At 42.8% G+C, this 232,602-nt stretch overlaps 1 protein-coding gene across 6 annotated transcripts; it reads right to left on the bottom strand.

The window, feature by feature from the left end:
• Positions 1–42,350: 42,350 nt before the first annotated feature.
• Positions 42,351–196,287, bottom strand: TP53BP1 (tumor protein p53 binding protein 1). 6 transcript variants are annotated; one of them, XM_068275291.1, is made up of 29 exons: positions 160,307–160,478; positions 145,913–146,066; positions 134,756–134,943; positions 130,309–130,399; positions 127,024–127,111; positions 125,870–125,943; positions 122,968–123,105; positions 120,846–120,921; positions 117,422–117,597; positions 114,279–114,387; positions 111,868–111,959; positions 100,859–101,040; positions 94,634–96,593; positions 89,226–89,345; positions 86,911–87,147; positions 83,962–84,019; positions 78,933–79,025; positions 66,632–67,124; positions 60,183–60,335; positions 56,638–56,930; positions 54,824–55,003; positions 53,277–53,701; positions 51,931–52,122; positions 50,422–50,640; positions 48,633–48,848; positions 47,636–47,730; positions 45,255–45,454; positions 45,028–45,173; positions 42,351–42,745 (listed from the first exon to the last, which is right to left on the bottom strand). In XM_068275291.1, the coding sequence occupies exons 3-29, from the start codon at positions 134,933–134,935 to the stop codon at positions 42,558–42,560; spliced, it is 6,474 nt and encodes a 2,157-aa protein (XP_068131392.1). In that variant the 5' UTR covers positions 134,936–134,943; positions 145,913–146,066; positions 160,307–160,478; the 3' UTR covers positions 42,351–42,557. The 6 variants fall into 6 exon arrangements, with proteins under 6 accessions (XP_068131392.1, XP_068131393.1, XP_068131391.1 ...); XM_068275292.1 differs by lacking the exons at positions 145,913–146,066; positions 160,307–160,478 and adding an exon at positions 196,200–196,287; XM_068275290.1 differs by lacking the exon at positions 145,913–146,066.
• Positions 196,288–232,602: the final 36,315 nt, after the last annotated feature.

The raw sequence follows: 232,602 nt of genomic DNA, 5'->3' as shown, positions 1-232,602 counted from the left end.
CTTAAGGACTGGCCACTTTTTTTCCATTCAGACCACTGCAGCTTTCACGGTTTATTGCTCGCTCATACAACCTACCACCTAAATGAATTTTGGCTCCTTTTCTTGTCACTAATAAAGCTTTCTTTTGATGCTATTTGATTGCTCCTGCGATTTTTACTTTTTATTATATTCATCAAAAAAGACATGAATTTTGGCAAAAAAATGATTTTTTTAACTTTCTGTGCTGACATTTTTCAAATAAAGTAAAATTTCTGTATACATGCAGCGCGAAAAATAAACCCATTCAGTGTATATTTATTGGTTTGGGTAAAAGTTATAGCGTTTACAAACTATGGTGCCAAAAGTGAATTTTCCAATTTTCAAGCATCTCTGACTTTTCTGACCCCCTGTCATGTTTCATGAGGGGCTAGAATTCCAGGATAGTATAAATACCCCCCAAATGACCCCATTTTGGAAAGAAGACATCCCAAAGTATTCACTGAGAGGCATAGTGAGTTCATAGAAGATATTATTTTTTGTCACAAGTAAGCGGAAAATGACACTTTGTGAGAAAAAAAAAAAAAAAAAGTTTCCATTTCTTCTAACTTGCGACAAAAAAAAAATGAAATCTGCCACGGACTCACCATGCCCCTCTCTGAATACCTTGAAGGGTCTACTTTCCAAAATGGGATCATTTGTGGGGTGTGTTTACTGTCCTGACATTTTGGGGGGTGCTAAATTGTAAGCACCCCTGTAAAGCCTAAAGGTGCTCATTGGACTTTGGACCCCTTAGCGCAGTTAGGCTGCAAAAAAGTGCCACACATGTGGTATTGCCGTACTCAGGAGAAGTAGTATAATGTGTTTTGGGGTGTATTTTTACACATACCCATGCTGGGTGGGAGAAATATCTCTGTAAATGACAATTTGTTAATTTTTTTTACACACAATTGTCCATTTACAGAGATATTTCTCCCACTCAGCATGGGTATGTGTAAAAATACACCACAAAACACATTATACTACTTCTCCTGAGTACGGCGATACCACATGTGTGGCACTTTTTTGCACCCTAACTGCGCTAAAGGGCCCAAAGTCCAATGAGTACCTTTAGGATTTCACAGGTCATTTTGAGAAATTTCGTTTCAAGACTACTCCTCACGGTTTAGGGCCCCTAAAATGCCAGGACAGTATAGGAACCCCACAAATGACCCCATTTTAGAAAGAAGACACCCCAAGGTATTCCGTTAGTAGTATGGTGAGTTTATAGAAGATTTTATTTTTTGTCACAAGTTAGCGGAAAATGACACTTTGTGAAAAAACACAATTAACCACTTAAGGACTGCAGTCATAAAACCCCTTAAGGACCAGAGCCTTTTTTTCCATTCGGACCACTGCAGCTTTCACGGTTTATTGCTCAGTCATACAACCTACCACCTAAATGAATTTTACCTCCTTTTCTTGTCACTAATACAGCTTTCTTTCGGTGCTATTTGATTGCTGCTGCGAGTTTTACTTTTTATTATATTCATCAAAAAAGACATGAATTTTGTCAAAAAAATGACTTTTTTAACTTTCTGTGCTGACATTTTTCAAATAAAGTAAAATTTCCTATACATTTGAGCGCGAAAGTTATTCTGCTACATGTCTTTGATAAAAAAAAAAACATTCAGTGTATATTTATTGGATTGGGTAAAAGTTATAGCGTTTACAAACTATGGTGCCAAAAGTGAATTTTCCTATTTTCAAGCATCTCTGACTTTTCTGCGCACCTGTCAGGTTTCATGAGGGGCTAAAATTCCAGGATAGTACAAATCCCCCCCAAATGACCCCATTTTGGAAAGAAGACATCCCAAAGTATTCAGTGAGAGGCATGGTGAGTTCATAGAAGATTTTATTTTTTGTCACAAGTTAGCGGAAAATGACACTTTGTAACAAAAAAAAAAAAAAAAAAAAGTTTCCATTTCTTCTAACTTGCGACAAAAAAAAAATGAAATCTGCCACGGACTCACTATGCTACTCTCTGAATACCTTGAAGTGACTACTTTCCAAAATGGGGTCATTTGTGGGGTGTGTTCACTGTCCTGGCATTTTGGGGGGTGCCTAATTGTAAGCACCCCTGTAAAGCCTAAAGATGCTCATTGGACTTTGGGCCCCTTAGCGCAGTTAGGCTGCAAAAAAGTGCCACACATGTGGTATTGCCGTACTCAGGAGAAGTAGTATAATGTGTTTTGGGGTGTATTTTTACACATACCCATGCTGGGTGGGAGAAATATCTCCGTAAATGACAATTGTTTTATTTTTTTTACACACAATTGTCAATTTATAGAGATATTTCTCCCACTCAGCATGGGTATGTGGAAAAATACACCCCAAAACACATTATACTACTTCTCCTGAGTACGGCGATACCACATGTGTGGCACTTTTTTGCACCCTAACTGCGCTAAGGGGCCCAAAGTCCAATGAGTACCTTTAGGATTTCACAGGTCATTTTGAGAAATTTCGTTTCAAGACTGCTCCTCACGGTTTAGGGCCCCTAAAATGCCAGGACAGTATAGGAATCCCACAGATTACCCCATTTTAGAAAGAAGACACCCCAAGGTATTCCATTAGGAGTATGGTGAGTTCATAGAAGATTTTTTTTTTTTGTCACAAGTTAGCGGAAATTGATTTGAATTGTTTTTTTTTCACAAAGTGTCATTTTCTGCTAACTTGTGACAAAAATAAAATCTTCTATGAACTCACCATACTCCTAACGGAATACCTTGGGGTGTCTTCTTTCTAAAATGGGGTCATTTGTGGGGTTCCTATACTGCCCTGGCATTTTAGGGGCCCTAAACCGTGAGGAGTAGTCTTGAAACCAAATGTCGCAAAATGACCTGTGAAATCCTAAAGGTACTCATTGGACTTTGGGCCCCTTAGCGCACTTAGGGTGCAAAAAAGTGCCACACATGTGGTACCGCCGTACTCAGGAGAAGTAGTATAATGTGTTTTGGGGTGTATTTTTACACATACAGATGCTAGGTGGGAGAAATATCTCTGTAAATGACAATTATTTGATTTTTTTTACACACAATTGTCCATTTACAGAGAGATTTCTCCCACCCAGCATGGGTATGTATAAAAATACACCTCAAAACACATTATACTACTTCTTCTGAGTACGGCGATACCACATGTGTGACACTTTTTTGCAACCTAGGTGCGCTAAGGGGCCTAACGTCCTATTCACAGGTCATTTTGAGGCATTTGGATTCTAGACTACTCCTCACGGTTTAGGGCCCCTAAAATGCCAGGGCAGTATAGGAACCTCACAAGTGACCCCATTTTAGAAAGAAGACACCCCAAGGTATTCCGTTAGGGGTATGGTGAGTTCATAGAAGATTTTTTTTTTGTCACAAGTTAGCGGAAAATGACACTTTGTGAAAAAAAAAACAATACATATCAATTTCCGCTAACTTGTGACAAAAAATAAAATCTTCTATGAACTCACCATACTCCTAACGGAATACCTTGGGGTGTCTTCTTTCTAGAATGGGGTCATTTGTGGGGTTCCAATACTGCCCTGGCATTTTAGGGGCCCTAAACCGTGAGGAGTAGTCTTGAACCCAAATGTCTCAAAATGACCTGTGAAATCCTAAAGGTACTCATTGGACTTTGGGCCCCTTAGCACAGTTAGGCTGCAAAAAAGTGTCACACGTGGTATTGCCGTACTCAGAAGAAGTAGTATAATGTGTTTTGTGGTGTATTTTTACATATAACCATGCTGGGTGGGAGAAATATCTCTGTAAATGACACATTTTTGATTTTTTTTACACACAATTGTCCATTTACAGAGAGATTTCTCCCACCCAGCATGGGTATGTGTAAAAATACACCACAAAACACATTATACTACTTCTCCTGAGTATGGCGATACTACATGTGTGACACTTTTTTGCAGCCTAGGTGCGCTAAGGGGCCCAACGTCCTATTCACAGGTCATTTTGAGGCATTTGTTTTCTAGACTACTCCCTACGGTTTAGGGCCCCTAAAATGCCAGGGCAGTATAGGAACCCCACAAGTGACCCCATTTTAGAAAGACGACACCCCAAGGTATTCCGTTAGGGGTATGGTGAGTTCATAGAAGATTTTATTTTTTGTCACAAGTTAGTGAAAAATGACACTTTGTGAAAAAAACAATAAAAATCCAATTTCCGCTAACTTTTGACAAAAAATAAAATCTTCTATGAACTCATCATACACCTAACAGAATACCTTGGGGTGTCTTCTTTCTAAAATGGGGTCACTTGTGGGGTTCCTATACTGCCCTGGCATTTTACGGGCCCAAAACTGTGAGTAGTCTGGAAACCAAATTTCTCAAAATGACTGTTCAGGGGTATAAGCATCTGCAAATTTTGATGACAGGTGGTCTATGAGGGGGCAAATTTTGTGGAAACGGTCATAAGCAGGGTGGCCTCTTAGATGACAGGATGAATTGGGCCTGATCTGATGGATAGGAGTGCTAGGGGGGTGACAGGAGGTGATTGATGGGTGTCTCAGGGGGCGGTTAGAGGGGAAAATAGATGCAATCAATGCACTGGGGAGGTGATCGGAAGGGGGTCTGAGGGGGATCTGAGGGTTTGGCCGAGTGATCAGGGCCCACACGGGGCAAATTAGGGCCTGATCTGATGGGTAGGTGTGCTAGGGGGTGACAGGAGGTGATTTATGGGTGTCTCAAGGTGTGATTAGAGGGGGGAAATAGATGCAAGCAATGCACTAGCGAGGTGATCAGGGCTGGGGTCTGAGGGCGTTTTCTGAGGTGTGGGCGGGTGATTGGGTGCCCGCAAGGGGCAGATTAAGGTCTAATCTGATGGGTAACAGTGACAGGTGGTGATAGGGGGTGATTGATGGGTAATTAGTGGGTGTTTAGAGGAGAGAAGAGATGTAAACACTGCACTTGGGAGGTGATCTGATGTCGGATCTGCGGGCGATCTATTGGTGTGGGTGGGTGATCAGATTGCCCGCAAGGGGCAGGTTAGGGGCTGATTGATGGGTGGCAGTGACAGGGGGTGATTGATGGGTGGCAGTGACAGGGGGTGATTGATGGGTGATTGACAGGTGATCAGTGGGTTATTACAGGGAATAACAGATGTAAATATTGCACTGGCGAATTGATAAGGGGGGGGGTCTGAGGGCAATCTGAGCGTGTGGGCGGGTGATTGGGTGCCCGCAAGGGGCAGATTAGGGTCTAATCTGATGGGTAACAGTGACAGGTGGTGATAGGGGGTGATTGATGGGTAATTAGTGGGTGTTTAGAGGAGAGAATAGATGTAAACGATGGATTTGGGAGGTGATCTGATGTCGGATCTGCGGGCGATCTATTGGTGTGGGTGGGTGATCAGATTGCCCGCAAGGGGCAGGTTAGGGGCTGATTGATGGGTGGCAGTGACAGGGGGTGATTGATGGGTGGCAGTGACAGGGGGTGATTGACAGGTGATCAGTGGGTTAGTACAGGGAAGAACGGATGTAAATAATGCACTGGCGAATCGATAAGGGGGGGGGGGTTGAGGGCAATCTGAGCGTGTGGGCGGGCGATTGGGTGCCCGCAAGGGTCTAATCTGATGGGTAACAGTGACAGGTGGTGATAGGGGGTGATTGATGGGTGATTGATGGGTAATTAGTGGGTGTTTAGAGGAGAGAATAGATGTAAACGATGGATTTGGGAGGTGATCTGATGTCGGATCTGCGGGCGATTTATTGGTGTGGGTGGGTGATCAGATTGCCCGCAAGGGGCAGGTTAGGGGCTGATTGATGGGTGGCAGTGACAGGGGGTGATTGATGGGTGGCAGTGACAGGGGGTGATTGACAGGTGATCAGTGGGTTATTACAGGGAAGAACGGATGTAAATAATGCACTGGCGAATCGATAAGGGGGGGGGGGTTGAGGGCAATCTGAGCGTGTGGGCGGGCGATTGGGTGCCCGCAAGGGTCTAATCTGATGGGTAACAGTGACAGGTGGTGATAGGGGGTGATTGATGGGTGATTGATGGGTAATTAGTGGGTGTTTAGAGGAGAGAATAGATGTAAACGATGGATTTGGGAGGTGATCTGATGTCGGATCTGCGGGCGATCTATTGGTGTGGGTGGGTGATCAGATTGCCCGCAAGGGGCAGGTTAGGGGCTGATTGATGGGTGGCAGTGACAGGGGGTGATTGACGGGTGATTGACGGGTGATTGATGGGTGATTGACGGGTGATTGACAGGTGATCAGGGGGGATAGATGCATACAGTACACAGGGGGGGGAGGGTCTGGGGGGGTCTGGGGAGAATCTGAGGGGTGGGGGGGTGATCAGGAGGGAGCAGGGGGCAGTTTAGGGACTAAAAAAAAAAATAGCGTTGACAGATAGTGACAGGGAGTGATGGATGGGTGATTAGGGGGGTGATTGTGTGCAAATGGTGGTCTGGGGGGTGGGCAGGGGGGGGTCTGAGGGGTACTGTGGGCGATCAGGGGGCAGGGGGGGGCAGATCAGTGTGTTTGGGTGCAGACTAGGGTGGCTGCAGCCTGCCCTGGTGGTCCCTCGGACACTGGGACCACCAGGGCAGGAGGCAGCCTGTATAATACACTTTGTAAACATTACAAAGCGTATTATACGCTTCCTATCCGGGGATCGTCGGGTTAACAACCCGCCGGCGCTTCCGATTGGCCGGCGGGTTGACGTCGCGGGTGGGCGGAGCCTATTGCCGGTGGATGCGCGCGCATCCCAGCGCGCGATCCCCGGCCAGAGAGTGCCCCAGGACCTGACGCCAATCTGCGTTACGTGGTCCTGGGGCTGCCACTTTGCCGCCGCCAATATGAAGTAGGCGGTCGGCAAGTGGTTAAAATCAATTTCCGCTAACTTTTGACAAAAAATAAAATCTTCTATGAACTCACCATACTCCTAACGGAATACCTTGGGGTGTCTTCTTTCTAAAATAGGGTCATTTGTGGGGTTCCTATACTGCCCTGGCATTTTAGGGGCCCTAAACCGTGAGGAGTAGTCTTGAAACGAAATTTCTCAAAATGACCTGTGAAATCCTAAAGGTACTCATTGGACTTTGGGCCCTTTAGCGCAGTTAGGGTGCAAAAAAGTGCCACACATGTGGTATCGCCATACTCGGGAGAAGTAGTACAATGTGTTTTGGGGTGTATTTTTACACATACCCATGCTGGGTGGGAGAAATACCTCTGTAAATGGACAATTGTGTGTAAAAAAATCAAAAGATTGTCATTTACAGAGGTATTTCTCCCACCCAGCATGGGTATGTGTAAAAATACACCCCAAAACACATTGTACTACTTCTCCCGAGTACGGCGATACCACATGTGTGGCACTTTTTTGCACCCTAACTGCACTAAGGGGCCCAAAGTCCAATGAGTACCTTTAGGATTTCACAGGTCATTTTTGTTTCAAGACTACTCCTCACGGTTTAGGGCCCCTAAAATGCCAGGGCAGTATAGGAACCCCACTAATGACCCCATTTTAGAAAGAAGACACCCCAAGGTATTCCGTTAGGAGTATGGTGAGTTCATAGAAGTTTTTATTTTTTTGTCACAAGTTAGCGGAAATTGATTTTAATAGTTTTTTTTTCCAGTAACCCTCCAGGACAGGTATACTACGAGATTTGGCCCCTCCCAGGAAACATCCACTTGGTCTCTCTATAAGTTTAGACCCACCGCAGGTGTCCGGCAGTATGGATGTTTCCTGTTCCCTGGAACAGGTCTCTCTGTAAGGTGTCCGAGTCCTGGAGAGCCTGGGTGGCTAAGGGCTTTGGGCATGCTGCTGGGGATTTATGCTGGCCGATAAATGCGGAGATCAGTAGTGTGGAACCAGTGGCTTACCTCCCTCAAACGCATGGTGTTCAGGTGATGGCGGCAGGGGGAAGGCTGTAGCGAAGACGCTCTTTTGGCAGAGGCCGCTGGCACGGTTGTTGGACGCTGGGGGAGACAAAGCGGTAGGCGGAGGCCGTGCGCATGGTTTCCTCAACCAAGATGGCGGCACGGACGTTTCCGGTGTCGCCGTGACGTCACTTCCGCACGCCAGAATTGAAGAGCTACAGCGGTTCGGCGTTCACTCTCACTATCCATTAAACTGTGTGAGAGATAAACGCTGCTCAGGAGGCTGGGATTCAAGGCAGGAGGCCAAGAAGGATACCAAAGCCGACAAGCCTGAGACTGATCCAAACAAACAAGACGCAGGAGCGGTGAGATAAAACTGATTTGGATTCGTGTTTACAGCTAGCCTTAGCTGTTGGGGCAAAGTTTGGCTAAAGATTGTTTGTTTAGCTAAAGTGGTTTGTTTGACTAGGGTTGTTTTGTCTGTTTTTCTTTCAGAGTAAATACTGCTGATTAAACTGACAGGCCCAGGTCCAAACGTTGCCCTATATGCAATACTAAATTGTCATATGTATGTGCTAAAACTTTGTTAAGCATGCACAATTACACTGCTTAATCAGGAGTCTGCTACTTCATATAAATACTTAATGAATGCAATGAGAAGTGAAATGACTGAGTTAATTAAGGCTTTCAGAGAAGCAATGGTGGCTTCAGCTACACAAGCACCTGTTAATGTTACAGATAAAAATTCCTGTGCCAATTAATGTTGGAACTACTTTTTTTGCACAGGCTGGGGTGATTATAACTCCGCCAGTTATTGGCAATATACCTGCTTCCGTATCAGATGAAATTGTTAGTAATGTATCTGTTGGACCTTTGTTTGTACATAAAAAAGCTACAGCTAATAGACAGGTTTTGTCTGATTCTGAACCAGAGTAATTCGAAATGGAGGATGTTTTTGATTCTGATGGTGAAGAGGAGTATGCAAAGCAAACCTGCAAGAGTTAAATTTGCATCAAGTGAAACTGAAAAGCTTTATATAATGCATTAGTTTTAAAAACTGACAAGCCACAAAGGACTTCTGTACATGAGGAATTGTATGCAGGAGTGGAAGGGGACCAACCACTAGTATTTTCTGTACATACTTCAAAGGAAAAGTGTTTTTTGTCTAGGTTTAAGGGAAGGTTTCCTTTTTCAGAAGAGCATAGCAAACACTGGGACAAGTGTCCTAATTTGTATTGCAAAAAGGGTGTGTGCATCAAACACCAGGTGAACCCTTATATACCTGGCTTTGCAGATAAGGCCTAATTAGCTTATTCATAAGACACTGCTCAAGCAAATCTATATTCGCTTTTGCATGCCAGGATATGTAGGGTTTTGCCAACTAACTCACCAAAGGGCCCCAGGATCCCAAGTGTCCTAAGTTGGATGCTGTCTTTTCTTTAATTAAAATTAATTAGCTTTTGAAGGTGTTGATAATATAAAAGAGCCTTCAAAAAAAAAAAAAAAAAAAAGTTTGCTTTAACCATTTCCGGACCGCAGTGATAGAGATCTACGCCCTGTTTTGATGGGCTCCTGGCTGGCAAGGCGTAGATCTCTATCACCAGCGCCGCCGCGATCGCGCGCACCGAACCGGCTGCACTTAGCTGTCTTATGACAGCTAAGGCTTCCGGGTATCGGCAGGAGCCGTCACTGATTGGCTCCCTGCCGTGTGATCGCTGTGAGCCAATCACAGCGATCACCCTCCGAAAGGCAACATAGTTGCCGTTCCGCCTCCCTCTCCGCCTCCCTCTCCCTGTCACTGTGGATCTTGTGTGACAGGGAGAGACGCACAGCCTGCAGCCGTGACAGGCTGTGCGATTTTAGTGTAAAAATAAACTTTTTTCCAGCTCTCCCCCCCCCATGTATCCCTTGATCCCCTCCCAACCACCTATATATAGATCTATATATATATATATATATATAGATAGATAGATAGATAGATAGATAGATAGATAGATAGATAGATAGATAGATAGATAGATAGATAGATAGATAGAGATATATATATAGATAGAGATATATATATATATATAGATCTCTATATATATATATATATATATATATATATATATTACTGGATTGTGATTTTAACCACTTGCCGGCCGCCCCTACCTAGGGGTGGCGGCAAAGTGGAGCCCGCAACGACCGCGCAATACGCCGATCGGCGGCGGCTCGTTGCGGACTAGCTGCCGGGGATCGCACGCTGGATGTGCCCACCCGCGACGTCAACCCGCCAGCCAATTAGCAGCGGCGGCGGGTTGTTAACCCCCGATCTTCCGCATGTAAAGCGGATAATACGCTTTGTAATGTATACAAAGCGTATTATACAGGCTGCCTCCTGCCCTGGTGGTCCCAGTGATTGAGGGACCACCAGGGCAGGTTGCAGCCCTCCTAGTAAGTACCCAAGCACACTGATCCTGCCCCCTGATCGCCCACTGCACCCATCAGACCCCCCCTGCCCACCCCTGGGACACCTGTTTGCACCCAATCACCCCCCTAATCACCCATTAATCACTCCCTGTCACTATCTCAACGCTATTTTTTAGATTAGGTCCTAAACTGCCCCCTGGGGGCTCCTGAACACACCCCCCCCACACCCTTAGATCCTCCCTAGACCCTCCCCCCTGTGTACTGTATACATCTATTCTTCCCTATAATCACCCACTGATCACCTGTCAATCACCTATCAATCACCCCCTGTCACCACCTGTCACTGCCACCCATCAGATCAGACCCTAACCTGCCTTTTGTGGGCACCTGATCACCCACCCACACCCTCAGATTGCGTGCAGACCCACCCTCAGCTCACCTCTGAAAGTGCATTGTTTACATCTGTTCTCCCCTCTAATCATCCACTGATCACCCATCAATCACCCCGTCACCAACTGTCACTGCTACCCATCAGATCAGACACTAATCTGCCCCTTGCGGGCACCCAATCACCTGCCCACACCCTAAATTAGCCCCCCAGACCCCCTCTGATCAACTCGCCAGTGCATTGCTTGCATATATTCTCCTCTGTAATCACCTACTGATCACCTATCAACCACCCCGTCACCCCCTGTCACCACCTGTCACTGCTACCCATCAGATCAGGCCCTAATATGCCCCCTGCGGGCTTCTGATCACCCGGCCAAACCCTCACCCGCCCCACCGCAGTGACAGAAATTTTTTTTCTGATCACTGCTGGTACGACTTAATTGCCATGTCCAGGTCATGATTTGAGAACATTCCTGCACTTCAGTGCCAATACAACCTGTCATCTAAGAAGCCACCCTGCTTATGACCGGTTCCACAAAATTCGGCCCCTCATAGACCACCTGTCATCAAAATTTGCAGATGCTTATACCCCTGAACAGTCATTTTGAGGCATTTGGTTTCCAGACTACTCCTCGTGGTTTTGGGCCCCTAAAATGCCAGGGCAGTATAGGAACCCCACAAGTGACCCCATTTTAGAAAGAAGACACCCCAAGGTATTCCGTTAGGTGTATGACGAGTTCATAGAAGATTTTATTTTTTGTCAAAAGTTAGCGGAAATTGATTTGTATTGTTTTTTTTCACAAAGTGTCATTTTCCACTAACTTGTGACAAAAAATAAAATCTTCTATGAACTCACCATACACCTAACGGAATACCTTGGGGTGTCTTCTTTCTAAAATGGGGTCACTTGTGGGGTTTCTATACTGCCCTGGCATTTTAGGGGCCCTAAACCGTGAGGAGTAGTCTAGAAACCAAATGCCTCAAAATTACCCGTGAATAGGACGTTGGGCCCCATAGCGCACCTAGGCTGCAAAAAAGTGTCACACATGTGATATCGCCGTACTCAGGAGAAGTAGTATAATGTGTTTTGGGGTGTATTTTTACACATACCCATGCTGGGTGGGAGAAATCTCTCTGTAAAGGGACAATTGTGTGTAAAAAAAATCAAAACATTTTAATTTACAGAGATATTTCTCCCACCCAGCATGGGTATGTGTAAAAATACACCCCAAAACACATTATACTACTTCTCCTGAGTACGGCGATACCACATGTGTGACACTTTTTTGCAACCTAGGTGCGCTAAGAGGCCCAACGTCCTATGAGTACCTTTAGAATTTCACAGGTCATTTTGAGGCATTTGGTTTCTAGACTACTCCTCACGGTTTAGGGCCCCTAAAATGCCAGGGCATTATAGGAACCCCACAAGTGACCCCATTTTAGAAAAAAGACACCCCAAGGTATTCAATTAGGTGTATGGGGAATTCATAGAAGATTTTATTTTTTGTCACAAGTTAGTGGAAAATGACACTTTGTGAAAAAAACAATAAAAATCAATTTCCGCTAACTTGTGAAAAAAAAATGAAATCTTCTATGAACTCCCCATACTACTAACGGAATACCTTGGGGTGTCTTCTTTCTAAAATGGGGTCACTTGTAGGGTTCCTATACTGTCCTGGCATTTTAGGGGCCCTAAACCGTGAGGAGTAGTCTAGAAAATAAATGCTTCAAAATGACCTGTGAAATCCTAAAGGTACTCATAGGACTTTGGGCCCCTTAGCGCAGTTAGGGTGCAAAAAAGTGTCACACATGTGGTATCGCCGTACTCAGGAGAAGTAGTATAATGTGTTTTGGGGTGTATTTTTACACATACCCATGCTGGGTGGGAGAAATATCTCTGTAAATGGACAATTGTGTGTAAAAAAAATCAAAAGAAATCTCATTTACAGAGATATTTCTCCCACCCATCATGGGTATGTGTAAAAATACACCCCAAAACACATTATACTATTTCTCCTGAGTAAGGCGATACCACATGTGTGACATTTCTTTTGCAGCCTAGGTGCGCTAAGGGGCCCAAAGTCCTATGAGCACCTTTAGGCTTTACAGGGGTGCTTACAATTTAGCACCCCCCAAAATGCCAGGACAATAAACACACCCCACAAATGACCCCATTTTGGAAACTAGACACTTCAAGGTATTCAGAGAGGGGCATGGTGAGTCCGTGGCAGATTTCATTTTTTTTTGTCACCAGATAGCAGAAATGGAAACTTTTTTTTATTTATTTTTTTTGTCACAAAGTGTCATTTTCCGCTAACTTGTGACAAAAGATAAAATCTTCTATGAACTCACCATGCCTCTTAGTGAATACTTTGGAGTGTCTTCTTTCCAAAATGGGGTCATTTGGGGGGTATTTATACTATCCTGGAATTCTAGCACCTCATGAAACCTGACAGGTGCTCAGAAATGAGAGAGATGCTTCAAAATGGGAAAATTCAATTTTTGCACCATAGTTTGTAAACGCTATAACTTTTACCCAAACCAATAAATATACACTGAATGGGTTTTTTTTAATCAAAAACATGTTTGTCCACATTTTTCGCGCTGCATGTATACAGAAATTTTACTTTATTTGAAAAATGTCAGCACAGAAAGTTAAAAAAATCATTTTTTTGCCAAAATTCATGTCTTTTTTGATGAATAGAATAAAAAGTAAAAATCGCAGCACCAATCAAATAGCACCAAAAGAAAGCTGTATTAGTGACAAGAAAAGGAGGTAAAATTCATTTAGATGGTAGCTTGTATGACTGAGCAATAAACCATTTAAGCTGCAGTGGTCTGAATGGAAAAAAGGCTCTGGTCCTTAAGGGTGAAAAGACTGCGGTCCTTAAGTGGTTAAAGAAAACTTGGACAGCTGTTGGTAAAAATTTTCGGCCTGCTGCAGCAACTACAGTACTCGCTCGCACTTTAAATTTGGGAATGCGGCAGGTGGAAAGGCACATAAAAATTGGTGCAAGTAAAGAGGTGATATTAAATTCTCTTTACTGTGATGTTTAAAACTATTCGCTTTATGATTGATGCGACTTCTGAATCACATTGATGACAGAGCTGCAGTGTTAGCCAATGTAGCTAGAAGGAATCTTTGGATAAAGACATGGGAAGTACTTTACCCAAAAATAAAGTGTGTACAATTCCACATTCAAGAGATCGATTATTTGGGCCAGATTTGGTACAGAGTCTCGAACGAGGCCAATATCACAGCTTCAATAGAGCAGAGCAAACCGAACGCCTTGTTCAGAAGCTCTGATGCACCGTCTAAACAAAAGGGACGAAAACCAGGTGGGAGGAAGACTCAGCAATTGCTTCCACTCTTTAAATAATTTGTGAAATGAATAGTACCCGTAGACAAAGGAAAGGGTTGTATGCAAAGATATCCCTGGTCAAAAAAACGACAGGAAATATTCGATTCATATGGAATCGGAAGCCAATAAATACATTCATAAAACATGTAAAGTTTCTGAATGGAGTCAATTTACACAGTCTGGAATCTTCCGATTCTAGGAGGATACAGGATAAGCATCGGTCTGAAAGATGCTTATTGACATGTACTGATTGAATCGAAATCCCAGGCATTTCTGAGGTTGCAGTGAGAAACGAAAACGGAATGTATCACTTTCAATTCCGTTGCCTCTCCTTTGGAATAAAATCGGCACCCAGAATATTTACAAAAATTATTTCGTAAATCGTTGCCGAACTTCACAGGAAAGAAAATGTGTTAAATCCTTACCAGTTAATGCACCATAGAGGTAGTGTGTACAGAACTGAAAAAAGCTGGATGAGTAATAAGCATAAAAAGATTTCATATACAACCATCTCGGATAATTCTGTGCCTAGTATTTGTGATAAATTCGATGGAACTAAAAATCGTCTTAGGGGAACAAAATTGTTCAAGTTGATGAACTTAGCGTTTTGCCGGGCATACACGGCTCGGTTATTGCGCCGGATCGAGCCAGCGGCTCGATGCCAGCGCATCCCCGCTCGTGCGCGCAGATCGATTGCCGCTCGTCCCCTTCCTTATAAGCGCTCGATTCCCTGCCATTGTCCGCAGGCGGGGGTCGAGCGGCTTGATCGGGCCAGCTGAATATTAGCTGGCCGGATCAGTTGCTCGATACACGGTACAGAAACGTATCGTGTATCCCCAGCATTAGAGAGTCTAGTGTTAGCAGAGGACAATCTGGAGTTGTTCACAGTTGTACACCTAAAGGGCTCAACAAACAATCTAACATACTTCCTCAGTCGGACTCAAATGTCGATTGTGGAGTGGACTTTAAATATAGCAGGTGGATAACCCAGATGTGGGGAATACCAGAGGTAGAGTTGTTCTCAGGAAGATAATGAATTCAGAGATGACTGTAATCTTAGCTGCACCCAGTTGGGACAAGAGATTGTGGTTTCCGCTATTGAATATGAAGTTTGCAGGACCGATATTGTTACCAATAATGGACAATCTAATCACAGTTCAGGAGGTGAACATTCCTCAAGTAATAAATTTGAATCTAGCGGACTTGCTAGTGAAGGCTATCCTCAGGGGAAAAGGACTATCTAACAGAGTGATTGAATCTTTACTGAATAGTTAGAAAGCGAACTTATATAAAATGTATGACCTGTGTTTACAGGAGTCTGTTTTTAAAGGTAGCCATACACTGTTTAGATTAGCAGCAGACAGATTATCAGATACAATTCTGATCTATCTGATGTGTTTAGGTGCATTGGGGTCAATGCAGAGTGATAAGCAATCTCTTCAGATCGATTTTAATTTACCAGCTTGTCAGAAAGATTGCAGTTGATCCTTCGATCGCAATCAGGCAATCGATTTGCGATCGATAGATCGATATCGATCGGCCGAAAATCGACTGGGTATGGGCTTCTTAAGTCTGCTGAAATAGGGACAATTTTGGAGTTTTTTGCAAAACTGTGTTAATGGTCTGACCCTAAACACTATTAGGGTTCAGATCTCTGCATTATCAGAATTTTTTTTACACAAGCAGTTGGCTAATGATCCTTTAATTATTAGATTTCGAAGTCTGTGGAGCAGAAAAGGCCGGTTGTGGTGAAACCGTTTCCGAAACAGGATTTATCGACTGTACTAAAAGCTTTGACATTTTCGCCTTTTGTGCCAACGGAAGACTTAGGCTTAGGACTTATAACGCTTAAAGCGGTCTTTTTAGTAGCCATAACTTCTGAAAGATGCATAAGTGAATTAGAGGCACTGTCATGTAAAGAATTGTCCTGCACAATATATGATGATAGAGTTGTTCTCAGAACTAGTGAAGATTTCTTGCCAAGGTCAGAGATAGGTTTCACAGAGGTCAAGAAATTATATCTCCTTCCTTTTACACTAATCCATTGAATGAAAAAGAAAAGAAATGAAGTATGTTAGATGTAAGGAAAAATCTGATAGAATAGCTAAAGAAAATAAAGATATCAGAAAATCAAAGTTTATTTGTTAATTTTTCTGGCAAGATAGTAGGAAAAGTACCAAAAAGACTATAGATGGATCAATCTGTGCATTGTGGAAGCATATAAAACCAGGAATTTAGAAATTCCTGGTGAAGTAAAGGCTCATTATACCAGGGAAACGGCTACGACCTGGGCTTGCAGAGCTGGAGTGTCTCCAATGGAGATATGTAAAGCGGCGACATGAAACAATATCAACACATTCATGTGCCACTACAAGTTGAATCGGATGACTGCAAGGGAGTTTGGAAGAGAAATCCTGCAAGCGGTCAGCCCGCCCTAAGGTTGGTGAGGTTTATTTCTTGCTCATCATCTCGTAGTATACCTGTCCTGGAGGGTTACTGGAAAAACCCTAAGCTAGCTAACGGGTAGATTTATTTTAGGTAACCCTCCAGGACAGGTTGCGAACCCACCCATTTTAAAATTAAGTATGTATATGTATATGTAATACTGTATACGTTATGTGTATATATGATAAACTGCAATGTATAATTAGGGTAGTCTGGTGTGTAGACCATGTTCAGGGTTTCTTGAATACATACCTCCGGACACCTGCGGTGGGTCTAAACTTATAGAGAGACCAAGTGGATGTTTCCTGTTTCCTGGGAGGGGCCAAATCTCGTAGTATACCTGTCCTGGAGGGTTACCTAAAATAAATCTACCCGTTAGCTAGCTTAGGGTTTCACAAAGTGTCATTTTCCGCTAACTTGTGACAAAAAATAAAATCTTCTATGAACTCACCATACTCCGTACGGAATACCTTTGGGTGTCTTCTTTCTAGAATGGGGTCATTTGTGGGGTTCCTATACTGCCCTGGCATTTTAGGGGCCCTAAACCGTGAGGAGTAGTCTTGAAACCAAATGTCGCAAAATGACCTGTGAAATCCTAAAGGTACTCATTGGACTTTGGGCCCCTTAGCGTACTTAGGGTGTAAAAAAGTGCCACACATGTGGTACCGCTGTACTCAGGAGAAGTAGTATAATGCGTTTTGGGGTGTATTTTTACACATACCCATGCTAAGTGGGAGAAATATCTCTGTAAATGACAATTGTTTGATTTTTTTACACACAATTGTCCATTTACATAGAAATTTCTCCCACCCAGCATGGGTATGTGTAAAAATACACCCCAAAACACATTATACTACTTTTCCTGAGTACAGCGGTACCACATGTGACACTTTTTTGCAGCCTAGGTGCGCTAAGGGGCCCAACGTCCTATTCACAGGTCATTTTGAAGCATTTGTTTTCTAGACTACTCCTCGCGGTTTAGGGCCCCTAAAATGCCAGGGCAGTATAGGAACCCCACAAGTGACCCCATTTTAGAAAGAAGACACCCCAAGGTATTCCGTTAGGTGTATGGCGAGTTCATAGAAGATTTTATTTTTTGTCACAAGTTAGTGAAAAATGACACTTTGTGAAAAAAAACCAATAAAAATTAATTTCCGCTAACTTTTGACAAAAAATTAAATCTTCTATGAACTCGTCATACACCTAACATAATACCTTGGGGTGTCTTTTTTTTCTAAAATGGGGTCACTTGTGGGGTTCCTATACCGCCCTGGCATTTTACAGGCCCAAAACCGTGAGTAGTCTGGAAACCAAATGTCTCAAAATGACTGTTCAGGGGTATAAGCATCTGCAAATTTTGATGACAGGTGGTCTATGAGGGGGCGAATTTTGTGGAACCGGTCATAAGCAGGGTGGCCTTTTAGATGACAGGTTGTATTGGGCCTGATCTGATGGATAGGAGTGCTAGGGGGGTGACAGGAGGTGATTGATGGGTGTCTCAGGGGGTGGTTAGAGGGGAAAATAGATGCAATCCATGCACTGGGGAGGTGATCGGAAGGGGGTCTGAGGGGGATCTGAGGGTTTGGCCGAGTGATCAGGAGCCCACACGGGGCAAATTGGGGCCTGATCTGATGGGTAGGTGTGCTAGGGGGTGACAGGAGGTGATTGATGGGTGTCTCAAGGTGTGATTAGAGGGGGGAATAGATGCAAGCAATGCACTGGCGAGGTGATCAGGTCTGAGGGCATTCTGAGGGTGTGGGCGGGTGATTGAGTGCCCTAGGGGCAGATAGGGGTCTAATCTGATAGGTAGCAGTGACAGGGGGTGATTGATGGGTAATTAGTGGGTGTTTAGGGTAGAGAATAGATGGAAACACTGCGCTTGGGTGGTGATCTGATGTCGGATCTGCGGGCGATCTATTGGTGTGGGTGGGTGATCAGTTTGCCCGCAAGGGGCAGGTTAGGGGCTGATTGATGGGTGGCAGTGACAGCGGGTGATTGATGGGTGGCAGTGACAGGGGGTGATTGATGGGTGGCAGTGACAGGGGGTGATTGATGGGTGATTGATAGGTGATTGACAGGTAATCAGTGGGTTATTACAGGGGAGAACAGATGTAAATATTGCACTGGCGAATTGATAAGGGGGGGTCTGAGGGCAATCTGAGCGTGTAGGCGGGCGATTGGGTGCCCGCAAGGGGCAGATTAGGGTCTGATCTGATAGGTAACAGTGACAGGTGGTGATAGGGAGTGATTGATGGGTGATTGATGGGTAATTAGTGGGTGTTTAGAGGAGAGAATAGATGGAAACACTGCGCTTGGGTGGTGATCTGATGTCGGATCTGCGGGCGATCTATTGGTGTGGGTGGGTGATCAGATTGCCCGCAAGGGGCAGGTTAGGGGCTGATTGTTGGGTGGCAGTGACAGGGGGTGATTGATGGGTGATAGGTGATTGGCAGGTGATTGACAGGTGATCAGTGGGTTATTACAGGGAAGGACAGATGTAATTAATGCACTGGCGAATTGATAAGGGGGGGGGGGTCTGAGGGCAATCTGAGCGTGTGGGCGGGTGATTGGGTGCCCGCAAGGGGCAGATTAGGGTCTGATCTGATAGGTAACAGTGACAGGTGGTGATAGGGGGTGATTGATGGGTAATTAGTGGGTGTTTAGAGAAGATAACAGATGTAAACGATACATTTGGGAGGTAATCTGACGGCGGGTTTGCGGGCGATCTAATGGTGTGGGTGGGTGATCAGATTGCCCGCAAGGGGCAGGTTAGGGGCTGATTGATGGGTGGCAGTGACAGGGGGTGATTGATGGGTGATAGGTGATTGGCAGGTGATTGACAGGTGATCAGTGGGTTATTACAGGGAAGAACAGATGTAATTAATGCAAGGCAATCTGAGCGTGTGGGCGGGTGATTGGGTGCCCGCAAGGGGCAGATTAGGGTCTGATCTGATAGGTAAAAGTGACAAGTGGTGATAGGGGGTGATTGATGGGTAATTAGTGGGTGTTTAGAGGAGAGAATAGATGTAAACAATGGATTTGGGAGGTGATCTGATGTCGGATCTGTGGGCGATCTATTGGTGTGGGATGGTGATCAGATTGCCCGCAAGGGGCAGGTTAGGGGCTGATTGATGGGTGGCAGTGACAGGGGGTGATTGATGGGTGATTGACGGGTGATTGACAGGTGATTGACAGGTGATCAGGGGGATAGATGCATACAGTAAACAGGGGGGGGTGGTCTGGGGGGGGGGGGGGGTCTGGGGAGAATCTGAGGGGTGGGGGGTGATCAGGAGGGGGCAGGGAGCAGGGGGGGGATAAAAAAAAATAGCGTTGACAGATAGTGACAGGGAGTGATTGATGGGTGATTAGGGGGGTGATTGGGTGCAAACAGGGGTCTGGGGGGTGGGCAGGGGGGGGGGTCTGATGGGTGCTGTGGGCGATCTGGGGCAGGGGGGGGAGAAATCAGTGTGCTTGGGTGCAGACTAGGGTGGCTGCAGCCTGCCCTGGTGGTCCCTCGGACACTGGGACCACCAGGGCAGGAGGCAGCCTGTATAATACACTTTGTAAACATTACAAAGTGTATTATACACTTTGTATGCGGCGATCGCGGGGTTAACATCCCGCCGGCGCTTCCGTATAGCCGGCGGGATGTTGCGGCGAGCGAGCGGTGACAGGCGCCGGCGGAGGATCGCGTCACGGATGACGCGATCGCTCCGCCCATGCCCTTAAATGGACCGCCGCCTCTGTGGGTGAGCCGGTCCTTAAGGGCTCCACTTCCCGGCCGCCTCTGTGCGTTAGGCGGTCGGGAAGTGGTTAACTCTGCCAGAAGGGCTGTGTGGCTGAAAACCTGGGAGGGAGACCAGACATCTAAGAATAGATTATGCTCTATTCCTTTTGAGGGGAACCTTCTGTTTGGGTCAGAATTGGATGAAGTTCTGTCCCGCTCAGCAGAGAAAGGCAAACAATTCCCGAACAAGAGAAAATTTTAAGGGAAAGAAACCCTTTGTTCCTAATAAGCAATCGACGGATCTATCGAAAGGTAAGAATGTGCAGAGGAAGTGGTCCTTTCCGAAAGGGAAAGGCAGAGGGGGATTCACTCTTGGCAAGACTGAACCCCCCCAAGACCAATAAATGACTTTTTGCCAGTAGGGGGACGACTGATTTATTTTCGGTTAGAGTGGGAGAAGTTGAATCCCGATCCTTTTGTGTTTCGAATTATAAAGCAGGGCTATCGTCTTCAATTTTCCAGTCCTCCCCCTCAAAGGAAGTTTCTCAATCCTATTCCAAAGGACCCCGAAAAGGCCTTGGGATTGGAGTTAGAAATTCAAAAACTATTGGAGAAGAGAGTAATTGTGTCTGTTCCCCAGGAAGAGGAATTCCGGGGCTATTACTCCCACGTGTTTCTGGTGAAGAAAACCAGCGGGGAGTTCAGGTTTATCCTGAATTTGAAGTCTCTCAATCCGTTTCTAGTTTACAAGAAATTTCGGATGGAGAGCATCTACTCTGTAAGAGCTCTATTACAGGGCAAGGAATTTTTTGTTTCAATAGACCTCCAAGATGCTTATCTGCACATTCCTATTTTTTCAAATCATCAAAGATTCCTGAGATTTGCAATAAAAGATCAGTCCCACATCAGCCACTTCCAATTTCAGGCGATGCCCTTCGGGATAGCATCTGCACCCCGAATTTTTACAAAAGTTCTAGCAGAAGTGATGAAATAGTTAAGGCTCCAGGGGATTTCAGTGGTCCCATATCTGGACGACCTTCTAATCTTTGCAGAGTCAAAGGACTTGGTCACGTCCCACAGAGACATGGCAATAAAATTGTTAACGGAAGTAGGGTGGCTAATAAACTACGAAAAGTCATCACTGACCCCTGTTCAGGAGACTACCTTCCTGGGTTACAAAATAAACTCTTTAGACAGGAAGATTTATTTACCCATAGAAAAGATCACGAGGATTCAACTGGAAGTAAATAAATTGCGGGCAAGAGAGACTTGTCCTCTTCGCCTAATCATGCGAGTGCTGGGTCTATTTTCTTCAGCAATCCCTGCAGTCACTTGGGCTCAAGCCCACGGCAGGGAGCTTCAAGCAGTACTTTTGGCCAATTGGGACAAATCCCAGCAGTCTCTGGATCTCCCAATTGTTATCCCAGAGTCAGTGAGGGACAGTCTGTCTTGGTGGCTGAGCAATCAAAATCTAATTCAGGGGAGATTTTGGAGACAATACGATCCAGTAAAGATCTTTACGGACGCAAGTTCCTGGGGCTGAGGTGCAACAGCTATGGGGCAGCATGTCCAGGGGAGCTGGCCTTGCCCGGTAAGGAAAAGGTCGTCCAATTTCAGAGAACTACTGGCAGTACAAAGGGCTTTTCTATCTTTGCAATCTCTGATAGAGGGAAATCACGTTTTGATTTTTTTCAGACAATGTCACAACAGTGGCTTATCTGTCCAAGCAGGGGGGCACCAGATCCAAGGATCTGATGCTCCTGTCGGCGGAGATTCTTGGCTGGGTAGAACCTCTAATTCTATCCTTATCGGCGGTCCACATAATAAGGGGGGTCCTCAATGTAGAGGCAGATTTCTTGAGTCGTCAGCAAGTCAGTCAATCAGAATGGGAACTGCAGCCGGAGGTTTTCCAGTTAACCACTTCAGCTCCACAGGGTTTTTTGCTTAAAATCCAGAGCAATTTTCACATTTCAGCGCTCCTCCCATTCATTCACCAATAACTTTATTGCTACTCATCAGATGTAAATGATCTATATCTTTTTTTTTTTTGCCACAAATTATGCTTTGTGAGGGTGATATTTGCTTTTAGTAATTATGCTATTATCTGTGCATTTTAAAGGGAAAAATGAGAAAAAAATAAATAAATACACTATTTCTCCATTTCCATGCACTATAGTTTTCAAATAAACAATGTTACTATAGGTAAAACCCACACATTGTATTTGCTAATTTGTCCTGGTTATCTCAACATTTAAATAATGTTCCTAGTACAATGTATGGCGATAATATATTAGTTTCTGGTTTGTGTTTTTTGTTTTCTCATTGTACTCTATCAGTAATTAAAAAGCCCTTATCTTCATGATTAACAGTAATACACTCTCATGGCATACATATTTTAAAAGCTAAATCCCTAGGGTAACTATGTATTCTCTTTTCAATGCGGTCACTTTTGTTTTTTTTTTACTAGTATTTATTTAGGGGTATAGAGCACATGTAAATAACAGTTTTATTGCTTTTCATTCTGTTTTCCGGTAAAAAAAATCACATGACTTATCCCTCAGTTGTCAAACACCACAAAATCTATTCTCTCACTTGTCACGGTTAAAATGATACCCTACATACATAATCAGATAGCTTATTGGGCATACAGCACACTGTTTACCACAAATACGCCTATCTACTCCCCTGAGATTCAAGTAAAGTTTTGTGGGGAGTAGATAAGCGTAGCAAGGGAGGTAAAGTGGTTAATTATGGACAAATTCGGAGTTCCAGAGATAAATCTCTTCGCGTCCCCACACAACGCAAAGGTAAAGCAGTTTTTCTCCCTCCACAAATGCCAGAGTTCGATGGGATTGGATGCCCTAACCCTTCCTTGGGGATTCAGGTTGAGTTATGCCTTTCCCCCGATAACCCTCCTTCCACAAGTATAAGGGAAGTTTCAAGGGGAATCGGGGAAATTAATTCTCGTAGCTCCACTATGGCCAAAGAGGCCATGGTATGCAACTCTTCTCAAAATGGCAACAGAACCTCCTTTTCCTCTGCCAGTTCGTCCAGATCTATTGATCCAGGGCCCCTTAATTCATCCCAGGCCCCAGTTATTCAAACTGGCCGCCTGGATCCTGAGAGGGTGATTTTAAGGGACAAAGGTATCTCTGAAAAGGTTATTGACACACTTTTAAAGTGTAGAAAGCCGGTGACTCAGAAGATCTATCGTAAGGTGTGGAAGGTTTACCTAAGCTGGTGTTCCTCCCACTCAAAAAATCAGCAGTTGACCAGTTCAGTATTAGATTTCCTGCAGGACGGGTTTGATATGAGGCTAGCTCCTAGTACTCTCAAGGTACAATGTTCAGCCCTATCTATCTTGTTGGACAGGCATTTAGCACAGGAGGAGATAGTAAAGAACTTCTTTAAAGCTTTACAGAGGTCTACCCCAGTAAAACAGAAAATATTTCCGGAATGGAATTTATCTCTGGTCTTGAACAGCCTCACTAAGGCTCCCTTCGAACCAATTGAGGAAATAGATATTAAACTTCTAACCCTTAAACTGGCCCTTTTAATTGCAGTTACGTCAGCCAGACGATTAAGCGATCTTCATGCTTTATCCGTTAAAGATCCTTTCCTAATTATATGTTCAGATAGTGTTAGGTTGAGACTAGACCCAGCTTACCTGCCTAAGGTTGCATCAGAATTTCACAGATCTCAAGAGATTATTCTTCCATCCTTCTGTCCCAATCCCTCGGGGGAAAGAGAGGAGAGTTTTCACTGTTTAGATGTCAGAAGATGCCTTCTGGTTTACCTTGAAAGATCCAGGGAGTTTCGTAAATCTAGCAGTCTGCTGGTCTCATTTTCAGGGAAGAATAGGGGCCTCCAAGCATCCAGACAAACAATAGCCAGATGGGTCAGACAGGCCATCTCCCTAGCTTATGAAAGTAGCGATTGTCCAGCACCAGCTAATATTAAAGCACATTCTACCCGTTCATTATCCACATCATGGGCTGAGAGAGCAGGGGCCTCCATCCAACAGATATGCCAGGCGGCAACTTGGTCAAGCACGTCAACCTTTATCAAGCATTACAGAGTGGATGTGCTGTCCCAGCAGGACCAGTCGTTTGGCAGAAAGGTGCTACAGGCGGTGGTCCCTCCCTAGGTGAGTCTTTAAATTAATTAAAGACTTTCTTGTCTATCTCTCGTGTTGTCCCAGATGGCAATTGGAGAAAGACTCCTATTAGACCTACCGGTAATGGAGTTTCTAATTGCCATCCGGGACAAGGATTACTTCCCTTTTCTGTCTCGCACCTTTCGCTATTTAGAGTTTATCCACAGGGAGGATTAGAGGGCCACCTTTGGGTGTATATATATTTTATTTTTCTCCTTCATCTTGGTGTTTCTAGTCTTATGTACTTTCAGACACACTGAGGTTTGAGGGAGGGCGGGGGCTTTTAATCTTCTTGGGGGTTGTGTTTCCCCAGATTCTGGGCGGGACTGGATCTCGTGTTGTCCCGGATGGCAATTAGAAACTCCATTACCGGTAGGTCTAATAGGAGTCTTTCCTGCAGCATTACCTAATATCAGCTATAAGTCCGGCACCCAGATTGCACACCGCTACAGCCATAATTAACATTACACACTCTATGGCGTATGCTATCCTGATGCTCTTCTTTTCACACTGGGGCCCATATGCAATTGTTTTCTCCTGTGATATCACACTTTGTAAATTAAATGCTTTTTAAACAACTAGCACACAACAAAATACTCAGAATAATTTTGATGGTACTTCATCATCTACAGTAATTTGATACTTTTTTAATTTAAAAGTGCTGAAAAGTTATTTTAACCATTGAGGACCAGAGGTTTATACCCCCCCCCCCCCCCCCCCCACCGACTAGGCCATTTTTTACATTTCTGCACTTCACAACTTTAATGGTTTATTGGCACCCAATTAATTTTAACTCTTTATCTCTCCCTCCCCTAAATTGGACCTATACTACATAAATATAAATGGCTATGGCAGGGATTAGATTGCAAGGCCATCAGTGGGACAGTTGGTGGCAAAGACACTACTCTGAACAGCACTGCGCAAAATATCAGCGCTATATATTTTTAGATAAAAATGAAATGCAGCCTGCCAGCGCTAATCAGCCACTGGCAGGCTAATCGCCGCGGCCGTCTGTTTACAGTGACAGGAGCTTGCGCGAGTTCCCGTCTTATCTTGCTCCTCGCGAGATGACACCATATGGCATCCTGGAGGAACAACTGAGCCACTCTGCGGCCGCCAATTGGCATTAGCCGGTTGGCAAGAGGTTAAAAAGACGTTGAAAATGATCTCCTTCGGGAAAACGTTAATTGCATATGGGCCTGTGTCTCTGAAAATATACAAGAGCTTGTGGAATATGTTATGGCTGTGCTTCTCCCTGTGTACAGTAGCACAAAGCCACTGGTGCACATCTTTTGGTTTCATGCTGCTACGCATGCTTGGACCGTTGCTGCATTCATACACAGATGAGGGTCCTGAGCAGCAATGGTGGGCACTAAGAGGGTTGGGGAAGCCTCTGGACCATGCAGAGGCTTTATCTACTGAGACAAGAACCCAATTAAAATGTGTTTTCTCGTCGCAGGTTTGCTTTAATAAGTTAAATGCAACATTAGCGAGTAAATAGTAGTTGCTGCTTAAAGGGAACCTTAACTGAGAGGGATATAGATGTTTCCTTTAAAACAATACCAGTTGCTTGGCAGTCCTGCTGACCTCTTTGGCTGCAGTAGTGGCTGAATCACACACCTGAAACAAGCATGCAGCTAATCCAGTCTGACTTCAGTTAGAGCACCCGATCTGGATGCTTGTTAACCTCCCTGGCGGTAACCCCGAACGTAGTTCGGGGTAAGCCGCGCAGGAGGTTTTCTCAGACCCTGCTGGGCCGATTTGTTTAATTTTTTTTTTGCTGCACGCAGCTAGCACTTTGCTAGCTGCGTCAGCACACCGATCGCCGCCGCCCCGCGCTCGATCGCCGCTATCCATCGCGCTGCGCCCCCCCCCCGCCCCAGACCCCGTGCGCTGCCTGGCCAATCAGTGCCAGGCAGCGCTGAGGGGTGGTTCGGGACTCCCAACGAAGGCGATCGAAACGGGCGGGGGGATGCCGCTGAGCAGCGGCTATCATGTAGCGAGCCCTGGGCTCGCTACATGATATAAGGAAAAAAAAACAAAACTGCTGCGCTGCCTCCTGGCAGAATTTTTTATACCGCCAGGGGAGTTAAGGGGCTGTGGCTAAAAGTATTAGTCACAGGATCTGCAGGTGAGTCAGGCAACTGGTATTGTTTTAAAAGGAAAAATCCATATCCTCAGTTTAGGTTCCCTTTCATTTCCGTGGCTTGTAGATTTTAAAATTAATGTGTCCACTCCCAGTAAAATAAAGCAGGGCTGTGGAGTCAGTCGAGAAGTCGGAGCAATTTTAGGTATCTGCGGTCAGAGTCGGTTTCAATAAAGTGAGGAGTCGGATGATCAAATCCATAGCTTTTGAAAAAATTAGACTAAGGAGTCGGAGCAATTTTGGGTACTCTGAGGGCTCTTTTACTACAAAATGCGATCGCGTTTCAATTTCCACCATGGGATTGAGCTACTATACTCAGTATAGTAAAGCTCAATCGCATCTAAAACACAGGACGACGATTGCGCTTGGACCAAAATTGCATTGCAATCGGATCGCACTAATGGAAATTGCTGCTGCTGTTTCCATTAGTTTAATGTACCTTGCAATCAGAATCAAATCGCAGGGTGGTGAAAAAAGGCTCTTAGTCGTAGGTATTATAAACAGAGGAGTCGGAATATTTTTCTACCGACTCCACAGCCCTAAAAAAGCTATTTTCAATTTTCCTGCACAACCAATTACAATTCTGTTTGCTGCAGGAAGTCGGCAGAGTCAGTTTGTGATGTATTGTCTGTACCATACCACAATGACATTCCATAGGATCCTACCAGAGACACTGGGTCAGTTCAGATGGGCAGTTTTGAAACCTCTAAAAGCTCTTCCCAATGTAATGTTATGGTTTTTTTTTACAAAACCTCATTGCTCCAGTGTGCACAGACACATAGGATAACATTAGCAGCAGATTTAAAAACTCAAAACGCTCAGAAAAACTCCTCTTTTGTGCACCAGGCCTTAACCACTTACCGACCACCCACTGCACAGGGGTGGCCGGAAAGTGGATCCCGCAAGGACCAGCTCATGCCCAGAGGCGGCGGTCCTTGTAGGGGCATGGGCGGAGTGATCGAGTCATCCGTGACGCGATCCTCCGCCGGCGCCTGGCTCCGCCCCCCTCACGCTGTAACCCGCCGGCCGTTCGGAAGCGCCGGCGGGTTACTAGCACCCGGATCGCCGCATACAAAGTGTATTATACAGGCTGCCTCCTGACCTGGTGGTCCCAGTGTCCGAGGGACCAGCAGGGCAGGCTGCAGCCACCCTAGTCTGCACCCAAGCACACTGATTTCCCCCTGCCCCCTGGTCGCCCACAGCACCCCTCAGACCCCCCCCCCCCTGCCCACCCCCCAGACCACTGTTTGCACCCAATCAACCCCCCTAATCACCCATCAATCACTCCCTGTCACTATCTGTCAACGCAATTTTTTTTTTTATTCCCTAAACTGCCCCCTGCTCCCTCCTTATCACCCCCCCACCCCTCAGATTCTCCCCAGACCCACCCCCCCCCCCCTGTGTACTGTATGCATCTATCCCCCTGATCACCTGTCAATCACCCATCAATCACCCCCTGTCACTGCCACCCATCAATCAGCCCCTAACCTGCCCCTTGCGGGCACCCAAACACCCGCCTACACGCTCAGATTGCCCTCAGACCACCCCCTTATCAATTCGCCGGTGCAATATTTACATCTGGTCTTCCCTGTAATAACCCACTGATCACCTGTCAATCACCCCCTGTCACTGCCACCCATCAATCAGCCCCTAACCTGCCCCTTGCGGGCAATCTGATCACCCACCCACACCAATAGATCGCCCGCAGATCCGATGTCCGATCACCTCCCAAGTGCAGTGTTTACATCTGTTCTCTACCCTAAACCCCCACTAATTACCCATCAATCACCCCCTGTCACTGTTACCTATCAGATTAGACCCCTATCTGCCCCTAGGGCACTCAATCACCCGCCCACACCCTCAGAACCCAGCCCTGATCACCTCGCCAGTGCATTGCTTGCATCTATTCCCCCCTCTAATCACACCTTGAAACACCCATCAATCACCTCCTGTGACCCCCTTGCACACCTACCCATCAGATCAGGCCCTAATTTGCCCCGTGTGGGCTCCTGATCACTCGGCCAAACCCTCAGACCCCCTTCCGATCACCTCCCCAGTGCATTGATTGCATCTATTTTCCCCTCTAACCACCCCGAGACACCCATCAATCACCTCCTGTCACCCCCCCTAGCACTCCTATCCATCTGATCAGGCCCAATACAACCTGTCATCTAAAAGGCCACCCTGCTTATGACCGGTTCCACAAGATTCGCCCCCTCATAAACCACCTGTCATCAAAATTTGCAGATGCTTATACCTCTGAACAGTCATTTTGAGACATTTGGTTTCCAGACTACTCACAGTTTTGGGCCCGTAAAATGCCAGGGCGGTATAGGAACCCCACAAGTGACCCCATTTTAGAAAAAAGACACCCCAAGGTATTCTGTTAGGTGTATGACAAATTCATAGAAGATTTTATTTTTTGTCAAAAGTTAGCGGAAATTGATTTTTATTGGTTTTTTTTTCACAAAGTGTCATTTTTCACTAACTTGTGACAAAAAATAAAATCTTCTATGAACTCGCCATACACCAAACGGAATACCTTAGGGTGTCTTCTTTCTAAAATGGGGTCACTTGTGGGGTTCCTATACTGCCCTAGCATCTTAGGGGCCCTAAACCGTGAGGAGTAGTCTAGAAAACAAATGCCTCAAAATGACCTGTGAATAGGACGTTGGGCCCCTTAGCGCACCTAGGCTGCAAAAAAAGTGTCACACATGTGGTACCGCCGTACTCAGGAAAAGTAGTATAATGTGTTTTGTGGAGTATTTTTACACATACCCATGCTGGGTGGGAGACATCTCTCTGTAAATGGACAATTGTATGAAAAAAAAAATCAAACAATTGTCATTTACAGAGATATTTCTCCCACCCAGCATGGGTATGTGTAAAAATACACCCCAAAACACATTATACTACTTCTCCTGAGTACGGCGGTACCACGTGTGTGGCACTTTTTTACACCCCAAGTACGCTAAGGGGCCTAAAGTCCAGTGAGTACCTTTAGGATTTCAAAGGTCATTTTGCGACATTTGGTTTCAAGACTACTCCTCACGGTTTAGGGCTCCTAAAATGCCAGGGCAGTATAGGAACCCCACAAATGACCCCATTCTAAAAAGAAGACACCCAAAGGTATTCCGTTAGGAGTATGGTGAGTTCATAGAAGATTTTATTTTTTGTCACAAGTTAGCGGAAAATGACACTTTGTGAAAAAAAACAAAATCAATTTCCGCTAACTTGTGACAAAAAAAATAAAATCTTCTATGAACTCACCATACTCCTTACGGAATACCTTGGGGTGTCTTCTTTCTAAAATGGGGTCATTAGTGGGGTTCCTATACTGCCCTGGCATTTTAGGGGCCCTAAACCGTGAGGAGTAGTCTTGAAACCAAATGTCGCAAAATGACCTGTGAAATCCTTAAGGTACTCATTGGACTTTGGGCCCCTTAGCGCAGTTAGGGTGCAAAAAAGTGCCACACATGTGGTATTGCCGTACTCAGGAGAAGTAGTATAATGTGTTTTGGGGTGTATTTTTACACATACCCATGCTGAGTGGGAGAAATCTCTCTGTAAATGGACAATTGTGTGTAAAAAAAAAAAAAAAATCAAACAATTGTCATTTACAGAGATATTTCTCCCACCCAGCATGGGTATGTGTAAAAATACACCCCAAAACACATTATACTACTTCTCCTGAGTACGGCAATACCACATGTGTGGCACTTTTTTGCAGCCTAACTGCGCTAAGGGGCCCAAAGTCCAATGAGCACCTTTAGGCTTTACAGGGGTGCTTACGATTTAGCACCCCCCAAAATGTCAGGACAGTAAACACACCCCACAAATGACCCCATTTTGGAAAGTAGACACTTCAAGGTATTCAGAGAGGAGCATAGTGAGTCCGTGGCAGATTTCATTTTTTTTTGTCGCAAGTTAGAAGAAATGGAAACTTTTTTTTTTTTGTCACAAAGTGTCATTTTCCGCTTACTTGTGACAAAATAATATCTTCTATGAACTCACTATGCCTCTCAGTGAATACTTTGGGATGTCTTCTTTCCAAAATGGGGTCATTTGGGGGGTATTTATACTATCCTGGAATTCTAGCCCCTCATGAAACATGTCAGGTGGTCAGAAAAGTCAGAGATGCTGGAAAATGGGAAAATTCACTTTTTGCACCATAGTTTGTAAACACTATAACTTTTACCCAAACCAATAAATATAGGCTGAATAGGTATTTTTTTTTAATCAAAAACATGTTTGTCCACATTTTTTGCGCTGCATGTATACAGAAATTTTACTTTATTTGAAAAACGTCAGCACAGGAAGTTAAAAAAAAACAAAACTTTTTTTGACCAAATTCATGTCTTTTTTGATGAATATAATAAAAAGTAAAAATCGCAGGAGCAATCAAATAGCACCAAAATAAAGCTTTATTAGTGACAAGAAAAGGAGCCAAAATTCATTTAGGTGGTAGGTTGTATGAGCGAGCAATAAACCGTGAAAGCTGCAGTGGTCTGAATGGAAAAAAAGTGCTTGGTCCTTAAAGGACTTCCGAGGCCAAAATTAATAAAATCACACTGTACCTTTTTATTATCATAATCCACGGAGGACGTCCTGCCCGTCCTCCGCTCCTTTCCGCCATCAATGCAGGTTTTTCCGTTTCCCTATGGCTTGGCCCGACCCCACCGAAGGGGTCGCATCGATTCCACCTGTAAGATGGCCGCCGCCATGCTCCGCGGCTGCGCAGTACGCTTTGCCGCCAGCGCGACTGCGCAGCCTATTGCCCTACACTTGGGGAGCATGCCGGGACCTAATACGCGGCGGAAGGCGGGCAATAGGCTGCGCAGTCGCGCTAGCGGCAAAGCGTACTGCGCAGCCGCGGAGCATCTTACAGGTGGAATCGATGCGACCCGTTCGGTGGGGTCGGGCCAAGCCATAGGGGAACGGAAAATCCTGCATTGATGGCGGGATGGAGCGGAGGACGGGCAGGACGTCCTCTGTGGATTCTGATAATAAAAAGGTACAGTGTGATTTTATTAAATTTGGCCTCGGAAGTCCTTTAAGGGAGGGTAAAGCCCACGGTCCTCAAGTGGTTAAAAAGGGGGTTTTCTTTGAGCCTTCCAGATTCTCAGAAAGAGTCCCCCAACCCCCTTCCAAAAAGCAAAGTACTCAAACACCATAATATGGGATAATGAATTCAGATTCTGGCACTTAAAGAGAACCAGAGATGAAGCACTCATGTATTTTATTACATTTATCAGTGGGAACATGACAGTAAACACCTACCCTGCTTTTAGTTTTATTCTTCTCAGTCTAATCTATCTGTTATCAACTGTGATAAGAATCCACCGACTATTCAGTCGAGGTTTGACCTGGAATCATTATAGCTGAGTCACTCAGAGATATGAGCCGGCGGCCATATTGGATATTTCCTGGAGCAATAATGGATAAAAAAACACTCTCAAAGGCACACCAGAGCGGCGAAATTATCAGGTAGAGCATTTATTCTTTACAAGCTATCAACTGATATGTTTATTTTGTGTGAATCGTTCATCTCTGGTTCCCTTTAACAAGCATTCTCTTTCTGCTGGTCTGCCACGTGTATGGCTACCCGTCTGTCTTTTACAGGACACCTGTCAGTTATTTGTAAACAATGGCCATGTCACTACTGCCACTCCCATATCATTTGTATTAGGCCAATTTCATAATGGGGCATTGCACATCCTGAAAACACAGGATTACAATAGAGGAAAAGTTGCATTGTGCATACACTGCATGAAAAGTATGCTTCACAGCAATTGTACCTGCATACATTGTCCAGTAACACATAGCATGCCTTGTGTTATTCCAAAGCACTGATGTGCAATATAATTGCATTGTGTTTGCTATGAAATTACATTGTCCAATGCAAGATCAGTGTGAATGTAGCTTTGCTGAGTGGGGTACCTCCATTCTGAGACAAAAAAAAAAATACTATGCAACACATTTCATCACTATAAAAGAATTTTTTCAAATTTCATGTTTACTTGACTAAAACAATCAAATCTATGAAAGTCAAAAAGAATCTTTAAAAAAAATAAAATAAAAAAAAAGACGAACAATTATCCCCCTTTTTTTTTCAATAAATCTGATCGGACATGCTGGGAAAATCTTTTTATTCGATCAAACGGGATAATGAAATGAAATTAATAAAAAAAATAAAATAAAAACATTGTACGATGGTATGGGCACCATTACACTGGAGCTGCTATAAGTGTATTTAGGCAACGTGCTGAAATCCATGGCATTGGCATACAGCTTGGTGTTAAATAACCACAACTCGCCAACATGTGGGGTGTAATCCCATCTTGGAAACAGCTGAGAATACCTTTTCCATGAACCATATGTTGAGGTTCAAAGATGAGATCAAGACAAACAGAAGGGATATACCTTTGTTAGTGTGATGCAACATGCTAACATTTCTGCGAAATATATAGAGAGAAGAACGTACAGTTTGGAGATATGCTTTCATGTATTTGAGCTCAAAAATTCATCACTAAAAAAAAATTCTAATCTTCCCTCACACAAATATTTTGGTAGCACAGCAGCAGTTCTGTTCAGGATAAGATAGTCTCACTGTTGTGTTATATACTGTGGGGATAACTCCATGTGAGCTGTGACTGTGAACCAATCAAGGAGGAGACTCGCATGAGATAGCAGATTCTGCTGTTCTGGCCAGCAGAATGAAATGACACTATGTGCTAGTACAACAATGCTATGCAGGTGAGCAAAACATGTCAGGAAAGCTATAGCATATCAAAATCACTGCAGGTCTGCTTTCTAGCGCTCCTTGCAGAACGATTATAAAGTAAACATTTCATATGTGTGAAAATATGCAGTCACACATATAAAATTTCATCTGTGAGTAATGTAAAACAGACATAATTTGTGAGTGCTGAAAAAGGACATTCATTATAGAAACTGCTCAAATATAGTCCATCTAGAACTGTGTTTCTCAACATGATTACAGCATGTTCCCTTTTATGAAAGAGGGGGTTTGCTGAGTATCCCATTTACCATTCCCAGTACCCTCTAATACAAATATAATTGGCCACATAATATTTGCGTGTAAATGCTTTTTATACTAGAAGTTTTTAATCAGGATGATACCATTTATCAGCTAATGCTGCATACACACTTGAGATAGAAGTCTTTGGAAAAGGCAAGATCACAGACCAATTTTACCCCCTTCCATGTAGTATGAGAGCCATACTATATATATATATATATATATATATATATATATATATATATATATATACACGTATATTCTATGGAGCTGCACTCCCCATCAGATAAAATCTTTGCAAGATGCTGCACACAAAGATGCCCGTACACATTCAAAAGATTATTATCTGCAAAAGATCTCTTCCTGCAATAGATCCATTCCTGCAAAACATATTCATAGTCTGAGATCTGCAGATCCTCATACACACCTTGCCTTTTCCAAAGACTTTTATCTTAAGTGTGTATGCAGCATAACTTAGCAGGATTGATGTCCGACGAAGGCTATACAGCCGGAAGCTTGGTTACTCTTAAGTTAGCCAATAAATTGTATCCTGATTCACTGGTGTATCCAGACCCGGGTTCTGGGCGTATGGAACACCCCCCTGAGACTCCTGTCACTTTAACAAAAATTCCCTGAAATCGCTGAAGCGCGAGCTTGTAAAGGCTTGCCTCCTGCAGGGATTGTGGGAAAAACTCAGCTCTTTCACTATTGTAAAGACTGCATGTAGACAGCTACAAAAGGTATTTCACAGGTTGAAAAGTTTTGACAGTCCCTAAACTCCAGGAGGGCTGCCTGCAGCTTGTGTGAGAGGCTTTTTTGGATTTGGCTGGCAGGGACAGGAGACACATGCAAGTAGCCTGTGTGATGGGGGACTGCAATACATCTACTCTCTCTGCATTCACTATTGTTTTCCTCCTTCCCCTAGTGCTGGCTGGAAGGGGGGCAATCTCCCCCCAGGCAGCCTTTCATTCAGAGATTTGTGTCTGGTGTATTCAGGTGAAACACTAGGCTAGCTGATAAAAGTGCAATTAGAGGGCAGGCAAGCTGGTAAATATACACAGCATGATGCAGAGCTTGCCTGGAGGGTCTGTGGGCAAACATCTGTCTGGTCTCTCCTCATTGTTATGACTGCATGTGTGGATGAGGTGTTAAACAAGGTGAAAAGTTTTTGACAGTCCTGAGACTCCAGGAGGGCTGCTTTCTGCAATACAGATAAGCTCTCTGCTCCATCCAGGGGCGGCGCCAGGGGGGTGCTTGGGGGTGCTCGAGCACCCCCTAGAATTGTCCAAGCACCCCCAAAGCACCCCCTGGAGTGAACTGACTTCAGGCGTCTAAAAGACGCCAAGTCAGTTCACACACCGGCAGCACGGAGCAGCAGGCAGGGCTACGGTAAGATGGCCGCCCGGAGCCCTGTTCTGCAGACTTCGGGCGGCCATTTTCCCGTAGCCCTGCTCTCTGCATGCAGGCAGGAAGTCTCGTGGTGACGTCGGGAAGGAAGACGATCGTGGGCGCGCGGGCGCTGCGCGCCACAATGAGGTCGGGACTCGGGACAGGAGGTCGGGAAAGAAGGTCTTCTGGCTGTAGGTGAGTAAATGGGTTTTTCTTTTCTTTTTCAGGTGATGCGGATTGTGCATATTGGGGTCATTTCTGCTACGGATTGTGCATATTGGGGCGATATCTGCTACCGATTGTGCATATTGGGGTCATTTCTGCTACCGATTGTGCATATTGGGGTCATTTCTGCTACCGATTGTGCATATTGGGGTCATTTCTGCTACCGATTGTGCATATTGGGGTCATTTCTGCTACCGATTGTGCATATTGGGGGTCATATCTGCTACCGATTGTGCATATTGGGGTCATATCTGCTACCGATTGTGCATATTGGGGTCATATCTGCTACCGATTGTGCATATTGGGGTCATATCTGCTACCGATTGTGCATATTGGGGTCATATCTGCTACCGATTGTGCATATTGGGGTCATATCTGCTACCGATTGTGCATATTGGGGTCATATCTGCTACCGATTGTGCATATTGGGGTCATATCTGCTACCGATTGTGCATATTGGGGTCATATCTGCTACCGATTGTGCATATTGGGGTCATTTCTGCTACCGATTGTGCATATTGGGGTCTTATCTGCTACCGATTGTGCATATTGGGGCCATATCTGCTACCGATTGTGCATATTGGGACCATATCTGCCACCGATTGTGCATATTGGGACCATATCTGCCACCGATTGTGCATATTGGGACCATATCTGCCACCGATTGTGCATATTGGGACCATATCTGCTACCGATTGTGCATATTGGGACCATATCTGCTACCGATTGTGCATATTGGGACCATATCTGCTACCGATTGTGCATATTGGGGCCATATCTGATAACGATTGTGCATATTGGGGCCATATCTGATAACGATTGTGCATATTGGGGCCATATCTGATAACGATTGTGCATATTGGGGCCATGTCTGATAACGATTGTGCATATTGGGGCCATGTCTAATAACGATTGTGCATATTGGGGCCATGTCTGATAACGATTGTGCATATTGGGGCCATGTCTGATAACGATTGTGTATATTGGGGCCATGTCTGATAACGATTGTGCATATTGGGGCCATGTCTGATAACGATTGTGCATATTGGGGCCATGTCTGATAACGATTGTGCATATTGGGGCCATGTCTGATAACGATTGTGCATATTGGGGCCATGTCTGATAACGATTGTGCATATTGGGGTCATTGGACGTGTTTTTTGTTAAAATCTGCTCACATTACGTGTATTTTCTTGAGAAAACCTGCTCACATTACGTGTATTTTCTTGAGAAAACCTGCTCACATTACGTGTATTTTCTTGAGAAAACCTGCACAATTATGTGAATTTTCTGGGAAAAGGGTCACCAAAACTTGGGCCCTCTGTCTTTGCGTTGCACTTTTAAAGGGAACCCGAGGTGAGAATAATATTGAGGCTGCCATATTTATCTCCCTTTAAGCAATACCAGTTGCCTGGCTGCCGTGCTGGTCCTCTGCCTCTTATTCTTTCAACCATAGACCCTGAACAAGCATGCAGCAGGTCAGGGGTTTCTGACAATATTGTCAGAACTGACAAGATTAGCTGCATGGCTTGTTTCTGGTGTAATTCAGTTCACTACTACAGCCAAATAGATCAGCAGGGCTGCCAGGCAACTAGTATTGTTTAAAAGGAAATAAATATGGCAGCCACCATATCACTCTCACCCTGGGTTCACTTTAAATTACAGTTAGCCCCGCCCTCATCCGGTCATGACCACGCCCATTTTTTCGACGCGGCGCGCTTTGCGCGCCGCAGGTTGTAGCCACACCCATTTTTGGCGCGGCGCGCTTTGCGCGCCGCAGGTCGTCAGCTCCCCCGGAAATTGGTCCAGCACCTGCATAGCACCCCCTAAAAAAAATTCCTGGAGCCGCCACTGGCTCCATCTCAGGCTATTCTAAAGGTGGCCACACACCATACAATTTTTTAAATATCTGTTCAATTTAAGAATTGAATCAATTTTTCTGACTGATTGTAACATTTAAAAAATCTGACCAATGTACCACACACGTATGTTCAATTTTTCCCCAATTATGATAAAAATGATTGGAAACTGAGAAAATTGCTTGGGTGTGTATATTAATAAAATTGACAATCTAACACACACCATACAATCTTTAGAGAAATTGGTGAAAAAAAATTCTGGCATTCCGGATAGATAAAAATCGAAAAAAAACAGGAAATCCGATCGGATTTTTCAGTCAAATGAAAAAAAACCTTTCAATTTTTTCGGGAGATCCGATCCTTTTTATCGAAATGCCGTAAAATCGGATCATTTTATTGTACCTTCAGTCTCTCTCCACTCCTCCTCTTACTGGGCTAATGCACACCAAAATCACAATAGCAATTGCTAGCAATTAGTGAGTGCAATTTTGTGAAGCGATTTCTGAATGAATTGCTCAAAAAAATGCTACATGCAATATACCTGCGATTTTGAAAAATCACAACGCTGCTGTGAAAACACCCTCATAGGGTAACATTAGCCAAGCGCTTTTCAAATCCCTGTCGATTTGAAAAACGCTCAGAAGCCCTCTTGGTGTGCACCAGCCCTCCCTCATTCACCTTTGTTTCCCTCTTTCCCTAGTGCTGGGTGTTTGTGTCTTCTTGTCATACAGGAAAGCTAAATAAAAGTGCAATCCTGGTGAGGCAAATTATTATCATTTAGTATTTATATAGCGCCGCCATCTTCCGCAGATGTATGTAACCCTGCATCATATGGCTATCGCTTGCGCTATGTGACACTGTGGCATATTCCACTGAATTATCCAAACTAAAGGCTAGTACACACTAGCAATTTTGATTGACCAATGATTGCTCAATTTTACCACCTCCATGTAGTATGACCATTTACCTATATAATCTGCATAGAATTGAAAATCTGTTTGGCCCTCATACTACATGGAGGTGGTAAAATTGAGCAATCATTGGTCAATCAAAATTGCTAGTGTGTACTAGCCTTAAGTCTATCTGCTGTTTCTCTCTCGGGGAGTTGTTCCATCGCTGTCCCCCGTTCAAATTTGCTGCTACCAGAAGCCCTCAGAAACACTCGTGTCCTTGAGTACTTCCAAAGACAGGCAGCCCCGTAATACGCCAGCGCACTTTTGTGCATGGGCAGTATGGAGCCACCTGTCTTCGGAAGCACTCGGGGACATAAGTGCTTCCGGACCTTTCAGGAATCCCCCCCTTAAAAATCCTGCGTTTGCCCCTGTGATTCAAAATGTCTTGCTTTTACTGATGGCAAACACAGTACAATACCCTATTGCTACTAATTTTCATACTAAAAACCTTAATGCTTTTAGTTAACTATAAATCTTTATTCTGGCTAATTTATATACAATTAAAAAAACTTACTATAATAGACTAATGCTACGTACACACTTGAGATACGTCTTTGGAAAAGGCAAGGTCACAGATTAAATTTTACCCCCTTCCATGTAGTATATACTCTACACAGTCTATTCTATTGAGCTGAACTCCCCATCAGATAAAAATCTTTGCAAGATGATGTACACAAAGATGCTGTACACATGCAACAGATCAGTTCCTGCAAAATGTATTCATAGTCTGATATGTGCAGATCTCATACACACCTTGTTTAAACGGACAATCATCTGCAGATTTGAAACTCTATCCTGGTGGAGCTGATCTGCATATGATTGTCTGTAATGCTGGGAATACACGGTACGTTTTTGCCGCTCGATTTAGCCATTTAGATGGCTTGATCGATAATTTACGACATGTCCGTTCACCCGTCCGACTGATTCCGCGCTCGATACCGCATGGGGGAAACTGGAAAAAGATAAGGAAAACGAGCAGAAGAGAATCGCCCGCGGAATCGATCGGGCGGCAAAATCGAGCCGCGGAAACGCACCATGTATTCCCACCATTAAACAAGGTGTGTATGAGATCTGCAGATATCAGACTATGAATGCATTTTTGCAGGGACTGATCTTTCGCAGATACTGATCTGTTGCATGTGTACAGCATATTGCAAAGATTTTTATCTTATCTTCAGCTCAATAGAATAGACTGTATAGAGTATGGCTCTCATACTACATGGTACGGGGTAAAATTGCTCTGTGATCTTGCCTTTTCTAAAGGCTTTTATCAAGAGTGTATGTAGCATAAGACATGTTCAAGTACCCCCAGGGGTACGCGTACCTCCTGTTAAGAGCATAGGATCTAGAAGGTTAATTAATGGATGAGTTTCCTAGTATGGTTACTAATGGATTCTCTTAGTTGTGAGTAGGAATGATCAATGAGAGGCAAAGAATTTCTTCTTTTAAAAAGGTTATGTACCGTATATTCCTGCATATAAGACGACTGGGCATATAAGACGACCCCCCAACTTTTCCAGTTAAAATATAGAGTTTGGGATATACTTGCCATATAAGACTACCCCTCTTCCAACGCACACCAAATAAAAATTATAAAAACATCATATAATGGTGCTATGTATGAACAGATACTGGTGCTGTACTGTATGTGGTACCCAGTATATAACAGTATATAGGTGATTGACTGATTGGTCAACACTCCCTCTCCCTAAGTGGATTGGTCAGCTCTCCTTGTCTACCTGTTTATCAGAGCGGTATGGAAGAATAGATCGTGCTGTGCCCATAAAATATGCCTCTTTCACCCTTCTGGCCCACCCTTGTATCCTATTTACCTCCTTCTCTGCCTCTCGGATCTTGCACGTGCGCCTCCGCCGCTTCACTACAGACCTCAGCAGCGAGATCTGAGAGTCGGTAACAGGATAGGGCGCATCACCCGGCATTAAGGACACCCAGCGTCCTCTACGCCAGAATATACAGTAAATGTTATGGAGGTTTGAACTAACAATAATTGACAGAAGTTAAACTGATTAATCCAATTTCAAGATGCATTTAAAATTTGCACTAAATCTGAATGTGAGAAGAATTCATTTACATTTCATCGATCATTCCTAGTTATGGACAATATTGGATATGAAGCATCGCCTTGTGGTCGTGATCAGCATTCAAGGATACATGTGAAATGACTGCTTCCTAAACCTGGTTATCTAGAAAATATGGAGAAGAGCCAGTAAGGAAGGGTGATTTATAAATCAAACTGTCTATGAATTAGTGTTGCAGGTTATACAGGAAGGGGACCAAGCAAATACTACTTGTATGCATATTTCATAGTACCCAACTGTCCCAATTTGGGTGGGACAGTCCAAGTTCCAGCCCCTTGTCCTGCCCTTCCTTATGAATCTTCTATTGCCGCTGCTTATGCAGAGCTACGCTCTGTCACTATGCTGGCTGCAAGAGAGAGTCAGTCAACTCAGGCAGTCATCCTCACTGCTCCATGTATACCCTGATTCCATGTTGTAGGGCAGAGTTCCCCAACCCGGCCCTCAAGGCCTACCAACAGTACATGTTTTGCAGGAAACCACAAACCTGCACAGGTGGGGTAATCAGTGTCTCAGCAGAGCTAATTTACTACCTCTGTGGTTTTATACAAAACATGCAGTGTTGGTGGGCCTTGAGGACAGGTTTGTGAAACACTAGTAGAGCCCTCAAGCAGCCAATCAGAGTCTGGATAGCTCTACACTGTACAGACAGCAGGTGGCAGCAGTGAGGATGGCTGTGTTTAACTGCATCTCTTCTGCAAGCCAGAGATGTCAGTGTCCCTGCAGTGGTGAGCCCCTGAAGAAAGCCAGGCTAAGGGTCAGAGAGCAGAGGAGGCCAGCCTGGAAGTACAAATTATTACCCAGTACAGCTGTGTAATCCCTGTGACTGAACACACACTGCAGCCTGGCACGCACTGCTTATTACCCACAGTATCTGTCACTGGCTGTACCCACTACCTGTCACCTTCTGACTGACTGTCACTACCTACCACCAGAACCTGTTGATCAATGGTATCTGCCTGCCATTAAAATCTATCACTACCTGCCCGTCACTAGAATCTAGCGATCCCTACCACTCCATGAGTCTAACATTCATTAATGATCACTATCTACCCACCACAAGATTCTGAATATCACTACCCCCCCACCCCCCCTCCACTAGAGAATCTACCGGTCATTACCTACTACATCCAAAACGGTCTGATTTATTATTGTTCAATAGGACTGTGGTAATGTTCCTAAATTATGCTGTTAAAACTAACTACCTTTTTTGGAAGGACAAACACTACTTAGGGACAGAGATATTTGGTTCCACTTTCAGGACTGATGTACAGATCTCTATAGATAAGTATTTTTCTACTAAAATGTCTCTATGTAAAACTTTATTTGGATCCTCTAAATTGCTATATACAGTAGCTTATTGTAGGTCTGCATATCCTTACAAAGATGCAGCCCCTATGCTCTTTCTGCTATAGTTTCCTCAACAGTAGTTTTGTTTTTAGCCATAACTGTTTGTCCTTGCATAGCTACAATACTGGAATAAGATAAAAAGCTAAAACCTAATCCCTTGTTTTACAAGATGCCGAGGAACCTGGATCAACAAATGGTAACCCAATTAGCCAAACAGAATTAAGAAGGGCTTAATACTAAAACAAAACCCTACCCTTGCTGTGTTTTACCCTTTCCATCATGTCATATGTGCATACCTGTGATAACGGGATCTAGTAACTTGACCACCCCCAGAGTTTAACTCAAAACCTTTGGAGCCAGAGCCTTCTGTCATGCTGCCCCTACCCTTTGGCATGCCTTGCCACACTCAATCAAGACCGCCCCAACCCTGAAGGCATTTAAATCAAAACTGAAAATTTAGCGGTTTCATCTGACATTTATGATCACACTAACATGTCACAAACCACAACTATGTATTGATCGGAGAAATGCTAATATGCTTTGTGTTCTCATCTGGAAGGATGAGAAGTACAGCTTTACAATGACTGTATACAATGAACAGAGGCGCCAAAAGTATAAGATTAGATTAAATGAGCTTAAAAACCAACTTAAATGGCAAAATTGAAGGAGGAAGTGGTGGTCTTACCTCCCTCAAGCAGACACGACAACGACTGCGATTCGGACAGTCAAACACATTTATTAGGAACTCCAAAAAGAAATGCAACGCATTTCGCAGGTTCAACCCCGCTTCATCAGGCAATATAGGGAGGAGTATCAAACAATCTGCACAAGGATTCAAATTAAGTGCCTCTGTCCGTCAAACAAGGTGTGTATTAGCTTTACAATGACAAATGTGCTTGCTATACACTACCCTTAGATTTTTATTTTTTTTAAAGGAACTGAAAAGGAACAAAACACCCAAAATCTTAAAACAAAGTTTTGACATTTATTTTTTTTTTTATCATAAAAGTCCAGCAGTTAAAACTATGTACAAGTGAAAACATGCAAATGTAGATTAAACAACACAATTAAAACTAGCTAAAACGTCATTAAAACACAACATATGCACAATGGTAGGAGCAGCAAAATAGGAGAACTGATGAGAGGGTGGAGGGAATGGGTGTAGAGTCTTCTTAGCTCACAACATAGTCATGTTTGTATTTAGGGTGCTTGTTGTAACCAACTTGTGTTCCATTAACAAGACATTGGATCGCCCACTCTGAAGACACCACTGGGAGGTTCAGGGCTTCAGCACATTTCAAGATAGATTCTGGACATGAACGATCCGTGATTACCACATCAAACACCCCCAAAGCAACATCTACAATACAGAATACAAAATATTTAATACAATGTACAACTTCAAACAGAATAACCGGTAGCCAATTGTAATATACTGTTTTGGGCACAATAGCCCAACTATGTGGCACCATTATGTATATAATATATGCAGCTTCCGCAGTTTGATCTTGAGGTACTAGCGACTCGTCAAGTCGGATGTTTTTGGCTGATCACTATAATTTGGCATAAAGCAAGAGAACACTTGAGAAATGTGGCTGTGCTTCCACCTGCACTGACAAACATGCACACTTATCACAATGCTAGTATGCATGTTTAGGGAAAGATCCTCCAGCAGTAACCTGGGGAGGCACTGAAAGAGAAGCCAGTAACAACAACCCTCTTAACCTGGAATTTTTTTTATTGAAAAGTTTAAGTCTACCCAGCAAAGTTAATGGCTGCACTTGTGGTCTAGGAGGGGTTAATGACTGCACTGCATGCAATATTGCAGCCATTAACCCCTCTTGTACCTTAAGTGCAGCCAATACCTCCTCCCGGCACCTAAGTGCTGCAATTATTCACTCCCTTTTATTCAGCCCAGTATTTCCCCCTGCCCCTATCCTTGTTACTTATTGTGGCCAGGACTTTCAGACTTGTCTTTTCTTGGCATTTCCTTTTCTCAAAGTATCACCACAGGGTAAATTGCTGCAAATGGGAATGTCACTATTAGTACACACATTACTCAGTGTTGCTCGTGACTCATGTTTAAGTCGACACCTATACTTTTATGAAGTGAATCAGACCCAAATTTCTAGACTTATACTTGAGTATATACAGTATGTACTTATGAAGTGCTAACCTCCTCTGCAGCACTTTGACTGCATTGAATAGGTAAGGTCACTAACTGTTCCTCAGAGCATCTCATAATGTAATCCTTAACATAGTAGATATTTTCAGGGGGCGGGGGGGGGGGGGGGGCAGTTACCTCAGTTTTTGGATGAGGACAAACCCTCATAAACATTAAGAGGGGGGGGGGGGGGGTGTTACGGACATAAAAACATTTGGACTTAACTTGGTCACAACAGAGTGTTTATATTTACCGCTCATTGTCCCTTTAAGGGACCAGCACTGTAGAGGTGGCATCTACTGCGCCTGTGATGCTCACATTCTGCGCAGGGGCAGTACTTCTGTGCCTGCGCAGAACGCTCCAGGCTACAAAAGCGCGAGTGGCGCGGCCGCGTGCAGTAGATGACCTAGCGAGGTTGGCATCTGCAGCGGAGGGGACTTCGGGACACAGTCTGGGAGCAGAGCTGCAGCGAGGGACAGATAGGCTGCCGGGGGCTGGAGGAAACCCCTAGTAAATAGATCTTTCCCCCCCCCTCAGACGTATCCTTAAAGGGGAACTTCAGCCTAAACAAACATACTGTCATCAAGTTACATTACGTTATGTTAATTAGAATAGATAGGTAATATAATCTCTTACCCACCCTGTTTTAAAAGAACAGGCAAAGGTTTGTGATTGATGGAGGCTGAACATGAGAACAACATCAGAAATCCCATCATGCTTTGCACAGCATTAGGTGAAAAAAGCCTGGGCAATTTTCTGCTGTGCAGCTAAAAATGAGGCTTGTATAAGAAAAACAAAGTTCTGATGCTGTGAAACTGTTAAAGAAACACAAAGCCTTTTCAGTGCTGCTGAGTCGATTTTTAGTCCGGAGGTTCACTAACCACTTGCGGACCAGGTACGTTGAATCAATGTCCAGCAGGTGGTGCTACCGTTCTGACCGGACATTGATTCAACGTCCGCGCTAACAAACCATCCCGACGCGATCGTGCGCACCCAGAGGGGGAGATTAAGCTGTCATATGACAGCTGGCATCTCCCCCGAAAGATCACTACGATCGCCGGCGGATCGTAGTGATCACTTTGACAGTGGCAGCGGGTAAAGAAGAGGATCCACTCACCTCCCTGCCATTCCTGCGACGATCGGCACCCCCCTCTGCTCTGGCCGGCATCTCTGCTCCGTCTGACGTCAGCGGTCCCAGACCTGAGCGTCATTTGGAGCAGAGATGCCGGCTGGAGAAGAGGTGGCTACTGCGGCTCATCGCTGGAAGGTGAGTGAAAGCTGCCAGCTACAGGGGGGACACCTGCCTCCATGGGGGACACCATGCCCAGCCAGCCACAGACGGGATCCGTCCGCCCGACCCCCCCAAAACGCGCCCCCCCCCCCCATGCAAATTGCCCTGGTCCTTAAGGGGGGTTAGGCGGCTGGTCCTGAAGTGGTTAATAAAGAAATATTTTTTTTTAAAAAAAAAGAATCATTACCTTGGTTTACATCTGTAGAATTGTGCTGCTTTGCAGATGCTGCACCTCCAGCCATTAATACCTCCGTCCATAGTTCCAGAAAGTTCTCTTGCTGGTCAGATACCACAAGACACCGCAAACTTTCAAAAGGATGATGAGCGTCATGCCTGCAAATACGAGAGTCATGAAAATAAAAGATGCCCACATGGAGTCCCCAGCCCCTCCCATAGCTGGACGTTTTATCTCACCGTTCCAGAATGCTTCCTTCCTGCAAGCTGAACCCCGCAGGGAGGCGGTAATTACTTGGGTTCTGGAGCTCATTAGCATGGCAGCTGTCACGTACCCAGGCATGAGACACGCACGGAATCCCACTGGCAAGGCACAGGAAGTACTTCCGAGTTCGGCAGTGTTGGTCAGCAATCAGCAAACATTTTGAATTTGGTTTACACTAAAAGAGAGAAATACAAAAAAAAAAAAAAAAAATATGAATGCCAATCCGAATGCCACAAAAGCCGTTCATATAAGTATACTGGTATATCTACATGAATACAGTATACGTATGTCAAGCTTCAAACAAAAATAAGAATAGGACACTCTAGGAAGGACAAAGTATGTTTGGAGAGAAAAGGTGCACATGATGTACTTTAAACACTATGGAGTGCAGCTCCACTCAACCAGTTAAAGAGGATTCCTAGCAGCGTGCATTGGAGAGCATAAGAAGCACGTTCTCCATATGTTGGCGGGGACACTTGGCGGGTGGGGAAACCATGCATCGGCTACAGTAAATATGCCACGCCACTCTGGTGGGGAGGGGACACAGCACACAGCCACCACTTTGTTTTTGTGCAAATCCACGGCCGCGGATGGGTAAAATTTGACACACTGACGCTCGGGTGGGGGACAGGGACAATAGTAACTCGAGTATAAGCCAAGAGCCCCACTTTTGGGCCACTTTTTTGGGTCCCAAAAGCTTTGCTTATACTCAAGTATATACAGTAGGATGACTTCTATGAACACAATTTATTTCAGGTTTTTGAACAATTAAAAAAATAAAAACAAACACTGGAATTAGGACATGTTTTACTGAATAGCAGTTATAGTTGGCTACTTTGGCAATCATTCACTGTCAAGCCGCTCTGATTGGTTCCAGTACTGACAGCAGTGTAGTATACACAGTGCTCTCCCCAGAATTTTCTTCCAGCCAGGTGGCATGAAAAAGTAGCTGGGTGGGATACAACAGGGGAATGCTGGGCCAGCACAGTTCTGCTTACAGCATAAAAGAAGGCAAGCTGATGACAGCCGGGTGAAAACCAAAATTAGCTGGGTGAAACACCCGGCTAAAAGAGCCAGGGGAGAACGCTGAGTATACAGTGCAGTATGGGAGTGGGTGAGAAGTGTATACCCATGTATGTGGGTGTACACAACAGCAAGACCTCATAATGTGCACCATCACCAAGAGAATTCTAAACAGGAGTAATCATGGGTGAAAGTCTCTGATAGGTCTGACACTTAAGGTGTTCTACCTATGCTGTAAAAAATACCACATATCAAGCCATGGAAGCCTACTCACCCGTCTGCTGAGAAACCATACAGCGATGATCGCTTCGGGGTCTATTCTGTCCCCTTTGTCAAAACTAGCCTTGACAAAGGGGACCGGATAGGTCCCAAATCAATCGTTGCTGCGCGGTCAGATGGTTGTACATGTGTGATGGGACAACAGACAATCTGTTCCTAAAAGCGTACCTAAGATGGTACATTGGCCCGGTCAGTCGCCACTTGTCATTGGCTTCTGCGCATGCACAGCTCAGCCACGCACATCCCCGCCGCGCTCCCGTCCCCTGTAGCGTTCTGTGCCTTTGATGTCTGCAATAAGTGGCTGGTGAAATGATTTATTTTACATCAGTTGATGAAGGAACTTAAACAGATAAAAACTAGTTCTGTCATGGAATGCTTTTAGCTTTGCCTTTTGGGCCAGGATGGTGGCATAGTGGATGGCACTCTCCCCTTGCTGCGCCTGGTTTGAATCTGGGCTAGGACACTATTTGCATGGAATCTGTAAGCTCCCCCCATGTTTGTGGGGTTTCCCATTTACTTCCTCCCAAAAATATACATATACGTTAATGGACATCGTTCCACGATTATGCTGTGGATTAAATTGTGAGCTCCTCCAAGGGAGTTAGGCAGCGCTCCAAATATAGCAAAAAAAAAATATGAATGACTTGTTTTGTCTTTTTTACTGCATCGGAAAACTGACAGTGGGCGGATCTTTTTTTTTAAAGAATCGGATCCGTACACATGTCTCAGTCTGCAACGGATTTGTTAGATCTGTTAGAGTAAGCGGACCACACTTTTTTGTGGTTGAGCTTTTTTTCCCAGTGATCAGAAGAGTTTCTCATATAGCCTATGGATGAAACGCATCTGGGCACAACAGACCATCGGCGTGAACGCTACACTGTCCGATACCCGCAGGCAATTTGAGGTCTGGCTCAAGAGGGAATCTAGCCTTAGTGACAAGACTATATACTCTGTATAGAAATACAAAAAATAATTACAAATGAATGGATCCATAACACATTCTATGAATTCTGAATAGGTTATGTGGGCAAGTATATAAATAAATAAATATTACCAGTGCTTCACTAAAATTGTCAATAATGCAGCCTCCTCCAGCCCGGATCTGAGCCTCAGTGTATTGCCGATTAAAGGGTGTGCTTTCAATATATTCTATAATAAAAGCAAAAATAAATATTTAATACCACAGTGTGACTGGATTAGACTTTGAGCATAGAATAAGACTGGTTCACAAGCCATTATTTTTCTTGGAAGCATTTGGCTCATAGGGAGCTGCATCTATTTTGCATGCTTGGGCTTTTGATTTGGACACTAGTGAAGATGTCTGCATGTGGTTTCAAGGTTCTTCCCCACATCCAGAGCAGGATCATCCACCAGGCAACCTAGGCAGATGCTTGGGGCCTACTGGGTGTCGAGGGGCCCATCTGTCACCTTCTTTTGACCTTGCTCCACTTAAGCTTACAAAAATGAACAAGGGGGCCCCAAATCTACTACCCTGCCTAGGGCCCCATTACATCCTAATTCAGCTCTGCCCACATCAACACAGGTGTCTCTAGACACTCAGTTTTCCCCTAAAGTGTGGGAACAGCAGACTATCAGCAGCGTGTTTAAAGGAAACCTGTAATGTAAGGCTTCCCCCACCCCCCTCGCTGTTCCAGCGTTGAAATTCTCACATGCCCATCCCCAAGATCCTCGTATGGGAGCATGTCCACAAGCTTCAGGGGGGTCCTGGCACTGGAACGGCGAGGTGGAGGATCCAGAGGCATCCCTCTACACAGGTAAGTATCTAAATGTCTGACTTTTTACTGCACAGGTTTTCTTTAAGACAGGGACATATGTAAGAAGTTGTATGTAGAATGTGTCAGTACTAAATCTGAGGAATGTCAGCATCAAAATTTTGGGAGTGTATGCCGTTTCATCAGCATATCTGCCTGTGTGTACCTACTTGACAACCAGACAAGATCAGGCAGGATGAAAATGCTCCCTGTCCATATGAGTAAGAGCTAGAGAAAAGCTTGCCATGTAGGAACCATCCTCCATTACAGAAATATTACCTTCCTCCTCTTCACTGCTGATTGAGGGTATTTGCTGAGATTTGAGGAGATTACTGAGTTTGTCGGAGGATGTTGCTGAAGTTAGAAGGAAGGAGTAGCCTCCAAACAGTAAATTATTCTGAGGTAAAGGTCCATGGGTTTTTTCCAACGCTGTCTGGTCACCGGCATCGTCTCCACTCTCATTAGGGCTCATAAAATCACCTCCCATTGATGGTCCTGTGAAAGCAAAACAAAAGCCAGATTTATGCAAGGCTGGTCATCTTATAGCTGAATACAAGTGTAGATGCAGACACACAGGACAAAGACCAGGGGGAAATGTCAATGATTCCAGGCAAGATAAATCAGATTGTGTATGGGATTTATTGAATATCAGAGGGCTGCAATTAAGTGGGACACCATTTTATGGTGTGGAAAAACCTAAAGGAAGAGCATAAGACCTGGAAATTAAATGAACCTGACCCATTATGAAAGATAAGTATGTTAAGAAGTGGTCTCGTATTTCACTACTGAATGCACAATAATATGTTGTTCCACAAGCATCGCAACCTCTTTAGTTCAAGGACGTTTAGTTTAGTTAATGTTGAACGGGATGTTACAAAAAAACCATAAGCCTAAATAAGTCATCTAAATTTGCTTGAGAGGACAATTATATAATATCTGTTCAAGGTTTTACTTTGGCTTTATTGAATTACTGGGCAAGTGAAGAATAAGTCATGCAACTGTAACGAGAAGGATATGGAGGCTGCAATATTTATTTCCTTTTAAACTATACCAGTTGCCTGGCAGCCCTGCTGATCCTCTGCCTCTAATACTTTTAGCCATAGACCCTGAAAAGAATACAGTAGATCAGGTGTTTCTGACATTGTCAGATATGACAAGATAAGCCGCATGCTTGTTTGTGGTGTTATTCAAACACTACAGCAGCCAAATAGATAAGCAGAGCTACCAGGCAACTGGTGTGGTTTAAAAAGAAAATAAATATGGCAGCCTCCATATTCTTCCCACTTCAGTTCTTTAAAAGAAAAATTAAAAGGGTTCTGTGGATCAGAAAAAAAAAAGAACAAACACTGACACTTACCTGGGGCTTCTATCGGCCCCCTGCAGCTGTAATTTCCCGCGCCGTCCTCCTACAATCCTCTGTTTCTCGCCGCCGGCACCTATTATTCGCCTAACAGGACAAATAATCTCCGGGAGCTTACTGCGCAGGGGCAGTACGAGGTTTTTTTGTACTGCGCTTGCGCAGTAAGCTCCCGATGACACAGTGGGAGCGAGCATGCATGCGCCCACGGCCACGCAGCCGCAGTTGATCATCTGGATCAATTGTACCAGGAATGGTTGATCGGAGGAGGACGGCGCGGGACATGACAGCTACAGGGGGCGGATAGAAGCCCCAGGTAAGTGTCAGTTTTTGTTTTTCCTGCTCCACAGAACTCCTTTAAATCCAAATGATGTATGATTGTAAAGAAGGATTCTCTTTGTTCTGTATTTTGTAATTGTGGTACATGTTGCTAGAGGTATTTGTGACACTTATTTCTTGGTACTGAGTCACACAAGACGATGGTGAGGTTTATAAAAGCAATAATAATGCAGTTAAAGCTGCTAGAAACACTCAGTACTTTTTGATCTCCTGACACTTGGAGGTATAATTATTATTAATTTATATAATGCCATCAAGTTCCGGGTAGCAAAACGTTCATATTTCAAGTCATTGCTGCTTTGTCTGCATTAGGACCCTCTGTATTCGTACATTACTTTACGTTTAGCTACATCATAAGGATTAGAGTCTTACCAGACTTCCCCATGAGAGATCTGCGGCCACGCTTTGCTGGAGATTTGTCTTCATCTGAGCTGATCAGCTTTCTCTTTCCAGAAAGTGTGCCCAGAGAGCTGTGGGATATCTCTGTTCCTTTTCTGGATGGTGTGCTGGTACTGGATGTACTGGAGGTGGTCGGAGTGCCAATCACACTAACATTGCTTCTTCTTTTCCGCTTTCCTTCCACTAGATTATCTGTCATATTAGACAGCAAAATGGTTATATAACACAATTCCACAATGTGAACATTTTAGAGCTTACATCAGTAATGGGCACACTACAGCCCAAGGGACGTTCCCAGCCTGTTTGTCTTTTTCATCTGGCCACCGATGCAGGCCCAGATTCAGTCTCCTCTCCTGTCTCTCTGAATCCCTGCAGAATTGTGAGCGGAGCATATGACAAGCCTACTCAAGTGTAGCTTCCAGTGCAGATCTCCATGGCTACAGCGATGTCATGTGAACACAGTGGGTCGCTACGCCACTGGGGCAATGGAGATTGTCGATAGATATGCTCCACTCGTGGCTGTGCAGAGAGGAAGGAAAGGAGACTGAATCCAACCTTGCATAGGGGGCTGCTAATACTGGGGTACACCTGGCTTGGTAAACTGGGGAAGGGTGTTGCTAATACAGGGACACATTGTCTACCTATATACTGAGGTGGGGGCTGCCAATACTGGGGGCACCCCTGGCTACCTATTACTGGGGGGAAAGCTCATCAGTTACCTGAACTGGGAGCCAAACTAAAACCAGGGGCATATTTGGCTTCCGGGACAGGATGTTTGGCTGGCTACCTACATTGGTCCGGCCACCCTGCCAAATTTAAGCCACACAACTCAACTCAATTGTAGCCCACAACTCAAAGTTTTCAGACCCTTGGCTTTGATAGATAGTAGTCCCACAATCTAAAAAACATTTTTGTAGTTGTACAGTAATCTTTTATGCAAATTTTCAGCTGATTTATTAATATTTGGCACTAGAACTCATTGCACATTGCATAACTATTAATTAGAGTGTTTCTCTATAGTGATGCAAGTCTGACTTCACTAGGGAATCAACATGAGCAATCAGTCACCTCTAGTGCAGTTATAAGACTACAAAAACATGGTTTCTTTCTATACTATGCAATGTAAATATGGCATAATGGAAAAACGAAAACTGCAAACAAGTTCCGGTGTGAGTGAGATGCTCGATAAATATGGTGGGCTGCTATTTTGTAGGTTTGGGGATCCACATTTTGGACATTAAAAAAAACACTAACTCAGGAAAGCATGAGAGATATATTATTTTATAGGCAGTCTATTGAAGAATTTCTCCTGAGCAATCCTAGTTGTGATGCGTTATTCTACTTGACTTTGGAGTTGTAAGCTGCAGAGGGACATATAAACCGGAGGGCGGGCATCTAGATTATGCTGTGCAACAGGTTTTATTCGAAAATCAAACTACAAGCTTAACAGTAGAATAATCTGTGTAAGAAGGGCTATTTTACCAAGACTTATGTCCGATCCTTTAGTTAATGGTGTCGTTGGTTCATATGGACCAAGTCCAAACTGTTCTCTAAGCTTGTTTCCTTGTTCAAGTGACAGGATGACCGCCATTCTTTTGTACCACTTCCTCTGTCCTTCTTTCTCAATGCAGTAAAATAGTTCTCCAGTATCTCTTTTGTGAGCTTTTACCACTCCTGTAAAACAAACAATGCAGCACAATCAGTCTGTACCATTATACAGTGGTGCTTGAACGTTTGTGAACCCTTTTAAAATGTTCTAGATTTTTAAATGAATGTGACCTAAATCATCATCTGATTTTCAAACAAGTTTTAAAAGTTGATAAAGAAAGTCTAGTTAAAGTAAACCTGAGGTAAAAATTAAACTGAATAGAAACAATTGCAAATATCCTCCTACTCCTAAAAATGTGTACATGTAAAAAAGGGTGCTGCAACCAAAAGTTTTTACTATGGGGCCCATGGCTTCTAGTTATGCCCCTGTATAGCATACAATAAAATACATTTCCCACTTCCTTATTGCAGTTACTATTCATACCAGAGTACTAAACTAAGATGTTTTGCCTTCAAAATGAAGGGTTATGAACAAGGTATCCAGTAGCAGGGGCTACTTTAGAGGGAAGAACGGGACATAGCTAGAATCATTATGTCCCCTACTACCATCCCCTCATTAGCATTACTATTATGACTCTCTTTGTGCCTCCCAACATTAGTGTTGCCTTTACATCCCCCTAATTTGTTTCATGGTCATGTCCTCCTCCATGTCCCTAACTAGTTACACCATTAGATCTCTTACTATGCCTTTTTAACTAGTGTCATCTTTATGCATCCCTGTTCTCTTCATTATGTGTCGCTCTCCCTCCCCCCACACTAGTTTCAAAATTATGCCACCCATTATGTGCCCTAACTAGCTAACAAGTGCCACCATCTATGCCCCCCTAATCAGTGTCCAATCTAATATAACCCTTACCCAATTAATGCCATTGCTACGTTCCCGACAATGTCCTCCAAATACCTTCACACTAATGTTCATTTAGAAAGATAAAAATGCAAAAATGATTATTTAAAAAACAGCAAAAAAAAAAAAAAAAACAACAGAAAAAAAACAAAACAAAACAAAACAAAAAAAAAAACCACCTAATCTTTCCCAAAGCAAAAGGTCAAACAGAATAGAACCCCTGGAAAAAAAAAAAAAAAAAAGGAATCGCTTCACCGAGAGGATGTTCAGTCAGGTAAAGAAAAAAAAAAAGTCTGCTTGGAATTACCATTCACAATATTGTGCAAAATACATACTAGCTAAACTTTCCACACTACAACACGTAAATAGCACGTACCTGCACTGAAATATTCATCTTCTGAGAGGGCAGTCACTTCTGTGTCCAGTGGGATAGGGTCACACAATAAAATATCTTTTCCTAGAACATCACATTCATAGCCATCATCAAAGAGTAACTTGTATTTTCCACCTCCAATATCTTGAGTAATTGTGCCAGAGTAAAAGTAACCATTGGAGGACCATTTGGCAACAACTTTAAGTCCCACAAAACTACTGCCAGAAGAGGAGTCCAGGCTCACGTTATTTGAAGCTATCTGATAGGGGATTTCAGGGGAGCCGCTGCGACGTGTAGATGGAGTTCCAGGACTAGCCTTGTCGCGAGCTTCTGGATGACAAGCAGTAATGCGTGTAAAAGGCTCTTCATCAGGAACTGCAGCTGCAGTGGAATCCTCAGCTTGTGCATGCGCTGCAGAGCCTATATCCCTGTAAAGCATAAGCTGTGTACAATAAAATGTATACAGGAAATGGCCATGTTGATGCTGCTTGGTGATTCACAAAACAAACCTCAGCAAACAGAAAGCTAAAAAAAAAAATAAAAAAAAAAAATTGTATGGTTTATCGCAGCACAAGCCTACGCAATGCATTCCTCGGAAACACAACAATGTAAAGGCAAAATAAGCAGCCATTTATGCTTTCATTTCAGCTGTTATGATGGGAACGCTTATTGGAAGAGCTCACTACTGAGAACCCAGAAGGAATATGTAGCTGCAGGGGCTCTTGAGAAGCAAGCTTATAATTCAGAGCCAACCCATAACTGAAATATTATGTTTCAGTAAAACAGGCCTTTAATGCACTGAGGATTAACTAAATGAATTCAGACTTGTATTTGATCGTCTACTCAAGGCTCACGATACTACAATAATAATAAACCCTCAAAAACTGTTCTTGGATGTGGCATCACAGTAGTCCTCTTTTCCTCATACTGCTTCCATCCAGGATAGTTTTTTTATGCACTGATTATTTTTACAATAGCTAGAAACCAGGAAACCCCATTCTCAAAAAAAAAAGAAACGCGTGCCACACCAAGCCGCAACCCTCACCACTTGCACTAAGACACTGCCGATACTTAAACATGCATGGATTCCTGCACCCACAGGTGTGTACTGTCCATGCTTGAAACCTTCGTTTAGTTTTAGGGCTGTGGTGTCTGCGTTGGAGCAATTTTGGGTACCTGGAGTCGGAGTCATTGGTTTCATAAACTAAGAGGAGCAGGAGGCCTTTCAAGGGTAATACAACAGTGATTGGCTGATAAAGAGCCAAGTTCAGTGAACCGACATTCCACCACCAGTCAAGGCTGGCCTGAGACACTGGTGAATGCTTCCACGGATATACAATCACTGCCCAATCCAACAAATAATAGATCAAGCAACGATCAGAAATCTGTATGAAATTTAAGAGAGCCTCTCAAGATTTAACAAAAAATAAGGAAGATGTGGACCTCCAAATACAGAACCTGTACAAGTTAACAAAAGATACTTCACAAGCAGAGACACGAAACACAAAACAAAAACCACTTTCTTCCTAACACTGTCTGTCTATGGATACCTTGATCCAGCTCCTCGACAAGGAGGACGTCCCCTCCTCCCTCTTCCACGAGGTGTAAGGGGCGTTTTGGCCCCTGGTCTGTTTCCAAGCGATGCATCTGCATCATCTTCACTCACTTGCAGCCCTGTTTGTCTTCCAGTTTGATGTGAAGACACTGGCTGGCTGGCCAATTTCCTAGGACTGGAAAAAATGAAGACAGTTTATCTTTACCACACTACAATGATCTAGGGCTTTAACACCTATATTTTCTTACATCTAATATACAATAGTAGTCTACAGCGTATCTTACTTCAACTAAAATACTCTTAAAATGTATCTGAAACTATTTCTTCTATTACTTCAGAAGTTCTGGGATTGTGATTTTAGCAAATGATCATTTCTCATTTATAGTTTCCACACCTACATATCATGATTTATAAGTTCCATCTCTTGCGGGTACAGCTTTTCATGGTATTCCTCACTGTGGGCCAGATTTATCAAAGCATTACCGACAGTTTATTATACTTAAGCAGTGTAACCAGCAGGGGAAACGGTTTTTCATGATAATAACAAAACTTCTTAAAGTGAACCTCCAGACTAAAAATCTACTCGGCAGCACTGAAAAGGGTTGGTGTCTCTTTAAAAGTTTCACAGCATCAGATCTTTGTTTTTGTTACCCAAGCCTCATTTTTAGCTGAACAGAAGAAAACGGCTCAGGCATTTTTCTCCTGATGCTGTGCAAAGCATGATGGGATTTCTGATGTTGTTGTTCTCCTTCTGCTGTTTTGGTGCAATTTTTTTTCTTATTCTGAATTTGAGATTTGAAGCCTAGCGGGCGCAGCTGGGAGGGGTGATCAGGACACAGAACAGTTGGAACTGTGTCTCATGCTTCCTGTCACCTCCTTTCAACCAAAAAGATGGCTGCCTCCATGAAATCACAAACATTTGCCTGTTCTTTTAAAACAGGGTGGGTAAGAGATTATATTACCCATCTATTTTAATTAACATAACTAATGTAACTTAATGACAGTATGTTTGTTAACGCTGAAGTTCCCCTTTAAAGCCTACTTAATAGCGGCGGTTTAGCATGACTTTAACTGCACTACAGTTAAGTGTAAATCCATCCCTATACTGCCGCAGATTAAGAAGTGCTTAATAGCACTTCTACAGATTGTGCAGCAGTGAAGGCTAGGCATGATTTGTGAAGTGCTCCCCCCCTGCTGAATCCTGTGAAGCTGTTCTGTGCTTAACCCTTCCAGTACTGGGCATTGATGTAATACAGCAGATGAATTGGTTACCTCAGCAACAGCAATGTCCCTTACACACTGCACTGCGAAACCTTCCTAACTCCTCCTATTTAAGAACAGTTGAAGATGGAAACTGCACTATTTAGTTATTTCTTAAGATGTCCGAGACAGTTCTGCATGGATTTCTAAAAACCTACCAATATTTTGATAAATGTCCCCCAATTGATAAATGTTCCCCAATGACTTTGTCCTTCCATACTTATTTTTGCATATTGATGGGCATACAGAGCTACATTTTTGCCTTCAGTCCTTAGGATTTATCAAAAGAAAGGTCTTATTGATCGGAGTGATTTCTCTCATATCAAAAACAAAAATCAGTGTAAGTCAAACTTTTATCGTTATTTTAAAATGGCGAACGCCAAAGGGATGAAGGTGGACAGAATAAGGCTGCAGATACAAAATGTAAATTAGCTGCTACTGGACAATAGGTCTTACATTCCCTACAGTTTAGTCCACTTACAGATCTGTATCTTAGCAACTTTTGTATTGAAAAACATGGGTTAAGCTGGAATACCCCATATTAAGTACCTTGATTTCCCTGCGTTTCCACGCCCAGCTGGCATGGCAAATTCCCCAGACTTTATTTGAGCAGCTTTCCCTCTGAGCGCAGTCTTTCCTCTGTCAGAGCTGCTACCACTGGTGCTCGGTCCAGCAGACAGACCACTGCTGGCTCCACTAGATGTGCGCTGAAGGCTTGATGCTTTTGAGGACAGGGAACTGATATCAGCCAGATCTCCAGAAGTCAGAGAAGATACAGCCGTCCTGGATGGAGACACCTCATTTTCATACTCATGACATTCAATTATCGGCTCCTCTGCTTCCTATAAAAATGAAATATCAGTGAAATATGTTTTTAGGCCAAATGCACCTGCTGTACCTAGTTCTACAGCCAAACAATTATTATTATTGGTCATTTACAAAGAGCAGACATTTTATGTGACACATTACAGGGCACCCTGAGCAATTTCTGTCACTCTGCCTCAGAGGAGCTCACAATCTAATGTCCCTACCAGCGTCATTCTAATGTCCCTCAAAGGGGTTCACAATCTAGACTTCAACTGTCTCTCCATTGAGGGACATTAGACAATGACCCTGATAGAGACATTAATGTCCCTCAGTGGGGCTCACAATCTAATGTCCCTACCAGCATCCTAGTCTAATGTCTCTTATGCTGAATACACACGGTTCGTTCCCGCATCGAATGCGCCGCTCGATTCCCGACGAATCGATTATTCCCGAACATTTCCGAGCGCATTTCGCTGAGTTTTAGGTCGATTGCCATGTAAAGTATGGCAAATCGACCTAACGATCCATCGAAACGCAAATCGGACATGTCGGAAATAAACGAATCGACGGGAATCGAGCGGCGCATCGACGGGAATAGAGTGCGGGAACGAACCGTGTGTATCCAGCATTAGAGGGACTCAAAATCTAATGTCCCTACCAGAATCAAAGTAATGTTCCCACCACAGTCTAAAGCCAATTAAGAGGGGGAAGTAAACAGTATGTTTTAATAGGAAACATAATAGAAAAACAGTATGTTTTAATCTGAAACATAATAGGAAACATGAGAATATAAAAATTATATGCAGATATAGTAACTGGAAATTTTCTAACTGGAAATTGCCACTGAGCTCCACAAACAATTACAAGATACATATAAAGTCCAGTAGAAAGTATTTTGCAGCACTTTGTAACAGACTTTCTGTCAAGAAATAACAGTTCACTACTTATCAATGGAGGCTGCCATATGCATTTCCTTTTAAACAATACCAATTGCCTGGCCGCTCTGCTGATCTTTCTGGTCAGTAGTGTCTGAATCCCACACCTGAAACAAGTATGCAGCTAATTTTGTCAGAAACGTTTAGGGCTCGTTTCCACTGTTGCGGTGCGGAATCGCCTGCATTCCACTGCGGACAAAATCGCATGCGATTCCGCATAGGTAAGGGTATGTGCGAATTTAACCATGTCACTGCCTGTGTAAATTAATATTATACCTATGCGAAATCGCATGCGAATTTGCGGCAAAAACCGCATGTTCAACCCGCATGCGGTTTCCCTATTTAAAAGCATTAGCGGCGATTCGCGTGCATTCCTCTTGCATGCGAAATCTGACGGCTCTGCCGTGCAGATTTCTGCCACACAAAAAAAACGCTCCCGCAGCCGCACAAGTGGAAACAGCCCCATCCACTTGCATTGCCTATGCGAATCCGCATGTGGACACCGCATGCAGATTCGCTATAGTTGAAACGAGCCCTTAATCTGCATGCCTTTTCAGGGTCTATGCTAAAGGTATTACAGGCAATTGATCAGCCAGGCAATGCGCATTGTTGAACCACTTAATGACAGGCTGACTTATAAAAACATCCTGCTAGAGCCTCTTAATGGCTCCAGGACGTTTTTATAAGTTAGACAGTGCTGCTGCCGCTGTGCGCGTGCACGCTCCCTCGCACGTGAAAATAGTGGAAAAAACAAAAAACAAAGAAAAAATACACCTTTATTTCCAAATACTATTGTCACCATACTTTGTACTAGGGATAGTAGTAAAATTTGGTGATAACCAGAACAAATAGGCAGATAAAATGTGTGGGTTTTATGCACAGTAGCAGTGTTTATATTAAAACTATAGGGGATGAAATTGGAGAAATAGTGTATTTTTTAATTTTTTTCTCTTTAAAATGCATAGAAAATAAAGTAATTACTGAAAACAAATATCAACCCCAAAAAGCCCAATTGGTGGTGAAAAAAAAACAAGATACTTTGATGGACAGTTAGTGACAAGATATATATATATATATAGATATATATATATATATATATATATATATATATATATATATATATATATATATATATATATATATATATATATACACTGTACAGCGCTGCGTAATATGTCGGCGCTATATAAATACTAAATAATAATAATAATAATATAGATCATTTCATTGTGATTAGTAGTGATTAAGCTATTGGCAAATGAAAGGGATGAGCACTGAAAGGTGAAAACCGCTCGTCCGTTAGGGTAAAGACGCATTTGGGGTGAAGAAGTGGTTAAAAGGAAATAAAAATGTCAGCCTCCATATGTTTCTCACCTCAAATTCCAGGTAATCCTTCACCATTAAACAGACATGTTATGGTAATGTGAGTGAAAACACTGTGGTCATTGTTATAAAAAATAATTCTGTCACTAGCTTGTAAAATGGATAATATTTGCAGCTTTCATTTGATCCTTATGGATGCGTTGATTGGTTCTTACTTGAGGGAGTGGATTTTAGACTGTTTTACTGTCTCAATGACTGAAAGAGATGGGCAAACTTGAGAGTTTGAAAGGGGCAAACTCCACCCCCTTTTGACATAATTCTTTCCATAAACATACACAACCCCACCAAGTCACAAAAGTCAGCCGGGGAAAGAAAGATCCAGTTGCACAGAAAATAGATTGAAACATTATCACAAAGTATTTGTGGTGCCTGCACTTTGGCAGAATTGTTAGTATAGCTAAATTCTGAGTCAAAACAAGTTTAGCACATGATTAAAAAGAACCTTCAGAGTAAATTAAACATTCAATAGATTGTCTTCCCATATAAATGTATAATTACTTTGCGGGTCTTTTGCTTCTGAATCATGCCCGGAGCATAGTGTCTGCTGCCTTTTGGTTCATAGCCCTGACTCCTTGCAGAAAAGTGCCACAACACTTTATCAGAGATAGAGGAAGTGACATGGCCCTTTTCTGCAAAGGGGTGGGGAAGCACTGGAAGACGAGGCTCTGGGAGCGAGTCAGAAGAAAAAGACTTGTCAGGTAAATATACATTTGTATTAGAAGACAATCCATTGAATGTTTAATTTACACTGAAGGTGCTCTTTAAGAGACACATGTAAATAGGAATAGGGCAGTGAAAATTCTGATGTTCCTCCCTATGCTCTTTAAAGTAATAAATAGAAGCAGAATAAAGAAAATATAACCTGTCTGGGTTCATTAGAAATCTAACACAATGAAAAAGCTTCAAAGAAAAAATATCAGTTTTCAAAGAGCCTGATCTTAGTTTAAACAGAGAATAATAGATAAATACCTCTACCACTTTGCGATCCACCTCTGTTCCATCCATGTAATAGACATCTGTGATTACGCGGGTTACCACAGTGCGCACTTCTCGAATTGTGCGCACGTGGCGGTGAAGGCTGCGGCCAGGAGGAGGGCGGGGTAATTCAAAATCTTCATCGCCCTTAAGGGTACAGAGAAAAATATGCATTTATTTTTTTCAAAGTGGGCTCTTGAAGAAAGGATGAAGGCAATCATTTGGAATACGGTAATTTTTTTTAAATAGGTTTGTAATATACAATATCATGACAAGCTTGAAATTATAGACATACCAGTTCTACATAATATAATTTTACTAAACACAAATACAGCAGTTATGATACACATATTGCTGAATTAGCCCAGGATAACAATTTGATGGTTATAATTATCGGTTATGCATTTGTATAGGACTAACACAGTGTTTTATGTAACGGACTTTTGTTCAAAAATGTTAAAGAGGAACTGTAGTGTAAGAACATTATAAATAAAAAAAAATTCAATATTTATACATTTTTTAGTCTGTTTGCCCATTGTAAAATCTTTCCTTACCCTTTCATCATCCTGATTTACATTATTATTTAATTTTTTTCCTGAAATGTATCACAGGTGGCAACATCTTTAGTTCTGTCAGGTGCAGCTCTGCAGAATGTTTCTGAGAATTACGAAGCTAGTGAAAATACTGTAATGCCTGGTCTCCCAGAATGCTCTGGGAGGAGAATTTGCATAGCTAAAAAGCCTAGACGAAGGCCTCTTTCACAGTAGGACGTCAAAGCCGCACGTTAGAAAATTTTATAACGCAGACTAACGCACAGCAATACAAAGTCTGTGCGACATTCAGAGTGCACACGTTGTGTGTAAGGGCTGGTTCAGACGGACGCTTGCCGAGCGTTTACCGCAAAGCGGTCGGAACGTCGCGGTAAACGCTCCCATTCAAGTGAATGGGAGCGTTTACACCGAGCTTTTGCGCGCGGTTACACGATCACGGCGTTTGGGTCCCAATTTTCGGTAGCGTTAGAGCTGCCCCTGGAAGCAACATGTAGCTTCCAGGGGGCGGTCAACCGCGACGGATAATATCCCCCTAGGGGAAGAAACTCGACCGCATCAGAACGCGACGCGAAGGCTACTGAAAGCCTCACCGCGCAGCCGCCGCAACGCCCCCAGACGTGGCGTCCGTCTGAACCAGCCCTTACGTGTAGCAATATTTAGAGAATGCTGCATGCTGTGCGTTTAGCAATACATTTGCTGCGTTGTGTGTGTTGCACACGCTCAGTAAGTTTTTTTTTTTTTTTTTTAAATGTAACGCATGCGCCGTTTTCGTTCCATCAGTATGCAACGAAAACGGCGCACCGAGGGACAGATAACGCAGTGCAAAATAACGTCCAATTTCAAAACCTACATGCACTGCGTTCGGGGCACGTTGTGCAACTTTAAAGTCGCATCAAACGCAACGTCCCACTGTGAAAGAGGCATAAGCTTCACTGGCAGGGCTCCATACATACAGCAATATATAAATATGGGAAGAATTTATGATGCTGAAACCATTCTGATCCCAAATAATTTACTGCATTCTACTATATTTTGTCTCTACAGTGCCACTTTAAAGCCAAATTATCTACCAGTAAATTAGAGTTTAAGTCTTATACTATTAACCACTTCACCACTGAGGGGTTTTACCCCTTGAGCACCAGAGCAATTTTCACCTTTCAGTGCTCCTTCCATTCATTCGTCTATAACTTTATCATTACTTATCACAATTAAATGAACTATATCTTGTTTTTTCCGCCACCAATTAGGCTTTCTTTAGGTGGGACATTATGCCAATAATTATTTTATTCTAAATATGTTTTAATGGGAAAATAGGAAAATGTATTATTTTTCAGTTTTCGGCCATTATAGTTTTTAAATAATGCATGCTACTGTAATTAAAACCCATGAAATGTATTTGCCCATTTGTCCCGGTTATAAAACTGTTTAAATTATGTCCCTATCACAATGTTTGGCGCCAATATTTTAAATCGTAAATAAAGGTGCATTTTTTTCAGTTTTGCGTCCATCCCTAATTACAAGCCCATAGTTTATAAAGTGATGGTGTTGTACCCTCCTGACATAAATATTTAAAAAGTTCAGTCCCTAAGGTAACTATTTATGTATTTTTTTTAATTGTAAATTTTTTAATTTTTTTTTTAATTACAAAAAAAAAAAAAAAAAAAAAAAAAAAAAAGGGGGAGTGTGGGAGGTAATGAGTTAATTTTTTTGTGTAGAAGTAATGTAATTGTATGTGAAAAATGCTTTAGGGTGTAGTTTTACTATTTGGCCACAAGATGGCAACAGTAACTTTTTGTTTAATGCGACCTCCAAGCATCCTTCCGGAGGAAGTACTAGGAGGCTGGGAAAGTTTTGTTTTTTTCACAATGATCGCGCTGCTTATCGGAGAAGCAGCGGATCATTGCGGGGCTTAGATCAACGAACGGGAATGGATTTTCCCGTTCATCGATCTCCGGGCGAGCGGCCGGCGGCGTGTTTACGAGCGGGAGTGCGCGCTAGAGCGAGCGGGAGCACGGGCAGCGGCGGGAGCGTGGAAAGTACGGATTTCTCCGTCCCTGTGGGGTGAAAGGATGGAAAAAGGGACAGAGAAATTCGTATGGGCGTTAGTAAAGTGGTTAAACTTTAGTCCTGCTACTGTATCTGTATTTATGGCTGTCAATACATAATCTGAACACTCATTAAGCTGCAAGATCTGTCTACATTCATCCTGTTATGTGTATCTCTTTAAAAGGGACTCCGAGCAGTGCCTGAAACTATGGAAAGATGCATATCATTTTAAAGCCCCCTTTCTCCTCTTTCCAATGATATATAAATCACCGCCCTACGCCTTTTAGTTTTTGCTATTTTCGCGATCGAAATTGCTGTGGCCGCGACTTCGATCACGAAAATAGAGAAAACTAAAAGGCGTAGGGCGACGATTTAGGTGTCGTCAGAAAGAGAAAGAGAGCTTTAAAATGATATCCATATTTCCATAGTTTCTGCACTGCTCGGAGTCCCTTTAAAGGACTTACGAGCCCAAACTGTCTAAAAAAGCAAAGTACCTGTAAGCTGTTTAAATGCACGGAGGACGCCGTCCGCGCCCTCCGTGCAGTTCCGCCGGGTCCCCTTCCTGAGATCGCCCCCCGCGCCGACCCCGACCCCCCAGGCCGGGTCGGGCTCTCGTGCCGCTCTCAATATGGCCGCTTCCATTGGCCGCGGCTGCGCAGTCCGCCTGGCCGCGAGTGCGGCTGCGCAGCTCTACGGCCAACCCCCCGAACCACGCACTGTAGCATGGATCAGAGGGGTTGGCCGTAGAGCTGCGCAGCCGCACTCGCGGCCAGGCGGACTGCGCAGCCGCGGCCAATGGAAGCGGCCATATTGAGAGCGGCACGAGAGCCCGACCCGGCCTGGGGGGTCGGCGCGGGGGGCGATCTCAGGAAGGGGACCCGGCGGAACTGCACGGAGGGCGCGGACGGCGTCCTCCGTGCATTTAAACAGCTTACAGGTACTTTGCTTTTTTTAGACATTTTGGGCTCGTAAGTCCTTTAAAGTGTAACTATCAGGAATAAAATAAAAAAATATTTATTTTTATCTGGTAAACAAGGAATAAGGATGCTAACCAGGCAATCCAAAAGTTAAAAATCACCATTACTTTCTTCAGGGCTGTGGAGTTGGAGTCGGGGCAATTTTGGGCACCCGGAGTTGAAGTCGTGGTTTCATAAACTGAGGAATCGGAGTCGGAAGATTTTTGTACAAAATCCACAGCCCTGTTAAGTATTAGACTAAGAAGTCGGAGTCGAAGCCATTTTGGGTACCCGGAGTCGGAGTTGTGGTTTCATAAACTGAGGAGTCGGAAGATTTTTGTACCGACTCCAAAGCCCTGCTTTTCTTCTTCATAAAAGAACATTCCCCAGTTCCCTGGGGAATTCCCTGGCTCTTATTTGGTACATCCGCTGCACAAAAGGAAGTTTGCAGGGCATGCTGAGTTTTCTTTTTTTCTTCTACTTTCCCCTCAGACATAACTAATGCAGCCTGATTGTCTGAATCCTCTTTCCCTCCCGTTTTCCCCTCCCACACCTCTGTTCATCTCTGATTGGCCAATATTTCTCATGCTGAGCCAATGCACTTTCTACTGCAGAGCTGGGTGGGACTGTTTGAAGACTGGGTGGACGGCAGGCAATGATACACAGAGTAAGGAAGGAAATTATGTCAGGATTGGCTTTAAGACAGACAGAGTCAAAATGGAAAATCCTAAGAAAGATTTTATCTTTTTCACTGTAGAACAATCACTAAAATCAAAATGTGGACAGTGCAATACATATGTTATGTAATTAGAGCAAGTATTTATCTACTTATGTGTTTTTTTTTTCTGAAATAGTATGGCTGACAGCTACTCTTTAAGAAGGAACTTTACAGCATATAAATTAATGAAAAAAAAATGCTTTTTTTTTTTAAAAGTTAATATTTATTTATATTTAGTCAATGTCTGCCCATTGTAAATTCTTAACTCACCCTGATTTACATTCTTTAATTTATAATCGATGGAAGCATCTTTACCGCTGGCAAGGTGAATCTCTTTGAGATGCCCCCATGTAGTTAAGTTGTTCTCCCAGATTGCCCTGGGGCAGAAGGCTGTGTGACATCAGTACATCAAGACCAATGCTAAACCACCCTGGGAGGGCAGGGTTACATACCAATACATAGTTATAAGTATAAGTTATAAGTATACATAGTTATAAGTTATAAGAATTTCTGTTGCTTTAACCAAGATAATATCATGCAGACAAATACGTTTTTATTTCATAACGACAATGTGCTTCTGTGTACCAGTCTACATTGATTTTTTCATTTGTATCAGTTGTTTGAACTTCCCATAAACGTATAATACAGACTAATATGTCTCAGTTGTAATATTTAAAAACCAAGCTAACCAAAACTGTATTGAAGATATTGAGATTTAACTGAAGTATTCAAGTTTTCATTTAGGTAACTTACAACTCATGACTTACATTTTGTAGATATACTGATGCCACAATACCATTCACTGTTGTTTTGGCTAGATTAAAGACACAATCTAACAGATATGTGCCTCAATTCACTAAGCTTTATCAAACACTTTATCAAACATTTGATAATTTACCTTATGGGTAAAATCTAATTTTGAATTCATTAAGGTGTTATATATTTATCGAATGTTTTATCGATATAACGTTCAATAAATCTATAACACTTTAGTGAATTCAAAATTAGATTTTACCCTTGAGGTAAAAATAAAGGTAAAAATACCCATGAAGTGTTTGATGAAGCTTAGTGAACTGAGGCCCTAGTCTGATTTTGAATGGCTGTCTACTTCTTGTCTTTCAATACCATGACATACAGTATGTGCAAAATAAAACTAATTTTGTTTTACATTTTTCATTTTGTAAAAGTGAAACTTTTAGTATTGTTCCATGTGAGATATCAGTTAGGGCAGAATGTTTTGAATCAGGATAACACTATTTATTGTCTACCTAAATAGATTCAAAACGTAAGCTTTAAATCTAAGCCTTTCTTCTGACTCCCACTGGATGGAAGTCCTTGGGTTGAAGATCTTGGGTTGAAAGCACTCTCATTCTCTCCTAAGCTTGCCAATGAATGATATTACTGCAGTTTAAATAAAGTCTACCACTATGATTTAGTAAAAAAAAATTATTTATTGTCAACGTGGAAGTAATATTAGGGCCCGTTTCCACTAGAGCGAATCTGCATGCAGATTCGCATAGACAATTCAAGTGGATAGAACTGTTTCCACTTGTCAGGATTTCTGAGTGTTTTTCTGTGCAGAAAAAATCTGCATGGCAGAGCCATCAGAATTCGCACACCGCATACCGCTATGCGATTTGCGTACAATGCATTTAATAGGAAATTCGCATGCGGTTTTGATATGCGAATTTTCATGCGAATTTGCATACTATTTCGCATAGAAACAATGGAAAAGCACACAGGCACTGCCATGGTTAAAGTCGCATACATAGTCATCCATGCGAAATCGTATGCGAATTCTCATGAAAATTCGCATACAACTGCATGCGAAATTCGCATCTGCATGCAAATTTTTTCCGCTGCGATTTCCACCGCACAAGTGGAAACGGGCCCTTACACATCCAACAAACACTATTGCCCTCTTTAATCGAGATACTCTCCTGTCATACTTCTCACCTTTCTAGAGTGGAGTAAAAAAAGTAAAAAAAAAAACAAAAAAAAAAACTGTATTTAGTAGAGATTTTTTAAGCATAAAATTAACGAGTCAAAAGAACAAAATAGCCAACCTTTCATATATAAATGACTCCCCCCCCCCCCCCCCCCTCCAAAAAAAAAGTCCATCTATGGAACGGTTGTGCTATATACTGTGGAAACTTACTTATACTTTCTTACCTGGCTATGTACGGACTCTGTGTCATCACCAAGTCCCTGTCTGGAGGTATTTTCTGGTTTTCCTAATTCGTCAGTTGACTTGACTTCTTTTTCTAGATCCACACCAGCAGTATTTGTTATTAGACCTTGTTTAGCCACATTATCAGTCTGGGTGGAAGAGGATATGATTAATACTTTAGGATCAACTGTATTCAAAGTTTGAACTTCTTGGTTTCTCTGTCCCAACGACAAGCATTCCTGTGGATGCAATGGATGGGAATCAGATGTCATTGCCTGACCATTCTTGTCGCCTTCTTTCGGGACATGATCTTCATCTCCCTCCAAGCTATGCTCAATTTCCATGGCCTCCTCATCTTGCTCACATGATAAGTCCTGGATCGAATACCCCGAGGAGGTCTGGTGGTCCTTTTCTTGCTGAAGCATTTCCTTCTTATGATGTGAAACTATAGATTCCCCAGCCTTCTCTTTGCTGGTGAAGTGGAAGGGACCTCCCCTGCAATGATCATAAAACAAAGCTATGAGTACTACTTACCTCAGTATTAAAGGCTAGGGAAGCTATATTAGAGCATTCATAATAATACATTTTCGATATTCATAATTTTTGCATTTTGGAAAACATAAGCTTTCAGCATCAGTCTTAAAGGACAACTGTAATGAGAGGGATATTGAGGCTGCCATATTTATTTCCTTTTAAGTAATACCAGTTGCATGGCTATCTGCGGATCCTTTGCCTCGAATACTTTTAGCCATAGACCCTGAGCAAGCATGTAGCAGATCAGGGGTTTCGGACAGTGTCAGATCTTTCTTATTATTCCCCTTATAATGCATTCGGAATAAAATAATGTTTAGCATAATTTACCACCCAAAGAAAGACTAATTGGTGGCGGAAAAAACAAGGTATAGATAATTTTGTTACGATAAGTACTGAAAGTTATTGGGGACTAAAAGGGAGGAGCGCTGAAATGTGAAAATTCCTCTCGTCCATAAGGTGTAAAATACCCACGTGCTGAAATGGTTAAATTCACAATAAACTTTGTTTTGTTGATTAAAGACCCATTCTCCCGCAACTTCCCCGAGTAAACAAAGGCTTCCCCCTAAGCAGCCATTCTGCTCACGCCTACATGTAAAAAAAGGGGGGCAATGATACAGAAAGGAAATTATGTCAGGATTGGCTTCAAGATAGACACAGACAAAAAAGAAAATCAGGGATTTTCTCTTTTTTTCACTATAGAAAAATCACTAAAATAAAAAAGTGGACAGTGCAATACATACATTATGTAGAGCAAATATATAAGTTAAAAGCCAAGTAGAGTCTACAAACCTCAGGCGTCCAAATTACCGCTTAATTGCAACATTTAGAACTTTTAGCATCGCCTAGGACGGTGTCTTTTTACCTTCTTCGTTGTTCACACCCAGCTGCCTTCCTTTACATCATGGTCTGAGAACATACAGGGCTAGAAGATACTCGTTCACATGGGGCAAGGTGGCTGGGCCACCGGCATTTCTGTTCCTCTTTGTGGCAAGAGCAACTGAATAGAAATGGATCCAGCACCAGAAGAATCAGTAGAGGAAAATTGCTTTTTAAGGCAAGTATTAGGTTTTATTCTTAGGTTCGTTTTCATCCTGTTTCCTTGCAAACATCAGTAAGTCTAGTACTCTTTAGAGGCAAGAATTTCAGCATGCCTACTGCTGCCTACTCATCTACCTGGAAGAGCATGATAGTCATTTTTTCTTGTACTAAAGATAAATTCTATGAAGCAAATCACCAACGTCATGAGCCAGTATTGAAAAAAGAAAATTGAAAATCGTGCGATGCAGTTCTCAGACAAAAATAGAGACGCGTAGGAGCTTCTGTTGATAGTGTGATATTATGATTGGAAAAGTTTATCCCTCTCATTCTCACTCCAGCTGAGCCATATCACAAGCACAGCACCAGCTGGACAAGAGTTCTGAGGTAAAGTTAAAAAATAAATAAATAAGGCTGCACATTGCACCTACATAGTACTTAAAGCTAGACTCCACTTACAGTGGTTTTCAAAAGTATTCGGCCCCCTTGAAGTTTTCCACATTTTGTCATATTACTGCCACAAACATGAATCAATTTTATTGGAATTCCACGTGAAAGACCAATACAAAGTGGTGTACACGTGAGAAGTGGAACGAAAATCATACACGATTCCAAACATTTTTTTACAAATAAATAACTGCAAAGTAGGGTGTGCGTAATTATTCAGCCCCCTTTGGTCTGAGTGCAGTCAGTTGCCAATAGACATTGCCTGATGAGTGCTAATGACTAAATATAGAGTGCACCTGTATGTAATCTAATGTCAGTACAAATACAGCTATTCTGTGACGGCCTCAGAGGTTGTCTAAGAGAATATTGAGAGCAACAATACCATGAAGTCCTAACACCACACCAGACAGGTCAGGGATAAAATTATTGAGAAATTTAAAGCAGACTTAGGCTACAAAAAGATTTCCAAAGCCTTGAACATCCCACGGAGCACTGTTCAAGCAATTATTCAGAAATGGAAGGATCATGGCACAACTGTAAACCTACCAAGACAAGGCCGTCCACCTAAACTCACAGGCCGAACAAGGAGAGTGCTAATCAGAAATACAGTCAAGAGGCCCATGGTGACTCTGGACGAGTTGCAGAGATCTACAGCTCAGGTGGGGGAAACTGTCCATAGGACAACTATTAGTTGTGCACTGCACAAAGTTGGCCTTTATGGAAGAGTGGCAAGAAGAAAGCCATTGTCAACAGAAAAGCATAAGAAGTCCCATTTGCAGTTTGCCACAAGCCATGTGGGGGACAAACATATGGAAGGAGGTGCTCTGGTCAGATGAGACCAAAATGGAACTTTTTGGCCAAAATGCAAAACGCTGTGTATCGGAAAACTAACACTGCACATCACTCTGAACACACCATCCCTACTGTCAAATATGGTGGTGGCAGCATCATGGTTCTGGTGGTGTTTCTCTTCAGCAGGGACAGGGAAGCTGATCAGAGTTGATGGGAAGATGGATGGAGCCAAATACAGGGCAATCTTGGAAGAAAACCTCTTGGAGTCTGCAAAAGACTTGAGACTGGGGCAGAGGTTCACCTTCGAGCAGGACAACGACCCTAAACATAAAGCCAGGGCAACAATGGAATGGCTTAAAACAAAACATATTCATGTGTTAGAATGGCCCAGTCAAAGTACAGATCTAAATCCAATCGAGAATCTGTGGCAAGATCTGAAAACTGCTGTTCACAAACGCTGTCCATATAATCTGACTTAGCTGGAGCTGTTTTGCAAAGAAGAATAGGCAAGGATTTCAGTCTCTAGATGTGCAAAGCTGGTAGAGACATACCCTAAAAGACTAGCAGCTGTAATTGCAGCAAAAAGGTGGTTCTAAAAAGTATCAGGTGGCTGAATAATTACGCACACCCCACTTTGCACATTTTTTATTTTTATTTTTTTAAATGTTTGGAATCCTGTATGATTTTCGTTCCACTTCTCACATTTACACCACTTTGTATTGGTCTTTCACATGGAATTCTAATAAAACTGATTCATGTTTGTGGCAGTAATATGACAAAATGTAGAAAACTTCAAGGAGGGTAAATACTTTTGCAAACCACAGTAACTCCATACTGAAAAATGCAGCAATTTCACCTTGGCTCCTCTGAGTTTTCTGACACAGGAATTAAACATCTTTCACTTTCCCCATTTTCTAACACTCAATAGGGACAAGACTGAAATGGCAATCTTCCCACTAAGTAGTAAATTATCCTCAGGGCTGTGGAGTCGGTACAAAAAATGTTCCGACTCCTCAGTTTCTGAAACCAACTCCGACTCCGGGTACCCAGAATTGCTCAGACTCCGACTCAGACTCCTTAGTCTAATACTTAACAGGGCTGTGGATTTTGTACAAAAATCATGCGACTCCGACTCCCGACTCCTCAGTTTCTGAAACCACGACTCCGACTCCGGGTGCCCAAAATTGCCCCGACTCCGACTCCACAGCCCTGATTATCCTGAGGGGTCCTCCTGATATATCTGGAGGTGGTTTTACAGACATGCTCTCTTTTGCTATTTGGGGTTCATTATAAAAGACTGTCCCTGGTCTGTTTTTATTTTTCTTGATTATCTTTAATAAATAGGCCTTTGGGTCTCTTCGAAAGTACACTGAACTACTCAGGTCTCAGAGTGCTTCCAAAGACGAGTGGCTCTGTACTGCAGATTCACTATACTATTGCTCAAATATACCAGGACATCTTTGCCTGCAACCTCTTACTCAAATGCCCTTAGTGTTCACACTAGACCGCAGTCATGCCATAGACAGTAGCAGCGGATGTGATGTATGATCCGCCTGGTTTGCCCACATCGGTGTTTCAAAAAGTTGTGCACCAGAATGACAATAATTGCGTTCCATCACCGCAACAGTCACGGATAAAATGGATATGTTTTTTTCATCGACCAAAAGGTTTATTGAGTATAAAAGAAAGGGTAGTACAGAGTGTACATATTAAATATGTAGAGAATGCAATATATAATGATACATTGCCAGAAATGTAGTACAGAACCGTAAAAGACAGAGTACAATAGACATCATACAGCTCATCTTAAAGCATAGCTAATAAGTAACATATCCACGAGGGTTTATCTATGAGTTCCATGGCATTGTTAAAACACTGGAGAAGAGTTGTAGAGGTAGAAAGGACAAAGCATACATCAGTTGGAGAGAGGAGAGGCCCAATGAGGGGGGGAGGGGGGGGGGGGGGGGAGTATTGGATAAGGGAGGGTGGAGATCATATGTAAAGGAGGAGGAGAAGAGAGACAGGCCAGTTAACAGCTTATAAATAACTGTAGAGCAACTTAAATAATTTTGTCCAGCCACCTGTCCCATATTTTATTAAATTTAGTCGGGCATCCCCTGTGCTGGTATACCAGTCTCTTAAGAGGAAGCGAGTTTTTAACTTTAGTTTTCCATTCCCCAAAAGTGGGGCAGATAGGGGACAACCATCTAAAGGCAATGCATAGTTTAAGCGCAAACAGAGTTTCAAGTAAAAAGTACTTGTCAAATGTATTCATATCTTCGTCATATATGTTTAAGATACAACATTTAACGTCTAGGGTGGCTGAGATCCCATGGTATCATGAATAAAGTCTACCACTTGCTTCCACAGGATGGCGATTGGAGGACAGAGCCATATCAAATGTAGAAAGGTGGGATTTGGTAGAGAGCATTTAGGGCAGGTATTAGAGGTGTTGGTGGAGTACTTGGAGATCTGTTTGGGGATAAGGTAGCTTTGGTGAATTATATATAATTGGGTCAGGCGGTCTTTGATGCAAGGGGATACTAGGCGGGTGGCAAGCAAACAATCTTCCCATTCCTCGTCCTCTATCTGTATATCACATTGCAGCCATTTGTCCCTGGATTTCTCCATAACTGCCGCAGCAGTGTGTTCATTTAGTGCATTGTATAGAATGCCAATGTGATGAGGCATTGGGCCTTCCTTGAGAAATTCCATGAGAGTTGAATTCTCAAGTTGTGGGAGACCATTGGGGAATTGCGAGTGTAGTGCGTGTTGTAGTTGTAAGTGCATGAACTGAAAATGTGGGGATAGTGAGTAACAAGCTTGTAGGTCAGCGTATGTGCGTAAAGTTGAGTTTGTAATTATCTGACCCATGTAATGTATGCCGGCTTCAGCCCAGCAAAAGGTGTGGCTAAGTTTAAGAAGCTCAGGGAGGTTGGGATTTTGCCATAGTGGTGTGTAGTATTCCCATATAGAGATGGACATCAGTCTGTTGGCCATTCGCCATATTTTAGAAGCCTGTACTAAAATGGTATTAGTTTGGGAGTGGGTGGTAAGAGTGTTTTTAAGGAGTGCGAATGGGAGGTTCATATTGCACTCAGTAGCGGAGAATCCCAATAGGTCTGGGGGTTGCAGGGAATTTGTTATAAACCAGTGCGCTAGATGTTCTAGTTGGGAAGCAATATAGTATAGAAGGGGGGACGGCAGGGCTACCCCGCCCAATGATGTGGGACACTGTAGTATTGCATGTCTAAGTTTGGCCCTAGATCTGTTCCACACTATCGATAATATTAGGGATCTAATTTTGTTAAAAAACCGTATTGGAATATGTACAGGTGAGTTATGGAGAATATAGAGAATTTTGGGCATAAGGACCGGACCATTTTGATTAGGTTTATCCGACCCATAACTGAAAGGGGCAATTTTGTCCAGGAGGTCAGTTTATTTTGGGTAAGAGAAATTAGATGCGCTACATTGTCCTCGTAATAACAGGACGGGGAGGCCCGGACCGTCACCCCCAAATATTTAAATGAAGTAACTACCTGAAGAGGGCATGGTAGTGAGGAGGCCGAGATTCTCAAATCATTCAGAGGGAGGATTACGGATTTACTCCAATTGATTGACAGGCCTGAGTATTCGCCCATTTCTGTAATGAACTCAAAGGCTGTGGTGAGGGATGCCTGGGGATCTGCAAGGTATAGGATCGTGTCATCGGCATATTGGCTGATTTTTTTCCTCAATGGTGCCGATTTTTAAGCCAGTAATCCGTGGGTCTGCGCGGATTTTACAGGCGAGAGGTTCAGCTGAGAGTGCGTATAACAGGGGGGGAGGGGACAGCCCTGCCTGGTGCCTCTACCTATTGGGAAGGGGTCTGAGATGTTAGAGTTAGTACATATTTGGGCCTTAGGGTCATTATATAGAATTTGCACCCATCTGATAAAATTTTCACCGAACCCAAACCTGGAAAGTGTTGCAAGTAGAAAAGGCCATTCCACAGCATCAAATGCTTTGGCAGCATCGAGGGAAATAATAACTCTACTACCACTGTTGTAGTGGTTAGCTTGCAAGTTAGCAAACAACCTTCTGATGTTAAGTGAGGTTTTCTTGCCGGGCATAAAGCCTGTTTGGTCGTTATGTATGAGAGATAGTATGACTTTGCTTAGTCGTAGAGCCAAGATTTTAGCTAAAATCTTAACATCTGTTGGGAGTAAAGAGATCGGACGGTAAGAATCACATAGGGCTCGATTCACAAAGCGGTGCAAAGTGTTAGCACCATGGTGAAAAGGCCCTTATCACGCCTAAAGTCACTTTAGGCATGATAAGAAGAAACTCGCGCGAAGTTGCCGCGCGTACGCGCGTAAGTGTGCGCGCAACACCCGACGCTTCGCGCGAAGCTCCCATTAAGCCCTATGGGACTTTGCGCGCGCTCTTACGCGCGTACGCGCGAACGCGCTTACGCGCGGTAACTTCGCGCGAAGAGCAGGAAAAATCGGTGATAACTCAGTGGTGAAAAGGTCATCACGCCTAAAGTCTTTTAGGCGTGATAACAGGGTTATCACCGCTTTGTGAATCGAGGCCCTAGTGTTAAATCTTTTCCAGGTTTGGGTATCAGAACTATGAGAGCAGTGCGCATGGATTCGGGGAGGGAGCCCTGCTCGAATGCAAATTGAAGGGTTTGGAGCAGAGGGGATGAGATAATCTCTGAGAATCTTTTAAGGACTTCACCGGGAATACCATCAAGTCCAGGGGCTTTTTTATTGGGCAGCGAGTGAATGGCTGATTCAAGTTCATCCAAGCTGATAGGGGCATCTAGTAGCTCGGCCTGTTCTGGGGAAAGGCGGGGAAGGGAGATCTCGGACAGGAAAAACTCGGCCTCCTCACGAGAGAAAGTGGATTTGGCTGTGTATAAGTCCTGGAAGTATGAGGCAAATCTTTTATTAATGAGAACTGGGCCTGTAATTAAAGTAGAATTCGTGTCTTTGATACTGCTAATGACACTTGTAGAGTTCCTACCTTTGGCCATTCTGGCCAATAGTGTGCCTGTCTTTTCGCCCTGTTCGTAAAAGGTTTGTTTGTAAAAAAAAGGCTTTGGCCTGGGCCTTTTCTTTTAGTGAATGGGTGAGTTGGGATTGCGCCCCCTTCCAGGCACTCTCATTCGCACCAGAGGGGTCCGACAGGTGTGTTTGTTCTAGTATCGGAATTTGTGACTGGAGGTCGTGTATAGATTTGTTGGTCTCTCTTTTATGGTGTGATACGGCACTAATGAGGAGACCACGTAAGTATGGTTTAAAGGAGTTCCAGACAAGTGCCCTGTCTTTTTCATCTTTGTGAGTCTGAAAAAAGAATGTCAGCTTGTCCACTAGCCAGTCCTCTGATGCAAACAAGGAGAGCCAGAAGGGGTTAAACTTCCAGATAAGTTGTGTAGGGGTGTCATCCCAAAGGATTGTCATACTAATTGGAAAGTGATCAGAGACAATGCGAGGAAAGAATTCAACGGACAGGATCACAGGCATCAAGTTTCTAGAAACAAAGAAGTGGTCCAATCTGGACAGGGTGTTATGCGTGGCGGAGAAGCATGAAAATTGTTGAGACACCGGGTGGACACTGCGCCAAGCATCAACGAGAGACATCTCGTTCATAAGGTGTGCAAAGGCTGTTATTTTATTTGTTCCAGCAGGAAATCTGTCTATGGCCGGATTACAGACCATATTGAAATCGCCCATCCAAATATTAGGACATAGGGGCAGTGCGGATATGAAGCGTAGGCCTTCTTTAAGGAGTAGCGAGGAATATGGAGGTGGAATATAAAAGGCCAGCAAGGATATGAGTTTGTTGTATAATAGTCCGTGTAAAAAAACATACCTGCCATATTGGTCAATCTTAACGGAGTAAGGGGAGAAGGGGATGGATTTCCTAATAAGCACAGAGATCCCTCTGGAATATTGCGAGAACTCTGAGTGATATGCCTTGCCCACCCAGTGCCTCTCCATGGTCTTAGACTTGCTGCCTGTGATGTGTGTCTCAATCAGGGTTAGGATGTCAGGTTTCTTCTTATTTATATAAGTTAGGGCCGTAGAGCGTTTAATGGAGTCATTTAAGCCTCTCACATTCCAACAGATGATATTCAAGCCATTAGTGTTTTGTGCCATCTAGTGGGCTATGTGGATAACTAGTATTTATGAGTGGGAGAAAGGGAAATAGCGGATAATTGTCCTCATGGATGTATGATGAACCTATGTCGTGTGTAGTGAAGAGTAAACCTGTAGGGTCAATGAATAACCTGAAAAGCAACATACTTAAAGAAAACAAACCCAAATAAACACCCTGCTTCACTGTAACCGCTAAGTGAAGCCTAAACCCAACTTCAAAACGTGCAGGGACAAGTGAGCAGACTGGGGCTAAATAGCTCTTCCAGACCACTCAGTTATATGAACCGGCACGTAAACAAGTCACTACACAAGTGTAGGCAAAAAAGGGTGTGGTGGTGGTAGGACCGCACGGAGCAGGTCCGTCCAGCAGGGATCAGAGTGTCAGCAAGCAAACATAGCTACATACATCTTAAACCGAGGTGGTAATAGCTGTAGTACGCTTGGTATTAACTGCATAACATCACAATATAAAACTAGGTGGTATTAACACAGCGGCCCAGTAATAACAGTAATCCTGGAGGTGTTCCCGGTGATAGTGACCGAGCACAGGGGGTAGAGGGGGGAAACGGAAATTTTCCACCCATAATCTGTGTTATAACCTGCAAAATAAGTAGGGTTAAGAACTGCAGACATATTTTAAAGGAACCAGGCAGGAGCTTAGCACCAAAAGTAATGTTCCAGGGCTTGCAAGCACATGTCTGGGCAAAATAGGAGTCTAGTTCCCGATTCAGGGGGGACTTGTTAAGGTAGAGCAGAGTTTCCAACGGGGAGCAGTACAATGGTGCTTGTGAACAAGTAGAATAGTCCCGAAAAAAGAAAAATTGGGGGGTAATAAAGTACAGTACCTTAGCGATTCGGAGAGGATCGATTGGGGCTTTTTTTGGTGTGCTTGTCGATCCAGGTGTACACGTCGTCAGGGTCTGTAAAAAAATGAGATTTACCATCTGCTAGAATTTTCAGTCGGGCAGGGTAGAGCATTGCATAGCTGAGTTGGCGATCACGCAATTTTCGTTTGACTGCAGCAAATTTAGCTCTTTGCTTCTGTACTTCAGTGGTGAAGTCGGGGTAGAAAGAAATTGTAGTGTTCTCGAAGGAGATGGCGCCCTTCTCCCGTGCAGCACGCAGGACCGCGTCACGGTCCCTGTAATTTAGGAGTTTGAAGGTAAAAGTGCGTGGGGGCTGCCCAGGAGCGGGGAAATTCGGGGAGATTCTATGGGCACGCTCCACCACGAAAACATGAGAGAAAGTACCTTCGCCGAAGAGGGATTTCAGCAGGGCCTCTGTGAACTGCTCTGGGGCGTTGCCCTCGGCCCTCTCTGGGAGGCCTACTATTCTCACATTGGAGCGTCTTTGACGGTTCTCCTGATCTTCCTGACGGTCCATCGTGGATTTAATGTTCTTTTGGGACTGGCTCATCTCCTTTTGTAGCGGGCGTACCGAGTCCTCGAGGTCGCTTATGCGCTTCTCGGATTCACACACGCGGTCTTTCAGGGCGCCCAGGTCCTGTCTCAGGAAGGTGACATCTGTTCGGACTGAGCCCAGCGTGGTGGTGATGACTGCTAGGGTGGCTTGGCAGTCTGCGATGGCTGACAGGACCTGCGTTAGAGTAGGTGTAGGCTGCTCAGACTCCGTGGGATCCGGATTTCCGTCCTCAGAGGCCGGGGATAGTGGGGCCTCAGCGCCATCTTGGTTCCCGCGGCGGAATTTTCCCAGCTTAGCAGCGGCAGTGGAGATGCGGGGAGTCGTCATACCTAGTATCGCGGATCAGGTGCGTACTCAGCAGCTTGGTGGGAGCTCTGAAAGGAGTTAGGATTCGGTCAGGATAGCTGTAAAAGGGCCTGCTGGACGGGAGCTCACTCTGCACACGTCCTCACGCCATGAGCTTGCGGCCACGCCCCCAAAAATGGATATGTTTAAATGGATCTTATAGTTAATCTAAGTTCTGTCAAATTGTCAGTTGCAGTAAATGGTTCAATTTGGAGGCATTTCCTATCCTTATAGAAAGTAAAGAAGGTTAACGTTATGCTCAACCCCCAAATTATTGCTTTGCTTATTTACAAAATTCAAAGATACTAACACTGGTTAAACAGTGATAAAAGAAAAAACAAAGACAGAATAATGTAAAAATAAATTTATTTAGATGAGTTTTGCATGGTTTGCATGCCATAATGATGACTATAACCATCGTTTAAAGGCATTGCTTTGATTTCTATCCACTGTTAAAAAAAAAAAAATATATAAGTCAAAAGTCCACAGATTACCATAATTTCATGAGTAATGACCTAGTCTTGCCATCCAAAGGATCTTTTAATGTACCTGCAATCTCCAAAGAAGGGCCAGCTTCATCTTGCCAACTATTCTGATCTGCGTTTCCAAAGGGATATTTAAAGCCTAAACAGGACTGCACTCTTCAAAATATTCATATTTTGAATGTTTGCAGTCTGAAATTAAGGCAAGTGAAATTTTTCCAGCTGCGTTAACTCTATGCAACCTATAACAGCCAACAAATAAAACATACAGAAAATTGTACACAGCCTTACTCACTCTCTGACAGGTACATCTGTATTGCCGATGCTGGTCCTCAGACCACCAATCCACTCCAATGTATACAAAAACAAGATGAAGACTGCACTCTTGCTAAGTGATGGCATATTACACGCAACTAATTTCAGGTGCTATCCCTTATTCAGGTGCACCGGAAGAAGGGGTAAGCACCCGAAACTAGCTGCGTGTAATAGGTCACTGATTTTAATAAAAAAAATGGTTTGCAAGTGTGCTGGCGTCTTCTCGATTTTAGATAAAAGATAATGGCAACAGATGTGAAAAACATCCGGCTTTGAGAATGCCACATGCAAATAACACTGAGGGCCTAGAGGGACAACACATAGGCTAAAAGTGCATACACCCCCACAATTACTGCTCACAGGGCAAGTGCTATACAGCCTACATGCTAGGAATGTGTTCTTTTGCCATGAAGTGAGTTGGACAGACAGCAGACACAGAACATTTATATTGTGCTTTTCTCCTAGCGGACTCTCAGTACCAGAGCTGCAGTCCCTAGGGCACACTCTGTAGGCAGTAGCAGTATTGCGGAGTCTCCTTAATGAATAGGTACTGGCTTACTGAACAGAAAGACGAGATTCGAACCCTGGTCTCCCTGATGCATTCCCTTAAGATCAGGGCGACTGATAATCCTCTAGTATATGTAAAAGGCTCAAGGTGACCTGGAGGGAATGAGCCTCTTCCTCAAAATCAACCCCAGGAGAAGGAAACCGCTCCACCTTTGCTCTAGTTTATATTGCGCTAGTTTTGAGAGAAACCAAATACTGTATACAATAGCCCTTACCTAACAGGTGTAGTAGGCAGATTCTGGCCTCTGTTCTCTTCTTCACGGCGGACCTCAGAGACTCGTACAAACACAGACGGGGAATTCTCAGTCCTGTGAAAAATATACACATCCATTAATATGAAAAAGTCAAAGTGGTATCAAGTTAAATGTAATGTTAACATGACATCTCAAAAGCGGTTTTCATCTGCTACACATTTCTCTTATTTTCACCTAAAAGGTCAGATTATCATGTTCTTGTAACCGTTACCCAGCTGCAGTTAGTTGACTCTCGTCCTTCCTTATAATTTAGTAACTGCCTTTTTAATTTTTATTAAATTTTATTATAATTACTTTACCTCCAAGCAGAATTTACCAAAGTTAACCTAGAGAAAGATTCAGTGTAATTTAATTGTTTTGTTTTTCCTTCCAGATGTGTACACATTCCAGCCTGCTGTGGGACTGAAGGAATCCACAAGGACAGTTTATTATATTCAAATATTTAAAAATACATTACATTTGTTTGCAAACAACTCATCCACCCTGTACAAGCAATTGTGAAAAATGGTAAAATTGATAATACATTTAAAACCCAAGTCTTACATTTCTCCCGGGGTACAGTGTACTATAAACTACTTTTTTCTTATGTCACCATCACTTACAGCAGGTAGTAAAAACCTTACAGGTTTTGGACCAATCCATCTCCTGGGATATTCTCAGCATTTCCTTTATTCTTTACAAATGCACTCCCAATTTTTCCCGCATTTAGCCCTCTTATCCACCCACACTACCAGCCTTTATCCGTTCCAACCAACCCACCAGCACCCAACCCCATCCAGCATTTAAACCCTCCTTTTTGCTCACCCCACCAGGAGCCAGCGTTTAGCCCTTCCTCATACCCACCCCATCAACACCCAGCATTAATCCCTCCCTCATATCCACCCCACCAGTACCCAGCGTTTATTCCTCCCTCATACCTACCCCACCAGTACCCAGCGTTTATCCCTCCCTCATACCTACCCCACCAGTATCAAGTGTTTATTACTCCCTCCCACCTACTTCACCAGCTCCCAGCATTTATCCTTCCATCTTACCCACCCCAACAGCACCCAGTGTTTATTCCTCCCTCTTATCCACTCCACCAGCACCTAGCGTTCATTCACCCTCCCAACCTACCCCACCAGCACCCAGCGCTTATCCCTCCTTCTCTTTTTAACCCATAGAATATTTACTGTGTAGAAAAGGTCACAATATACAAGTACAACAGTTCAATTCAGCAATCAGAATTATTTTACAATACATTCGACAAATTTATACTCAATGATTAGATGGCACAAATAGAGAACTGTTAGGCTCCAAATATAACGTAATAATACAGTTGAACACATGCAGTGTAATCGCTTATCCCTCCCTCTTACCCACCCCAACAGCATCCAGCATTTACCCCTCCCTCTTACGCACTCCACTAGCACCCAGCATTTAGTCCTCCCTTTTACCCACACCAACACCTAGCGGGAGGGGTCAACCTGCACTAATATTTGAGGTAACATTTGCAGTATTTCCTATATGTGGAGTAATATACCGTATGTGCATTTGACATGTGGCGTAATGGTTTCTGCATTTCACATGTGGCGTAATGGTTTCTGCATTTCAAACGTGGCAGGTTTGTTTTATTAATTATGTCTTGCTAGTAACGAGTTGGGACCCCTTTGTGCTTTCATTTTGCCTTTATTCTTCATGGCATTCTTCAGATTTTGTTCAATATTGACATGATGGCATCACACAGTCTCTGGAGATTTATCGTCTGCACATCTGTGATGTGAGACCACCACATCATGGGGGAAACGCTGCTTTGTGATGTTTTATTGCGGGAGAAATGCTGCCTAATTTTAGGTGTGTTGTCTAATTACCTTTAGGCTTACTTTGCCTAACTGTTTTGGGAAAAAACTCAGGGTCCTATAGAGTTAACTTAAATTATAGTTTTTCGGCACCCACGACATTGACACGCCCATTTTTCACCATGCTTCACACTCTACCTTTGTCCTTGGTGCCCCGGATCTTTTAGGATCCTAGCTTTCCATTTTTCCTCAAACTCCTTTCTTGCTCTGTAATAAACATGGTCTGCCCATCACTGTGTCTACTGTGGTCTGTTGAATGTGGAGAGTCATGTATTGTGAGCTTTGTGCTGTACCCTTGCACCTTCTGATACTGCGTTTTTAGAAGGATTTTTAACTGCTAGTTGGATGATACTTTTGTAGCAGGGCACTTCATTAACTCTTACTATTGAACGTATCTACTAAAGCTGTTTGCACCTCAAACTTTGTAGTATTTTATTCAGATTCTTCTCTTTATTTCCCAGCTGGATTTCAGTGCCCATAAGTCTTTCCTTTGGTGATAACTGTAAGCAAAACAATGCCTTTAGTTTTTTCTTTTTAATATGTATTCCAGACAAACGGTTCTCAAATGTAACTATTTTGTATGGTTCTTAATGACATCGGGTAGCCAAGACCTCTCTCGGCTCTGCATAATCAATGCAGAGTGAAACATCTCAACAGGAAGGAAATGCACACATCAAGGTAAACAACCATAACAGATTAATATGTATCTTCAGTCACAGAAACCTAATAGCTTATTAATTATTGCTATAGGTTTTCATTTAATCCTCTGTATCCATATATTCTTTGTTGACATAATTCCTGTATGTTCTCTGAATAGACAATTTCAGAAGGATATCCTCTAGCTTCACGTCTGAGTGCTCTCATCTCCTGTGACATAATTTACACCATTACTTTCCGAACAAGCTTCCTGCTTATTCCCAAGTCTGACTGCTTCATCCAAGCCAGAAACTTGAGCTCTGCTAAAAATCACATAGCACTGAACTCTACTAATTACGATATTTGTAATGTGTTTGTACCTTCCAATACACTATTTACTCAGCAGTAGGGGAGAAGGCGTAGAAAAATGTTACAAAATTGTCCATACACTTTATTAACCACTTAAGTACCAGCGGTCTCTGCCCCCTTAAGGACCAGAGACCGCTGGTACCAGCAACGGCGGAAACCCGATGAATCGCTGCACTTACTGCTGCAATCGCAGTACACGCCGCAAGTCGGGAACCTGGGCCACCCAATCTGCCGTCTCTTTGACAGCAGAGTTTCTGAGAGCCGGTCAGGAGCCGCTTACTTTGGCTCCTGACTATCTTTCAATGTAAGACAATGGGAGAGGCTTACATTGAAAGACAGGGCCGACAATGGGAGAGGCTTACATTGAAAGACAAGGCCAGGAGCCAATGAAATCGCCTTCTGACCGTCTCACAAGGCTCTGCAGTCTTTGAGACAGGCAGAGCCAGTGAGATGCGGTGAGAGCCGTCGGGTTTGAGCAGCGCGATCGGCGAGGAGCGACGGAAATGGTGGAAGCGCGCAGCGGGGGCTAATTGAAATCTACGCCCTGCCAGCCAGGAGCCCACCAAAACTGGGCGTAGATTTCAATTAGCTCGGTCCGAAAGTAGTTAAGCCTCGTACATCAAGGCATTTCTGTCTCCCAGCAGGGATCGGTACACAATCCCTTGTGTAACAGTACCAACGCTGTACAGATACATCACTAGCTTTCAAGCTATCAATGCATCGGGATGGGAGAACAATGCGATTGGTCAGTGTTCGGGCGTCACGAATCGCAAAAGATCCTGCATGCCGCTGTACATGCTGGTGTCTTTCAAGATTCTAGGCAGAATATTTATGGTCTGCCACGACTGAGATTAAACCAGCGTGTGTACACAGCATTAGTGGCAATTAAGATCCTTAATAACAATCTGATAAGACTCCTAAAAAAAAATAAAAAATTATGAAATATTATATTTGGAGGTTCTTAAGGGAGAATGGGAGGAGGGAGGACTATGAGGGAACTACAACAGTATAAAAATAGTGGTCTGTCGTTAAAGGACCACTATAGCGGAAAACGCCTCCCTCACTATTTTGGCAGCTAGACTTGCCAACAAGTACTTTTGAAAACAAAGGAAACCCTGAGAATTCCCTATGAGGAGATTGACTACTCCCAAACATGTCACAGTTCTGTCAGATTCGAACTGCTTACTTTTTTTAGCTGTAGTGTACTTTTAAATGACCTGCTGCTGTGGGTCACTAACTGTCACCAGTTACATCGTGGGACAACTGTCTTTTGTGCTGACCACCTTACTGAACATGGATGAAGTCAGATAAAAGCAAGATCTCATCGTTTTTTAAAATAAAAAAAAAATGTAATGCCATGAAACTTTCCCCAAGGTATTATGCTGAAGCAGTTTCATTTAAACAGGGAGCCTAAACAGGATGGCAGAGTATAGTGGTTGAGATGACTCAGATGCATTTGATCTGACTTGACAAGAAAAATATATAGAAAACAAAATAAGAATAATTGCCTTCTAAAAACCATTATTAAAAAAGACTAAATCTGTGCTGGTAGGATTTTAGCTTAGATGGAAAAAGTTGCCTGAATGCCCAAAGGTTTGCAGTGCCCCCACAAGTAAAAACTTGAGACACTACTTTGCACAGTGTTAGATAGACATTGAAGAAAACACTCAAGGAAAACCTGGCGGGTGAAACATCTCTACCTGTTCAAAACCAGATAATGGCTCCAATTTAATTCACTTTTTCTCCTGGGTAATATTTTTCACACCTTATCAGTAAAATGCATTTTAATCCATCAGGAAGCAAGAAATTCCTATTTTGACAGTAATTTTCGCTACTTTTTCAAATGCAAGTGAAGTGAATTGAATAAAGGCCACTGTCCCAAGACATGACTATATCGGATTGACTTTCAGTCAGCTCCTCCCTTGAGAGTGTCTGCTTTTTGCATTGTGCGGCAATGATAAAAACCTGCACATTCGGAACCAGTATAATACAAATCTCCAAACAGTTGTAGGCCAAGCATAAGCAGCCGCTTAGAAAATGAAAACAGACTGCTCATTTTACATTTTATTCCAAGCAAACAATTACACAACATTTTGCTTAAGGCCTTTGGATCTTTACAGGTTGACATAGCAACAAGCATATGTTACCTGGCAACATCCCCAGCAACTGCAGCTGTTCCATTTGTCCTCTCAGTAACGGCAGGCTCTGAACATGTAAAAAAATGGAAACTAAAATGAGTAAAGTTATTTTCACATAATACTTTCAATAATATATATATATATATATCAGGTTTCCTTAATTCTCAAAAGTCAGTATGTGACATGTGTTCACATGCTTTAGAGTGTAAGTTTGCAGACATTACATCACTTTCTAATCTACGGTATATATTTCTGACTACATAGCTGAGCACTGCAGTTAAGACCTCTGGCAAATACCCTGATGGACACTGGATATAATTTAATTTAAAGACCAGATCTAGGTGTCAGATATATGCTCAACTCCTCACTCGCCCATGTGTGTGGCTGCTGCACCCCTCCCAGATTTCCACCTCACAATCTACAACACAACAATTCACCCTACCTCCCAGGCCCGCAGTCTGGGTGTCACCCTGGACTCTGACCTTTTCTTCACCCCCCACATCCAAAACGTCACCAGAGCCTGCAATTTCCACCTTCGTAATATCTCCAAGATCCGCCCCTTCTTAACCGCGGACACGACCAAGCTGCTCATCCATGCCCTCATCTCCCGCCTTGATCACTGTAACTCCCTCCTTTTTGGCCTCCCCTTAAAATACATTACCCCCTTCAATCAGTTATGAATGCGGTTGCAAGACTCATCCATTCTTCATACCACTCTGCATCCACACCCTCCCCTCTGTAAATCCCTGCACTGGCTCCCTATCTGACTCAGGATAAGTTTCAAGATGCTATGCCTGGCGTATAAATCAGTGCACAAAACCTGCCCTACCTACATCACAGAGTTAGTTCACAGGTATACACCAGGTCATCCCTTCCGGTCCTCCAACGAACTTCGCCTCCCCGCCCCACGCATTTCCCACTCACATGTGCACTTGCAGGATTTCTGAAGAGCCGTCCCCACCCTCTGGAATGCCCTTCCTCTGCCCATCAGACTTGCTCCCTCCTTCAACACATTCAAGCAAGCCCTCAAAACCCACCTCTTTAAGATGGCCTACCCACCCCCTACCACACTGTAACTACTGATTTATTCCACAGCCATACCTAGTGTTTTCACCCCCCCTTAGATTGCAAGCCTCTGGCAGGGTTCTCCCTTCCCTAGTGTAATCTACAGGGTCGTGTGCACTTTTCCTATGACAGCCTCGTACTTGTATTACTGGGCCTACCTTACCAGCCCAAAATCGCATGACCATGTATCTTGTACAGTTTGCCTGTACAGAAAACACATCACTGTTTCCGTTCAAAACAATGGTCATAAGATGTAATTTTTCCCCATTTAGGAAAGTTTAACCAATCCATCACCCAGATAATCTCAAACTCGCACAACTATGCTGGCAGAATGATTGCAAATTTGAATTAGCCATTTAACTACACCTTCACATCACATATTTCTTGCAGAAAAGTGTGAATCTGTCAAAACAAATCTGAAACAGAATCAGATCAGATTCTGTGTAGTCTAGTTTAGCATAGCATCACTAGAGAATCATGGTCAATTGTCACTAGAGTGACAGTGAATGGAGTATGGCCAAGCAAGGAAACAGATCAATGCTCTGACTGACCAAAAGAACAATGCCATACAGTTAATCATGTGACCATCCAATATCTGTAAAAACTTTGAGCAGTACTCAACAGTCGTCTAACCAGTGCTGCCAACCATGCTCAGTGGCACAGCAACCAGCTGTACTGGAATCTTATGTATGATTACTACTGTAGTCCATGGCTGCAGATGCCATCCATCCAGTTTGCTCCCTTCCACAGAAAATGCATAGCCAAGCTGAGAGATCTAGTCAAGAATGACTATGAAAGTCTATTAATGCTTAGCAGGTCTGACTTCCACATAATTTCTGTGGTAGGCTTTATAAGTATTGTGTGATCAATTGCTTTGCAATGCAATATATAATTAGTGTTGCAGAATATAATTATTCTTATATTTAAGATATGTAATTAAAACCCTCAAATAGCTTATGTGCACAGATCAGGTGCGTCACAGCTTACATCAGTACCCACACAAGATTCAGCCCCTACAGGACGCAAAGCTTGTTATAAGTGTGCGTGGGCATACAAGTTAGGCATAGGTGCCCCATCACTTGCCTGACAGCATCACAATTACAAAGGAGCCGCCTTCTTGGAAGCAAGTCAAATATTAATAAATGTGAGCGTAAAATGCCAAGATGTTACAGTAAATTCACTCTTAGCTTAGATGCTTGCAGCTCTTCCCACTCTGAAAATATTGACCAATGAGATGCCAACAGATAAAAGGACTGCAGCCTCCCAGAAGTTCCTGAGAGGTGCTGAACGATCCTGAACTGCGCAGGTGCTAGTTACAAATTGCGCCTGCTCAGTGAAAGAAAGGGTGCTTGCTTTCGCTGTGCTCGTGTAGTTTAGAACATGAGCCTGCGCAGTTCTCAACTGCTAATGCTGTTTGGAGGGAACTTCGTGGTTTTATAGTGTCCAACTGGCGGAACCTGTGGAATATCAAGATTACTGGAGGCTGGGAACACGAAGGGAGGGGACCCCCAAAGACAAAGAGCAGCACCATGACACAAATTAAGAGGTAATCTAGACCACTATCGGCTACACTTTTTTTTTCCTCCCCTCGTTTAGGGGTACTTTAATGCAAATTATGTTATTATGCAAATGTAAGCAGCATAGCACTGGGCCAATCAAATGTAGTAGCTGAGGGTTTTGACTGGTCCAGTTCTAAGCTGCATACATTTGCATAAAATTAAAGTTTGAATCATTGATCATCTATCTTCAGTGAAAATGTCATAATCAGTAAAGTCTGTGCATTTTGTTTTTACCACACTCTTTGCTTCAGCTGCTGAGGTGTGTGACAGTCATGATTTTATATGCTGCACCAGGAAGCTTACTTCTTCCTCTCTCTTAGCTTTGAATTCTTACTTTCCAAGTTAAAGTGTGCAGCCCCTTCGCTTTCCTCATCTACAGGCGTAATAAGTTTCATCCTGAGGCACAGTTTCCCATCAGCATCGGAGGCAGAGCCAGAATTTCCCTTTTCGCTTTCCTCAGACACATCCGTAGTCACCATGGCACTCTCAACTGTGATATTGTTGGTCGCCACTGTGCTCTCATTTGTGACATCACTGGCTGGCAAGGTGTTATCTGGACAGCCTCCAACGACTGAAACAGCAGAAATCCAATATTCTCACATAAAACACCTTTCACATTCATTATCAAAAAGTACGGTAACTAAAGGTAAATACAAATTTTGCAACTCTTGAGGTAGGAGTTTGATCTTCCCAGATATACATTGTTTCGATACTTTCATTTAAAGGCAAGCAATTAAGGCACAGTTGGGACCCTGAACAGTCCCAAAAAAATTAAACTGGTACTTACCTGGGGTTTCTTCCAGCCCATCGTAGGCCACGAGGTCCCCCAGCGTCCTCCAAGCTCCTCTCCCGGTCCCGCTGGCGGCTCGGTTACCAGCGACTTTTGGGCTAAAGGTTGGCCGTATACTTCCTGAACGGGGACACTCTGCGTTATCACGCCGGCCACTACACGTCATCGCACCGGCCGACATGACAGTCCTGCGCATGCACGGTTTTCTAACTCTGAACCGCGCATGCTCAGGACTGTCACGCCGGCCGGCGCAATGACGCGTAGCAGCCAGCAAGGTGACATGGAGCGTCCCCGTTCAGGAAGTATATGGCCGACCGGAAGAGGAGCCAGGAAGACGCCGGGGGACTTTGCGGCTTACAGTGGGCTGGAGGAAGGGCAGGTAAGTACCAGTTTCAATTTTTTGGTACTGCTCAGGGTCCCTTTAACATTTCTCTGACTGACACCCTCCGAGCTTGAGCAGATTCTTCTAAACAAGGAAAAGACTAAACAGGTATCCACTCTGTATTCCTTTTTGATGACTAATAAAAGGCAAGGGTAAAATTAAATCTGCTAGGGACAGATGTTTAATTGCTGAGCCAAATTTAACAAAGGAGAATTGGACTGAACCTGAATAATTTTTTAATCTGTTATAGCTTCTCATGATCGATTTATACATGTGAAATGGGACCACCAGTCATATCTCTCACCGCTAAAACTCGTAGAGAGGAGTCCCATACATGTTTGGTGCTGCTTTAAATGCAAGACACCAGACACTGACTTTATTCACTGTGTATGGCTCTGCCCACAGGTAAATAGATACTGGAAATCTGTAAAGCACTTTCTGAGAGAGACACCATAAAATGGTCTAATACCCTAGACTTGAAATGATGTATGCTGAGAATCATAGGAAATCTCTCATGTAATAAACACTAGCGCTCCTCAGGATTCTGTTATATTATGCCAGAAAGTCTCTTGCCCTTAAATGGAAATTATCTGCAATTCCAAACCTGTTAGATTGGAAGAAACTAGTTACCTCAGCTCTTCCATTATATAAATTAACAGATCAATCATGTAACCAATTCAAGAAATTTGATAGAGTGTGGCATAGATGGATGGACGCCTCGGAAACCACGATTCCTAATCTAGATATAAACATAGCAGTACAAGACTTACACTGGTGTTAGATGTTATACGAAACAAGTCAGTCAAAGATAGACCGAATGGGATCTAAGAGTGCTAATTTTATGTGCTGGAGCAATAGTCACCAAGAGTCAAATGTGTACTATTATAGCCTAAAAGACAACATATTTGTATTACTATGATACCAAGGCTAATGTAACTGAATTGTGTTTGTTTTTGTTTTCTGTTGCATTATGAAACTGTTTGGCATGGCTTTTGACTAAAACTCAACAAAAATCCTTTATAAAAAAAAAATAAATTACAATTCATACGGGTCCTTGTCCTTTAATCTTAGATCTGTAACAGCAGTAAATATTGGATTATGAAAATTATCACATATTGGGCTTGATTCACTAAAACAAATAGCATGCCTTATCTAAGGTAACACACCTTATCAGAGATAACAAGCCCTATCAAAGTTAACACCTTATCAGAGTAGCATAGCGAGCGCTACGAACTTATGCCTGCTAATTGGCAATGACAAGAGCTCCACTCGTCCTGCCCTGAGCCCCTGCGGGTTCGTAGCGCTAGCTATGCTACTCCGATAAGGTATGTTAACTTTGATAAGGCATGCCAATTGTCTTAGTGAATCAAGCCCCTTGAGTTGAGCTTTCAAATAAAATGGTATAAACATTTTAAATATTAAGAACCAGAACTTAAACCATTTCTTTAAACATTTTTAAGACTACAAGTGAACTCACCAATCGGTGTACTGTGCCTTCTAGGCCCCCGCTTTAACTGGCCAATCATAGGTGGTGTAACCGTGCTCACTGGCTGAATTAGGTCCCCTTCTTTTGGCAGGGTAAAGTGGAATGGGGTCTCTGAAAAGGAAAAAAAAAAACCAAACAAACAGTGAGACATACAATAAGAGCCTGTGGGCAATTACTGACTTTGTACATCACAGCTGCCAGTGACCTGTGAAAATAAGAGTTTGCATCTTTCTCTGTGTGTATGTGCAGAGGCATACTTAGGGATTGTATGCCCAAGGTGTGGCAACAATCCCCTAAAGTTAGGTTTTACTACTGCAATTCTAGTCTTCCAATTGAGGTTTTTCTCCTCGAGTATGTTTCCATATCAAGGAGACTAATTATTGCATTTTTCTCTGGTATAATCTTTTAAAAAGTATTATTTAAGGAAGAATAGTTAATCAAGCACTAATAAATAAAGCACGCTGAATAGTACTTTGCAGCCAGCACCATCTAGAAATGGTGAACTTAACCTGCTGAACAGAGTTTTTAGTGTTTGGGATAAAGATTCAAGGCAAATGAACTTGTAGTGTGGATGAAAGTCCAACCCATTATTAACCTTTACAGGCTAGCCTATTGCTTGAGAGTGAGCAGAAAAAAACTGTGTATAGTTTGGATTGTCAGTGATCAGCTGAGCTCCTGCTCTGTTCACTTACATGCAAAATAAATCACATCAACTTGACATAACGGCACTGCATGTAATAGATTACTGGTAATACAGTATTAAAAAATTGACTGAAATGAGAAGCAATAGTGCCTCTTTTGAAAACAGCAGAGAATGACATTCTTGAAGGAAGAAAAAATACTAAAGGAACCAACAGGGTGTGTGCATGTGAACGGATTTGGCATTACATTTCAACAAGCAGGTAAGTATAAAGATTAACTAGTTAATTAATCTAAGACGTAGAGTCCCAATTTAGAGCACACGGAGCACCACTTATCTACTAAACAAAAAAAGTGATGCGGTCATCTCTCCACATCCCTTCTGAGATAAATTGGTAAAAAAAAGTGCAAAAAAACCCCTTACATTTCTTTGTAGATTGCTCCCTGCTACAGTATAATAGTTCCACATGGTTTATAATGCAGCTGCTTGTTTCTGAACAAAATGAAGCGATCGTAAAAAAAAAAAAAAAAAAAAAAGTTAAAGGTTTTTGCATTATAAGGAAACAGGCAGTTTAGTAATCATGAACCAAAGACAATGCTTAAAGGACCACTATTGTGGAAAATGATAACATGTAAAATACATAAGATATAAATTTGTCCCAGATTAAAATGCAATATAAAATTACTTGTTTCCTATGTCATAGTCACTTACAGTAGGTTGTAAAGATCTGACATTACCTGGTTTTGGACCAGTGCATCTCCTCATGGGTGTTTCTCAGGGTTTTCTTCATTTTCAAAAGCACTTACTGAATGGCAGTTGCTTAGTCCAACTACTAAAAAAAGTGTGAGAGTAGAGAAAAGAGTAGAGAAGCTGGCCAACATCTTTGCTTTCTAAGGAGTGCTTTGTAAAGAATAAAGGAAGTGCTGAGAGAGTGTGAAGGTGGACCAGTCCAAAACCAGATTTGTCACCTTTCTGCTACAGTGACAGCGAGGTAGGAAAAAAGTTGTTTATAGTGCATTTTATTCTGGATATACTGTACACCTTATAGCTACTGAATTTTAAATTTTACTGTTTTTGTGATAGTGGTTCTTTATCCCTTAGACTGCAAGTTTTTTTTTTAACCCATTCAGGTTCCGTCGTTTTCACGTGAGAAATGTTCACCTCCCATTCATTAGCCTATAACTTTATCACTACTTATCACAATGCACTGATCTATATCTTGTTTTTTCCGCCACCAATTAGGCTTTCTTTGGGGGGTACATTTTGCTAAGAGCCACTTTACTGTAAATGCATTTTAACAGGAAGAAGAAAAAAATGGAAAAATTCATTATTTCTCAGTTTTCAGCCATTATAGTTTTAAAATAATACATGCCTCCATAATTAAAACTCACGTATTGTATTTGCCCATATGTCCCGGTTATTACACCGTTAAAATTATGTCCCTATCACAATGTATGGCGACAATATTTTATTTGGAAATAAAGGTGCATTTTTTCCATTTTGCATCTATCACGATTTACAAGTTTAAAATAAAAAAAATATAGAAATATTTCATCTTTACATTGATATTTAAAAAGTTTAGACCCTTAGGTAAATATTTACATGTTTTTTTTTATTGTAATGGTTTGTTTTTTTTATATTAAACATTTTATTTGGGTACTTTTGGGAGGGTGGAAGGTAAACAATAGATTTATAATGTAAATGTGTGTTAATTCTTTTTGTTTTTTCAGGTGTAGTATTACTTTTTGGCCACAAGATGGCGGCCATGAGTTTGTTTACATGACGTCACTCTAAGCGTAGCACGTGCTTAGAGTGACGCATCGGGAAGGAGACGGCCAGAAAAAGCTCAGCTTCCGAGAGAAGCTGTCGCTTTTTCAGCGGGGGAGAGGAATCAATGATCGGGCTCCATAGCCCGATACATTGATTCCTTGGCTACCGAATCCGCGGCCGGGAGTGCGCGTGCACGATCGGCCGCGGGGGCGCGCGGTAGTGCGCATGGTTCCTGGACGTAGAAACTACGTCCAGGAACCAAAATAGGTTAAGCTACACACCAGAGCCAGTTTATTAAATGTCCTGCCCAAATTTACATGTACTAAAGTTCACATCAGTCAGTAGGGATTGACAAAGCAGGGCCGTGGAGAGCAATTTCTGGGTACCTTGAGTCTGAGGTTTCATAAACTGAAGGGTCAGATGATTTTTGTACCAACTCCATAGCCTTGTAAGGGCTGTGGAGTCAGAATTGAGGAGTCAGGGTCATGGTTTCATAAACTCGTTGGAGTTGGATGATTTTTGTACCAACTCCACAGCGCTGTGTCAACAAGGTGCAAATAAATTGAGATTGAGAATTATGCTAATTATTAATGTTACAGAATTACGCAAATCTAAAATGTAAAGTGAACTACTGTAATAAAAACGTGAAGGCATTTCATTGGTCCATTTTCCAGATGAGTAGATTAGCAGTAATATTTGCATAATTCTGCACCAGTTTAGAATTATTTGTATAAGTCATGTGGAAAAATGAAAAAGAGCCAAAGCTTTGTACTAAATGTCTTAAAGAGACTCTGTAACAACATTTTCAGACTAATTTCTTCTAACCTATAAGTTTCTAAACCTGTTCTAATGTGGTCTGTCTTACTGCAGCCTTTCCTAGTTGCACAGTCAGTGTAATATATCTGTTATATAATCTAATCTTTCCTTTGTCGGCTCAGGCAGGAATGTGTTGCTCTGCTGTGATAGGGAGAAGCTATGCACACACCTTCCACGCCCCCTGCAGGCTCTGTGTGCTGTGTGTTGTTGCTGTATAAGTCACAGATAAAGCTTCTCTGAGCCTGTCACATTCTGGTTAGGAGCCATGTTTTTTTGTTTGTAAATACTTCCTAAAACTGGCAATTACAAGCCAAGATCGCAGCAAGGAGTGGCAGAAACAGCAAAGAGGGGCACAGGAGAACATAATGAATAGAATGGTATGCTTTTTATTGTAAGAATTTTAGAGTACAGATTCTCTTTAAGATGTTCATGGCAAAGGAATATGGGGAAACAAAAATGCCTCTAGATATCAGCAGAAGTAGTTTTGTACTAAACTGCCTTTAGACAGCCATGGTGTATAGATGCGGAAAAACAAAATCCTATAGATGTTATAAGGTTCAAATACACTTTGTGTGCCTAGAGCCCGCCTCCACCAATAGGCACTACAGTTGCCTCTTACATTGTGACCTAGCCCTATATCCTGCAGCCATATCAGGCAGCTTTTGAGAAGTGCAAACATTTATTCAAATAGCATCAAAGCAGTCTCATAGTGTTTAATGTTTTAGGAATAAAATGTTTGATGACACAATAATACCACTTTAAAGTGTACCAGAAATGTTTAAAGAGTAACTGTCAGGCTGCAAAAGCTAATTTAAACCTCTATTCTCCTGTGTTAAACAGTTTAGAAGGAAGCCAAAAAGGCAATACTGAAGTTAAAAATCTCTCTTCCTTTGATGTGTGCTGAACAGCAAGGCTGTTATGCCCAAGCTCTTAAGAGGCCGCATACCATACTGCAAAGCATTCTGGGGCTGCTTCTTCTCACCTTGGGTCCTCCCCTCTGCTGCTAGTGAGAAGTTACAGGCTCATGTTACAACGCAGTCCAGCTCACAGCACTGAAAAATCTCGGGGCAGAGTATACTGCACGAGTCTGCTATTGTTCCTAGCCACATGGCTAATTAATATTCACTGCACAGTAGTGTTGTCTTTTTTCTGAGTGGAATCATCAGGAAGCAGGGAGGACATGACGACACATTTGGCTTCATAGGAGACAGACTAACATGGAACCTGCCATGAGCTGTCAGGAGCATCATTCTCTGCAAATACTATATAAAAATTCTGTGAAATCCAAACGTGGACAGTGAAATGCATATGTAATGTAAGTACAGCCAATCTTTAGCTACTGATATATGTGTTTTTTTTTCTTTGAGACCCTATACCTAACAGCTCCTCTTTAAATAAGCAGCTTTTATGCTTACCTGGGGCTTCCTCCAGTATCATCCTGGCCATGGGCTCCATCGGCGTCATACTGGGCCCTTCCATTCCTCTGCTGCCCACCCCCCCTCGGTATATATCCCAGTCATGCCCAGTTGTCAGTCACCACGCATACCTGGCCCCGTTGCGCTCCTGTGGCCCGGGCTATTATGTGTCCGCACAGAACGTGCCCGGCGACGGGAGTGCGACATGGCCACTCATGTAGTCGGGCATGCACAGTAAACAATGAGTGGCCACGACTGGGATATATACCAGGGGACGCAGCAGAAAAAAAATAGAGGGGTTCAGGACGGCGATGGAGCCCATGGCCAGCATGGGGCTGGAAGAAGCCCTAGATAAGTATAAAAGCTGCTTAAACATCTCTGGTGTCCTTTAAGGACCGCAGGCTTTTTCACATCTTAGGGATGAATGTGATTTGACTCACACTGATCACAGGATAAGGACCCAGCCTAGACAGAGGAGCTTAGTGGCGATGGAGCAGGGATAGTAGCAGAAACATGCACCGACGAGAGGATAATAGGCTCCAAACTTAAATTTCAATCTGCTGCATCCAGAAAATGTTAAGGACAGGACCTGTGGCATGAATAATAAGGAGCCTGTCTTTCAACAATACACTATTGTAGGTGGAAACCATTTGGAACAATATGCCACACTGCTGAAGAACACAGTGGAAATCCACGATACACTGAAAACTTGTATAACTACCATTTTTAAGCTTCTGCACAAGCAATTCACCACTTACCACTAGAGCTATCACATATGCTACGTGTGAACTGTTCTGCTGTCTTTTCCTGGAACTCGGAATCCACTCCATGTGCTTCATCCTCACAAGAAGCGACAGATGTATCAGGTGTGCACTTTTTAAAAGACACCGAAGTGTGAGGGTTGTGATCCCCCTTTGAAGAAATATGCAGGTTGTCTTTCTGGTCAGTTTCAGATTTCCCATCTAAGCTCTTCCGAACATCATTTCCACTAACACCTGGACCATCATTCTCTGTACTCTCGCATGCAATTTGTTTCAGGTTCTCAGAGGCATCTTTATCAATTTGCGGCGCTTCACATAGCTTTTGCAGTTCACAAACAAAAGCTACAGAATCTTTATTCGCTTGTGTAACGGGAAGATCTACCTTTTGCCCAGAGTCAGGCATATTTTCTGAAAGTTGCAGCTGCTGACTACAAATCTGCATCTCTTGAGAATCTTCTATTAAAATAACTGCACATGGCTCATTTGTTTGCAGGTCTTTATTTTCACGATCATCCTCTTTTACATTCAGCAATGCTTTAGAAACTGATAGGTTCTGTTGGGCATGTAATGTTACATCAGTATTTTCCATCTCATTCATTTTCTGTGGACTAGGGCATACAGACATTTGCTCATTAGGAGAGGGAATTACGTTTGGAGCATCTACTGTACATTCTTCATTTTCAACAGGCACAGGGTATTTCTGAGTTTCCATGATATGTACATTCTCTGAGTCATCTTGAAGCACACTGTGCTGCTGGTCCATATCTTGTAATTTATCTTCAACACTAGGCAAGGTGGTTTCACCAGAAACCATAGGCAAACTTGTATTGGCAGCTGGAGGGTTTGAAGTTTGCGGTGGTGGGTTTTCAGCAATTTTACAATCAGTATCTGTAGGCACAGCATAGTCCGAGTTTACATTTACATTATTTGGGAGGTCACAGAGTTCCCTGGTCTGCATCGGTTTGTCCAGAACCTCTTTGGCAATCAGTGATTCACATTCTTCTCCAGCTTTGTCATCAAGTTCTGACTTATCGATATGTAATTCTTTTGCAATTGCAGTAGGGAATTTGCTACATTCAGTGGTTTCAGACTGGGGTGTTATGTCAGAGATCAGTGGTTCTATACAAGGAACTGATTGGGTATGCGGAGCAGTAGCAGATTCTCCATTTTCCTTTTCTGGTTGTAGAATTTTAAGTTCTTCATCATTTTTTGGTACATTAACATGAGACGTGTTGTCTATATCTACCTCCATTGCTTCTTCACTTTTTGATGGTTCAACGTGCTTTCCACACAAATGTTGATTCTGCGTCTCAGACAGAGCTAAATTAAGGGCGCCCTCTTTCTCTTGTTCACTTTCAGTTACCATAGAATTCTCAGCATCTTTTTCACTTGGAGTTTCAGGAACTTCATCTATGTCATCACATATTGAACTATCAGCAGTTAGGGTTAATTTTTGAACAGGGATATTCTGGTCTAAAATACTTAAAGAAGCCTCTGAGCTTAAAGATGGCACTAAAAGCGCCTGACTTTCTGAAATGCTTGAAATTGTGGCACATTCAACATCGGTGTTCTTTTTCTCCAAGTCAATACATGTAGATGGAACATTTTCACCATCGATGGGAGGATCTCCTTTGCTTGCCAGAAGAAGCTGCTCCTGTACTTTTTGGTTTTCTTCATCTAGTGAAGTATGGTGGGTTTCTTTTGTCTCTTCAATTTGTGTTGCTCCACCATCTTCACACACAGGGTCTGTCTCCATTAGTTCACTAGGCTCACTAGTGGATAGCAGTAAATTACATTCATTGATTGAATCTCCTTCAGTAAGTTTAGAGTCCAACTCTGAGACTTCAGGCTTTAGATCTTGGGAGTTGGGTGGCACATCTCCCCCTGGGAACTGCGTCTGGTGAGGACGATCTTTGGAAAGAGAATCCTCAAGGCTTGGAGTTGGCATAAAAACATCCTGAAAAGATACAAAAAAAAAAAAAAAAAAAAAAAAAAAAAAAAAAAAAAAAAAAAAAGCATTAAAAAAATAAAATAAAAGATTTACACATTCCAAGGTCAACAAATAAATACTTTTTAAAATGTTTAAACTGAGGAGTTGTCTAACTGCTCCACGAAACTTACCTGACGCTTCAAAAATTAGCAAAGTTGTACCCCATGTATCCTATACTTGCTTTTTAGGATGTTCCATGTCGGGCTCTATGTACCATATTTGATGGGACTGCCCAAAGATTTCCTGGTCTGGACTCGAATAGCTACACTGGTGTCTAGGATATTCCAATCTTCTTTTACCAAAGGCCCTCAAATTTTTTTTTACTGGCCCATAAGCCTGATCAGATGAAGCATGCTACTTATAAATTAATCCAACACATTGTATCCTCCACTTAACTTTATATTGCTTCACAATGGAAGCAACAAGATTTTTATTTCCCCACAATCCTAGCCCAGATCGACAAAAAAGATCTATGAATGCATAAACGCTAGAGTTTTAGACACCATGCACCACCTTGAACGGGTCTGCAGACCTTGGGCAGACTACAGAGGGACTACCATTATGGATAATAAACATAATAACTGATGTCACCATTAAACGTCTTGTCTGTCATTTGTTACCACGTGTGTATGTACTGTAGACACGGGCCTTCACCCTTAAACCACTGCTGTATCTAGCTCACCTGCTATTCTAATGATTTACAAAATGACTGCTTGATATATTATGTAGATTACCATCTTTATGGAACCTGTTCTTTTGTTATGTTTTAATGCTTGTCTCGCTAAGAGATGGTTATATATCTACCTTGTGGATTGTATGGGCTTTGTTTTTGTTGACATGCATATCAATAAAGCACCTTTTGAACACTTAGGCCCCGTTCACACTTGCGGTTCGAGTCCACAAGTGACCGGGGGTTGCAAAGAGACCGTACGGGTCTCTGCGGTGGCCACAAGTTGCAGATCCGGAATGTATCAGTTCCGGCTACAATAAAGTAGCCGGAACTAGATACATTGCAGTGCCAGAAAGGCACCGCAAGCATGGGTGATACCGGCGTGTAGTCCGGGCCCCCCAAGTGGCATAGGACCGGTGCTGGAAGCATCCGGTCCTATTGCCAGTGTGATGAGAAACATCCGTTTCTCATTGCACAGCATGGCCGCATGTTCGGGTCAGGATCCAGCCCGGGTCCGCAGCCGCACGGGGACGTACGGCAAAAATGGAGCATGTTGGAAAGAAGCCGGATCGTCCCGGAGCTGCGTTCCCGGATCGGATCCAGATGGTTGCACGAGTGTGAATGGATACATTGATTAACAATGTATCCATTCACCATCCGCTGTGTACGGAGTGTTCCGGGTCCGGGGAAGCCGGACCTGGAACGCTAATGTGAACTGGGCCTAAAATGATTAAACTGAGGCCAGTGTTAGTAAAGATTACATACAGAACTTAAAAAAAATTCTAATGGTTCTTGTTCTCTGTGGCTTCACTGAGCACTCTAAAAATAGTTTTTTGCTTGCAAGTCCTACTAATACAGCCATGCCAGTCCATACTTTACATAGATAAAGGCCAAGATAGCCTAAAACAGCTGTCTGCAAGTTACAGTACATGGCATTGTAAAAGGAATAGAGTCATGCTGTACAGAAGCAATGCTGGATGTACATCTATACAAGTATAAAAGGAAGGATTTGTATATTTTATGTAATTGCCTTTCTAGCACAGGAGCTTTTTAGTTTCTTTACATGCTTTAAAATTGCCTCTAGTTCTCTATTGCCTTAACTGGATGATTTGTAAAACCTTTAGCCTGCAAGTCCTACCCATACCTCCATCGCCATCCAAACCTTGCACTGATGAAGGCCAAGATAACTTGAAACCAATATGTGCAATTTAGGATTATATGGCTCTGCAAAATTAATAGGCCCCAAGCATACTGTACACAACTGGTTCTGGGTGTATGCCTTGCTTTTCAAGGAAACAAAGGAGTGATTTACACATTCGCTCACAGAGCTGTAGAGATGCATCATGCCAAAACATTGAAGCTGAATATTAGCAAATACCTTAGGGATTTCAGAATACAAAATTGTATTTATTTATAACAACTCTGAATACATATTACAATACAAAAATTAACCAATTTAGGATCATGGGTCTCTGGCCCCATAATGATGAGAGACTTTTGTTTCCTAACAAGATCTGTGATTACTGTGACTGGCTCACACGGGGTCAGGAGCCAACTGAGCTCTGCTGTTAGCATGACAGTAGAGTGATCGGGCTGCAGCGGCAACAGAGGCGCACGCACTGCGAGATCGACGAGACCGTGTGGTGGAAGTGATTGAAATCTACGCCTGGCAGGAATAACAGGACACAAACAGGGCATAGATTTCCATCACTGATGTCCAAAAGATTTCTCCTGGGGAATACTTACCTCGGAAGGAGAAAGCCTCTGGATCCTAGATCCTACTGAGGCTTCCCCCGTCCCCAGGATCCAGCGCTGGAAGCTCCCGAACACTGGGGAGATAAATACTTACCTACTGTAATCCAGCGGGGGGAACAGCACAAATAGCCAAGCCCGATCAGCTCCTGCGCAGTAAAGCGGACCCGATAGGGCTCAGCTATTTCCACCTGACCCTGATCAGAAAGCAGCTACTGTCCTTGCACTGGAGCTGAGGAAGGTAAATACTGCAGGCGCTACTGCGCCTGTGATAAAGCCAACACCCTTCTCAGCTGTGGTTTTGGGGGCTTCAAGCACTGGATAACCGGGAGGTTTTTTTTCTTACAGTTTCCTTTAAACACATCAGAAAAGATCATTACAACAGCAAGTAGAGGTCTGTAATCCAAATACAAAATAAACAGACATATCATAAAAAAAAAACCAAAAAACAATACTGTTGGACCGCAGAACCTGGGGCCCATAGGACTATACACAATGGCTCTGCCCATATCAAACATTGATTAAATAACACATTATCATAAAGTGCAAAATTGCAGTCAGCAAGAGTAAAAACAGAAATAGTAGAGTTTGTGGCTTGACTTGTAACAGATTGAATGTTGGACATTATGATCGCATAGTGTGATCTATCAAGAGTGTTATTCTGTGCTCTATTAGCGATTAACAGCTGACAGGCCTGGTGCACACCAGAGGAGCTTTTCTGAGCGTTTTGAGTTTTTAAATCTGCTGCTAACGAGGCTGTTATTTTATAGTTTTTGATGTTTATCACAAAAGTATAATCGGGAGAGCGACTATTCGCATCTCGAAAGGTTCCGGGGACCTGTACCAGAGCGGAGGCTGCTTTTCCTCTGTAGGCCTAAATTGGTGGCTGCATCCCTTGCAACCAAACTTGTGAGTGCTTTCTGTTTATTTAAACACTAATTACTTGGTGTTCTGATATACCACACTGTTGTGTCCTAGTCTAGGAAAAAGTTAACTCATTAAAAAAGGGAACCTTAACTGAGGAATAAAAAAAAATAAAGTTTCACTAATCTGGGCCCCTGCAGATGTCCTATGCACGTGCATCTCAACCGATCCTCTGGTCCCCCGCTGGCAGCTAGTTTCATTTTTGCTGACTGACCAGTTGCTGGCCAGTGCTCCTGTGCATCTCTGGCTGCACACGTACTCTATCGGGCTCCCTCCACCGTGGCCGTCCTGCGCAGGCGCAGTACCTTTACTGCATGCATACATACTGAGTCTGCGCAGGACAGCAACAATGGCGGGAGCGCGAACGAGTACGCCTGTGGCCAACGCCACGCTGTCACCAAGGCCGGATTTATACTTTTTTCGCCCCTAGACCAAAAGTCTATTTGGGGCTCCCCTTCTAAGAGCAGCAGTGCCCCTCCCATTCCTTGTGCCGTCCCCTCTTCCATGTGCAGGATCCCTGTACTGAAAACCCTCTCTTTCATGCAAAGCTCTCTTTGACATCTTCCCTTTTTATGTGTTGCTCCACATTTGCAGCCTTTTCTCTAATTTGTAGCAACCCCTACTTCATGTCCAGGCGCCCCATTGTGCTGCAGCTGCCCAATGCCCGGGCCTTGGTGGCCTTTCCAGAAATCTGCCCCTGGCTGGCGCACTGGCGAAGAAAAAAATCTAGCTGCCTGCAGGGGACTGAAGGATCGGTTTGCGACGGCACAGGACGTCTGCAGGTAAGTAAACCTTTGTTTTTTTTATTCCTCAGTTAAGGTTTCCTTTAAGAACACAAAAAGGTTTCACACAAACCAGAGATCAATAGACTCAGTCACAAACTTACATGAGAAAACTGTGGCTGTGAAGGTACATCATATGACTGTGGCACAAATGACTGAGCACTTTGGCATACTGGAGTGGATGCTAGAGGCACGGATGCAAAAGAGCCACTTTTGGGTTCTGCAGCTTCCTCCTGTGGATGTACATCCATCTTTTCTGATGGCGCTGTGATTTCCATGTCTTCAGCTGCAGTAAAATAAATAGAAGTAAGACCACAACACAAGCACATGAAGCAGTGGATTTTGTAATAGACTTTACACCATAATGAACATTAGCCTTAATGCACTTCCCCACTAGAGATCCAAATAAACTACTTATGATCTTTATTCTCACCCCTTATTCTCATTCTCTCAGTCACTACCTAAAAATTACGATTCCTTTCAAGAATCATGAACTATATAGAAAGCTGCATCAGCTGATACAAACAGCACACATAAGACCATACCCAGAGCCAACCTGCTTAATAAAGGACCACGGTTGCGAAAATCTTAAAATTTTAAATATATGTAAACACATACCAATAAGAAGCATGTTTTTTCCAGAGTAAAATGAGCCATATTTTTTTTCTCCTACATTGCTGTCACTTACAGTACAGTACTAGAAATCTGACATTACTGACAGTTTTTACACTAGTCCATCTCTCCATAGGGGATTCTTAGCATGTCCTTTATTCTTTATAAAGAGTCTTTTTGAAAAAGATTTATACAGAGATGATGGCCAGCCTTCGTGCTTGCTGCACACTTCTTTGGCAGTTGGACAGAGCAACTCCCATTCACTAAGTGCTTTTGAAAATAAAGAAAACAATGAAAATCCCCCATGAGGAGATGGGTTAGTCCAAAACCTGGGGGTTCTGTCAGATTTCTACCACTTACTGTAAGTGACAGCAACATAGGAGAAAACTAATGTATGGCTCATTTTACTGTGGAAGATACGCACTTATCTGTATACATATATTTTAAGCTTTTCGGGACAGTGGCCTTTTAATTATTTCCTAAAGAGACTAACAAAATGTTCAGCCTTATTTCTTCTATCCTATAAGTTCCTATACCTATTCTAATGTGGTCTGTCTTACTGCAGCATTTCCTAGTTGCACAGTGGCTGTATTATCTCTGTTATACATTGTAATCTTCTTTCCTCTGACGGCTTTGTCAGGCTCAGGCACGAATGTGCTGCTCTGCTTGTGATTGGATAGAAGCTATACACACCCTCTCCACGCCCACTGCAGGCTATGTGTGAGTCACAGACTGAGCTCCTCTCAGCCTATCACACTCTGGTTAGCAGCCATGTCTTGTTTGTAAACACTGCCTAAAACTGGCAATTACAAGCCAGGATCGCAGCAGGGAGTGGCAGAAACAGCACAGAGGGGCCCAGGAGAACATAATAAATAGAATGGTATGCTTTTTATTTTAAGAACTTTAGAGTACAGATTCTCTTTAAATATTATTCAATGCATATTAGGACTTGAATACAGACGCGATACCTGAATTTTCAAACAGTTCTTGGAAGTGAACACATCTTTGAGTTTCAAAACACTTCAGGCAGTCCAATAAACCTGCTGATTGCTTTAAGTCCTATGACCACATCTCATTAATGACCCCAAAATTCTAGCAAAGATTTTAGTCCACAGGCTTTAGCACTTTTACACATCATATTATACACCCAGATCAAACCGTGATTTATACCTGGCAGGTCTACTAGGATTAATATAGGTGCTTTTTCCCAAACATTGAATAGCCTCATACCAATTCAGGGTCGAAAAATAATACCTTCATTTAATGCCAATAAGATGCTCAACTCCATACAGTGGCCATATCTAATTAAGGTGTTGCAAAAATGTGGTTTTGGGGAGGGCTACATTAGATGGTTCCAGAACCTTTATTAGGACCCCATTGCTAAAATACATGTCAACAGTCCTGTCTCTGCATCTTTTAAAGTGCACTGGGTTGCCCTGGTGGTCACAAGTCGGCCATTTTAAACTTAGACATGAGATTAAAAATCAGTTTGTGCCATCCTATGTCACTTTGGATCTCACAGACTTTGAATTATTATTGTTATTGGCAAACAAAGCAAATCATGAGGTATCATAGCTTTTTATTACAATATGTACAACAGGATAAAAGAGAGCTCATTTGTAGCAAATGGCATAAAGGGGAGGACAAATCCAGGAAAAAAAAATAAAAAAAAATAAAATACTGAAGATCTACTTAGCTGGGGTTTTCCTTCAGCTCCTGGCAGCCTATCTGTCCCTCCCCGCCAGTGTCCCAGATTCCCTTCCGTTGCAGAGGTCTGCTGCTCCTGCACGGCCGCGCTGCCTACAGCCACGCTCCTGTAGCAGGGAGCATTCTGTGCAGGCGCAGAACTTCTGGAGAGGTCAGCATCTGCAACAGAGGCGACCCCAAGACACCGGCTGGGAGAGGAGATGCGACGAGAGACAGCTAGGCTGCCAGAGGCTGGAGGAAGACCCCCAGCAGTGCAGGTTTTGTGCACTGCTGTCTCTGCTGAGACACTAATTACCTCACCTGTGAATGTTTGTGGTTTTCTGCAAAACATTTACTGTTGGTGGTACTTGAGGAAAGGGAACACTGCTTTAACAGATATGGATTAGAAGAGTTAAAGGGCAACTGAAGCAAGAAGGATATGGAGGCTGCCATATTCATTTCCTTTTAAGCAATACCAGTTGCCTGGCAGTCTTGCTAATCCTCTACCTGTAATACTTTTAGCCATAAACCCTGAAAAAGCATGCACCAGATCAAATGTTTCTGACAGTCAGATCTGACAAGATTAGCTTCATGCTTTTTTTCTGGCATTATTCACACACTACTACATCCTGTTAGACCACCAGGACTGCCAGTCAACTGGTATTGTATAAAAGGAAATAAATATGGCAGCCTCCATATATTTCTCACTTCAGTTGTCCTTTAACTGAAACATACCATAAAACAGTGGTTCCCAACCCATGTGCCGCGACACATACATGTGTCGCGGCAGCTTCGGGTATGTGTCGCGGCTCTCTCGGAGGGGAGCAGCGCAGTGAAGGGAGAGCTGTGGGCAGCGGCGGAGAAGGGGGCCATCTCCCCCCCTTCTCTCACCTTAGGGTGCTCTGCCTACCTCGCTCTCCCCTCCGATACTAAGTGTGGCGGCGCTTGGCAGCGGGCTGGAATTACCTTCCGTGTCGCTCCAAGCGTCGGCCGGAAGTTCTGGTTCTGCAGCCGCTGCTTTGGTCTGGATCAGGGGCGGAAGGTAAGTTCCGCCCCTCTGCCAGCCACCGCACTTCGTTCCGGAGGAGAGAGCGAGGGAGGGAGAGCACCCTGAGGTACCGCTCTCCTTCCCTCGCTCTCTCCTCCTGGGGGGGGGGGGGGGGGGGGCACCTGGCTACATATACTGGGCACATATATCCCTGGCTGCATATACTGGGCACATATACCTCTGGCTACATATACTGGGGACATATACCCCTACCTACATACATATACTGGGGACATATACTCCTGACTACATATACTGGGCACATATATCCCTGGCTACATATACTGGGCACATATATCCCTGGCTACATATACTGGGCACATATATCCCTGGCTACATATACTGGGCACATATACCCCTGGGCACATATACTGGGCACATATACCCCTGGCTACATATACTGGGCACATATACCCCTGGCAACATATACTGGGCACATATACCCCTGGCTACATATACTGGGCACATATACCCCTGCCTACATATACTGGGCACATATACCCCTGCCTACATATACTGGGCACATATACCCCTGGCTACATATACTGGGCACATATACCCCTGGCTACATATACTGGGCACATATACACCTGCCTACATATACTGGGTACATATACCCCTGGCTACATATACTGCTGACATATACCCCTGGCTACATATACTGGGCACATATACCCCTGGCTACATATGCTGGTGACCTATACCGGGGGCATATACACCTGCCTACATATACTGGGCACATACCCCTGGCTACATATACTGGGGACATATACTCCTGACTACAAATACTGGGAACATATATCCCTGGCTACATAAACTGGGCACATATACCCCTGGCTACATATACTGGGCACATATACCCCTGGCTACATATACTGGGGACATATACCTCTGGCTACATATCCTGGGCACATATACCCCTGCCTACATATACTGGGCACATATACCCCTGGCTACATATACTGGGCACATATACCTCTGGCTACATATACTGGGGACATATACCCCTACCTACATACATATACTGGGGACATATACTCCTGACTACATATACTGGGCACATATATCCCTGGCTACATATACTGGGCACATATATCCCTGGCTACATATACTGGGGACATATACCCCTACCTACATACATATACTGGGGACATATACTCCTGACTACATATACTGGGCACATATACCCCTGGCTACATATACTGGGCACATATACACCTGCCTACATATACTGGGCACATACCACTGGCTACATATACTGGGCACATACCACTGGCTACATATACTGGGGACATATACTCCTGACTACATATACTGGGCACATATATCCCTGGCTACATATACTGGGCACATATACCCCTGGCTACATATACTGGGCACATATACCCCTGGCTACATATACTGGGCACATATACCCCTGGCTACATATACTGGGCACATATACCCCTGGCTACATATACTGGGCACATATACCCCTGGCTACATATACTGGGCACATATACCTCTGGCTACATATACTGGGCACATATACCCCTGCCTACATATACTGCTGACATATACCCCTGCCTACATATACTGCTGACATATACCCCTGGCTACATATACTGGGCACATATACCCCTGGCTACATATGCTGGTGACCTATACCGGGGGCATATACACCTGCCTACATATACTGGGCACATACCCCTGGCTACATATACTGGGGACATATACTCCTGACTACAAATACTGGGAACATATATCCCTGGCTACATAAACTGGGCACATATACCCCTGGCTACATATACTGGGCACATATACCCCTGGCTACATATACTGGGCACATATACCCCTGGCTACATATACTGGGGACATATACCTCTGGCTACATATCCTGGGCACATATACCCCTGCCTACATATACTGGGCACATATACCCCTGGCTACATATACTGGGCACATATACCCCTGGCTACATATACTGGGCACATATACACCTGCCTACATATACTGGGCACATACCACTGGCTACATATACTGGGGACATATACTCCTGACTACATATACTGGGCACATATATCCCTGGCTACATATACTGGGCACATATACCCCTGGCTACATATACTGGGCACATATACCCCTGGCTACATATACTGGGCACATATACCCCTGGCTACATATACTGGGCACATATACCCCTGGCTACATATACTGGGCACATATACCCCTGGCTACATATACTGGGCACATATACCCCTGGCTACATATACTGGGCACATATACCCCTGGCTACATATACTGCTGACATATACCCCTGCCTACATATACTGCTGACATATACCCCTGCCTACATATACTGCTGACATATACCCCTGCCTACATATACTGCTGACATATACCCCTGGCTACATATACTGGGCACATATACCTCTGGCTACATATACTGGGCACATATACCTCTGGCTACATATACACCTGCCTACATATACTGGGAACATACCCCTGGCTACATATACTGGGCACATATATCCCTGGCTACATATACTGGGGACAACTGGCTGTCATTATGTACATTTACTGGGGAAAAGCTGTCTCTTATGTGCATTTACTGGTGAAAAGCTGTCTCTTATTATGTGCATTTACTGGGAAAACGCTGTCTCTCATTACGTGCATTTACTGGTGAAAGGCTGTCTGTCATTACCTGCATTTACCGGTGAAACGCTGTCTCTTATGTGCATTTAGTGGGGAAACGCTGTCTCTCATTGCATGCATTTAGTCTACGTGTCACGGAGATCTGAACGTTTGGTTTGATGTGTCACGACTCCAAAAAGGTTGGGAACCACTGCCATAAAACTATCATAGCTTCAAGGGACAAATTAATTAACTAAAGCAGACCTGAATTCAGAACTCCCTCTCTGCCACAGCATAATAACCTTTAAAGAAAAACATTTCTATGTTACAGCTGATACAAATCCTGAAGTAAATCTGCACCGTTTCTGCTTCCTGCTTTCATGGAAACAGACAGATTGTTAACATCCTGTGCTTTCAAATGAGTTTATCTGCTTTATCTGCCATAGCATGCAAGTGACACAGGGGAGAGATTAAATTACAACTTGTGATTAGACACAGATGAGGGGGAATTAGACAGGCTAAACACTCAATACATACAGGGCGCATTTCTCTAGGTTTTCCTTCTCTCCTGTGCAAGAGTTCAGGTCCCCACTAAGGTTACAGTGTTCCAGAGCTGTGGAAAGAAGAATTGATACTCCAGCGCATGCTCAGTAGACCCAGACTGGATCCGACTGAGCAAGTTACCGAGGGCTGATCGCGGCTGAACGGCAGACCGCAGGACGGCTGCGTGGGGTTCAGATGGTTTATGCTGCTGGAGGAAGCCGCAGTTGAGTACCAATTCTTTTTTCCACAGCTCTGGTTTACTTTAAGAGGCTACACCAGGTTTATTTTCCTCCCATTAAAATGGCCAAGATTACCCCTATTCATTGTAATAATTGTTTTCAGTTGTGGCATTGCAGCAGCAAATTTCCTTCATTGTGTGTTATTTTTGTCCACCTCTCCAACAATATTGGAAATCCGTGACTCATTTTATGCAATCTAACTTGCGCCTTCCTGTGTGACCTTATTGATTTACTGGTGTATGTTTTGGGGCACTGTCCGATATGTCAGTAGTAAGCATAGAAAGAAGCAAATTATAATTCTGTTCTATAAGTAAACAGGAAAGCACTTCTGTTGAAATGTAAATTGCATAATGCGCCATCTTTAAAGGATTGGAAAATTGTGGTGAATTGTAACCTCCCTATCTACAAATTGACCTATCAAGTCAAATTCTAATATAAAAACCACCAATAAAATTTGGGTCTTGTAGGTAGATACTTCTGCTGCTCTTATTCCTAATTTGGATATGAATATCACGGTTGTGGATTTATACTTGTAATACTGTCAATGACATAGAATCTATAAATTTGCCTTAAGTAAGAATACCTTTTTGCTGCTAATATCACATATTCAACTAGCTAGTGTAAGGTTTACAATTTTTATGTTCTATTGCATTTCTCTTTAGCTCTCTGAGCTTGCAAAAAACAAAATTCTGTTTAAAAAAATAAATAATTTTTTTTAACAATAAATCATGAGTGCACTGTTGCCTAGTCTTCCAAAGCTTGCAATCAGAAGCTTCTTTTAGCCAGGTATCAAATGGGAGACCACTAAGGGCTTTTACACAGTAAGACGTTGCGTTGCAGGGGACGTTAAGGTCGCATAACGTTCCCCTAACGCAACGCATGGTGGTGCTAAAGGTAAACGCTACATAGAGCCGCATTATGCGGCTCTTTGTGCGCAGTTTTCGTTCGATAGAACCGGCAATGATTCATTTGAATCATTGCTAGCAGGCAGAAACCGAGAATAATTCATATGAATCATTGCTAGCAGGCAGAGAACGATTCACATGAATCATTGCTAGCAGGCAGAGAACGATTCACATGAATCATTGCTAGCAGGCAGAGAACGATTCATATGAATCATTGCTAGCAGGAAGAGAACCGGCATTGCAGTGCAGTGAATATTAATTAGCAATGTGGCTAGGCAAAATAGCGGACTCTCCCCTCCTCTCCTGCACAAAAAAAAAAAAACGATAAAACATTACTAAGCATGTGCAAACAGTCTAACGCAGCTAAAACCACCTATAACGCACAGCATGCAGCACACTCTAAATATTGCTACACGTTACACACAAAGCAACGTGTGCACTGTGAATGTCACACAGACTTTGCATTGCTGTGCGTTAGTCTGCGTTGGAACATTTTGTAACGTGTGACTTTAACGTCGCACTGTGAAAGAGGCCTAAGTGCACACAAAGCAAAGTAAATAAAAAAAAATCCAAGTATCACCCACAAAAAGCCTAATTTGTGGTGATAAAAACAAGGTACAGATAATTTTGTTGCGATTAGTAGTAATAAAGTTATTGGCGAATGAAAGAGGAGCACTGACAGGTGAAATTTCTCTGATCCGTTTGGGTAAAACGCCTTGGGGTAAAGTGGTTAAATTAAATAGATTTAGATTGTAAGCTTGCAAGGGCAGGGCTCTACCACCCTTTAGAGTTTTGGATTTTGTTACACATTTATTCATATTAATTCTGTCACTGTTATTACCGATTCTGTACTTTGTACTGATTCTGTATATTTTGTAAATTGGTGTACATCATGGTCTGTACTAGTTTGTACCCCATGTTTGTTTCTTACTTTGAACATGGCCACGGAATACAGTATGCTGCCGCTTTATAAATCAATAATAATAAAAAATAGTAGTAATGAACAATTTTGTAAAACAGTGCTAAACTTCTCAAAATATAGGAAAACTGATACAGCACAAATGCATAGATCTTCATGAATGACCTCTACCTGTCAAATCCCTTTCATTTATCCCAGTCAATGGCCTCAATTCACTAAGCTTATCTCCTGTCTTTAATAACTCTTCTAGACTTGTTACCATGGTGATAAGGCATGTAGTATTCAGGAAACATTTTACCTCAGGCAAACCTAAAGTTAACTCTTCTGTCTTTAAGTTAACTCTTCAATCCTTAAAACAACTCCAGAGTTAAAGACAGGCTGTTTATTAACTGCATGTGAAAATAACTGGTAAATTAACTACAGAGGAGGTAAAATAAACTACAGAGGAGGTAAAATAAACTACAGAAGAGGTAACGTAAGGAATGAAGAGATAAGATAACTCTCAAAGGCCTCAATTCACTAAGATCATGCTGGAGATAATAAAGCAAGAGAAAACTTGCCACCACGCAGTGAGAGAGTTATCTTATCTCTGCATTCCTTACGTTACCTCCTCTGTAGTTAATTTACCTCCTCTGTAGTTATTTTCACACGCAGTTAATGAACAGCCTGTCTTTAACTCTGGAGTTATTTTAAGGATTAAAGAGTTAACTTAAAGACAGAAGAGTTAGCTTTAGGTTTGCCTGAGGTAAAATGTTTCCTGAATACTACATGCCTTATCACCATGGTAACAACTCTAGAAGAGTTATTAAAGACAGGAGATAAGCTTAGTGAATTGAGGCCTTACTGTGTGAAGGTAAGTTTTCTCTTGCCTTATTATCTCCAGCATGATCTTAGTGAATTGAGGCCAATGTCTGTCCCTTATAGAGATTGACAGCTATGACAGGTTAAAAGTCAGTAAGGTAGGAAACATGGACTGTGTGCTTTTCCCAACAATTTTCCACGGTCATTACATGATACCTTTTGGATGTGGCTGAATAAATTGTAATTGCAAATGTGTGCATTGTATGGAAAAAGCACACAGAAAACACAAATGCAAAATGAAAGCAAAAAGACCTGCAATTCCTGAGTGGGCAATTGACTATAATGGCTAATGTGGCAAATCACACACTTATCTACAACTGTGTCCCCTGCCTTAGGGGGCAAGGATTAAGCTGATAGAGCCATCACTTTCCTCTCTGCATGCCCATTTGACTAAAGGAAAAGCGTTTTAGACATACTGGGAGTGAGCAGGCAGTGGTTGGTCACTGAAGATCTATTAACTGGTACGAGAGGAGTTTATTAAGCAAACCTTACTTGTTTTACAATACTGTTTATGCATAATTAACTAATATTCAGTTTGATGGAACATTATTTCAAACAAGAACAAAACATGCTTTACAAGCTTTGAATCACAAATGGTCACATCCTGACCAAATAGCTGTCATATTTACTGCAGATATAGGTTGCGTTACGCTGTGCCTGTAAACAAGTGACAGGCATTGAAAATAATATGAACAAATGGCACTGGTGACATTTCCTGTACTTGCTGCTATTCCAAGATGGCAGATGCTCGACTGTGCACTCCACTATGATCTAGAAAGAAAACACATGCTGCCCATAGCGCATTACTGCTTCCTCAATTTAAAACTGCCTCCGGTGCACACATTTCACACTAGTGTCCATCAATCAGGTGTGTCCCAGCACTGCAATTGACTGCACTGATACATATGATATGCAAGAGACCTCAGTGGATACACAGTCAGTGGAGCGCGCAGTCAAGGCGCGGGGATTTTAATGGTTCTGAGGATTTTATACCATGTCTATTTGTATTTATACATGCACAAGGAAAGTGAATTAAAGTTTTTGGAGAAGCATCAGGTCATCACCTTGCCTCTGAATATCAAACGTTAGATCCACCGGGATTCGAGGTGGCCTACATTAATTGAGCAGACAATTGATAGGGTGTGCAGTGCTGGGACGCACCGGATTGGTGGACACTAGTGTGAAATGTGTGCACAGGAAGCAGTTTTGAATTGAGGAAGCAGTAATGCACTATGGGCAGCATGTGTTTTCTTTCTTGATCAAAGCGGAGTGCACAGTCAAGCATCTACACATTTTTGTAGATCACTGGATTATCCTGACAGCGTACCCACGTTGTACAGTACTGAAACTGCATTGGAACTGTAACTATATATTGTGAACTAGGTGGCGCAGCTTTGTATGAACACTGTAATTCCAAGATGCTGGTGCTCTTTTCTTTATTAATTTTTCAGAGTACAAGTAAATCTTAGCACAATAAGGTCAAACAGACAAAGAAATTATTTCAGCAGTGGCAAAGATGTTAATGCATTAAAAATAGGACTGCTGTAAAAGATCTCTAGCCCAATTTGGTTAATTTATGCAAACGTATGAGAATATGTAAACTGTTGTATATGGAAAGTCTTGCACTTGGGTATAAAAACACACATTGACACATTGACTGCAATATGCACCATAAACACAGGGTTACCTTCTTTCTGCTGCTCTGTGGGGGAACTAGGTATGATGATGGGAGTAGGTTGGATATCATCTGGGGAAGGAGAAGCCAGGTCTGAGGGAACTCTACATAAGGAAAAGAAACATGCACACACAACCATTACCATTACCCAGAGATCAACCATTCTCTCCAGGAATACATTTCTCACAAATGATATGCTGTGTAACATATGGGGAACACACACACACTCACTTAGCATAGGTGTGCTCATAACTGGGCTCCTTACATCGGTCACCATTGTAATCAATTATGAAATCAAAGCAACATGACTACAAACTTTGTGCAACTTTAGCAAACTATCTGTAGTGTGAGAACCAACCAAGAAAAATATCAGATCATTCTTCTCTGTAGCTTGAAGGACTTCTGTTATCTCTTAAAATCTGAATGCCTATCACAGGAAACTGCACACATTGCACAGATAAGACTGTACAAAATGATACAATAAGCTTTCTGATTGTGTTGTCGGTAGTGATGGCCATGTCTAGGAGAACTCATGGAGAAGCATGTGATCAGTTTGGTCAGGTGATAAGATATGTAAGTCTCTGATTTGCTAGTCATGATCATCTTCTAAAGCAGGATGCGATTACAGCAAAACAAAGTTTTGCAAATCTCTCAGCTGATTAATTTTATCACATGCTTCTCCATGAGTTCTCCTTGACATGACCATCACTGGTTTCCAGCATTAAATAGCAATTGGAAATACACTTTTCAGAGCTTTTCAGAAAGGGTTACAATGATAAAAGCTACAGAGCCACCCCTCTTTTTTCATGGTATATTTACAGTTATTTGGGTTGAAAAAAGACATATGTCCATCGAGTTACCAAGTAGATAGTACCCAACTGCAATGACTAACAGAATTTCTCTAGATACTAGGACCACTGGGTAAAGACTCAGAGGCAGTTATCCAATTATATTTTCTTCTGAGTTTTCTCCGAGGAGATTATTTTTTCACATTATCGTAAAAAAAAAAATTCAAACTGTGGCAACTGAAAAAGTACTAAAAAGTACTGGTAATAAAAAAAACACAACAATTTATTTTTGGTAATTGCTTGCTTGATAGGCGATTTAAAGGTATTTTCTTGGGAGGTTTAAAATATTTCCTTGGAGAAAACAGTTAAAAATTGTAAAAATAGTATATATGGGCCACTGTCCGTGAAAAAAAAAAAGTTTACAAAGAAGGCTTCCTTCCCAGGTTTTCTCCTAAGATAACCTTTCATCTTCTGTTTGAAATAACATTTAAGCGCTCACACAAGTAGGTAAAAAAGTACTGGCAAAATTATTCTGAGTAATTTCTTGCTTGCTGGTGGCTTAAAGGGACACTTAAGTCAAACAAAAAAAATGAGTTTTACTCCCCTAGGGCTTCCAATAGCCCCCTGCAGCTCTCCGGTGCCCTCGCCGTCTCCCTCCGATCCTCCTGGCCCTGCCGGCAGCCACATCCTGTTTCGGTGACAGGAGCTGACAGGCTGGGGACGCGAGTGATTCTTCGCGTTCCCAGACACATTAGCACCCTCTATGCTGCTATATGGTATATGATATATGCTATAGCAGCATAGATGGCGCTATTGTGGCCAGGAACACGAAGAATCGCTCGCGTCCCCAGCCTGTCAGCTCCTGTCACCGAAACAGGAAGTGGCTGCCGGCGGGGCCAGGAAGATCGGAGGGAGACGGCGAGGGCACCGGACAGCTGCAGGGGGCTATTGGAAGCCCCAGGTGAGTAAAACTCATTTTTTTTTTTTGACTTAAGTGTCCCTTTAAGACATTTTATTGATAAGGTGTGAAAATATAACTTAGAAGAAAACTTAGGAAAAAAAGTTAATTGCAGAAGGGCCAATATATTTATTCCATGAAACTCATTTTCTGAGGCAAAATTGTGTGGAAAAAGCCAACCAGCAAAAACGTACTGTATTGCCATCCCTGGAGGCATGTCTCATTTTTAACCTTTTATCTCACTGGGCATCTCTAATTTATTTATTTAATTATTTATTTATTTATATAGTCTCAAACAAGAGTGGTGGCCCAATTCCACAGGCAATCAACATTTTTTTAAGTACCTTCTACTTACAAATTATACCCCATTGTTATAATGGTAAACAGCAGATGGGGTTCTCTATCAGCTTCAACCCTTCTAGTGCATCAAAGTTAATTTAGTACAGTTGAAGAGCAGTGCAGGACATAAAAAGGTTCTGACGGAGGGTGCATGTATAGGTCTCCACTTACATAACCATTCCCTGACTTCAGCAGCCCATTGTTACCAAGGAGAGGGATGCAAATGTGTGTTCCCTATAGGCACATTTTCTGGATAACCAACGCTCTCCACTGTTCTCCAACCTCAGTAGATCACCCCACTGCGCACATTTGGAGCTATAATAAAAACACTTACTTACTTTGAGCTACTGACTGTTCCAGGGCTGACGTGGCCAGAGAAATGCAGAAGGTGCAGGCTGTCGGCAGGTGTGGACACAATCTTAGGTGCATTAGGACTGATGAGTAAATCTATAAAACAGATATGTGAATAGTTCAAAAAATCCATCATAGAACATAGTAAAGTTCCCTCCTAGTGTCACCACCCCCTCCCATTAAATTGTGAGCCTTTGGCAGGGCCCTCCCTCCTTGTGTATCCAATCTGATCGTGCATTCTGCTCACAAAACAGTGTGAACTTGAATTACTTGGACTACATCTCTAGTGTATGATCTGGTATTGTGTGTCTTACTGCTTATTACCTGTATTGGGTTGTCTGTCAACCGTAGTATTGTCTATAACCTTATTGTACAGTGCTACATAATATGTTGGCACCATACAAGTCCAATAAATAATAAAAACAAAAATTAGCCAGAATATCAAAAGCTGGAAAACAATCACCACTAACACAACAACAGTAACAACAGAACATATGTATGTGCTGAGCGTGGGAAATGTTTTGGAGAGAAGCAAAATTTGTAGTATATGAGAGATCTCACACTGGTGAGAATCCCTATTCATGTGCCGAGTGTGGGAAATGTTTTGGGGAGAGAGGAAGCTTTGTCAGACATGAGAGATTTCACACTGGTGAAAAGCCCTATTCATGTGCTGAGTGTGGGAAATGTTTTGAGCGTAAAGCAGAGACATTTGTGTTGAGTGTGGAAAATGGTTTGGCCACAAGTGTTTTTTTCCAGTGTTTTTTACTTAAAGGGATACTGTAGGGGGGGGTCGGGGGAAAATGAGTTGAAGTTACCCGGGGCTTCTAATGGTCCCCCACAGACATCCTGAGCCCGCGCAGCCACTCCCCAATGCTCTGGCCCCGCCTCCCGTTCACTTCTGGAATTTCAGACTTTAAAGTCTGAAAACCACTGCGCCTGCATTGCCGTGTCCTCACTCCCGCTGATAGCACCAGGAGCGTACTGCGCAGGCCCAGTATGGCCTGTGTTTGCACCGTGCGCTCCTGGTGACAGAAGTGAACCAGAGGCGGGGCCGGAGCATCGGTGAGTGGCTGTGTGGGCACAGGATGCCTGCGGGGGACCATTAGAAGCCCTGGGTAAGTTCAACTCATTTTCCCCCGACCCCCCTACAGTATCCCTTTAAGCGCACATGGCAGCATTTTTACACTGCATCCTGAGGACTTTTTCATGCTGCTTAGAGCATTGGAATGTTGCTGCTTTTTGACTGTCTATAATATATCAAACTCCTTCAACTCCTCAAGCAGTTGCATACGTTTTCAGGCGTTTGTAAGCGCTGGTCCCAAGCGTATGGCAGGCATATTCCAGATTGTGGCATTAGCTGATTGAATTCTCTGCTACAATATATTATGCGTTTGTTGAGAGTTTACTTGTCGTTTAATAGGCGTTTGGCAAAAAGCCAAAGGAATCTGGAACCTTTGTTCTACTGTGCTGAGTATAGAAAGTGCTAGAAAGTAAGGCCCAAACCGCTCAGCGGATCTGTCAAAACCAGCCTCATCAGTCTGCCGTACATGACAGACTGTACACAGGCAAACTGTCGGCAGAATGGCCGCCCCGCGGGCGGGTCTGTCGACCCTTCGTTTGCGGGAATTCGGCATGTGTACGCACCTTTATCATAGTGTCCTTATCTGTAGTAAGCTCTCTGTTATTAGCATGCTTAGATACTGTAGCTAAGAAAAAACAAAACAAAACACCTTCCCCTAATCCTGCTGGCACTGCACAGAGGCAGAGCCCTTAACCAGTACACTATCCAGCCAATGGGGGATCAGGGCAGCATGGTGGCATAGTGGTTAGCACTCCCGCCTTGCAGTACTGGGTTCCCGATTCAAATCCAGCCAGATCAACATCTGCAAGGAGTTTTTATGTTCTACCCATGTCTGTGTGGGTTTTCCCCGGGTACTCCAGTTTCCTCCCATGCCCCAAAAACATACAAATAAGTTAATTGGCTTCCCCTAAATTGGCCCTATACTCTGATGCATACACTACACGATACATACATAGAAATATGACTGTGGTAGGGATTAGATTGTAATCCCCTCTGAGGGATAGATAGATAGATAGATAGATAGATAGATAGATAGATAGATAGATAGATAGATAGATAGAGAGAGAGAGGACTCCTGCTAAAAAAAAAATATGATACACTATAGTAACAGTGCACAAGGTTTCCGCTTCCTAACTCCCTGCAAATTTTTCCCAAAGACTTGCAGAGCTGATCAGACATGACAACACCGTAACAAAAGAACAAAATTACACCTGTGTGTAAAGTATTAAGTAAAAAAACAAGGGTGTGTCCCCTCAATGAGAGGCTAAAAGACATCAAAGGCATCAGCGTGGATAAAAGAAACCCAAGTACACAGCCATTATTGATAATGATCTCCATCAAACTCAAAATAAAGAACTACATTTATATGGCATGCACATTTGGTCTTGGCCTGGAGAAAATCTAGCAGTTACATATGGCTATATACAGTGTAGATATTTTATTACTGGTCAAAATCGTATGACTTGACCAGATACAGACATTAGAAATTGTACATGTCTAGCTGTGATGTTGAACCTAAACCTTGCATATCAACTGGCTTAAATAGGTACCAGAAGCATGTAGGAGCATACATAAGATAGAAGATTTGTATAATAACCAGGCCAATAGCATAGGTCAGCAATATATTCCTTTTGAGTTCTTTTTAAAATGCTATACAAAGGACACCAAGAATCCTTTTTTTAAGTTAAGCCCTTCTCAATTTGTATATAACTTCCTACAGCCTGTGATCCTGCCCCTAGGAGAGGAAGTGAAACAAAATATTTTCAATAAAGACAAATATTGCAAATAAATCCTCAATTTTTTTTAACACTATTAGAAAAAAAGCATTTCTATTGCCTCTGTTCTCACTAACAAGATTTCAGCATCCCTTTGTCTCAGTTATTCTGTTATTGAAACAAGATTTGGACAAGGTTTCCTGCTGAAATTAAGATACCAACATCAATCTAACAAATCTATATTACCTTTGTCTTTTTTAAACATTAAAAATAAAAAATAAAAGTTGCACTTTAAAAACTTAAATGCAAACGAAAGCTTTATAATATGAAATACCAGTTTGTCCAAAGAGATCTTCTTGACTGGAAGCAAGATCTGATGACTCCATCTCTTCATCAAGCTTTGGCTCTAATGACTTTACAGTGGATTCTTTATGTTGGTCCTCCTCAGCAGAGTATGTGTTCTGCTCACCTACACTGGAGGGCGGTTCTTCAACTATTGGTTCTTGATCTCTGCAGAAAAAGACAAAGACAATCATTTTATCATGTGACAGGAAGAAGAAAGACCTCAGGTCCATAGAAAACAATTTAAAGGACTGCACAGCAACCTACCACAGCACAGCATTCAGTTCTTTATTTTCCCCAAAAAAACGACACTGGTACAATGGAGTCAAATACCCAAATTCAAAAAGTTTTGCCTCCTGAGTCTTTGCATAATGATATTGTCATTACAGAGAGGTCAGACAGTATTGGTAAAAGCTCCATACAACCTTTAGTCTGCCATACAGCATGATTACAGTTTGACAAAATTAACCTTCCTTTCAGGCCTAAGATTACCGTATTTTGCCTGTTCACCAACTCCCTGTTAAAACTGTAAACGGTAAAAATCAAGTACAGTAATTCCAAACCTGCAGGCCTACTGGTGGTTGGTATTAATCAGGCATTCATTTCTGTTACCAGTTCGGTCTTAAGATTGATCATTGACTGAGAATATAAATGTAAATGTGGTTTCTCCAGGGAAGAGATCTTACAAACACTACTGTTTCATTTATTTAAGCTAGCCATTATAGCTTCCAGCCGGCAGTTTTTAATTATAACTCAATTAACTACTTCATGGCATTTTTAGCACTGGCCCATGAATTCCAAAGTGTAAATTGTCTTTTCTGATCTTTTCTCATTGTCACACAGATTCTGTGCAGGAAATTGCTGCAAGCCTCTTTAGTCTAAAAATGATTAGATATTCTATGTTCTCATATCATTCCTCCATGGCTATAGCATGGGTATAAGATGCCAGAGTCTCATAAACAGCAGCGCAAGTTTAAACCCCAAATACTTGGGACGTCATTTTCCTTAAATTATACATGAGGTGTAGTTAAAAGGACTAAGTGGTAGATAAAAACAAAATTTGGTCTTATCTGGGGCTTCCTCCAGCCCCCTGTAGCCCGCGAGGTCCCCAGACATCCTCCTCTGCTCTTCATCTCTCCTGCTGGATGCTGCAGTAATCGGCGACTTTGTGTGAAGAAGTGCCTGCGCACCCCGGCTGCGTCATTACGCCAGTCGCCTTAAAGTGTACCAGAGCTGAAAAAGGTAGAAAAAAAAAATAGATTTTATACATACCTGGGGCTTCCTCCAGCCCCATCTGCTCAGATCGCGTCCACGCCACCCCCATTTGCAGTTTCAAGAACCGGGTCCCCGTACTTCCGTCAGTCAGAGCCAGTCTAACATAAGAGAAGTGCGCGGTTTGCGTATCTCTCCAGCAGACGCTGGAAAGATACGTAGAGGGCGCACTTCTACGTAGCTGGCCGCGGCTGATGGCACCCGGTTCCCAAAGCTGCAGGCAGTGGAGGACGGCGATGTGGGAGCGATCGGAGCAGATGGGGCTGAAGGAAGCCCCAGGCATGTATACATTTTTTTTTTTTTAATTTTTCAGCTTTAAGTCCCTTTAAGCATCCTGCGAATGCACGGTTCAGTCTTTAGAGAACCGCGCATGCGCAGGATGCTTACAGCGACCGATATGATAAGGCGACAGGCGGGCGCACATGAGAAATGAAAGACAGAAGAGGATGCCGGGGGAAACTTACAGGCTACAGGGGAGGGGGGGGGGGATGCCCCAGGTAAGTCCGAATTTTGTTTTCATTTACTGCTCAGGTATTGCAGCTTTACTTACCTGGAGCTTCATCCAGCCCCTAGAAAGCCCGGTGTCCCTCGGCACACTTCTGCAATCACCCAGTTGGCAGTAGCCTTCTGCGTAGGGCAGGGCTAATGTGCCTGCACAGAACGCCCTGGGACATGGGGGCGCCTCCCGCTACAGAGAGGACCAACGGGTGACTGCAGAACTGCGCCAATGGACACAGAGACTTCTAGGGACTGGAAGGAGAACCAGGTAGGTAAAGCTTTACTACACCTCATGTATAACAAGCAGAGTTCCAGGAAAACCTTTTAGGTAATGGTAAATTTGGAAAAACTGTATTACAATGTATTCTACTCCACAGAATGAACTCCACAGTCCTTTATAAGCAAAAACCATTCCTTATATCTCATTGCTCCTATGCAGCATATTGTACATTTATTTTGCTTACACATACAGGCTAGGGAGTGATTTTGCAGAGCTAACAGGCAATCTGCAAAGCACTACACCGGTGAAACCCTATGGGGATGGTCCCACTTGCAGCACTGCAATTGTGATCACATATCGCTACATGCAGCATTTGTGGAGCAATCACATCAGTGGCTGCAGAGTAAATAGTGTTCCTGTTTAACAATTTTCCTTCTGGTTATCTCCAAAAGGTTTGTTTAGGTTAGAACATTTAACATAAGATCATACCTGAAGCTTAAAACAACCCACCTGCTTTCAAGAAAAAAAAAAAAAAAAGTCAGCAGTTCTCACGAGATCTTGCTCTGAGAACATGATCTTTCACACACTCTTACAGCAGCGTATTCAGGAGGCCACCACTCAGCTCAACAGCTGTTGCTAGGTGGCAGTCCTATTCCCTTAAACAAATGAAGTTTGCGAATTAGAAATTCCAGCAAACTCTCCTGCAGTTCGGAAAATGCCAAATTCACTATAACCACAATAAGAAAACCACACAACCACAGTACATGCAATTGTCTATTGTGGTGTTAAAGTGTGCAAATGGCATGCACCATTGGCCCTAAAAGGACCTACAATGTAACCTGTAAGTTTCCCAGTCAAAAGATTGGCATGCAGCTGCTGTACTTTTATTACTTGGCTTTAAAAACGGACGTCACAGGAATCATAGGTCAAGACAAATAACAGTTACATCATGATTTTCTCCTGGCGGATTCAAAGCGCTTGAGCTGCAGCCGCAATAGCGCACTCAGTAGGCAGTTGCAATGTTATGGAGTCTAGCCCAAGGGCTCCTTACTGATTAAGTGCTGGTTTACTGAACAGGAAGAGCCGAGGTTCAAACTCCGGTCTCCTGTATCAGAGCTCTTAACCAGTACACTAACCAGCCACGGCCATTGGTGAGGAATCATGTTGTAGCTTCCAAAAATATAAGAAGCCACCTCTATATTACTCTCCAACAGCCAACTGTAGATCAAGTACCTTTACAAGTACTGGGCCTCTAAATTTACAAAATAGGTAAAATAATGCAAAGGGAAAACCATGCATGGGTAGTTCTCCTTTAAGACTATTGCGAGATATAAAGAAAGGTTAGGCTTTCCTTCAGCTCTTGAAGCATGTGCAACACTTGTCCCTAATGCCCTCTTAATCATCTGATAGTCATTAAAAATATTACCGTATGCTTTCTTCTTTCAGTGCCTGTTGTGCAACCTTCTCCATTTCACATGCTTCAGCACCAACATTGGCGGCTCCTACAAAATAAAGATCTTTTTTAGGAAGGATTAATACAAACAATCATGTTTCACACACTACAGGGCCTCTTAAAAAAGCATAAATACAACTGCAGAACTAAGAACATGCATCTAGAAAACAAATAAAAATTAAAAAAAAAGCACAAAATTTAAAGCTAAAACATATTTAATAGTCTAAAAAGACGACTCTTTGGTACTGTAAGCCTGTATGCCATTTACTCCTTGTATCAGACTTTATACATTGTAAAATACAGAACTGGTAAGTTGCATTTTCGGCACAGTCAGTATTATTTATTATGCCTGACTACTACTTTTGATATGGTTCACCTGCTGTGGAATAGTACACGGCTAACGAACAAGATAGGGACTGTAGGTTCGCTCTTAACCTGAATCAGTTCTTAAGTCGGAACACTGGGCCATCTCTGTCCCCTATGCCTCCTCTGTGCCCTCAGTGTTCCACTCTGTGTCTCCTTCAGTCCCTCCTTCTGTCCCCCTTTGTACCTCCTCCTATCCACCCAGTCACGCTCCTACATGAAGATCTCAGTAGGAGTGGGGCAAGAATAGGCAGTGGTCTGGATACAGCCCATGGATTGTAGTGTGTGGGTGGCTGGTGTTCTGGTTAGGGTTCACATGACATACTAGTCCCTTGCCAAGCGATTTCCTGTGAAACCATGTCTAACTACTCTAGGGTCTCTCTAAATACAGCAATCTAGAGGTACCCATACATCTAGTGATTTTGGCGACCGATAGACAGATCTCTCTCTGATCGGACGATCACCTGTCCAGACATCACACGCCGTTACTGCTGTGCACCTGATCAAGCACATCAGCCTAAGATTTACCAGCATGTCCGATCAATCCATGCATTGTCAATCAGGCATGCTCTTGGTGGCACCAATTTTCATCGGATTCGACCACTGCAAATCCTAAGAATATGGGAGAATGGAGAAGCAGCATTCATAAAGCTGGCTGCTATCGTCCAATACCGCAACATGGCCACACAAACTGTGCAAAGGACGGCGATGGGAGCGTGATGCAGTGGCCCATCGACTGACCAGTAGTCAGGAAAGAAACTGGCTCGCGGCGGGGAACCGGAGGATCGTTTTGTCCTGGCCCGGGTACAGAATGTCTGCAGGGAGCCGTAGAAGCCCGAGGTAAGAAACTTTAAAGCGGTATAAAACCCTGACATAATATTCAATAAAAACATGTTTTCCTACTTTTTATATGCCATACGGTTAGCATATTTGCTTTTGTGCATAAGTATTATTATTCATTTGGAAATTATACGTTCCTAAAGTACACTTATTTTACTCTGAGAGCTGACTTTGCATTTTATTTATAACGGCTTTATTCATCCTCTAACTTAATCAGAAAGCATTTATGCTTGCCTGACTTTGTTCACGGGACCCGGCAGTGTGAGAGAGAGCCTTGTTTACATTTCTCACTTGATACAATTAAACACAAGATAACATTATGTAAAAGTTCGGAAGCGGCCCGCTCTGATGGAAGGGAAGCTTCTAAAGCCTGTGTTAACCCTTTGAATGCAGTTCTAGTAAAAAAAAAATGCTGGTTGTATAGAATATGCTGTAAATAATCTATTAGAGCAAAGTAGAAATGCTGGGTTTCATTCCGCTTTAAATCCTGTAAAAGGATCAATCATGAATGCTAAAAACGCTCAGTTGCAAAGGATCGATCAGCTGTGCGGCATTAACAGCATTTGATTTTCCGATGACGTCGTCCAATACCCCCTAATCATATTTAACCCCCACTAGTGTTGAACGCTCATCTGGTATGTCGGCCTCCTTCACTGCATGCGCCCGTGTCACATGGTACAGGCGCTGGCGGTGACGCCAGACTCAGGAGTTTTGCCAGTGGACAAATAAGCTTTAAGCACAACCATAAATTACAAGTGAGGCGAACCACTGAAAAATTCAACTTCATTATTGTTACTCATTCATAACCTTTTATTGCTGACAATAACTGCTTATTGCTGATCCCAAGACAAAAATAAGAAAAAAGTATTGGAAGTAAAGAAAGTGCCAATACCTTCTTCTTGTATACATTCAAGCGTCAGAGATTTAGGGTGCAATGAGCCCTTCACATCGTCTCTTGTGCTCTGGCTATCTATATCTTGGCTCTGTGAGAGCTCAAGTGCCCCAAATGCCAGCTGAGAGGTCCCAGAGTCTGCAACACAAAACAACGGTTTATCAGTACTACAAAATTGTACAATCATATGAATAACACACAGGGCAATTAATTTCAAAGGTTTTGGTTTCCTGTACAAGAGATGAGGAACCAAGTACCGGTATTATTAAAAAAAAAAAAAAAAAAAATGGATGTGCTTTCTTAAAACAAAGGTATGAAAATATGATGAAAATACATAATAGGTTCATTTCAGTAACAACCACATGCTGAATCAGTGGTGATAGGGTTTTCTTTACAGTTGCTAAGTAGCTAGCACTCTTACATTGCAGTACTAAGATTCCTAAGATCCTAAGTGGAGTTTGTATCATATCCTTGTATTTTGTCTTTTCTTCTGGCAAGCCAATTTCCTCCCACATCCCAAAGGCATACAAGTTAACTGGCTCCCCTTTAAAAAATTGGCTTCCGAGTGTGGCAGGGGCGTAAGACTAGAACTAAGCTAGGAATTAGATAGTGAGCTCCTCTGAGGGATAGTAAAATTGTTTACTGTACGCTGTAAAATCTCAGCTACATTTAGATGAATTATCTATGTATTATCTGCTTAACCACTTCCCTACTAAGGTTTTTTTTCCCTTCTGTACCAGAGCAATTTTCACTTTTCAGTGCTCCTTCCATTCACTCTCCAATAAAATTATCACTACTTATCACAACAAAACAATCTATATCTTGTTTTTTTTTTCCCCACCAAGTAGGCTTTTCTTTGGGTGGTACAAGAAATATTTTATTCTAAGTGCATTTTAACAGAAAAAAATAAGAAATAAATTGAAACTATTCATTATTTCTCAGTTTTTGACCATTAAAAAGAAGTGACCTATAAGTCACATGTACTTTGAAGTGCACACCTCTCGCTGCAGTAAAATAAATGTGTCTTTAAAAGATGCACTTCAAATAAGGTGAAAAGAGAAAAATATAGACTTTTTTCACTTCTAAAATCAAAAATCGCAAATGCCAGCGTTTTGCGTGAGTGATTTTTTTCCCCTCTCCGGCGCTTACATGCATGCTATGATTTTGTGTACAGCGCTTTTCAAAGCACTTTTGCAGAGCGATCTGTTTTTTTTACTTCCTGTCGCAAGTCAGGAAGTGAACCATTTGACCTGGAAAATAATAAATACAACGTATTTATTCTTAAAAGCGCAAACGCAATTGTTTCCTATACTTTCCATTGTAGCAGAATCACCCTAAAAAAAAAAAAAAAATAATATTCATGTTTGAAGAAAGAGGAAAAAAAAAGATAACAGGTCAATCATCTTAAATTTGATGGGGTGACATAAGACACGTCTCTGCCAGTTGCTCTCACCCTAGCTGGAAGGAGGTCAGACTGAGCCACTTGATGGTATTACCAGGTGGATCCTGGATCCTCTCACAGGAACTCTGCCATCATAGAGGCAGGCAGAGCAAGTGAGCTGCAGTGAGAGAGGTCGGGATTCAGCGGCAAGAGCGACGGAAACAGCTGTTGCGCGCAGTGGCGACTGGTTGAAATCTACACCCTGCCAGCCAGGTAATCACCAAAACAGGGCTTAGATTTCAATCAGCTTGGTCCTTAAAGAGACTCCGTAACAAAAATTGCATCCTGTTTTTTACCATCCTACAAGTTCCAAAACGTATTCTAATGTGTTCTGGCTTACTGCAGCACTTTGTACTATCACAGTCTCTGTAATAAATCAATGTATCTTTCCCCTGTCAGACTTGTCAGCCTGTGTCTGGAAGGCTGCCAAGTTCTTCAGTGTTGTGGTTCTGCTATGAACTCCCCCTTCCAGGCCCCTATATGCACACTGCCTGTGTGTTATTTAGATTAGTGCAGCTTCTCTCTTCTCTCTTATCTTTTACAAGCTGGATAAATCCTCCTCTGAGCTGGCTGGGCTTTCACATACTGAGGAAATTCAGACAAGGGCAAAGCTGTTTGCAGGAAGAAACAAGCAGCCTGAAACTTCAGTGCATGAGAGCAGAAGGGGGAAAGAAACACACAAATGATCTCTTGAGATTCAAAAGGAATGCTGTATACAGCCTGCTTGTGTATGGATGTATTTTCTATGTGTGGACATACTGTACATCAACCTACTTCCTGTTTTGGTGGCCATTTTGTTTGTTTATAAACAAACTTTTTAAAACTGTTTTTAACCACTTTTAATGCGGCGAAGAGCGGCGAAATTGTGACAGAGGGTAATAGGAGATGTCCCCTAACGCACTGGTATGTTTACTTTTGTGCGATTTTAACAATACAGATTCCAAAAGGCAAGTGGCAGCAATGTTGCTATACACAACTAAAATGCTGCTAAATGTAGCTGTAAACTGATGTCAGAAATTGACACATATCTATTAATGGAAACCTACTGAACAACATACTTTTGCAGCCAATGATTGTGTTGCAAGTACAGAATGCAAACAAATTTCGATTAGAAGACACCATGGAAGTCCTACAAGGTACCAGTTTTTATAAGCCATCAGCCTACTCAGGTTTATTGATTACTAAGAGGGTGAGCACAATACACAAAACAGGGGCGTCCATCTATTGTAGTAAATGGCTACATGCTATTGGCATCTCAGATATTATTCTGCTATGAGTAGCTGTAAAGCTGAGGTCTAGTATTTGTAAACGTTCAGCACAGCTCTCCTCCAGTAGGAATTTTCTGATTTATTACAGTGCAATACAATTTCAATATGACATTATGTGAGACCAATAAAAACCTGTGTCAAAACGCATAACTTATTATACTGCAAAGGATGTTTCATTTATTTGTAATATTACCTTCCGCTTGAAGTGATTGTGTGGAACAGTCTGCAACATCTTCAAGTTCATTATTTTCATCACAGTTGAAATCACTGAGTGTGACAGAATATGAATAACAAACTGCATGTGAACAATTAATCCAAAGAGTTCACATTCAATAAAAAGAAGAAAAACAGATTTTATTAACCAGAAAAAAAATGGCAATATGGTACTTTAAGTTAACGGCTCATCACTTGAAGGCATTAAAAATAAAAAACCTTCACCCACAGTGATCTAGATATAGCAACAACAAGCCAAGTTACTGACAGGCACATGGACAAATTTAACTCAATTTAATCACTATGTAAAGAGTGGGTCAATTATGTGAATGTACAACTTTTTTTTCCATTCCTTTAGGCTTCTTGCACACCAAGACGTTGCATTAGGTGCCACGTTAAGGTCGCATAACGTGCACCTAACACAACGTATGGTGCTGCAAGAGCCGACGGTAGAGTGAGCCGCGTTAGGCGGCTCGAGTCCTATAATGTCTCCCAGAGTGGCGCTGATTGGCCAGCGGGACCACGTGATGCGGAGCGAGACACTCCGCATCACGTGGTCCCGCCGGCCAATCAGCGCCCGCCAGTGCAGTGAATATTAAGTAGCCATGTGCGCGGCTACTGTAGCTGGCTCTCCCCGCCTCCTCTCCGCCCCCCACTGCGCATGTGCAAACAGTCTAACGCGGCTATAGCCGCTCCAACGCCGCAGCATGCTGCACTTTGCACAGAACGTGCAGCGTTACATGTAACGCAACGTGGGCTGTGTGAACAGCCCACTTGTGTTACATTGCTGTGCGTTGGGGGAGCGTTACAGGCGCACTAACGTGTGCCTGTAACGTCTTGGTGTGTAAGCAGCCTTACAATATTTATGTAGCAGCTACATATCACTAGATTTGCTGATATGTAGCAAAACTCATGGTTGGGGTATAACGTTTTTCTTCTTTGCATGTCCCACAAAAAGTTGATATTAGTCAAGTCGACGCCTGTGATCACGTATAATTGGTAAAACAAAGAGTAAGTACCGGTACCAAATTTTCTACCAGATGGAGAGAGAGACGTGAGAAACGGCTATCATTTTACATTAATTATAGACTATGAACTTCATCAACTTTTTAAATCATGGAAAGCCAAAAATACCTGATGCTGTTGGCTGGACAAGAAATTCTTTCAATCACTTGGCTAAGAGCAGCATCACCCCCTTCAGTGTGCAGTGGGTCCATTGATTCTGTACATACAGCAAATACGTATGAAGGGAATCAAATATTTATAGATTTCAAAAAGGATAACAAATCGTAAGATACATTAAACAGTTAGAAAAATACATAGGCATTTGCCATAGCATTCAGTCGTATTTTTCATTGTCAAAACACGCAGTAAAAACGGTGAAGTGTAAACTATGATCAACTGCTGGTCTCCCTTTTCCTTCCTTTCTTGCCATGATGAAAATCACACTGGGACAGTTGCCACCTCGTCCCCCACCAAGGCTTGCTCCATATAAAATCAATGCAGGAATTACACCTAGGCTGGCTTGCTAAGGCTGGGACACTGCAAAACCAGGGCTGTGGAGATGGTACAAAAATCATCCGACTTCAACTCCTCATTTTAAGATTCCCCCCACTCTGGCTCCCCAAATCAGACCCCTCGAATTTATATATAAACAATCTTGTTGATTGAAAGTATGTAATATAAAAAGGACATTTTATCACTGACAAAGCTTTGGAATTTTAAAGCTATATTAAGGACGGCATCTGCTTTTGGAAAAAAAAACAAAGCTCCTGACCATGAAGCTGACGCTCTACTCTGTTGGCCATTCCGGCCTGTTGCCAACATGAATGTGCCGGCACATTGTCTGTATAATATTCACCTGAGCCCCATATCAGCCAGGTAATGGCATGTAGCCCCACTCCCTTGCAAAAAAAGGCTAATGACTTTCAAACTTAAGGTGCGTACACACATGCGACTATAGTCGTTTGTAACGATCGTACCCCGATCTTTACCAACAACGATCGTTACAAAAAACGAACCAACGACTATTAAGGCAAACGACGAACGAGCCAAATCGCTACAAAAGAAAGTTCTGTCTCTGCGGATTTTAACCAACGACGATCGTTTGCAAAAGTAGTACATCGTTGGAAACGGTCATTCGTACTGGGCTTGACATGCGCATTTCACTATTTATCCCTGAAACTTCTCATTTTTATGCCCAGGCGCAATAGTTGCTTTACGTGATGTAACGTTCGTTCTAACGATCAGATCGTTACACACCTTTTAAAACTAACTTTACTTAGGTCGTTCTTTCATCAATTAAAAGTTCGTTCGTCGTTCTCAACGAACGATCGTTGTCGCATGTGTGTACATAAGTATTGCGTCAGATTAGCTTTACAATAAATCCATCTTCAGTTGTAAGTGCCGGCCACAGCTGCCAGCACTGAAAGGGATCCTCCAACTCCTGCCTACACACAGAAACATGGTCTTCCACGCTCAGCATTCTTTTCTATTGGATCCCTGCCAGCTGCAACACAAGAGGACCTACAGAAAAGGATAAGGGGAAAATAGTAATCCTGTGATTTCTCAAACCCATTTGGTCTACCCTCTTAAAGGACAACTGAAGTGAGAGTTATATGGAGGTTGCCATATATTTCTTTTTAAGCAATACCAGTTGCCTGGCAGTCCTGCAGATCTATTTTGCTGCAGTAGTGTCTGAATCATACCAGAAACAAACATGCAGCCAATCTTGTTAGATTTGACAAAAATGTCAGAAACACATGATCTTGTGCATGCTTATTTACTGTCTATAGCTAAAAGTATTAGAGGCACAGGATCAGCAGGACAGCCAGGTAACTGGTATTGCTGAAAAGTAAATTTGGCAGCCTCCATATACCTCTCACTTCAGTTGTCCTTAAATGCAAAAAGAGCATTATCCCTAGCAACACCAAGCTATCCAGGATATTAAGGGTATTGGCCAACAGACCTGGTTTCTGGACCAGGAAACATCAGTACTGCCTAAAGTTGCCCTGTATAAGGAGGCCTTCCAGGTGTTTCCTGTTCCTGGGAGGAGCCAAATCTCACAGTGTATCAGTTCCGGAGGGTTACTGGGTAAGATACAATACAAGAAAAATTGGCATTCTTAAAAACTTTGCTTCTCTGCAGTGAAGGTAAATATTTTTACACACAGTAAAAAAAACATACCTAAAAGTACCGTAGTTATTGTCACAAAGAAAAAAAAAAAAAAAAAAAAAAAAGCAGACACACCATTCCATAATTGTAAATGAGTGTATTATCAATCAATTATATGCAGGAATAGTGTATGCTAAGGGCAAAAACATACTAATCCAATCCAAAGAAAAGTACTCTAGAGAAACAGCACCACACTGACCAATGAGGTAATGAAATATTGAAAAAAAAAAAAACAGACATTAACACAACATTAATTTTAAAAACCAATTAAAAAAAGAAAAGAAAAATTCTAAGGTGATACGCGTGGTGTCACAATGAAAAGTAATTACGGTATATATAGAAAAATATCATAGTTACAGGGTCAGTCTGATGCAAAGTAGTATATTAATACTGTATATATTATTACATCTCACAAGCACGTAAACCAAACAGTGAAACAGTATGAGTATATATATATATGGAATGAAAATAATTATAGCGTGAAATATATATTATATATACACAAATAAATAAATATGCCAAATAAGAAAAAAAGGTGCATTGGTGCTAGCAGCAGAAGTGAAAAGAATGAAAAACAACAAAAAATATGGTTATACAGAGCAATGCATAATAAATAGAAAAAAAAAAAAAAAAAAATTGGAGAGGAAAAAAAAAAAAAAAAATTAATAAATGAGCAACGTGCTAGCAGCAATGAAAGGAGGGCTAAAGCCCAAATAAAGTGCTTACCTGCAAAAACGCCAAATCAGACAGGACCGGGGGACACAGGGCACAAAGCCTTAATGCATCACACAGGAAAACTCCCACTTCTGGAGAGCCTGAAGGGTTGTTTACCTTCCATATCAATACACAGTTTCACTTTTTGGTTTTCGTGCTTGTGAGATGTAATATATATTAATACTGTATACTACTTTGGATCAAACTGACTCTGTAACTATGGTATGTTTCTATACATAAAGAATTACTTTTCATTGTGACACCACGCATATAACCCTGAGGTGATTTTTTAATTGGTTTTAAAATTAGTGCTGTGTTAATGTCTCAAAGTTTTGTTTTCCCTTTTCTTTTTTTTTTTTTTTGGGGGGGGGGGGGGGGGGAGGGGGAGTTTATTTGTAATGAAACCGAGCGGTTTGCAAATTGTCTCGCTTTATGCTCATCAAAAAAAGATGTGCAGGAAAGGAAATTCCATTTTCTCCAAGATGTAAATAAAACAGCATACCGTACATCTCATGATGACACAGAAATTACCTTTATGGTTTTCTTTTGAAAGCTCACTCAGGTTCATGTGTTCCTTGTCCCCAAATGAAAGCTTATTGTTTGGACAACCAGGTACAAAATCCTAAAAAGAAAAAAAAAAAAAGTAACTTAGCACAAATGTACTGGTCAAATCAAGCCACAGCTATAGGCCCAAATGATTTCTTAGCAATGTGGAGGAGGAAACTCAGTGGTAGAGCTGATTGTTACCCGTGTCTTTCCAGAATCATGAAATATGGGGGCTAACATTGCAAAAAGATTCGCTTCCTCAGAGATATGGAGATTCAATCTCCGACGAAGCAGATCTTTCTGCAATACGCATCAGATTCACGCAGCAATGGACTTGGGGTTCAACGTGACCCACTGGGCAAGCAGGTTCCTCGTGGTTTTAGGACTCTTTTCCACTATGCAATGCGATCGCGATTGCGATCGCAATCGCGTTTCAATTTCCACCATGCGATTGCGATTGAGCTACTATACTCATTATAGTCCAGCTCAATCGCATACAAAACGCGGCAGGACGACGATTGCGCTTTGACTAAAATCGCATCGCAATCGGATCGCACTAATGGAAATTGCTGCTGCAGTTTCCATTAGTTTAATGTACCTTGCGATTTGCGATCAGAAGCAAATCGCAAATCGCAGGCTAGTGGAAAAAGGCCCTTAGACTTTACACTTTCTATCATGTTTTGTGACTAATCAGATTGTATATTGCATGTATACCAGCAGGTGCATGTTTGTGTAGCCATTGAGCACCTTCACTAGATTGGGAAGGTACTATTTATTTTCATTCATTGCTCAGCCTGCTACTTTATTCCAATATTTACTCTGTGATAGACTGTTGCTATGCATTTATGTCTCTGTAGTCATCATCATGTAGACTATTGAGACATATTACTATGTATATCCCTGTCCACTCTGTTGTGTTCTTTTAACTGTTTTCACATTTTTGGGGGATCCGCCTCTAATAAATGACACTTTATAGTACATAGGTCAGAACCTTACTGCTATTTTCTGTCTAGATGGATGGCTTTTTTTGTAACTTAAATTTGCTGTTACACATCCATGGCATTTTAAATTTTGCTTTATGTGTTTATTTAGAAAAAGAAAAAAAAACACAAGCCTAACTAATTTGTTATAATACAGATCTGCAAACCTGACAAACAGCTTTAGCAAGTTCAACACAATCCCATGGGGTTGTTTTTTTCCTCCTCTTAGTTAATAATGACTAATCATGTCTGAACACTGTATAACAATCATGTGACATCTCATTCCTAATGATGAAATGCAAAACAAATGCCAAATCAGGAGAGAAGGAGAAAAATATTCTGCTGCACAGTAGTACTATTAAAAGGGACACTTAAGTCAAACAAAAAAAAATAAATGAGTTTTACGCACCTATGGCTTCCAATAGCCCCCTGCAGCTGTCCGGTGCCCTCGCTGTCTCCCTCCGATCCTCCTGGCCCCGCCAGCAGCCACTTCCTGTTTGGGTGACAGGAGCTGACAGGCTGGGCACGCGAGTGATTCTTCGTGTTCCCAGACACATTAGCACCCTCTATGCTGCTATATGGTATATGATATATGCTATAGCAGCATAGATGGCGCTATTGTGGCCAGGAACGCGAAGAATCACTCGCATCCCCAGCCTGTCAGCTCCTGTCACCGAAACAGAAAGTGGCTGCCGGTGGTGCCAGGAGGATCGGAGGGAGATGGCGAGGGCACTGGACAGCTGCAGCGGGCTATTGGAAGCCCCAGGTGAGTAAAAATCATTTTTTTTGTTTGACTTAAGTGTCCCTTTAAGTAGGTTAAAAACTTGGGGATGCAAGACAGTTTGTTTTCAATCGTTTTTTATGAAGTTTTCAGAAAAAAAAAATACAAAATACAAATTACTTAAAAGTACGGGTACAGTAACAGAATTTAACAGTAAACCAAACCTATTAAATTGACAATATAGTACATGTTTTTTATATTAAACAGACAACATGCAGGGAGAGAACACATGTATGCAATAAGAAAGGTAATAATTTACCAACATTTATCATAACAAGCCAGAGAGATGAATTGTAGGGATATGTAGTTAAAAATAAGGGGAAGGGGGGTAGGGAAGGGGAGATTTCCACAGAAAAATAACTCTGTAGAGAAAGTCATCCACCCGTTCACTAAACCAATTATGGTTGGATGGAGACCACTTATATTAAACATTTTGTCAACTGCAAATGCGACCGAACCGCCAGCGAGGTCAGTCGTGCCATGTATCTAGCGTGGTTTTAGGGGGATGCATGACAGTTTGAAAAACTGGCACATTATTAATAAGCTGATGAACAGTGTTGTTGGATTTGGCAAAGTGTGGTTTGAAACCTGAACATATGCATTCAGCACAGAACAGCAGCACTTCCTCCTTTTCATGCTGAATACATGTATTCCGGTTCTGAATTGCCGAATTTGAACAACACCACTTCTGACGAATACAATTGCAGTACAGAAATCAGTTTTGCATTAGTTTCACTTGTCTTGTTCACATGGGAACTTAGTACAGACGCATCACCCATGGTACTTCAAATATTGTTTGTTGTACTTCAATTCAGTGTAAAGCAGTCAGGGCTGGGCCAAGGCAGAGGCGAGAGAGGCTATAGCCTTAGGGAGCAGTGTAGGAGTGGTGCACAATTCACTCAGCTATCATTCCTCTATTGTGTTTTAAGCAGAGTGAAATAAGAAAAGGGGATACATGGCAGTGACTGCAAGCCAGATAACTAGAGATTAAGGTGTTGGGGGGCCCTGGAGGGCCTCTTAGTCTAATAGCAATCAGTGTGTGACGGCTGGGGTGGAAGGGATGGAGGGGCGCACTTTGGTGTCTCAGCCTTGGGTGCTGGAGGACCTTGTCCCGCCTCTGAAGGCAGCCACACCCAAACCTTGGAAGCCGTATTTGGAAGGCGAAGAACAAATTCTACTTTGTGTTGCAGCTCACTTATGTACTTATTTGTCCAATCATCCCCATTAGAATTGATACACCTATGGTACACATTTATTTGACCTTAGTAGAGTAATATAATATTAAATACCATTTACTTCTAATCGACAATAGATTTCTAGGATATATTGAGGAGTTATATATGGATTACTTATGTTTTCCACAGATTGCTATTTATATAGCACCAACATCTTTCGAAATGCTGTACAGAGTATATTTTCTTGTCAATTTTATTTATAGTGCCGACATATTCCGCATCGCTGTCACAGATGATTGTAAAAGAACAACTGTAACGAGAGGTATGTGGAGGCTGCCATATTTATTTCCTTTTAAACAATACCAGTTGCCTGGCTGTCCTGCGGATCCTCTGCCTCTAACACTTTTAGCCATAGACCCTGAACAAGCATGCAGCAGATCAGGTGTTTCTGACGTTGTCACATCTGACAAGATTAGCTGCATCCTTGTTTCTGGTGTGATTCTGACACTACTGCAACCAAATAGATCAGCAGGGCTGCCAGGCAACTGGTATCGTTTAAACAGGAATAAATATGGCATCCTCCATATTCTTCTCAATTCAGTTGCCCTTTAAAGCTTAGTGGGTTCTGGTTGGACAATTAATTTGCATTCTTACCAACCAATAGACAGTTGTCTACCCAATTAAATCCTAGGGCAATTATTTTATACTTTGCCTTACCTACTTATCCACTTCATGCCATGGACTGGACTGGACATGGTTATAAATGTGTGCACGTGTGCAAGCACATCAACTTAGCAGGAGGCATAGCTGGATGTTTGATTTGCATGAAAGTGTATATATGCTAGGGTGCAAACCATTAATTAATTTTACTGTTTTATTGGCCACGCCCACCCCTTTAGCACCTCCATTAGACCTTAGTGTTGAGGCAATAAGCCTGGATCTTGTGTTTTTAAATGCACAGGCGAGCTCCCTGGGGCATGCGCACTTTCGCAGAATGGACATTTATAAAACTAACCTAATTGCACTGTTTATTAATGTCCATTATACGGGAAGTGGTTAATTATGATTTGTATACCCCCCCCCATAAAACAGTTGTATATTAAAATAAATACACATTTTACATATAGCGATTTGGTGCCTGTGTTCATCTACATTGGCGCTCAGTTAACACAGCACAAGCCCTCCAATGTTAATTGGGACAGCTGGAGCTGGTCCCGGACACAGAACAAGGAACCCCCAGATCCCATTAAATCCCGGGACAGCAACTTCTGATCGTGTGATGGTAGGTCCCCGGCGGAACTGGAGCAAACATGCTAATCACTGTTTTAAGCGTGTTCATATCACCCATAATGTCAGTGTGCGCGCTTCAAATTGCCTTTTTTCTACACTACAGTTTATTTGGAGTAGCCCAGAGGCTATCATACCATTTTGCTCGCTACCCATTTCTCCTACATTGTGAATAAGACCCAATCCCACATTTAATTAAGACTTCTCACCAAGACAGGGCTTTCTACATGTGACTGCAGACTTGATAGATGTTGAGGAAGCAGGCCAAATCTTGCACGGTCTAGATCATCTTCTGTCCCCAAACTTTCTGGCTGGGAGTCTTCAACAATGAGGCATGGTGTGTTTTCTTGTGAGAAGTCCGAATCCAACTGACTCCTAGTAGGGTCCATCTGCTTGCCTACAATATACAAGGAGAAAGTCAGGAAAAAAACAAAAAAACACCAACATAAAATAGATAACATGTGGTTAAGTGAGGGACACAACAGAAAAAAAAAAAAACTTGTTATGAGCTATACAAAAAAACAAAAATCTCATAAGCTCTGCATTCCCCTCTTGTTTTTAACCATTCACTGAGCTGTTTGCCAACACAATGGTCTCAATTCACAAAGAGCCGATTGCTAAATATTTATTACTCTGTAAAATACTGCATTCAATATTTTAGACTTGCGTTCCCAAACATAAAAATACCGTTCTACATGCGGGATGTGGTCAGTAAATTTCTGGACTGGATTTAAAAAGACAACTAAAGACTATGGAGGCTGACATTTATCTAATTTTAAACAATACCAATTGCTTGGCAGCCCTGATCTATTTGCCTGCAGTAGTGTTTGAAAAACACCAGAAACAAGCATGCAGCTAATCTTCTCATATCTGACAATATCAGAAACACCTGATCTGCTGCATGCTTGTTCATGGTCTATAGCTAAAAGTACTAGAGGCAGAGGATCAAAAGGATAGCCAGGCAACTGGTAGGCCTGGTGCACACCAAAAACCGCTAGCAGAGCCGCAAAATGCTAGCAGATTTTGAAACGCTTTCTTTTTCTGTAGCGTTTCAGCTAGCATTTTGCGGTTTTGTGAAGCGTTTTTGGTGTAGTAGATTTCATGTATTGTTACAGTAAAGCTGTTACTGAACAGCTACTGTAACAAAAAACGCCTGGCAAACCGCTCTGAAGTGTCGTTTTTCAGAGCGGTTTGCGTTTTTTCCTATACTTAACATTGAGGCAGAAACGCCTCCGCAATCCAAAATCTGCAGCAGCCCGGGAGTATGCGTTTCTTCAAAACGCCTCCCGCTCTGGTGTGCACCAGCCCATTGAAAGCCATATTGCTTAAAAGGAAATAAATATGGCAGCCTCCATATCCCTCATTACAGTTGTCAATTAAGTGTGAAACAGACTATAGTATGGTCTAGGTCTCTGAACTGGAGATATTTCAAGAACACACCAGGAATAAGAGGATGAAAAACACCGGATTTTGGTTGTATGGTTTTAAAGTGACTATACTGCAGGGGTAAGCACCCCCTTTTTGAACTTTCCATGAGGGTATATTACTGTTACTTTTGCAAATAATTTAAAGTTCTAATAACCGGGACAAATGGGCAAATGACGTGTGGGATTTACAGTAGCATTGATTGTTTTAAAACTATAGGGGATGGAATTAGGGAAATAGGGCATTTTTCCACCATTTTAAATACATAAAGTAATTGCCGAAAACAAATAATTCCTCCAAAAAGCCTAATTTGAGGCAAAAAAAAAAAAAAAATCTAGATAATTCAGGCCCCATTCACACTTACAAAAACGCCGGTGATTTTTCCGCGATTTCACGCGAAAAAAAAAAAAAAAAAAAAAGATCACTGAACACTGCAGTGATTTTGCCGCGATCGCATATAGCGCTTCTATAGCACTGAAACGCGATTGCCGGAAAATGGTGCAGGCGACACGTTTGCGTTTCGTGTTTTTGCCTGTTTTGCGGCGAAATGAAAATATATATATATATATATATATATATATATATATATATATATATATATATATATATATATATATATATATATATATATATATATATATATATATATTCATAGATATATTCTTTATTGCTGTGCTAGTAGATTGAACTAAAGTAACAATAAGAATATTACACTAACGTAACAATATAAGCAATTCTCCTTTAAGAAGAGGTGGCACTATATATGCTGGATCTGTATATAAGGCAGGAAGTGGTGGCTAATGGGTGATCTTGATCCTGATGAAGATAGTAGTCAACTATTGAAACATGTCAATCTGAGGGGGTTCCTGGCATCCTAATAGCTGCTCCCACCAACTACAACACACTGCGCAATACTCAGCTTGCCCATACAGGCTTGGAGAGCGGCGGCTGTGTTGGAGCACAGGGTGGAAAGCAGAAACTCTGTGGGGAAGTGATGTCACTCCCAGCTAGCCACCTGCCCGGAAGCCGTGTACCCTAGGCGGATTGAGCCAACACAGGACTGTTGGAACTTCATAGACGAACACTGTACGGGGGATCGGCTCCATTGAGCCTGGAGTGGAAGCTGTATGCAAGGCTACCGGCCGGAGCATGCATTGAAATAGTGATAAAGCTACAAGATCCGTAAGTGACTTGGGGAATAGCTAAATTCTCGGAGATAAGCATGCTGACAAGAACACTAATGTAATCAACAAATAGTCATCTTGTTTACAGCATATGAGAGACTTAAAGGAATACTGTAGGGGGGTCGGGGGAAAATGAGTTGAACTTACCCGGGGCTTCTAACGGTCCCCTGCAGACATCCTGTGCCCGCGCAGCCACTCACCGATGCTCCGGCCCCGCCTCCGGTTCACTTCTGGAATTTCAGACTTTAAAGTCTGAAAACCACTGCGCGCCTGCGTTGCCATGTCCTTGATCCCGCTGATGTCACCAGGAGCGTATTGTGCAGGCCCAGTATGGTCTGTGCCAGCGCAGTACGCTCCTGGTGACGAGAGAGAGAGAGAGAGAGAGAGAGAGAGAGAGAGAGAGAGAGAGAGAGAGAGAGAGAGAGAGAGAGAGAGAGAGAGAGAGAGAGAGAGAGAGAGAGAGAGAGAGAGAGAGAGAGAGAGAGAGAGAGAGAGAGAGAGAGAGAGAGAGAGAGAGAGAGAGAGAGAGAGAGACACACACACACACAGTGGAGGAAATAATTATTTGACCCCTCACTGATTTTGTAAGTTTGTCCAATGACAAAGAAATGAAAAGTCTCAGAACAGTAGAACAGTATCATTTCAATGGTAGGTTTATTTTAACAGTGGCAGATAGCACATCATAAGGAAAATCGAAAAAATAACCTTAAATAAAAGATAGCAACTGATTTGCATTTCATTGAGTGAAATAAGTTTTTGAACCCTCTAACAATAAAAGACTTAAAGAGAATCTGTATTGTTAAAATCGCACAAAAGTAAACATACCAGTGCGTTAGGGGACATCTCCTAATACCCTCTGTCACAATTTCGCCGCTCCCCGCCGTATTAAAAGTGGTTAAAAACGGTTTTAAAAAGTTTGTTTATAAACAAACAAAATGGCCACCAAAACAGGAAGTAGGTTATAGAAAATACATAGAAAATACATCCATACACAAGCAGGCTGTATACACCCTTCCTTTTGTGTCTCAAGAGATCATTTGTGTGTTTCTTTCCCCCTTCTGCTCTCATGCACTGAAGTTTCAGGCTGCTCTTTTCTTCTTGCAAACAGCTTTGCCCTTGTCTGTAATCCTCAGTATGTGAAAGCCCAGCCAGCTCAGAGGACGATTTATCCAGCTTGTAAAAGATAAGAGAGAAGAGAGAATCTGCCATAATCTAAATAACACACAGGCAGTGTGCAGAGAGGTGCCTGGAGGGGAGAGATTCATCACAGAACCACAACACTGAAGAACTTGGCAGCCTTCCAGACACAGGCCGACAAGTCTGACAGGGGACAGATACATTGATTTATTACAGAGACTGTTATAGTAGAAAGTGCTGTAGTAAGCCAGAACACATTAGAATAGCTTTTGGAACTTGTAGGATGATAAAAAACAGGATGCAATTTTTGTTACGGAGTCTCTTTAATACTTAGTGGAAAAACCCTTGTTTGCAAGCACAGAGGTCAAACGTTTCTTATAATTGATGACCAAGTTTGCACACATTTTAGGAGGAATGTTGGTCCACTCCTCTTTGCAGATCATCTCTAAATCCCTAAGGTTTCGAGGCTGTCTCTGTGCAACTCTGAGCTTGAGCTCCCTCCATAGGTTTTCTATTGGATTAAGGTCCGGAGACTGACTAGGCCACTCCATGACCTTAATGTGCTTCTTCTTGAGCCACTCCTTTGTTGCCTTTGCTGTATGTTTTGGGTCATTGTCGTGCTGGAACACCCATCCACGACCCATTTTCAGTTTCCTGGCAGAGGGAAGGAGGTTGTCGTTCAGGATTTCACAATACATGGCTCCGTCCATTTTCCCGTTAATGCGATTAAGTTGTCCTGTGCCCTTAGCAGAAAAACACCCCCAAAGCAAAATGTTTCCACCCCCATGCTTGACGGTGGGGACGGTGTTTTGGGGGTCATAGGCAGCATTTTTCTTCCTCCAAACACAGCGAGTTGAGTTAACCACCCTGGCGTTCTGATTAAAATCGCCAGGGTGGCTGCGGGAGGGTTTTTTTTAAATTAAAAAAAAACTATTTCATGCAGCCAACTGAAAGTTGGCTGCATGAAAGCCCACTAGAGGGCGCTCCGGAGGCGATCTTCCGATCGCCTCCGGCGGCAAGGAATAACACGGAAGGCCGCAATGAGCGGCCCTCCGTGTTTCGCTTCCCTCGTCACCATGGCGACGAGCGGAGTGACGTCATGGACGTCAGCCGACGTCCTGACGTCAGCCGCCTCCGATCCAGCCCTTAGCGCTGGCCGGAACTGTTTGTTCCGGCTACGCTGGGCTCGGGCGGCTGGGGGGGGACCCTCTTTCGCCGCTGCACGCGGCGGATCGCCGCGCTGCAGCGGCGATCAGGCAGCACACGCGGCTGGCAAAGTGCCGGCTGCGTGTGCTGCTTTTTATTTGGTGGAAATCGGCCCAGCAGGGCCTGAGCGGCAGCCTCTGGCGGTGTTGGACGAGCTGAGCTCGTCCAGACCGCTCAGCAGGTTAATGCCAAAGAGCTCTATTTTGGTCTCATCAGACCACAGCACCTTCTCCCAGTCACTCACAGAATCATTCAGGTGTTCATTGGCAAACTTCAGACGGGCCTGCACATGTGCCTTCTTGAGCAGGGGGACCTTGCGAGCCCTGCATGATTTTAATCCATTGCGGTGTAATGTGTTTCCAATGGTTTTCTTGGTGACTGTGGTCCCTGCTAATTTGAGGTCATTCACTAACTCCTCCCGTGTAGTTCTAGGATGCTTTTTCACCTTTCTCAGAACCATTGACACCCCACGAGGTGAGATCTTGCGTGGAGCCCCAGAGCGAGGTCGATTGATGGTCATTTTGTGCTCCTTCCATTTTCAAACAATCGCACCAACAGTTGTCACCTTCTCTCCCAGCTTCTTGCTAATAATTTTGTAGCCCATTCCAGCCTTGTGCAGGTCTACAATTTTGTCTCTGACATCCTTGGACAGCTCCTTGGTCTTTCCCATGTTGGAGAGTTTGGAGTCTGCTTGATTGATTGATTCTGTGGACAGGTGTCTTTTATACAGGTGACTAGTTAAGACAGGTGTCCTTAATGAGGGTGACTAATTGAGTAGAAGTGTCTAACCACTCTGTGGGAGCCAGAACTCTTAATGGTTGGTAGGGGTTCAAAAACTTATTTCACTCAATGAAATGCAAATCAGTTGCTATCTTTTATTTAAGGTTATTTTTTCGATTTTCCTTTTATGATGTGCTATCTGCCACTGTTAAAATAAACCTACCATTGAAATGATACTGTTCTGAGACTTTATTTCTTTGTCATTGGACAAACTTACAAAATCAGTGAGGGGTCGAATAATTATTTCCTCCACTATATCTCTCTCTCTCTCTCTATATCTATCTATCTATCTATCTATCTATCTATCTATCTATCTATCTATCTATCTATCTATCTATCTATCTATCTATCTATCTATCTATAATATATCGTATTTTCTGCCGTATAAGACGCACTTTTTCTCCTCCAAAAATGAGGAGAAAAAGCCCCTGCGTCTTATACGGCAAATGCAGGGAACCCCCGACTTACGAACACGTACGTCGGGGATTCCCTGCATGTAACTACCTGCTGTGTGGTCTGCGCTGCCCCTATGTGTTCCTGGTTCCCCCGTGTGGTCCGTTGACTTGTGCCCCTGCCTGCTTGTGTCCGCTCCCGCAAATGTGCTCTACCCTCCCCGCAATTATGCTCTAGCCCCCCGCTCGTTTCTGCCACCCTCCCCGCAATTATGCTCTAGCCCCCCTGCTCGTTTCTGCCACCCTCCCCAATTGCGTGTACGCTGCCCCCGATATCCAAATAGCCGCCGCAGTCTTACTGTATCAGCGGCTCCCGGGATCGCAGCCCTGTGGTCTCCTGTCTCATCGCTCTAGTGATGGCTTCTGCAATGCGCGTCATCAGCAGAAGCCATCACTAGAGCGATGAGACAGGAGACCACAGGGCTGCGATCCCGGGAGCCGCTGATACAGTAAGACTGCGGCGGCTATTTGGATATCGGGGGCAGCGTACACGCAATTGGGGAGGGTGGCAGAAACGAGCAGGGGGGCTAGAGCATAATTGCGGGGAGGGTGGCAGAAACGAGCGGGGGGCTAGAGCATAATTGCGGGGAGGGTAGAGCACATTTGCGGGAGCGGACACAAGCAGGCAGGGGCACGAGTCAGCGGACCACACGGGGGAACCAGGAACACATAGGGGCAGCACAATCACACAACACACAGGTAACGGGGACACATGAGGGACAGCTATGGACACATGGGGAGCACCTGAAGACACATGGGGGGCACCTGAGGACACGAGGACCACACTGGGGACCCCTGGGAACACCTGAGGTCACATGGAGGACATTAATTGGGGGAGAACATCTACAAGACGCTCCAGTATATAGACACACCAGGTTTAGTACACATTTTTTTTCCCCTGGTTTTTGCCCTCTAAGCCTGGGTGCATCTTATATTCCGGAGCGTCTTATACGGTGTATATATATATATATATATATATATATATATATATATATATATATATATATATATATATATATATATATATATATATATATATATATATATATATATATATCTTTGATGCGTTTTTGCTATAATGGAAGGTATAGGAAAAATGCAAAATGCTCACAAAAATCACTTTCTGCAGCGATTGCATTCGCATTTTTAAGAATAAATACATTGTATTTATTCTTTTCCGGGTCAAAGAGTTCACTTCCTGACTTGCATCAGTGAGTGAATTACAAATCCGCTATGAAAAAGCGCTTAGAAAAGTGCTCTTTACAAAAAATGCAGCGCGCAGTGGCGCGCCCTGGAGGGAGAAAAAAAAAAAAACAGCGCACAAAAACGCAAAACGCTTGTGTTTTTGTTTTTAGGTGTGAATAGGGCCTAATAAGTCCTATATTAAGTCTGTGCAACATTCACAGTGCACACGTTGCGTTGTGTGTAACATGTAGCAATATTTAGAACGTGCTGCATGCTGTGCGCTTAGCAATAAATCTGCTGCTTTGTGTGTGTTGCACATGTTCAGTAATTTTTTTTTTTAATGTAATGCATGCGTCGTTTTCGTTCCATCACTGTGCGACAAAACGGCGCACCAAACACAGGGCTAAAGAATGTACTATAAACGTCCAAGTTATAGTCTTTCAATGCGTTGCATTAGGGGCACGTTATGCGACCTTAACGTCGCATTAAACGCACCGTCCCACTGTGAAAGAGGCCTTAAGGCCCAATACAGACCAGTCACCCAGAACCATTGTTTCTAATCTTCTCTTGCAACCGTTTCCTGTACAAACACACTGCACACTGGCTGCCTGATGGACTGTTTAAGGCTTCTTTTACACTGCAAATCGCAATTCTGATTTCCGATTTTCACTGGATGCTAGCAACACAAGAAGAAAAAAAACGCAGAAAAAAAATGCAGCATGCAGGACTTTTTTAATCGCAAAAAAAATAAATAAAAAATAAACAAACTTTAAATAAGTTAGTCTATGGCTAAATTCACAGTATGCACACTGCAAAACACCAATAGTACAATGTGGGCATAACACAGCACACACTCTGCATGTTATAACATGCACATTATATTTTAGTATTTTATATTTCCAGTTCCCAATTTGGATGTTGATTCTACATCCCCCCAAAAAGTGCTCCTGTAGGTTTTTGGACACAGAATCTACATCCGAGTAATCTGCCGTCAACCGTATGTGCACATCTGCACATGCATGTTTGTGAATGATTATAGCAGCATGCGACCGCCTAACTCTGGATGGCGGCCGCAGAGTGTTTCTCTCGATCCTCAGTCATGCCATATGGCGTCAACTCGCGAGAGGCAAGATTTGCAGGGAACGAGCACTCACTCGAGCGAGCGTTCCCTGCAGTCAACACAGAGGTGCACAGAAATCAGCCTGCCAGCCAGTGAGCGGAGTGTACAGCGCTGCGATTGAACACAGCGCTATACAAATAACTGCCTTGTCACTTAACTGTCCCTCGGAGCGGATCAAAATCTGATCCCTATCATAGGCATATTCCTATGTATGTAATGAGTGTTGTATGTAACATAGTCTAGGGCTAATTTAGAGGGGAGAATAAAAGAAATAGAGTTTTTTCTTTAAAAAATAAATAAATTGCAGCAGCAATCAGAGACCACCAAAATAAAAACTCTATTAGTAAGAAGAAAAGGAGGTTAAATTCATTTGGGTGCTAAGTTGTATGACAGAGCAAAACATGTTGTGAAGTGTGGAATTGTAAAAAAAGAAAAAAAGAAGGATCGCCTGATCACTAGGAGGGTGTAAACCTCTGGTCTTCAGGTACTTAAAAGTTAGGGGGAAAAAACAGTTGTGGTTTTTTTTACAGTTCGAGTGACAAGGTCAGTTCAGTCAAAGGACAACTGAAGTGAGAGGTATATGGAGGCTGTCATATTTATTTCCTTTTAAAGAGACTCTGAAGCCTCTTAAAATCATGTTTTTATTTAAAAAATAACATTATTGCCCTACCTAAACCGCTGCATCCCCACGGCTGTAATCTAACTAAATCCCCTTTAACTCCCCGGGGGGCAATCCGAGCAGTGCTTCCGTGAGAGGCAGAGCTATGAGCCACAGCTCTGCCTCTCAGCCCGGATCGCTGCCTCTCCCCCGCCCCTCTCAGTCTGCCTTCACTGAGAGGGGCAGGGGAGAGGCAGAGATCAGCCGCTGATAGATGCGAATGGAGGCAGGGCTGCGGCTCATAGCTCTGCCTCCTATAGCAGCAAAATCCACCACCAAGAAAGTTGTGGATTTTGCGGGGGAGGGGGGAGTTAGGGGGGAGATTTAATTAGATTTCAGTTGCGGGGATGCGGCGGTTTAGGTAGGGCTATGATGATACACATTTTTTAAATAAAAACATGATTTTTTACGAGACTTCAGTGTCTCTAAGTGATACCAGTTGCCTGGCTATCCTGCTGTTCCTCTGCCTCAATACTTTTAGTCATTCACCAAAACATATGCAGATCAGGTGTGTCTGACATTATTGTCAGATCTGACCAGATTTTCTGCATGCTTGTTTCTGGTGTTATTCAGACACTACTGCAGCCAAATAGACCAGCAAGGCTCCCAGGCAACTGGTATTGTTTAAAAGGAAATAAATATGGTAGCCTCCATATTCTCACTTCAGTTGTCCTTGAAGTTTTAACCCCTACCTAGCCTACTAACCACTTGTTATCACCTGGAATAACTATACCTATATATACACACCTTTAAACAACTGCCGACTGTAGCGATCGGATGTGATCACTAGGGCAACAGTTCAAGGCCCCAATGCTCTACAGATGCACTGTTGTGCTGTGCCTAGCAATGCATCTGCACTGCACTACAGCAGTAGCAATCACATCCGATCACTGCAGACTGTGGATAATGGTCTGTCACATGCCCAACTTGTGGTGAAATAAGGCGTATGAGGTACTATTTTGACCGGAAAGGGCCAAATAATATATTCTATTGGTTTTACAACTACTGGACTTGTCAAATGAACATCAGGTAGGGTGCAAAATAAAAGTGTTTGTGTTTATGCTTAATTCCCCCCTGTAAAATGGCTATAAAATAAGTTTTTGGAGAAAAATATTACCCAGAGCAAACCACCAACTCCAGGTACCCAAAATTTGCTCCAACTTCTCAACTCCATATCCCTGGCTGCTATGCAGGGAAATCTGAGTACCCAAGGCCGCGATTAGCTACAATGATAGGCGCCCAATGCCACAGCAGCGGTAAAAATGCGACATTTAGGTGCCCAAGGATACCAATTACATAGTGGGTGGCGGGGGCAGTGGTAGGAGGAGGGTTCAGTTTTGTTGTGATGTTGAACCTTATCTTGCAGGAAGAAACAGATTCTGGGGTACTCTCCATCCAAAAGCGACTGACAAACTGGAACAAAGTCCAACTCTGTTTTTAATCAAGAAGGGTACATTTACAAACCATTATGCTGATTTAGGACATAAACAACTATTACACATAAATTTACTTTGTTCATTAAGTGGTAAGGTTTTTATTTTTTTCAAAGTGGTGTTTAAAGTGAACCTAAAGCCGGGGGGAAAAAAAAGAGATTAACTCACCTGGGGCTTCCCTCAGCCCCCTGCAGCCCCCTCCATGCCTGTATATCGCCCCCTATGCTGCTATTGCGGCAATAGCAGCATAGGGGGCGATATACAGGCTGGGAACACGAACAATCACTCGCGTTCCCATGCCTGTCGGCCGGTGACGGCCAAACCGGAAGTGCTCGCCGGCGGGTCCTGGAGCATCAGAGCGGGGCTGCGAGGGCACCGATCGGCTGCAGGGGGCTGAGGGAAGCCCCAGGTGAGTTAATCTCATTTTTCCCCCGGCTTTAGGTTCACTTTAAGCCAGTACACTATTCAGCTGGTGGCTGAAAGAAACCTGCATAAATAGAATATACAAACTCCATGCAGATCGTGTTTTTAGAAATCCTTTATTGAACCATTTTTTTGTAGAACAGAATACTCTTCCTATAGGTTTTAATTTGTGTTCTGTAATCCATCTGGGAGAATTTCCTTGACTTCCTCTCCAGACACAAAAGGAAGAAAACTCTCCAAAAATAACAGCGATAGCAACACAAATTATTTTTGTTGTGCAGGAAAGATAGACTGCCTAAAAAAGTTTTCATTGCCTTCTCATTTCCTGTCTCAGCAATCACCAATTTTCTTAGTAATGTGTACCTGCGAGCGAGTGTGCGCGTGTGTTCAAGCCCTGCCATACTGTGCAAGTACAGCCCACACCTGGGTAGTTCTAGTGTCTGGCAGGAGTTGGATAGTCTCCCTAGATGCAGCGGTCAGGCGTGATGTTAAGCTGGGCAGCTCTGTATCCACTGTACTACAAAGATAAAAGAAAAAAAAAAGTGCCCTCAGCTATTGTGTAAATATGGCATAGGGCCCAATCCAGGACACGTCTCACCTCCTTAAAGTGAGCCAGAGACGAATCACCCTCATGTATTTTACCATATATATCAGTGGGAACATTAGTGAAAACACCTACATCTCTGCTTTATTCTTCACTGCTCATACTGCTTGTTATCAGCCCTGATAAAATCCCCGACTGAGCATTCAGTCTGCAGTGTTCTCCCCAGGCCTAGTTAGGTAGGCGGGCCGCCCGGCTAATTTGAATGCCCGCCCACCTGCTCTCCTGCACGTCTAACTAGAAAAAAGTGGTGCTGTAAAACTGCAGCCATGAGCCCTTCATTGCCTGCTATCAGTGGCCGTCTCAGACAATAGCGAAAGCCTCCGCTATACACTGCAGGAGACTTTTCTGCCTGTGTGACCTCCTCCTGGTACAGTGATTGGCTGGGTATGTTGTAAGGGGCGGGACCATGCTCTGCATACGGGAGTGAGCTGAGATCCAAAACCTCATGGAGTGTGTCAGACTCAGCTTCTCCCTAGTGCTGTGCTTCTACTATGCTAGTCCGCCCCGCTTTGCTTGCTGCCTGTGTCTGCATTGCATTCACATGTGTTAACTCGCAGGCAGCTCAGCTAGTGGAGGCGGACGTCCGATACACATTAGTGTGATCGAGTGTAGTGCAAGCAGGCTACTGCTGTGTGGGGGGAGGCTTAAGCTGCGGGCAGATTGTCTCTCACACCCAGCGAAACCAGTGTATTCCCTCTGTCCTGGGCTGGCTGCATGAATGTCAGCAGCCAGTCCCATCCCTTCCACCAGCAGCTCGGAGGCCGACTCAGTGCACAGATAAGATCAGGCAGTGCACGGAATTGAGCTCCTTGCCCCACCCCCTCTGTATCCCGGCTGCTTCTCGTCAACAGAAGCTGTTCTGATTTATTCCACTGATGCTGGGAGAACTGCACAGGAACTCCTTCCACTGGTATGAGATCTCTGTGTCCACTAATGATAGGAGCACTTTTTATCTGATATATTTCAGTCTACAGAGCTTTCAAGCTAGAGGACCTGGGAAAACAAACAAACAATGATTTCAGTCAGCTGCAATTTAGATAAGCTGACTTGCTGGAGATGGAGGATGGTGCTGAATGCTGTCTCATCCTGCCCGATTGCCCATAAGTGCTTATACCTTACTTGATTTACAATTGTTAAAAGTTGGCCTAGAGCAGTAAAAAGCACAAATCTGGCTGTGGTAGTTGGGCAAAGTGTTAAAAGTTACCCACTGATGCAAAAAAGTAAATATGGAACACAGTTCCTGTGTTGAAGGTGTGTGCAGGTGGCTTGAAAGGGCAGTGTGTGGGTGGGGAGTGATTCTTGCAGAGTTTACATGCATGTAATTTCATATGGATGTTATTTACTACCGTGGTCCAGCGGTATTGCAGATAATTTAGAATGATACTGACCCCTGTACACTATCTGCAATACCCCAGCAACAAATAACCATATGAAAAGCTACCCCCCCCCCCCCCTTTGAAATGAAACAAACACCTTTGTATGATACGTGAAATTAACCGACATATTAAATGCAATGATCACCCCTAGTATGAAATGCAACTATAACACCAATATTCAGTGTTCTCATCAGGCACTTTTAGAGGGGCGCTTCACCCAGCTAATTTTGGCAAGCACCGGCTGTCATCGTTTCTCCTCCTCATCCTGTGCGGTAAGCAGAGTTGCATCGGCCCTGAATTTCCCCGGCTACTTTTTCATGCCACCCGGCTGGAAAAAAATTCTGGGGAGAACACTGAGTATGGCTTTGCTCAGGAATCATTATAGCTGAGTCATTATGGCATAGCCAGAAGGGGGCAGGCTTGGGCTTGAAAAGACATCAGGGAAGACAAACTCAGCTATAATGATTCCTGAGCAAAGCCAGACTGAATGCTCACTCGGGGATTTTATAAGAGCTGCTAACAAGCAGGCTGAGCAGTGAAGGCCAAGCCTGCCCCCTTATGGCTATGCCATAATGACTCAGCTATAATGATTCCTGAGCAAAGCCAGACTCAGTGTTCTCCCCAGAATTTTTTTCCAGCCGGGTGGCATGAAAAAGTAGCAGATAATCCCAATTTGATGCAAGATTATAAAAGACAAAAATTACTTACGGTAATGTCTTTTCCAGAAGTCGGAAGGACAGCAACCCTGAGACTTGTCTCCATCCAAACTACACTGGACAGGAACTAGATAAAAAAGATTTGCATAATTGGTTAGGCAGGCAGAACATATATAAACCCCTCATGCTCTTACCCCCTCAGTTGGTAAAAAAAGACTCCACACATAATGATGCTTCAAAATAAATTTTAATAGAAACAGCGGTGGGTAGTAAAGGGTGCTGTCCTTCCGACTTCTGGAAAAGACATTACCGTAAGTAATTTTTGTCTTTCCCAGAACGTCTCAGGACAGCAACCCTGAGATGATATACAAGATAACCATTAGGGAGGGACTACAGCCTGTAACACTTTTCTGCCGAAACTTAAATCGGCACTAGATAAGACATCAAGCCTATAGTGTTTCACGAATGTGTTGTGACTTGACCAGGTGGCTGCCTTGCAGATTTGCTCAACCGATGCTCCTGCCCTCTCTGCCCATGAAGTTGATACTGCTCTGGTTGAGTGAGCTTTCACTTTAGCTGAAAGTTGCTTTCCTTGTTTGGTATAAGCGAGATTAATAGCCTGTTTTATCCATCTGGCTATAGTTGCTTTAGAAGCCTGTTTACCTCTGAACTTTCCTGCAAATAGTACCAAGAGGGCGTTCGAAAGTCTCCATGAACTGGTGCGTTGCATGTACTCCATAACACATCTTCTGACATCCAGATGATGCAGTCTTTCCTCCTTTTGGTTTGCTGGATTATTGCAAAAAGAGGGAAGGAATATCTCCTGCGATCTGTGGAATTTTGATACCACCTTAGGCAAAAAAGCTGGATCCAACTTCAGTGTGATTCTGTCATCTGATACAATACAGTAAGGCTCTAGGATGGATAATGCCCGTAGTTCTCCCACTCTTCTGGCTGATGTTATCGCCAAGAGAAATGCTGTCTTGAGTGACAAATGTTTATCTGAACTTTCTTCTAAAGGCTCAAACGGAGGATCACATAACCCTTGCAGTACTGTGTTTAAGTCCCAAGGCGGTACTCTATTCTGAACAGCAGGACGAAGTCTTTTCAAAGCTTTAAAAAATCTTATGACATATTCCTCTTCCGCCAGCCTTCTGTCCAGGAAGACACTCAAAGCTGACACCTGCACTTTCAGGGTACTGATGCTTAAACCCTTCTGAAATCCACTTTGAAGAAACTCCAAAACAGAATTTGATTGCGCCAGCTCTCTGGCGTTGGCGTCACACCAGGAACTATAAACTCTCCATGCCTTATAATAGATCTGACGTGTAACCTTTTTTCTGCTTTGTATAAGAGTCTCTGAAAGTTTGTTAGAGAAGCCTTTCCCCTTTAGTAATCGCCACTCAGGCTCCAGGCAGAAAGATGAAGGAGGTTCAAGTTGGGGTGAACTGCTGGCCCCTGGACTAATAGATCCGAGTGGTCTGGAAGGATTAGATGTTCTGAAGCTAACCTCTGCAACAGTGCAAACCACGGTCTCTTGGGCCAGTATGGGACCACTAGAATTCCCTGAGCTCTGTCTCGATAAATCTTGCTGATCACTTTCGATATCAAATGGATAGGGGGAAACATGTACATAGTCTGGTGACCCCAATTGATTGAGAATGCATCCAGGGCCCAGGGCTTGTCTTCGGGACACAGGGAGCAAAACAGACGGCACTTCGCATTGGTTCTCCTGGCGAACAGATCCACCTGAGGCACCTCCCACCGGTCTGTAAGTTGTTGAAACACTCGGTCGTTGAGGCTCCACTCGTCCTGTGAAAGCCTCTTTCTGCTCAGGAAATCCGCTAGGCAATTTAAGGTTCCTTTTAGATGAACAGCTTTCAAAGACTGCACATTCTGTTCCGCCCAATGTAGCATCCTTGATGATTGATGTAGCAGCGATCTGCTCCTTGTGCCTCCTTGATGATTTATGTAAGCAACCACAGTACTGTTGTCTGTGCGGATCGTGACATGTGCCTGTAGAATCTGAGTACTGAATACTTGTAGAGATTCCCAAACTGCCTGTAACTCTCTGCTGTTTGAGGACCGAAGACGAGATCTGTTCGACCACTGTCCCTGGGCTGTGTGAGAATCGAGGTGAGCTCCCCATCCCCAAGAACTCGCATCTGTTGTTATGACACACTGTGTGGGGAATTCCCAAAGATTCCCTTTCAGGCGATTTTGAGGCTCGATCCACCAGAGTAAGGATTGTTTTACGCTCCATGGGACTAAGAGTCTTTTGTCCAGAGAGGAGATGCGTTTGTCCCATTTGGATAGAATCCAGGACTGTAGAACTCTGGAGTGAAGCTGACCCCACTGTACTGCCGGGAAGGAAGATGTTATTGTCCCCAATAGTGCCATAGCCTTCCTCAGAGATATTAACTTCAGGTTCTGAAAAGAGAGAACAGACTTTAACAACATTGTTGATTTTCTACTAGGCAAAAAAAGTCTTTTGCTGACTGTACAGATCTCAAACCCCAAAAATTCCATCTTTTGGCGGGGAGTTAGGGCTGACTTTTCCCAATTAATTAACCACCCCAGGGATTGAAGGAAGTTTATAGTGATATTCATTTGGTCATTCACAACATCCACTGAAGGGCCCCAAATAAGCAGGTCATCTAAATATGACATGATCTGGATAGACTGAAGCCTAAGGCCTGCTAATACTTCCGCCATGACCTTAGTAAAAAGCCATGGAGCAGATGATAAACCAAAGGGTAAAGCAACAAACTGAAAGTGCCTTACCTCTCCCTGTAACACCACTGCGAACCTCAGGAACTGTTGAGATTCTAGATGAATGGGTAAGTGAAGATAGGCATCTTTGAGATCCAATGAAGTCAAGTAGCAGGCTTCCTGTAGGAGGTTTACCACTGAACGGATGTTGTCCATCCGGAATTTTCTGTATCTCACTACTTTGTTCAGTCTTTTGAGGTTCAGAATGAATCTGTAACTTCCCTGAGGTTTCTTGATGAGGAATACAGGAGAGTAAAACCCTCGTCTCTCTTGACACCTTGGTACTTTCCTGATGACCCTCTTTTCCAGTAAGGACGACACTTCTAGTTGGAGAGCCTTGGCCTGAGCTGACGCACTTGGAGGGGGGGTGATAAAGAACTGGGATGGTGCTGGGGCTATAAACTCTATCTTGTATCCCTCTAAGATAATGTCCAATAGCCACCTGTTTTTGAAGACTGTGTGCCATTGTTCGTAATAGTGGGCTAGCCTGCCCCCCACTGGAATCCTGGCGTCATTGCTTTGGTTGTTGTCCGGAGGAAGCATAGGGGGGGTTATTTCTTGATCGCTGAGTTTTATTAGGGATCCACTTTCTTCTCTGGGAACCCTTAATCGTCTGTTCCGATTTGTCCGTGGCACGAAAGGAACGATTAGGGCGGAAAGTTTTCCTCTTGTACGGAAAATTCTTTTTCCTGTCAGCCGATCTTTCTAATGTCTCCTCCAATTTGGATCCAAATAGCAAGTTTCCTTCACAAGGAATACTACATAATTTCGATTTAGATGATGTGTCTCCCTGCCAGGTCTTCACCCAGATTCCTCTCCTGGCTGAGTTAACCCTAACAACCATAACTTTAAAGACCTTGCTACTGCAGTGGAGGCGATTGACGGTTTAAAATTCAAGGATGCTGCCTCCCAGGCCCTTCTTAAGATATTATCCATTTTCTTATCGATTGGGTCTTTTAAACTCCCAAAATCTTCAAATTGAAGATCTGACCTTCTGGAAACTTTCGACAGGGATGGGTCTAACTTAGGTGCTGTCCCCCAACATTTCTGGTCTTCCGGACTATAAGGATATCTCTTATTTAATGCTTTTGGCCAAAAAGCTCTATTATCAGGATTATCCCATTCTTTTTTGATAAGCCCCTTAAGACTACTATGTACAGGTATAAAAGCAATCTGAGGGTCAGAAAGGGTTTCATACATCTGGTCGAGGGGAGATAGAGTTTTCCGTTCAATTGTAATACCCATAGCCTGGTGCATCGCTTCTAACAGCTCTTTCATAAAGTCAGTTGAAAAAGCAAACTTTTGATTCTTAACAGATTTATCTGTCGATTTTTCAGTCTCTGATGGAATATCCTCCAATGAGGAAATTTCCAACTCCCCCTCTGACATGTCTGACTCAGCTGAATCCTCCTCTCTCCTTTTCCTTTTCAAAGTAATATCCTCTACAGGGGCCGGCCCGGATGGACCCGGTCTTTCTGTAATAGGTGGGGGATCTGAAATAGGATCTGATTTAGAGGAAATCTCAGGCGCTTTAATTATCTGCACCGCAGATGAGATCTCAGATCTTATCCAACCTTTAAGTTCTTTCATCATAGAGGGAGTTTCGTCTCTAACTATCTTCTTTGTACACTCCTGACAACACCTTAGATGAGGATGATAAGGTATTGCCACAAACAGCACATTTCCTTGACTTATGTGATGATTTTGACTGAGGTAAAGATTTGTCAGGCTTTTCAGGCTTATCTATTTTATCAGCTTTCTCATGTCTTGATCCGGATCTGGATTCAGATCTAGAGTCTGATTTATCCGGTTTAGGCTGAAATACAAACAAAATACCAGCCATTAGCCTGAAGAAACGCCAAACAAACCTCTCTATCAGATATGAAGCAAATAACACATTGCACATACCAGAGAGGGAACGGAGCTTGACTCCACAGAGCCCTGGGAGGAAGATCCAGTGGCAGCCTCCATAGTCACCAACAACCATATGTGACTATAGCCGAGCTTTTAAATAGCTCACCAAATTTCGCCCGCCCCCCCTCATACAAGGACTGCCTACCTTGGCGAAAAAACAGCACCCAGAAGCGCTTGTACAGCTGCTGGTTTGCGGAGTCAGCCGCCTTCTCACTCCCTCCCTGCAGCCTCGCTTCAGTGGAGCGCACGCCGATGCCAGGAACTTCCTGCTTCCGGCGCTGGGTCACGTGCGGCGCCGGTCACGTGACTAGGGGGCGGGACTTTCTGAGCCTCCGATCCGCTTCCGCTTCCTCCGCTCAGACCATCCCAGGAAAAGCTGTGCGAGCAGCATGATCCCACGCACTCAAACTAGCGTGCGCAGCCCAGGGGATCATCCAAGCCGCGGCTCCTGCAATCTAGCATGGGTGGCCAGCCCTCCCCGACATCTAGCGTCCTGTGGACAGGAAGACAACTGAGGGGGTAAGAGCATGAGGGGTTTATATATGTTCTGCCTGCCTAACCAATTATGCAAATCTTTTTTATCTAGTTCCTGTCCAGTGTAGTTTGGATGGAGACAAGTCTCAGGGTTGCTGTCCTGTTCTGGGAAAGTTTTGTATGCAATTTCATGCAGCTTGAAAATGTACTAGTTAAATCAAATTCAATTGGTTCATTTTCAAGCTGCATATATTTGCATACAAAAATTGCATAATCATGCATCTTGAAATAACAGACAGTTCCATACTTACAAACGACTAGACTTAAAATATTTTAGAGTTACAGTAGAGTCTTATTTATCTGGCAGACAAGAATTACCTGAACCCAAAGTTGTTGCTGGTTGCTTGAGAAGTCAAGCAACCAGCATTAACCTCCTTAAAGTGAACCTTAAGTCAGGAAAAAAAAAAAAAAGGTTTTACTCACCTGGGGCTTCTACCAGCCCCCTGCAGCAGTCCTGTGCCCTCGCAGTCACTCACTAATCCTCTGGTCCCCCGCTGCCAGCTAGTTTCGTTTTTGCCGACAGCCCCGTCAGGACTGGCCACGCGCAGCTTTTTCCGCATTCCCAACTGCAATTAGCGCTATTGCGGGGCGCAACGCGTAGAAAAATATGCGTTGCCGCATACCTATACGTTCGTAATGCAGCAACGCGTATTTTGTTGCGGCCCGCAATAGCGCTAATTTCAGTCGGGAATGCGGAAAAAGATACGCGTGGCCAGTCCTGACGGGCCTGTCGGCAAAAACGAAACTAGCTGGCAGTGGGGGACCAGAGGATTAGTGAGTGGCTGCGAGGGCACAGGACTGCTGCAGGGGGCTGGTAGAAGCCCCAGGTGAGTAAAACTCTTTTTCTGGCTTAAGTAGGGAACCTAAACTGAGAAGGATAGGGATTTTTCCTTTTAAAATAATACCAGTTGCCTGACTCTCCTGCTGATCTTGTGTCTCTAATACTTTTAGCCACAGCCCCTCAACAAGCATGTAGATCAGGTGCTCTGACTGAAGTCAGGCTGGATTAGCTGCATGCTTGTTTCAGGTGTGTGATTCAGTCACTACTGCAGATAGAGCTGGACTGACAAGCAACTAGTATTGTTTAAAAGGAAACATCCCTCTCAGTTTAGGTTCCCTTTAAGGTGGCCATACACTGGTCGATTTGCCATCAGATCGACCAACAGATAGACGGGAATGATCGATTTCGGATGGAAATCGATCGCTCGGGCAGCGTCCGTGCAACGATTTCACAGCAGATTCGATCACAGTGATCGAATCGGCTGTATATCGGCGCGGAAAAATCGGTAAGTGTATGGGCCCCTTTAGCGGTAATCACAAGTTCAGCTCGGGGTGCAAAAAATAAGCCAGGAGCGGTTATCCCGAACTTAACTTGTGGTAGCTGCCGGGAGGTCTATGCAGAACAATGCGTGCAGCGGGCGTTTTAACTCATCCCGATGTCGGCCGCCATTCTTCTTCCTCTCCTCCGAGGTTCTGCTTCCCTCTGGTTAGATTGCAGTCTGTCGCACTCACACTATAGGGTTACAGCGCCATCCGGAGAACAGAGAGAAAACTGCAGCGCTGGATCCCAGGGAGGTGAGTGCTGGGCTGCTGCAGATCTCCTTAGCAGCATGATGTTTTCCAGGTTTTAGGATCTTAACTAGTTCCCCGCCCGCGTACAGTATATCTACGCTCCTTTGGACTTCACTTCCCCGCCCGGAGCGTAGATATACGTACCCCTGCCGCTACCGCCGATGTCCGCTCTCCCGCTCACACTCCCGCGATCGTGCACGCCGCTGCCCGCTCGCCCGGAGATCAATGAACGGGAAAATACATTCCCGTTCGTTGATCTCTGCCCCCGCAATGATCTGCTGCTTTCGCTAAGCAGCGCGATCACTGTGAAAAAGAAAAAAAAATCCCAGCCTCTTTGTACTTCCTCCAAGCTTCCGGAAGGACGCTTGGAGGTCGCATTAAACTGTTGCCATCTTGTGGCCAAATAGTAAACTACACCCTAAACTATTTTTCACACACATACATTACTTATACACAAAAAATTAACTCATTACCTCCCACACTCCCCATATTTTTTTTTTTTTTTTTTTTTGTAATTAAAATAAAAAATTTACAATTAAAAAAAAAATACATAAATAGTTACCTTAGGGACTGAACTTTTTAAATATTTATATCAGGAGGGTACAACACTGTTACTTTATAAACTATGGGCTTGTAATTAGGGATGGACGCAAAACTGAAAAAATGCACCTTTATTTCCAAATAAAATATTGGCGCCAAACATTGTGATAGGGACATAATTTAAATGGTTTTATAACCGGGACAAAATGGCAAATACATTTCATGGGTTTTAATTACAGTAGCATGCATTATTTAAAAACTATAATGGCCGAAAACTGAAAAATAATGTTTTTTTTCCCATATGTTTTCCTATTTTCCCATTAAAACACATTTAGAATAAAATTATTCTTGGCATAATGTCCCACCTAAAGAAAGCCTAATTAGTGGCGAAAAAAACAAGATATAGTTCATTTCATTGCGATAAGTAATGATAAAGTTATAGGCGAATGAATGGAAGGAGCGCTGAAAGGAGAAAATTGCTCGGATGCTGAAGGGGTAAAACCCCTCAGTTGGGAAGTGGTTAAAGCATGCAAAAAAAAAAAAAATGCACTGCTTTTAGACCCTTAAATCCCAGAAAGAATCATAACACCAAGGGGGTTAAATTTAACACTAGTCCAGGAGCCTCTCCTTTACTCCTTTAGCTCCCAAAGGCTTTGCGGCATCCTTCATGCACGTCTCCGTCACGTCATGTGATCCGATGCGGGTATTTGTAAGTCACTTTCGCTGCCCACTACTCTGCACATATCGTTATAAACCATCCCCCATTCTCCCCCACCAGGCATGTCGTTTAGTAGACTGTTGTCCAAGTACAAAATATACAATACTGTTTTTTTATAACTTTTTTTGTCAAATGTTACAGTATTGTATAAACAATTATAAGCAGTTTAAAACACTTTAAAAGCAAATTGTAAACAACCAGAAAACAAACAATTAGAATATACAAAGCAGTCCCAAGACTATAGGGGGTTTCCAGAACAGCAAAAATGTCCTTTATTCTTCAATAATATAAAGTCTTCTCAATTGCAGTCGTGAAATGTCAAATAATCATTGCAAAGATCCACCATACAGAATAAAAGCTGCCTGACACGTGTTTCACAGTCAAAAGCCGCTTCCCCAGAGGCAAACACTTGTGTAGATATCAGGGAGTCATAAGGTTAGAAGACCACAATCTGAACTGATAGAAACATAACGTGTGCTGTCCACCATCACCAAACGGATATCATGAAATCATCCTCAACCAGAAAACATAGTTTATACTATATGTCCATATCCATTTATCCATGCTTGACACAGGACTCAACTTACAATCTCCTGGATCAGAACTATTTGTAAGTATGGTACCGCCTGTACTTGCATCTGACTGACCATCCCATGTGTTACGTCTTTGTTAACCTCCTGAGCGATAATCCCGAGCTGAGCTCGGGGTATGTCGCGCAGGAGGATTTCTCAGGCCCCGCTGGGCCGATTTGCATAATTTTTTTTTTGTTACACGCAGCTAGCACTTTGCTAGCTGCGTGTAACTTCCGATCGCCGCCGCTCGCCGCCGATCCGCCGCTACCCGCCGTTCCGCGCAGCCCCCCCCCTCCCCAACCCCTTGCGCAGCCTGGCCAATCAGTGCCAGGCAGCGCTGAGGGGTGGATCGGAACTCCCTATGACGTCACGACGTCCATGACGTCGGTGACGTCATCCCGCCCCGTCGCCATGGCGACCAGGGAAGCCCAGCAGGAAATCCCGTTCTGAACGGGATTTCCTGCTTACTCTGATCGCCGAAGGCGATCGGAGTGGGTGGGGGGATGCCGCTGCGCTGCGGCTATCATGTAGCGAGCCCTGGGCTCGCTACATGATTTAAAAAATAAAAAAAATTAAAAAATAGTGCTGCGCCACCTCTTGGGCGATATAATTGTATCGCCCAGAGGGTTAATGTGCATAGTGGTTGTATGTGCAGTGTGTGGAGGGCCTGAGTGCACTTTTGCATTTCTGCACTAATTTCAGCAATACGAATTAGTGTATCATCCTGATTTAAAACTTTTTAATTCACAAAGATATCAGACTAGGGATGATCAGCAAGATGGTGCCATCCACCCAATCATGTTAGCTGAATTTCCCTATGAGGTTTCCTGCTGGGCCCTCTGAAGTAGACTAGCGCCATTTTACCACCTCCATGTAGCAGCATCAGGTAAGAATGATGTAGAACGAGCACAGCTAAAAATAGCACCACCGTAGGGAGCAATAGTAAAAGCAGCTTTTAGAAGCAATGCACAGTAATTACAGTGCCAGATAAATAGCAGGCGCTCGAACGCCATAATTACTGTTCACTGCGCTAATTGTGGCTTTTACTATTACAGCCTATGGTGGGGCGGGGTAGTTTAAGGGGCTAAGGTTAGATGGGGAGGGGGGATTGGTTAAGTTTAGGCAGCACCAAGTCGTGTCTTAGGGTTAGGCGAAGGTAGAGGGAGGGTTCAGTGTGAGAGTAGGCAGGGGCATAGCTATACACTGCTCCTGACGATCGGGTCTCCTCCACTTCCTTGTTAGTTTCCTTCAGCCAGCCAATCACCATGCGGCTTCAGTGCCAGTATGGAGAATGGCTGGCTGCAGGACACTTGCAAACGAACCAATAAGTATAGCAGCTGCGATCGCCAGGGGAAAGTAACGTATAATGCTAGAGTAAGGTTAGTTAGTAGGTTATAATAAAATATCGGTAAAGATAACCTTATCCCCGATTAAGCTCTGCCCCCAATTCCCCACCTCTCAAATGAAGCCATGCGCCTATGGGTATTTATACCTCCTGCTGTCCCCTTGTGCTTCCTTTGCCCCGTGTGTGTCTCTCTCTCCCTTTGTGCCTCCTCTAGTCCCCTGTGCCACCTCTGCCCCCTGTGCATCCAGAGATGAATTAAAGTGAAATGGTGCCCTAGGCAAGCAACAACTTTGGGCCCACACTTGATGGCCACCTAGCTTTTTTGGGGGGGCAAGATTTGTTGGGGGTTAGCACAAACCAGCTCTATGCTCTAGGCACCTGCCTAAGTTGTCTTGTGGATGATTCAGCTCTGTGTATGTCCATCTATGCCTCCCTCTGTCCCACTATCTGTTCCCATCCCCCTCCTGCGCTTCCCCAGTCCAGTGTGTAAAGGCAGAGTATAGCGCAGCAGAAGCTGCACTCTAACCTCCCCTCGGGAGTGCAGTGCTGTGCAACCATCCTGTCTGTTTTCTGCTCCCCCTAGTGCTGGCTCTCCTCGTGAAGTGTGTATTCATGCTACATGCAGTAGGCGAAGCTGGGCACTAAGGCGAGTGGTAAGCAGAAAGGTGGAAGCACAGCACTGGACAGGAAGGGCGTGTGAAACGAAATGTGACAGTGGGTTGTTTGTATCTCAAGGACCCCCTGTATTATGCATCAACCATATAGACCGCATGGTTTATATTCTCTAGCGCAGTGGTCGTCAAACTAAGGCCTGCGGGCCGAATGCGGCACACAGAGGCATTTTGACTTGACCTTCAAACACAAAATGTATAACTTAAAGATGTTGCCCTGCCCACTGCACCTTTAAATATCAGCAGCGCACATATCGAATAGCAGTGCTGACACCACCCATCCACAAACTGTAGAAGCCAGCGAGCAGTCATTCGCCGGCTTCCAATCCAATTCTGTGTTAGGTGACACTGCTGTTCAATTGGTAAGCAGGCTGTCACCTGAGTATGCTTCACTGTCTGGTGCACAGCAACGTTCTTCGGGAACCGCATGACTGAATGGATGCTGCTGGGGGTCCTCCTCCGGGCATGATTGGGCGGAATCAATACCTAAAATCAATGCAATGTTTTTCAACATCATTTTACGTATGTTCCACACCCCCCCCCCCCCCCCCCCGAAGCAGTCTGAGCTATTTTTTTCCGGCCCTTGACTGAAAACGTTTGTTTGGGGACCCCTGCCTAGCATGTCACTTTTTTTTTTCGGGAAGGAGGGTGACACAGAACTCTTTGTCTGGAGTGACAAGGCTAAAAACTTAATTGACCTATATTATACTGTAGGAATTAAGTAGTAGAAAATCAGTAACTTTAACGATATTCTACTACCGACAGGCTCCGACGATATTTTTTGTCATGTGCCATTTTTATAGGTACACCAATGTAGCATGAGGGTCAGCAGATTTTGAATACTATGAACAGACTGTGTAGGTAAGCTCTCATATCAGGTTGAAGTGGTAAAACTAGCCAATCATCAGTCAATCAAAATTGGATGTGTGCACCAGGCTTAACACATTGACTTAGTGCAACATTATTGAAACTTACACCATCCTACTTCCTGTAAACAATGCACTTCCTTCTCATTAACAGTGATCAAATTATGAAATTTGGGAGTCAATCCAATGCAGGTGCCAACAATTAGGTGACAGCTCCAAGCAAGGATCAGCTGTAATCTGTAAAGGCTACCTAACTGCTGGGATTTATTCAGCTCTGGAGAACAGGATGGTTCTATTACAAAACTAGGTAAACCCGGTAAGTGTTGTCAAATATTGATTTGCAATAACTGACAGTAGACCTGTAGAGCCATAAACTGATGCACATATCAAAGGATGGAAGGATCTGGTTCCTGGAGCGTCAGAGACCCCGTCACTGCCACGCACGGCATGACCCAATGTGCACATATACACACACACATGATCCCCGTCATATGCAGTACACACATCACTGGTCCTGTATGTGCTCTGCTTATGGCCCTCCTTTCCTTTGTTCTGCGCGGCCTATTCACCGAGAAGCGCCCCGCCGGCCCAGCAGCCTTCCCTGCACCCCCACTCACGGTTTCAGCATCCCCAGCGAAGCCAGAGTCATGCAGGGCCCCGGGACGGGTGGTTCTGCCCCCAGTGGCTACTGGCGGGGAGCTCAGCACTGCCAGCACACGCTGCCTGCTTTGCTGCCCGGGAACCACGTCATCCGCAGCTCTAACTATTGGCCCAGAGACTCCCCAGGCACTGCACAATGCGCCCGGTAATTGGATGGAAAGGTAGGAAATCCCGCCCTTTTCCAAGAAGCTCGGCCTCGCCATGGTTACTGTTACTAAGGGGCACAGTATTGGCGGCCTCCCACTGGCAGATGAAAGTCAGAGGTGTAACCCTTTCAGTGAAGTGTGCGGGCACGGACGGCTTCTGTTCTAGAATTGCGGTCGTGACGTGCATTCTGTTCGCCTGCGGGTACGTTACGTGGCTACGCTTGGCCAGAATGCCCAGCTGCTCTGTGCACTACAGCAGAGGCTGCTCTGGTCTGGTGCTACGGACTCGGAGCCCATTTGTTGGGTCCCATATACAGTATAACGTCGCACCTTGAGAATATTCTCTTCCATCTTGTGTACAACGTATCTGCTTGGCAAATGGGAAGCTACCCTGTGCTGTGGCGTGGTTATATTAACAATAGCATGCAGTCTGGACAGAATAGAACACGTACTGTTTGTCATGTATTTTTTCTAGTAATACTGGAGTGCAGAACGCAGCGGCAGGACTGGCTAGGTGATATAACTGTTTTCCCAATGATGGATTAAGATGAAATGGGACCCTAGGCACGTTAGTAAATTTGGCTCATGCTGATGGTCCTTTCAGGGCCTGGCAGAGCGAGAGGGGCTCCCGCCTCAGGGCGCAGTGCAGGAGGGGGTGCATAACTCACTTAGCTATCAGTCCCCTATTGTGTTTGAAGCAGAGAGAAATAAGAAAAGAGGATGCATGGCAGTGATTGAAAGCCATATGACTAGAGATTAAGGTGTTGGGGGCCCTGGGGCACCTCTTAGTCTAATAGCAATCAGTGTGTGACGGCTGTGGAGGTTAGTTTTCTCTTGCCTTATTATCTCCAGCATGCTCTTAGTGAATGGCCTCAATTCACTAAGCTTATCTCCTGTCTTTAATAACGTTTCTAGAGTTATCACCATGGTGATAAGGCATGTAGTGTCTCAGCCTTGGGTGCTGGAGCCAGCTCTGGGTCCTTTAGACCAGTGTTTCTCAACATTTTATTGGTATGTACCCCTTTTAAAACCCTGTACTCACCAAGTACCCCCTACTATAGTAAACATTATCACAAGTACCCCTTGACAAATATATATGTAATCCTACTACATGATAATTGGTTCTAAACAATTTCCAAGCATTTACTATTGCTTTTAATTAGCTAAAATTCTAATTTGGTGCTGTTTAAATAAGAATTATCATTTTCTAAAACTCTAAATTTTTTATTAATTTTTAAGTATATCAAGCCCGAGTACCCCCTGGAACCATCAGAAGTACCCACTGGGGTACACGTACCACACGTTGAGAACCTAGGCTTTAGACAATCTAAAGTGTGAGACGCAACAGAGAAAGTGCCAGTTGGGCCTCCCTTACACCCACTAGGCCCCAGGCACCAGTATAGGTTGCCCTGTGGATGATCTTGCTCTGTGCTGTATACTTCTCAGGCCCTGTTCACAATGCAAGGAGTGCAGCTACTTGGCACGGCCACTAAATTGCTCCTGTCCTGGACCCGGTGCAGTGTAGAAGACTGCAATAGCTGACAATTATTTTTGTAGCTTCAAATTGTTGTAAACAGACGAACCTGGAAAGAATAGCAATTCATGATATTACATAGAAATTTGGACACACGCTGTGCAAATTGCGGCTGTTTTACTGGGCACCCAAGTTTTTATGTAATGCCACTAATCACAGCATTGCGGCAGGTTTTTTTTTGTTTTTTTTTTTTGAGGGGGGGGGGGGGGGGGGGGGGTTTGTTAAGGGTTAGGAGCGAGCAGGGGGTGGAGTGGGCTAATAGACAGGTGTGGGGGTTAAAAAACAAAACAAAATCTACTTAACTTGGTCTTCCTCCAGCCCCAGGCAGCATATCTGTCCCTCACCGCAGCTCTGCTCCCAGCCGGGGTCCCCTACGTCTTCTGCGCCTGCGCTCCTGCAGAAGATTCTGACCTGGCGAGATCAGCATCTGCAACGAAGGGAACACCATCCAGGAGCGGAGGGAGCTGCGGCATGGGACAGATAGGCTGCCAGGGGCTGGAGGAAGCCCAAAGTAGATTTTGTTTTTAACCCGGCACCTGTCCTTTAACCCTCCTGGCAGTTAATTAAAACCGCCAGGGGGCAGCGCAGCACTATTTAAAAAAAAAAAAGAAAAAACATGTAGCTAGCCCAGCGCTAGCTACATGACAGCCGCTGTGCAGCGGCATCTCCCTACCCTCTTCGATCGCCTCCGGCGATTAAGCCCGTCCGGAAATCCCGTTCTGAACGGGATTTCCATTAGGGCTTCCCCGTCGCCATGGCGATGGGCGGGGTGACGTCATCGACGTCGTGACGTCAAAGGGAGTCCCAATCCACCCCTCAGCGCTGCCTGGCACTGATTGGCCAGGCAGCGCACGGGGTCTGGGCAGCGCGGCGGCTAATCGGTGCAGAGCGGTGGCGATCGGAGTGCACATGCAGCTAGCAAAGTGCTAGCTGCGTGTTGCAAAAAAAAAAAATTATGCAAATCGGCCTAGCAGGGCCTGAGAAACCCTCCTGCGCGGCATAGCCCGAGCTCAGCTCGGGCTTACCGCCAGGAAGGTTAAGGATTAGGCACCACTGAGGAAAGGGGTTATGGGTTTAGGCATCAGTAGAGTGAGGCTTCTGTGTGACAGTAGGGTTAGGTAATTTTGCAATCACAATTAAAGGGATACTGTAGGGGGGTCGGGGGAAAATGAGTTGAACTTACCCGGGGCTTCTAATGGTCCCCGCAGACATCCTGTGTTGGCGCAGCCACTCACTGATGCTCCAGCCTCGCCTCCAGTTCACTTCTGGAATTTCTGACTTTAAAGTCAGAAAACCACTGCGCCTGCGTTGCCGTATCCTCGATCCCGCTGATGTCATCAGGAGCATACTGCTCAGGCCCAGTATGGTCTGTGTCTGCGCAGTACACTCCTGGTGACATCGGCGGGAGCAAGGACACGGCAACGCAGGCGCAGTGGTTTTCTGACTTTAAAGTCAGAAATTCAAGAAGTGAACTGGAGGCGGGGCCGGAGCATCGGTGAGTGGCTGCGCCAACACAGGATGTCTGCGGGGGACCATTAGAAGCCCCGGGTAAGTTCAACTCATTTTCCCCCGGCCCCCCTACAGTATCCCTTTAAGTAGTAGAATATCGGTAATTTTATAATTATTCTACTAGCGGCAGTATACGGAGCACTTTTCCTTTAACACATGTATACAGAAACAGGTGCTATTGAATTCAGTAGTAAGGTCTAGTGAGGGCAGTACAGACTGCTGCTGTAAAACATACAATGGCCTCAATTCACTAAGCTTATCTCCTGTCTTTAATAACGTTTCTAGAGTTATCACCATGGTGATAAGGCATGTAGTATTCAGGGAACATTTTACCTCAGGCAAACCTAAAGTTAACTCTTCTGTCTTTAAAGGAGTTGTCAGGGGAAATATAGTAAAATGAATGGTACTTACCGGGGGCTTCCTCCAACCCCACGCTCCCAGGACCTCCCTCGCCGCAGCTCTGCCCGCAGCCGTTCGCCGGAGCTCCGACCCGGCCCCCGGCGATGACGTCAGAACGACCTTGAGGTCGCTCTGTACTGCGCCTGCGTGATTGGCGCTGTCAATCACCACCACGTGGGCCGAAGCGGACTGCACGGGCGCAGAACTACTGCGCCTGCGCAATCCACTCCGGCCCACGTGGCGGTGATTGACAGCGCCGATCGCGCAGGCGCAGTACAGAGCGACCTCCAGGTCGCTCTGACGTCATCGCCGGGGACCGGGTCAGAGCTCCGGAGAACGGCTGCGGCGAGGGAGGTCCTGGGAGCTTGGGGCTGGAGGAAGCCCCCGGTAAGTACCATTCATTTTACTATATTTCTCCTGACAACTCCTTTAAGTTAAGGTGAGATCGCTAAAGTTAACTCTTCAATCCTTAAAATAACTCCTGAATTCTGAAAATAACTACAGAGGAGGTAACTTAACTACAGAGGAGGTAACTTAAAGAGAACCCGAGGTGGGATTTAATTATGTTAGTGAGGCACAGAGGCTGGTTGTGCACACTAACACCAGCCTCTGTTGCCCCATGGTGTGCCTCCAGGACCCCCCTGCGCGCTGCTATACCCTCCGCAGTGCTAGCGACACACAGCGTGTTGCCAGCACAATGTTTACCTATGCCGTGTCTGTTAGCGCCGCTCCCCCACCTCCTCTGTATCGGCGCTACCCGCCCGCATCCCTTCCCTCCCGCTGATTGGAGGGAAGGGATGCGGGCGGGTAGCGCCGATACAGAGGAGGCGGGGGAGCGGCGCTAACAGACACGGCATAGGTAAACATTGTGCTGGCAACATGCTGTGTGTCGCTAGCACTGTGGAGGGTATAGCAGCGCGCAGGGGGGTCCTGGAGGCACACCATGGGGCAACAGAGGCTGGTGTTAGTGTGCACAACCAGCCTCTGTGCCCCACTAACATAATTAAATCCCACCTCGGGTTCTCTTTAAGGAATGGAGACTTAAGATAACTCTCTCACTGTGTGGATTTAAGTTTTCTCTTGCCTTATTATCTCCAGCATTATCTTAGTGAATTGAGGCCTCAATTCACTAAGATCATGCTGGAGATAATAAGGCAGGAGAAAACTTACCTCCACACAGTGAGAGAGTTATCTTATCTCGCCATTCCTTAAGTTACCCCCTCTGTAGTTAAATTATCTCCTCTGTAGTTATTTTCAGAATTCTGGAGTTATTTTAAAGATTGAAGAGTTAACTTTAGAGATCTCACCTTAAAGAAATCCTATCGATTCACATATTTTTTTCAATTGACACAGAAATTGTTTGGGAAGTGCTGCTAAGTACTGGTGTATACTTTTTAGTAGCAACTTCTTTGTTTACTGTTAGCAAAATACATTCAAAGTTTACTGACGCCAAAACTGACTACTGAGCCATGAGGAGAAGGGAAATTCCCCTCACACTTGATCAGTTAACTCTGTGCAGCTCTGTGTGTGACAGAGAGAGACAGGACACAGGAGCTGCAGCTGTTGGGAGCTCTGTTTCTGACTGAAGTGTCTGAAGAGAGCAGAGGAAATGTAACTAATTGTCACAGCTTGTAACATACTGTTTTTGCTTTCAGAGTTTGATATGTTTGATATTTGCTTTCTGTAGTCTGATATGCAACTCTGTCTGTGCATTGAAGCAGACACCCCTTCTGCAATTGATTTGTCCCAATATAGCTAAATCCTACCCTCAATAAATTACAGCTTTTGCCTCTGATATTTAACATGAAAAGTAGGAAAATGTTTACACAGCTACTTAGACATTATTTGTACATTGTCATTTTAGAACACTTGGGTATCGATAGTATTCTTTTAACTTAAAGGGAACCAGAGAGGAACGGGGGGTTGAAAAAAGAAAATGATTTTATACATACCTGGGGCTTCTTCCAGCTCCATAAGCCTGAATCGCTCCCACGCCGCCATCCTCAGCTTCCTGGATCCGCCGGTACCGGGCCCGTCACTTCCGGCGGACGCGGCCAATTGTCCGCATCACAGGGGCTCCCTCCATACATGTACGCAAGCGGCAGCGCAGTAAGCAGCCACATGCGTATCTGTATGGAGAGAGAGCACCCTGTAATGCGGAGAATTGGCCGCGTCCGCCGGCCGACTTGCCGACTCGCGGCAATGACGGGACCCGGTGGCGGCGCATCCAGGCAGCGGAGGACGGCGGCGTGGGAGCGATCCGTGCGTATGGGGCTGGAGGAAGCCCCAGGTATGTATATTGAATCCTCTCTGGTTCCCTTTAAAGAGGAACTCCAGTGAAAATAATGTAATAAAAAAGTACTTAATTTTTACAATAATTATGTATAAATGATTTAGTCAGTGTTTGCCCATTGTAAAATCTTTTAAATCCCTGATTTACATTCTGACATTTATTACATGGTGACATTTTTACTGTTGGCAGGTGATGCAGCTGCTGCATGCTTTTTTGGCAGTTGGAAACAGCTGTAAACAGCTATTTCCCACAATACAACAAGGTTCACAGACAGGAAACTGCCAGGAGTACCACGGTCCTCAGAGTTTCCTGTGGGATGGGTTGCACCACAATATCAGTCATACAGCGCCCCCTGGTGGTCTGTTTGAGAAAAGGAATAGATTTCTCATGTAAAAGGGGGTATCGGCTACCGATTGGGATGAAGTTCAATTCTTGGTCGGAGTTTCTCTTTAAAGACAACTTTAGGTTTTACTGTAAATGCATTTTAACAGGAAGAATAAGAAAAAACGGAAAAAATTAATTATTTCTCAGTTTTCAGCCATTATAGTTTTAAAATAATACATGCCTCCATAATTAAAACTCACGTATTGTATATGCCCATATGTCCCGGTTATTACACCGTTAAAATTATGCCCCTATCACAATGTATGGCGACAATATTTTATTTGGAAATAAAGGTGCATTTTTTCCGTTTTGCATCTATCACTATTTACAAGTTCAAAATAAAAAAAAATATAGAAATATTTCATCTTTACATTGATATTTAAAAAGTTTAGACCCTTAGGTAAATATTTACATGTTTTTTTTGTTTTTTTATTGTAATGGTTTTTTTTTTTATAGTAAACATTTTATTTGGGTAGTTTTGGGAGGGTGGGAGGTAAACAATAGATTTATAATGTAAATGTGTGTTAATTTTAATTTTTTTTTTTTTACAGGTGTAGTATTACTTTTTGGCCATGAGTTTGTTTACATGACGTCACTCTAAGCGTAACATATGCTTACAGTGACGCATCGGGAAGGGAACGGCCAGAAAAGGCGCAGCTTCCGAGAGAAGCTGTTGCTTTTTCAGCGGGGGAGAGGAATCAATTATCGGGCACCATAGCCCGATACATTGATTCCCTGGCTACCGAATCCGCGGCCGGGAGTGCGCGTGCACGCGCGCCAACGGCCGCGGGAGCGCGCGTTAGCGCGCATGGTTCCTGGACGTAGAGACTACGTCCAGGAACCAAAATAGGTTAATGAGCCTCTTTCCGAGTTTTTTACAAATGTAGAAAACCTTTTATGATAATAGCTAAGTGTGAAAAAACTCTCCAACAAAGACAGCACACGTAAATACCTTTAAGAAAAACTGCTAAGGAACTCGAGATCGACCACAAGTCACCATACATGCATTGCATGCACCACTCATCCCACGGCCATGATTCACACTGGATACTGAGTTTAGTCAAATGACACTACAGCTAGTGCATTGCTAGCACAAGTCTTTATGGAATATGTTCCAAACAAAGCAATACTTGTACTAAGACCACACGTGAAAGTTCCATATTGCACCAGTAAATTCTCCAGGGTGCATTCATGTGCTTAGACATATGTGTCATGTATCATAGCTGGAAAAATATCCTGCTGGCAGACTTACTGCGCTGCAGCCGACAAACGGGGTCCCGTCCACTGGGGATACACTACCGCAACTCTTCTTGAGTAGACAGTTCTATTTGCTTCCACATGCATGAATAAAGCAATACATTTCCCAGTCCCGTTACCTGGGAGCCACAATGGTGTAGATTGTTGCTACTCACGGTCCTCCGGTAAGGAAACCTTGTCACAGTCGGCATTTGGGAAAAACTTTAAATTTGCAAAAAGTTATAGAAATAACAAATGCAGTACTTTTACTATTTTTTTTTTAGCGAACAGGCTTTGAGAATTGATGCCAATCTGTACACATTAACCGGCTAATCTCTGAAGTGCCTTTACTGGACATCAATTAGAAGCAATGCGAGGGAAAAGAGGGAAGGGTTTGGGGATAAGAAAGCATATTTCCCCTGTAGTGGATTGCGGAGACATCGCCACCCCGACTGACAGCGGGGCGGCTGAATCCGCGTTCAGACCGGTGGTTTCTCCGCAGCGGCATGCGTTTGGTTTGTCTGAGCCTAGTAGTGCACACAGATGGAGAGCTACGCGCGTGCTAACAGGCGATTGGTTGAATGGGACTGGGTGGCGCTGAGAAGCGCTCTGCTATATATACTTCTCGGCTGTCAGTGGCTGGTTGTCTGCCGTTGCGAATGCTTATGTGTTAGCACTCAGACCATAGTCAGATCCGTCAGTGTGTTTGAACCAGGTGGACCTGGGAATTCACACTTAGCCAGATAACTGTGTTATTACTGTGTTATACTTTAGACCAGTCCCAGAGTGTTGAGACCACGGACCTCACACTCTAGACTAGGCCTCTGCTTGATATCTGTTATGACCAATTGCTCCCTCAACTCTGCTCCTGCTCTCTGATTCGGTACCTTTGCACATCTGATTACCTGTTGCCAACCCTGCCTGTCCCTGGTTACCGAATCAGCCTTCTGTCTCTGTACTTTATCTGCTCGTGTGTTGCCGACTTGGCCTGACCGACCCTTCTACCTGTGACACCCCCCCCCCAGTGGGGTGTCCAGTAGCTGCAGGGACCCCTCAGAGGGACCTCCCTGCAATCCAGTCAGGGACTCAATCTCACTGGAGTCCTTTGACTGCAGTACAGTCTGATTCCCAGCTGTTCAGGGAAACCTTGACTCTCAGTGTACTCCAAGCCAATCAGGAGATACTAATTGTACTATCTGGAGTCACCTGCTCCTCAGGTGATCCAGACTCATATACTGTTGCACCAAACACTTACACTTATCAGGTGTCCAGAGGTTAGTTATACTTGTATTATTGGTGATTCTGCAGATCATCAATAATCAGGTATAAATCTGTATTCTTGGTGATACTGCAGATCACTAATAATCAGATTCTCTCTGTGTGCTGACACCGATCGTTACATCCCCATTCTAAATATACAGAGAAATCTGTCCGTATAGAGGCTGTGGGGCACAAAAGTGCCTAAGCGGTAAATCCACATCGTCTTCAGGCGGTAAGTTTCTTGTCGACATCAAATTTCCTCACCCACTTCTTCCCAGTAATGATCTCTCAAAGGGCCTATTATCCTCATCTTCCCCCTCTACATTGCCTATGTGTTCCTACATTCCTACCTTAAACTGCTATTTTGTTTTCCCCACATAGATGCGTTCGCATGGACATGTAATTGTGTATACAACTCTCACAATTCACAGAGCTACCTATTTTGCACTCCTTTTTCCCTTTTGAGTCCAAAAATGTGCTGTCCTGTCTTATGCACATATGGGCATACATTTTCCCTTACTGCGTTTGGACATACCTTTTTTTTTTTTTTTTTTTTTTTTTTTTGGGGGGGGGGTTCCTCAACAACCATGTTATTCGTTTCTTCTGTGATCTTGTACCTATATACTGTATTCTGGGGTTACTAATCTCACACTTTTGGCCCTACACCAACAATTTCAGCAACATCTGGAGAAGAAGTTAATATCATCTAAGTGCATCCCAATGGGAATGAGTGACTATTCTCTCTACTGGGGCATATTATGCGTGTTGAGTTGTAACTGACATTGGCTTCAATTCATCAAGCATTACCGCATTCGGTAATGCTGAAAACAGCTGAGTTAACGGAGCACTTAAGAAAATGTTAATTCATCAAAGCTGTTACCGAATGAGAAGCTGAAATGACAGAGCAATGAGATAAATTACCGACTTGTGCTCAACACATGTCAGCAAATGTCAGTAAATGTTAATTCATCAAGGTTACCACATTCGCTAGCACATTCGGTGTTTATCTCCAGCTCTCCCCTGTCGTTACAGGCTTCGAAAGCCTTCTGTGTGAATGTTTTCATGATTAACAGGAGCAGGCAGCCAATAGAAACAGCCCCTGTTCTCCTGCAAGTGCCGCTGATAGGTGCTGATAGGTCACACAGGCTTCTTCACACAAGCTTCCAGACCCCCAGGGCAGTGAGCAGAGAGAACGGGACAAAAGATATCCCCAGATGTCCTTCGGTCGTTTAACCCTTTGAGTCCCTGTTTGAATATGCAAAGATGCAAGTGGTGAAATCACCAAGCATGGCATTTGTAATGTCTCCAGGAAGTTTATCTACGTTGTGGCAAATAAGTAAAATGTTAAGAAACACTGATGGACAGATTCAGAGCAGCAGAGGCAGTATAAGTAACAGTAAATATAACACGTTTACATAAAGGGATGTCTGGATGCCTTCTATTGTTATCAGCTTGTAACAACACAGAGACATTCCAAGCTGCTCTGCACCACTCTGCTGTTATCTAACAGCCTTTGATGAACTGAAGCCGTAGTACTTCTGTAACTTAACGAACCTCTACCACACATGTGAAAATATTGATGAATTAGCACAGTGAAGTGTAAAATACCGAATGCGGTATTTTAAGGACTGGGATTTTGTTATCGAACACCCTTTGATGAATTGAAGCCATTGTGTGTGTTATCTCTCGAGTTTCTTATAATGACTCCATAATGCAATACTGTGAAAAAGACTTAGCATTATAAGTAAAAAGGAAGGTGGCAAAGGATCTTTAGTGGTGTCTGATGGCCGACCGACCTTGAGTGCATTGTTCTCTTTCTAGCCCCACCCACCAGAAGCTATGTTGTCATGTACATAGGCCCTCCTCTTCCCACCACAGTAACAGAGGCTGTTTCATAACGATCCAAAGTTAGTGCAATTATGTCATTGTGTTTAGATTTAAAATTACATTAAATTTACATAAAATTATACATTGAATCATTTAAAATTATTGCAACATCTAGACTCCCATGCATATTTTATCTACAAAGTCAATCAGTGCTATGGTATTGTAATGTTTTATGTAAATTACACTTCTGAAGATATAGCAGATATGCCATACAGTATTTATCAGCAGAAACTATGAACTATAATGTGGAGTCACAAGGGCAGAAAAAATATAGAATTAAGAACAATGGACCTCATAACCTGGACAGATCTGACATAAGTACAATAGGTTAGTGATATGCTTTCATTCTGGCCTGTTTCTATCTTGCAGTTCTCCCCAGGGGCTGTCAATGGTTTTAGATTACAGACACATAATTATAAGACAACTTAAAACTATTGTTAAGTTTGTATGTTATGTAGATTGCTTTGGAACACCTGGGTTTTTACAGTGTGTTACTTTTAGGCGAGGTGATTGGGGACTGGCACCATATTTGGGTTTGATTTACAGTGATGCAACAGTGAGATGGGGAAATCAACAGGGACTTTGCTTTTATTTAAGTGTTTTGACATTATAATACAACTGCATGGTATGCTACTGTGCATAATGTGCCATGAGTAGGGAAAGCAAATTAAACCTGCTGACAACCAGGATGGGGGGCACAGAGAATTTGGCATCATCAGAAGTACAGAGTCTTTGGCATCAAATATACTCGTAGTGAATTGGTAACATACAATTATAAGTCTGTACCAATTGAATTAAGGTTCATCATTTTAAAACATGGTAATAAACCAATGGTATCAATGAATTAACATGCATAATAGGGTCTATCCAATGCAGCAGCACGTAATAACACTCACATTTGAATATCAGCTAATGTTATTTCCTTTCCTTCCACCTGTCCCAGACAAGGCGAAATATGTTTAATCAATCTTTGTGTACATGGATATGTTTTTTAGTGGTTTTCCTCTATCCATCCTGCTGCCCAATGCCTCAGGGTGGGTTAGGGGACAACCACTTTAGTGAAAATTCTTGCCTTACTACAAATAACATTTCTGGGAGAAAGCTTTTCATACTAAAGTGCAATTCTTCCTTGTGGATAACTCCCGACCCAACAAACATAGAAGGGGGTCCAGTGTTATACAGGTGCCCATCTTCTCATGTAAGAATTGGACCACATGTCCAGTAAGATTTAACCACAGGGCATTCCCAAGTTAAGTGTATGAAGAGAGGGACAGGAGCTGAGCATTTAGGACAAGTGTCGCTGACAAGGGGGTTATATTTGGCTACCGTGAGGGGGTTAAATAGGACTAGTGAACAACATAGAGCAGGGAGTTGCATTCATGCACACACTGAGAGGATTCCTTTCCTGCTGCTAAGGAGTCTTCCCAGTCTACGTTGATGCCTGCACTGGTGCATATGTCAAGTGACTGTGTTGTACGCTCAATAGCTCCATGTTCTACCATTGATTTGTGCAGGGTGCCTATCAAGTGTTTGGAGGGGCGAAGGGTCCAGAATGTACACGGTCCAAGAGCGATGAAGAAACAATCTGTATCACTGAATTGCCAAATTGACTGTGAAGTGCATGTGTCAACTGCAAATAACGGAATTGGTGGTTAAAGAGATCTAGGGACCAATTTTCCTGCACTTATCTGTCCTAAGTACATAATACCCTGCTGTACCCAGAAGTGTGGGTCAGGTACCATACTATGTTCAACCAGGCAAGGGTTATGCCATAGTTGGGTATACTGCTCACGCCCCTTCTGGCAGTATAATCGAGTTGCTCTCTTCCATACTTGGAAGAGCCTGGGTTAGAATTTTGTTGGGAATGTTTTTTTTTTTCGGGGGGGGGGGGGGGGGTTCTGACAAAGCAGGTCCAAGGCTATGGACTCTTTGTGGATGTCAAGATAATTTACCTAGGCCTCTCTGAGTTATAGAGGTGCAGATGCGTGACTCAAGTGGACATATTATTATTATTTAGTATTTATATAGCGCCGAAATCTTACGCAGCGCTGTACAGAGAATATAGTCTTGTCACTAACTGTCCCTCAGAGGAGCTCACAATCTATTGCCTACCATAGTCCTTTGTCTAAGTCATGTAGTGTATGTATCGCAGTCTAGGGCCATTTTTTTTTTTTTAAGGGGAAGCCAATTAACTTATCTGTATGTTTTTGGGATGTGGGAGGAAACCGGAGTGCCCGGAGGAAACCCACACAGACACGGGGAGAACATACAAACTCCTTGCAGATGTTGACCTGGCTGGGATTTGAACCAGGGACCCAGTGCTGCAAGGCGAGAGTGCTAACCACTACGCCACCGTGCTGCCCATATGCTGGATTTGTGCTGCCATGTAATAGTGGTGGAAAGAAGGTAGGACCAAGCCACCCAGACCATTCAGATTAATGAGAAGAGAGCACCTAAGTCTGGCCCTCTTGGGATTCCATATAAAACCAACCACAAATGACTGAAGGAGACAGGCACATACACAAGGGAGTGATGTAAGATGTAAAAAAAATTTGGGTAATAGTATCCTTTTCACTTGGTTTGTCCCACCCACATCCGACAAAAAGAGCTTATGCCATGCCTTACACTTGGCCTGTACATGAGCAAGTAGGGGAAATATCTCACCCTGGAGGTACATTCTGAGCTTACCGTATATTTAAAGTGGTCTTAAACTCTGACATAACATTCAATAAAAATGGGTTTTCCTACTTTTTATTATTCATAAAGTTATCATATTTGCTTTTGTGCACAAGTAATATTGTCTGTCTACAAATTACAGGTTTCCAAAGTGTAGTTTACCTTGCCCTGAAAGCTGCCATTGCATTTTATTGCAGTTGCTTTTAATTATATATTAAAATCTTCTAGTGAGCTGTTCTGAACTGTGTGCATGCTAGAAGAGGAGCAAACTTCTCAGAGAGTGTTTTCAGTTGTTAAAAACAAATGCAACAACATTGGAATGTAATCAAAGATACTGTTATCTCCAGTCTGATGCTGATTTGAAGCTGAATAGCCTTTCCATAGCAGGACAAAGTGTTTAACCGTTTCAATGATGTTCTGCTACAAATGTTTTCTGGGATAGTAGCTTCAAAGCTGTAAGGAGTCTTTTAGAGCAGAGTAGAAATGCTGACTTTAAACTTCAAGGTTCTTGAAGGTCTGTACAGTCTGAAGGGGTACCAGAGCAGGACAAGACCAGGAAGGGGAATCGTCTACTAGCAATGTAACCACCTTATCTCTGTTGGTGCATAGCCCCGAGTAGTAGCTAGACTCGTCATTCGTGTCTAAGGCTGCTCACAAGGAGCCCACTGAATGTGTTAGGTATAGGACAGTGTTGTCTGCATAAAGACTGAGGTTATAATGTCACTGCAAGCATGGGTGCAGCAGGCCAGTGGCTCTGTTGCTAGCGCATATAAGAGAGGGGAAAGAGGGCAGCCTTTCTGTTACCTTGTGCAGCTAAAATGGTTCAGATATCCATCCATTCGTAGAGGTGCCGGCCATGGTAGAACTGTACAATAGCTTTACCCACCTACAGAAGTTATCTCGGAAGCCAAACTTGGCAAGGACCGCTATTAAGTAGGGCCATTCCACAGAGTGAAAGGCCTTTGCCATGCTTAGCAAAGCAACCACTCGCACACCTCTGTTCTGGTGCTCACACTGTATATTGGTCATGAGCCTTCATATGTTTATGGATGTATTTTTGCCAGGCAATGCACCAGCGAGACAAAAACCTTGTTCACCCTCATGGCCAAGACCTTTGCTAGGATTTTAATATCAGCAGTTAACAGTACAATTGGCCCATAGGACTTGCCAGGCTTGGTCACCACTACAATCAGCACCTGACACACGATTCTGGCGATAACCCTTCTTCAAATGCTGCTTCAAATGTTTGCAGTAGCACAGGCACAAGCTCATCTGAATATTTATTTTACAGATTTTGATGGGGATACTGTCTAGCCAAGAGGGGCCTTCCAATTGGGGAGACTTGCTATTGGCATCCATATTTCCTCCTCAGACACCACGGCATCACACTGCTCGAGTTTCAACCTCTGCTAGATATACTTTGGAATCTGTCTGGGTGGCATGCGAGTGGCGTGCCTACAGATCTTTGTAGAAGTCTGCAAAGACTCCACTTCTGCTGGGCTCACTACCGTTTGACCTGTCTTGTCTAGGATCTGGTTAATTACTGGGAAGATGTTAAGGAACAAGCAATCCTGGCCAGCAAGGTGCCAGTTTGTCTGCCATGCTCAAAGTTCATTAGTCTTTATAATGTCTAACCAAAAGGGGTGGTACTTCCAGAACTGGTATGAGGGCTTCTGACCCCACAGCATGGTAAGCATAACCAGTATGTGATCTGACACCAAATGTGCGAGTATGTCCACCGCGGTACTGTTTTTAAGAATATCAGTGGATGTAATCCAGGCACAAGGAGGAGAAGTTAAACGTAACTGATAAGCAAGTATAGGCCTGTATTTCCGGGTGGAGGTACCTCTTCAGGCTTCACTGTTATTTGGGCCAAGATTGCATGGCAGGTGGAAATCCCCTTCATTATTTGGTTCAGGGAGGGGGCCGGTGACTCATCTTCCGAAGAGTCATTGCCATCTTGGGAGCCCGCCAGACCTTTTTGAGCTTTGCGGCAGCTTCAGAGCCTCATTGGGTCATTTCAGCAGCAGTACTGCACTCTCCTATCTTCATGGCACCAATAGTCGATTTGGTCCAGCAGTAATGAGCAATCAGGCAGATTCAAGGGTGGATCGAGGAGCGGGAGTTTAGCAGTGACGTGTCCTCACTTCATGGACTTTCAGCCAGGCCCCCACCCCCCATTGCAGAGGACTTTTAATGAATCCCTTGAAATACAACAATTTTTAGTTGTAATAAGGCTGAAAATGGCCCTGAAGTCAGCAAGGCCTAATGTTTGACAGACATAAACAATGTGAAATCCATACATAAATCAAATTATAGGCATTAAATTCTTCAGTAGTAATTGAAAGTCTATACAAGTAGCAGTCATTGCACAGACATTTCCATTCTGATTTACAAAATGTTGTCAATAAATCATATTGCCATTACATTATGCACAGTATTCTCTAATCTCATGTCATTTCTAAGATCAACAAGAGCACTTCAGGACTTACATATTTGACATCCTAGGCTTACAATGCCCGTTAATATTGTAATTCAAGAAATTTACAGTATATCCATTTTCTGTAACTAAAAATATCTTTCTCATAATATGTGCATTAGCGTTCTGGGTTCATGTACAGAAATGCTTAAACTGCTGTTTCCTGACTACTAAAGTCTACATTACTGTCAGAGAGCAGCACATGCACAATAGCTGCCATTTACATCTGTGATGAATATATCAGAGAACCCTGATACACAGTAATCATAGACTGCATTATGAACCTCGTGTGCAAAAGTTGGGGGGGGGGGGGGGTCCCTCACTCTGCACAAAGGTGTTTTTTGAATAGAAGTATTACCACAGTGCATGGTTGTGGATGTGGAATAATCTGGTTAATGTACTTAGAATACCTCCTTGAAGGTGATGCATTTAAATTGATTTTGAAAATCTGGACAAGAAGTGCTCTTTATATGTGCCCCACAATGATGCACAGCAGGCCATGTGTTGGACCATGTGAAATTGTAATATAACTGTATTAGTGGTAAATTGTGCAAAAACCTGTCTTAATAGTGTGGTTAGTACAGTGCTTGACTGTTCATTATGTTAGTGTATATTCCTGGTTGCAGGACAAATTATCAGATTGTCTTGTAATTAACTAATTAGTGAACAAACAGAGAGAGTTCTTTGCTTCCCCCTGGATGCAGCAGATTTTCTGCATTGTTTACAAACCTCAGTATGGCTCAAGTCAATCTGATCATTTTAAAGGCTGCCATACACTGGTCGATTGCCACCAGATTGACCAGCAGATAGATCCCTCTGTGATCGAATCTGATCAAAGAGGGATCTATTGGCTGTCTGCACTGTAAACAGATTTTGAATCAATGTCACTATGAGACAGATTCACAATCTGTGGAGCTGCCGCCGCCTGACCCCCCCCCCCCCCCGCCCCTGCATACATTACCTCATCCGGCAGGTGCGAGTCCCCCGGTCTCCGCTGTCTCTTCTCCGCTCTGGGCTCCAGCTTCACTTTACTTCCGGTTGGGGGAAGTTTAAACAGTAGAGGGCACTCTACTGTTTAAACTTCCTGTTGGGACAGGAAGAAGTGAAGCCAGCCGGAGCCCATTGCGGAGAAGGGACAGCGGGTACACGCGCCGGCGGAACAGGTAATGTATTGCCGCTAGCGTCGGTCGTTGGACATTCAAACGCCGCTATCGACGCACTCCTGACCCGCCGGCGATCGAGCAAAATCTTCCGTGCGGACAGATTGACGGGAACGATCGATTTCGGAAGGAAATGGATCGTTCGGTCAGCGTTTGCGCAACAATTTCCCAGCAGATTCGATGACAGTGATAGAATCTGCTGTATATCGACAGGAGATCGTGTAAGTGTATGGGCCCCTAAACACAGCAAAGACAATGTTATCACTTAGCTTTTTAGTGAAATAGAGGTTTGAGTGTTAACCCTTAAATTAGCTTCAAAAACCATTTCTATCTCTTTCCCTATTAGTTTTATGCTGTGTTTACTGCTTAATACCATAGCTAAAAATTTGAGTATCATCGTTAGATACACAACTGGTGGACCAGGACAGGAAGGCAGAGTTTTATCAATGTTAGCAGAGAAGACAGAAACATTTCAAGTACAGTAGTTACAAAGGTATATGCTATTCTATATGCAACCCACAGACCTTCATTGGAGAACCTTTTTCTGACCACGCTTGGGTTTTAAAACCTGATGACGTTGCAGTCCTTAGCCACTATCCATAAATGTATGAATACCAGATGGAGTTAATGCAAACCAGAACTAGAGTTTCCTTCACTTAATCACCCCCATGTTTTGCCTATGTGTATAACATTGTTTCAATAATGCACATTGCCATATAACCTAGCTGAAGAATGTTTGGTATCTGTTTAATGGGAGCTGCCACCTTGCTCTCTGCAAATTCTTAACAGTTCTAGAGAGTTGTTATTTTTGTTCCCCCAAACACAAAATCCTGCAGCATTTTGGAGGCGATTACGCCATAATGTAAAGTATATGAAAACTGTAAAATCTTTTTAAAAATTGCTGAACAGAGCAATCTTCAAATCATTTTTATGATAAAAGATGTTCACTACCAGATCATTTCATCATCAAAGAGGGCAGCATGGTGGCGTAGTGGTTAGCGCTTTTGCCTTGCAGTGCTGGGTCCCCGGTTTGTATTCCAGCCAGGTCAACATCTGCAAGGAGTTTGTACGTTCTCCCCGTGTCTGTGTGGGTTTCCTCCTGCCACTCCGTGTCCCTCCCACATCCCAAAAACATACAGATAAGTTAATTGGCTTCCCCATAAAATTGGCCCTAGACCATGCTAGCTGCACTACACGACACATACATAGACATATGACTATGGTAGGGACTAGATTGTGAGCCCCTCTGAGGGACAGTTAGTGACAAGACAGTATACTCTTGACAAGTAGATGTACACAGGCGCCAAAAGGATAAAATATGCTAAAATGTTTAAAATATTCGGGTGGCGGCGGTGGACCGGCCACTCAGAAATAGACTCGATGCTGTCGCTTAAGATAAAGACAATTTATTCACATACTCCATGAACAGAACCGCAACGCGTTTCACAGGTATATTCCCGCTTCCTCAGGCAATAAACAGACAGGAGTACACAGTACAGTCTCAAGGTCACGAATAGCGCCTCTGTACAGCGCTGCATAATATGTCAGCACTATATAAATACTAAAATAAATCACACTGTGCTTCCTGTTTTGCCACAAGAACTAAGAAATTGCTAACTGCAAACGCTCCAGAATCGCTAGGCATAAACAGAAAATCGCTAGGCACATGCCAAGAATTGCTACTGCAAATTGCTACAAAAATGCTAAGCAATTGCTATTGTAGCAATTTTAGTGGGATCAAGCCCCGAAAAAGGATCAATGTAGAGAGCCCTTACAGCCAACTGGTAGCAAATACCAGTTTCCACAATAGAGGAAGTGAAGCAGGCATCACAGATACAAACTCAACATGCATACACAATCCAGGCTAAGATAAGAACAAAGAAAAGGCTTTTATTTTAAAAAGATCTCGATTTTAGGTTCACTATAGGGAAGAGCTGGCAATATTTCTATTACAGTGAGGCACTGAGCTGAGAAAAAAAGATTTTAAATATATAGTGTTCTTGCACCAGCATGCAGGTTGTGGATGACTCTATGCATACTCTAATGTCAATCTGGCAATACATTATTGTTATGTATCCTATGTCTGACATAGCTGAGTTCACCGCAAGTTCACTAAGGGGCAACAGGGGGGATTTTTTTCTAAGAAGTGTAGTAAAGTATGAGGTCTCTTACTTTTTTTGCTACCAGAATATAGATAATATTGTATAACAGACTATACATACAAAATGTAGCACATAACGTCTGTAAGTTGTATTTTATAATTGTGCTGGAATAGTTTTTTTCATGACAAAAGAGATGTCATTGAATTGTCCTTTCTGAGAAGCCTAACCTCTGTGATCCATAAGCATAACAAAAGTTTGCTTTCCTAAAACAGAAAGAATTTGCGATAATTCAGGTTGGAGTGAGCTCGAGATGTCTCCCAGGCACCACTGCTGAATATATTTTTTATTATTATTATTTAGTATTTATATAGCGCCGACATATTACGCAGCGCTGTACAGTGTATATATATATTGTCTTGTCACTAACTGTCCCTCAAAGGAGCTCACAATCTAATCCCTACCATTGCCATATATTTATATTATGTAGTGTAAGTACTGTAGTCTAGGGCCAATATTAGTGGGAGCCAATTAACTTATCCGTATGTTTTTGGAATGTGGGAGGAAACTGGAGTGCCCGGAGGAAACCCACGCAGACACGGAGAGAACATACAAACTCTTTGCAGATAGTTCCCTGGCTGGGATTCGAACCAGGGACCCAGCGCTGCAAGGCGAGAGAGCTAACCACTACGCCACCGTGCTGCCCAATATATGCAAAATAACCATTGTACCCTTAGAAGCTAAACACATAAACACACCTCCAGAACCGCTGGAATGCAATGATGTGTCAGCTTGTTAATATGTACAGAGCCATAATAATCCAACATGCATACAGACTGTTTCGGATTGTTTGATCCTCATCAGTGCATGGCATGGATTAATTTGGCTCTATGGAGTAGGGCTTGTAAATCCGAGAGGCACAGACTAACCAGCAAGCTCATGGTGACCCAGAACTCATTGGGGTGTGTAAGGGACTACAATGGTCCTAAAAGCCCCCTTACTAAGATGTTAAGAAAAACAAAAGTTTGCTTCCCTAAAACAGAAAGAATTTGCAATAATTCAGGTTGGAGTGAGCTCGAGATGTCTCCCAGGCACCACTGCTGAATATATGCAAATTAACCATTGTACCCTTAGAAGCTAAACACACCTCCAGAACCGCTGGAATGCAATGATGTGTCAGCTTGTTAATATGTACAGAGCCATAATAATCCAACATGCATACAGGCTATCTCTAACATGTGAGGGCATCTTTAGGGGGAGGGGTCTTGGTGCAGATGTGAAAGAGACCTTTTTATTATAAGTGATTACATCATAGCCTCTTACCACTCAGAAGAGCTATGATTTAATGCTTTAGTGGGGGTGGGGTGATAGTGAAAGGCAAACAGATTATACCACTTATAAAAACATTATAAGCGGACCTGGGCAAATCCCTTATTCAGCCATTTTTAAGAAAAAATCCAGAACTACAGAGTCTAAGGCTAGGTTCACAGTGGGACAATGGCCTCAATTCACTAAACTTATCTCCTGTCTTTAATAACTCTTCTAGAGTTGTTACCATGGTGATGAGGCATGTAGTATTCAGGAAACATTTTACCTCAGGCAAGCCTAAAGTTAACTCTTCTGTCTTTAAATTAACTCTCCAATCCTTAAAATAACTCCAGAGTTAAAGACAGGCTGTTAATTAGCTGCATGTGAAAATAACTACAGAGGAGGTAAATTAACTACAGAGGAGGTAAATTAACTACAGAGGAGGTAAATTAACTACAGGAGAGGTAACTTAAGGAATGAAGAGGTAAGATAACTCTCTCACAAGTGGAGGTAAGTTTTCTCTTGCCTTATTATCTCTAGCATGATCTTAGTGAATTGAGGCCATTGTGTTGCATTTCCTGTTTAACAGGAGTGCAATGGAATGAAAAAGGAGTACCGCATGTTACGGCCGCATTGCATCACATACAGTGAAGCATACAGTCAATGAAAAATATGCTTCACTGTACTTCTTAATGTGTGCATTTAGCTGGGCATACAGCCGCACTGTATGCAGTGTGTTACCATATCAAAACCCGTTACACCGCAAGCACTGTGAACGTCACATAGGTGGTGCATTGCAGTGCGGTAAACTGCGTTACAAGGCACCACTGTGAAAAAGGCCTCCGTATTTATGTGTGCAGACAGGCAGCGTACTTTAAAGTGGACCCAAATTAAAAATACAAGATTTCAGAAATAAAATCTATTTTCTAAATTATAATAATAAATAGCAGCCTTTTTTCAGCTGCATGATGACAAATATAAAATATTTTACATTTATTGGAGGAACCCCTCCCTTCCTTTCAAATTGCCGAGACAGAATCCGGCAAACTGGTGGAGTAGGTGGTGTCCGGCAAAGGAGGACTTGCTAATGGCTGCCACCTGTATAACCCTAGTTGTGAAAAGAGAAGGCTGAAAAGCATGCACTGAAATGCTCATAGGCTTGAAGGAGTGTTTATTTATCTTTGCATGTGTCAGAGTGGTGCAACTAAATATTTTGAATTAAAAAAAAATGTTTGGTTTGGGTCCGCTTTAAAGGAATGCCAAGGCAAAAAGCCTGAGGGAAACAGAGGCCATCAATGGGGAATACATACAGTATTATTGTGGTACTGTTCAGTTCGGCACAGGTAGAGCCAAATGACGGCTCCATCATCTTTTTTTAAATCGGTCTGGTATGGGGTGTGACTAGAGTAAGTGGGCAACTTTTGAACCAGATCTAGCTGAGCCATGCGCAGTAGCGCAGTGCTACGCTCTGACCACACTCCCTTCGTTCTCACGTTTACAATGAACACAGGCAGCGCAGACAGAAAGGCCTATACCAGACCAATTTAAAAGATGATGGAGCCTCTCAGAAGAAAACCAACATTGCTGTAAACATTTGCTAAGATGCCAACACCCAAAGCCTCATACTGTATTACAAATGCTGGTCTTTTATGCAGCACAATTGTCAAACAACTTTTGTTGTGAAACAAGTTAAGGCCTCTTGCACACTGCATGCATTTCAGATTCCGATTCCGCTTTTTAATCTGTTTTTACATCCGATTCCGATTCAGATTTTTAATCTTAACTGCATGCTGCGTTTTTTGATCCGTTTTTCTGTTGAATGTATTCAAGGAAAATCGGAAACGGAATCGGAATCGGAAACGGAATCGGAATCGGAATCGGAAAACGGATTTGCAGTGTGCAGGGAGCCTGAAACAACTAAAAAAGTATCAAACCAATTGGATTGACTTCTTGTCAGCTGTTGGAACAATAGCAAAATACTTTGTTTTATGGTATTATAATATAACTCCTATAAGAGCATAAATGTCATGAGTATTAGGGAATGACTGAACATGCTGGCAGGCCTGTAATGGGCAGTGCAGGGGGACTACCTTAAAGAGGAACTCCAGCCTAAACAAACATACTGTCATTAAGTTACATTAGTTATGTTAATTAAAATAGATAGGTAATATAATCTCTTACCCACCCTGTTTTAAAAGAACAGGCAAATGTTTGTGTTTTCATGAGGGCAGCCATCTTTTTGGTTGAAAGGAGGTGCCAGGGAACATGAGACACAGTTCCAACTGTCCTGTGTCCTGAGCACCTCTCCCAGTTGCTAGGCAACGTGAATAACAACATAGGAAATCCTGTCATGCTCTGCACAACATCAGGGAAAAAAGCCGGGCTTTTTTTCTTTGATGGGTGGAGCTTAGATAAAAATGCAGCTAAAAATGATGCTTTGGTAAGAAAAACAAAGTTCTGATGCTGTGAAACTGTTAAAGAAATACCAAGCCTTTTCAGTTCTGCTGAGTAGATTTTTAGTCCGGAGGTTCACTTTAACCCTAAAGCTATGAACAGACATTCAGTTACTGACGTCCACAATGAAGATTATAAATATTCTGGAAGACAGTCTTAGAAACTAGTGCAGTACTGACACACTTCTTGTGTACATCCAAGTAGGTTATTCTGCTCTGTGGAGGGGGCTGGGGGACAAGTGATATTCAAGCACAGCTGAGCAAGAGGTGTTGAACAATAGAATTTGTTCTTTGCTTTACAATTAGTGAACTGATATGATGGATTACTAAATGACACCTTGAGTATGGAGACATTCGCTCTCTTAAGGTGCGTATACACATTCACTACGGAAGCCAACGACGGGTCAGTCAGAACCTCCCGCTGGGTGGACTTTCAGCCGACGGTAGTGCGTGTGTACACACTGTCAGCGGACTGATACGACTGTTCCTGAATTATCCGCTGAGAGGATAGTTCAGGAACAGCCTTATCAGTCCGCTGACAGTGCGTACACACGCACTACTGTCGACTGAAAGTCTGCCCAGCGGAAGGGTCTGATGGACCCGTCGTTGGCTTCCGTAGTGCCCGTGTACGCACCTTTACAATTAAGAGTTTTTGTTATAGCAGCTTGTGTACATTTGTAAGCTTGGATTAAATGTGATTATGCTATGATTAATATAAGCATAACAGGACTATTTACAGCAATCTCTCCAATGTCTGAAATCAGTATCATCATTTCTAGTTGAGGGTTTCTATGTTTTTTTTTAATAAATTCATCTTGCAGTAAATGTAAACATTTTTTTTTGTATACACAGTACTAGCACTTACATCGCAACAGTCAATCTGAGTATTAATCACCCATTATTACCACTCTGAATCCGTCTCAACATTTTCTGATTCTTAGAAAATGAGTCTAAAGATGGCTATTAATGGTACAATCTCCTGACCGATTTACCGTACGATTGATTGACTCAAGTGCCATTTATGTTATTGATCGATCATTCCGTTGATTTTAGAACAATTCTTTTTATGATGGCCAATAATCCAATCTTTTTTATCCATTCTTACCATTTCTATGTTATATAGGGGAACTTCCTAAATTATCCAGACAATATATTCACTCAATTTACCCTTATACTACATAGATTTGGTAAAATTGGATGAAAAAGTTTGGATCATTAGTGGCCACCTTAAGTCTGATCAGATTGCTTATTATTATTTTCCCTCCAGTGGTGGACCAAAATGATCGTTTCGGATCAATCACACCAATCGGTTCGGATGATCATTAGTTTGGGATGTTGGATCATTAATGGGTAACTTAAACCCCTTTCTCAGGGGCGTAGGGCCCACGGTCGCAGCGGTCGCACGTGCGACGGGGCCCCGAGCTGGAGGGGCCCCGTGCGTTCCCCAACCACACGCTTTCTTTCCTCCCCCAAATCCCCGATCTGTCCGGGTAAAGCACAGTCCTGTCTGCTTTGTGTCTGAGCCTCTGTATTTACATGTGACAGTGCAGAGGCTGTGACTTACGGTATACAGAAGTCCCTGTGCTGCTGCTCTCTTCTTCCAGCTTGAATCGGCGTGTCTGCTGAGCAACTCCGCCCCTCTCTTCAGTGGCATAGTGGAGGGGAGGGGCGGAGTTGCTCAGCAAACGCGGACAGATCGGGGATTTGGGGGAGGAAAGAAAGTGTGTGGCTGGGGAATGCGGCTGGACACATAAAAGCTGGCAGGAATGTGCTGTGTCACAGCCACAGGTGTCAATTGTGGGGCCGTGCACCGTGCACATAATGATATAGGCTAGGCTGATTGCTGTCCTTTGTTTTCTTTTGTTTTTAAGTCTGCCGAGTGTTATTTTGTGTTTGCTCTTCAGTCTTTGCTCTTTACAGGCTGCATATGCGAGCAGCATAGCATTTCTCTGTACATTGCTGCTGAATGTAATGATACCCTCTTCAATATGCCATGAAACTCTCAGAACAAACCAACATTTCATGCAAAATTATAAAGTGTGCTTTAGATCAAGTCTGTCAATGATCACTTTCAGTCTGAAGTCATGTGGGTGCGTATTTATTTATATTTCTTCTCAGAGCTTTAGCCATTTTATGACATCGCCATTTTGTATATTGCATACCATAGTCATAGTCTAATGTCCTACCGTATTATTATTATGTATTTATATAGCACTGACATCTTCTGCAGCACTTTACAGAGTACATAGTCATATCACTGAGTGTCCTTAGAGGAGCTCACACTCTAATCCTACCATAGTCATAGTCTAATGTCCTACCATGTTATTATTATGTATTTATATAGCACTGACATCTTCTGCAGCACTTTACAGAGTACATAGTCATATCACTGACTGTCCTTAGAGGAGCTCACACTCTAATCCTACCATAGTCATAGTCTAATGTCCTACCATATTATTATTATGTATTTATATAGCACTGACATCTTCTGCAGCACTTTACAGAGTACAGAGTCATGTCACTGACTGTCCTCAGAGGAGCTCACAATCTAATCCTAACATAGTCATAGTCTAATGTCCAACCGTATTATTATTGTGTATTTATATAGCACTGACATCTTCTGCAGCACTTTACAGAGTACAGAGTCATGTCACTGACTGTGAATTAATAGGAATTATCATCCTGTATGATAATTCGCTTGTTGGGGGTGAGTTTGACAAACTAGGTTGCAAGAAAATTGGCCCAAACTGGGGGTGTGGGGGGCCCAGGTCCAAATTCTGCATCGGGGCCCAGAAGACTCCAGCTACGCCACTGCCCTTTCTTAATATTAGCCTGCATTAGAAGCCTGCGCAGCCCCCACTACCCAGACCCGCAGCCCCACTACCCACACCCAACCCGCTTTCTGATGACTCTAGTACCCGCACCCAACCCACAGACCTCCAGACCCACAACCCGCTCTGCATTTTCCATATTATTATAAAATTTACATATAACAAACCAAAGCCAAAAAAGTGTTTTAAGATTGTTTATTTTTTATTATTTATTTTTTTACTTTTGACTAAATTATCTCTTGCTTGCATGCTTTCACTGCCCACAACCCAATCAGAAACAAAACAGGTACCCAAACCCGACCCGCAGTTCGGGTAACCAATGGGTACCTCACCCAATGCAGGCCTCTAGCCTGCATAATGCAGTAAAGAGCTTTGAATTTGTGAATACATTAATAAATCAATGCTCCAGCTACAGTATGTCACAAACTTGATCCAAATAATCCTCTTCAACACTCATGGGGCCAGGTTTATGAAGGCCATGCTATATGGTGCTGGCCTGCAATGTAAACTCTGGTTCAACAATATCAGGATTTGGATCAAATGGAAGGGAAACATGCTCAGATTTGAATCTGGAGATCAATCAGATTGTAGCTTATTAATTAATAAACGGATGGTTTATTGAATGTACATTTTGGAAATGTTTGCCCTGTTCGGTGTTCTGATTCCTGTAATTAGGACCATACTTTAATATACAGAAAGAACTATGAAAACAACATTCTTGAGATCAAAATATTTGAGAAGCCGACAGCAAATGTTTATGCCTGCAGGCTGCAAGTTTTCATCCACAGGCTCAAAAAATGTCCCCCCCCCCCCCCTCACAGTCAGGTCCTGTAAATACAAAGTCATTGCACTAATAAAAGTGACTTAGTGAAGGAAGCAAGAGAACTGTACGAGGAGTTCTTCTCACACTGGGAGTTATTGGCATCAAGCGATAGACAGAAGCTTGAATAGGGCAACTAAAGAGGGCTTCCAACATAATTCATAGTTTATTTGCTCATTCCTAAAGAAGAATTAAACAAGTACCGGTACATCTCTTTGGGCAGCACGGTGGGGTAGTGGTTAGCGCTCTCGCCTTGCAGCGCTGGGTCCCCGGTTTAAATCTCAGCCAGGTCAACATCTGCAAGGAGTTTGTATGTTCTCCCTGTGTCTGCGTGGGTTTCTTCCAGGCACTCCAGTTTCCTTCCACATCCCAAAAACATACAGATAAGTTAATTGGCTTCCTCCTAAATAGCCCCTAGACTACACTACACTATAGACATATGACTATGGTAGGGACTAGATTGTGAGCCCCTCTGAGGGACAGTTAGTGACAAGACAATATACTCTGTACAGCGCTGCATAATATGTAGGTGCTATATAAATACTAAAATAAATAAGTACGACACTGCAGAAAGGTGCCCAGATATGTAGTTTGGCAATGTTAAAGTCACTTCAGATACACTTCAATGAGCAAATTGTAATGAGCTTTAGAAAATCTTGCTAACACTAAGTCAGAGTATTTACAGCCTTATGTGATAATCCTGCAGATGACCTTAGATCAATTTGTATACAGAAATGGAAACTATTGTTTTCCTGTTTCAAATATTGTTCTCTAACTTTCATGTGGACCATAACTTCCATTACACAAAACTTCCATTATATAACCTAAGCCGAGCCCACGGGCAATATGCAATTTACTTTTTCACCTGCGTTTCTCCCAGGTGATATTTCCACAACTTGTAAAGAAAATGCCTTTTAAACCACCGGCAAGCAAGAAAATCCTCAAAATAATGTTGGTAGTACTTTTTACCTACTTTTTGGTACTTTTTCAATTGCAAAGTACAGAAAGGTTATTTAAAATACAAGATAAAAATAATCTCCTAGGTGAAAACGCTGGAGAAAAAGTTAATTGCATATGGGCCCACATATCTTGTTTGGTGAAGGAAGTGAAGTGTGGTCCGGGGTTAGTGGAGGAGCAGAAATGCAGACATCAAACCAACAAACGTTGATTCCTTCTGATACCTTTAATAACTAACTGTACATGGTTTATTGCAAGCTTTCGAAACGTTAAGTTTCTTCTCCAGGCATTATATAGAACAGCTTATTGTACGGTTCTGATACAGCTCTGTATAATGCCTGAAGAAGAAACTTAATGTTTCGAAAGCTTGCAATAAACTATGTACAGTTAGTCATTAAAGGTATCACCGGAATCAACGTTTGTTGGTTTGATGTCTGCATATCTTGTTTGTAATAGTGCCCTCAGTCCTCTTTAATGCTGCAGGATCTCATCTTCCCCTCATCCAAATTACTTCCTTTTTTCTTGGTCTTATTCAGAAGATACATACGGTACAACATATTACTTGAATTATCACAAGCAATAAGGAAAAAAATGTTTTGAAAAGAGAAAACACTCAAAGGTGAATCTAGCAGTGCATTGCTTTGACTTTCCCCATTCACGTTATGCAAGCAATAATCAAAGTCAGACAGGAGAAGAGACCGCACTCAAACAGCAATCTGAGCAACAAGCTTTCAGGACACAATAAATACAATTTCTAATAATAAAGAGCTATTGGAAAAAGCTGTATTGTCCCATTTATGTAACTGGAAATACACTTTGAAATGTCGAAAGAGCATCTGTGTGAATAAGCTCTTAAAAACAGCTATTTCCTGGCACAAGTGCAACTTACTTGTTCCACAGTAATTACTCTGTGAATAACCTTTGATCTCTTTCTCCAACAGGTTGGTTGGCTCCATCACATGGTGTTCAAACCTTTTACACCAAGTCTTACAACTATGAAATAGAGAGAGATCAGGCTGCAAACACTGTGTGGAAATCTATATTCATATAGGGAGTGCTTAGCTAATAGTTGGGTCTTCCAGGATCCAAGTAACTGGCTGACTTGTGTCCCTGTTAATTTATGGCTGTGATAGGGAAAAATGTTCAGCTACAGAGAAGATATCTGCTTCATGTCTCCAGGAAGCTGTGAGGGAAATTGTTGCTGAATAAAAACCAGAAACGGTATCTTGAGGTGTAGTAACTGGGTAGGGTTATACTCAAGAGTTTTGTGTGACGATAAATACAATATTTTTATTTAATTTAATCTTGGTAATAAAATATTGTATTTACCGGTACATGGCACTCCTCATCTTATTGAGTATAACCCTGTCTGGTTAGACTACCTGATTTCATGCTCAGCCATGCACATCAGGCTTAAATGCAGGCAATCTCAGAAGACCCTGGAAATGGCTTATGCTCAGAAGCAACTTTCCTCACAACTGCCTGGAGGCACTGGAGCCAGCATGGACGGATCAACTGTCTCCTCCACAGTTGGTAATGTCTTCTTCCTTTCACTGCTATAGTTCTGAGCTAAACAGGGTTACAAGCCATGTAGCTGGACCACCCAACCAGGGCAGCCAGCAATTTGAATCTTGTGAGACCCAACTGTCATCTAGGTTCTCTGTTCACGAATTCAAATTCACGCATTGGGTGCACACCCTGTCCTTTTGATCTCTTCATAGTTGTGTACAGAGTAGCACCATTGTGCCATCAATCCTGGCCAAATCACTCATCTTGGTTTTGATTCCACTTATCTAGAAATATAATGGCTAGCACAAGGAAACCACAAGGCCATTGATCTTTAGGATCAATACATTTATTTAGCAACAGAACAAATAAACTATTGTTAACAAAATACATTTCTCCTCCAAATAACATAACTTCTACTTTCCTCTGCTACAAAAGTCTAATCATGCAATTTTTGCATTTTATAACTATATATTCTATTGGGTAACTGACAGTATTTAAATGAATTCCTCAAAAATTAAAATCCACCAGCAGACATGATGGTTCATCCACCACCTGGTAGCTTAGTATGTAAAATGCCCAGATGTTACACAGCCTCAGGAAAAGCTTTGTGTCTGGGATATGGTCAGTGAGGTGCTAATAATTCTGGCTTACATACGAATTGTTTGCAGCTTGAAACTGGGCCGATCAAATGCAATTTCTTATGATTTTGATTGCCCCAATTCCATGCAATTTGCATGACATTTACTTACACACTGGAATTATTAAAGAGGACCAATACTGTAAATTGATAAGTGTGAAAGTTTTAGTTATGAAGGGATTGGCTGGTGCAAGTAGCAGTAACTCACCAACTAGCTCTTAGATTATTCCTCTTCTGAAACTCAGCTCACATCCCCCCTACCTTTTTATCCAAACCTGGCACCGCCCATTCTAGTACAGCTTTAAAAGAGCTAGCTTCACATCAATGGCTTTAAAATTTTGCAACCTTGGCAGTATTTTACCATCCCATTACTCATACTATACCTCTTGGACAGATTTGACCAAGAGACAAATCTTTCTCTGAGTAAATCTGATTGGAGAGAGAGATCGGTCAGCAGCCCATATGCCGCAGACCTATTCCCACTTGAATTCAGCATGAAATCTCTCGGGAATCGGCCAAGTCCGCCGTATGTGCTGCCTCGCCGCTTCTCTCTAATGTATAAATGTATGTATGTGCATGTGTGCATTAATACATTACCTGTTTTGTGTCGCAATGCCCGTCCATCTTTTGAATGATCCGCTGTTCCATTAGCCGCATACAAGCCGCTGGCATGGTGTGTGACATTATGCGTGCGCTGGCAGCGTGTATGGGGCTGATGGAAGAGCGAAGGATTTGGATGAAGGATGGGCACCGCAACACAGGACAGGTAATGTATAAATTCACATGTGACATGTACATTTATACACTTTGGAAACAGCACCGGGGGTTTTGTCACATCCATCGCTCGTCCCAATATTGCTCACTGTTAACGATGCGCATCTGATCCAGCAAGTTGGCCTTATATCTTGCAGCATGCCCAACCAATTCATGCGACCAATTTCGGCCCGAAATTGTTCGCATTATCAATCGGGCATGCAATTGGCGTCACCGATTTTCATCCGATTCGATTGTAATAATCGAATCAGATGGTCGATCAGCTGCTAAGTCGCCTGATGTATGGCCCCTATAAGAAAACACAATTTAACAAAAGCAATGGAGGGGGAAAGGAAGGAGTCGGTACTACATAGGATTTACATCTGTTGATGTGAAGGACCTGCAGGGCCACAGCAAGTAGACTCTTATGGCACAAACAGCGTGCTCTGACTAAAGTTTGATAGAGGTCAGGTAGATACAATGAGGATGCAAAGTCGGCACTGCTGTGTATTGTGCGTTTATTGCCAGATGGTGCTTACATCATATTGCGTGCAGTATAAAATTGTCACATACCGTGCAAGGGAGGCTTAGAGCTGTGAGCTGGTGGTGGGCGCTGGGTGCAGGAGTAGCCTACTCCTGCACCCAGCGCCCACCACCAGCTCACAGCTCTAAGCCTCCCTTGCACGGTATGTGACAATTTTATACTGCACGCAATATGATGTAAGCACCATCTGGCAATAAACGCACAATACGCAGCAGTGCCGACTTTGCATCCTCATTGTATCTACAACAATTTAACAATATTAATGTATCACAACAGTAGCATGAATACACCTAAAAAAATAAAACAAGGTAGCGGAGATATTCCAGAACAATTCAAAGTCATCAAATAACTATTAATAACTATATTCAAAAAAAGGAGGCACCTTAGTAACTAGATTTTTTTAGCATTTTTAGGACTTCTGCCCTCTATGCAATTCCACTTTGCCTGAGCCGCACTTGTACCACAATTGTGTTGTGCTTTTCCAAAACAGCAGGTTCTATTTTACTGTGTTCAAAAACTGCAGGTGTCATATAACCGCGGTAGACATGCAGTACAACCACAACACAAATGCAATTGTGTGACATATCAGCAGCACAATGGGAGCATGTTGCTGAGTGCTGTTAGGCCTTCTGTTAGATGTACATCTGAATCCATCATCAGCATCCAGTTACCGGTATTACAAATTATTATGAAGCACAACACAATTATTTAGAGCTATGCAAACCAAAGTATTATACAGTAGTGACCACTGCTTGTCCACGGATACACTTCTCTTACAAGACAGATCAATATTGTTATAATCTCTACAAGCACAGATTAATGCTGCACAAGTTTGTATTTCAATGTCAGAAAAACATACCGCAATCTTTACATTCACCATTGAAACGGCTAACAACTAAAAGTTGCACTTCTTTGCAAAAATACGTTTTTTGAAATACAGATTGCCCATAAACTCCCACCTTACTGCATGAATAAGTTGCTGCACAAAGCAGGAGCTATTGTTACTCAGCTGGATACAGTAAAGTGGCTGGGTAGTGTAATGGTTAACCTCCTTAGCGGTAATCCTGAGTCAGGCTCGGGTCGGAAAGCCACAGAACAGGGTGGTAATCCTGTGCCTGAGTAAGTTTCATGCAGGAGCTGCTGCAGACCTCGGTGAGGTATTTTTTTCTTCTTTTTAGGGTCTAAAAGCTTATGAAAAATTTGCACTGCTTTTAGACCCTATATCTGGAAATAATTGTAACGCCAGGGAGGCTTTTAAGGGCTCTGCCTCTGACACAGATGACCAAAGTGCTTTGGCGCTTTGAGTCTGCCATGAGAAAAGCGCAATATAGATTTTCTGTGTCTTAAAATTCACTGACTGGCAGCACACTTTGACACTTCAGTCTTCCAATCTGAAGCTGTGTTTTATATTTATGTAGAATTAAAGTAACCAAGCTGAATAAACATTCCTTAATCCTTTTAGGTTGTTCAGCTGAACTAAATGGCTGTCCAATGGGTATCATACGTGATCCAAAGCAGAGTATGAAGAGCCAAGGGATGGGTGCTGTTCTGTCCATGCTGACTGAAGTAGCTACTCAGATCTAAAAATGTAAATGCCTGTTACACTTCCAGAGCCACTGACCCCAGGTAAGCAGTCAGGTGTGACCTCTAAGAGCTGGTACTCTGCTTGGTCACCCAAAATGATTGTGATCATTTTGTGCACATTCTCAGAGTATGTACAGCTGTCACCCAACATCTGCAGTCTGCAGGGAAATCCTGAAACAGTTTCCATGGGTTGTTTGCCTTCTGCGCTGCCTCCCATACACATTCCCCACCTGGTTGCTGCCGTATACGTAGATGCATGTGTGTGGTTACACATGTGCCCACATTGTGCTGGAAACCACGTGGGGAGCGTTTATGGGATGCAGTGCAGAGATGGAGAAAGCGTCAGACAATGAGAATCTCTCTCCAGTCAGATTCTATCAGAGAAAGATCTGTCTTTTGGTTGATCTGCCCATACATTGTCTGATGTATAAGTACCTTTAGGCTGCTTTCACAGTGCGACGTTACAGCCGCATGTTACAGCAGCCCCTAACGCAGTACAACTCACAGTAATGAGAAATCAATGGGCTGTTCACAGTGCCCACGTTGCGTTGGAATATAACGCTGCACGTTAAATGAAAGTGCAGCATGCTGTGCATTATACTCGTATTCAGCTGCGTTACACTGTTTGAACATGCTCAGTAATGTATGTTTGTTTGTTTTTTAAATGTGCCGCATGTGCCGTTTTCGGTCGATCCGTATGCGTCAAAAAGTACGCATCGCGTATGCATCAAGAGACACATAGGGGCACGTTAGGGGCACATTATGCGACCCTAACGTCGCATCAAACACAACGTCTTAGTGTGAAAGAGTCCTTAGTCTGTAAATGGGTGAACAGTGGGGGTGGTGTAACACTCTAGGGGCATGGACCATGGAAAAGGTGTGAGCCAGTTACATCATAAGCAGTCATCCGCCAGGTCCACAGTGTGAAAGGAGTTTTGATTACATGTATAGAGATGACTGTTTCAGGCAACCAAAGTTTCAAGTGTGCACTGGGCCTTAAAGAGGAATTCCAGCCTAAACAAACATACTGTCATTAAGTTACATTATTTATGTTAATTAAAATAGATAGGTAATATAATCTCTTACCCACACTGTTTTAAAAGAACAGGCAAATGTTTGATTTCATGATGGCAGCCATCTTTTTGGTTGAAAGGAGGTGACAGGGAGCATGAGACACAGTTCCAACTGTCCTGTGTTCTGAGCACCTCTCCCAGTTGCTAGGCAGCATGAATAACAACATAGGAAATCCCATCATGCTCTGCACAGCATCAGGGAAAAAAAGTCTGGGCTTTTTTTCTTTGGGTGGAGCTTAGCTAAAAATGCAGCTAAAAATGATGCTTTGGTAAGAAAAACAAAGTTCTGATGCTGTGAAACTGTTAAAGAAACACCAAGCCTTTTCAGTTCTGCTGAGTAGATTTTTAGTCCGGAGATTCACTTTAAGCCTAGTGCAAACATTACAACTTCTGTCAGATACCTGAAAACAACTAGTATATCATGACCGTCATTATGCATCAGAAAAAAAACATTTCTTTGTTGTTCTATTGCAAGGCCCACAGTACCTTTTGCCCCCCCTTTCTTCTCCATAGAAAAGTACCTGATGCAGAGTAGTCAGTCTGTACAGTGACCATCCCCTGTATATTCCCAGAACAGTTTTTCTAGGTGAAAGTTACTGAAAGTGTGTACATAGCCGGTCTGCATGCTTACTGTGTGACTGAGAAACAACTGAAGCCCCAAAAATCAGCATTACAGCCAGGAAAATAGTACTCTTAATAAAATGGGATAAAAAAGACTGATTTCTCATTGGACAGGCTACCTTTAATGCAATACACATTCAGCAAGAGTTGTAGGAACCTGGAGAGAACTTGTAGCAGAAATCAACACCCCAATACTGGCCCTGAGTGTGTACATTACATCAGATCACACAAACAACTGTCCTAATCAGCACCCCGATACTGGCCCTGAGTGTACACGTTATATCAGATCACAAACAACTGTCCTAATCAGCACCCCAATACTGGCCCTGAGTGTACACGTTACATCTGATCACAAACAACTGTCCTAATCAGCACCCCAATACTGGCCCTGAGTATACACATTACATCAGATCACAAACAACTGTCCTAATCAGCACCCCAATACTGGCCCTGAGTGTACACGTTACATCTGATCACAAACAACTGTCCTAATCAGCACCCCAATACTGGTCCTGAGTGTACACATTACATCAGATCACAAACAACTGTCCTAATTACTGAACATCCTGAAAACATGGTTGGTGGACAATATCTCATGAATGATGGTGACAAACAGCAATAGATTACAGATTATTACAGACACCTTGTTATATAGTTATTAGGGATGAAAAAAGACATACGTCCAGCGAGTTCAACCTTGTACAGCTGATAGAACCTGCTGGGACTTATTGTTCACCTACACCTAGATATATACAGAATATTATGGCTAGACTAAATGGTCCTGCAGTTTTTCATGACCATCAATATTCTATATTCCTGCAGACAGACCACCTATATGAATTATTGATAATCATCCAGATTTTCATTTTGTTACAGACATCAGCACTGATATGATTGCTGAACCGTACTGATTGCCAATTAATAAAACCCCCAGACCATGCATCTGTCTTCTTGCATTGTGGTGCTTGCCAATTATCAGTGTCTGTTCACCCTCTCTGTAAAATCATTACATAGAACAAAGCATTTATCCACCTCCACTCTATTCAATCCTCTTCCCTTTGCTTACTGGACATGTTAGGCATTAGCAGGAATCCAGTACTGGCGGGTACTTCAATGTCATCAATATTTATTATTATTTTGTGACAGCCTATGCTTATTTATGTACCTGAATTGTTTGGACTAGCTAAAAATAGAGACCGAAGTGGGGAAGTAAACAGCTGAACACCGTCTGCACTTACAATGTAAGCCTGTAAACAATATTAACCCCCATATTGATAGGCATCATCCCCAACAATGTAGATGAAACATGACTGACACTGTCACTACTGCAAGGATAGAGAGACGCCTGCAGAAATCTCAGTTCATTCTTCTTTAGGCAGAGAACAAAGAGCCTCTCCTCCACAGAACTGAGACCAGCTACAAAGGGCTTCCATTCAAAAGAACCTATTCACTGATGCAAAGTTTTGGGGTGGCTCGACCTACCCTATGTCATCTAATACTCCTATGACTTGACACACGTCATTGCTTCTCTTTATTGGGAGAATGAATGAAAGCATTACGCAGCAAACCTGCCATTATACACTCCTGCTGTCCCTGATCCTTCTGCATTCTAACCTTGTAATCGGATGTACTCATCAAAGCACATGAGGCATGCATGACTCCATCAAACGTTCATTTGTCAATGCAGATTTACTATACCTTAGTGAGCTCTGTAGCTGGAGAAAGGAAAACAGGCAAGGATAGGAGGTACACAGGCAGAATGGGTTCTGCTGCTGTAGGAAGCTGTTCGCATCTGTTGCAGCTCGCTAAGCAGCAGATAGGGGCGCTGCTCGCTCAATAGGTGGAGTTCTTTGTAGTGGCATATGGCAATCCCTTATTATTAATGATTGGACATTTAGATCATTTAATCATTTTGATTTTTAAACATTGTTGCTGGAATAGATTATGCAATGCTAGTGCTGGATTATATCTCAGCCTGTAGCTGCACAGTTTATGTGGAAATACAAGCCACAGCAGCCTTTGCTAGACACACAAGCAACAAAGGCTCTGGCTTGTAATTCTGTAACACTACACTAAGTGCAAGTTAATACATTATGTATCTGTATATTATAGACACTTGTTTGAAAGTATTAAGGGAGTATATACTATTTTTCATATGCCATATGCCATGTTCATAAGGTAACATGGAGGGTTAACTGTGGTGCTTAACCAGCTATTTTCATGCACTATTAGAATGTAGCTAGGTATTATTATCATAATTTATGAATATCAATTCACTGCCCTCTGTTGGTTCTTTACTGACTTAAGCCTGAATGGGAGTTTTGTCTCACCTAATTCACCCTACAACGGCAATTTATAAAATAAAGAATATGACTCCTGAAATATCCTCTAATAACTATCCTATTCCTATTACACCTGGTGGGATAGGTTATGTTGTTGCCTTTAAAGTGGACTTGAACTCTTGCACAGGAGTCAGGACAGAAGGAAAACATAGAGAAATGCACCCTGAATGTATTTAGAGAGTTTAGCCTATCTAATTCCCCCTCATCTGCGACTAATCACAATTTGTAATTTGTTATCTCACCCGTGTCAGCTCAGGAATCTCGGCAGCCTTGGCAGAGCAGCTAATTTGTAAACACAGGATGTTAAACCTATGGGCTTGATTCACAAAAGAGTGCTAACTTTTAAGCACGGCCGTTTTCGCGCGAATTTTCGGCGTTTTCGCGCGAATTTTCACGTTCGCGCACAATTAAACGTTTTCGCGCGAAATCGTTATCGTTTTCGCGCGCTAACGTGAATTTTCGCGTGAAAACGGCATCGATTTCGCGCGAAAACAATTTCGCGCGAAAACGGCCGTGCTAAAAGTTAGCACTCTTTTGTGAATCAAGCCCAATGTCTGCTTCTGTGAAAGAAGGAAGGAGACACACTGCAGATTTATTGCAGGATTTCTATGAGCTGTAACCAAGAAATGCTTTTCTTTAAAGGTTATTATGCTGTTGCTAATCGAGGAGAGAGGAAGTTCTGAGTTCAGGTCCACTTTAGTAACACTCAAGCAGTTCTAGAACTATATACAAGGGAATGTAATAAACTTCTGTGTTTGTATATATATTTCTTTAAACAGGAGACTGAGAGCTAGTTCACAGTGCTCCGTTGTGCTGCAGAATATATCTGCATGTCAGCTTACTGCCCATACAATTCCATGGGCCTAGAGTACTGCGGTGTAAACTATCACGTTATTCTAACTCGCTGCATGCAGGCTTTGTATTAAACTCTATGTCCAGTCTTCATTGCAGTTCACACTCATTATAATGTGTGCGTTATGCAAGTAACTGACCACTGTGAACCTAGCGTCAAAGACAACGCAGGGTCAGACCTGGTAAGTCTCTACCACAGCTCTGTTAAACCATAAAGCATGTTTGTTATCCATCAATATTAAAAACACCTTACATCCTCACATGTACTCCAATTCGTCTCACGTTAAAAGTTCTGATTTCATTAACGTAATCCTTTACACTTATACTTTCAGTTACATGCAAGTGTTTCCATCATAGCCCCTAGCTACAAAGTTCTTAAAGGACAACTGAAGTGAGAAGAATACGGAGGCAGCTATATTTATTTCCTTCTAAGCAATACCAGTTGCCTGGCAGCCCTGCTGATCTACTTGGCTGCCATAGTGTCTGAATCACTCACCAGAAACAAGCATGCAGCTTATCTTGTCAAATCTGACAATAATGTCAGAAACATCTGATCTGCATATGCTTGTTCAGTGTCTGTGGCTAAAGGTATTAGAAGCAGAGGATCAGCAGGACAGCCAGGCAACTGGTATTGCTTATAGGGAAAAAAAATATGGCAGCCTCCATATCCCTCTTGCTACAATTGTCCTTTAAGACTGGTACATGCTTTCAATTGTGATTGACCAATCACTGACCAATTTTACCATCTCCATGCTGATAAGAGTTTATCTACAGAATCTGCTCATAATATTCAATATCTATTGACCCTCATACTACACGGAGGTGGTGCTTTGAGTCTGCCAGGAGAAAAGCGCGATACAAATGTTCTGTGTTTGTTTGTAAAACTGGTCACTGTTCTGCCAATCTTAATTGAAAGTGTGTACCAGGCTTTAGACAGGCTCTTAGCTCACTACTCCTCATTGGGTCAAAAGTAATGTGTCTGGCCCTGATGTATAGGCTCTAAGGTAAACCAGTAATGAGAGAGAGAGAGAGAGAGAGCCTGGTACACACTTTCAATTCTAATTGGCCAATCACTGACCAATTTTACCACTGCAATGTAGTATGAGGGTTTACCTATACACTCTGCTCGAAGTATTCAATATATGTTGACCCTTATACAATATGGAGGTGGTACAATTGGTCAGTGATTGGCTTATCATAATTGAAAGTCTGTATCAGGCTTTAGGTTGCCAAAGACTAGCCAATAATGCATAATTAATTAGTCTCCTTTTTTATCAAATCCATCGCCATCACAAATGAATACTTCATTAGACACAATCACCATCCCCAAAAATGTTTTATTGTAACTGAATAGTTTCATGTTAGAGATTGACCCAGTTAAATTCACAAACCAATTGTTCCGAACCTGTACAGCAAAGGAACAAGCATTCAATGTAACTGCAGTAAACCTTTATGGAAGGGTTAAACCATGGATTTAATTCGGTGTCCATCATCATTGCGGCTATGCCAGCACCCACCAGGGTTAGCCAATGCCAGGGGGAAGGACCCATATGAGGGTAATGTTTGGTATAGTGTTAAATGCAGGAGAGTGGATGTGTTCTCATGTGAGGATAGAGTTAGGTTTAGGCTACTTGCACACCAAGACGTTGCGTTAGGTGCTACGTTAAGGTCGCATAACGTGCACCTAACACAACGTATGGTGCTGCAAGAGAGGACGGTAGAGTGAGCCGCGTTAGGCGGCTCTATCCCTATAAGGTCTCCCAGAGTGGCGCTGATTGGCCGGTGGGACCACGTGATGTAGAGTGAGACACTCCGCATCACGTGGTCCCGCCGGCCAATCAGCAGCCGCCAGTGCAGTGAATATTAAGTAGCCATGTGCGCGGCTACTGTAGCTGGCTCTCCCCGCCTCCTCTCTGCCCCCCACTGAGCATGTGCAAACAGTCTAACGCGGCTATAGCCGCTCTAACGCCGTAGCATGCTGCACTTTCCGGACAACGTGCAGCGTTACATGTAACGCAACGCGGGCTGTGTGAACAGCCCTCTTGTGTTACATTGCTGTGCATTGGGGGAGCACAAACGTGCGCCTGTAACGTCCCTGTGTGTAAGCAGCCTTAATGTTAATTATCTGCAAATTTTGCAGTGAGGGGGTAATTTAGGGTTAGGTGTCGGTAGAGGAAGAGATTATATGATAATAGGGTTAGGTGTTGGTAAAATATTGGTAAAAATTACCAACATTTTACTATCATATTTAGCCACTACCTATAGAGGAATATCTGTCATTGTACAAAAATTCTACTAACAGCTTTCCCTGACGCCCAAATTACAGCTGCGCCCTTTTTACATGTACGGCAATCAGGCCCTGTGGCCAGGCCCATGATGCCAAGTCAGGCAGCTTCCTCAGGCGACAGAAGTCTAGGGGCAGCACCAGGCAGAAACAGGAATTGAAGAGAGTGCCTGGCCATCCTTTACTAGGGGCAACTGTACCTGGCTAACCTATACTGGGGGCACCGGGCAAGTGTACCTAGTGTGATATTCTGGGGATTTTAGCTCATTGGTAGAGTAGGTCAGCAGCATCAAGGGTCACAACATACCAGACAGTGAGTCTTCTTAGGGTTAAAACAAAACAATAGCACTTTATTTGTCAGTCAAACAATATCCAAACAGCAGCAAAAATACACCTCACTGGGTATTCGGTAGGGTTGTAGTCACACACAAAATATACAACCTTCTGCATCTGTACCAACTCTAGCTCAGGCTTCTTGCCTTCTGCAGCCACGCTGGCTTGTGAGTGACACCCTGCCACGGGTCTAATGGCAGTCTTGGGCCACTCACCTATCCAGGCTTCTCCTGGATTCTCGGTACTGGAGTCCAACTCCATCCAGCACCCCACACAGTGAGGGCTCATTCATACTTGCTGATCGCAAAACGATAGCGATTTTGGTAGCGTTTTGCTCTGGCGTTTGGCGATTAACGCCAAAAAATCACCATTCACACCTGGCGATTTTTTTAGCGATCACGTTTTGTGCTTCTATAGCTCTAAAATGCGATCGCCGGGAAATCACCTGTAAATGATGCAGGCTATGCGTTTGCGTTTAGCGTTTTTGGTTGATTTGCAGCAATTAGCGCAAATCGCCCAAATAAGAACGGGCCCATAGACTTTTATTACCCTAGCGCTTTGAAAAGCGCTAGCGTTTGAGCGTTTTGCTGAAATCGCCAGCAAAACGCTCACGTGTGAATGGGCCCCTACACTTGCTTCAATAGTCCTGGCAGCCTCCCTGCTGCCAGACTTCCAGGAGCCTCTTTGCTCCAACACACAGCCCACTGCACAGTGAGTGATGCAGCTACTTATGCAAATTCTGCAGGTGAGCCAGTTAACCCCCTCTCTGCCTGACTCAGGCCTGGACTTGGAGGAGTGGCGTGCAAGGCCAACCCTTCTCCCAATACATGCCAGTCCTGGATCCCATACCAATCTGCACAACGATGATGTTGCTAAATTGCAACAACAGTCACTATACAGGACTTTTCCATTCAAAACCAGACCAAAAACAGGCAGGCATCTACTCTGACGATCACACTAGCTACCAATACTGGGGGCACCTATAAAAGAGGAAAATAGTCCTTCTCATGCATCAGTGATCTTGACTTGACCACAATGTTAGTTGCACAGTTTTCATTTGAGGCACCCTAGCGAACAAGACCAGTACGTTTGTCAAACAAAATTACGCTCCAAAAAATGTTTTTGACTTGACCGGTTTTTTAAAAGTGCATTTATTGTAGCTCAATGTTCTGTAGATTGTGACAACAGAGCTACATAATTAGAATGATTACACATGAGGTGCTTTATAAATCTCTGTCAATCATCATGGATTATAGGGTCTTTTGCATGCATGTATTACACACAAATTGCTGTACAAATTACTAGACATCTGCATTACAATGACAACCTAACAATAATCAAGATAACATGCACTTATAGAATAATGAAATTTGAAAATAAGGGTTCTCAGGTAAAACTCAGTAATAACTGTCAATATTCTTACAGACCTATTACCTAGTAATGAGGCCTGATGAGCGGTGCGTCCCCACAGCCATACCCGCGCATGACAGCCCGCAGCCCTGCGCCTGCATAGTATGGCTTTTGGCATACATGGACGCAGATGTATGATGACACTTGCAGTTTTATTAGATAGGATATAATAAACCAAATTTGTTTCCCTTGATAGATTGCATCATTGCACAACCTATGATTTAACAAATGTCAGGCTACTATTTAACAATTCCCACTTTGGGACTTATAACATGCTCTGTTAGTCGCATGATTAGTATCATCATATTGAGGATAACTATTGTGACGCTCTCCTGAGATATGCTGACAAGCAGCACACCAATCCATCTTAAACTCAGCTTAACTATGCCTCCTTACATCTAAGGTATCTTTCATACTAATGGCAAACACACATCATTTAGCCACCCATTCGCCATTAGTTAGCACCTTCCAGTTGCAATATCATGCATCCAAATGGAAGCATTTACAGCCACACACTTGCCAGTGGTTACACACTGTGAAGTTACTGTCCGATAAAAAAACACTTTGCATCTAGTGAGACAACCCCCAGTACTGGCTGCATGCACCCAGCAAATAAGCAGGAGCGGCTGACAGGCAGTGTTGTCAGCTATTCATGTTAAAATGCTCAAAGGTCTAGGACTCCCTACGGGGGTGGTCCCAATCACAGCATTAGTGGCTGCAGTAGCAAAAGCAGGATCGATATGGGAATCAAGGTGAAATCGCAGCACCTCCGTGATTCGGAAAATCGCACACGCTTTGGGATTTGCCGCAAAGCACCCATATATGGGCATAATTTACAAAGCTTTTTCACCTGTTTTCCTCTGTTTTCAACCTTATCTATGTAGCATTTTTAAGCTTCCAAACAGCAAAAATATAATATCATTAAGGTAAGAAAAGTAATATTGAAATGAAGTTAATCAGGAACAACTTACTTTGAGTGATTATTTTGCATTTAAAGGAGAACTGTAGTGAGAGGGATATGGAGGCTGCCATATTTATTTCCTTTTAAGCAATACCAGTTGCCTGGCAGCCCTGATGGTCTATTTGCCTAAAGAAGTGTCTGAATCACACCAGAAACCAGCATGCAGCTAATCTTGTCATATCTGTCTAAATTTGTCAGAAACGCCTGATCTGCTGCATGCTTGTTCAGGGCCTATGGCTGAAAGCATTAGAGGCAGAGGATTAGCTGAATAGCCAGGCAACTGGTATTGCTTAAAAGGAAATAAATATGGCAGCCTCCATATACCTCTCACTACAGTTCTCCTTTAAATGTGCTGAAAGGTTATTTTTATCAAGTAAGTGATAAATAAGTCATGAGAAGTTTTGTTGAATAGAGCCCATAGCGGTTGCCGGGCCTTAGCATTACTGCTCTCCGATAGTCTGCTAAATATGCATCACACACGCCATGATTATAAATATCATACAGTGTTATCTATAGTCTCATTCTTCCATAAGTCTCAGGGGATAATTTCTTGATAGTACTGGAGAGCAACCACTGTGGATATGACTTCCTTCTCACCTACACTTTAATAAAGGATCGTTCAACTCCAATCTTCTAGATCTGTAATCACGCTAGTATTCTGGGGTTGGCAGAGCCATTTCACCTGGGGAACAACACCTTACCTCATTCAGCCTTTATTTTTAATTTGAGCCATACTAAAATGTGTGAGGGATCCCAGGCCTCGTATACTGAGGCTAGATTCACAGTGGGACGTTGCGGTTTGATGCGCCATTAAAGTCGCAATGCAAAATTACAACGTAGTGGGACAAAAAAGTCGCAACGCAACTTAACGCAGCGTTACTGGCGCATACAGCAGATACAGTAGAGCATACAGGCAATAGAAAGTATGCTTCCAAGTCATTACTGAGCATGTGCAAACTTTCTAACGCGCATCATGCAGTACTTTCAATTAACGTGCAGCGTTAGACACCAACGCAACGTGTGCACTGTGAACGGCACATTGATTTTTCATTGGAGTGTGCTATTCTGCTTTACATTTTGTTTTAATGTGCAACTGTAATGTCCCACTGTGAACTTAGCCTCAATTTTGATACCTCTGCTCTAATCTCTTCCCATACTTTCACATTTTGGACTCCTCCCAAGTCTCAAACATTTTTGGAATACATCCAACACACCAATTAGCAGTATCCAGTCCCTCAAACTTCATAACATACTCTTAGATTTCACTGAACAAACATACATATAATCTAGGTAAGGGTGACAGAAGTCTACAGCCATCACCTGAGCCATATTACAAAAAAGTGAAGGCTTACTCAATTAGTATAAATGCACTGAAGTACAGCATCCACAGCATCATTATTGTGTAGTATATCCAGGCTGGCCTGGATTTGTTAAGGATAGTATCTTGCTTTAGGTGCTACATTTGACTCAGGGCTGTTTCTGGCCAGTATTGCACCCCAGGCAAAGCACCTTTTGTCTCCCTACTCCAATCTCATAAACATCAATTTGTTTTGTGGGCACCAATAAGAAATTGATAGTTAGCATTTAAAAATTGTTTCTCAAAAGAAGTTTGTAAAGGTCCACAATTACTGAACACATAACAAACATTTCCAATAATGGTTCTGAATATTGTCTTTTAAATCCAATCAGAGTTGGAACAATCGGCACCGTGCTGCTCAGTTAGGTTTATTTACCACTCATACTTATCTGAATGGAACTAGAAGTTGGCTATAGGAGTTTCATAAAGTACAATGTGTGAAGACTACCTCTGTGGTGCTCCATCCTTCAGTTGTCACCCCAGGCAGCTGCCTGATTTGCTTATGACTAAAAACTGCCCTGATTTGAGTGAAATAGCATACATTCTATTTCACTAACCTTTCTGCAATCCTCACTATGTCTTGATATGACCCAGGCAAAACCCTGGGGTCCGTTTGCACCTAGTGACACACAATTTTTTATTTTTTTTGAAACCTGAGATTTAATGGGTCACATATGCTCCCCCACTGTTCTCCAACCTCAGCAATCAATTCAATAAAGAAAAAGAAAAATACTTCAGAACAGTGGTTGGCCCTCTGGTCTTACAGGTCAAAACTCGAGGAAAGGATTTCCACCAATGACGCGACCTTCATAGACTTAGCATATACTCCCTATATATGCTTAGGTTTGGGTGCTGTAATTTCCCTGAAAAAAAAATTCCGTAGACTGTGATGAGAAAAATAGATTGTAAGCCTGCCTGAGGTACACTGAGTGGTGTGCTTGGCTCAGTGATCAGTATACCGTAAATCTCTTATAGCACTTTGTAAACATTATAATAAGTACAGTATGTCAATATGTAGATATAATAAAGTATTCTTAGTGACTGGTTCGGCACTACTTTCTCTTTGGCCCCTTCCCCACTGTGTTTTCAGCAACAAAGAGTATGCGATCCTTAAAGCGAGTCTAAAGCGAGAATAAATCTCAGACCTCATAGATAGCAGGGGCATGTGTGCCCCTGCTAAAACGCCGCTATACCGGGGCTTAACGGGGGTCCCTTCACCCCCAAATCCCCTCCGTACAGCGGGGGAGCGCTTCCACATTGGGGCAGGGCTAACCGCCGCAGCCCTGCCCCACGCGCGTCTGTCAGACGCGTATCTCCGCCTCTCCCCCGCCCCTCTCAGTCTTCCTTCACTGAGAGGGGCGGGGGAGAGGCGGCGATGCGCGTCTGATAGATGGCGCTGAGAGGCAGGGCTGCAGCCGTTAGCCCTGCCTCCAGGAAGAGAATTTTACGACCAAGTTTGCGACCAACTTTTGCGGGGGTGGGTTTGGGGGTGAAGGGACCCCGTTAAGCCGTGGGATAGCGGCGTTTTAGCAGGGGCACACATGCCCCTGCTAACTATGAGCTCTAAAGTGAGATTTATTCTCGCTTCAGAGTCTCTGTAAAGAGACTCCGTAACAAAAATTGCATCCTGTTTTTTATCATCCTACAAGTTCAAAAAGCTATTCTAATGTGTTCTGGCTTACTGCAGCAATTTCTACTATAACAGTCTCTGTAATAAATCAATGTATCTTTCCCTTGTCAGACTTGTCAGCCTGTGTCTGGAAGGCTGCCAAGTTCTTCAGTGTTGTGGTTCTGCTATGAACTCCCCCTTCCAGGCCCCTCTCTGCACACTGCCTGTGTGTTATTTAGGATTAGAGCAGTTTCTCTCTTCTCTCTTATCTTTTACAAGCTGGATAAATCATCCTCTGAGCTGGCTGGGCTTTCACATACTGAAGAATTACAGACAAGGGCAAAGCTGTTTGCAGGAAGAAACAAGCAGCCTGAAACTTCAGTGCATGAGAACAGGGGGAAAGAAACACACAAATGATCTCTTGAGATTCAAAAGGAAGGGTGTATACAGCCTGCTTGTGTATGGATGTATTTTCTATGTGTGGACATACTGTACATCAACCTACTTCGTGTTTTGGTGGCCATTTTGTTTGTTTATTAACAAACTTTTTAAAACTGTTTTTAACCACTTTTAATGCGGCGAGGAGCGGCAAAATTGTGTCAGAGGGTAATAGGAGATGTCCCCTAACGCACTGGTATGTTTACTTTTGTGCGATTTTAACAATACAGATTCTCTTTAAGGATATCAAAAGTCCATAGATCGCACTGTGTGATGTTTCCATCCATTGTGATTCAGCACAGAGTGGCAACGCATGCTTGCAAACAATTTTACACAAATTGCCGTGCAATTCTATTACAGGAGTACTACAGCAAAAAAAAAAGTCAGCAGTTAAAATCTTCCTGAACCGACATGTTTTTGACTAGTCCATCTCCTCATGGGGGATTCTCAGGTTTTTCTTTGTTTTCAAAAGCATTTCCTGAGCAGCAGTCGCTAAGTTAGTTCTGTCAGATTTTAACTGCTTACTTTTTTTGCTGTAGTGGTCCTTAAACTATAAATGAATGGAATTCGGGTAAAATCGCATAGCAATGCAAGTGCCATTCCTTGCTATGGCCAGCTTTCACTATTATCTAAATGGCAGATAATACCTCCATAACCCGCAACGCAAACACCAACAGCAGTCTGAAACTGGCCTGACTTACAACTATATAATAAAGACCTGGTGGGATGATGGGGGCGGGGGGGGGGGGGGGTAATAGTGCAGGGATCTACTTTTAGATAGTCGCTTAAACCTATCCTGCATCAGATAGATACAATATATGAGAAGGGAGCTTTATCAAACCAAATCATGCTAATTCTTTCCCTTACTTTTCATTCCTACAAAACATTCCTGTCATAAGGAATCTGTCCATACCTGGTGGGGGTTCCACGGAGACTCGGGCAGAATCAGTTATTTCTGCCCTCCGCAGATGTAAACAATAGTCAGCTGACTCAGCACTGTGGCAGCTGACGTTACAGCTGACACTTAGGCATGGCTTTGCTGTGTGATTGGATGTGTGGAGTGTGGCCGGCCACTGATTGGATGATGAGTTGTATTTAAATCTGCAGAGTGCTCCCAGTCATGGCCCATGATAAGCATAGCTTTGGCTAGTTGCTGGGTGCGCACTTACTTGTTAAAGATAGGCTGGATATTGACCTGCGCTTCTTTTTGACTATCCTTGTCTGTTGTGATTAACCTCTGCATAATTCCTGGAAATCCTTGTCTGCTGTCTGGACCGACCTTGCCTGTTACTGGACACTCTTGCCTGCCGCCTGGACTGACCTCTGCTAGTTACTAGACACTCTTGCCTGCAAGCCTGGACCGACCTCTGCTAGTTACTGGATACCCTTGCTTGCCGCCTGGACCAACCTCTGCTAGTTGCTGGATACTCTTGCTTGCCGCCTGGACCGACCTTTGCCTGTTATTGCATACTTCTTGCATGCTACTTGAACTGGACGATAAGTATACCACAACCATCCCTGTCAGCCAGTTGAACAAACTTGCATGCAGTCTCATATAAATTATATCATATACTACCTGGAGCATCCGTTACCTGTTGAATAACTTTGCATGCAGACCATCAGGAACTGTGTCATAACTTGCATCATCTATTACTTGTTGCATAACTCTTCATGCAGACTTGCCTGAACTGTCTCCTACCTGGTGTACCCATTGCCTGAACCTTGCCTATGGATTGCTTGATTCCTCTCCTGATACTGGAGGATCTGCACTCGCTATTTCTGCCATTACTGACAAACAACGCTGATTGCCTCATCCTTCTGAACCAAGGTAATAACCCTGTGTAATACTGATGAACTGTTGAACTGTGTTACTAGCCTCATTAGGGCTCTAACAGGTTATTCCTCTCTACTTCATTCTGTATGCCTTGCATGTTAAGACCTGGGGGTAATCGTAGTCAGGAGACAAATAACGTGTCCTGTTCATGCAGGTGCTTGTCTATAGGTGAAGACATGGGCCGGGCTCAGAGCCGTGGTAATAGAATGGGGCATAGAGATTGAGTGAGGACATAACCTGTCAAGCCTTACACCTGTAAATTACAAGCCATATGAAAAAGGTTTTCTCTACTACTCTATTTTGCAATTGCTTGGAAGATTGCTATGAAAATCCATGTACTCATTTTTAATGACATTTTATATTTCTATATTACTGTATTTATATTATTCATTCTTTTTCTCAGCACCATGGGATACATTAGTGCTAAATGAAAAAAATACAAAATGAACTTCTTTTTTCCTCTCTATGCCATATAACTGTAATGTAAGACATTCAAACTAATGAAGCTGGTTTTCTTTAATGGGGCAAGAAAAAAGGATAGCTAAGAAAATGGCAGAATGATCAAAACCAGTGCACTGAAAACTGGCGCTAAACTGGAGCAGATGGATAAATCAACGATTCTCATTGGTTGCTCTGAGTGAGTGAACTTGTTTGGTACATTCATTGCTCTGGTTTTGATCAATCTGGTCATAAAATTGTACCCGGAGGGCATAATGGATATGCAGGTAGCAATAATAAAACATCTAAATAGGAAGATCATTTAAATTGTTCAAATTGTTCTTGTCATTTAACTGAAGAACTTGAGCTTGTTCTCAGTGGTAACATCTCTCAGTCTTATTATTATTTTGTATTTATATAGAGCTGACATCTTCCACAGCCTTTACACCTTTATAGAGTATATAATCTTAATGCTAGCTTTCTCTCTCTCCTAGAGGCTCACAATGAAATCCCTACTATAGTCCTATGTCCATCATAGTCTAGAGCAGGGGTGTCAAACTCAAATGCAAAGTAGCAGAAGTTGAACAGGGACCCAGTTGCGGGCAAACTTCAATGTCTGCAGGGCACCTGCCTCCCTTATAAAAGTTCCCTGGTGTCTAATGACCCTCCTTTCTCCTCTACACTGGTGGCTAATGGCCATCATCCCACCCCTATACAGTTCCTTGATGTCTAGTAGTCCTCCCCCCTCCTCCATACGGTTCCTTGGTGTCTAGTGGCTCCGTTCTTCCCCTATACAGCTCCCTAGTGTCTAGAGCTCCCCTATACAGTTATCTGATGTCGAGTTGTCCCCCTCCTACCCCTAAACAGTTCCCAGGTGTTTAGTGGTCATCCCTGGCATCTCTAAACAGTTACCTGATGTCTAGTGATTTCCCCCTCCCTCACCCATATGGCTTCCCTGGTGATCTATGGCTTCACCCCCAATGTCACTTTGATGGTGGTCTACAGTGTGACAAACATAATGCAAATTATTATTAGCCTGTCGCACTCTTTCCACAGGGCGCCGGACCAAAAGGTAACTCCAAAGTTTATTATAAGCCCGTCGCACTCCTACCACAGGGCGCCGGACCAAGAGGTAGCTAAAAATGATATTGTCAGCCCATCGCACACCTACCAAAAGTGCGCCGAACCAAAAGGTATTTCCAAACTTTATTATCAGCCCTTTTGCGCTCTTTCCACAGGACACTGGACCAAAAGGTAACTCAAAATTATAATATCAGGGTCCTAATTAGTTGTTCTCCTCTAAGATATTTTTTATATTCTTTTTTGGCAAAGTACTTTGGGTAAGGCAATTTAAAATTATATTATCATCCCGTCTTGATCTTGCCACAGGATGCCGGACCAAAAGGTAACTTAATTTAGATTATCAGGCTGTCGCGCTTCTACCAATGGGCACTGGACCAAAAGGTAACTCCAAATTTTATTATTAGCCCGTCGCGCTCTTTTCACAGGGCGCCGGACCAAAAGGTAACTTAAAATTATGTCATCAGGCCGTCGCACTCCTACCAATGGGCACCGGACCAAAAGGTAACTCCAATTTTTTTATCACCCCGTCGCTCTGTTTCCACAGGGTGCTGGACCAAAAAGTAACTCCAAATTTTATTTTCAGCCCGTAGCGCTCCTACCATAGGGCGCCGGACCAAGAGGTAGCTCAAAATTTTATTATCAGCCCGTCGCGCTCCTACAAAAGGGCGCCGGACCAAAAGGTATATCGAAATTATATTATCAGCCCGTTGCACTCTTTTCACAGGGCGCCGAACCAAAAGGGAACTCAAAATTATAATATCAGGGTCCTAATTAGTTGTCCTCCTCTATGATATTTTTTATATTCTTTTTTGGCAAAGTACTTTGGGTAAGGCAATTTAAAATTATATTATCATTCTGTCTTGATTGAGAGATCTTGATTGGTGATTACAAATTGCAGCAAATTGAAGAGTAGAACTCAGGGGCATTTTTAAAATGATTTAAATACACCCCTAAATTCTACTTATGGCCTCCTCCTCCCCTACAGCCATACCAATCCTTACCAAAAAGGTAAAAAGCCAGAACTGCGATTTATATGTTCATCACAAAGCTGTTACTAATGGTAAAACGGAAACAAATTAATTTTTAGATTGAAACGTACTTAGTGAATAAGGTTCCTAATTAGTTGTTCTCCTCTAAGATATTTTTTTATAATCTTTTTTGGCAAAGTACTTTGGGTAAGGCAATTTATAATTATATTATCATCCTGTCTTGATCTTGCCACAGTATGCCTTACCAAAAGGTAACTTAAATTATATTATCAGGCTGTTGCGCTTCTACCAATGGGCGACTGACCAAAAGGTAACTCCAAATTTTATTATCAGCCCGTCGTGCTCTTTCCACAGGGTGCCGGACCAAAAGGTAACTCCAAATTTTATTATCAGCCCGTCGCGCTCTTTCCACAGGGCGCTGGACCAAAAGGTAACTTAAAATTATGTCATTAGGCCGTCGCACTCCCACCAATGGGCACCGGATCAAAAGGTAACTCCAATTTTTTTATCACCCCGTCACTCTGTTTCCACAGGGTGCTGGACCAAAAAGTAACTCCACATTTTATTTTCTGCCCGTAGCGCTCCTACCATAGGGTGCCGGACCAAGAGGTTGCTTAAAATTATATAATCAGCCCGTTGCGCTCCTACAAAAGGGCGCCGGACCAAAAGGTATATCCAAATTATATTATCAGCCCATCACACTCTTTCCACAGGGCGCCGGACCAAAAGGTAACTCAAAATTATAATATCAGGGTCCTAATTAGTTGTTCTCCTCTAAGATATTTTTTATATTCTTTTTTGGCAACGTTCTTTGGGTAAGGCAATTTAAAATTATATTATCATCCTGTCTTGATTGAGAGAACTTGATTGGTGATTACAAAATTGCAGCAAATTGAAGAGTAGAACTCAGGGGCATATTTTAAATGATTTAAATACACCCCTAAATTCTACTTATGGCCTCCTCCTCCCCTACAGCCTTACCAATCCTCACCAAAAAGGTTAAAAGCCAGAACTGCGATTTATATGTTCATCACAAAGCTGTTACTAATGGCAAAACGGAAACAAATTAATTTTTAGATTGAAACGTACTTAGTGAATAAGGTTCCTAATTAGTTGTTCTCCTCTAAGATATTTTTTTATAATTTTTTTTGGCAAAGTATTTTGGGTAAGGCAATTTAAAATTATATTATCATCCCGTCTTGATCTTGCCACAGGATGCCGGACCAAAAGGTAACTTAATTTAGATTATCAGGCTGTCGCGCTTCTACCAATGGGCACTGGACCAAAAGGTAACTCCAAATTTTATTATTAGCCCGGCACGCTCTTTCCACAGGACGCCGGACCAAAAGGTAACTTAAAATTATATTATCAGGCCGTCGCACTCCAACCAATGGGTACCAGACCAAAAGGTAGCTCCACATTTTTTATTAGCCCGTCACTCTGTTTCCACAGGATGCTGGACCAAAAAGTCACTCAAAATTACATTTTTCAGCCCGTCGCGCTCCTACCACAGGGCGCCGGACCAAGCGGTAACTAAAAATTATATTATTCGCCCGTGAAGCTCCTACCAAAGGGCGACGGACCAAAAGGTATTTCAAAATTTTACTATCAGCCCATCGCGCTCTTTCCACAAGGCGCCGGACCAAAAGGTAACTCAAAATAATAATATCAGGGTCCTAATTAGTTGCTCTCCTCTAAGATATTTTTTATATTCTTTTTCGGCAAAGTACTTTGGGTAAGGTCATTTAAAATTATATTAACAGCCCGTCTTGATTGAGAGAACTTGATTGGTGATCACAAATTGCTGCAAACTGAAGAGTAGAACTCAGGGGCATATTTAAAATAATTTAAATATACCCCTAAATTCTACTTATGGCCTCCTCCTCCTCTACAGCCATTCCAATCCTCACCAAAAAGGTAAAAAGCATAAAAGTGCAAACAAAACAAAGGAAATGCAGGCCAACAATTGCCATTCCAGAAAATACCAATCGTACTAGCAAAGACCCAGAACTGCGATTTATATGTTCATCACAAAGCTGTTGTTAATGGCAAATCGGAAATGAATTGATTTTTAGATTGAAATGTGCTTAGTGAATAAGGGTCCTAATTAGTTGTTCTCCTTTAAGATATTTTTTATATTCTTTTTTGGCAAAGTATTTTGGGTAAGGCAATTTAAAATTATATTATCATCCCGTCTTGATCTTGCCACAGGATGCCGGACCAAAAGGTAACTTAAATTATATTATCAGGCTGTCGCGCTTCTACCAATGGGCACTGGACCAAAAGGTAACTCCAAATTTAATTATTAGCCCGTCGCGCTCTTTCCACAGGGCGCCGGACCAAAAGGTAACTCCAAAGTTTATTATAAGCCCGTCGCGCTCCTACCACAGGGCGCCGGACCAAGAGGTAGCTAAAAATGATATTGTCAGCCCATCGCACACCTACCAAAAGTGCGCCGAACCAAAAGGTATTTCCAAACTTTATTATCAGCCCTTTTGCGCTCTTTCCACAGGACACTGGACCAAAAGGTAACTCAAAATTATAATATCAGGGTCCTAATTAGTTGTTCTCCTCTAAGATATTTTTTATATTCTTTTTTGGCAAAGTACTTTGGGTAAGGCAATTTAAAATTATATTATCATCCTGTCTTGATTGAGAGAACTTGATTGGTGATTACAAATTGCAGCAAATTGAAGAGTAGAACTCAGGGGCATTTTTAAAATGATTTAAATACACCCATAAATTCTACTTATGGCCTCCTCCTCCCATACTGCCATACCAATCCTCACCAAAAAGGTAAAAAGCCAGAACTGCGATTTATATGTTCATCACAAAGCTGTTACTAATGGTAAAACGGAAACAAATTAATTTTTAGATTGAAACGTACTTAGTGAATAAGGTTCCTAATTAGTTGTTCTCCTCTAAGATATTTTTTTATAATCTTTTTTGGCAAAGTACTTTGGGTAAGGCAATTTATAATTATATTATCATCCTGTCTTGATCTTGCCACAGTATGCCTTACCAAAAGGTAACTTAAATTATATTATCAGGCTGTTGCGCTTCCACCAATGGGCGACTGACCAAAAGGTAACTCCAAATTTTATTATCAGCCCGTCGTGCTCTTTCCACAGGGTGCCGGACCAAAAGGTAACTCCAAATTTTATTATCAGCCCGTCGCGCTCTTTCCACAGGGCGCTGGACCAAAAGGGACCTCAAAATTGTAATATCAGGGTCCTAATTAGTTGTCCTCCTCTATGATATTTTTTATATTCTTTTTTGGCAAAGTACTTTGGGTAAGATAATTTAAAATTATATTATCATCCTGTCTTGATTGAGAGAACTTGATTGGTGATTACAAATTGCAGCAAATTGAAGAGTAAAACTCAGGGGCATTTTTAAAATGATTTAAATACACCCCTAAATTCTACTTATGGCCTCCTCCTCCCCTACAGCCATACCAATCCTCACCAAAAAGGTAAAAAGCCAGAACTGTGATTTATATGTTCATCACAAAGCTGTTACTAATGGCAAAACGGAAACAAATTAATTTTTAGATTGAAACATACTTAGTGAATAAGGGTCCTAATTAGTTGTTCTCCTCTAAGATATTTTTTTATAATATTTTTTGGCAAAGTATTTTGGGTAAGGCAATTTAAACTTATATATTATCATCCCGTCTTGATCTTGCCACAGGATGCCGGACCAAAAGGTAACTCAATTTAGATTAGCAGGCTGTCGCGCTTCTACCAATGGGCACTGGACCAAAAGGTAACTCCAAATTTTATTATTAGCCCGTCGTGCTCTTTTCACAGGGCGCCGGACCAAAAGGTAACTTAAAATTATGTCATCAGGCCGTCGCACTCCTACCAATGGGCACCGGACCAAAAGGTAACTCCAATTTTTTTATCACCCCGTCGCTCTGTTTCCACAGGGTGCTGGATCAAAAAGTAACTCCAAATTTTATTTTCAGCCCGTAGCGCTCCTACCATAGGGCGCCGGACCAAGAGGTAGCTCAAAATTTTATTATCAGCCCGTCGCGCTCCTACAAAAGGGCGCCGGACCAAAAGGTATATCCAAATGATATTATCAGCCCGTTGCACTCTTTTCACAGGGCGCCGAACCAAAAGGGAACTCAAAATTATAATATCAGGGTCCTAATTAGTTGTCCTCCTCTATGATATTTTTTATATTCTTTTTTGGCAAAGTACTTTGGGTAAGGCAATTTAAAATTATATTATCATCCTGTCTTGATTGAGAGAACTTGATTGGTGATTACAAATTGCAGCAAATTGAAGAGTAGAACTCAGGGGCATTTTTAAAATGATTTAAATACACCCCTAAATTCTACTTATGGCCTCCTCCTCCCCTACAGCCATACCAATCCTCACCAAAAAGGTAAAAAGCCAGAACTGCGATTTATATGTTCATCACAAAGCTGTTACTAATGGTAAAACGGAAACAAATTAATTTTTAGATTGAAACGTACTTAGTAAATAAGGTTCCTAATTAGTTGTTCTCCTCTAAGATATTTTTTATAATCTTTTTTGGCAAAGTACTTTGGGTAAGGCAATTTATAATTATATTATCATCCTGTCTTGATCTTGCCACATGATGCCTTACCAAAAGGTAACTTAAATTATATTATCAGGCTGTTGCGCTTCTACCAATGGGCGACTGACCAAAAGGTAACTCCAAATTTTGTTATCAGCCCGTCGCGCTCTTTCCACAGGGCGCTGGACCAAAAGGTAACTTAAAATTATGTCATCAGGCCGTCGAACTCCTACCAATGGGCACCGGACCAAAAGGTAACTCCAATTTTTTTATCACCCCGTCACTCTGTTTCCACAGGGTGCTGGACCAAAAAGTAACTCCAAATTTTATTTTCAGCCCGTTGCGCTCTTTCCACAGGACGCCGGACCAAAAGGTAACTTAAAATTATATTATCAGGCTGTCGCAATCCAACCAATGGGTACCAGACCAAAAGGTAACTCCAAATTTTTCATTAGCCCGTCACTCTGTTTCCACAGGATGCTGGACCAAAAAGTCACTCAAAATTACATTTTCAGCCCGTCACGCTCCTACCACAGGGCACCGGACCAAGCGGTAACTAAAAATTATATTATCAGCCCGTGAAGCTCCTACCAAAGGGCGACGGACCAAAAGGTATTTCAAAATTTTACTATCAGCCCATCGCGCTCTTTCCACAGGGCGCCAGACCAAAAGGTAACTCAAAATAATAATATCAGGGTCCTAACTAGTTGCTCTCCTCTAAGATATTTTTTATATTCTTTTCCGGCAAAGTACTTTGGGTAAGGCCATTTAAAATTATATTAAGAGCCCGTCTTGATTGAGAGAACTTGATTGGTGATCACAAATTGCTGCAAACTAAAGAGTAGAACTCAGGGGCATATTTAAAATAATTTAAATATACCCCTAAAATTCTACTTATGGCCTCCTCCTCCCCTACAGCCATTCCAATCCTCACCAAAAAGGTAAAAAGCATAAAAGTGCAAACAAAACAAAGGAAATGCAGGCCGACAATTGCCATTCCAGAAAATACCAATCGTACTAGCAAAGACCCAGAACTGCGATTTATATGTTCATCACAAAGCTGTTGTTAATGACAAAACGGAAATGAATTGATTTTTAGATTGAAATGTGCTTAGTGAATAAGGGTCCCAATGAGTTGTTCTCCTTTAAGATATTTTTTATATTCTTTTTTGGCAAAGTATTTTTGGTAAGGCAATTTAAAATTATATTATCATCCCGTCTTGATCTTGCCACAGGATGCCGGACCAAAAGGTAACTTAAATTATATTATCAGGCTGTCGCGCTTCTACCAATGGGCACTGGACCAAAAGGTAACTCCAAAGTTTCTTATAAGCCCGTCGCGCTCCTACCACAGGTCGCCGGACCAAGAGGTAGCTAAAAATGATATTATCAGCCCATCGCGCACCTACCAAAAGGGCACTGAACCAAAAGGTATTTCCAAATTTTATTATCAGCCCTTTTGCGCTCTTTTCACAGGACACTGGACCAAAACGTAACTCAAAATTATAATATCAGGGTCATAATTAGTTGTTCTCCTCTAAGATATTTTTTATATTCTTTTTTGCCAAAGTACTTTGGGTACAGCAATTTATAATTATATTATCATCCTGTCTTGATCTTGCCACAGGATGCCGTGCCAAAAAGTAACTTAAATTATATTATCAGGCTGTCGCGCTTCTACCAATGGGCACCGGACCAAAAGGTAACTCCAAATTTTATTATCAGCCCGTCGCGCTCTTTTCACAGGGCGCCGGACCAAAAGGTAACTTAAAATGATGTCATCAGGCCGTCGCACTCCTACCAATGGGCACCGGACCAAAAGGTAACTCCAATTTTTTTTATCACCCCGTCGCTCTGTTTCCACAGGGTGCTGGACCAAAAAGTAACTCCAAATTTTATTTTCAGCCCGTAGCGCTCCTACCATAGGGCGCCGGACCAAGAGGTAGCTCAAAATTCTACTTATGGCCTCCTCCTCCCCTACAGCCATACCAATCCTCACCAAAAAGGTAAAAAGCCAGAACTGCGATTTATATGTTCATCACAAAGCTGTTACTAATGGTAAAACGGAAACAAATTAATTTTTAGATTGAAACGTACTTAGTGAATAAGGTTCCTAATTAGTTGTTCTCCTCTAAGATATTTTTTTATAATCTTTTTTGGCAAAGTACTTTGGGTAAGGCAATTTATAATTATATTATCATCCTGTCTTGATTTTGCCACAGGATGCCTTACCAACAGGTAACTTAAATTATATTATCAGGCTGTTGCACTTCTACCAATGGGCGACTGACCAAAAGGTAACTCCAAATTTTATTATCAGCCCGTCGTGCTCTTTCTACAGGGTGCCGGACCAAAAGGTAACTCCAAATTTTATTATCAGCCGGTCGCGCTCTTTCCACAGGGCGCTGGACCAAAAGGTAACTTAAAATTATGTCATCAGGCCGTCGCACTCCTACCAATGGGCACCGGACCAAAAGGTAACTCCAATTTTTTTATCACCCCGTCGCTCTGTTTCCACAGGGTGCTGGACCAAAAAGTAACTCCAAATTTTATTTTCAGCCCGTAGCGCTGATACCATAGGGCGCCGGACCAAGAGGTAGCTCAAAATTTTGTTATCAACCTGTCGCGCTCCTACAAAAGGGCGCCAGACCAAAAGGTATATCCAAATTATATTATCAGCCCGTTGCACTCTTTTCACCGGGCGCCGAACCAAAAGGGACCTCAAAATTATAATATCAGGGTCCTAATTAGTTGTCCTCCTCTATGATATTTTTTATATTCTTTTTTGGCAAAGTACTTTGGGTAAGATTATTTAAAATTATATTATCATCCTGTCTTGATTGAAAGAACTTGATTGGTGATTACAAATTGCAGCAAATTGAAGAGTAGAACTCAGGGGCATTTTTAAAATGATTTAAATACACCTCTAAATTCTACTTATGGCCTCCTCCTCCCCTACAGCCATACCAATCCTCACCAAAAAGGTAAAAAGCCAGAACTGCGATTTATATGTTCATCACAAAGCTGTTACTAATGGCAAAACGGAAACAAATTAATTTTTAGATTGAAACGTACTTAGTGAATAAGGGTCCTAATTAGTTGTTCTCCTCTAAGATATTTTTTATAATCTTTTTTGGCAAAGTATTTTGGGTAAGGCAATTTATAATTATATTATCATCCTGTCTTGATTTTGCCACAGGATGCCTTACCAAAAGGTAACTTAAATTATATTATCAGGCTGTTCCACTTCTACCAATGGGCGACTGACCAAAAGGTAACTCCAAATTTTATTATCAGCCCGTCGTGCTCTTTCCACAGGATGCCTTACCAAAAGGTAACTTAATTTAGATTATCAGGCTGTCGCGCTTCTACCAATGGGCACTGGACCAAAAGGTAACTCAAAATTTTATTATTAGCCCGTCGCGCTCTTTTCACAGGGCGCCGGACCAAAAGGTAACTTAAAATTATGTCATTAGGCTGTCGCACTCCTACCAATGGGCACCGGACCAAAAGGTAACTCCAAATTTTATTATCAGCCCGTAGCGCTCTTTCCACAGGGCGCCGGACCAAAAGGTAACTCCAAATTTTATTATCAGCCCGTCGTCCTCTTTTCACAGGGCGCCGGACCAAAAGGTAACTTAAAATTATGTCATTAGGCTGTCGCACTCCTACCAATGGGCACCGGACCAAAAGGTAACTCCAATTTTTTTATCACCCCGTCGCTTTGTTTCCACAGGGCACTGGACCAAAAGGTAACTCCAAATTTTATTTTCAGCCCGTAGCGCTCCTACCATAGGACGCCGGAACAAAAGGTAACTTAAAATTATATTATCAGGCCATCGCACTCCAACCAATGGGTACCAGACCAAAAGGTAACTCCAAATTTTTCATTAGCCCGTCACTCTGTTTCCACATGATGCTGGACCAAAAAGTCACTCAAAATTACATTTTCAGCCCGTCACGCTCCTACCACAGGGCACCGGACCAAGCGGTAACTAAAAATTATATTATCAGCCCGTGAAGCTCCTACCAAAGGGCGACGGACCAAAAGGTATTTCAAAATTTTACTATCAGCCCATCGCGCTCTTTCCACAGGGCGCCGGACCAAAAGGTAACTCAAAATAATAATATCAGGGTCCTAATTAGTTGCTCTCCTCTAAGATATTTTTTATATTCTTTTTCGGCAAAGTACTTTGGGTAAGGTCATTTAAAATTATATTAACAGCCCATCTTGATTGAGAGAACTTGATTGGTGATCACAAATTGCTGCAAACTGAAGAGTAGAACTCAGGGGCATATTTAAAATAATTCAAATATACCCCTAATTTCTACGTATGGCCTCCTCCTCCCCTACAGCCATTCCAATCCTCACCAAAAAGGTAAAAAGCATAAAAGTGCAAACAAAACAAAGGAAATGCAGGCCGACAATTGCCATTCCAGAAAATACCAATCGTACTAGCAAAGACCCAGAACTGCGATTTATATGTTCATCACAAAACTGTTGTTAATAGCAAAACGGAAATGAATTGATTTTTAGATTGAAATGTGCTTAGTGAATAAGGGTCCTAATTAGTTGTTCTCCTTTAAGGTATTTTTATATTCTTTTTTGGCAAAGTATTTTGGGTAAGGCAATTTAAAATTATATTATCATCCCGTCTTGATCTTGCCACAGGATGCCGGACCAAAAGGTAACTTAAATTATATTATCAGGCTGTCGCGCTTCTACCAATGGGCACTGGACCAAAAGGTAACTCCAAATTTTATTATTAGCCCGTCGCGCTCTTTCCACAGGGCGCCGGACCAAAAGGTAACTCCAAAGTTTATTATAAGCCCGTCGCACTCCTACCACAGGGCGTCGGACCAAGAGGTAGCTAAAAATGATATTGTCAGCCCATTGCGCACCTACCAAAAGGGCGCCGAACCAAAAGGTATTTCCAAATTATATTATCAGCCCTTTAGCGCTCTTTCCACAGGACACTGGATCAAAAGGTAACTCAAAATTATAATATCAGGGTCCTAATTAGTTGTTCTCCTCTAAGATATTTTTTTTATATTCTTTTTTGGCAAAGTACTTTGGGTAAGGCAATTTATAATTATATTATCATCCAGTCTAGATCTGGCCACAGGATGCCGTGCCAAAAAGTAACTTAAATTATATTATCAGGCTGTCGCGCTTCTACCAATGGGCACCGGACCAAAAGGTAACTCCAAATTTTATTATCAGCCCGTCGCGCTCTTTACACAGGGCGCCAGACCAAAAGGTAACTTAAAATTATGTCATCAGGCCGTCGCACTCCTACCAATGGGCACCGGACCAAAAGGTAACTCCAATTTTTTTATCACCCCGTCGCTCTGTTTCCACAGGGTGCTGGACCAAAAAGCAACTCCAAATTTTATTTTCAGCCCGTAGCGCTCCTACCATAGGGCGCTGGACCAAGAGGTAGCTCAAAATGTTATTATCAGCCCGTCGCGCTTCTACAAAAGGGCGCCGGACCAAAAGGTATATCCAAATTATATTATCAGCCCGTTGCACTCTTTTCACAGGGCGCCGAACCAAAAGGGAACTCAAAATATTAATATAAGGGTCCTAATTAGTTATCCTCCTCTATGATATTTTTTATATTCTTTTTTGGCAAAGTACTTTGGGTAAGGCAATTTAAAATTATATTATCATCCTGTCTTGATTGAGAGAACATGATTGGTGATTACAAATTGCAGCAAATTGAAGAGTAGAACTCAGGGGCATTTTTAAAATGATTTAAATACACCCCTAAATTCTACTTATGGCCTCCTCCTCCCCTACAGCCATACCAATCCTCACCAAAAAGGTAAAAAGCCAGAACTGCGATTTATATGTTCATCACAAAGCTGTTACTAATGGCAAAACAGAAACAAATTAATTTTTAGATTGAAATGTACTTAGTGAATAAGGGTCCTAATTAGTTGTTCTCCTCTAAGATATTTTTTTATAATCTTTTTTGGCAAAGTATTTTGGGTAAGGCAATTTAAAATTATATTATCATCCCGTCTTGATCTTGCCACAGGATGCCGGACCAAAAGGTAACTTAATTTAGATTATCAGGCTGTCGCGCTTCTACCAATGGGCACTGGACCAAAAGGTAACTCCAAATTTTATTATTAGCCCGTCGCGCTCTTTTCACAGGGCGCCGGACCAAAAGGTAACTCCAAATTTTATTATCAGCCCGTCGCGCTCTTTCCACAGGGCGCTGGACCAAAAGGTAACTTAAAATTATGTCATCAGGCCGTCGCACTCCCACCAATGGGCACCGGATCAAAAGGTAACTCCAATTTTTTTATCACCCCGTCACTCTGTTTCCACAGGGTGCTGGACCAAAAAGTAACTCCACATTTTATTTTCTGCCCGTAGCGCTCCTACCATAGGGTGCCGGACCAAGAGGTAGCTTAAAATTATATAATCAGCCCGTTGCGCTCCTACAAAAGGGCGCCGGACCAAAAGGTATATCCAAATTATATTATCAGCCCATCGCACTCTTTCCACAGGGTGCCGGACCAAAAGGTAACTCAAAATTATAATATCAGGGTCCTAATTAGTTGTTCTCCTCTAAGATATTTTTTATATTCTTTTTTGGCAAAGTTCTTTGGGTAAGGCAATTTAAAATTATATTATCATCCTGTCTTGATTGAGAGAACTTGATTGGTGATTACAAATTGCAGCAAATTGAAGTGTAGAACTCAGGGGCATTTTTAAAATGATTTAAATACACCCCTAAATTCTACTTATGGCCTCCTCCTCCCCTACAGCCAAACCAATCCTCACCAAAAAGGTAAAAAGCCAGAACTGCGATTTATATGTTCATCACAAAGCTGTTACTAATGGCAAAACGGAAACAAATTAATTTTTAGATTGAAACGTGCTTAGTGAATAAGGGTCCTAATAAGTTGTTCGCCTATAAGATTTTTTTTATATTCTTTTTTGGCAAAGTACTTTGGGTAAGGCAATTTATAATTATAATATCATCCTGTCTTGATCTTGCCACAGGATGCCGTACCAAAAGTTAAATGAAATTATATTATCAGGCTGTCGCGCTTCTACCAATGGGCACCGGACCAAAAATTAACTCCAAATTTTATTATCAGCCCGTCGCGCTCTTTCCTCAGGGTGCCGGACCAAAAAGTAACTTAAAATTATGTCATCAGGCCGTCGCACTCCTACCAATGGGCACCGGACCAAAAGGTAACTCCAATTTTTTTATCACCCCGTCGCTCTGTTTCCACAGGGTGCTGGACCAAAAAGTAACTCCAAATTTTATTATCAGCCCGTAGCGCTCTTTCCACAGGGCGCCGGACCAAAAATAAACTCCAAATTTTATTATTAGACCGTCGCGCTCTTTCCACAGGGCACCGGACCAAAAGGTAACTCCAAAGTTTATTATAAGCCCGTCACACTCCTACCACAGGGCGCGGGACCAAGAGGTAGCTAAAAATGATATTATCAGCCCATCGCGCACCTACCAAAAGGGCGCCGAACCAAAAGGTATTTCCAAATTTTATTATCAGCCCTTTTGCGCTCTTTCCACAGGACACTGGACCAAAAGGTAACTTAAAATTATAATATCAGGGTCCTAATTAGTTGTTCTCCTCTAAGATATTATTTTATATTCTCTTTTGGCAAAGTACTTTGGGTAAGGCAATTTATAATTATATTATCATCCAGTCTTGATCTGGCCACAGGATGCCATGCCAAAAAGTAACTTAAATTATATTATCAGGCTGTTGCGCTTCTACCAATGGGCACCGGACCAAAAGGTAACTCCAAATTTTATTATCAGCCCTTCGCGCTCTTTTCACAGGGCGCCGGACCAAAAGGTAACTTAAAATTATGTCATCAGGCCGTCGCACTCCTACCAATGTGCACCGGACCAAAAGGTAACTGCAATTTTTTTATCACCCCGTTGCTCTGCTTCTACAGGGTGCTGAACCAAAAAGTAACTCCAAATTTTATTTTCAGCCCGTAGCGCTCCTACCATAGGGCGCCGGACCAAGAGGTAGCTCAAAATTTTGTTATCAACCTGTCGCGCTCCTACAAAAGGGCGCCGGACCAAAGGGTATATCCAAATGATATTATCAGCCCGTTGCACTCTTTTCACAGGGCGCCGAACCAAAAGGGAACTCAAAATTATAATATCAGGGTCCTAATTAGTTGTCCTCCTCTATGATATTTTTTATATTCTTTTTTGGCAAAGTACTTTGGGTAAGGCAATTTAAAATTATATTATCATCCCGTCTTGATCTTACCACAGGATGCTGGACCAAAAGGTAACTTAATTTAGATTATCAGGCTGTCGCGCTTCTACCAATGGGCACTGGACCAAAAGGTAACTCCAAATTTTATTATTAGCCCGTTGCGCTCTTTCCACAGGACGCCGGACCAAAAGGTAACTTAAAATTATATTATCAGGCCGTCGCACTCCAACCAATGGGTACCAGACCAAAAGGTAACTCCAAATTTTTTATTAGCCCGTCACTCTGTTTCCACATGATGCTGGACCAAAAAGTCACTCAAAATTACATTTTCAGCCCGTCACGCTCCTACCACAGGGCACCGGACCAAGCGGTAACTAAAAATTATATTATCAGCCCGTGAAGCTCCTACCAAAGGGCGGCGGACCAAAAGGTATTTCAAAATTTTACTATCAGCCCATCGCGCTCTTTCCACAGGGCGCCGGACCAAAAGGTAACTCAAAATAATAATATCAGGGTCCTAATTAGTTGCTCTCCTCTAAGATATTTTTTATATACTTTTTCGGCAAAGTACTTTGGGTAAGGTCATTTAAAATTATATTAACAGCCCGTCTTGATTGAGAGAACTTGATTGGTGATCACAAATTGCTGCAAACTGAAGAGTAGAACTCAGGGGCATATTTAAAATAATTCAAATATACCCCTAATTTCTACGTATGGCCTCCTCCTCCCCTACAGCCATTCCAATCCTCACCAAAAAGGTAAAAAGCATAAAAGTGCAAACAAAACAAAGGAAATGCAGGCCGACAATTGCCATTTCAGAAAATACCAATCGTACTAGCAAAGACCCAGAACTGCGATTTATATGTTCATCACAAAGCTGTTAATGGCAAAACGGAAATGAATTGATTTTTAGATTGAAATGTGCTTAGTGAATAAGGGTCCTAATTAGTTGTTCTCCTTTAAGATATTTTTTATATTCTTTTTTGGCAAAGTATTTTTGGTAAGGCAATGTAAAATTATATTATCATCCCGTCTTGATCTTGCCACAGGATGCCGGACCAAAAGGTAACTTAAATTATATTATCAGGCTGTCGCGCTTCTACCAATGGGCACTGGACCAAAAGGTAACTCCAAATTTTATTATTAGCCCGTCGCGCTCTTTCCACAGGGCGCCGGACCAAAAGGTAACTCCAAAGTTTATTATAAGCCCGTCGCGCTCCTACCACAGGGCGCCGGACCAAGAGGTAGCTAAAAATGATATTGTCAGCCCATCGCACACCTACCAAAAGGGCGCCGAACCAAAAGGTATTTCCAAATTTTATTATCAGCCCTTTTGCGCTCTTTCCACAGGACACTGGACCAAAAGGTAACTCAAACTTATAATATCAGGGTCCTAATTAGTTGTTCTCCTCTAAGATATTTTTTATAGTCTTTTTTGGCAAAGTACTTTGGGTAAGGCAATTTATAATTATATTATCATCCTGTCTTGATCTGGCCACAGGATGCCATGCCAAAAAGTAACTTAAATTATATTATCAGGCTGTCGCGCTTCTACCAATGGGCACCGGACCAAAAGGTAACTCCAAATTTTGTTATCAGCCCGTCGCGCTCTTTCCACAGGGCGCTGGACCAAAACGTAACTTAAAATTATGTCATCAGGCCGTCGAACTCCTACCAATGGGCACCGGACCAAAAGGTAACTCCAATTTTTTTATCACCCCGTCGCTCTGTTTCCACAGGGTGCTGGACCAAAAAGTAACTCCAAATTTTATTTTCAGCCCGTTGCGCTGATACCATAGGGCGCCGGACCAAGAGGTAGCTCAAAATTTTATTATCAGCCGGTCGCGCTCCTACAAAAGGGCGCCGGACCAAAAGGTATATCCAAATTATATTATCATCCCGTTGCACTCTTTTCACCGGGCGCCGAACCAAAAGGGAACTCAAAATTATAATATCAGGGTCCTAATTAGCTGTCCTCCTCTATGATATTTTTTATATTCTTTTTTGGCAAAGTACTGTGGGTAAGATAATTTAAAATTATATTATCATCCTGTCTTGATTGAGAGAACTTGATTGGTGATTACAAATTGCAGCAAATTGAAGAGTAAAACTCAGGGGCATTTTTAAAATGATTTAAATACACCCCTAAATTCTACTTATGGCCTCCTCCTCCCCTACAGCTATACCAATCCTCACCAAAAAGGTAAAAAGCCAGAACTGCGATTTATATGTTCATCACAAAGCTGTTACTAATGGCAAAACGGAAACAAATTAATTTTTAGATTGAAACGTACTTAGTGAATAAGGGTCCTAATTAGTTGTTCTCCTCTAAGATATTTTTTTATAATCTTTTTTGGCAAAGTATTTTGGGTAAGGCAATTTAAAATTATATTATCATCCCGTCTTGATCTTGCCACAGGATGCCGGACCAAAAGGTAACTTAATTTAGATTATCAGGCTGTCGCGCTTCTACCAATGGGCACTGGACCAAAAGGTAACTCCAAATTTTATTATTAGCCCGTCGCGCTCTTTCCACAGGGCGCCGGACCAAAAGGTAACTTAAAATTATATTATCAGGCCGTCGCACTCCAACCAATGAGTACCAGACCAAAAGGTAACTCCAAATTTTTTATTAGCCCATCACTCTGTTTCCACAGGATGCTGGACCAAAAAGTCACTAAAAATTACATTTTCAGCCCGTCGCGCTCCTACCACAGGGCGCCGGACCAAGCGGTAACTAAAAATTATATTATCAGCCCGTGAAGCTCCTACCAAAGGGCGACGGACCAAAAGGTATTTAAAAATTTTACTATCAGCCCATCGCACTCTTTCCACAGGGCGCCGGACCAAAAGGTAACTCAAAATAATAATATCAGGGTCCTAACTAGTTGCTCTCCTCTAAGATATTTTTTATATTCTTTTTCGGCAAAGTACTTTGGGTAAGGCCATTTAAAATTATATTAAGAGCCCGTCTTGATTGAGAGAACTTGATTGGTGATCACAAATTGCTGCAAACTGAAGAGTAGAACTCAGGGGCATATTTAAAATAATTTAAATATACCCCTAAATTCTACTTATGGCCTCCTCCTCCCCTACAGCCATTCCAATCCTCACCAAAAAGGTAAAAAGCATAAAAGTGCAAACAAAACAAAGGAAATGCAGGCCGACAATTGCCATTCCAGAAAATACCAATATCACTAGCAAAGACCCAGAACTGCGATTTATATGTTCATCACAAAGCTGTTGTTAATGGCAAAACGGAAATGAATTGATTTTTAGATTGAAATGTGCTTAGTGAATAAGGGTCCAAATTAGTTGTTCTCCTTTAAGATATTTTTTATATTCTTTTTTGGCAAAGTATTTTTGGTAAGGCAATTTAAAATTATATTATCATCCCGTCTTGATCTTGCCACAGGATGCCGGACCAAAAGGTAACTTAAATTATATTATCAGGCTGTCGCGCTTCTACCAATAGGCACTGGACCAAAAGGTAACTCCAAATTTTATTATTAGCCCGTCGCGCTCTTTCCACAGGGCGCCGGACCAAAAGGTAACTCCAACGTTTATTATAAGCCCGTCGCACTCCTACCACAGGGCGCCGGACCAAGAGGTAGCTAAAAATGATATTATCAGCCCATCGCGCACCTACCAAAAGGGCGCCGAACCAAAAGGTATTTCCAAATTTTATTATCAGCCCTTTTGCGCTCTTTCCACAGGACACTGGACCAAAAGGTAACTCAAACTTATAATATCAGGGTCCTAATTAGTTGTTCTCCTCTAAGATATTTTTTTATATTCTTTTTTGGCAAAGTACTTTTGGTAAGGCAATTTATAATTATATTATCATCCAGTCTTGATCTGGCCACAGGATGCCGTGCCAAAAAGTAACTTAAATTATATTATCAGGCTGTCACGCTTCTACCAATGGGCACTGGACCAAAAGGTAACTCCAAATTTTATTATCAGCCCGTAGCGCTCTTTCCACAGGGCGCCGGACAGAAAATAAACTCCAAATTTTATTATCAGCCCGTCGCGCTCTTTTCACAGGGCGCCGGACCAAAAGGTAACTTAAAATTATGTCATCAGGCCGTCGCACTCCTACCAATGGGCACCGGACCAAAAGGTAACTCCAATTTTTTTATCACCCCGTCGCTCAGTTTCCACAGGGTGCTGGACCAAAAAGTAACTCCAAATTTTATATTCAGCCCGTAGCGCTCCTACCATAGGGCGCCGGACCAAGAGGTAGCTCAAAATTTTGTTATCAACCTGTCGCGCTCCTACAAAAGGGCGCCGGACCAAAGGGTATATCCAAATTATATTATCAGCCCGTTGCACTCTTTTCACAGGGCTCCGAACCAAAAGGGAACTCAAAATTATAATATCAGGGTCCTAATTAGTTGTCCTCCTCTATGATATTTTTTATATTCTTTTTTGGCAAAGTACTTTGGGTAAGGCAATTTAAAATTATATTATCATCCTGTCTTGATTGAGAGAACTTGATTGGTGATTACAAATTGCAGCAAATTGAAGAGTAGAACTCAGGGGCATTTTTAAAATGATTTAAATACACCCCTAAATTCTACTTATGGCCTCCTCCTCCCCTACAGCCATACCAATCCTCACCAAAAAGGTAAAAAGCCAGAACTGCGATTTATATGTTCATCACAAAGCTGTTACTAATGGCAAAACGGAAACAAATTAATTTTTAGATTGAAACGGTGAATAAGGGTCCTAATTAGTTGTTCTCCTCTAAGATATTTTTTATAATCTTTTTTGGCAAAGTATTTTGGGTAAGGCAATTTAAAATTATATTATCATCCTGTCTTGATCTTGCCACAGAATGCCGGACCAAAAGGTAACTTAATTTAGATTATCAGGCTGTCGCACTTCTACCAATGGGCACTGGACCAAAAGGTAACTCCAAATTTTATTAGCCCGTCGCGCTCTTTCCACAGGGCGCTGGACCAAAAGGTAACTTAAAATTATATTATCAGGCCGTCGCACTCCAACCAATGGGTACCAGACCAAAAGATAACTCCAAATTTTTTATTAGCCCGTCACTCTGTTTCCACAGGATGCTGGACCAAAAAGTCACTCAAAATTACATGTTCAGCCCGCCGCGCTCCTACCACAGGGCGCCGGACCAAGCGGTAACTAAAAATTATATTATCAGCCCGTGAAGCTCCTACCAAAGGGCGACAGACCAAAAGGTATTTCAAAATTTTACTATCAGCCCATCGCACTCTTTCCACAGGGCGCCGGACCAAAAGGTAACTCAAAATAATAATATCAGGGTCCTAACTAGTTGCTCTCCTCTAAGATATTTTTTATATTCTTTTCCGGCAAAGTACTTTGGGTAAGGCCATTTAAAATTATATTAAGAGCCCGTCTTGATTGAGAGAACTTGATTGGTGATCACAAATTGCTGCAAACTGAAGAGTAGAACTCAGGGGCATATTTAAAATAATTTAAATATACCCCTAAATTCTACTTATGGCCTCCTCCTCCCCTACAGCCATTCCAATCCTCACCAAAAAGGTAAAAAGCATAAAAGTGCAAACAAAACAAAGGAAATGCAGGCCGACAATTGTCATTCCAGAAAATACCAATCGTACTAGCAAAGACCCAGAACTGCGATTTATATGTTCATCACAAAGCTGTTGTTAATGGCAAAATGGAAATGAATTGATTTTTAGATTGAAATGTGCTTAGTGAATAAGGGTCCTAATTAGTTGTTCTCCTTTAAGATATTTTTTATATTTTTTTTGGCAAAGTATTTTTGGTAAGGCAATTTAAAATTATATTATCATCCCGTCTTGATCTTGCCACAGGATGCAGGACCAAAAGGTAACTTAAATTATATTATCAGGCTGTCGCGCTTCTACCAGTGGGCACTGGACCAAAAGGTAACTCCAAATTTTATTATTAGCCCGTCGCGCTCTTTCCACAGGGCGTCGGACCAAAAGGTAACTCCAACGTTTATTATAAGCCCGTCGCACTCCTACCACAGGGCGCCGGACCAAGAGGTAGCTAAAAATGATATTATCAGCCCATCGCGCACCTACCAAAAGGGCGCCGAACCAAAAGGTATTTCCAAATTTTATTATCAGCCCTTTTGCGCTCTTTCCACAGGACACTGGACCAAAAGGTAACTCAAACTTATAATATCAGGGTCCTAATTAGTTGTTCTCCTCTAAGATATTTTTTTATATTCTTTTTTGGCAAAGTACTTTGGGTTAGGCAATTTATAATTATATTATCATCCAGTCTTGATCTGGCCACAGGATGCCGTGCCAAAAAGTAACTTAAATTATATTATCAGGCTGTCGCGATTCTACCAATGGGCACCGGACCAAAAGGTAACTCCAAATTTAATTATCAGCCCGTCGCGCTCTTTTCACAGGGCGCCGGACCAAAAGGTAATTTAAAATTATGTCATCAGGCCGTCGCACTCCTACCAATGGGCACCGGACCAAAAGGTAACTCCAATTTTTTTATCACCCCGTCGCTCTGTTTCCACAGGGTGCTGGACCAAAAAGTAACTCCAAATTTTATTTTCAGCCCGTAGCGCTCCTAGCATAGGGCGCCGGACCAAGAGGTAGCTCAAAATTTTATTATCAGCCCGTCGCGCTCCTACAAAAGGGCGCCGGACCAAAAGGTATATCCAAATGATATTATCAGCCCGTTGCACTCTTTTCACAGGGCTCTGAACCAAAAGGGAACTCAAAATTATAATATCAGGGTCCTAATTAGTTGTCCTCCTCTATGATATTTTTTATATTCTTTTTTGGCAAAGTACTTTGGGTAAGGCAATTTAAAATTATATTATCATCCTGTCTTGATTGAGAGAACTTGATTGGTGATTACAAATTGCAGCAAATTGAAGAGTAGAACTCAGGGGCATTTTTTAAATGATTTAAATACACCCCTAAATTCTACTTATGGCCTCCTCCTCCCCTACAGCCATACCAATCCTCACCAAAAAGGTAAAAAGCCAGAACTGCGATTTATATGTTCATCACAAAGCTGTTACTAATGGCAAAACGGAAACAAATTAATTTTTAGATTGAAACGTACTTAGTGAATAAGGGTCCTAATTAGTTGTTCTCCTCTAAGATATTTTTTATAATCTTTTTTGGCAAAGTATTTTGGGTAAGGCAATTTAAAATTATATTATCATCCTGTCTTGATCTTGCCACAGGATGCCGGACCAAAAGGTAACTTAATTTAGATTATCAGGCTGTCGCGCTTCTACCAATGGGCACTGGACCAAAAGGTAACTCCAAATTTTATTAGCCTGTCGCGCTCTTTCCACAGGGCGCCGGACCAAAAGGTAACTTAAAATTATATTATCAGGCTGTCGCACTCCAACCAATGGGTACCAGACCAAAAGATAACTCCAAATTTTTTATTAGCCCGTCACTCTGTTTCCACAGGATGCTGGACCAAAAAGTCACTCAAAATTACATTTTCAGCCCGTCGCGCTCCTACCACAGGGCGCCGGACCAAGCGGTAACTAAAAATTATATCATCAGCCCGTGAAGCTCCTACCAAAGGGCGACAGACCAAAAGGTATTTCAAAATTTTACTATCAGCCCATCGCACTCTTTCCACAGGGCGCCGGACCAAAAGGTAACTCAAAATAATAATATCAGGGTCCTAACTAGTTGCTCTCCTCTAAGATATTTTTTATATTCTTTTTTGGCAAAGTACTTTGGGTAAGGCAATTTAAAATTATATTATCATCCTGTCTTGATTGAGAGAACTTGATTGGTGATTACAAATTGCAGCAAATTGAAGAGTAGAACTCAGGGGCATTTTTAAAATGATTTAAATACACCCCTAAATTCTACTTATGGCCTCCTCCTCCCCTACAGCCATACCAATCCTCACCAAAAAGGTAAAAAGCCAGAACTGCGATTTATATGTTCATCACAAAGCTGTTACTAATGGCAAAACGGAAACAAATTAATTTTTAGATTGAAACGTACTTAGTGAATAAGGGTCCTAATTAGCTGTTCTCCTCTAAGATATTTTTTATAATCTTTTTTGGCAAAGTATTTTGGGTAAGGCAATTTAAAATTATATTATCATCCCGTCTTGATCTTGCCACAGGATGCCGGACCAAAAGGTAACTTAATTTAGATTATCAGGCTGTCGCGCTTCTACCAATGGGCACTGGACCAAAAGGTAACTCCAAATTTTATTATTAGCCCGTTGCGCTCTTTCCACAGGACGCCGGACCAAAAGGTAACTTAAAATTATATTATCAGGCCGTCGCACTCAAACCAATGGGTACCAGACCAAAAGGTAACTCCAAATTTTTCATTAGCCCGTCACTCTGTTTCCACAGGATGCTGGACCAAAAAGTCACTCAAAATTACATTTTCAGCCCGTCGCGCTCCTACCACAGGGCACCGGACCAAGCGGTAACTAAAAATTATATTATCAGCCCGTGAAGCTCCTACCAAAGGGTGACGGACCAAAAGGTATTTCAAAATTTTACTATCAGCCCATCGCGCTCTTTCCACAGGGCGCCGGACCAAAAGGTAACTCAAAATAATAATATCAGGGTCCTAATTAGTTGCTCTCCTCTAAGATATTTTTTATATTCTTTTTGGGCAAAGTACTTTGGGTAAGGTCATTTAAAATTATATTAACAGCCCGTCTTGATTGAGAGAACTTGATTGGTGATCACAAATTGTTGCAAACTGAAGAGTAGAACTCAGGGGCATATTTAAAATAATTTAAATATACCCCTAAATTCTACTTATGGCCTCCTCCTCCCCTACAGCCATTCCAATCCTCACCAAAAAGGTAAAAAGCATAAAAGTGCAAACAAAACAAAGGAAATGCAGGCCGACAATTGCCATTCCAGAAAATACCAATCGTACTATCAAAGACCCAGAACTGCGATTTATATGTTAATCACAAAGCTGTTGTTAATGGCAAAACGGAAATGAATTGATTTTTAGATTGAAATGTGCTTAGTTAATAAGGGTCCTAATTAGTTGTTCTCCTTTAAGATATTTTTTATATTCTTTTTTGGCAAAGTATTTTGGGTAAGGCAATTTAAAATTATATTATCATCCCGTCTTGATCTTGCCACAGGATGCCGGACCAAAAGGTAACTTAAATTATATTATCAGGCTGTCGCGCTTCTACCAATGGGCACTGGACCAAAAGGTAACTCCAAATTTTATTATTAGCCCGTCGAGCTCTTTCCACAGGGCGCCGGACCAAAAGGTAACTCCAAAGTTTATTATAAGCCCATCGCACTCCTACCACAGGGCGTCGGACCAAGAGGTAGCTAAAAATGATATTATCAGCCCATCGCGCACCTACCAAAAGGGCGCCGAACCAAAAGGTATTTCCAAATTTTATTATCAGCCCT

The sequence above is a fragment of the Hyperolius riggenbachi genome, chromosome 3 (assembly GCF_040937935.1).
Source record: "Hyperolius riggenbachi isolate aHypRig1 chromosome 3, aHypRig1.pri, whole genome shotgun sequence".
In the NCBI taxonomy this organism is placed as follows: Eukaryota; Metazoa; Chordata; class Amphibia; order Anura; family Hyperoliidae; genus Hyperolius; species Hyperolius riggenbachi.
The sequence above is the reverse complement of the archived record's forward strand: the minus strand, read 5'-3'. Positions and strand labels throughout refer to the sequence as shown.

Bases quoted from the DNA above. Each gene is read 5' to 3' on its own strand.
- TP53BP1 (XM_068275292.1), bottom strand. From the start codon at position 134,935: ATGGACCCTACTAGGAGTCAGTTGGATTCGGACTTCTCACAAGAAAAC. The intron at 111,960-114,278 runs GTAAGTAAGTGT...TTCCTTATGTAG, and splicing joins GGAACAGTCAGTAGCTCAAA to AGTTCCCTCAGACCTGGCTT. The intron at 89,346-94,633 runs GTAAGTGGTGAA...TTTCCTTTTCAG, and splicing joins CATATGTGATAGCTCTAGTG to AGACCCCATTCCACTTTACC.